The 288,358-nt window shown below is 40.7% G+C and overlaps 4 protein-coding genes across 4 annotated transcripts; all 4 read left to right on the top strand.

The window, feature by feature from the left end:
* The first annotated feature begins 7,050 nt into the window (after positions 1 to 7,050).
* Positions 7,051 to 123,344, top strand: ATP13A3 (ATPase 13A3). The gene is made up of 33 exons (XM_063442765.1): positions 7,051 to 7,318; positions 53,297 to 53,389; positions 57,676 to 57,849; positions 65,071 to 65,256; positions 67,676 to 67,746; positions 70,024 to 70,104; positions 71,444 to 71,513; positions 73,423 to 73,557; positions 74,902 to 74,974; positions 76,157 to 76,288; positions 77,204 to 77,383; positions 78,850 to 79,007; positions 84,775 to 84,963; positions 86,939 to 87,000; positions 89,537 to 89,687; positions 92,476 to 92,592; positions 94,995 to 95,012; positions 98,725 to 98,878; positions 99,925 to 100,045; positions 101,453 to 101,577; positions 101,662 to 101,834; positions 102,651 to 102,773; positions 102,856 to 102,935; positions 103,379 to 103,421; positions 104,947 to 105,056; positions 106,832 to 106,928; positions 107,401 to 107,473; positions 109,273 to 109,450; positions 114,006 to 114,172; positions 114,509 to 114,597; positions 116,495 to 116,575; positions 118,720 to 118,809; positions 120,460 to 123,344. The coding sequence occupies exons 2-33, from the start codon at positions 53,345 to 53,347 to the stop codon at positions 120,655 to 120,657; spliced, it is 3,744 nt and encodes a 1,247-aa protein (XP_063298835.1). The 5' UTR covers positions 7,051 to 7,318; positions 53,297 to 53,344; the 3' UTR covers positions 120,658 to 123,344.
* A 6,300-nt stretch (positions 123,345 to 129,644) lies between these two features.
* On the top strand, positions 129,645 to 155,074 carry LOC134585622 (platelet glycoprotein V-like). The gene is made up of 2 exons (XM_063441070.1): positions 129,645 to 129,668; positions 153,102 to 155,074. Exon 2 carries the CDS (start codon positions 153,110 to 153,112, stop codon positions 155,030 to 155,032), a length of 1,923 nt encoding a protein of 640 aa, XP_063297140.1. The 5' UTR covers positions 129,645 to 129,668; positions 153,102 to 153,109; the 3' UTR covers positions 155,033 to 155,074.
* Positions 155,075 to 246,759: 91,685 nt separating this feature from the next.
* On the top strand, positions 246,760 to 264,305 carry LOC134586870 (leucine-rich repeat-containing protein 15-like). Its single transcript, XM_063442768.1, has 2 exons — positions 246,760 to 246,841; positions 261,662 to 264,305. The coding sequence occupies exon 2, from the start codon at positions 261,667 to 261,669 to the stop codon at positions 263,425 to 263,427; it is 1,761 nt and encodes a 586-aa protein (XP_063298838.1). The 5' UTR covers positions 246,760 to 246,841; positions 261,662 to 261,666; the 3' UTR covers positions 263,428 to 264,305.
* Positions 264,306 to 277,124: 12,819 nt separating this feature from the next.
* On the top strand, positions 277,125 to 280,861 carry LOC134585623 (carboxypeptidase N subunit 2-like). Its single transcript, XM_063441071.1, has 2 exons — positions 277,125 to 277,616; positions 278,965 to 280,861. The coding sequence occupies exons 1-2, from the start codon at positions 277,614 to 277,616 to the stop codon at positions 280,576 to 280,578; spliced, it is 1,617 nt and encodes a 538-aa protein (XP_063297141.1). The 5' UTR covers positions 277,125 to 277,613; the 3' UTR covers positions 280,579 to 280,861.
* The last annotated feature ends 7,497 nt before the right edge of the window (positions 280,862 to 288,358 follow it).

Here is a 288,358-nt window from a genome sequence, read left to right on the forward strand (position 1 = left end):
ATCGTGATGTGCTCTGTGGGTGAGGGAAATCCAAGTGGAAACAACCCTAGTTGTTTCCACTTGGATTTCCCTCACCCACAGAGCACATCACGATGCACGAGGGAATCCATTATTGATACTCACTTATTTAGTATAATTTTCTCTTTTTTACTTTTCGTTAACAGAATGGTTATGATTTCTCTTTAGAAGCTGGACTAACTTAGTAACAGTAGTTGAAAGGGACAGAGCATAGCTTTCTACTGAGAATAGAACACCCACGAAGGTGTTGGGGGGAGCTTACAGGAATTTAGAATAGTGGATTACCAGGGAATTTTGAACCCCCTGTTTTCATTTACCATTTTATCCCACTACTCCTTAGCATTTAACCCACTCCTCTGGGCAATTCAAAAGCTATTGCTCAAACGGACATCTCGTGTCCCCCCTTATATTGTACTACACAGCTGTAGCTGCTACATCTGTGCAACCTCCAATTAAGATTTAAAATTTCAAGGGATGTAACAGCGGTAGAAGGGGACAGAGCATAGCTTTCTACTAAGAATAGAACACCCATGAAGGCGTTGGGGGGAGCTTACAGGAGTTGAGGATAGTGGACTACCAATCCTATTACTCCTTAGCATTTAACCTACCCTTCGGGGCAACTTTAAAGCTATAACTCAAACGGACATTTGGTGTCCCCCCTCATATTGTACTATACTGCTGTAACTGTTACATCAGTCCAACTTCTATATAAGATTTAAAGGTATCATATTTTCTTTTCCTTCGAATTGTGGACTACTCTACCACCATCCATTTTTATTTCGGCATAATTTGCCTTTATTGGTATTGGGGTATTGAGATATATCCACTTAGGATCTGTTCTGATATCAAGCATTTATTGGACACGGACACATTGTATCCTCTCCACAGTTTATTAAATAAAGTTACAGTGTTTCACTGCTCATGCCAGGATACATGTTTGTCTAGTGTTTCCAATATCCATATGCTTGTTCTTAGCGATACCTCCTTAGGACATATTCAAGGTACAAGTCTATTAAATTGAGTTCTTTTCCAATACCAGGCTGATTGGGAGCGTCCCCCCCCTCTTTCTTTTCAAAGGGGGAGCTACCCAATCTACACAATCTCTCTTCAGTTTTCATATAAATTTTGGGGTCCAAGACCTTATTTAGGTGGAACTGGTACCACCACCCTGACCCACCTTTCCAAGTCCCTAATCCAACAGTTTGTGGATCAGGGACGACGGGATCAAAACTTAGCTTTTCTATTTAATTGCTATTAGCAGACCAATCATCTACCCTATGTGCCACATCTTATAAAAAAAATGTGCTATTACAGAAAAAACAAAAAACATGAAATTTCACTATTGTGTCAATTATTCTGTATTCAAAAGTTGCCTTTGTAACAGTTCTCCACAGTTGGTTATCAGTATCTAGGCTTTTTCCAAAAATACTTAGAGAAATATATGAAAAAAGTAGACATTGTTTCAAGCAATAATTATTATAAAACATGTCAAAAATACATAAAACTTTAGAGCAGCATTTGTAGCACTTGCCAGTAGATAATCTCTATGTACACAAAAAACAAACAAAAACAGTTAGTATACATATAAACAAACTCCTTAGGGGCAGATTACATAAATGTCTCTCTATACAAATCCATTCAAAAATCCAATTGTGCACATTCATGCGGGTTATGCAGACTAAGATTCCAAATATTTGCCATAGATCATGTTCTTTACTTCGAACACCATGACCACCTCAGTGATATAAAGTGGTCCTGGTGCCTGGAGTCTGTATGTGCAGATTTGCTTCGAATTGCTGCAGATGCAGAGTTTTAACCTTCTGCCTGGGGAGGTGTAACTCCAAAGTATTCTCTACTACAGATAGGTTTTCAGTATTTTTAGTTTGTCCTAAATTTTGCAATTCACTTTAAATATGGGATAAGCTGCACTTTAGTGAATACATCTGTCAATGTTCACAGATCTATAATATTTTTTTTTCACATGAAGTTTAGAGGCAAGATTCCCTGCCAACTCTAGCCAATTTCTGAAATAAAAAAAAATATTTTCCTAAAACAAATAGGTAATTCGAGAATATAACAATACAAAAGGTGTCATGTTAATCCACCATCTGAATGTCTTTGGAGTAGAAAGGAATTATTTTTTCCATAGAATGACCATGAACCACTTTAATTAAGGTCACATAAAATATTTATGTTGCAGGGCCACAGTCATTTTAATACGGCTTATACATTATCCATAAGAGGCCCTAACAAAGTTGAGATATGATCTTCCCACTATGAACAAAACTGAAAATTGCATTAAATGTTGTATTTTTCACCTTCTGGCTTAACAATCAGAGCTATATTAAAAATCAATGGCCTTAATTTCAAACCATGTAACCACGTGACTGCAGAAAAATTGCAGTAATATTGTTTGTAAAGTTATGCACAAAGAAGGAAGCTGTTGACATTACGTACACCCTTGAACCTCAACAGTTTACAAATATATCAGTTTAAAGGGACACTATACTCACCAGAACAACTACAGCTTAATGTAGTTGTTCTGGTGAGTATAATAGCTCCCTTCAGGCATTTTCATGTAAACACTGCCTTTTCAGAGAAAAGGCAGTGTTTACATTGCCCCTAGGGACACCTCCAAGTGGCCACTGGAGGGACTTCCTGGCTCAGTGCTGCACAGTAAGGAGCCCTGCCGTTCAGCAGCCCCAAGCTCTGCATGGAGACACTGAATTTTCCTCATAGAGATGCACTGATTCAATGCATCTCTATGAGGAGGTCCTGATTGGCCAAAACGGCATTTGTCCCCGCCCTCGTGCCCGATTCTAGCCAATCCAATGCTTCCCCTATGGCCATTTTGGTGATGTCACAAGGGGAGGGGAGGGTTGGGCCAATGCTGGCAGACCCGTGCCGCGCTGGAAAGAAGGTGAGTTTTATCCTTTTATAGGGGGGCAAGCTAGCTAAATGGTGGGTTTTGCCCCCATAGAGTCAGGAATACATGTTTGTGTTCCTAACCCTATAGTGATCCTTTAAAACAGTAAATGTGTCTAACTGGCACATGCAAGTTTTTGCGTCAATTACACTATATGTTTTCACTTTTACATGGCAAGATTTTCATTAGTGTTATTGCTACCCTACACTGGCTGAGAACCTGTACACATTAAAGGGAACTACTTCACCAAGAACATACAAAGGAATATGGAATCACTGCCACATTAATAGGGAACATGTACCTTTAATCAGAGACAGATAAAAGAACTCTGTAAACTGTTAGTGCAAATTAATTGTTTGCATACACTCTTCTTGTTGGAGTGAACGCCATCGTAGAACCAAGAAAATAATTAAGAGCAAAAACAAGTCCTGATATTACTATTTGGTATTGACAACTGCCCCTCCTAAAAAACAATACTGAGACTAATGAAGTGGAATAAACAGCAGTGGAGGCATAGTTCCCTGTCAGTATTTGTTGGAGTGCTAAGGAATAATGAGAAGTGTGTAGTAGAAAAAACATCTTTAGCCGGTCATGATTAGTTCTACAGTTCCCCCCACACCCTTTTTGATGTCTGGAGAAACTGCTGAGAAACTCATTTTCACACAACTTGGGGTATTTTGTTTAAAGCCCAACTTTCTGGATATAGAACCCTCCAACATACTTTGTGTCTCTCTGACAGGATTTAGGATGACACCCATTGGCTCTGTATTTGACTGTACGAATGTACAGCTTTGAATGAATTCTTTATGTACTGTCCTGTTTTATAGGGCTGTCATCAGGTAACAGTATCACGGGATGGAATTGGACTTCTGCAAAGTTGTTGTTTTTCAAATACATGTATCTATACCAAATGTTGAATACAGTGGATTAAGTGGGAAGAGTCGAATAGAATAGAGACTTGTGCCCCCGTCATCTTTAAACTCCCCCCAGTCTGCACTGGTTAATAAACATGTCCTCTAAAGAATTAAAGCAGACCTGTCACTTTTCAATAATTCATAAAGATATATATATATGGACTACTTTGTGTTATGGTAAAGTATGAGGTTGAAAAAAATTGACAAAAGGCAGAACTCCGCTGTCAACTTTGGTCAAATGACAGCTGTGGGATTCAGGCTCTGTCTAAGTAGGATCCCAAGGTCTCCTCCACTGAGCTCAGTGTTGTACTCTCACACGTGTGTGTGTGTGTGTGTGTGTATATATGAGCCACTGACATAGCTCTTGGAAACTGAAGCGTCAGGAGCCAGAGAAGACAGCATGATGAAGATGGAACAACCATGAGGGTTTCTAAGGTAAGTAAAACCTCCCCTTCACCCTGTGGCCCCTAAACCCACATACGATTTCTCCACTTCGAAGGGTCTTTGCAAAATATGCAAAGTACACCAAAAGTAACGTTGGAAAAAAATCATTCACAATAATTTTTGAGTATCTAATTTATAATAGTATTACATATAAGGGATATTTTATGTATTCCCCTAGTTGCATCACCTACCCAGTCACATGAAAAACATGTGTTCTGTACAATATTAATGGTATACAAGGAAATTGTCTAACAGGATCAGATGACTTACTGGTCACAACTGCTGAGCACGAAAGGCACACGACTGCATTATCATCAATAATTGAACAAGGAAGAGGAACTAATGATGTGTAGAAAGCAGACAATCCCAATAAACATCTCCAGACAAAGAAACATTAAGTGTATACGACCTGTACAGTAAATGTCACTGCCTGAAAATGTTTAATGTAGACTGCACAAGAAGGCCAAAGGCTTCCATTCACCAATATCACGCCTTCCTTCACCTGTCTATTGTCCAACAGCATATCTCTTCATACCTTATTTTCAATGTAAGCCAAACCAACATCCACAGATTTATGTTTTAAAATATGTCAGTGAAAAAAATATTAAAGGAACACTCCAGTCCCCTAAAGTACTTCAGCTTGCTGAAGTGTTGAAGGGGTTAACTGGCTTTGCTCTTTGTCTTATTTTATAAAAGTGACAATTGTTTTTTAAATAATGAGATAATGGTTAAGTAATGAAATTCCCTAATCGCAAACTAAACACGGAATACATATTAATGTTCACTCACATTTTAAAATTCAAAGTTAATTTGTAGCAAATGCCATCAAATGCATGAATAAATACATAATGAGAGCAGGCTCTGTGCAAGAAAAATCAGGACTTGCACTTGGCTTTGAATTGGGTAACTTATTAGTGGTTCATACATACACTTACTATAAACAGTATCAAAGGAATACACAGCAAACAAGTGTTAACAGATATACTACAAACAAAAAATACAAATAATAATAACACAGAAACAGCTTCCCACAGATCACCTCCCAGATAGTGGTCTTAACAAGCCATAGACATATATACAATACACCTGGGATTCAGCTGATCTTCCTAAAAGGTAATAAATAAACAGACCATAGCGTAATACAGTTTATGGAAAATAATATTCCCTGCTATAGATTGCACCTACAAGACGTTGAAGTAAAATAAAGGTGCATCCCGCGAAGTAGATAGAGGGCTAATATCTCCTTCTTAGGATCGAAGTATCACCAAGCATCAGGGCCCAATCAGGACTCCGATAGGTATAAAATGAATTTATTGAAGGTAAAAGAAATAACAATAAAATAATCGGTCTTACGCATTTCGTCCCACCATTGGGACTTCTTCAGAGACCAATATCAATAAAATTCAATGACAATAATAATGTTCCCAAAAAAGCAGCCAAAAAGAGGAACCCAAGTGTGATTTTAGTCAATAGCTGGACATCAGAACTTCTCAAATCAGCTATGTTTTTACTTACTCTATTTTGGTGTCAATTGTGAACGTCTCTTTAAATTCACTTTGAGTTCCCAACAATTTACACCTACCAATAACCTGAAAACTGTGAACTGTGATGAGCTGAAATCTGTACTGCAAAATGTAATCTAGCAAAACAAAACAGTGACTCTAAGGTGTTTTTTCTTCTTACTAAACTCCAACTGTTTTAAGATGCTCCTCTCCCCAGGCCCAAAAATAATAAAAATCAATGTGTAGCCTAGATATTCTAAAGTTTGTGATTCTGTTATCAATTCACTGTTGAGTGAGCATCCTTAAAGATTTCCCCAGAAGATCATGTTCACAAGTAAGCAGGAAACATATTATTCAGAAGAAGGCAGAGGCACTTAAAGTGACCAAGTTTAAAAAAACAAAACAAAAACCCTTAATAATAAAGTCTTCATTTTGGGCAAGCTGTTACAGTGCTTTTTACACCCAGTATAATGCAATAACTGAAGAGAAGAGAGAGTATAGGCACACAACAAATACTCCATTGTTTACTAGACAAGCTACTCATGACATATGTTCAACCAATGAGAAATGTCACATTTAGCAGGTGGATTTCTCCATTCATTGAGGTTTACTATGATAAATCGGAACTTATGAAACGCAGTGACCATGATTACTTTTAGTGCTGTGGTTTTAAAGCACCAACATATTCCGCAGCGTCGTTTAACAAGCACGTCCTGAAAAAAAAAAAGAAAGAAAACACACAGTTCACATCCCTGGTTATTATTGTTTCCAAGTGTGTTTCAGTGAGCATTAAGAAGGGGGTACATACTAAAAAGGTCAAATTTGCTGTGAGTTGTAGGCTTCCAGTACAAGACACAACACGAGTTATTCTGTGCCATGCCTTATTGTTTATGGCGCCGACCTATACCGTGTCGCTGAAGCCTGCTGCCCTGTGTGCTTGTTGTACTGACCCCATGGCTGGCACCGTGTTAACCCTGGCTGTCCCCGCACCTGCCCCCGCACCTGCCCCTTCATGGCGTCCAGCTCCCACCTAGACCCCCACCCGGCGTCCAGCTCCCACCTAGACCCCCACCCGGCGTCCAGCTCCCACCTAGACCCCCACCCGGCGTCCAGCTCCCACCTAGACCCCCACCCGGTGTCCAGCTCCCACATATATCCCCCCCGGTGTCTGTGTCTGTGGTGTCTGTGTCTGTGTTGGCGGTGGTGTCGGGCTGTGTGTGTGTGAGTGGCCGCTCAGTGCGCTCCCCGCACCCTCCTTCCTTCCCTCCATGTCTTTCCCCTCCCCTCGGTCCGTCATTCTCCCCGCGCTGTCTCCTCCTATTGCCTCGGCCGCCGCTCGCTCTCTCTCGCTCCCCTGTTTGCCAGTCGTTCCCCGCCGACCCCCGGGCCTCGCACCCACCATGGGCCTCAGGTGATAAACCGAACGGGCCGCCGGATCCAGCGGGCGGGGAGCAGAGCTACCGGAGACCGGGGATCCCGGGCCTGACCGCCCGCACCGGGGGCCTCCACAGCGGGTGAGTGACAGAGCCAGACATGGCTCCCGGCCAGTGTAACGTGTCTGTCAGCCACCCTCACACCGCTCTGGTCATACATGTGCTCCTAAACACCATGGTCATACATGTGCTCACAGCCACCATGGTCATACATGTGCTCACAGCCACCATGGTCATACATGTGCTCACAGCCACCATGGTCATACATGTGCTCACAGCCACTGTCATATTAAGCACGTTAGTGATACATGTGCTCATAGCCATGGTGATGTCATACATGTGCTGTGCCTAATACTGCTCGTACATGTGGTTGTGTCTGTGATGGCTGTCAGTAGTAATGCTGTCAGTACATGTGGTTCTCTCTCTCTCTCTATACCATTGAAATGCTTTTTGTTGTTTCCTGTATTACCCCAGACACTCACAGTGACTGTATCAGTGCCATGGTGCCTCTTCTTCCTCTCTCTAGAATCAAAAGGTCCCTCAGTGTTCTGCTTTTACAATTCCAGACCCTTTGTATTTCTAGCTTGGGCACAGAGCTGGTAATCTCTCTCTACCTTGGAAATTATGTCTCATTTCTCATGCCAGGCTCCATTTTACTACACAGTGGGTCTATGCTGGTGAGCTGTCTTTGAATCTGTCTCACATTCTGACAGACTGTTGTGGAAGGTGTCTGTGCTCTTCTTCAGATCTGTGTTCAGGCAACTGTTATTCCATTCCTAGACAATCAATTGCTTCCTTGCATTCCTCCTCTTCACCTTGCATGCTTCATGGATTCCTTTTTTTTTTTAAATATCAGATTCACCAGTTCATGCTTCAGGGGACAAGATAGGGTTTATTGGCTCCTTCATCATCCAAGTCAAGTACTGAGACAGTTTATAAAATCGGGTTTATGAGACAGTGATTTATAATTATCATGGAGTAAACAAATGCAGTTTCTTTCATAGGGTAGTATTTTAAGTTCCTTTATTATTGTTGGGAACTTTGTGCAATCCCTTAGTTTCGTATGAAATTACAACATTGTCTGTGGCAACCGTGCCTTTGTATAAATTGATTAATGTAGATGTCATCTTGTTCTATTGGAGACAAGGAATACATTACAAGAAACAGTCCAGGTGGAAAATCACATTTGAAAGAGTTCATAATCAGCAGAACATATAGGTATTTTACTGTGGTAATGGGTTTGTTAATCAATGTGACTATTCAGCTAAAGTCAACAAGGCCAAGTGCCATACATGTGAGATGTATTATAGTACATTAAGAGTAGATGAAAGTGTTACATATATATCATGATAAGTGAACATATTTTTGTGTCTTACTGAATTGGGCTGGGGAATTCTCATTAACTGAAACTTTAAATTATTGAGTAGGCAGAAATTTCCCATATCCGTACAAGTCCTCAACTTGTGTATTTCCCTCATAGCACTCTATGAATAAGCCTGTAGTGCTGATGGAGTGGACATGTGCAGTTGTGAATCGCTGTATTCATGTCTTTTTATGAATAATACTACTTGGGAGTGCAAAACCATGTATCCCATAAATATCACAATGTGTATCACAATGTGCAGATAATACCAAACCTGTAGAAACAAAATAGAGGAATAGGATTGCTTGAGAAAAATCACCCCCTTACTGGTAACCGCAAAAACTACAGATTTGCTGCAAGATTATCTATTTTTTTTTAAACCGATTTTTTTTTTTTTTTTTTTTTTTTTTTTTAGTAAATTACCACTATCCAACATTGTCCTTTTAAAGAAATACTCCAAGCACCCTAACCAGTATTGCACTCTCTAGTGTTATGGTGCCATGTATGGCCTGGTGCGCTCACAGGGTAACATATTGTGGTGCATTAAGAGTAAACAAAATAATTGCATGTATATCGTAAGACGTGTATACATTTTTGTATCTTACTGGATTGGTAAGGTAAGTTTGATAACTTACATGGGGTCTTCTGGGCAGTGGTCACCTCCTCCAGTAGAACTGGAAATATTCTCTAATATACTAGCCCTGGACTTGGCTTATCGGCTGAGAGCTCTCGGTTAAAGGACCAAGAGCCGCGCGCACATTCAGCCAGTCTCATAGGAAAGCATTTATAATGCTTTCCTATGGACGCTGGCGTCTTCTCACTGTGATTTTCACAGTGAGAAGCACGCAAGCGCCTCTAGAGGCTGTATTAACCCTAATATAAACTGCTATGTTTGTAGAAAAAAGGGTTAATCCTAGAGGGACCAGGCACCCAGACCACTTCATTAAGCTGAAGTGGTCTGGGTACCTATAGTGGTCCTTTAACAATCTCGGCAAACAATTCCAGTGGAACGAATACTTGTCAAACTGGTTACAAATGGTTTGTCCACTTACCTGGGAAGGCGTCAATATACTCCTGGCACCATAAGCACTACGAGGCACTCTAAAGGAGTGTTCATATATGGCAGGTAAACCTGCTGGAATGTTCAAATTTTTCGGTATGCACTCTGTGTGCAAAATGTCACTTTTATTGAATGAAATTAATTAGGGCTGTCATTAGCTCTGTGAGACTACCCATTTCAGTTTATTTGATAATGTAGAATTTACACTTCCGTATTATCAATATCCAATGCCAATTTTCATTAAAACAGTGTTCCAAAATGTTAACTTGCACAAGCTATACAAAAACGAATAATTTCCTTTGAAATTTCTCTGAAGTAGTTGAAGAAGGGCCTCTGCGAGAGTGACTTCTTTGTCATGTTGAATGTAATTGCCAGCCTGCTTTCACAGTATGGGTTCACTATCCAGGATATTTCAGAACTTAAACACTTACGTAGAAGCTGAGATTGACATACGGTATTTTACACCTGTTTAGTGCCATATAATCTCCAAGAATGCAGGTCTTTGGTACAGCTTAGGCATTACCTTTTCACATGTTAATAGTGGAAACATTTTTAAAGGCACACATTGGGTATGGATGTTTTTAGTTTTCTATTAGACTGCTATTATTTATTTATTTATTCATAAAATATTTTACCAGGAAAGATACATTGGGATTTCTCTCGTTCTCAAGTACGTCTTGGGTCCACAAAACATTGCATTGATACAATAGGGTACAATAAACTACAAAAACAATATTAATACACAATATATACAAAATTTAGCATAGAACAGGTAGGAAATATATAATCAACCATGACAGGTGCATTCTGCTTTGAGGTATGTAGAGAGGGATCTCTTAAAGGACTTTATGCTTGGGGAAGATTTGAAAGTGTTCCATAATTGTGGTGCTCTGTAGGAAAAGGAGGATAGAGACGCTTTTTTTTTTTTGTACTGAGGTAGACTAAATAAAGTGCTGGTACTGGATCGGAGGTTATAGCAGGTGGGAACAGCCGGGAAGAGCATTCTGCTCAGGTAGGGCGGGAGCTTTCCAGAAAAGCTCTTAAACACAAGGCTGGAAAGATGAAGGGTGCGTCTGGATTCCAGCGACAACCGGTTTAGTTTTTTTAGCATTTCACAATGGTGGGTCCTGTAATTACATTGTAGCACAAATCGGCAGAACGAGTTATACAATGTATTGAGTTTATTAAGGTGGGTTTGCGATGCAGGTGCATATACTACATCCCCGTAATCAATGATTGGCCTCGGCCTTTGCTTTACAATCTTTTCCTTTACTGTATGGCTTAGGCAGGATTTGTTTATGTACAGGGCACCTAGTTTTGGATAAAGTTTAGATGCAAGTTTTTCTATGTGGAGGCCAAAAGATAGATTGTGGTCTAACAACATACCTAAATATTTAAAAGAGTGGACTGCGGTCAGTGTGCTATTTGAATTTGTTTTGATGGACAGGTGAGAATTGTGTAATTTAGGTACTGTTCACAAAAGGACTCAAGTGGTCTGAGTAAAATCTAATTAAAAGCAACGCTGTGTGGTGGACAAAATACATAGAAAGCTTCCCAAGTCAACTCAACTGTTCTCTGTTAGCATCTAAATTTTCATTTGTACTTAGTAAGTACTCCTTGTTGGACAGAGCATGAAGGTTTATAGATGCTAGGTTAATTGGCATTTTTCTGAGCACTAAATCTATAGAGGCGTGAATCTTGTCTCATGCGGCCTGAGGTGTAGCGTTTATAAAACTATGGTTGGTGTAATAATCTTCGTAATGTGACAAATGTGCATACTTTTAGATCTCTTTTTAGATTAGAGCATCCATTAATATAACATGAACATTAAACATGTAGTTCTAATGTTAGAGTGCAATTAACAGCCTTTAAATTTACCTGTATTCCAGGGCAAGGAATTCTCATCTGCAGCCTTAGCATGATGAGATTATCAATAGTAATGTTCTCCGGCTCAATAAAATGCTTTTTATACAGACGCATTTAACACCCACTATGCATGCACGACAATCATTGTAATCCACCAACCCAGTGCTTCATAGAGGCATTGAATCAAATGCTTCTCAGTGAGAATCATTAACTGTGTTTGGTGGCACCATGCTTTGAGTGATGCTGCTGAATGTTAAGGTCTTAAAGAAACACTTATGCACCATATCAACTTCATCTGAATGATGTTATGATGCTTTGAGGTCTTGGGTACCATTTTACCTTAAGTGGTTAACAAGTTTACGAATGGTTTAACTCAATAGTGGTCCAGCTTGTGCATGGCTTCCAGCTTCTCAAAGGTAACAGATACAGACTTTCTGTCTGACAGCCACTAGAGGTGTATTTTCAGCCAAATGCAAACATCCCTGTTTTTCAGATGTGGCAAAGGAGCAGCATCTGTGCACCAAAACAACTGTTAAGATGTAATGTTTTTTGTGCATAAAGTGTTCTGATATTCAGTTTTAACATTTTGAGTGTTCCTTTAATCAATACCAGGTGTCCCCACAAACATAAAATACAACGTTAACTTACATTTTTTTCTGCAGCAGCACCAGTACTGTGCTCCACCTCCTGTAGACCATCATGGATAATAGTCTCCCCTCTTATCTGGATGAAATTGGTGCATGCACAGAAATTGCTGCAAATGTAACAGCTAAATGCGATCGCACTTCAGAATACTTCTCATAGCCAGTTTGACTGACAGGTGGGTGTTTTTAAATCAATTTATAAAAGTGCAGATTTCTTTATAAATTAGCACTTTTATGAATTGGGATAACGAGAGCATGCAGGCCTGGACTATCCCTTAAAAGTTGACAGAGTATCATGGAAGTTGTAATTCTTGAATTACTGAAGACTTACCTTTTGACCTTTCATTGATGTAAGTAAAGTGAATAAAAATACTTTTGACCTTGGTATTTGTTGGGAAGCTGTAACTATGGCGGTTCCCCTTTCATACATTAATTAGCTTTCCGTGTGTTGTGTAATGACCTTCTAGATTCATCTCTTCATGAAATCTGATTTCTTCACTTGAGAACATTTCCTTCAGTATGCTTTACAGGTTGCTAGTCTATTAAGTAATGTTATATTTTGTCAGTTCAATTGGTAAATCAAAGTTGTAGTCAACATTTTGAGCCATAACACTTGAGATATCCTCCCAATTGAATTATTTATTTTTCTTTTGGTGTATCTTATTCCTTGGGAAAGTAAAAAATTAGCAGTTGATTCTCTTTATTTTTTGCTAAATATTGTTACAAATTCTACATCACAAAATGTTTTTTGTAGAGTCAGAGGGATATGTTGCAGTCATTGATTACTACAATTTTAACCTCTTCTCTAACAAAAAAGTGAATACACGTTTTTACTTGAATTTACTTTGCAAAACAAAATTTAGTTCATAAACCATCACCTACCTTCTTTTATATGTCAGGAATGATTGTCCGGTTGTTGAGGTACACATTTCTTTTTTTTTTTTGTAAATCTTTCTTTTATTATGGCATTTGTGATATGGGGTACAGAATAGAAAGAGGAGGCATTGTGGGGTAACACGTGTTGATGGTAACAAGATAGCGAACAATACACCTCTAAGAAGGACTGCCATATTTTTGTTTTTTTTGTAGAAACGTCATGTAAACAGATTAATACAAGCTTGGGTAATAAAATAAAAGTAAACTAATAATAAAAGTAATTGTTGCTTAACAGTGCTAGATCAGCTACGCATGTAGTGCCATGACAGATGAAACAGTTGCACTTTTTTCCATTTAAAGATTTAAAGAGACAGGCTGAACCATAGATTGATTAGTAGGACTTAGAACGAGAAAGGTAGCTTCAGGACTATACGGTGATACCGTCAGCGAGAAAGTGAAAGAAACAAGAGTATAACTGATGATTAACATACGGTATATAATCTATGCTTAATTTGGTATGGTAATAACAGAGAGATAAACGGGCTATGGGGCCCACGACCTGGCTAAGCAGGTATTCTGAGCCGGTGCTAGGCTGGTCAGGCATGGAACACTGCTACACAAGTTTCTGTACATCAACAAAGTAGAAGGAGAGGCCTATACATTCAACAAATAGATGAACAAATAGATAAGGTTACCTACAGCTATTTTGGTCTCATGCATCAATTAACCGATTGAACAGGCTATATGCTAGAAGTGTTGTTGGCATACATATTTAGTTAGTCTTAGCTGGAGGTCTAATCTAATTATCGTATACTAGTAAACGGGAGCCTAATACTCATTAGAATTGTGAATAGTGAGAACCTGTTAGCTAGATTCGAAGGAAGGTAAATACTGTATGTTTAAGCACTATGCTGCTAACGAGTTTTTAAATGATATGTTGTCCGACAGAGTCCAGTCTTGCCTCCACTGTGAGGTCAGCAGGGGTATCGTACAGACAGTTCGGCTTGCTCAGCCTATGCCGGCTCTGAGTGCTAGCTGGACGGGCCAGGTATCGTGGTCGGGATGATGCCTTGATGAGTCGTCCTCTCCGGCAGATCCTGACGAGAACCTCCATCCGTGTCTGCTGTCTGTGAGGGGCTGTGTGCGTTGAGTGCGGGGGGGGGGTGTGGGGGCGGTCGGGTCTCCCCTTGGCCCCAGGCGCCGTGTGGGGTCTGCATCCTGGATCCACGAACTCGGGTGCCACGAGAGGCCGAGTTCTTCCCTGAGTGGGTGCTTCGGATAGCCCCGGTGGTTCGTCGCCGCCAGCGGCGGTTAGGCTTCCGGCAGTGTGGCTGATGCTGTGGAGGTAGCCTCCTGGTGACCCCCGGCCCGGGAGGGCGGTCGGTGCTGGATTTTAGCGCTGAAGGGTGTGTGGTGCCCGTAGTAGGCCCTTTCCGTCCCTTTTTCCCCGACCCACATTCTGTACCTACGGTGCGTACTTGGGGTGCTGCAAAGATTCTGTCCAGCTTTTCCATGAATTGTTGGAAGATTAAATCCAGGCTTGTGACTTGTGCGGTTTCAGGAACTGTAAGGCTAGGTACCTCTGCAGAGTTGCTAGGCCCGAAGCGTCCGGAGCCCAAGCCCGGGCGGGCAGTTGCCTTCCGCATAGCCATGTGAGTCGCTTCGGTGGGGACCGGGATAACCCCCACCGGTCCATAGGGGGGGGAACGGGGTTTCCAGCTTTGCCTTGCCGCGTGTGTCTGCAGTGGGGGAGCGGCCGTCTCTCCCACCGCTACCATGCTTGTAGGCCGTAAATTTGCGTGGGTCGGGTCCGGAACATAGATCCACTTGCGTGGTGTCATCATGTTGGTCTCGATGTCCCCTATCGCTTGGGAGCACCAGGACTCCAGTTTACTGCCTCTGGTGATCGATAATCGGCTTTAGGCGAGTTGATTAGCGGGAGCAGCAGCGACATGCGTCTGCTCCCCTCTGCAGTCAGGCCACGCCCCCCGAGGTACACATTTCTCTACCTTGAACCCATTCCACCAATTTAATGTGTGCAACTAGGCTAGAACAGATAGCCACCCTCCTCCTTCTACACATTTAAGGGAGTTTTACCATTGCTACTGTCAGGTAGAGGAAGGAATGAATGAAACCACTTATATCCCTATTAGCTATGTAGAGATTAAGATAAATTGATTGAACATGTTTTATATACTTTTCATTCTTCCATTATTTATATAAATAATGAAAAAATAAATGAAAGATAAAAATTGTGCAATCTTCTTTTTCTTTATTTATCAAGTCATGCATAACTGTTGGTTGTGACATCAGACAAGGTAATCAGTTAGTGATATGCAGTATAAAATACAGGGAGTGAGTGCACATAAAAGTAAAAGCTTGTCGTTAGACAGGTTATTCAATAGCGGTGAACATCATTGTAGTGAAGCGACACGGATAAGTTTCACATTTTGCGTTAACAAGGATCAATGTGGTCTATGCAGTACACGTTGCTTTTTTTGTTTGTGTAAACCTGTACAGTTCGCACACACACTTTTTGAACCGGCTGTTTGGTCGGACCTATGTCCTTCGGACTCAATGTAGCAGGAGTTGTGCCGATGCAAGAGTGGATCGTTTTGTACCTGCCCGTGATTATTTATGAGCGAGATTCCTCTGCGTCCTGTTGTGGTTCTTTTTTGTGGCAAACTCAGCACGAGTGAATCAGCATGCTTAGGTGATTTTTTAAAAAAGTTTTTTTTAACCTTTTGGGCTTTCTCATTCAGATTTAGTTGATACCTCTCTAAGCGCAGTGATTCATTTCTAGGGGTTTTCTTAAGTCAAAAAGGTACAGCCCATGCTTACTATTCCTAGAGCGGAGTCTGCTATTCCTCATGGACAAAGCCCAAAAGGCTGGAACTTGCATCTGGGGTTGATTTATCTCTTCAGCAGAGATGAAGTAACCGTTTTAATAGTACATGTTAAAGCAGACTAGCACACTAGGCACTGTAACAACTTCATCTCATTAAAGTGGTTATAGTGATTGGAATCCCCTGGTGCCATCCTTCTGTTTATTGTTAAACTGTTTTTGAATGGTTTCACACTAACAAGAGTTCAAGGTAGCCTATCCCTTTTTGCTGACTTGAGTGGATGCAATTTGTGGTGGCTGTCCTTTTATCTAGTCCTAATTTCCTATGATTTACATATAAATTAACTGAAAAACTGACCGTTAGAGGGACATGCTAAGCACCATAACCACTATAGCATGCTAGGCGGCTATCTGTCAAACCGATTTACAGACTGTTTGACACTTCTTGCTTGGTATAGCACTTCCGGTCTGAATTATGGGATAAAATAAAAGTTCATACTTCTACATTATCATGATAACTCATACTAAATTTAGACAGTGTTTGTTGGTGTCTGCCAATGAGAATGTGAAGCATAAAATCCTATTTTATTAGATTAGTTTAGACCAGATGGACTGTGGGCTAATTATACATCAAGGTAAGTCAAACTGACAATAAATGGTTTTGCAGATTACCATCAGACGGCACCCAGGACCTCCCAGCACTGTGTCCTTTAAGTAGGGCTGATCATGTGAAAGTGGGTAGATGAACGAAGCAATGTTTTTGTCTTTTTCTGGAACACTCAACCAAAAACTGGTTGTGTGCGCTTACTAATTATTGTGTTTACATAACTTCACTAGGCATTCCTACATTTAGGTTGCTGCTGTGGAATGACACTTGTATTTTTTTTTTTTTTTCCATAGTACAACAAATGTGGTTTGAGGAGGAACAAGTGACCTTGGTTAATAGTTGCCTTCATTTAAAAATATCTCTAGGTTAAACGGTCTCCTCTCTAATCTATTTAAACAAAAATATGTTAAACGTTTCAGTAGAAATAACTTTATTTTAACATTTGATGTTAAATACTAAAAAGGGCTAAGTAGGACAAGATAAGAATAACAAACAAACAATGAAAAATAGTTTTCTTATAAGGAAGTCTTTGTGCGTTATGATAGTTGGCTTCTTATTGCACACAAGGTGCCTTTGCATGACTGCAAAACCCAAACAGGCTGGCTGTGGATATCAGAGAAGGCCCGACTTGGGACCGATTGGGGCCATTAGCCTGGGTGGCACTTGGATGGGGGCTATATTTTGGCACGTTGCTCCTCCGCAGCTTCCCTGATTTTTGCCTCTTCAGATATCCTGTGAGAAATGGCCTTCCATTCACTTATGCATGCCAATGCTGGGAGGAAGTGTATCAGATTACTTCCTCCCAGCACTTCTGAAAAGAAATCCATCCAGAGGAGAGCAAGCTACTGCAGCACTAGTTGTGTATCCGACCAGCCTCGTCTCCACTGGACCCCAGGGAAGCCACCCTACTTCTGCTGAACGCTAAGCAAAACTAAGGATGGCTAAAAGTAACCTCAATGCCATTGTGGGTTTACAGTTGTATGTATGAGTGTTTTTTTTATTTTTTTTTATTTAAATGTAAATTAAAAAACGAAAAATATACATATACTCAAAGGGTTGGAATGATCCAACCTGAAGAGTATATAGCTGGAAAATAGAAAAGAATATAAGATATTAAATGCTCAAATCCGTGTAATTGGATGAATAATTATGATAGAACAAAAAGTAAGAGAAAGTGCTAACTAGCCTAAATGGCTCACCTCCAGGGAACCCAGTAAAACCCTATTTACCAAATTGGCTCAGAAGAAGCCACTGACTAGAGACTTTATTCAAAATTGCATATGGTCAAGTCAGGTAGCTCTCAGCGTGTAAATGTCATTTAGATGACATGAGTAACTGTGAAATGGTCACTGGACGAAGCCTGAATGGTTATGAGTATGCCGTTTGGCTACTTATGACACTATTGTGATTAGTATCCTGTAGTTACACATACTCAGACACAGTGGTCAACCATATCTTAGAACCATGCAGGTATAGTGGGACTGCATGCTAGTAGTGACTTGTAAAATAGGTATCTAGCACCTTTAGTGGATTGGTAGTGTCCCTATTATAGACGTGCTAGATGAATGTAACACTAGGCATATATAGGTTACATACAGTAGTTACAAGGAGACATGCATTCTATGTACTTAGAGTCCCAGATTAGCGTCTACGGGACTCACCCTTAGTACAGATAATTGTGACCAGTTGGAGGTGAAAAGACAGAAATTAGAGTGACTCTATGTGCAGAACCATACTTAGGATGTTGGTTACCTGCACATAGTGATAGATAGCCCTAGTGTTGAAAGAAGAGGGAATATGAGCCCGACGCGCGTTTCGGTGCTTACTGGGATGCACCTTCGTCAGGGGCTGGCCATAGAGTCACTCTAATTTCTGTCTTTTCACCTCCAACTGGTCACAATTATCTGTACTAAGGGTGAGTCCCGTAGACGCTAATCTGGGACTCTAAGTACATAGAATGCATGTCTCCTTGTAACTACTGTATGTAACCTATATATGCCTAGTGTTACATTCATCTAGCACGTCTATAATAGGGACACTACCAATCCACTAAAGGTGCTAGATACCTATTTTACAAGTCACTACTAGCATGCAGTCCCACTATACCTGCATGGTTCTAAGATATGGTTGACCACTGTGTCTGAGTATGTGTAACTACAGGATACTAATCACAATAGTGTCATAAGTAGCCAAACGGCATACTCATAACCATTCAGGCTTCGTCCAGTGACCATTTCACAGTTACTCATGTCATCTAAATGACATTTACCTACCTTACACGCTGAGAGCTACCTGACTTGACCATATGCAATTTTGAATAAAGTCTCTAGTCAGTGGCTTCTTCTGAGCCAATTTGGTAAATAGGGTTTTACTGGGTTCCCTGGAGGTGAGCCATTTAGGCTAGTTAGCACTTTCTCTTACTTTTTGTTCTATCATAATTATTCATCCAATTACACGGATTTGAGCATTTAATATCTTATATTCTTTTCTATTTTCCAGCTATATACTCTTCAGGTTGGATCATTCCAACCCTTTGAGTATATGTATATTTTTCGTTTTCTATTGACTAGGGGTTAAGCCCCAGGACACCCCTGGAGTGTCCATAAGGTGTATCTCCATCAGTGAGACGGTTCCAAGCTTTGGACCCATCCTCACAGGTGGAATTTCTTTCGTTAAATGTAAATTAATTTTTATTTATTTTTTTAGCAAAAAGGTTTTAGCAGAGTGTGTGTGTGTGTGTGTGTGTGTGTCAATGTGTATTGGCATCTTTGTGTATATTACATGACTTTGTCTGGAATGCATATATATATATATGTGTGTGTGTGTGTGTGTGTGTGTCTGTCTAGAAGACATACATACAACTGTACACAACAAAAGAAAAATATTTCAACATTTACACGTGTTGGTTAATTAAAAAAAAAAATAAAAGCAATAGTGGCATTCCAATGGGCTCAGACTTTTTGGCACAGTGCTGCTAAATGTTTGCATATCACTGTACTTACAATTTAGCTAATATTAATTGTTGAAACTTTGTTTTTTGTGACACTATTCTTCCCTGACAAGATGGCCTCCTAAACCCATAGCTGTCAATGTTGTGTGTTGCTTGGTACAAGAGCAACATTTCCTAAGACTCTTTTCTAATAATTGGAAACCTTGCCTGCAATAGCAAGTGCTAAAGGTTATCCATCAGTGGTCTGATTTGCTCTGTTTCACCTAGCTGTAAATGGAGTCCAATGTTCACTGCCAGCTCACAATTCTTCAAGTCACACATGGAAATTCAAACATTTCTTAAATTCCTCATTAATTTTAGGTAGCTATAATTGATTTGCCTAGAGAATTGTTGACTGTGTCTTTTTGTAACATTTGAATGCATTTGAAGAAAAAAAGTTTAGCACTTCATTGTCAGTACAGGATTGCTGGACTGTATTTGTAAAATACAGATATTTACTTGAGGGGGGAAAAAAATGATCTAAGACACTTGCTTTGCATTACGTCTAATTTCTAATTGATATTTTTTTCTCAAGTAATCTTGGATCCGTATATTGTTCAGACAAACTGTAGAGGTGCAGTGAAAGGGAGGCATTGTAATAAACAACGTGACTGAATGCGAGGGATTTTAGAAGTATCTCCAGAGCTCAGAGACAGTATTATCTTACGCTTAATTTTATGTTACATGACTTTGAAATTTAGGGTTAAGGCTACTTTAAAATAAACCTGCTATGAGATGTGATAACATACCCTTATATATTGAATGTATAACACATCCTAGTCATCCAATCCTAGGTTTAGTAGTTGTTGGATATTTTAATTAAATATTTAATACAGCATATGCTGTAGTTGTGGGGACAGAGAGCATAAGGACTGTATGCAACAGATTTAATTACATATCATTTTTATTTTGCGAAGGCCCCCCCCCCCCCCCCCCATGTTAATATGCTCGCTGTGGTGGCACAGGGAATATGAGTACAGAATGGATGGAGACTGCAGGATCCTCCATAGAATTTTTTTTTTTTCTCCTGATAGCTGTTGCTAGTGGAGGCTGCTGGAAATGAAGTTGAAAGGCAAAACTCATTTACAACTATACTTTTTGTCAATGTTTTCCAAACCCTACAGTTGGCTATAAGATAAAATATTCCCTACTTTGTCTAGTATCTTTTTTTTTTTTTTTTTTTTATTATTATTTATTTTTGTAGTGCATAAGCTTGTAACAATCGTTTATGAGGTACCCCAAATGCATTCCTCCAATGCAGTTTAAACAGTTTAACATTTAGGTACATGAGAAAACTAGCACAATTTTATGGTTAAGGTTAACGTGAGTAGGAAACAATAGAGGGTCCTATTGCTGGATCTTTTTCGTTACAGTGAATAACATCGCTATGCTTTCTAGACATGAAAGCAATATGCTGTGCCAAAGCTAACTAGATGTCTAGTATCTTTTGATTGCATCAATGTGTGAGTTTTTATAAAGCTTATTTGCATCTATATGAAATACTGAAAAGTGACAGTGTTTCTTTAAGCTCTTTTTCAAAGTGCTATATTCTTATCTTCTTGCATTGTCTCCCTAATGGTTGATGATAGTTGTTGAATGTGTGAGGGATGAATTCTATCTCTCCAAAAGAATGTTGCAGGGAAATCATTTTTACTTTATTGATTGTGTCAATCACCTCCTGGAACTAGAAAAATTACTTCCTTACGTGTATACATGTAAATTAGGTATCATTACTTCTATTCAGTTTCATTTTTAAAGAATTGTAATTTCTCTGGAATTTACAACACTGAATGAAATATTAAAATCCACCTATAACTTCCATATACAATTTTTTATGATATTCTCCATTTTCTTTTCAATAAGACAATCTGATTGAGATGGCCACATTTTACTCAGCTGTTTTGTTGGAAGGACATGTAGTCGCTGTCAGAGTAGTACCAACTAGAGGCATTTTAACACTGCAACTTCCTGTAGAACGGCATTGTTTTCACTTGTAGAGTTAAAACTAGGCAGGCATAGGCAACCTTCGGCACTACACCTCCCATGATGCACTACACCTCCCATGATGCTTTGCCAGTAATTTGGGTGTAAAAGCATTATGGGGGATGTAGTCCACAACATCTGGAGTGCCAAAGGTTGCCTACCCCTTAACCAGAGGAATATGGCACCCAGACATTCACTAAGATGTAGGGTTTAAGATGTCTGACTGACAGACATCCATACATAATGGCATGCTGACACACATACATACATACATACATACATACACAGACATACATTCATACAGGCATACATACATTCATACGTACTGACATACATTCATACACACACACACACACAGACATACATACATAATGGCATACTGACATACATGCACACACACACACAGACATGCATACGTACATACATGCATACAGACATATATACAGACAGACAGACATGTATTCAGACATATACACACACACACAGCATATTTTTCAGCCACCCTCCTGTTTCTTACCTTTTCGTTGAAGGAGGGTGGCTGAGGCTGATGGCAGCTCTCCCTCTTCACTGCTTGGCTCTCCTCCCACGCGGAGTGAGCTAAAGAGGAAGTGACCACTTCCTCCCAGCAGCACTTGCGTTGCAGCTGCAATTTTTACATTTTTTGTATTTTTTTTTTTTTAAAGGGGCCCGGTCGCGCTATTACACGGCCACAGCGCTGACCGGGCCCCTGAAGATATAGGCCCCATCAGCGTGCTACATGTGGGGTCCGGGCCCGTGACAACCGTCATGGTTGTCACCCCCTGATGGTGGCCCTAACAGCCTAGGGATAACACCACTGGCAACTCCTCAGGTGGCTGCTAGAGGTTCTTCCTGGGACAGTGCTGCACAGTGTCTCCACCCTCTGCATTGAGACACCAAGCTTTCCTTCATTGATTCAATGTATCTCTGTGAGGAGATGCTTATTGACCATGGCTGTGTTTGGCTTGTGCTAGCTCGGACCCTGATCTGCCTCCTTGACAGTCTCCGCCAATCCAATGTGAAAGCATTGTGATTGTCTCAGAACACTTCTGATGATGTCAACCATGCAGGCAGAACAGGGGCAGAGCCAGCAGTAGCAGATTGCAGAATTGTAAGAATTTGCTATATTAAGGGGCAGGGGGGCTAGATGGTGTTTTTAGCACTATACGGTCAGGAATACATGTTTGTGTTTCTGACCCTATAGTGTTCCTTTAATGGTATAGAGTTAGGGATAACATTATGTGAAAAGGACTTGGGGGCAATTATAAATCACAAACTAGGCAACAGTATGCAATGTTGGTCTATCGTTGCAAAACCTAGTAAGGTGCTTTCATGTATAAAAAAGGGTTTTGATTCACATAATCCAAATATAATTTTGCCTCCTTACATATCAATGGTTAGGCCCCACTTTGAATATGTGGTGCAATTTTGGGCACAAGTGTTTAAGCAGGATATTGGAGAACTAGAAAAGTGCAGAGGCGAGCTACAAATCTAGTAAGGGGGATGGAAAACATTAGCTATGAGGAAAGGTTAGAAAAACTGGATTTGTTTTCTTTAGAAAAAAGGCGCATTGGAGGGGCTATGATAGCACTTTACGAATATATACAGGGTCCATGCAAACCGCTATATGCTAACCTGTTCATTAGCAGGAATATGCAACAGACAAGAGGTCACTATAGTAAGAGCAATAAAGATGTGGAATTCTCTGCCTACAGACGTTATTAGATTATATAGATAAATAAAAAAAAGGTTTGATACTTTTTTGCATAAACCGAATATTCAAGGATAGACTTGATATGTATGCAAATAGGTTGTTGAGAAATCTGATTGCCATTATGGAGTCAAGAACAAATGTTTTGTGGCATAAATGGAAATGGCTGCAATTTTCTTTATTTTTTTGCCTTCTTTTGGATCAACAGCATAAAAGAATGGGCTTCACGGTTGATCTCGATGGACTTTAGTCTTTTTTCAACCTAGACAAATATGGAACTATGTAACCCTAGTAGCGCTGGCCCGGTCACTTAAGGATACTATAGCGTTAGGACTACATATTTGTATTCCTAACACAAGTGTTCCTTTAAATACAAGGATAAGTAAAAGTTACAGTCCCCTTTAGTGACATTTACCTTTTTTTTTTTTTTGCATTTTCTTTCCTTTAACATTCTTTACATTTTAAATAGTTTAAATAGTTGATGTATAATTTTGAATATACCTTAAAGGGACTCTCCAGCCAAGCCTTTTTACTCACCTGGTTCCAGCGCCGGGAGCCTCGTGAAGCCGCGCCCCCTATTTCGTCAAAATGACGAAATAGGCGGGCGCGAGCAGGGAGCAATCAGACGCTTCCATTTGAAAGCGTCATTGCTCCCTTGTGCACATGCGCGGCTTTGCCGCACATGCGCACATACTTCATAGGGCGGCATGAATGCGCGTGGTGTGCGCGGCCGCGAGCTGAGCTGACTGACAGCTCAGCTCGCGGTCTTTGCTCGCCCCCTCTCCTCTCTGACAGGCTGGAGAGAGAAGGTGCTCACACAGTGCCTTCTCTCTCCTGCACACGTCAGACGTATTTTAATACGTCTGACATGTACAGGGCCTTTTTAGGGCCCTGCATGACAGGAAGTCCCTCTGGTGGCCGTCTGAGTGACGGCCACTGGAGGTATTCCTATCAATCAATGTACACACTGTATTTTCTCCGAAAATACAGTGTTTACATTTGATTGCCTGCAGGAAGCTATAGATCTCACCTGAACAACTACATTAAGCTGTAGTTGTTCAGGTTAATATAGTGTCCCTTTAATATGTAAAATGACTAAAGACTGGGCAATTTTATTAAAGGGACCATGGCCAGAGTAATTACAGAAAACTGTAGGTGGCTTCATGTAGTTTTCTTTTATTCTCTTTTTATTAAGTGATTCAAGCAAGGGACAAGTACATAATACATCAAGCGGGAAAAGAATCACAGTTATTATTTTACAACTGACTTAGTTACTCATACAGGCATAACATTAGCATATGTCTTAAAAATAATATGAAAATCAAAGGAACCAAGATGGTACCTCAAGCAGCACCGAAAATTACATGCTGCTAGGCCGTGGCCTTCAACAGGTATAAATCAAAGGAGGGTGCTAACTATAATATAATACTGGTGTTAGGAGCATGTAAATGGGGTATGAGAATTGGAAATATTTAAGCAAAATCTCCTTAACTGTCTATTACTGAATAAAAACAAGGTGAGAATTTGCAAGGCATCTCAGTAAACAAGTGAAAACAAATCTTTTAGAAAAGAGTGACAGAAGTAGAAGAGATGTATTTGCAATCTGAGCTTTTATTGAAACACTCGTCTACTGTAAGATCACCATCAACGGTGCAGATTATTTCAGCAATTTATGCTACTTTTGTAGGCTTTCTAGATATTCTTGATAGTTTCAGCAAGACAATACTTACCAACTTTGCGTAAAACTGATGTAGACATAAACCACTACTATTTTTTTATTTTTTTTTTTGCAATCTTATCCAGAGTTTATTTTGATCTTTGCATTGGTTTACCTTTATGAAACAGGTGGCATGGTTTACCACCAAATGTTAGAATGTGTTCATAATATTCTCTGATAAATTGAACAGCAGCAGCAAAAGAGATTTCATTTTTTCTTTTGTGGGGAAATCATTTTGCTTTTCAAGCGGACAGCAGTAAAACAAAACTGGCATTATCTGTGTATTCAAAGTTCACATGTCCCTCAGGTTAAATAAGCAAAATTAAAGTACATTTACAAAGGAGATAGCCCACATTTTTTTATTTGGCCACTAGACATTGGTAAGTAAGAAATTAGCTGTAAGAAGTAGAAATTCACCGCTGGTGAGTGTGCCATGGCCCCTCCATGCTTGTAGCGGTTAGTAATTTTCAGCCTCTACAGAAGCATAGGACTTGACATTTTGAACTCTGTTATAGTACTTAGTGGGGTAACTATTCAAGTTAATAGGAAAGCTTTCTGGGAAGCTCAGTTCTGATACTTTGGCAACAATGAGATTCTTTAAACTTAGCAGCAGTCATGGGCTAGCAGGTAGTTGGATAAAAATAAATAAATATGACTGTAGTTGTTTTTGACATCTAAATCCAGTTTGCTGGCTACCGGAGCAGCGAGAGGGTAGGTAAAACTCACCTTTGCTACCCTCACATGCCAGGGAAGACACTAGTATGGATTAAATCGATAGCATGCTATACTGATTCTTTATGGCCTGACTAGTAGTATAGGAAGTTCGATTGCAAGCCCTGTCAGTATGTGTGTGTGTGTGTGTGTGTCATAAATTCTGCAGGTGTAATTGATATGTTGTATGTTTTATAGCTATTATATGCTACATTGTATCTATCCTACTTCAGTGAGTATTGGCAAAAATAAAAATAGTTTCTGAAACTTGGCCAGGTGTTTATGTCATGTCATAGGCTGAGTGAACTTTGTGCTGTAACAACCTTAGTAACGTAACACTGGCGTCATATTCATATATATATATATATATATATATATATATATATATTTTTTTTTTACTTGCTGTTGCATAACTACATTTTAGGGGCCATTGAGGGTGCATTATATACAAATATAATTTAATCTTTGTTGCATTGCATTATCTGGGACTCAAAAAGCAATATAAACAATTACATAAAGTTGTAATAAATCTGTGTTTATGTTCTCCCCCAATGATTTTTTTTCTCTCCAATGTTCTTTTTTAAAGAACCACTTAATGTTGTTAAACATGTTGCTGTGTGCTGTGGATTTTCGTATATTAGCACTTCTTGGGGTCTTGCAATATTCTATAGTTTCAAAAACCTTGGAATTTGTTGTTCACTGAAATGCTTCTTCTTGCAGAATTCCTGAGAAGAGATGATCATTTCTAGCAGTTTTGAAATTGGATTTCCAATGACTTATGCTTAATCTGTGTAATACAATTTGGTTAACCACTAGGGGGGGTGGGAGTGTTTTGTGCAATGTGCCTGGAACCCACTATGTAAAAAAGGGCATTCCTTGACCATGAAGTAACTCTTTACATACTTGGCACAATGCTTGGCTGCTAATAGAAACAAAAGTTATTTAACTAAATGGCAGATAATTGAGCAGTGAAATTTCAGAGACTTAATCTATACACCAAAACTCCTTCATTAAGCCCAAGTTGTTTTGGTGACAATAGTGTCCCTTTAACTGGTTTGGTTTAGCTTGCTGAAGTTCTTTAGGGATCTCAAGTGTCACTTTAAGAGCCACTGATCTAATTGATTTCACATTTATTTAAAGCGATTGTATAGCTGTAGACAATAAGCAGATATATAGAATTGTGAAAAATTGATAATTGCGAAAATGTTTATTAAAGGAACACTATAGTCACCTATATTACTTTAGCTAAATAAAGCAGTTTTAGTGTATAGATCATTCCCCTGCAATTTCACTGCTCAATTCACTGTCATTTAGGAGTTAAATCACTTTGTTTCGGTTTATGCAGCCCTAGCCACACCTCCCCTGGCAATGATTGACAGAGCCTGCATGAAAAAAACAAACTGGTTTCACTTTCAAACAGATGTAATTTACCTTAAATAATTATATCTCAATCTCTAAATTGAACTTTAATCACATACAGGAGGCTCTTGCAGGGTCTAGCAAGCTATTAACATAGCAGGGGATACGAAAATCTTAATTAAACAGAACTTGCAATAAGGAAAGCCTAAATAGGGCTCTCTTTACAGGAAGTGTTTATGGAAGGCTGTGCAAGTCACATGCAGGAAGGTGTGACTAGGGTTCATAAACAAAGGGATTTAACTCCTAAATGGCAGAGGATTGAGCAGTGAGGCTGCAGGGGCATGTTCTATACACCAAAACTGCTTCATTAAGCTAAAGTTGTTCAGGTGACTATAGTGTCCCTTTAACAAATCAATGAAAAGTTATTTAAAAACAAGGACTGTAAAATAGATCACCCAATGTTGAGCCTGTGGATTATATCTATCTATTAAGATGTCTTATGTAATTTTATATTATGTTCCTGGCAGTGGTGGAACTAATGCAAAGAGGGCCCTGGTGCAATAAAGTTTTTTTTTGCCCCCTCCCCTAGTGCAAGAGTAGCCAAAAGTAGATCCCCATCTGTCGTACAACTCCAACAATGCAAGACCAGATGGGGATCTACCATTTGCCCATCCTTGCAGGATTGTATTTGTGAGCAGTGTTTTTATGTGTTTGACTGTAAGCATGTTTTTGTATACAGTATGTGCGTGCATGTAGGGGTGTATTTGTATGTACTGTTGCAATTGGAATGCAGTTGCGTACTTGTGTGTAGTGTTTGCGTTTGAATGCAGGGGTGTGTTTGTATGTTGTGTTGGCTTTTAAATGCAGGTGTCCTTTTGTGTGTAGTGTTTTTGTTTGATTAAAGGGGTTGCTTGTATATAATTTTAGTGTTTTAAAACAGGGGTGGATTTGCATGTAATTATTGCGTCTGATTGCAGAGGTGTGTTTGGATGCAATGTTTGTTAACGAAAGTGTGAACTAATGGAAATTTAATTTCAAATTTAGATTTTTGGGGGGGTGGGGGTCACTTTATTTTGCTTTATTTTAGGGTTAAAACATTTACAAACATTTTAACCCCATAGTTGTGTAGACGGTGCTTTTCAGCTCTGCCCCTCTTTATACGCACCAGTACTTGGCTTCAATGCAAAATCCACAGACCGGGTCTCCAGTGATAGACTGAAAGCACCAATCTGACACTCTAGGCCTTTCACTAGTTTCCTAATGAGGAAACTGCAGGAGCAGGGTTTACCTGGAGTCTTCTTTTAACACTTTTTAGGCATTATAGGGAAAAGCTTAACCCACTGGCTAATTCTCCTTCATGTCTAAAATTATAAATGCGGCTCACAGGCGTAGACTTATTATTGCTCCATCTGAGATGACCAAGTGCCAGATAACATTATGTTGTTCTGTAACACCCAATATCATCATATTTACCCACAATCCATCGATTAAAATAAGTCATGGGTAGAGGAGAACAAAATGGCTGAACCCAGATGTTTAAATCTGGCAAAAGGAAGAAAAGATAATAGGTATAATTAAAGACAAGTGACCAGGTGAAGAGTATAATCATTATGATACAGAGGGCATACGTAAAGGAAAACCAAAGAAAACATGACAGGGTCACTTTAAATGGACAGTACCAGGTGGAAGTGTAATTTTAATGCATTATGTCATCAAATGTATTAGACCTTTAAAAAAGGTATTAGACCTGTATTAGACCTTTAAAGCCAAACACACACTTCAGTGAGACAAAAATTTCCAACGCACTTCTTTCTTTTGTCTATAAGCAGATTATAAACGCTACATTAAGTTAAATGAACAATATAGTGTCAGGAACGCAAACATGTATACCTAACTTTAAAGTGTAAAACACTCTTTAGTCTCCCTGCCACTCTGCTCCTGATGACGGCGTCTTAGCACGCTGAAACGTGCATCGAGCTCTTTTATTTTCAATTTGCACTTGGGTAGCACTATGCACGTTTGAATTTTTGTTTTGAGTGTTCAGGGTTACTGGTTCAGGTAGGCATTAGCTCTGTGCGGTGCTGAGGTATATAAGGTCAGCAAGAGATTTTTTACTAATGTGTAATTTGTAGTACCTTTATCTTTCGCAACCTCCTGGTTTCCTCTCTGGCGTTTTGGGACACAGTGTACAGGGGAGGTTTGGATGAGTCTAGTTTAAGGATGCAAACCTTCTACCTCTCTTTGTTAATACCTTCAGAGGTGGACACCACCTACCTCTTATACACCTGTTTAAATACTGTTTATATTTTCTTTTTAAGTGAACCATTATTTTTTGTATCATTGAGGATAAAGTTTAAGGTTTTGTTTTTTTTGGCCACTTATAATACTTTTGTGCTTTCTCCCAGTGTATCCCACTATTTTGGGTGAAACTGGGATTTTTGTTCTCATTGTCAGTAGTTTAGCTCCAGGGTTACCCTAATTGGAAGCACTATTGATCTGGGAGGTGCATAGGGAGTGGCCTAAACATCTTGTTTCACCCTACCTAGGATATCCCTTTGGGGTGGGACAACACTCCCTTTTCCACCTGCATCAAACTTTATAATTTACAAAAGTGATTCACATTCGTAATAAGCAGCAAACCTATTGTAAATGAAACAAGAACCCAGTGAAATTTAGCTTTTGTAATGCATTTGGCTTCCGTATTTGTCATATAAATATGTGTGCAGGTCATTATTATACTCAAAGGATGCCTCTAGTTACTAACTGAGGTGTCTTCATTTATATTAGCTGTTTACAAAGTATCATATTCAAAACTGTTATTTATTCAGTTTTATCATATATCAGATTATATAATATCTATATTTAATTCTCTTTTTAAAATGTTCAGTTCTTCAAACTGATGATTTAGGCCCATTACAATAAGTATTATAATTTGTTTTAACCATCGCATGGTAGCGGTTGTATTGCATTGTAGGGGTTATGGTTCTTGACGTGTTTCTTTAAGTCACACTTGGTGTTCTCACTGCACTATCACACACAAATTGCTCTAGGCACTGTGGCTAAATTTATTTTAGTTTTTCCCCTGCAGCATCTCACACTCCCCATGCTCCCTGCACTGTTACATAAAAGCTACTCTATGCACCCTGAACTATTCTTGGCACCAAAATGACTACAGTTGGTTAAAGTGGTTTTGATGCTTGGAAACTGTCCTGGAGAACTTACTTAGATATTCTCGTGATATAGATATATATATATCTCAATAAATCTATATATATCTCACCTGGTGACAGCCTTCATCCAAGTTGTACCATGTAGGTAAGTCTAGCTTGGTACAGATATGCAAGTTGGTATGCTTTACTTGCTGGAGTGCTAACCCTTTTCTGCCGACCTGTGATTTCTGCACGTGCACTCAGAGTTCAGCTACTACTAGTGAAGGAAACTGACATATAGCTTGCAGCACCAGGCTTAAAGAAATACTCCAAGTAATATACCACTATAGCACTCCGTAATGGACATAGAGCCAGGTTTCCATGACTCCCCTCCATTGTAAATAGTCGAACTCTTTTTGAATGGTTTGCCTTCTTGTTTAGGGTCTGCGGGGCGCCATTTCCCGCCTCCACTTTAGACAGAAAGCTGGAAGCTTTCAGTCTAATGTAGGGCATAGCTAACTAGCTGAGAGCAATCAGCTGATATCTTCAGCAAAAGAGATCTCTGTTTTATAGGAGATTCCGACTCGTCGTAGGAATTAGTGGAGGCTAGGAGTGGTGCCCGGCCGGTCTCAGATTAGAAGTCAAGCCATTCTAAAATGTAATGACTGCTTACAGTGGGAGGCACCAATGCACTTCTGGCACCATCACCACTACAGTGCGCTATAGTGGTTATGGTGTGGTCCCTTAATTGTCTTACTTAAAGTATACCTTTTAAACCAGGAATTTAAACGTCAAGTCTCAATGGATGCTATATTAGGAATTGTACATATGAGTCTGTGTATATCCTTGGTACTTCTAATTGGAAATTATCTACACATCCAGTAGATAACAATGTGTATATGTATATTCACTGGCTATGCTTTTTTTTGTAAACTATATCTAGCACTAAACAAATGTCAATATATTTAAGTAGGTCTCCTAACACACAATAGCCTTCCTAAAGTCTAAACACTAAACAAAAGCCGGCCTCAAAACAGAAGTCCCTAGATAGGAAGTGATAAAGTGAGTATTGAGTATAGCTTTGTATGAATTTTCCATGTATTCATTCTGCTATTATGTCATTCTTATTGTTGGCAACATTCTTACCATAACTATCCAATTCATTTGTGGTGGTCTGGATTTAGAAATGTTACATACCTTTAGAGGAGCTGTCATTTTGAGATTTGAAACAAAAAAAGGTTATGAGTACTCCATTTTTTTTTTTTTTTACCTTTTATTTTAAAGGATCACTATAGTGTCAGGAAAACCCATTTTCCTGACACTATGTCATCCTTGGGGGACCTTTACCCCTGCCGTGATGCTGAAGGGGTTAAAACCCCTTCAGCAGCTAACCTTAATCCAGCGCTGGTGACTTCTCCTCCCCCTGCCGACGTCACCTCCCGAGTGGAGCGGAATGCACATGCATGCACATTCTCAATGCTTTCCTATGGACGTTCTGCACGCTGGATGCAAATTTTGCATCCAGCGTCGCAGAAGCGCCTCTACCGGCTGTCAGAAAGACAGCCACTAGAGGCTGGATTTAACCCTGCTATGTAAACATAGCAGTTTCTCTGAAACTGCTATGTTTACATGTGAAGGGTTAAAACCTGAGCGACCTGGCACCCAGACCACTTCATTGAGCTGAAGTGGTCTGGGTGACTATAGTGTCCCTTTAAACTCCTTTGCTTCCAACTTTGTGTAATAAGTTTTATGTAAGGCAGTTTCTCTTTCAGAATGTCAGTGCCCCTATGCCAACACAGAAATGGTTTAACCACACTAGTGTGCAAGACCCTCACACCTGTACAGGGCTGAGAATAAGAACTTGGATTAAAAGGCCAGGAGTGCACTGGTGTCCCCTGTAAGTAGTTAAACAGATTTAGAACCGCTTCCTGCCTCCACTACTTTCAATGGAGAGCCTGAAGCTCCTAAGCAGGAGCTTTGGTTAGCTCTCCTAAGAACTAGTTTATTGGTTGAGAGCTTCTGCTGATCACTGGACGTAACTCGGACATGGTGCTTCTGTCTCTCCATAGGAAGTAATGGAGGCAGGGTGAGGCACCGTTGTACACCTACTATGTTAATTTTAGTTTCATCTGATGGTACCCCATCTCAATTAGCTTGACTTCAAACTACTGAGTTTGCATTTGCCCTGAAATTGTTAAAGGACCAGTATAGTGCCAGGAAAATAAACTTGTTTTCCTGGCACTATAGGGTTTTCCCACCCTCAGGGCCTCCCTTCGCTGGCCTGAAGGGGTTAAAACCTCTTCAGCCACTTATCTTTCCCCAGCGCTGGGCTCCCTTGGTGCTGGGAAACTCTCTCTTCCCTCTGCCAACGTCTGCTCAGAATGCCCATGTGCGGCAAGAGCCATGCACGCATTCAAACAGCACATAGGAAAGCATTTCTCAATGCTTTCCTATGGACGTCCAGCGTCTTCTCACTTTGATTTTCACAGTGAGAATCGCGGAAGCGCCTCTAGCGGCTGTCAGTGAGACAGCCACTAGAGGCTGGATTAACCCTCAGTGAAACATTCTCTAAAACTGCTATGTTTTCAGCCGGAGGGTTAAAACTAGAGGGACCTGGCCACCCAGACCACTTCGTTGAGCTGAAGTGGTCTTGGTGCCTATAGTGGTCCTTTAATAGAGCTCATAATTATCTCCTCTACTAATACTTACAAACTGGGCTTACACTCTAACTTATACATTCACTCATACCCAGACATTCGTATAGCTTGAATATCCATTACCACTGTCTTGTGCACTAATTCTGCTCACATCATCCATTCCATTGAAATACAATGCACTTTTGTTCAAATGCCTCCAATACTGAAATAATGTCAGTTTTATATTGCATGCCCATACAACAAAATAATGCCTTGTGCATATACACAGACAAATAACATGGTAAATAGGAGCAGGATCTTGGACTTACTCTCTCAAGCACAATGGAACAATAATTTATTGTTCCAAGGATACATTTTAAAATTAGTATGATGTTGACGATGAACGTCTTCATTTCTACACTTTCTCTCGCTACAAAATCTATGATCCTATTGGAAATGTGACCACTTTATTTTTATCTGCACTTGGCTGATTTTACAGTTATTTTCTTTTACTTATGGATTTGTTTAAAAATGTACTTTCCAAAGCCGTTTTCACAAGCAGAACACATTCATGGAATTGTGCAATTCCCATGATGATGTATTTGTGCATTACAGTGTGAAATCTGTAATGTACGGTGTTACATGATGCTGTGTAGACCCACCCATTCACATAAGGGTTGGTCACATTTGAAATCATTGCTTTGAGAGAATGTGCATTCAGGGTTTGCGCTACACGCAGGGTAGTGGTTATGTTGCTTTAATTCACAGCGTGCTTTATTTTTCTTCTTTCTAAAAACATGTCTGGCATACGTTGACACTATATCAATGCTAATAATAAAATGTAAAAAGAAAAAAAATAACAATCTGGATGATGGTGTGATTGATGATCAGTTCAACACAGTGGCTGCTTTCTGGTACTTGGAGGGTACCGTTAACACTTAATTTGAATAGGGTGCAAAAGTAGATTGTGTTTTGTTTTTGTTTTTTTTTAACCTCCCTCTCTTCTGCTTTCCATGTTTTTGATAGAATGTTGTAGTTATTCCGTCTGGGGCTCGTTTTTAAATGATCTTGCAAAAAAAGCACATATGTCTTAAAATACACCTACCGGTATTTATGTTGAAGTACCTGGCATTCTGTTTTGTCCTCAAAAACTGTATGTCAGCACAGGACATCCTGTCTATTTACCAACAGTGGCTCAGCACAACCATGATTAAACTAAATAAACAGAACATTCCCAGGAAAAAAAAAGGACTTCAAGGCCTAGATAATGGCACAGGCTCTCAGTGGTCATTAAGTGGTTAACAGACCACACATTTCCAATATTGGTGACATTCCTGGCCCACCCTGGATGCAGTTTTTTTTTTTTTGTCTAGTTTTTGTTCTTTCTTATCCATGGGTTAGAAGTGCCCAGCATAGATCTGGTCATTGTAAATGGAAGGAAGGGTTTGGTCAGCAGCATAATATCCTATAGTGTTTTGGCCTCGTAGATAACATCAGGACTCATGTATGCACATGGAACTATGTCCTAGGACTCCATGCACTGTCTCTTAGAGTTGAATAGAATAAGCCACAGCACTTGTCTGGGCGCTGGAAGCATATCCTCTAAGAGGGTCCGATTAGAGTTTGCAATTGTTCCTAATAAACAAACAGTGCCAAATTTCTTTGATATTGTAATCTTTTGATAAAGAAGTCTGAAAGGCCCTTGGAGACCTTTCTTTTTTTTTTTTTTTTTTTTTTTTTTAGATTTTTAGACAAAATAGTTGAGTGGCAGAACTTCCCTTGCTGATATGCCTCTGGTTATTAAGAACAGCCTCACTTGTTCATTGATAACGAGAGGGATTGCACGGGGCTGTTGATAGACTGCAGCTGGGAAGAGGTAATCTATTTTGGTAGCGTTACAAATTTCATTGTTAGGTGTAAACAATGGGATATTTTTTTATTTTTCATATTAGGTCATTGCAGTATTATTTTTGGTTGAATTTTCTCATAAGTACTGGTTATTGAAATCTTTTAAACTGAGCATTTGGTTGTTCATCTTAGTAATGCACCTCTAAAACATTTTTGAAAAATTGATCCCTGTTTGTCCAGCTTCGACTACTGTTCTATTGTGTGGTTGTGTGCTGTGCTTTTCTTCTTCGAAGGTAGTTTGCTTCATTCTGGTTTAAGCCATGCAGGGGGTTTGACAGATAAAACTAAATCTTGCAATGACTGGTTGAGCTGTTCTGTGGTTGTATTCAATTGATTAAAAACAGACCTGCATCTTTGGCAACAAAACATTACGTTGCTTAGGCCAAATCAATTTTCTTTTTTACAAGGGCAAGGTAACCCTGTTATTAAGAATGTGTAAGGCAGGATGTATGAAGAGAATATCTCGTCTGGAGGAGTGTGTATACTGTTCTCAAACTAAGGATTCAGCTTTCGTTAAGATCAAACAAAATACAATGTCAGTATGTAGAAATAGTATTATGTCAATATTATATAGCATTTATGTAATGTTGTAAGAACAGTGGTTTGATATTCTTTTTTTGTCAATCTGATTTTTATTGAGGCATGTAGTATGGGGTACAGAAGAGAAGACGGAGGAAACGTTAAAGCGAGTTACATTATAGGGTTGGTACAACAATACACGAAGTTAACGTACATTTCCAGATTGTCAATGCCTAATTTTTTTTTTTTTCGATCTAGCGTAAAACATGAAATTGAGAGCTTTGACTAAACATAAGTATGGATAGTTTGGCAGGTGAAGCATAACAGTTGCTATAGGGCAGATATAGAGTGCTAATATAGGTGATTGATGCAAAACTATGCAAAACTTAGGTACACTGCAAATAAGTTAAATGCTAAGTCACAGCAGAAAAAAAAACAACGAGTGGTATTCGCCGGGTACCTGCAAGCATTCCTTTAAGACATTTAAGATAGGTACATGTTTATAGTTGAGCCTAAGTTAGTCTAGGTAGCAATCTGTGGCGTTTAGTGCACTATATCTACCATTAAGTAGGGCTACATAACAGATAACAGGCTTCTTGATATAGTCCCGTCATTATCAAAGATATATGGCATAACAGTAGTGTGAATTGGAGAGAGTCCTAGCATTGCAGGGCAAAAATACAGGCAGTCCTCTACACCAAGGATTTCAAGCTAAAAGGTAAAAAGCAAAAATAAAAGGGGGGGGTGGAGATAAAGAGTATCATGTGTCCGCAAACCAGACCTCCTCAGCCCGTGCCGATTCTTGGCTTGCAGATTGTCGGTGCCAATCTGTAGGTGTGTATGCGGTGCGCATCTGTTGCTGGGCGTTTGTGCCCCATTGCGGTGCGGGTGGCGAGGGTGGCTCCCCAGCTCCAGGCTTGTGTGCAGGCCTGCATCTTCTTGCCACAAACTCGGTTGCCGCTGGGGTCCGGGTTTACTCCACTTATGGGAGGGACGGAAGAGTAGGTCGTTGTCTGACGCTTGCGTTGCTTCTTCCTCCGCCAATGTGGACGATGCTTGCGGGCTCTTCGCCCTATGGCCTGCTGCCCGGGTGGGTTAGATTGTGCGTGGGTGGGTTGGTGAGGCGTATGTGTGCCCAAGGGAGTCCCCCTTGCCCCCCGCTCCGCAAGATTCCGCTCACCTTTCATCTGAGGTGGAGGCGACACGGGTTTAGCTTCTTTATGCTGCCATTTGGATGCCAAGTTGGTGTGAACTGTCGCTGTTTTAGTTTCTTGTCTGTGCTTGTGTGGGCGAACGCCCGCTTGGAGTGCTTGTAGTGGGGCACCGTAATAGCGTCGGCGGGTCAGCGGTCGAATCCACATGGCCACTGCCCGCGCTGCTTGAAGACTGGGCATGCCCCTGTTACAGTGTAGCTTGTAGAAGGCCGAGTAGAGCCTGTCGAGGGCCTCGAGGGAGGAGGGCTGCATACCTTTGCTCGTGGCTCCCCTCTGTGAATCATGGCGGGCGGCCATCTTGGACACGCTCCGCCTGACTCCTGCTTGCTTCTCCCGATAGTGTGTGCTCGAGTCTGGGCAGCCTGTCTGGTCCGTCCAGCTAGTAGGACCGGGATATCCCCCACCGGTCCAGGGGGGGGGCTGGAGCTCTGCTTTGACGTTGAAGGGATCCGGTGTCGGAGAGAGCGGCCGCCTCTCCCCAGCTCCGGTCTCTGTAGGCCGCGTTTGCCGTTCCGGTTTCCCGGCTCCCACAGGCGCAGAAAGGGTCTCGGTGTGCTCAGAGGTGCACCCCCGACTTGGCTGTCGCACCCTGGTGGGTCCTTGGGCTATTCAGCCCTCGATTATGCCGGTTTTCCTGCCCGGGAAGCAGGAGCTCGAGTCCCCTGCGTCTGCTTAGGTCGCCGGCCAGGCTCCGCCCCTGGTTTGATATTCTTATCTATGGTTAGACGCCTTTCCTTTTTTTTTTTCATTGGGATACAGGAGCACTAATAGATACATAACATTCATTACCTGTTTGGATAAATTGAACACTAATGCTGTTAATTTCACTTGCTTTGTTACTAAAAATCTAATGTTTTTCAGTTTCTTCTCCATAATACAGTTTTTTTCAGCTCTGTATTCATGGTGGCTAAGATTCATGCATTAGATGACAGATGATTAGAGTTGCAGTGACATTACAGAGACCTAGAAACTCTTCAGTAAAATAATTATCTGTAAATGCTGAATGAACTGATATTTAATCTGAAAAAATAGCCCCTTCACACAAAAGTGAATAATACTCTGCAGCATTGGAAGCAAAAACACTGCAAGTACACAGACTCCTACCTGCATGACCACTTCTAAAAACAGAAGTGGTCACGGTTGTAGGTTAGTGTATGAGTTAAAGCAGCACTTTCAAAGCAGACTCTTTATGCAATACTGATCCCGACAGTTTTGGGAGTTTCACCAAAATTCCAAACCAGTCAAAAGATATACGGAGAGAAAGTTTACCGTATACTTAGTAGCCGTCAGGAAGTGTCAATCCTCCAGCCATCACCAGTGACAGCTGCAGGTAATTGTCTCTATCTGTGGAGGATAGCGCTAAGATCCTCCATAGACCTCAGTGCTGTACTCTTGCGCTTGTGTGAGAGTATAGCAACAATGTCAGCTATTGGCGCTAAAGTGGCTGAAGCAGAAGAGAGCAGCCTGGAAGAAGATGACAGCGCCCACGAGGGACAGGTAAAGGTAAGTTAAACTCACATTTGCCTGCCCCGGGCCACCAGACCCCAAAGGGATTTGTCACAGTCAGGGGTTTTTGCTAATTATGGAGAGCAAAAAAACAGGGCGCAAGAGAATACTGAGAACGAGCAGCAGCCGAAATAGCCTGCCCTTCGATGGGTCCCCGCTCAGATCTCAAGCTGGTTTTAGCTCACCTTGTGCCATTACAGAGAGAACATCTCTGAAACATATCAGACTGGTCCCACCAATACGGGCAGTCCAGATCCAAAATGCCAGCAAGTTCCCTCTGCACGAGAGATACAGCAACCCCAGACGATCGTTTCAGCCTTGTTAGGCATCATCAGTGAGGCATAGCTGATATCTCTCTAGGCACCGTGAGCAAGGGGTCCACGTCTGGATTACCCTTTAAACTTGTGGAGAGCAAGAGAATACTGAGAACGAGTAGCAGCTGAAATAGCCTGCCCTTCGATGGGTCCCCATTCAGATCTCAAGCTGGTTTTAGCTCACCTTGTGCCATTACAGAGAGAACATCTCTGAAACATATCAGACTGGTCCCACCAATACGGGCAGTCCAGATCCAAAATGCCAGCAAGTTCCCTCTGTACGAGAGATACAGCAACCCCAGACGATCGTTTCAGCCTTGTTAGGCATCATCAGTGAGGCATAGCTGATATCTCTCTAGGCACCGTGAGCAAGGGGTCCACGTCTGGATTACCCTTTAAACTTGTGGAGAGCAAGGGAATACTGAGAACGAGCAGCAGCTGAAATAGCCTGCCCTTCGATGGGTCCCCGCTCAGATCTCAAGCTGGTTTTAGCTCATCTTGTTGCTCATCTCTGTAATGGCACAAGATGAGCTAAAACCAGCTTGAATGCTGAGCGGGGACCCACCGAAGGGCAGGCTATTTCAGCTGCTGTCCGTCCTCAGTGCACTTTTGCGACTTGTTTTTTGCTCTCCACAATTTTAAAGGGTAATCCAGACGTGGACCCCTTGTTCACGGTGCCTAGAGAGATATCAGCTATGCCTCAGTTGCCGGGTTAAGGGTAGTGGGAGTTGGCACCCAGACCACTCCAATGGGCAGAAGTGGTCTGGGCGCCTGGAATGTCCCTTTAATTAAAACAGGGCTCGACAAATCCCAGATGCCAGGTTGCCATGGTGACTACAAATTTTGCCCTGGCTCCTGGGATTGGAACCCTCCTATCTCAATCATCGTGTAGCGCTCCTACTATCTCAATCACCGTGTAGCGCTCTGTGCACCAATGTACTGGGAGGAAGTGAACTGTAATTACTTTCTCCCGGTGCTGAGGCCGCACTGCAGGACACCTAGCAAAATCGTCTCTGTTCACCGCCCGCCCCCATTGCACAGACCAGCCCGCACACATTTCACAGACCCGACCGCACGCACAATCGTTCCCCTGCACGGCTTCAGCGCCGAGAGGAAGTAATTGCAGATCCCTTCAGATTCCTCCCGGCGCACAGTGAGCTGCACATGATATCGAGACAAACGGAGGAGAGAAGCCTTGACCACCGGCAGCCCACTCCCATTAGGCGCAGCCAGCCCCACCAATCTGCCTCCTGCTGTTCCCAGTCCGGCTGGACCCCATGGAAGCCACTCTCCTGCACCCAAAAGGTAGACAACAGGAGAGTGGCTAAAAATATGTATTCACTTTTTTTTTGTGTGTATATCTGTCATGCATGTACGTCTGTGTGTGTGTATTTGTCTGTGTGCATCTATGATTCTTTGTGTGTGTAGCAAATAATAAATATCTTGTGTGTGAGAGGATGTGTGTGCTTGTCGGTCTGTCTGTGTGCGTGTCGTGTGCGTGTGTATGTCTGTTAGTCTGTCAGTAAATGTGTATGTTTAGGTCACCAGCCCCCCTCCGATCGCATGGGAATGGTGTTTTTACTCACCTGTTTTGCCGCAGCTGGCCCGCCTTCATAACTGAGATTATCACTTACCAATCAACATCTCCTCATAGTGAAGCATTAAAGTAATGCATTTCTATAGGGAATTTCAGCGTCGCCTCCGCTGAATGTAGGTGCTGCATATTGTGCAGCACTGAGATAGGAGGCACTTTAGTGGCCATTGGAGCGAAAAAAACAAACAAAAAAAAAAACTGGCTCCTTGATTAAAAGCAAATTTGTCAAGCCCTGAATAAAAAAAAAATAAAAGGTCTGAGAAGACACTAAGGTTTTATTTTTTTTAATCTTATCTTTGTGGAAATTTTATAGCTTATTTAATGGAGACTTTTCTTTTTGCTGTAATCGTCAAGATTCCTTTTTGCTCTTGTCTTGTCCCTATGCTGCCATGCTGTTATATTGGCAGAAACAAATGCTTGCAAGTGGAATATAAGCTTTTGAAGGTAGAGAATTGAGGAAACTAAGAAATTACTACAAATGTCATTATGTACCCAATATATTTGGCATTGATAGATACCTTATACCTTTTGTATGCGGATATAAAGAGTCACCCTAGGCTGGAATTTATACACACTTTCTGCATTATAATTTATTTTTAAAGGACCACTCTAGGCACCCAGACCACTTCAGCTTAATGAGGTGGTCTGGGTGCCAGGTCCTTCTAGGGTTAACCCATTTTTTCATAAACATAGCAGTTTCAGAGAAACTGCTATGTTTATGAATGGGTTAAGCCTTCCCCCTATGTCCTCTAGTGGCTGTCTCATTGACAGCCGCTAGAGGCGCTTGCATGCTTCTCACTGTGATTTTCACAGTGAGAGCACGCCAGCGTCCATAGGAAAGCATTATGAATGCTTTCCTATGTGACCGGCTGAATACGCGCGCAGCCAGCCGACTGGGAGGAGAAGAGGAGGAGAGCAGGAGGAGATCTCTCCGCCCAGCGCTGGAAAAAGGTAAGATTTAACCCCTTTCCCCTTTCCAGAGCCGGGCGGGAGGGGGTCCCTGAGGGTGGGGGCACCCTCAGGGCACTCTAGTGCCAGGAAAACGAGTATGCTTTCCTGGCACTAGAGTGGTCCTTTAAAGATGTCTTTAAAGAAGCACTGTCATGCAAATATTACCTTTCTCCTATTGTTTCCTCTCTCAGAATCTGTTCTTATTTTATGATCCAGTTTTCTTTAAAACATAAGACCGAGTAAGGGACTACTTTGTCTCTATGTATTTTTCCTACACTCGATTTTCTTTTACCAAAGGAGGAGTTTAAGTTGGCTCCATTTTCTCTGTCAAGCAGAAGGGCGAGTACTGTCTTTGGTCAGAGAAAGTCAGGTGTAGGGAAAATGCATAATATAAAGTAGTCCATATTTTGTTTTATGTTTTAAAGAAAACTAGATCAGAAGTAAAAAAAAACCAGATTCTGAGAGAGGAATAGGAGAAAGGTAAGTTTGCCCTGGCGGTGCCGCTGTAATGAATGAAAAAAACGTAACTATTATAAATAATAATTATAAAACATGAAGATATTCCATTTTGAAGCTGCTGTACTTGTATTCAATTCCCTGCGGTGAGCACTGCCCTGACCATCAAGTGATCAGTCCATCCACAAGAGCTTTATTGTGTTGTGAATCTGATAAGTGTCATTGCTTATATGTGCGTGAGCTGTGACATCACATACTGTAGTATAGTAACCAGATGGAAGTATTTTAGAATAGGGAAAGTGGGACAGGATTAAAATACAAAATGTTAAAAACATGCAAAAGGTATGCAAACATTGGGCTTGCAAAAATACAGTTTGCTATTTAGGTTAAACACTATAAAATAGAATCAGGTTTGGTGCTCTGTGTGTCATTTTAAAGGAACACTAGAGGGTCAGGAATAGGGATCGACCGATAGTGATTTTTTTTAGAGCCAATACCGATAATCTTTGAACTTTGAGGCCAAAAGCTTACCGATATTCTGTACATTTACCATATATACATATTTTTTGCAAATCCTTTTTATTTTTTTATTTTTTATTAAGTGGTAAATGCACAAAATATACATGCCAGTCAGATTTTTTTTTTTTTATGTTTTCAAGAATATTTACATGTGTGTGTAGCTCAGGGCTTGACAAATTAGTTTGGAATCTAGGAGCCAATATTTTTTTAAAATGACACTATAGTCACCAGAACCACTACAGATTAATGTGGTTGTTCTGGTGCCTATAGTCTGTCCCTGTACCCTTTTCAATGTAAACGCTGCCTTTTCAGTGCCTCTAGTGACAGTCACTCAGAGGCCACTAGAGTCCTGTGTCAGTGCTCTACATGGAGGCGCTGAATGTTACCCATAGAGAACATGCGTAATATCCTCCCAATGCTTTCCTGTGGGAAAGCATTGGCTTAGCTGAGATCATTAAGATCTCCGCTATGGAGGCGGGACAAGCAACAGCAAAACCAGCATGGCTTGGGGGAAAAAAAGGTAAGTAAAAACATCATGTGATCGGAGGGGGGCAGGTACCTAAACAGACACACACACACACACACAGACTGACAGATATACACACACTCATTGACATACACAGCACACACACACAGACAGACATACACAGACTCGCACCCTGCTCCAGCCTGCTACCTCCAAACCTGCCGTGGTGCGGGCAGGCGGCCGGCTACAAAGCTCCCTGAGCTGGCCGCCTCTATGCTCCAGTGGGTGGCCGGCTACAAAGCTCCCTGAGCTGGCCGCCTCTATTCTCCAGCGGGTGGCCAGCTACACAGCTTCCTGAGCCGGTCACCTCCATACCTCCCAAAGCGGCTGGCTACAACGCTCCCTCGCGCACTGCCCCAGCCTGCCGCCTCCATACCACTTGTGCGTGGCCGGCTATACAGCTGCCAGAGCGTGCGGGCAGCCCGCGGCTCCATTGTTTGCCCCGTCGGCCACTTTAGGTAAAAGGCTGACAAATCCCAGACTCCAGGACAAAATTTCTAGTCGCCATGGCGACCTGGCGCCTGGAATTTGTGAAGCCCTGGTGTAGTGGATGCCGTGAGAGTATTTGATTAGTAAATGCAGTGTGTGTTTGTGTAGTGGATGCAATGTGGGTAGTGGATACAGTATGTGTGTGTGTGTGTAAATATGTGCGGTAGGAACTCGCCCAGCGAGGGGACCATGCAGACTCAGCTCCGCAGGGCGGGAAAAGGTTTATTCCCTTCCCACACACTGCAATTTGGCTCAGAGCGCTCTGATTGATTGGTTTAAGCCAACCAATGAGAGTGCTCTGACAGGTAAATGAAGAGACTGACAGGTAAGTCTCTACATTTACCTGTCAGAGCACTCTCATTGGTTGGATTGGAATCCAACCAATCAGAATGCTCGGAGTCATTTTACACAGCGTGGGGAAGTTCTTTGGAATTTTTCCATTATAAGTATTTTTTTTTTTTTACAGGTATTTCGTTTTATTGTCTCCTCCTCACTATTTTTAGGGTGAGGGGGGTAGGAAGGACTTTCTTTAATTTTATTTGGGTGAGGGGTGACTAGGGTCTTGGGGGGGTATTTTTACACATGGCCTCCACCTGTCGCCCATGGGTGGGGGCCGGGGGGAGGACAGTAGGGCCCCCCCCATTGTCATTTAGGCCCCCCCATTGTCATTTAGCGCCCCCCCCCCATTGTCATTTAGCCCCCCCCATTGTCATTTAGGGCCCCCACCGGCCACTCATGGGAGGCGGCCAGGGGGCAGGACAATAGGCCTTCCCCCATCATTGTGATTTAGGCCCCCCACACACCGCTCATGCGTGCCGGTAGCACCCTCCTTGTAATAAACTGAACGAACACCGATATTCAGTGTTTGTTTGTTAGTCAGACATTTCAATTAATTCATTCATCTTTCTGACTATGAATGTTTAACTGGCCATGCACGGGAATTTCACAGCGCTATCTAGTGTGGGCAAATGACGTGTCCCATAGGGCCTTCATCTACCCACACAAAGATAGGTGCACCCAGGACATAGGTCCGGGCACAAAATAAAGATTTAAAAAAATGGAATATGGGGGCCTAGGGTCATATGGGGGTGACTAGGGGGGAAATGAGATGGGGGGGGGGGGGGGGGGGTTAAAACAAAAATAACAAAACTGATGCGGCCACGACAGTGCAAGGTAAATAGATTTTTCCATTACTGGTTCACTTTAACATATGTGAAAGTATTCCATAGCATTACTAATCAAAACTTGAGCAACTGTAATGGAAAGTCTTATAGATGTGGGAATGTACGACAACATGAGAGAACCTTGTGAAGAAGCTTTTGAATAGCCTGAAGGTGTTCCTAGCAAGACATTATGGCACCAGTTCTCCCTGACGTACCAGATGCCACTCCTCTGCTTTGCAACTGTATCAAAATTAAATCATGTTAAGGAAAAACACAGCTTCTGCAGTCTACATAGTATGAATCGGCCTTTGTCTATGATATTCAGCAGCACTACATCTACCGATTTATTGATGAATATCAAATTTTAGGTGAACATAGCAGGAAAATTCCCCTATGTAGCAGTGTTTTCAGTTAAGCTATTTTGACAATCTTGTTTTTATTGACAGATTTGTTCAGAAGTTTTATTAGAAATAGGGTGAATACAGTGAGTACAGTGCAAAGCCAAGGAATGCATTCAACAATTTAAAGAAGCCATTGTGTAAATAAACGGTTATAACAAAATATGCAAGGGACACCTCAATAGTAAACCAGTCCAGCTATTTTGGCCTGAAATTTAAAATTCACTCTTAATTCATTTTTTTTATTTCGAAACATTGGGCAGAGTAGATGCGCCAAATGGTTCTTATCTGCCGTCACATTTTATGTTTCTATGTTGAATTCTTGACATAATGAATATTCCTGCTAGAAGGTATTGCTGAGATTTTCTTGGGAAATCTCAACATTGATTAGATTTTAACATTATAACCCAAAATAATATTCAGCAAGACTGTATGTTTACCCTTCTTTTTTTCACAGAAACATACAACAAAATGCATTATATCACAAAAGCTGTTATGTCCTAAGTGCTTTATGAGTATTTAAAAATTTTTTTAATTATCCAATGCATTTGAATGCGATCCGTAAAGGGATCCTATAGTGCCAGGAAAACAAACCCGTTTTCCTGTGGCTATAGGGTTATTAGGTCCCCCCCCTCCCACCGGGCTGAAGAGGTTAAAACCCCTTCATCCACTTACTTTAATCCAGCGCCGGGTGACCTCTCCTGCCCCTGCCGACGTCAAGAATTGCTCAATGCTTTCCTATGGGGATTTGAACTCGCGCTGCGTGAGAATCGCGGACGTGGCCTCTAGTGGCTGTCTTGGAGACCGCCTCTAGAGGCTTTATTAACCCTGCAATGTAAACTGCTATGTTTTCAGCTGCAGGGTTAAAAAATAGGGGGACCTGGCACCCAGACCACTACACATGGCAAGCTATAATCTTATAACTTAAATCATTTTATAATAGTGCATGCTCCCTATTTAACTTTATTGGTCTACTGCAATTTGTCATGCAAGCTTTAGTGCCTACTTATGTTCTCTTATTGGATAATGTGCCAAAACAAGATAAACATGTAGTTCTCAAAAATTGCTCTCTATCTGTATATTTGTAACTTGACATTCCTTTTACAATTCGTTATTCTCCCAACAATTAGCCTTACTTTATTGAGGTTCTATTGTATATGCAACTTTATGGTTTGTATAAGCCTGTCAGCATATAGCCATAATTTATTTTAAATCCATGTGACTTTTTAAATATTTTAATGCATTAAAATACTCAAAACATATTTGGTTGGTTTAGTGATTAAACTTTGTTGGTGCCATCTGCTTGATGAGTAGTGTTTTAGCAGAATTAATGGTAGGGTGAGATTTCCTGGTGCTGTGTCTATGTGCAGTGTTTGCCATAAACAATGAGTCATCTTCGTTCAGCTGTTTCACAAGCCAAACTGGAAACTCAAAACTTCACTTAATGTCAGGGTTTACATGTGTTTTAAGGCTTCTTTTCGTGTAGGCCAATAATAGCTAACATATTTTAAACAACACTTGAAATAATTTTGGCTTCCTGAATGTCCTGGTAAATATAGTTCCTGAAATGTCCAGGTTGCCAAAGATAACTGTCACTGATAAAAGCTGATCTTCACCAATTTTTGACTGTATAATGGGACAGTCGGGCTAATCTTTTCTGGAATATCCTAGTTTGGGCAGAAACAGCCAAGATAATGAACACGTTTATTTTTAACAGTGATGTCAACTTGAATTCTTTTGGGATGATTCCTGTGTTACAACCACATCCAAACATTGAATCATCAGTTGTTAGTCTACTATTTCCACAATTAATAATACAGAGCACATTTTTATAGCTCGACGCTAGAGGAAACTTGTCCTGTCTGCATCTTTACTTAAAACAGGGTTGGTTGGTACGTTCGATGTTGTTTGATGGTTATTGCTGGAATTGAGTATTGTTGAGAAAAGGCTGTTACTTCTGTAAATAAGAAACATACTGTATTGTTAAAATAAGTGCTGACAAATATCAGATCCTGCCACAAGTACAAAACAAGAGTAAAAAACAATATACAATACAATGACAAACGATAACAACAGTTGCTGATCTGAACGGTGTCAAGTGAAACATTTTAATTGAACAGCTTCAAATGGAGTAACTGAATGTGTGGTGCGCAATCAATCGTAACGTAGCTATTCTTGTATTTGATGAATGTACAAGTTCATAATCTGCTATGACCCAAATCAATCCTAAAGAAGGGATTTTTAAACCTTACAGAAAATGTTATATGGGACTTTCAACTTCCGTCACAAAGCTGTTCTATAGAATCACATTCCAACCTCTTGTCACTATCACAGTAAATTCTTGCCAGCTTCATTCTCTGACGTGCTCGACCTAAAGGAGCTGCATTTTTGGTACTTGGTTAATGACAGCTCTTGGGGACGCTCCCTAATGATATTCCTTTTGTTGTAAGCAGATTTTCATATTTGTCAAATGAATCTATTAACACTTTCACGATGTCCCCATTACCACTCCAGAGCACCTATAAAACGATGGCACATCTCATTCTTTATAATTTATTATGCACATTATAATTGGTATTTACACTTCTAAGATGTGTAACTGTTATTTTTGTACACACTGTTTTTCCTCTTCAATACAGATAATTGAATGCTGCATTAATCACCATTTCCGAATGTAGATTGAGAATCCTCAATTTGATCAGGGGCATAACCCAGAGCCTAACAAGACTATAATGTGACCACTTCAAATAGAGAAATATAGTTTTGCTTATTAGGATTTAAAGGATCACTATAGTGTCAGGAAAACAAAGCGGTTTTCCTGATACTATAGTGCCCTGAGATAAAACCCCCTTCAACTTAATCCAGCGCCGGGCTCCCTTGGCGCTGGTGACCTCTCCTCCCCCGCTGACGCCAGCTCCCTCTGCCGACGTCAGAGGAGCCGAATGCGCATGCCCGGCAAGTGCCGCGCGCGCATTCAAAGTGTCCATAGGAAAGCATTTCTCAATGCTTTCCTATGGATGCTCTGCGCGATGGAGGCATAATATGCCTCCAGCGTCGCAGATGCAACTCTAGTGGCAGTCCGGAAGACAGCCACTAGAGGCTCGCTTAACCCCAAATGTAAACATAGCAGTTTCTATGAAACTGCTATGTTTGCATCTGAAGGGCTAAAACCTGAGGGACCTGGCACCCAGACCACTTCATTGGGCAGAAGTGGTATGGGTGACTATAGTGTCCCTTTAAGTAAATCAGGTTTGCAAAAAATTCATAATGACATATAAATGTAAAACATGCTTTCCACAACGTGGTAGTGTACCGGTATTGGCCAGTATAAAAAAACAGGTTATCAGGTATTTTCCTTCGTTCCTTAAAAAACAGGTCTCCAAAACCTGTATGTCTAGGTATAAACCAATTTTAATGCCTTAAGGAGCATTGTCAAAGTAAGTCCTTCTTACTTTGACAAACGAGTCTTCAAAAAAAAATAGAAAAAATGCAAAGTGGAGTATTCTTACAAATAACCATTTTGTTACTGAAACAAGCATAAAATTGAAACATAAAATGCAATGTGTACAGAAGTATTATGCTTGAAATAACAGTACAGCTTATTTATTAAAAAAAATTTAAGAACACGTGAAGTATAAGGAACATCTTTTGCCAGTACGTTCGAACAGGTAGCCCCACAAAATATTGAAAAACACAGTGAAACCATCAACATAGCAAAACTAAGGAAAAACAATTTGTCACTTCTAATCGGACTTCTGATTTACATTACCTAACAGCGAGTGCTTGATTCCATTATAGAGACACTCCACACACCTAAAGCACTTAAAGTTTACCTGCTATGGATATCATAAATACATGTCGTATATTCAACGTTACTGTTCGTGTAACACCTGCCTCCGGGCCGTCCTCCTAGACTCCTCCCCACCTTTCCTTTGATTTGCCCTGCTTGGGATGCATTCCCAAGCAGGGCAAATCTGGTCAGCAACGTCCGCATTCTGACTTCATTGCCAATGCGCCGGCATCTGAACAGATTGGCTAGAAGCGCTGTCTAGGGAGTTTCCATAGCAACCATAAGGCATGTGCTGTGGTTGGTATGGGAGAAGAGCAGAGGGATCTCCTGTGGGGAGATCTTTTCTGCTCTACCTTGTTGCTCAATACCTTGGCACGCTGAGGCATTGTTTGAAGAGAAAAAACTATTTTAAGTGATTTTTCGACTAATCTATACATATGCTATCAAAACTTCTAGCATAATGTATAGATAAAATCTTATTCTCTATTTAATGAGCATAAGTTGTTTGGGGAATGACAGGAGCCCTGTAACTTTGCTGAAGAGCTTTAGGGGTGTTTAGGAGGTCTCCTTTAGTCCTGTTTTGTTAAAAGATCATATTTCATGAGAATGTGAACACCCCGTTGCTGTCAAACTGACACCCACAGGGGCCTCCTCTCTCTCTTCTATAGTACTCTGGTAGTGATGTTTTTCATAGGGAGGCATTGCGAAATGTTTCCGTGTTACAAGAACCTGATTTTATTCCTTATTTGATTCCATGAAGTATTTTTAATGTCTTTAGTACACCACTTAATACAAAGGATGTGTTTGGTCATCCTGATAGCATTTGGAAAAGCATATTTCTTTTGATAGTATTTGCAAATTGGAGATTTTCTTTTCTCAGACAAAATTGCACCCTGGAAATGTTTACGCTCGATGTTGATCTCACCCTTTTACTGAGAACAGGGGGGAAAAAAAACATTGTAGTTGTCAGATTACAGGTAAACAACTAGGCTTGCCGACAGTAATGCTTTTGGTGAAACAGACCCATTGAATAAAAAATAACTGCATTAAAAAAAAAAAAAAAACCTCCTCTGTGTCTTTCTGAATTGTACATGGGTCTTTCATTCCTTCTGGTGTCTTTCATTCCTTCTGGTCCCATAACAAAACAGATCATGTTTTTAAATGTCACCACTGAGGATGGCCACTACACATTCCTTACTTTTTATACTGTCCAATCACCTATGTTTCCTATTATACTTGGAATGGCTTGGCTCACTTTTCACAATCCAACTATAAATTGGTTTCTATTACAGGTAAAGTTTGATTTCTCTTACTGTAAGACAAACATTTTATGGAGTTTGCTGGTGTTTTTGGTAAAAAATAAGCAGAGATTCTCCTTCCACATAGGATATATTCCTGTCATATTAACCACACCAGGCTCTACTATTCCTTTCGGCCGTATATATATATATATATATATATATATATATCTACTGTCCAAGGAAGAACTGCAAACGCTTAAACAAAAATAGAAGAAAATCTTCGTAAAAGTTTTATACAACATCCTCTTTCCCTGCGGGAGCAGATATATTTTTGTAAGGAACAAGGGCAAGACCTTTTCTCCTATTATTGAATACAGAGAATTAAATAAAATGAATGTTAAGAAGTAGTATCCTTTACCCTTGATTCCTGAATTAATTGAAAGACTACATTCTGCCACTGTGTTTACTAAACTTGACTTGCGGGATGCCTATAACTCAGTTTGTATAAAAATACAATGTTATGCCTTGGGCAATGCACTGCCCCATCTACATTCCAATATATCATCAATTACATCTTCTGAGATCTGTTGGATATGTGTGTGACCATTTATCTGGATAATATTTTAATATGCTCCCCTAATCTCCATGAACGTAGGAAGCATGCTCGTTGGATTTAGTTGAGACTGAGAACTCTCCATTTATACGCCAAACCTCAAAAGTGCCAATTTGAAACACAACAAATGCATTTCCTCGATTATTTAAATACACCACACCAAATAAAAATAGATGACTCCAAGATTCAATGCATCTTGAACTAGGAAGTACCAAGGGCCTTAGGTCTTACAAAGGTTTCTAGGCTTCAACAACTTATATAGGAAGTGTATAAGGAATTATTGCTAATCCCTTAACTCTATTAACTAAGAAGAAAATTCCATTTCAATGGAATCATCAATCCCAAAAAGTCTGATTTTATATAACAACTTCCTGATACTACTCAAATATTCATATTGAAGTGGATGCCTCCGATTATGCCAACAAAGAAGTGTACAAGACTCAATTCACCCTATTGCCTGTTGTTCCAGAACTCTGTCTGACGCTGAGAAGAATTTTCCAATCGGCAAAAAGGAATTATTGGCAATTAAATTTGTTCTTGATAATTGGAGACTCCTCTTTCAAGGCATTGAAAGATTACTTATAAGTAATTATTTTGATCATCTTGATACTTAAGGAAAAGTAATATCTTTTCTGCCAGAGAAATCAGATGGAGCTTAGTTTTTGACCGTTTTAATTCCCACATTTTTTTCAGACCTGGATTAAAAAACAGAAAGGCAGACTCCTTTTCTTGAATGCTTAAACCAGAAACTAAGACTGTACAGCTTTCTAATGGCATTCTACATCACACGTTAATACAAATCACTTCTTAATTAATTTAGAAGATTGTTGACAGACCAGATCAAGAAAATTATTTTTTATCAGAAGGTAATTCCAACATTCCTTAATGGACTAATGTATGAAGATCATGCCATATATGTACTCCCTCCACTACGTCTTGAAGCCATAAGAATGGTACGTGATGGATGACCCATTGGCAGGACACCCTGGGATTAGAAAAACAATCAAACCTCTTCAGAGGCATTTCTGGTGGCCTAACTACAGAAAGACCATTCAAGATGTATGTAAAGATCTGTCTCGTCTGTAATAGGTCCAAACCTGAATAACCTAAAACTATATGGTTTTCTAATGTCTTCCTCCATCCCTTCCAGTCCGTAGAAAATATTCACCATGGTTTTGTCAATCTCCATCCATCCAAGGAAAAGACCATTATTTTTGTAACTGTTGATCGTCTCACAAAGATGGCTCATTTTATTCCTACTGCATCTGAAACTCTGTTTTCTTAATATTTTTTTAAAAGATAAAGATAATATCATGAAACTATATAGTCATTGCAATGAAATTATTTCGATTGTGGTTTTCAGTTCAAAGTCTGGAAAACCATCTGTTCCGCTATACCTATCATACACAAATTATCCACCTCTTTTCACCCTTAAAAAACCCCCCCCAAAAAAACAAACCTGTTAAACAGAGAGCAATAACCATTGGGTTTCTTGGTTGCCTATAGCTGAATTCTCTTATAATAACTCAATCCACTCAAGCACTAAGATGACTCTATTTTATGCTAATTATGGTTTCCATCCAACCTCTATACTGTACAGGGGTAGAACTACAACTCCCATGATGCTTTGCATGCCTTTAAAGTAACAAAGGATCATGGAGGTTACAGTTTTAAAACATCTGGGGATCTACCTTTTGGGCACCCCTGCTCTATACCATTTGATTTACATAAACAAGCCATTCCTAAGGTTTACATTCAATTTGACCAATTTGAAGAAATATAAAAAAAAACTTAGGGACACTCACTTTGCAGATGTCCCAGAACTTCCATTAAAAATTAAAGGTAAAAAAACGAAAAACACCTCCCTCATTCTAAGTAGCAGATCGCATCTGGATCTCCACAAAGAATATGAAAACTACCCAACCTTCGAATAAATTAAGTCCTTTGTTCATAGGTCCATACAAAAAAAGATTAATGATGTTACATTCCATATCTCTCATTCATCTACGCTTGCACCCTTTTTTCAATGTATCTAAGCCAAAATAATTTTTCTCAGATACATTTTGTTCCACCCCCACTGATTATTATTGATGGGGAAGTGTGAGGTCCATAAACTTCTATATTCATGTATGCACCATAAGAACTTCCGAGGTACAGGCCCCACATCGGTTTCATCCTTCCAAAAAGTTACTAGACCAAACCATCCAATTGAACACTCTGAGAGGTCTCCTCTTGGGAGGGGTGGGAAGGAGCAGTCAGGACTCACATGCCCTTCATACCATGACTGATCCTTTATGTCTTCCTTAACTCTAACTTCCTCATTTTGTGTGTCCGCACCTCCACTTAACATGCGCTAGCAACTTCCTTCTTAAAAGACGGCTTGGTGCAACAGGGTGTTGCTCAGTTATTCTGTTGCTGCTGAATGCTGCAGTACTTTTCCCTGTATCTCAAAGTGGATTTATACTATTAACTAATCTGCCGTTTAAACTACTCCTGCACGATTCCTTTCTAAAATAACAGCTTCACTACATATAAGTTATTTAATCCACATCTTAACACAGCCGCCTGGTGTTTCCTTTAAGCTCTGTGTAGTCTTATTCTATAATTTATGACAACCTATGTTCTATAATTTGGAATTATGTAACCTTAATGTTCTGTACTGTACTGCATCACAACTCCATTATCCCTTGTTGCTAACCTTTGTAAAGTGATATGGATAAGGGTGATAGATAAGAAATGTTAAATAAGCAGGACATTCCATGCTAGCAAAAGGTCCAGATTTTGATGATGATTAATGTATTATTATCCAGCAGGGTAAAGTATAAGTACAGTTAGTGCTATGTTATATAATCAATTCTGCAGTGTTCTAAATTGCCTTTAGGGTCATTCTTCACAGTATTTATGAGTAAGTTGGTCATTAATATCGAAACAGGCAGAACCAGTTAGGGGTCACTTTACAGACTACACCACTTACATTACCATTACCTTTAACATAACAATGATTTTGCTACTACTACTCCTAGCATTTGTGGAAAACTTGTCTGAAGTATACACACATGGCTTTCTGAGGTTTGTTTCAGTATGTCTGTATTACTTTTCATTTATTAGGTGCATTTATTTAAAATACAGAGTATAGGGATTTTCATAAATTTTTGAGAGCATCGCTGGAACAGTTAACATTTTCGTTTTTTTTTTTTTAATAATGCTTTTGCTGTATGAGCTTAATTTATTTTGGATGTATTGATATTTTGATGATCCCCCCCACCCCCATTCTAATTTATTATCCTTTCATGTGAGTTTATTTTTCTTTTGCATTTTTTGTAGGATACGTCCTGTATCTTTGTTTGGTGGGACAGTTGCACAACCCTGAACATGGAGAATGGAGAGAAGATCAACAAGGGGGAGGAAGATGAAATGGTGAGCAACAAGCTATTTTAAAGTAGCAGACAAGACAAATAAAATGTTCTTAATGTTTTAAGTCTTCCTTTACCATTGAGTGTGTAATATATGGTGTTCCTTAGGCATCTTCATTCTAATTCCTTGCTCCACCTCTATTATTTAAAAGCCTATGTTATGAATTCATATAACCCATGGGTGTGCTGAGCCTATATGTGGCAGGTAACAGACCTGCATATTTGCCCCAACATCACTTCAAAATCTGCTAAAATCATTTTGGGGAGTGACATAAATAATTTGTCTATATTTTTCTGACAAAAATGTCCTTTGTAGTCAAAGGTGTGTTTGACTGTGATCTTTAACCCCTTAAGAACACATGACACGTGTGACATGTCATGATTCCCTTTTATTCCAGAAGTTTGGTCCTTAAGGGGTTAAATAACCCCTGTATAGGGCCGTACTTCCCAAACCAGTCCTCATGGCTCACCAACAGTTCAGGTTTTGTCAGTATCTTCATTTGAGTAAACAGGGAAATGCATAAATCCTGGATTGTTGGTGGGCCATGAGGACTGGTTTGGGAACCACTGTCTTCTAGGGTAAGCTGCAACTCAGGACAAACTTCAACTCTGGGTGTAAGCTTTGTGTTTTCTTTAATACATCAGAAAGTGAAAATATGTTTTTCTCACTTTCCAACAAACACAAAAATGCATGAAATAAAGGTAGTATAACATCAGACAATCCTCAGGTTGCAGCAGTCCCTTGGCTGGAATATCAGGCTGGTTTTAAATACACTGTTAATTAGGGCAAGTGATTGGCAACTGGCCTTACCTACAGAGCCTCCACTAGTCAGTGCAATACCTTAGGACAGGTGGAATTTGCCAATGCAATGCTTATATATCTTCCATCAACAATTAGACCACATATATATATTTCCATAATGTTTTACTGTCTTCTTAAACTGTTGATGATACTAAGATATGTAACAGGGTTGATGTTCCAGGAGGGATAAGCCAAATGGCTAATGATTTGGGTAAACTAGAAAAATGGTCAGAGTTGTGGCAACTGACATTTAATGTGGATAAGTGCAAGATAATGCATCTTGGACGTAAAAATCCAAGGGCAGAGTACAGAATATTTGATAGAGTCCTAACCTCAACATCTGAGGAAAGGGATTTAGGGGTGATTATTTCTGATGACTTAAAGGTCGGCAGACAATGTAACAGAGCAGCAGGAAATGCTAGCAGAATGCTTGGTTGTATAGGGAGAGGTATTAGCAGTAGAAAGAGGGAAGTGCTCATGCCATTGTACAGAACACTGGTGAGACCTCACTTGGAGTACTGTACGCAGTACTGGAGACCATATCTTCAGAAGGATATTGATACTTTAGAGAGAGTTCAGAGAAGGGCTACTAAACTGGTTCATGGATTGCAGGATAAAACTTACCAGGAAAGGTTAGAGGATCTTAACATGTATAGCTTGGAGGAAAGACGAGACGGGGGATATGATAGAAACATTTAAATGCATAAAGGGAATCAACACAGCAGAGGAGGAGACTATATTTAAAAAGAAGAAAAACTACCACAACAAGAGGACATAGTCTTAAATTAGAGGGACAAAGGTTTAAAAATAATATCAGGAAGTATTACTTTACTGAGAGGGTAGTGGATGCATGGAATAGCCTTCCAGCTGAAGTGGTAGAGGTTAACACAGTAAAGGAGTTTAAGCATGCGTGGGATAGGCATAAGGCTATCCTAACTATAAGATAAGGCCAGGGACTAATGAAAGTATTTAGAAAATTGGGCAGACTAGATGGGCCGAATGGTTCTTATCTGCCGTCACATTCTATGTTTCTATGTGATAATCTTGTTAGCATGGCAAATAAAGAGGTTGACGATAAGTTGAAATGTTAGCCAGGCTGCACATGCAAGTCAACTAGCCCTCCAAATCCATAACTTAATTGCACTTTCATACATTCTTAACCCCTTAAGGGCACATGATATGTCTGACATGTCATGATTTCCTTTTATTCCAGAAGTTTGGTCCTTAAGGGGTTAAAAAAGTTTTGAAAACTTGCAAATTCTTTATAGTGGCTTCCTTCTTTTGGGCCATGTTCTGGACAGATCTGGGGAGCTTAGGATGCTTACTGTAAGTATTTTAACCATGGAAATTAAAAATCATTATTGGATTGCCCAGCATTCAAACGATAAATATGCTGAAAATTGGAAGACGTGATCTCATTATTTTTATTTCTTATGGTATGTTTTACGGGAACTCATCGTCACATTGATTGAGCAAGAATTACAGTAGCTTTGGTTACATATTTAACATCAGAATGGATTGCTTACAGTGTTTTTTTTATTTATTCATTTATTATTATTATTATTATTATTATTATTATTATTATTATTATTTTTACATTATAAAGCCAGAAAATAGCAAACAAAAACAGCTATAGCTTTAGCAATACAATCATGCCTTCTTCAGTCTAGAGTGTTAAAGTAACCATTTAGATTCAGGCGCTCTTCACCCCTCCACCCCCACACCAAGCCGTAAATAAAAATAGATTTACGTACCTTTACTTTGCACAAGCATCCCTGTTAAGATCATTAATCCTAATGATCTCAGCCAATCCAATGCTTCCCCATAGGTAAGCATTGGAAGGCTAGTGCTCATGCTTGGCAATGTGCCTTGCAGTGTTTAGACACTGGACGTCAGTCCTGCTCTAAAGGAAGTATCTCTAGTGGTTGTAGAACAGCCACAAAAACTTAGCCTTTACACTGCTCAGCCTGCAGGAACTGTTCTGTATGCTTGTGAAGCTGTAGTGGTTCTGGTGCCTACAGTGTCCCTTTAAGTGTAACTATTAAACCAACAACAAATTATTATTTTTACATTTTTATTTTTATTTTTTTTAGTACCTTGTAGGCAGTTTTGATATAGAAAGTATCTTTATTAAAACTTGGTGAGTGACAAGTCTGTTCTAAGTGATTGATCCAAAGTTCAATTGGACTGCCTATACTGAGTAATGGAGGCATTTTCTGTTGTTTGTCAGAATTAGTGTTGGGATGGAATGTTTAGGTATATCTGCATTACTATAGGGAGAATTACCTAGGGACAGTTCAGCTGGACTGGTCATAAGATTCTTATCAATATAACGAATGTTTATGACAGTGCCATGAATTGCTCTACTACCCTTAATTGGGGGTGTGACCGTAAATGTGCGACTGGGCAATTTATATATTACTGCTGCTTTTATATATTGATTTAAAGGCTTTAAACAGTTTGTTGTAGGTAACCATACGCTGTTGCAGGGAATCTTCTTCCTGGCTGTCCCTGGTATAGAGGCATAATATGTCATGTTAGCCCTGTGCTAGCGCAGCTTAATTCACAACTTTATAATGTAATTTTAACACATTCCTCTAGCAAGTCTAATCAGATTTTATGTAAAACACCTTTGCTTTGTATATAGATCTTTCGTAGACTATATAGAAACATAAAGCCAAAAAGATAAATTCAGTTTTAGTATGTGCCTGTCATCCACTTGCTAGGTTAAAAACCCCTCCAATAAACGTGGCATTAGGTGGAGTAGAAATGTAGTGTTCTTTTAAGATGTGTGCACGTGTAGGTAAAAATAACTAGCAGGATATTCCCACTTTAGAAATAAATTACTCTGTGTGAATTTTCAGTGTATAAATCCAAAATTAGCCAAGTTCAAAGGGGCTCGGTCTTGTGTTTTGTTTTCTTTTCACTTCAATAAATCCATCGCAGACTAATGAAAAGGAAATCCTGTACTTTAGAAGTAATTAGAAATTAGGCTGAATCTACTTTCCTTTAAATGGTCTGCATCTCCAATAAAAGGAATTGCAGAATGGGAAAAGAGAAACATTAAGCAGATCCCTTGGTTAATTACAAATAAAAACACACCGTTGTCCTATCAAAAATTACATTTAAAGACTTAAAGAAAGTCTCTGTAATTGGAAATTGATCCTTTATTAATTCCTGCATCATGTGACCCAGTGTCAGGGTTACTAAATCCACCATGTTTTCCTGAACACATCATGTCTTCATGTTGAAGCCCTACTCTGCAGTATATAGAATTAATATGCTGTAAGCAAAAATCAATGAAAAAGTTATCGTAAAGTATATAACGCAATTATATGATATCCCTCCAGTTTATGAACAAATGTTTTTTTATTTTATGAAAACGGCCTGTACAGCTGCAAAAATTATTTCTGTGTAATTACGTTGTATGCGGAGATGATAAAAGATTCTGAGGATTAAATACTGTTTGTTTTTTTTTTGCTGTGCAGGAAATTCACGGTTACAATCTGTGCCGTTGGAAGCTAGCTTTAGTAGCGGTAGGCGTGTTTTGTACGTGTGGCTTCCTCCTTCTCCTCCTGTACTGGATGCCGAAGTGGCGCGTGAAGGCAACATGCTCTCGAGCGCCATTGAAGAACTGTGACGTTGTGCTGCTGAGAACAACTGTAAGTACACCAGGTAGCTGTGTAACTACATGTAGTATATGTAGGGAGGTGTATGTCTATCCCACCGAACATCCCCTTACAAAATGAATTGAGTTTTAACTGCATTCTTTTTCCATTGTTAAGGCATATCCCTCTATGGGAATAAGTGTACGCTATTATCCAGAGGCCTGCAGTGAGAGACATGCTGGTTTTTGTCTACTCTCTGAAATAGCATACCAACGGAAGAGTTGGAAGTAAAATCTAAAATTACATTCCACGGTTACAATTTCCCTGGTTATATTGGTGAAGGTAGGCATACAGCGACTTTTATATGGGCCTCTGGGATGCCACTAATTTCAATCTGTTAGTCTGACTCTAAACAATGGAATGCTGAGCATCAAAATCAACCTTGTGTGTGTATATATATATATATATATATATATATATATATATATATATATATATACCATGTGAGAATTTAGGAAATATAACACATAAGAAAGCTTTAAGTTTCACATTCTCTCTAGATGTACATGAATAGTACTGGCCAGCATTGTAGTATTGATTGCTACTAGAGTAAATTAGTTTATTAATCCTGGGGTTGGTATCGCCATGGTATTCCTACAGTGATTGATTGATGTATTGATTTCTTCTGGCATCAAGGGATTTCTCCATATTGGCAGGCAGCCCCATTCATTCACTCCTGTATGACTTAACCATGTTTCTGATAACGGTCCTGAAAAACAATCAACTCCCAGGGGGCAATTCTTACGTTGATCTAAATATTGCGTGACTAATATAAGATATTCCGTCACAGTTTTAAAACAAGTTATTATTATTTAGATTAATAATTTACCCAATGTGAAACATTAGTTATAATAATACATTATCCTAATCATATTTTTTTTTATTTTTTTTGTAAAGTCATGTGTATATTGAGCATGGGATTAACTTGTGCCAAATTTTATATGGATATTATGAATGTGGTAATATTTCTTAATGTAGGAGAGTTTACAATTCTAATCTACTCAACCTTCATAAATGCTTATTTATACAGAGACACTGCAATGCTTTGATAAACCCGAGTCTGTGTTATGACCATTATAACTGTTCAGAACTGTTTTTTAAAACAATCAGTTTGAATCTATTGGAGAAATCAATAAATGTATTTTACAGAGAGACGAGTTCTTGCAAGTAAGGGACACAGAGTTCTATTTTAATAAAACACATATCTCATTGGATGTTTTTACGTCTTTACTTTTGTATATAAAGCATAAAACGCATGTTTAAACATACATTCTACCGTCCACCTAATGTTGCCACATTAGGCTTTTAGTCTGTATTAAAATTGATTGCATACGTCAAGGTAATACGTTTTAACAGATATCATTTTTGCAGCATCAGTAATACAGATGTAAGTCTGCCAATGCTATATTCTCCAGAGGACACTGTTTCAGCGGCTTAGTCACTGCTGTGGAGCTTGTGTGTGTGTAAAATCCCACTCCTTTTTCTGGCCGCTGGGTTCATGAATCAAAAGTTTCAGATGGATTTAAGAGCACGATTACTAATGAAAATTTTAAGATTAGACATTTTATAAATTGTCAAACAAAAAATGTCATATTTTTTACAGTGCAAATGTGGGATACCGTATGTTGGCCGCACCATTAGGAGATTACACATCATATTTTTAGAACATTTTAGTGGTATCAAACGAAAGAATTTAAAACACAGTGTACCAAGACATTGTGGATACAGAAAAAGCATTGGCGATGAGAGAGACAGAATGGATCCACAGATTGAAAACCACAGTGCCCATGGGTCTAAATAAAGATCTGGATACACTAGTTTTTAATGATTAAGCCCATTTGTGATTTCACAGCATTTTAAACAGTACATATCTATTGTGTGATTCACACATATTTCTAAACAGTATACATTAATTGTGTGTTGGTCTAACTTTTTATTCTTTTTGGATAATACAATATTATATATTTCTCTTTTTATTCATTTTTTCCTATTTTCATTCATATTCTCCTTTTTTTTCATTATCAATTCTTAAATATAGTTGTTGTTTTTTTTTTTAAGATGGGTTGTGTGCAGCTATCCTTACTGAATGCTTGCTTCTAGATAAATTATAAGTTTGCCCATAATTCTATAGCTATAAGATACTTTTATTATCTGTTTTTTTCATTTTGGAATATTTGCCCTTCTTTTATGTAACATATTGACCCTTGTGTCTGTGTTTGAGTCTGTATAGGGTCACTGTTTTTATTTTTAATCTTCCCTCCAATATTTTTCGATATATGAATTTTCATAGGTGTATGTGTGTGTGTATATGTATGTTTGTATGTATATGCATATATATGTTATTAAACAGATTTAATACCCATAAATGATCCCTTGCATTCAATTGGATTCATTCTATTTATAATTTTATTAGCACTCCTCATTAGATTTTTTTATATTGAGTATTGATTATTTACATCTATTTACATACAATCAATGTTTGTGGGTCCAATCATACCTTCTATGTTTTTATGTGTTTAACACCATAACCCCTTAAGGACACGTGACATGTCATGATTCCCCTTTATTCCAGAAGTTTGGTCCTTAAGGGGTTAAGGACTGAGGCAGTTGTACAAGTTCAGAACAAAACGTAAACAAAACTTTGAATTTGCACTATGTCTGTTCAACCATAATTTACCTCTTTCATGTTAAATGCACCCACACTTACTATACATCATTTTGTTCAGGAGAAAATGGGCTTTAATTGCATATAAACTATTAGTATATAAAACCTAATTTAATATGAATAAAATATTTAAAAATTAAGAAATTTCATTTTTTTTTAGTTCTGTATGGCATTTAAACTGTGAATGATGTCATAATACTGTTTGCTGTTACTGCAATAAAGTACACATATTTGTATTCCGTGATATCTCATGAGTAAAACAGTACCCACCTCCATGTATAGCTTTATGTTGTTTTGGAAAGTTACAGGGTCAAATATAGCATGTTACATTTTTCAGTTTATACACATTGAAATTTGCCAGACTGGTTATGGTGCCTTTGAGACCAAATGGTAGCCCAGAAATGAGAATTACCCCCATGATAGCATACCATTTGCAAAAGTAGACAACCCAAGGTATTATAAATGGGGTATGTGCAGTCTTTTCTAGTAGCCACTGTAACAAACCACCTCTTTTACAGGTAGGGTTGTCACAGATCTTGCAGTAACCACCGCCTTCTAGGGTATATAAAGTCCAGGACACAGTCAGCTCGGTTTTCCTTTTTTTTTATTCAATAAGAAAACAGGTGCTTTAAATAATAACAAAAACAAACAAAATCCCTTGCTCTTGCTTGAGCTCTTACTAGACAGGAAATTGCTATCTGCAATTGGGTGGCTTTCCCACTTACCAATTTTCCAAACAAAAGAAATGTCTTTGCAATGAACACAGTTTCATTCACTCTCCTAGCTGTCTTTTCCTCCCTCACTCTGCAGCAGGCTGCCCTCTTCATTTATAGGCCTGTCTACTAATTGACTAGCTACAGGTGAGTGTCAATTTAGGTAACTCTTAAGTCAGATCTAAATTGTGGTTTGTTACACAGCAACTAGTGCTGTTGGAGCATTGGCCCACCCTACTCTCCAAATACTCCGCCCCAGGGACCCATACCATGTTTTGCAGAACCTCAGCAATGTAGATTGCAAACACTAACATCTTCCCTGGGGCATTTAACTGAAAATTCTCAGGTTGCAGTTTAGCAAATCAGGCCTGATGTATCTTCCATCAACCACAATGCCACTTTTACGCTCACACCACTTATTCGCAAACAAACACTGGCCAAACTTACCGTTCGTATTTGTTTGTGTGTAAAAATTGCAAAAAAACTAATTTAAACGCTAATTTTGCCCAGTGTTTGTGACTAAGTGGCTTCTAAAAAAGACTGGACATACCCCATTTGTAATACCTTGGGTTGTCTACTTTTGTAAATGGTATGCCATCATGGGGGTAATTCTCATTCCTAGGCTACCATACAGTCTCAAAGGTAACATAACCAATCTGGCTAATTTCAATGTAAAAAACCCAGAAATGCAAGCCTTGTATTTGACTCTGTGACCTTTTGAAAACACCATAAAACCTGTACATGGGGGTTGCTGTTATACTCGTGAGACTTCGCTGAACAGAAATATTATTGTTTCAAAACAATAAAACGTATCACAACAATGATATCGTCCGTGAAAGTGCTGTTTGTGTGTGAAAATTGTAAAAATGGCCCTTTCACTGATTATATCATTGTTGTGATACGTTTTACTGTTTTGAAACACTAGTATTTGTGTTCAGCAAAGTCTCCTGAAGAAAACAGTACCCCCAATATACAGGTTTTCTGGTATCTTGGAAAGTTACAGGGTTAAATATAGGGTTGCTAACCAAATTCTGTGGACTTTATGCCTGGGTTGTCAGTCAGGTCCCTCAAGTCGTAATTAATAAAATTACTTAATTAAGTAAATGTATAACAGAAATATATACGTAAAATTTAAATATATATATATATATATATATATATATATTATATATATATATATATATATTACATATATATATATTATATATATATATATATATATATATATATATATATGTGTGTGTGTGTGTGTGTGTGTATAACTTTTTTGTAACTTATTTTCATATGTATATACCCATCTGGAATAAACAACAATTTATTAGTTGAAGACCTCCAGAGTGCATCTCGTATTGTACTGTGTGTGTGTGTATATATATATATATATATATATATATATATATATATAAATATATATGTGTGTATATATATATATATATATATATATATATATATATATATATATAAAATAAATACAAAAATAAGTAAAAAGAATTAAAAATAATTATAAAAAATATATATACATGCATAATTTCATTCTAACTGTATTTTGATAATATATATATGTATAAAAATACGCTTAGAACACACACACACACACACATATATATGTGTGTGTTCTAAGCGTATTTTGATACATATATATATATTATCAAAATACAGTTAGAATGAAATTACCGTATGCATGTATATATATTTTTTATAATTAGTTTTAATTTTTTTTTTTTACTTATTTTTTTATTTATTTTATATTATATATATGTATAAAAATATAACTACCGTATATACTCGAGTATAAGTCGACCTGAATATAAGTCGAGACCCCTAATTTTACCCCAAAACACTGGGAAAACTTATTGACTCGAGTATAAGACTAGGGTGGGAAATGCAGCAACTACTGGTAAATTTCTAAATAAAATTAGATCCCCCAAAAATTATATTAATTGAATATTTATTTACAGTGTGTGTATATAATGAATGCAGTGTGTGTGTATATAATGCAGTGTGTTTGTATGAATACTGTGTGTGTGTATGCGTGTGTGTATGAGTGCAGTGTGTGTATGTGATGCAAAGCCTTGGTGGGGGGGTGGGCATTTTTATAATTTTTTTTAATTATTTTTTTTTTTATATATATTATTAATATTTTTTTATTTTAATATGATTTAATTTTTCTTATTTTATTGTTATTTAATTTTTTTTCGTCCCCCCTCCCTGCTTGTTAGCTGGCCAGGGAGGGTTTCTCTCATTCCCTGGTGGTCCAGTGGATGGGCTGTGTAGGAGGGGGACTGGCAGGAAGCGTTTACTTACCTTTCCTGCTGCTCCTGTCAGCTCCCTTCTCTCACCTCCGGTCTGGTCATCTCCCTTCTCCTCCACTGCAAGTCTTGCGGCCGCGCGGAGCGTTGCCACGGTAACCCGTGGCAACACTCTGACCCCACGGCTCTCGCGAGAATTACAGTGGAGGAGAAGGGAGCTGACCGGACCAGAGGTGAGAGAAGGGAGCGGACAGGAGCTGCAGGAAAGGTAAGTAAAACGCTTCCTGCCAGCCCCCAACAGGACTGCCGGGCGCATTATAGTCCTGGTCTGTATTATGGCAATGTAAGTTATATTTGATATTAATATCATTCTAAGTGTATTTTTATTTTAATATATAATTATATATATATATATATATATATATATATATATAATATTAAAATAAACTTAGAAACATAGTGTGTGTGTGTGTGTGTGTGTATATATATATCTATGTCCAGGCTCTAGCACTCAACCCCAAAAAGTGTAAAATACAGAAACTTTACCTGGGTGCTTCCAATCAGGGTATATAAACAAAGTAACAACAGGAGCACTCTCTTGGCTTTCCAATTGTATTTTAAAAACATCACCACCATGAAGGGTCGAAATGTTGAAGGATAGGTGGTGATTTTTTTATTGCAGGCTCTGCTGTGGCTGGCTGTTCCGTCCATGTGATCGCGATGTCATCGCGATCACATGGCCTGGGACTTCCGGATCAGCTGTAGTGGGACTCCCTGGGATGCCTGGTAAGTCCCCCAATCACAATCTCCAGCGGAGAACGGCAGCGATCAGATAAGTGGGAAGGACGGCGTGGACGTACTATGCTGCCCACCTGTGTTTAGGACCGGGCCTCCAGGGACGGCATAGTACGCCCGTCGTCCTTAAGGGGTTAATAAACCACTATTGCATATTGTTCTGCAAGATTTAATAGTATCTGTTCGGAACCTGTGTCTACTTGTGTATATTATCAATGAAGTTTTTTTGCGTTTTCAAGCACGTGCGCAGAGGGATAATTAGACGTGATAACGCTGGGCATCGCATTCTGTCCTGTTGTGCGAATACGTCCGTGCGCCAGAGAGACACGCAAAGTGCTGTATTTAATTGCCGGATTACAAGAAGGAACCTAGCCTTTGAAAAAGTCAGGACGAAATGCGTCGGGCCTAACAAATGCCCCTGATAAGATTGCCTATAGGATTATAACCGGACTGTATCCAGGATTTACTACTTTCTTTATAGACTGGTCGGTACTGCTGATATCCTGAGGTACAATTGGCAGCTGCACACTGGATGGGGACTAAGCCCTCTTGTGGCTGAAACGCCCGTTTGCACATCAAGGAATATTTGTTATTGTGCTACTTATTTTTGGTGATTTATATTTACACATTTGTGAATTTGGCACCCTATACTGTATATATTTTTTTTTAACTATACAGAACTTGCTCTGTAATGAGCAATACCTAGGTTTGGTATATTAACTTGTTAATCGGTTTACAGAATTTCTTTGTAATTAACTTTGATGTTTCTTTTACTGTTTTTTTTGTTTCCCAGGATGAATTCAGACAATGGTTTTGTGCAAAAGTCCGCCTCCGTATGTGTCCTGGAATAGACCCATTCCAGACACCTGAATCTATGACAAGTAAGCTCATGAATGGTCACGCGGGGCACCTTCCAGAGACTCCCTCGGAGCACACTGAAGACTATCCTATAAACAATACTGAAGCCCCACTACTTGAGGTACAGTAGATATCATTAATATTGTAATCATTCACTTTGTTTCTCTATACAGTCTTAAGTAAGATAAAATATGCATCCTACTAAAAGCTCACATCTCCATAACACTCTTACTGACATGGACAGTTGCTTCATCCTGTGCACAGGTTATTAATCAGGAATGCTTTCTATATTAGCTAACATGAAAGGTTTTCTTAGAAATAAACAACAGATGACTTCAATGAGATGAAGTGGTCTGGGTGCCTATAGTGTCCCTTTAAGTGCTATTCGCTAAAGTGGGACATTTGGAATTAAATTGAAAGTGAATTTAACATTTTAGGTCACCTAAAACCACACAGTTCATTTGTTTTTCTTTTCTATGCTGGCAATGTTTACACTCTGAGTGCGTGTTTTTGTAGAAGGTTCGATGCTTATATTAGTAAAGTCAGTGCCATTAAAAGTATTTATGTGTGTATCGGGTTGAGGTTGTATGTCTGGAGAGTTATTAAAGGGAATTGTTCATGCTGAATTTGACTCTGTGTCATGTTATTTGGAGTACAATTTATTCTGTACGTTATTTGATAACAAAGTTGCTTACTTTTATTTGATATTCGTTCTTTCAGTAATACATCTTGTAAAGCAAGGTTTTTTTTTTAGGTGTGTGAGATGCGTGCAGATTTTGTGTTTTGGAAAGCTGAAATGAATTTGAAAAATTAGGTGTGTCTCACTATGAGCTGTGACCTCTAATAGGTAATAATAGATAAATGAAGGTGTGTGGGAGCGAGTGGATGCATGCAACAGGGAATTGTTCTGTTACCGCAAACAGATGTTTTCTGACAATTGGAATTCATATTGTGTGTGGAAACGTTGATCGTGACTTTATACTTGAATTAATACTATTGAATAAATATCACTTGGGTTAAGACCTACGAGTGCACCTCCTTGCTTATTGAATATATCTAGTACGCTGGTTGCATTGAGGCTTATAAAAATGGAAGGGGTGAGTGCCGAGGACTTTTAGAATATAAATATATAAATATATATATATATATATATATATATATATATACATCTACTTTGTAACTAGGAAGAGTGATCAACAGGAAAAACATTTGTAGTAGATTTTACAGTAGAGGTTATGGTGCCAGGGGTGTCCTGGTACCCTCCCTGAGTATGCATTCAAATTGAGAATGGTTTGACAAATTACCTATGCCTGCCAGGTGACTTGTCTCTTTTCCTGATGTTGGAAGCTCCTGTGAGGAGCTTCCAGTTTGCGCCATTTTGGTATACCCGACTTTGCAGGGATATACTCATCGGCTGAGAATGTCAGTTTAGCTGTCTCAGAGAATAAGCACAGGCAGGATTAGCTCAGTGATTGTATCTTCCTGTAGCAGGAGATGGCGGTGGCGGTCATCCAGTGATACCAAGGTAGATTGTTAATCCATTCTTAAACTATTTCACTATTTACTCTGGGAGAGTGCCAAGGCACTATAAACGCTACAGCGGCCTTGAAGTGTTTCTTTTAACTTATCTTTAGAGTGATATTTCTACTCTTAAATTGGCGTTTTTTCTTTATTTTTTTTTATTTTTTTTTTTACTACTGTCTCTTTCTGGGCCATCTTTTCTTACATTTATTTCTCAAGTCAGGCTTGAGAAAGACCCTGCTGAGCCAAAATGTTTTCCTGTGGTGGAATGGAATAAAAGTACATTCAATCACTTTCTAAGTGTCTTGACTTTCTGTATATTACTATATTTTTTTCAACTATCTGTCAGGCAGCTTGCCCAACCAATATGATAATTAGCATCTAGATTTCTATATTTTATCGGGCACTGTGCTTGTGAATTCAACCTATGTCCTTCAGACAGACCGCAAAATTTCACTCATTTAAAAATAAAGAACCACTGTGCCAAATATAAAAAAAAAAATGAAATATTATTTTCAGTAAACATAAAATTAGGAGCCAAGACAGGCTACTCTCTGTTTATTACTTCCACTACCCAGTTATTGCACAGTTCCATTTTTAGCTTTGTGAGAAAGTAATGGCTATGATGAACTGTGTCATGTGCTGCAGTAAGAGCGTACAATATTATGCCCTCATTGATCGCAGAACACACTATGCGCACACAATGCTGCTTTTGGCACATCTCTGTTAATCTGAAAGGGCGACTTGCAGGAAAATCCCTTTGCATATGCTTCTGAGTGGAACCACTGACTGGCTTCACTGGAGAGCTGCCAGGTGTCACAGATAATAAACAATTAAATGGGAGGAAGACTTTCTGCTTCGTGTTATGTGGTGCCATCTGCACAGAGAAAGGCGAAGAAATGTGACTCTGCTTATTATTCCCATTGCAAATTAGATAGCCTGCCCTTATTGATCCTTCTTCCTTCCAAGTGATTATACGGTTTGTAAGTCCAACTACATCTGACCTTTTTTCTTTGCAGGTCCGTTATTTTGTGCATCATAGTGTGACTTACTTCTGGAATGATTTTCGCCAAGCATTTATTTTCTGGAAGTAAGTGTCTGATTACAGATTCTCCTTATTTATTTTTGTTTAAATGCTGTGGATTTTAAGGCAGAAAATATATATATATCAATTCCCTGATTCTGTCAGTGTGCCATTTACATGATTGATTTTGAGCCTAATTAATGCATGGTTACATTATCTCCACTTGATTTTGATTTATTTATTGTTTTGATTAGCCTTAGTCTCTTCTTTTTTGCTTAGTTTATTCCATCTATTTTAACATAGTATATATACATTTTCTCAGTTCTGTTTTGAAATTCGTTTTTCTAGTGGTGTTGGAAGGATGCCTTATTTATTTATGAGTTACTTATTTTTGTTGAAAGGACTGTTTGCGCTCACTGATCACCGCTCTAGATATGTAACCCAGTAAGAATTTTCTGACCTTCTCTGTACTCTCATAAACCATTAATGCTATTTTATTGGGGTCTATATATGTATTACCTATTAAACATACCGTATATGTGCAGTTTTTTATGTTTTAGATTGTTTACAGTGATTTTAGTAGAAGTGTATTATTGAAATTAATATAAATCCACTGGTCTGAAGCAAGTACGTTTAAAGTTGCCCTGTTGGTAGTAGGAGTGTAAACACTAGTAAGCTCCGAATTAAAAAAAAACCAAAGTTTTACTAGTCTGCAACTTGTTTCATATGATCATCTCTCAACTGTTCTTTTGGCATCAAGCCATGACGTTGTTGAAATAGTGGTGACTGATTTAATTGCCCAAGAAATAGCCCAGATTGTAGGGCTCTGTCATAGTCACAGGTTGTTATTAAGGTCAGCTAAACCTTTCATACTTTTGATGTTGATAAAGAGTGCCATTAAATTTGATAATAATATCTAGATCCATGGATGCACTTGAGCTCTGTCAAAAGTGTAATCGGGCATCCAGTGATCTCTACAGGGCAGCTGTGCTGGTCTTGTATGGATCATGTAGGTTAAAAAATAAATGTTTTATTTATTAACCTTTTATCATATGTGCTCTCTTGTTTTTCCTCTGTCTATACGTTGTTATTTCTTTCCAAAATGCATTTTTTATTGAGAGTGTCCCACATATGCATATACTTAGTGGAGTAGCTCCTTCCTTTTTGAAGGCAGGGTTGTTCTTAAATAGTAAATCATCCTGGACTTCAGTTGTTAATGCAGCTTCCTACTGATGTTGGCCTCCTGCTAGATGACCTGAAATGCTGAACATATTGTTAATATACTTTCAGCTCACCTGGTAGAGGAAGGAAACTGGGAGAACCATCAGTCAGGTTTATCAATTGAACTGTAAAACTATAGACATTTGTACATAATAAATGAAGACTGGGCAACACAGTTTTTCAGTGAGTGAAGTTTATTTCATCATCCAACAAAGTGGACCTGGCAGTGTTTCTACACATATAATCAATTTATGTCAAACATTGCGAAGCTTAAAGAAGACCCTGTACATACCAAAACGTCCATACGTTTACAGATACGCAGAATAAATAACGTTTCAGGTACTCTGAGATAATAGAAATAGCAGCAATAGTTTGACCGTACCGGGTCTTTATCAAGCTCATCAAGACCTGGTAGGGTCGAAACGTTGCTGCTTTTGCCCCAATAAAGCTGCTATTTCTGTTGTCCCGGAGTGACTGAAACGTTATTTATTCTGCATATCTTGGAAGGGGGGCCTGGCCAGCCCTGGCTTCAGAGCACCTGGGTTATTTAGTGCGATATCCAGTGTGTCTCTACAGAAGTTTAGAGACAGTGTGGCACAGTTTTTATTTATTGTTTCATTGGGGACACAAGCCCTTTCTTGAGCACTTGTGCAGATTGAGTGTCTTTTCATGCTATTTCCACCACTGTATAAATTTTAACAAACTCAATTTGCATGTTAAAACATGCTTTATCATAATGATTTACTTTATATCATCATTTTATTGCTCCTTTTGTTCATATATTTAAATGTGTTTTCTATAAAACATATAGATCTCTGTTTAATAAGCACACTAGCATTCCTAAAGGAATTGGCAGCGTTATTACAGCTGACATTCACCTCTCAGCTGTTGGACTATAACACTCAAAATTCTCGGTTTAACCCCAGGCTGTTAGAGAGGCATGAAGTTAAAGTAGAAAAATAGCTATTATACCCATTACATCTTTTATTCAAAACTGTGTCTGCAGTTTAAACCATTGTTGTGCTTTGGCTATAAAGGCATTGTGCAGGGGCTGATGGATGGTTAGTGCCAATCATTGCCAATTTCTCACCCATGTATGCATTCATTCTCTACCCTTTCTAGCGGTCTGGATGAGGGTGTTCCGTGCTCTGACATACACAGTGTACACAGCAAAGGATTAAGTCACGAAGTACATGATTACAGGTAAATCTAATGGCATGTTAACACTTTGGATTGCATTCTTTATATCTGTGCTTTCTCTCAGGCTGAATGGAGTTAATCCTTTAATCTTATCTTGCTGACCATGGAGTTCTGCAGTTATCAGAAGGTTTATTGCTGCTCAAGTTACAAGGCCATGCTATTTTTCTATACAAGCTTAAAGGGACACTTTTAGTTATCTAAAACTGCATTGTTAAGGTGACATGGACGCTGCACCCAGACCACTTCAATGAGATGAAGTGGTCTGGTGCCTATAGTGTCCTTTTAATTCTGCATTGCACAAAAGGACATCTGTATAACCATATGCTTTTCTTCATAATGACTAATATACCTTTCAGAAAACCCAGGATTGATTATGTGATACTCAAGCATTCCCAGTCTGTGATTGATCTTATATATATATATATATATATATATATATATATATATATATATATATATATATATATATATATATATATATATTTGTTTGCCTGGTTTGTAGGTTGTTGTTGTTATGGAGTGTGTGTGTGTGTGTGTCTGTTTAAAAAAAATAAAAAATAATTAAAAATATTTTTGATTGATCATTCAAAGCAGTTGGCAGACAAATATTTGAAAGACTTTCTCAAAATGAAGCACCCTCAGAAGTCAGAACCCAACTCCAGATTGTCCCTGAGCTATATTAAAAATAAAACAAATGCTGACTCCCTTACCGAATCCATTATTAAGAGGAGGGCAGCAAGAAATGGAGGCTGTCTCCCTCCTCTTAGCATCCTGGCTCTTTACTATCGCTTCACCAGCATGAGTGTGGGGACTGTAGCACTTCCCCCTTTCCCATCTAATGTGCAATGGAGGTGGGAAACAAAAATATAGAAAATAAAACTAGCAGGTTAATGAAATCAGCTGAATGGCTGCTAAATGTGGCCTGTAGTGTAAAAGTTAATTTACGATATGAGTGCAATAGCGATATGAGTGCATTATTAATAATGCCAGTAAATTACCCAAATTATTCAAGATTTTGTGAAACACTTTAAGTTAGCATAGCTTAAAATGCATGAACCATGTATGTTTCATCATAAGAACACATCTATAGGATTGGACTTTTTATACTTATTATAGTTCAACACAATAATAATTTTTGTGTTTAAAAATCTTTTAGAAATAACCATAAACCAACCATTACTTTGTCATGTTTTAAATGTTTGTTCACTCTGTACTAAGTATTAGTGGAACACCATACTTTTAGTTAATAAATATATTTTTTTCATAAAAAATATCATTATAATGTAACATTTAATGATTTGTATTTAGAACTAGATTCGAGTGATTTTCTTTTTTTATTTAGAAAGCTATTTTATGGAATAAATGACATCGCTGTTAAAGTGCCTTCCGTTTTCAAGCTTCTGATTAAGGAGGTAAGTGGAATAATGGTAATTGACAGAGAGTTGAAATAAAAAATAAGACCTAGCCATAAATTGGATGAATGTGTAGAATTAAATGCCTGTATTTATTAGGTTTGCAAATACAAAAAATTCAAACCGCTTATACAATGAGACTGCTTTGGGTGGCTCCCAGAACAGTGTGGAGTCAGTGGCCATATTGGTTCTGTTTAAATGGAATTCATTGGCTGAAAGTGTCATCTGATGCTCTTCAGCCAATGAATTCTGTCCAAAGTTGGGCAAAATAGTTTTTTCTAACGTGAAGAGGAACTTTCACTTCAGCAACCTCTGTGAAGAAGGGCCAGAAAGCAGATGCGTGGGGGGCCCTGGTCACTTAATAATGGATTAACTCTACATAGTGGGCTGGCACCAGGGAACTTGTGGTATTACAACCTATATAGATTAACTAATATTATATATATTAAATAATATAACACCAATAATGCTCTGCTCAGCCTTGATCAGAATATGAATGACTACATTATTGAGGAATATCCGCTTGTAGCCCAAGAAGATTAAAGGGACACTATTGTCACCAAAACAACTTTAGCTTAATGAAGCAGTTTTGGTGTATAGATTATGCCCCTGAAGTTTCACTGCTCAATTCTCTGCCATTTATGAGTTAAAACACTTTTTTTTCTTTTTATGCAGCCCTAGCCATACCTCCCCTGATAATTACTCACACAGCCTGCTCTGTTCACAGAGCAAGAATTAAGAAATTCTAAATTAAACAGCATTTGCAATAAAGGGAGTGTAAACATTAGATGATTCTCTATATAGGAAATGTTTAGAAAGGGTGTGCAAGTCACATGCAGGGAGGTGTGACTAGCGCTGCATAAACAAAGGGATTTGACTCCTAAATGCCAGAGAATTGAGTAATGAGACTGTAGCGGCATGATCTATAGACCATTACTGCTTCATTAAGCTAACGTTGTTTTGGTGACTATAGTGTCCATTTAAGGTACAGGCAAAACACAAGGTATAAAGATAGCAGTAAAGAAATACATTACTATAGAATAAAATTAGATTTATGAAACAATTAGTCTAGATGTAAGGTTTCCAACCTTGACTTCCTACTCTTTTTGGGACTCAACAACCAGCATTGGTTGGCAAAGAATTATTAGAAATATAATCAAACAGCAACTAGAGATCAGTGGTGGACACCTCAATTGAGTCAATGAATGATTAACCCGTTAAGTATGGCGGGCGTTTTATGCTGCCCTTTTTTGGGCGGTTCTAAATGCCAGAGGGCGGCATAGAACATCCTCGTCGTCCAGGGGACTTACCGGTCCCCGCCGATCCCACGTCGGCAGTCGCTATCGGGGGGAGCCCAGGCAGCCCCCTTTCGCACGATCCGGCCCTCCAGGGCCATGTGATCGCGGGGTCCTTACGATCACATGGCCGGAATAGCCGGCTCATGCAGTGCCAGCAGCGGGACTGTCTGAGCTCTCAGGCTGTCCCCCTGCTGCCTGTAAAAAAGTTTTATAAGTTAGTAAACGTTCAAAAAAAGTTTTATAAAGTAAATTAAAGTACTTGAATAATAAATATATATATATGTGTGTATATGTATATGATCCAAGTACTTTTATATGCACATACACACACACATAAACTATTATTCTAAGTGTATTTTAATATTAAAGGACCACTATAGTCACCCAGACCACTTAAGCTCAATGAAGTGGTCTGGGTGCCAGGCCCCCCAGGTTTTAACCCTGCAGCTGTAAACATAGCAGTTTTAGAGAAGTGGTAAACGTTTTTTTATTATTTTAGATTTTGCTGCAGCATTTTAGTATGCACACTCCTACATATTCCCATTTGGGATTCATGAAAAATACAATATGAGTACATGATCAGCCTTTAATATTTGCTGTTTTGTTTCCAGGTTCTCAATCCTTTTTACATTTTTCAACTGTTCAGTGTTATTTTATGGTGCACAGATGAATATTACTACTATGCATCAGCGATCGTGTTAATGTCAGTTATATCCATTATCAGTTCTCTGTACACAATTAAAAAGGTAAGAGTCTGGGGAAAACACTGTTGTTGTTATTAGTTATCTTTATCTGTCCGTATATCACAATTATATGTATTAATTTTACTGTAAAAATGAAGATATTCTAGAAAATGTCAGTAGCGCGTTTTCCTGAAGTTTCACTCATCTGTTAAAAATAATGATGTGTACATAAGACTATTTTAAGTGAACTAAATAGACGACTTTAATGAGCACTCGAGTCATCTGGACAATTATGCACCTTAAATTGGGACTATTTAGTGTAAGTTTGGGCTTCTGTAGTGAGCTTTTTAGTAGCCAATCAGATTATGCTTTGCCTTTTTGAATTATTTCCCTTCCAGCACGTCAACAATGTGATTGGAACATTACATATTGGGGGGGAAAAAAATGATTGTTTATTTTTATGGCAGATTAGCCTGATGACCCAAGTTAAGTTAAAAATTAGTTAAAAATCCAAATCCACTGTCATAGTTCTCCTTTATACATTCTGTATTGTTCTTGTTCTTTATATAGAACAAATAACTTGTGTATAGTAGGAAATCAGGTGCTCCCAGATAAAACACTTCTCATTTAAGTATATTAAGAAGCAGTATTTATTTCACAGCAGTGGGGACATATAAAAGTTTTGTTTACAAAAAAGATTTCAAGAGTTCTTGTTCAACAAAAATGCGTAGATGTTGTTGTGAAAGTGCTGCGGCCAATGCCACAAGAGGCAAGATAAATGCTGCTGCTTTTAAAACACGAGTAAAAGAAGTATTTTATCTGGGAGTTTCTGGTTATCTGCTATATTGAATTCAGTTGTGGGATGGACTGTCCTGAATGGAATCCCAGTGAGTGTATGCAGGTATATTAACTGACTAACTTAATACATGAAAAAGGATGCTGCATGAATAGACTACTGTATACCAATGAGGTGAATCCTGCTTTTGTACTGCTATAAAATTAGTTATGTGCTGTAGGAGTAACACATACATTGAATGATGAAGTACATCTTAAAGCAAAATCTCAGAGTCTAAAGCAGGAGCACCTTAAAAATCTTTAGATGCTTGTGAACTGCAATTTTCATGATGCTCTGTCATTTTAAAGACTGGCAAAGCATCATGGGATTTAGGGGAATGTGAAGAGATGTATTGGGAAATAAGGCTTATGGGGTATTTACATTTACTAGTTTATTGACTGCCAAAGTTAGAAGTACATTCAAGAACCAGTTAAAGCATTGTTTGATGTTTACATTTGCTGGTTTGATTTTCCATGTAGTGTCTCCATAGCGATTGTAAGATGTGTGTAAATCAAGAAAACGGTCATGTTGTTGGACAAACTTTACTGACACATTTTTCTTTGTTACTCCAGCAATATATAATGTTACATGACATGGTTGCAGCTCACAGTATTGTTCGGGTTTCTGTGTGCAGAGGGAACAAAGGTAAATAACGTTATGTTTTAATGACTTTCAGCATCTGATGACATTAATAACCATGTCTGGATTGTTGCCTGACTTAGGTGGATCAAGAGCTACTGTTTAAATTATATTAAATGTTTATGACCTTTATGTACATATGGTACACGACTTTGTATAGAAATGTATCAGGCAAATATAAAAACTGTGTTAACATGTTCACATATTTCCAGTTCCATTTGTGTGGGTTTTATTTTTACATATATTTTTTTGCTGCTGGCAGTTTGGCTATACAGAAGAAGTTTGTATTGTTGGAGTTTCCACTTGCTCACATGATATTGCTGTAAACAATGTCCATTGTTCAGTAATGGGGTTTTCAACATTACATATCAGCCATTAGAAACCATGTGATAAAATTGAACTATGCAGATTGTGCAGCTCTGTTTACAGATTACTGATCATCTTCATTTGTGTGGATGAAGTGGTCAGGTCTACTTAATTCATACGAATTAAAGGGATAGGCCATTGTACTGTTATGGTATCCTGAATCTGTTGCCACTGTCTGTGATGTGACAGAAACTAGAACACTTCCCAGTACCCATGTCCTGCCCTAGCTACAGCTGCATTCATTATGCAGATATTACACTTCTACCTTATCAGGTGTATATCAAACCAACATGGTACTTCATTCCCTCTGTCATCTTTCACATTAAAGGGATACGCCAAGCACCAAACATTTTTCAACTTAAAGGGTTACTATGAGCACTTCTGCTTTTAGACATGGTCATGGTGTTGGGAATCCATATGTGCAGCGTGTAAGCTTGAAACCCAGCACATACAGATATATTTGCACCTGTGTGCTGGGACAATATACACACCTCCTACCTACCCCCACACATATGTCTTAAGCAGCTCTCGGCTGCAGAGAATCAATTCTGTGCATACAGCAAGGCTTGACACATTTTCTTTGAATCTAGGAGCCAGCTAAAAAAATTAGGAGACCGATTTTTTTTTAAACTAACAAAGCTTTATTAAAAAAACAACAACAAAAAAAAAAACTTCCACACAATTATTCTTAAAGGGACACTATAGTCACCATGACCACTACAGTTAATGGGATTTGTCGAGTCCTTACATACAGAGCTTCTCCCTTGCATGCCTCCCTTGCACACCTAGAATAATAGCCTTTCTTGACTGTGTCTTACTCAGAGGCCGAAGAGATACTGTCTACTGATCTAGTACCTGGAGACCTTATGGTGATACCACCCAATGGGACCATTATGCCGTGTGATGCTGTCCTGATCAGTGGAACCTGCATTGTAAATGAGAGCATGTTAACAGGTAAGGTAAACACTTCATTATATTTAAAGGCGAAGTTCCAGTGTGGCTGTAAAAATGCAAGCTAGCAGTTAAAAATATCTTATAGGCCAGTAATAGGAGTTTAACCCCTTAAGGACCAAACGTCTGGAATAAAAGGGAATCATGACATGTCATGTGTCCTTAAGGGGTTAAATAGTTTGACCTGGTTATTAGTTATTAGTTTTCCTAGAACTGCAATTGCTGTTTGTATGCCAAATAATGTTCTGCAGTGCAGATTTAACCATTACTGTGCCAGAATAAAAAATAAATAAATATATATATATATATATATATATATATATATATATATATATATATAAATTAAATAAAGGTGAACTCCTGGGCTTAATATCGTGCTATTAATTATTTAAAAAAAAAAATGAATAAAAAAAAAATAAAATAAAGGAACAATCGACGTTTTGACCTATTCAGGTCTTTCTCAAGATCATTCCTTTTTTTTTTTTTTTTTGTAAAATAAATTAATAGTCCAGGAGTGCACCTTTATTTGATTGCTATATATATCGCGGGTCTGCACCCTGGCAGAATCCTTTTATTTTTATTTTTTAATATATAATAGGTAGAGTGCCAAACTTACTATGTGTGTGTATATATGTATGTGTATATATGTATATATATATATATATATATATATATATATGTATATGTGTGTGTGTGTGTGTGTATATATATATATATATATATATATATATATATATATATATATATATATATATATATATATACACACGTGTGTGTTTTGTATAACATGTCTCCATGACACACATGTGTGACATCAGCACTATTAAAATGTGATGTTACACTAGTTGTATTTTAATTTGTCCTATTAGCAAAGATATAATTCTTGGGATGTTGATGCCATTTTTACTATTATTGTAGGTGAAAGTGTCCCGGTAACAAAGACTAATTTGCCAATTCCCACAATGGATTCTCGAGGGGTAGACGATGAGATTTACAGCACTGAAGTTCACAAACGACACACTTTATTTTGTGGGACACATGTCATCCAGACACGATTTTATGCTGGTGAACCTGTCAAAGCCATAATTGTTCGGACAGGTAAGGAACATTTTTTTTTTTAAATTTTTTTATTTTATTTTAATATATTTGTTTTTAAATAGCAAAAGCAAAACAGTATCACTGAACTTTGCTGCATCACCCAAACAATTTCAAACTGTAGTTAAAAATACTTGAATTCAATTGTTAGTGTCTTTTTGTTAATGGATCTGAAAAATGCATGTCAACATAAACGTTTTACACAGTCTGCAAAAAGCTGAACAGAGTGGGCATAGAACAAGAATATAGTTCATACATTGCTAAACACAAATACACACACCAGTCTTGCTTTTCCCACAGAATTCTCACTTTAACAGTCCCCACTCAAACAATATTTTTGTTCAACTCATCCGGACCTCACATCAGGCATGTATCTACCGCGAGGCAAACAAGGCATTTGCCGGGGGCAGCAAAAAACGCCGTCCCCAAATGCCCAGGCAAATACCTTGTTAATTAATGCCTTAATTCAGGGGCTCAAATGTAATTGGACAAATTAAATTAAAGGGATACTATAATGTCAGAAATACAATGTCACCGGGAATAAAGCGTTAAAAGCCCTTTATTTATTTACCTGATTCCAGGCTCTGCCTCCTCCGATGTTACGGACGAGGGGGTGCTAATGCGCATGAATGAATCAATGCTTTCCTGTGGGGAAATAGCTAACACTAGATGTCCTCATGCAGAGCACGAGGATGTCCAGCCTCATTTACTGGACCAAAACCCTGTTCATATCAAGGAAGCGTCTCCAATGACTGTCTGGTAGACAGCCACTGGAGGCAGACTTAGTGCTGCAATGTAAAGATTGCAGTTTCTCTAAAACTGCAATATTTCAACTTCCAGCACTAAGTTCAATAGGGGCACTGCACCCAGACCACTTCAATGAAAGGAAGAGGTCGCCTTTTTGAACCCACAATCCATCTATACCAGAGCTAGGTTACATAGTTCTGGAAAGTGTGAGTGTACCATTTTTATCATTATACTGTTCATATATTAAAAAAAAAACATTTTTATACTATTGCATATATCATATTTTAAAAGGTGTATACACCAAAACATTTTTGTGAACACAACAGTAAATAAGAATAACAAAAGTAATCTTTTAAGCACATAAGAAGTGGCATCACTGAAATATGCTTAATTGATGAAGAGGTAACAAGGGAATAGCCCACACCTGTCCATAAAACAGCTTTGCATCAATTATTGAATTCCTTTTGGACCCTTGAAAAAGAGGGGGCTACATATTAAAGAGCTGTAATTCCTAAACCCTTCCTCTAATTTGGATGTGGATATCCTCAAATTAAAGCTAGGCGACTGAATTTTAAGCCCTTATTCATTATTTAACTGTAACTTGAATTTATTTTGCTAAACAGCTGAAGTAGCAAAACTTATGCAAGTGTCCAAATATTTCCAGTAATAACTGTATATAGATATTCATTTTTTAAACAATGTATTTATTTATTACATTTTAGGATTCAGCACATCTAAGGGACAGCTTATTCGTTCGATACTTTATCCAAAGCCAACTGACTTCAAGCTTTACAGAGATGCCTACCTGTTCCTGCTGTGTCTCGTAGGGGTGGCTGGAGTTGGGTTCCTTTACACTGTTGTAAATAGTATTTTAAACCAGGTATGTATTCATTTGATATTTATCAGTAAAGTTAATGTTAAATTGAAAAGAACTGTTAAGTGGCTCTGAGAAAAATCCCACCACAAAAGATACTGGCTGACACACTATAATTTCCCAACGTCCTTTAACACCATTAACATTTTTTATCAAGTACACAAATTGTATACATAGTTTTAGTTTGGCAACCCCATTCCTCAACTATACTATTAGCTTAGCAATCCATTTTTTTTTTAAAAATGTACTATTCTTTCTATTAAAAAATAGAAAAATAAAAATTGCACAACACCTCAATTTGAATAGCACCATTGTTAACATTTGTAATGATTTATCTAAAGTGCTTTGCAATATGGTGATTATGAATGGTAAAAATAGTAATAATAATAATTAGACTCTTCCATTGATCACAAGGGTCTCCATTATTTTGAAAGAAACTAATGTTACTACAGTAAACCACATATTATTGTCTCGGGCCTGATGAATATAATCTGCCTCTTTCTTCCAGTGGGACTGTACTAAAAAATCAAAGGGACAATTTGTGGGTCCTAACTCTGAGGTTAAGAACCACAACATTAATAGGATCTCCAACCCAGTAGTGCTTGCAAATAAGTCCAGTAGAGGGCACTGTGTTGCAATCTTTGCCAAGTGGATAATAGAACATGCTTTGCACTGGGAAATTTAGCAAAGTCTAAATCACACGCACAAATGGTTTAAAATTTAATTTACTGGGGGCGGAGCTTAGCGGGCAAAGCGGACGGTCGCATGGTAGCGGAGCTCCCGACAATTGAGCCACCGAACCCCTTATACAACGAGCAAACAGCTCACAACACCGCTCCAGATACCCATCGAGACCCACACAACAACCTCAATGGGTCGAAAAACTAAAAAGGTGAAAGCCGAAAAACCCCGACAGAGCATGGATATCGGTGCTCTGTGGAGGCAAGCACAGGCCGCAACCGAAGCGCACGTGGCAGCCATGCATGGCGGATGCTCCGATTTTTCCGATGATACCTCTGAAGGAGAGGAGGGGGACCCCCCACGGCCTAAGACCACACAGTTACAAACGCTGATACAGACACAGCCACCCATGAAAGCCCCCACCCCAGTGACAATGGAGGCTATAGGGGAACTCATGGCAGACCACCACAGAAAGATAGCAGCGGATGTGGCCCTGCTTAGAGGGGATCTTAAACTCATGACAACCAGGCTGGGAGCTGTGGAGGGCACCGTTAATACTCACACTACACAGATTGCTGAACTACAAGCGGCAATACATAGCCTACAGCAGCAAACCCTGCTCCACGAGCAACAACTGGCCTCCCAGGAGAATAAACTTCGCCGCAACAACCTAAAACTTAGGGGAGTCCTGGACTCCATCCCAGAGGCGGAACTACCACACCTGGCAAGGAGGCTTTTCACCACGCTAGTGACCCCGAAGTCAGCCAAAGCGATCACCCTTGATGGCATATTCCGCCTGCCAAAGTCTGCGAGAGCTCCAACTACCGCCACAAGAGACCTCATAATACGGTTCCAGTCCATCAGTGACAAGCAGGCAATCTTGGCAGCTGTTAAAGGCCAACCAACACTTACCTTTGAGGGTATGACACTTTCCTTCTTTGCTGATCTCTCGGGGGGGACATTGGCGTGGAGGAGATCCCTGGGCCCATTTACGTCCCTCCTGAGACTACACCAAGTCCGGTACCGCTGGGGACCAGGACGCACCCTTCAGTTTGACCGAGAAGGCAACTCTCACACAGTCCATACCATGCAGGAGGCCACGGAGGCACTAGAACTACTGAACCTACCCACGACTGCACCCGCCACAGTGACAAGCAAGACCGGACCCACGCGCCCATTGGGGAGGAACGCAGCCGCTGCACCGGAGTTTGTCCCCCGACGACCCACTGCAAACTCTTATGCGACAGCCACTACATGAACTTGGGCTCAGCAAGATTGGACCCACTTTCGGGCATACCATACTTCCCCTGTCGACCGTCCGCATAGGACTCTACACAGGTAGCAGAGGAGAACTTCTCCAGTGATGATGTTGCATCACGGAAATAGTCTATTCTTATTTTCCTTATTTTTATTTTTTATTACTGTTACGTGACTCTCTACCCACACGGGCGGACTCAGTCTCTTCAGCTATCCGCACCCGATAGTTTTTCAGACTTACTTACAAACTCGAGGGATGCCCGGTATCCAATGACTCTACCTAATACCTTAGCTAACACATCTTTTCATATTTTTAATGTAAATAAGTTTGTTATGATTTTTCTTTTGAAGTCCAGGCAATCGCAGCAAACCAGTACACGGTGCTGAGTGCGCCATGGGGTGGATAACAGCCTGTTGAATTACTCTATAATTGCATTTTGGTCACATACTTGTTTTTACATGTTAAGGTTCACAATGAAAAATATACAAAAATGTGCACAATTCTAAAACCTACGCAATATATCCACAAAGTTGCTTCGTATTAAATTGCTATTTAGCCTCAGGTCCAATAGCAGGTGACCAGAGAATACAGGGGTGCAACCTCATATTGCACTCAGCCTAACATTGATACGGCGAACACACACTCTCATGCTGCCTACAAGAGAACCACTACCTAAGGCTTACTCAGTATGCTGTACACTCTTTATGCTCACACACAGTTGAGACATACCAATGTAGTATACCCCTAAACACGCAACTCTTAAATAATCCAATTGCATTAACTTACCGCGACAAATAACATGATTATATCTACATCACTCATTAGGCTCCAAGAGCAGCATCATTTTTATGTTAACTACCTAACAATACAGTTATACGCAGGCCTTAATACACATTATTCATATAAAATGAGGCTGACAATGCTCGGAGATGATGTATCGTGAATTATGATAACTGCATGTCGTTTTATTGTCTCCCCATCCTTATTCTGTACCCATGCAATATTATGCCTCAATAAAAAGAAAGATTGACAAAAAAAAAAAAAAATTAATTTACTGGCAAGTCCTCTCGCTTTTGACAGTGGCTAAATGGACTATGCGTTACACACACCTCTCAATTGATGATAAGATTTGAATCCCCAGTTTTGGTCTGGAAAAGTATTCGCATAGTGACCATCATATTAACCCATTACTTTCTAAAACATAGTGCTGATAGGCATGCATCAACTTAGAAATATTATCATTTATCTAGTGTGATCATATATTTCTGCTTTTTGCATGACTGTTGTCAGTGTTCAGGGTTAAAATGATGCTGGGATAATCAATGAGACCAGCTGGTGAGCTCCAAACTAGGGAGAACCAGCCATAGTGCTGCACAGTAACTTGTCATGGTCTGGAGAACACTGTGCTGCAGTTATGTATCTAAATAAATATAAAGCACTTACCAAGATTGAGGTCATGTCAATGCAAAAATTGTCTGGTATTGTACATCAGACTATCTTTAGGTCCTTAAGATATGGGATCCATGATTTTAAATGTTTTTTTTTTTTCTGTTTTCACAGAGACATACATTCACTCTTCACTAGATTATATTTTTCATCTATTATTGAAAAAGTTGATAGATAAACTTTTGACCGTTTGTCACTGACTTTTTACATAAACTGGAACAATAATCTGTAACTCAGATGTTTGTAATTCCCTGTTCTTGTTCATTACAAGATCCTCAAAAAGGGTTTACAATAGTCTGTGCTTGAGGCAGTGAGGAAATAACTGCAGTCCATGGAATTAACCTCACTTTCTTTCCATTTTCAGAGAGCAAACACCACTTTTTTTTTTTTCAGAAGCTTAGATTGTGTTGCCAGGATCCTATTATATAGTCCCAGGCATCATCTTCTTTTTAGTCACCAAATGATGATTGGGTGCTTCTCTTGACCCAGGGAGAAACAGTGGGTTTCTCATTCCATTAGTTCCTGCTGTACATGGAACATGGATAAATGGAACTGGGGGACATTTATTTTTAATGTTACGTAAATTAAAGATGTGGACAGAAAAGAGAGTGCTTGCTGATTGTGGTTTCTAGCTGTAAAATAAATAATGACTGCTCCAAACCACAAGCGGTAAAGAAAACGTTGTCCTTTTATTTAAAATTATAAGATATTAGTCACATAGGCCTTGATTTACTAAACCTTCCAAATGATCTAATATTGTCAGAAGAGGTTTCCAAATTACTTATTGATTACAGAAATCACCCTTAAAGTCTATGGCAATTTTTGTAGATGAATCACCTAGAAAGTTTTTCTAATGGTATTGAATCATTTCGAAAGCTTATTAAATTGGGGTTATAATCCTTTCATCTTACAATTAAGAAACTGGCTATCTTTCAGTGTGTCTGTGCTGAACTTAGAATCATACATTGCTTTTATTTACTGTTTATAGTTTTATACCTTTTCTGCAAAATGTTTATCCTCAGTGTATTCCAATGAAGTGGTGATTAATTTAACGACTGGTCACACTGCCAGCATAATTGTAAATTAGCGCAGTCTAATTGTTGCAAACCCTTTCATTAGCTGCCATGTTTCCATGGGCTGGAAAATGTTAAGTATTTTTGGAATTGGAAGTTCTTTGGATATGAGAACCTGCCCACAAAAAATCTAACTTGAGTTTAAGTTTGCATTAAAAGCCAGGCACATCTGTTACAGATTTACGATGTATTTTTCTCTCCTCCACTACACATTATTGAGGTTAAGATTAACACTGGGGTCACAAAAAAAGTCAAATAGTGGTTTATGGGAGTGCAGGAGGACACTAAAGGAATTTGGAGAATCATCTGCGGAATAGTAAAATGTAGGTAAGGAAGAGGAAATGTTAGTGATGGTTTATGTATTCTTAAATACCGGTACTTACCAAAGAAGAACGATGCTGAAGACTATTTTCAAAGCCTGTGGTGAGGAATTGCAGCTGTTTTTGGGTGTGGATTACAACCACACTTACTGATACCATACGGCTGTCCTTAAAGGGACACTCTAGGCACCCAGACCACTTCTGCTCATTGGAGTGGTCTGGGTGCCAACTCCCACTACTCTTAACCCTGCAAGTGTAATTATTGCAGTTTTTTATAAACTGCAATAATTACATTGCAGGGTTAACTCCACCTCTAGTGGCTGTCTGTTAGACAGCCACTAGAGGGAACTTCCTGGTTTCTAGCACAGGAAACCTGTGCTAGAGCGTCGCTGGACGTCCTCACGCTGTGTGAGGACCTCCAGCGTCGCTCAAAACCCCATAGGAAAGCATTGAAATGATTTTTCAATGCTTTCCTATGGGGAGACGTAATGCGCATGCGCATTAGGTCTCCTCGGCCGGTGGGCGGGATCAGTCTCTCCCACCGGCCGACGCAATGGATAGGAGGAGCGTCGCGGAGACAGCGGCGAGGGATATCGCCGCTGCCTCAGGTAAGTCACTGAAGGGGTTTTTACCCCTTCAGTAACCGGGTATTGGGCAGTGGGAGGGACCCTCCAGTGCCAGGAAAACGGATTGTTTTCCTGGCACTGGAGATTCCCTTTAACGTATAACCTCCAGGAAGCACTGACATCTTAATATGGATTTTGTACTTACCGTGTTAGCAGCTACCTTAGCAGAGTTAACCACTCCATACAAATAGAAAATTTGATTGCAAATTTTAGTGATGAATCAACCTATTGTTTCTTATTTCCATGCACATAAATAATTTGTAATTATACGTAATTCGAATTAGACTTTGAATACTGTGGGTGCATAGTAACGTTGCTGCTGTTCACTGAGCAGTCAATATATATTTTTCTTCTTGTTCTTTTCTGCAGGTTCCGGTTGGCACCATTGTTATTGAATCACTTGACATCATAACTATTACAGTACCTCCTGCCCTTCCTGCTGCCATGACAGCTGGAATTGTGTACGCACAAAGACGTCTAAGAAAACTCGGCATCTTCTGTATCAGTCCTCAGAGGATAAACATCTGTGGACAGCTAAATCTCATCTGTTTTGACAAGGTACCTGTAATATTTGCCTATAAGGACTTAAAGGACCACTCTAGGCACCCAGACCACTTCAGCTTAATGAAGTGGTCTGGGTGCCAGGTCCAGCTAGCTTTTACCCTTTTTTTTTATAAACATAGCAGTTTCAGAGAAACGGCTATGTTTATACTGAGGGTTAATCCAGCCTCCAAATCCTCTAGTGGCTGTCTCATTGACAGCCGCTAGAGGCGCTTGCGTGCTTCTCACTGTGAAAATCAAAGTGAGAGCATGCAAGCGTCCATAGGAAAGCATTATGAATGCTTTCCTATGCGACCGGCTGAATGCGAGCGCGGCTCCTGCCGCGCATGCGCATTCAGCTGATGACGTTGCGAGGAAGAAGAGGAGGAGGAGGAAAGCTCCCCGCCCGGCGCTGGAGAAAGAGGTAAGTTTAACCCCTTCCTCCCCCCAGAGCCCGGCGGGAGTGAGTCTTTGAGGGTGGGGGCGCCCTCAGGGCACTCTAGTGCCAGGAAAACGAGTATGTTTTCCTGGCACTAGAGTGGTCCTTTAACTCTGCTCTTTAAATCTATCTGAATGTATCCTCCTTCTGGGAGAAGCAGAATAACTCTTTTTATCATGAATCTCTTATTAACTAGTAATGGTCAAAAATGATTAGCCAATTTCTCTTCCTGCACGTGTTAATAATAACTAGTATTTATATATATTTATACCTTTCTCCCAGTGGGACTCAAAGTGCTTTTCAGCGCACACTCTCGGAATTAACCAAATTCAGCAGCTGAATAGTAATAGATGTTGTTATTACCCAATTGATGGTACTCATGTTATCGACCTCAGAATGATGAACGGCAGAATGATGAACCTGTGACCTTGTATTTTTGAACCAGGCTTTGTAGTCAGGGAATTTACCAACTGAGCTACCTCACCAGTAGCCACAACCTTTTCTATTACAGACTTTATGAGAGTGGAAGAGTTTCACAAGCAATTAATTGGCGTTTTAAGACTTGTTGCATAGATTGCTGCTGTGTGTGCGCACGCCTCTAGATTTGGAGAGCAGACATGGATAAAAGAAAGGGAGTAATGGATTATTAAGTGTCGGACTGTTTAATGCATTTAAGTCTGTGTCCAGCAAGGCTCCATATGATAATGCAGTTTATCCCCAACTATATGCAGTTCCACTCATTGCAGAGTATTAATGAAGTTGCTGACAGCAGCAAGGAAGAAGAAAAATGTTTATTTGATGTCATTAATCCAGGTATTAGCTTTATAGCTGCAGTGGTTTGCTGCATTTATAGCTGCATTTAGGAGCCACACTGGGCACTGTAAATGATGCAAAGTTATTATGGTGCTTAGCATGACCTTTTAAAGGAGCACTATAGGAGCAGGATCACAAACATATATTTCTAACCCTACAGTGTTAAAACGACCACATAGTCCCCCGCCCCCTCTTGCCTCCCTACATATAGTAAAATCTTCATATTATTCAAGCCTGAAGTTGCTGGTTTTGACCCTTTTTGCCTCAGAACAGCAAGCTGCCTGCTGACATCATCAGAAGTGTTGTTCTGAGCCAATCGCAATGCTTCCCCATAGGATTGGCTAAGACTGTGAAGGAGGCAGATCAGGGGCAGAGCAAGCACAAGTCAAACACAGCCCTGGCCAATCAGCATCTTCTCGTAGAGACGAATTGAATCAATGAATCTCTATGAGGAAAGTTCAGTGTCTGCATGCAGAGAGAGGAGATACTGAATGTTTGGATGCATTTTAGGCAGCCATGACCCAGGAAGGATCTCTAACAGCTATCTGAGGAGTGGCCAGTGAAGTTATCACCAGACTGTAATGTAAACACTGCATTTTCTCTGAAAAGACAGTGTTTACTGCTAAAAGCCTGAAGTTAATTATTCTACCCACCAGAACAAATGCAATAAGCTGTAGTTGTTCTGGTGACTGTAGTGTCCCTTTAATCATTCATTGTTTTCTTGACCATTTTATTTTTCAGACTGGTACTCTTACTGAAGATGGACTTGACCTCTGGGGAATCCAAAGAGTAGAGAATTCTCGGTGAGGAATCTTTTATATACTATTCTGTTCTGTGGTGTTTTTTGGTCTACAAGCATGATTTATTGTAAAACCTAAAAAAAAGTTTTAAAGTATGGAAACCGTCCATAATGCACAATAAAATGACAGGGCACACCTGATTATGGTAAATTGTTGTGTATCAGTTTTTATAACTCTACATCTTTAGCAATAGCATGCTGTGAGGCAGGGCAAAACTGACCGCGCTGGTGGTTTTAAAACTACAAAACAGTTTTTGGAAAGGTCATTGATATTGTATTATTTGTAGAACCACAGTGTAATGTAATATGAGAATGAGATACTGAGGCATGCTGACAAAGTGCAGCCTATGCACCAGTTTATTTAAAGTCTATGTATTTAAATTAGTACAAAACAGTGGTGGTTATGGTACAAGGGGTGCCCTGGCTCCAACCCCCTTACCTGGGGTTTTCCCAGAGCCATTCCCTGCCTCCTCTCTGCCAGAAACTTTGGCTGCATGGCTTAGCTTATTGGCTGACAGGCATCACTTAAAGGACCACTATAGTGCCAGGAAAACATACTCGTTTTCCTGGCACTATAGTGCCCTGAGGGTGCCCCCACCCTCAGGGTCCCCCTCCCGCCGGGCTCTAGGGGGAGCAAGGGGTTAAACTTACCTCTTTCTCCAGCGCCGGGCGGGGAGTTCTCCTCCTCCTCTCCTCCTCCTCGGCTGAATGCGCATGCGCCAATTCAGCCAGTCTCATAGGAAAGCATTTACAATGCTATCCTATGGACGCTGGCGTCTTCTCACTGTGATTTTCACAGTGAGAAGCACGCAAGCGCCTCTAGCGGCTATCAATGAGATAGCTACTAGAGGCTGGATTAACCCTAATATAAACATTGCAGTTTCTCTGAAACTGCTATGTTTATAGAAAAAAGGGTTAAACCTAGCTGGACCAGTAAGCTGAAGTGGTCTGGGTGCCTATAGTGGTCCTTTAAAGCTTTCTGCCAATGAGCTGGCCCAACACGGACGTGCTTAGCTCTGGTAAGCTAAAGGAGCTTTCGGGTCTCCTGGAGGTTGAGAGTTGGTGAGGAGCAGCACCTGGCAGACCCCAGTTAAGAAGTCAAACCAGTACTAAACGGTTTGATTTTTTTTATATTCCAGGGCTCCAGTGGCACCATAACCATTATAGTACACTGCAGTAGTTTTGGATAAGTGTATAAATATTTGTGTTTATCAAATATGGATAGAGTTAATCGTAACAATCGAAATATATATTCCCAAGTAGCTTAGCACTCATCCCATCAAAATCTATCTAGTTGACCCCTCGGTGCAAACCCGGGTTGAAAATATAGTCGTAAATTAAGGATGGGGTGCACTCACAGGTCTTTGCCAAAGTAAATTGGTATTTATTCAAATCACTCGATTACATAGATCATAGACCTCATCTGATATATGTAATTGTGTATATATAGTATGTTCCTATTTTGTCTTTTTCCCAACAGAATTGTCTTGTGATGTTACTATAGGATGTCTTACACATCAAGTGTTGGGTGTGGAAATGGTTAAAAGGACACTATAGTCACCAGAACAACTACAGCTTAATGTAGTTGTTCAGGTGAGTATAAAGCTCCCTTCAGGCATTTTCATGTAAACACTGCCTTTTCTGGGAAAAGGCAGTGTTTACATTGCCCCTAGGGCCACACCTCCAAGTGGCCACTCCTTAGATTGCAAGGGGCTTCTTGGCTCAGGGCTGCACAGTAAGCAGTCCTGCCGTTCAGCGTCCCCAAGCTCTGCATGTAGATGCTGCATTTTCCTCATAGAGATGCATTGATTTAATGCATCTCTACGAGGAGGTCCTGATTGGCCAAAACAGCATTTGGCCCGCCCCGTGCCGATCTTATGGGAAAGCATTGGATTGGTTAAAAATCGGCCATTTTGATTGTCACAATGGGGGCGGAGCCAGAGCCAGCGGGCCCGTGCGGCGCTGGGAATAAGGTGAGTTTGAAACATTTATAGGAGGGCTAAGGGGGTGCAAGCTACGTAAATGGTGGGTTTAGCACTATAGGGTCAGGAATCCATGTTTGTGTTCCTGACCCTATAGTGATCATTTAGTTCTGGCCACTGACTGATGTTATACTGATTAATTATTTGTTTATACAGTAACTAATAATCTGATTACTGGTGAAAATATTATGCATTTTTTTATCCACCAGTGAATTAAAATTCCAGCGAGTGTGGAATCCAATGCCTAGTAATAAATGTATTGCTATACAAATACTTTTCCACTGTAGACTAATGGTTTATACCCTAGTTGGCAAACGCTATGACACAAGCTAATTAACTAAACTGAAAATTGTCAGGTTTTGACCTGGAAACAAAATCAAATTTTAAGACAAAATAAAAAGAGTTGGAAAATGAGTTGGAGAACTTTTTCAGTTTGGCTATTTTACATTACTTGATCAGATGCAGACAATGCCTAGTTTAGTGAATAGTGTATCTGTTTTGCATTTGCCATCTGCTAATGCATAATTTTTCTTTCCAAATATCATTTATCCCACTTAGGTTTCTTCTGCCTGAAGATAAAGCTTGCAGTGAAGCCTTGGTAAAGTCTCAGTTTGTTGCCTGTATGGCAACATGCCATTCACTAACAAAAATTGATGGGGTGCTTTCAGGTGACCCCCTAGACCTGAAAATGTTTGAAGCCATAGGATGGGTGAGTCTTACTTTTTTGTGTTACATTGTTTTGGGACATAACTAAATTAAGACTAGTTTCTCCTTCACATGGAGGATCCATAAATCCATACCATTGCAAGATATGTTCTGCAGGGCTATAACTTACGTTTTTAAAGTTCTTCCACAATATTTTGAATCTGTGAGTCAAGAATGCAAAGTGGAGAAGGTGACGAACGCAGACAGAAAAAAACAGCCCTGTGCTTGAACATCTTGTCTTAATTTAAATATTCAGACTTACTTTTTGATAAAAGCTTAATAAATTAACCACTACATTTTCTTCTTTGAAAATAATTTATTGAGAAATTGATTTGGCTCATTTCTTTAGGGCTTTCATGTAATTTACTCCAGGTCTTCATCAATGTAATGCTGGATAAGTGCAAGTTTGTGAAATACATTTCCTACATTTTATTTTGGATGATTAAAAAGCTTCTATTACTAAATGGGCTTAAACTAAATCTGTCAACTGTAATTATCATTTGCATGTATGTAGTTCGTAATGCATACATATAAGTTATTACCCCTTTCAATGCAGTTCCTGGTTTTAAAATTCTTCTTTTTGTTTTTTACTTTTTATGTTTGAAGCATTACCTATCAACAATCCAGGCACAATAGTGGTTATGGTGCCAGGAGTGCTGCGGCACCCTCCCAGAATAAGTGTAGTCAAACCGTTTAAGAATAGTTTGACAACTTGCCTGGGGTCTGTTGGGGTAAGGGGTAGGGCCTGTAGTAGGGGACAGGGGCAGTAGTGTGTGTAGTGCAATGTGTGAAGGGTGAGGGGTACAGTGTGTGTGTGTGTGTGTGTGTGTGTGTGTGTGTGTGAGAGAGAGAGGGAGAGAGATGCAGTGTGTGTGTGTGTGTGTGTGTGTGTGTATGATGGGTGTAGTGTGTGTATATGAGGTGTGTAGTGTGTGAGAGGGATACATTGTGTGTGTGTGTGTGTGTGTGTGTGTGGGATACAGTGTGCGTGTGTGCGTGTGCGTGTGTGTGTGTGTGTGTGTGTCTATGAGTGGTATGGTGTTTCCTCCCCGGATTCGCCTCTGGACCCAGGAAGCACCTCTAGTGGTCATCTGAGGAGTGGCTACTACAGGTGTTTCTAGCCAGTAATGTAAACCGTGCCTTTTCTCTGTAAGCAAGCAGATCAGGGGCAGAGGCAGCAACTGCAGACTTGAAGATGTTACTATGTTACTATATTTAGGGAGGCAAGGGGGCTTGGGGGGCTAGATGCTGATTCCTTTATGAGCAAAGTTCAGTGTCTGGATGCAGAGGGTGGAGACATTGAATGGCAGTCCTGCACAGTGTGCAGCACTGCCCCAAAACCCCTTCAGCAGCTTACCTTAATCCAGCACCGAGCTCCCTCTGCGCTGGTGACCTCTCCTTTCCCCCGCCAACATCAGCTCTCGAGTGGAGTAGAATGCTCATGCGCGGCAAGTGCCGCGCGGGCATTCAAACTGTCTATAGGAAAGTATTTCTCAATGCTTTCCTATGGACGTTCTGCACGCTGGATGCAAATTTTGCATCCAGCGTCGCAGATGCGCCTCTGGCGGCCACTAGAGTTTGGATTAACCCTGCTATGTAAACATAGCAGTTTCTCTGAAACTTCTATGTTTACATGTGAAGGGTTAAAACCCGAGGGACCTGGCACCCAGACCACTTCATTGAGCTGAAGTGGTCTGGGTGACAATAGTGTCCCCTTAAAGATAACCATAACAATGGTGCAAGGCAAGATAAGCCTGGATTTTTACTGAAAAGAGGTATTTACTATTTTACTTTCAAAATACTGTGTGCTGCTATAAATGTATCTGTCACAGTTATTCTTTTGATGCATTATGTAGTGTATTCATTCTGTAATCTCTGTTGCTGTATATAGTTTTTTTTCCCCATGTTGCAAGCAGAAGTGTTTATATCATCAGCTTACCTTTGCCAAGTGAACTGCGTTATTTGTCCAGACATTTTAAATAATATATGTCCACATTTTTCCTGCACTTCTTGCAAATCCAGTTACTGTTACTATTGTTCTCAAAAGTCTTGGCAACTTAGAGGTAGATGAGCCCATATTTGGCTTTAATCGGGACTTGTTTTAGAAATGTATTTGAGAGATGAGTTCCTATTCCTTTTTGATAATAACTCATTTTATAACTTGTAATAGAATGTTGTCCTTAAATAACAACTGAATCATGGCTGACGTAAGGCCTGGCTCTTTCTTTTTATGAGCAATTATTATGTAATTGTAAAAATTGAGAAAATAAAAATGTATGTGTGTGTTTATCAAGAGGGGGAAAACACATGTGTTTATTTTTTGAATTAAAATAATTTGACAGACTCTCTTTAATTCAAACAACATTACAAAAAAGTTCTAGATGAAGTGCAAAGAGGCTTTTGTGAGCAATTTTAATCTGGCAACAAAATTGTCAAAATAAGGCATCTATTTTATCTGAACAATCCTGCACTTCCGGCTCAACTGAGGAAGAGACTGAAAGAGTAAGGATTCCCATAAAAAGTTGCAGATTAACTGGTTACGACCAAGAGCAGCCAGAAATGGCGTCTGTGTGGCAGGGTTGTTAGGCTTCACCTCCGCAATATTTTCTTTTTGATTTTTTCCATTGTTTACAATTTTAGCCAGAAATTACACAAATGGAAAACAAAAGTAAATAGCTGTAGTGTCCCTTTAAGATTATATCTTTAGAGCAGCACTGTGCAACATCTGCGAACTATGCAATAGTAATAATATTTGGTACCACTGTTCATTCATCTTACATTCTTCTCTCTAGATTCTTGATGAAGCCACTGAGGAAGAGACTGCCCTTCACAACAGGATAATGCCAACTGTTGTTCAACCCCCAAAACAGCCTCTCACTGAGCAGAAACCTGCAGCAAGTCACGAAATGGTATTTGTCTCATGTAACATATTCTGTGCAGTGCTCAGTCCATTTATTTTACATAGCAGTAGGAAGTTCTATACTTATGGGTACAACATCGTCAATGTAAAAAAATAAAGGTTTTCTAACTTTATGAAGCAAGGTATTGCTGAGTGTTTTCTACAAATCCCATATTTAACAAGAAAATACATCTCACTGCAATGTTGTATCTATTTTGCTTAAACAGATTCTGAGGGGAGCTTTTTGTTGTGAACTAGTTTTTGTAGTAATGACAATGCAAGATTTTCCTAATCTTTTACATCCTCTGATGTTATTTACATTATGATTTTTTTTTCCAGTCATTTTAAGTACAATAGAAGTGTTTTCCCCTATTTGCAGCACTCCTAATAAGACGTTTTTCTCATCTATGCCCCAAAATAACATCAGCAAACACCACTCAGGAGGCGCAGGGAACACAAATGGAACAGGATTTAAAAAATAAATGCTCGTAACATAAATTGGTAAAGACGGAAAATGCTTTATTCCACAACCTAAGCTTATGGAATTAAGCCAATTCTGTCTTTACAAATTTACGCTATGAGCATGTTTCTCCTTTAGTGGAGCCCTTTTAGGACATAAACTGTACAGAAAGAAAGCGATTCCCCTGAGTCCTTTTTTCCCAGTGCCGTGTGGGTCTTGTCACAGCTGAGGTTACCCCGCTCTGCCTCCATGGCTAAAATAAAAGCAATGGGGGGGCTATTGTACATGCGCAAGCAAAATGCTGCGCCAACCAGCATCTCCTCATAGAGATGCATTGAATCAATGTATCTCTATGGGGAGCGTTACGCTACTCCATGCAGAAAGTGGAGACCAGCACTGACCCAGGAAGCTCTTCTAAATGCCATCTATGTGACTGCCACTAGAGGTGTTTCTAGGCAGCAATGTAAACACTGAATACTTCTCTGAATACTTCTAATGGTTCTGGTCAGGGCACAAATTGGATTGGAAAAACATTTTTTTTTTTACCCTGATCATGCTCTTGGGGTTATGCATAACAGCCTGTGAGGTGTGTGCGGTCGGTATGGGATTTGGACTGGATTATTATTGCTAATTAAGCTGCTTTTCCTTTCTCTGTGATAGCTTTAACCCCTTAAGGACACATGACATGTGTGACATGTCATGATTCCCTTTTATTCCAAAAGTTTGGTCCTTAAGGGGTTAAAAGGTTCAGAAGCAGAGATGTGGACTCAGAACAGGACAATAATTAATTCAGCAGGTTTTGCCTGCCCTGTCCTGACTCTGCTGAGCCTAAGTTAGTCCCTGACAACTTCAATTCAAGTGTCCTGAAAGGAAAACAAAAGACTTGTGCTAAGAAGTTAATTGTAACACATTCATATTGCAATTCTAAAATCTGTGTAGGTGTTCAGTCCAGTTAAATTATAATAGTATTATTTTGTTGCAGGGACAGCATCATAAAATCAATAATAAAAAGGAATGATTTTAACATTTCTGTACTGTGGGTTTTAGACTAATATCAGTACATAGTAGGAAAGTCTTATATTACAAATGAAGCTTCATCCAATCCATGACATGTTTGTTTGTACAGACAGTTGGGCTAAGCCCAAGATCTCTTGGCTTATCTAAACCAACTGTTATCCTGCAGTGTCAGGTCAGGACAGCTTATTTGGAACTGTGCTATATCAAGAGTAGCCAACAAGTAGCTCTCCAGCTGCTTTAAACCTACAACTTTTACAATGCTTTGCCAGTCCTTGGCAAACAAATTTAAATGAAGTAATGGCCCATACTTTTGCAGAGTTTACGAGAACTGAAATTAGACCATGTTTTTTTTCTAACTAGAAGCAAGAAAATACATTTTCCTTTTGTCATCTTTCAGTTTAGTATGCACTGAACTCAAGAGGCAGCAACTGCTCAGAACACCTGCCTTGCAAAATAATTATCATTGAGTTGTATTGGAAAGTCTGTGATTGGACAGCCACAGACAGTCTGGGCAAGGTTAGAAGGGGATGGCTTACAAAGGCAGCAGACAAGAGAGGTGCAGTTTTTGCAAGCTGTTTTTAGCTTTAACTCTAATGAAAAAATGCATAATTCAATGCATGCAAGTTTTCATTTAGAGTATATCTACTAAACAGTGTTTTTTATTTAGTTTGTATTTGGACAGTGGAATGTCCTTTTAATATTCTGACCAAGGGGTAAGCTGAAGAGTAGATCCTCAGCTGTCCTAAAGCTTTCAAGGCATCATGGGATCTGTAGTTTTGCAACAATTGGGGATCTATCTGCCCTATTATGGTCTTGATTACATTTTGACTTGTGTCTATTACTAACTTGACAAAAAATAATGGTAAATAAACATGCTTGACAAAAAATAATGGTAAATAAACACTATTTCATTATATTTTTTCTTCTTTTCCTAGGAGCTGTTTGAACTTCCGGTGAGTGTAGTTTTAAATACATTTCTATTGCTTGCCAGTCATGTTCATCATTTTGTCTGATGTCCATTCTTTTATTTCATTTGCTGCAGGCGTTTGACTACCCATGTGTACAATGTTGACCCTGAATTAACCTCTTCTCAATGCTAAAATCTAATGATCTGGATCATAGGGGTTTCAAATCAAGATGCATGTTTTTTCCTTTACCTCTTTGAAATCCAGAATAATTTCACAACGTTTTGGAGTTGTTTTTTCTTCTCCTGTTTGGCAGTAACAATTAAAGTCTGCTTCCTAACTTTTCCTGCATTAGGATAAGAGGAGGTCATTATTTATGTAGCTCATTATTTATGTAGCTCATTATTTCTTGCCAGTGATGTGTTTCATATATAAACTTGTCAGGACTTAAAATATATTTTAGGTATTTGTATCTGTTTACAGTCTACATGTGTCAGACATGTCTTTGCTTTGGAGGACATTGCTCTTGGTTACAAAGGGTTGACATTTTAAAATGTAAAATGTTGTATATGATGTATTTCAATTGGTGGGGTGGTCAGGACAGTCTCTCATTTTATGTAGAAATGACACCTAAAATGTATTCAAGAAATCATTTATCAACATACAGACACTTAGAGGCATTGAAAGCTTTAATAACCATACCAAAGTATGTCCCCTTGATATAGTGCCAGCAGTGGCTGTAGAGCATCCTGTGTGAAATAGTTGACAGCAGCTGCAGTGTCGAAGGTTAGGAATGTCTAGTTTAGACCTAGGCCTGTCTCAATGTGATAGGCTTTATTTAAGGAAATGTTAATTGGCATGTGGATTAACCTTCTTGCAAGCATAGTAGGATCGAAAGCTATTTATAGAATTAAAGCATTGCTTGTACAAGGTCTTTACTAAGGCTAGATGGACTAAATGGTTCCTAACTTCTTTCACAGTTAGTTATATAACCATTAGTGGCATGCATATTAAAGGGACACTATAGTCACCAGAACAACTACAGCTTATTGAATTTGTTCTGGTGAGTAGAATCAGAGAAAATGCAGTATTTATATTACAGCCTAGTGATAACTTCACTGGCCACTCCTCAGATGGCTGTTAGAGATCCTTCCTGGGTCATGGCGGCCTAAAATGCATCCAAACATTCAGTGTCTCCTCCCTCTGCATGCAGACACTAAACTTTCCTCATAGAGAGTCATTGATTCAATTCATCTCTATGAGGAGATGCTGATTGGCCAGGGTTGTGTTTGAATCATGCTGGCTCTGCCCCTGATCTGCCTCTTTGTTAGTCTCAGCCAATCCTATGGGGAAGCACTGTGATTGGATCAGGCCACCACTTCTGATGATGTCAGCAGACAGCTTTTTTTTTTTTCCTGAAGCAAACAGCATGCAGAGTTACAACTTCAGGCTTGAATACAGTAAGATTTTGCCATATTTATGGAGGCTAGATGGTGGTTTTAACACTATAGGGTCAGAATCGGTCTTAGTAGATATTTTATTAACGTCTGTAAAGAATCTTTCACACCAATTGCAGGCCTAGCTATACCAGGAAATAAATTGGAAGCAAAGGACAAGCTGGTATATTACAGATCCTGGGAATGGCCGGCTTAACAGAACATGCAAGGCAGAAAAAAGGGAAATCCCCTAAAGGAGGAGGGTGGTCAGAAACTAGTGAAAAATCATGGCTCTAGAAATACATAGAATCTAAAAAAATACTAGCTAGGGCTCGAAAATGGGGTGTAATATCATCACAAACCTAAATCGGCCAACTAATGTACCTCGCCAAAAGGCTTACAAAACCACAAAAATACACTGTGAAAAGGCAGGAGGCAGTGTAAAAACAGAATATTCGGTTGGGCCAAAATATTATACCTGTTGTACACAAGCATGCTGCGACTTTCAGGACACCTATTATCCATCAATGTGAACCAGCTATTTCAGGAAATGCTTTGGAAGAAAGCAACATGAAGGCTCCCACTGGAGATAAATTGCGAAGGAACACTTAGAGTATAAATATAGAAAGATGTATTTCACATAGAATGAAATTTGTTTATGTGGATTGTATATTGTTTTACACATGATACTTTGAAAATATATAAAGCTAATGAGAAAATACAGTTTTATGGTTTGTTTGTTTTCTAGTGTGAATACTGCCATAAAACAAGTAGTTTTCATTAAAAATACACATGATCTACGCTCCTAGTGAATAGGCAGTACTTGCAGATAATGTGTGTATTTATCCCTTTTTTGATACTTTGTCTTCAGTTAAAGGAGCACTATAGGGTCAGGAACACAAACATGTATTCCTGACCCTATAGTGTTAAAACCACTATTTAGCCCCCATTGCCTCCCTAAAGATAGTAAAATCGTACTTGTATTCAAGTCTGAAGCTGCTGCCTTTGCCTGTGATCTTCCTCTGACATCATCAGAAGTGGTGACCTGATCCAATCACAATGCTTCCCCATAGAATTGGCTGAGACTGACAAGGTGGCAGATCAGGGGCAGAGCCAGCACAAGTCAAACACAGCCCTGGCCAATCAGCATCTCCTCATAGAGATGAATTGAATCAACAAATCTCTATGAGGAAAGTTCAGTGTTTGCATGCAGAGGGAGGAGATACTGAATGTTTGGATGCCTTTTAGGCACCCATGACCCAAGAAGGATCTCTAACAGCCATCTGAGGAATGGCCAGTGAAGTTATCACTAGGCTGTAATGTAAACACTGCATTTTCTCTGAAAAGACAGTGTTTACAGCAAAAAGCCTGAAGGTAATGATTCTACTCACCAGAACAAATTCAATAAGCTGTAGTTGTTCTGGTGACTATAGTGTTTCTTTAAATATAAATTTTAACACTGGCCACTTGGTGTCACTGTCATTAAAGGCAGGCTTCAATTTATTAAAAGTGTGTTTATATAAACCTGTGTGTGCTGTGATTCCCTTCATGCCCGGCTAAGGTCACAATAATAATTTGACTGTCAGTGAGTGTAAAGAGCTCCAGCTGTGCTGTCAAAGAAGCTGCCCAGGCAGTTTATCACATATCTGACGCCTTTGCGTAAGGAAACCCAGAGGATTGCACTGCCATAACCATAACAGCTGCTGTCAAGCATTTTCACGCCGTGTAGAACCTTTGTGCTGGCACACTACATTAAAATTCACATGTACACCGATTAAACACGTTAAATAACTGTTTCATGCTCTGACACCTGGCTCTTACGGGTTCTGTGTTTCTTGTTTCACTGTTATTGCAGAGACACATTCTGTTTAGCGTGGCAACTACCATATCAGTTTATGTAGAAATGACAGTGATTCGGGGAAAAGGGTTGTGATCTAATGGTGTCTTTGTAAGAGGAGAAATATGTGCCTTTTTCCATTCCCCTAGTAGCGCACAATGCATTTTTTTGTTCCCAAACCACATGATTTAATTTATAGAGTAGTGGCATATTGTGCATTTTAAGGGAATGAGCTAATAAATAGCTTTTTTTAAGGATCCCATCATGTTTGCTCTACATTACAAGTGATAATTGAAAAAAACAGAGCATCTAGATGGTTTAATCTTCATTTAATTAAACACCAACTCAAAGGAGTCCTAAGCAGCAAACGCATTGTATGTTTTTAATCCTAATCCGTGGCTGTAAATTTATAGTGTCTTGTTGTCCAGTTTATTGCTTTGCTTTAAGTTACCATGACTCTTCCATTCATTTCTGACTTGTTCCGCAGACTACTTATGAAATTGGCATTGTGCGCCAGTTTCCGTTCTCTTCAGCATTGCAGCGTATGGCAGTGGTCGCTAGAGTTCTAGGGGATAAACGGATGGATGCTTATGTGAAAGGGGCACCAGAAGTTATTGCCAGCCTCTGCAAAAAGGATACAGGTGAGGCCATGGGTTTATGATATGGTAGGAAAAGGTGCATGATGCATAGCACACTTACAAAAACGTTTCTGAAACGTTTGTGAAAGGATGTTATCAATTATATTTTGGCATCATTTATGCTGTATATTTTTACTCCACTGAAATTTACTCTCTGAACCTTTTATCAAACTGGTTTATTCCTATGCCTTGTATGTTATGATTCAGTGCTTGTTTTAAGATAGATACATTCTGAAACACTGAGAAAAAAAAGACAATTTAGTCAACTTCAGAATCTTTATTTGTATTTTTCAGATTTGTCAACTTCCTTCTAAGGAAGTGTTGTTTTAAATTAATTTAATGTCAGCACTCAATGCATATCTAACTTATAGCATACCATTTTAGGATCATGACACTCCTGTATCATAGAAAGCCCTTGTCCTTTACATAGTGCCCAGGTTTGCCTGGTATAGGCACAAGAAAACCTTAATGGTAGGATGATCTACCAACCAGGACCAAACTTCTGGAATAAAAGGGAATTATGACATGTCACACATGTCATGTGTCCTTAAGGGGTTAAAGTTCTCTTAAAAAACCATTTCAGTATGTACAGTCCAGTCGTCCCATCATCCAATAATACAAATATAGCCAGGTTATGTCTGTTTATTCTAAGTGAGTCCTTCTTTCTAAATGTTAAAATGATTTTCTGTCAGTTAGAACCATTATTTGTGTATTCCATTAATGTTGTGTTTGGTGTAATGCCTTGATTGCTTATCATAGCGTACAATATATGTGCACAAAGTATAATGCAGGCACACAGAAGACCGGGATTTCTAATCAGTGTCCCCAAAAAAGACATGCTGGAAAACAATAGATATCTCATTATATTCTTATTAGTCATCCACTGTATAAGTAAAATTAAATTGCTTTGTGGTTTGCTGACCATTCTCATAAATGCTTAGTTCTGCAGATTTCATATTCAGATATTGTTGATATAATAACTATTCCTGAAGGATGATATCACAGTAACTTCCTTAGTAAAAACACCTGTGTGATTCTCTTTGTTGTAGTTCCAGCGGATTTCGCCATTGTTTTAGAAGAGTACACAAAGCAGGGATATCGCGTCATTGCACTTGCACACAGGAGGTTGGAGTCCAAAATTTCATGGCACAAAGTCCAAAATATTAGTAGGTATGAAGAGATCACTGCTTATATTTATTTTACTGATGTTGGTAAATAACATATTTACATCGACAATACAGATTGCAGGCAGCAGCAGTTATCAAATTAATTGTATGGCAGCATTACTAATTTGTGAAAAGTATACATTGGTCTTTGCTCCCAAATGAACCATTTGTCATCAGAATCTTGACAGAGGTCTTGCTTTTCAGAGGTCTTGCACAACCTTATATAACTAGGGTTTGGTACGTACGGTACCGTATATACTCGAGTATAAGCCAACCCGAATATAAGCCGAGGCCCCTAATTTTACCCCAAAAAACTGGGAAAACTTATTGACTTGAGTATAAGACTAGGGTGAGAAATGCAGCAGCTACTGGTAAATCTCTAAATAAAATTAGATACTAAAAAAATTATATTCATTGAATATTTATTTACAGTGTGTGTGTGTATGAGAATACAGTGTGTGTATGAGTGCAGTGTGTGTGTGTGTGTATATGAGTGCAGTGTGTGTGTGTATGAGAGTGCTGTGTGTATGAATGCAGTGTTTGAGTGTGTGATGCAGAGCCTTGGTGGGGGTGGGCATTTATTTTATTTTAATAGTTTTTTTTTTATATTAATAATTGATTTAGGCTCACATTATGCTGCATCGTTTTGGGTGCAGGAGGGTGGATTCCCTGGACTCCAGTGGGAGCAGGCAGGAGGGTGGCTTCCCTGGACTCCAGTGGGAGCAGGCATGGACTGATGCAGGTTATCAGCTGCCTATTATCTTATATATGGCTAAGTGTGTGTGTATTTTGCAGTAGGAAATTATATTAAATCAATGTGTGTGGAGGAGAACTCGAACTGTTCTTGTCTGCGACCTGGTTCAATGTGGCTGGAAAATAGAGCCCAGTTTAGGGAGATATGCCTATCTGCCTAACCAGACCACGGAAAATTAAGGGTCCTAAGTGGAGACCCATTGCTCAACCCGGTCCCTAACAAAAGTACAGGCTTAATGGATTAATGCCCAGATAATGGCCCTCTGAGCATAACAGCGTGTGAGCGTCTGTTTTGTTTTATATTTCCAGTTTTGATTCTTGACGTGTTAACTAAATATTACCGAATCACCTATTCACTGGTTGTCCTAAACAAACATGGCAGAGTGCCGTCAACATACTTGTCAGCTGAGTTTCCTACTGTAGCGTTAAGATAAGTTTAATTAAATTAACATATTCACCTTACTCCGGTTTAGCTGCTGAGTTCAATAATTAAATGGGTTTAAACTCTTTTAGTTAATAAACTCTTGACTTAAACTGCAATGTGGTATTTATCCATTTTACTACCAGAGATGCTCATCTGTCTCTGGCCAAAAGGCATTTTCAGGGAATATTTTTTCTATAATAAATCTTGTTGCATTTTTTTATTTTTTTATTTCAGAGATGCCATTGAAAATAACATGACATTCCTGGGGCTAATTATTATGCAAAATAAACTGAAACAAGAAACACCGGCAGTACTAGAAGACCTTCGTAAAGCCAACATCCGTATGGTCATGGTGACAGGTAAGAGACAAAATTATTGAAACAAGCATAGGCGTTCATGTGTCTCACATGTTTAATTGTTTTTTTTCCCCCTTCCGTTTAAAGGAGACAACATGCTTACTGCAATTTCTGTTGCCCGAGACTGCGGAATGATTCTACCTCACGATAAAGTAATTGTAGCTGAAGCACTACCTCCTAAGGATGGTCAGGCTGCCAAGATTAACTGGCATTATGCAGATACCATGCCAAGAAGCAATTTGAATGTCATCAATTCACAGGTAAGGAGCCAAGTGTTATTAAAGCAAGCTGCAATTCTTTCTATAACGTTTTAATAAGCTGTCAGGCCACTTATTAAATATGTATTGGGTGAACATATCTGTGGGAAACCCACACCTGAGATGCGTCCAAAAGCCTAATAATATGTACACAAAAAGGCTAGATATAAGGTCACCAGTCTCTTTGGGAAATTGCAGCTGGACTGCCGTGCCTTGTAATTGCTAAACTTAAACGCACAAGACAATCATCATCAATCAACTAAACTACTTACTAACGTTCAGAAAATGCTGCAAGTTGTCCAGGTTTTACAAAATAAAAAAACAAAGTTTAACTTGCAAAGTTTGGAATATCCTTAGGCAACTGCAGATTCCTTAGCTGTTTGCATGTGCAGTAAAATGCAGTAAAGTTAGTGCTTTAGACACAACTGTAGTTGCATAAAAGCATTCTATTGAAAATAATTTAGACCTAATCTGCATGCCCGTGTGACATCAAGGACACTGCATGCATGTGATATAATTGACATAGAGATTTGCAAGACTTCACATGCAGGCATGCCCAGTGCTGCTTTTGTATATACAGTACATTATTTAACAATTGTAAAGCCACTTCCTTCCTGCTGCCCAAAACAGCAGGAAATGAGGCATAGCACGGGGATCTTTACAAGTGATATTTTTTTTCCCCTTCTATATTTTCAATGCTTTATTTTTATAATGCTTTAGAAAAATGGTAAACTTCAACTAGATGTTTTGTAATTATATTGTTACTGCAGTATTGAAAAGTGAACGTCACAGGTGTTTCTCAATTTTCTTTGCTTCCAGGATATTCCTGATAAGATGGTTAATGACAGTTTAAATGATAGTCCGATAATTGATTACCACTTTGCAATGAATGGCAAATCATTTGCAGTTATTCTAGAGCACTTTCAGGATCTGGTTCCAAAGGTAAGATGCATTTTAAACGTTGTGATTTCTTAATTTTCACGGTGTGCTTAGTTTTTTCCTAACAATTATCATTTTCTTTTAGCTGGTATTACACGGCACAGTGTTTGCAAGGATGGCACCAGATCAAAAAACACAACTAGTAGAAGAACTGCAGAATGTGGAGTAAGTGAGTTCAATCACTTTTATTTACAATTGTAATACATCTTTAAAAACATGTCAGTATGTTCTATCATATGGATGCCCCAAAACTAGTGTTGCTGTCTTAATTTTTTGGCATGTGATCTAAATCTAAAAAAAAAACACGTTTACTTATTTTTCTGTTAATACATTGATCTGTTTAAAATATATATAAATATACTTTTAAAAAGTCTCCACTTTTAAAATGCCAATAAAATATTTCAGTAGGAATTTTATATGTAGGCCTTGTGAAATGTTACCACTCATCTTTCAATCAATGAAGAATCATTTAATATGATAGAATGAAGTAGAAACTCAAGTATTTATGTCAATTTAAATGTGAACAATCTGTCTTGAGTGGTCTGCTTCTGTTTGTTCTCAGATTTATTGTCTCACAGTTCTACAATTACCTCTTGTTCAATTTGCAGCTACTATGTTGGCATGTGTGGAGATGGAGCAAACGATTGTGGAGTAAGTTTATTTAAGTTTCTTTCTGAAATTTTTGCTCGTAGGGGGAATGCATGGCATGTGCTCTGATGTGTTATTTTTTTTTTATCTTTCACACTGGTATAGGGATTAAGAAAAAACTAATTTCACTTTTCACTTTTTAAAGTTTCTAAAACCCCAGCACCAGGGTGTTTGTGTAGTTTAACCCCCAATCACATAGGATGTGTGGATCTGCGGAATAAGCTAATAGCAGCCATACCGCAATATGCTGTCAGCCTATTCACAGCCCTGTGCACAGTTTGAAGAGGGTTGAGATGTTCAGCATGCACCTACCTAATGCACAAGTGGTATATCCGCAGCAGTTTTTACAGAGAAGCATTACACCTACTAACCTGTGCAATGCTACAACGTGTTAAGGTTAAAAGGTGAACTGTCAATTCTCTGTAATGAAAACAACATTGAAAAATCACCTATGGTTTGTGTTAACCTTTTTATTTCTTCATCTATTTTCTATGGAAATAGGGAGATAAATAAAATATTGTTTAATTTCTATTCTTCTCTTGCTGACTCTTTGCTGATTACCAGATGCAAAAGACCGATGTTACAATAATTGACAGGGAGCACCCAATTGAGTAGTGTGGCTTTCAACATTAAACTTAAATTTTTTATTCTCAAAAAGTACATATTTATTAAATATAGACATAAGTAAACATAATATAAATAATTTAGGAAAATGACAAATACCCTATAAAAGAGACCCTGTAAGGAAAAACTGTATTTTTGAAAATGTATTTATTGTAGTTTTAAAAAAAAAAGATTGCTTGTATTATAATCTCTTTGTACTTTACTTATAATTTAATAACTCTTTTCAGCACATTTTTACATTATTCTCTGGGGGCAGCTCTCTTTGCCACAAGCCTAGATTATTAAAATAAAATAAAAACATAACCAAGAGTCAATGTTTGTTCACATATCCTAACATCATGAATAAGCGCAGAAAATGTTAAAATAAACTGAGACCGTTTCAGATCACATTATTCGTGGTTGTAGCAGATAAGTGGTGGTTTCTGGAAATGACCATTTTCATATGGAATAGTAAGACAGGAGACCAAAACGGTTAAACGCACACTCGCTACCGAAGCATTTTATTCTAGTGTCATGTGATTTCTTTACTCGTGTAGTATTTGTTTTACTGTAATTTTAAACTGAGCAATAAGCTAAATATTATACAGGAGTTTTCAATGGAGGAATTGCTCTGTGGGATTCTTACCAAACAGGAAATTCTTTTTAGTGTGTGAAAATAAGGCTTGTAAACCAGACATTGTAAGAATTCAAGTGCACATTGACGCCCCATGTGCGGAAATGTACATTCCAAAAAGCCCAATAGTCCTTTTTGTATGACTTGCTGTATCTCACAATGTGATCTAGTCATTTGAATAGACTGTCCCTACATACATTGTCTGTATCCATGGTGGCTGTGTAGACACCTTAGTAAAGCACTACTGTCTGCTTTATAACATGCTATCATTTACATTGTATCTCTTGATAGGCATTGAAGAGAGCCCATGGTGGAATATCACTGTCTGAACTAGAAGCATCTGTGGCGTCGCCTTTCACCTCTAGGACACCAAGCATTTCATGTGTCCCCAACCTTATTCGGTACTGTTTATTTAAGTTATTATGGTATTAGGCAGCCTATCAAGTTTTTAGTTTGTGTGCATCCAGCGTTACGAACTAGAATAGGGAGTATCTTTAAAGAAAGTATGCTAAGTATGTACTGTACAGCCACCTGTGTATCCCTGTTAGCTGTTTACATGATTCTAAGAATCGTCAGGGTATTTCAGCATTGACCTAGTCCTCCCTTCATCTGTTCATGTTCAGTCTTACAGTGCTTTCATGAAGACTGTGATCATAGTAACTCATTTTTATGGCAATGCTAGAAAGCCTGTACTTTTAATTAGACTGTAGGTTTATTTCAAATATAGTGAAATTAACTAAGCAAAGACTTTATTTTGACATACTGTGGGGCATCTTCGAACATCAAGGTTGTCATTCAGAGCCTTAAAAATGCGGGCAGCTGCAATAGATATAATTCCTTTTCTAATATCTAATCACTAAAAGACAAAATCAATCTTAAATGTCCAAACAACTTATACTTCCTCCAATTTGTTTTCATTCAGTCTCCAATTTGTTTAAATTTCATTCATGTCCACTCCAAGAATAGAGAACAGTGGGAGAATGTCCACGTTCTGGGTAAAGCAAAAATATCATATTAGGCGGCTGGAGGTTTTCGGCAGGAGAGACACATTCAGCATTAAATATTTCTACTTAATTGTTATGGTTTTTATGTCTTTATTTCCAATAGTTGTAAAAATCCCCTCGGAGTTTCCTTTTCAAGATACCTTGTTCACTGTTCCTTTAAACAGCTACCAACTCATCATCTGTTAGATTTGTGGCTTTATCCCATGCGGATAGAATTCTTTGCTAGTGCAGAACTGGGCCCCCTTAATAATATACAGTTAATTTGACACAGATTTAAAAGCCAGACAAAAGGGGTCTCAACGGAAAGTATCCCAAGCTTCAAAGTCCACAAGATAAAGTCAGAGCTATAGCTCAAGGGTTATATTTACACAAATGAAGAAAAACAGCTTTAACAGAAGATAGTGTATTCCCTGTAGCACTGGTAGAGCAACAGAGTTGGGTGCCTCACAAGCAAAAGTGTGTGTACTTTTTTCCTCTCTGTGTAATAAAGAGGTTCTTTTTTTTTTGGCAAATGCAAAAGATAGCATGTATTTCATAGAGTAAAGTTTTTCATTACAGCCTATGGATGAGATTCGTTTCAGACATCATAGGAGATGAAGGGTTAGAATGATCATTGAGACTGATCTCTCAAATCTGTAACAATAGAATTATTCAATCCAGTGAATAACGTTACCATTTAAAAATACCATTTTACTTATTATGCCATGACTCCATTGAGCACAGGGCACATGGAGTATAACTGTTCATAATGTGTCTCCAGATGTCGTGAATTACAATGTCCATAATGCTCTTAGAGCCATAATGCTGGAAAAGCATCAGGGGAGATGTATTCCACAACATCTGGAGTGCCGATAGTTGCCTTCCCCTGGACTAGACTGCTTAGATCCTTACATGGTTATGACCTTAGAGTAATTTATGTCTACAGAGTTACATTGCTAGGCTTGCCAGTCACTGCATAATATAGAACCTCCTGCAGACTGGCAGTAATTGTTTGGCACCATTTTAAAAAACGCTCTTCTACCTCCCACCTGCTTAGCCTATTTAGTGGTGATCAGTACAACCAGTTATTATATAGATAATCCAAATTTGCTCTACACTGTGATCTAAAAGAAACTGAAGTTTTCTTCTGCTCATAGTGATTTATGACATTTTTTTCCTCTTTGTTATTACAGGGAAGGCCGTGCGGCCTTAATCACCTCTTTCTGTGTGTTCAAGTTCATGGCTCTGTACAGTATTATACAGTACTTTACAGTTACTCTGCTTTATTCGGTGAGTGTCCATCACATGTATACTTTGTACATAGCAGTGGTCCTCAAACCTTTTTGAAAGGACACCAGTTATATATGTGGCATTAGCCTTGGTGGCACATTCTTGTGTTTCAAATTTGTCTCGGTAATTCATTGTTCAATTGTAGTATGTAATAAAGTAAATTCTGCAAAACTATTACATTTGACTTGCCTCTCTATCAAAGGATCTGTACTGCCTAAGCTGTGCATTCTATAGAACAATAACATATTTGCTGTTAGCAGTTCGATTTAATAATTTTTTCACTTTTGGAAACCCCCCTATAAATAGTGCGGGGGCCTAATTTTGTGACTGGACCCAGTGATTAAGTACCACCACTGTATACTGGATAACATATTGTGTCTATTCATTGAAATGATTTGCAATGACCGTAATAATGTATACAACAATGTTTAGTTTTACTATTTGACAGCATATTCCTTTTTTCCCCCTATAGATTCTCAGCAATTTAGGAGACTTCCAGTTTCTCTTCATTGATCTGGCCATCATTTTGGTTGTTGTCTTTACAAGTGAGCATTTCTTATATTTACTGTTTGATTGTCTTCTGTTTCTTGCCAAATACTATATTGTGTGTGTGGGTTGTCATTTAGAGAACCCTTGCAGCGTCTGTTGGAATGTTGTTAGACAGTCTGCAATTCTTTTATAGCAACCGCAGAGTTAGTAGTTGCTGGAATATTTTATCCAATAATTAGTTTCAACTGGCACTAATATCCTGTAAAGTCGAACATGGTGGCCCTTTCCGTATTGAATTTTCCATTTTTAGGAAACTTTTGAAAATGGAGATACATGTTTTTTTTTGTCTTTTTTTGTTTTTCACTGCCCTTAGATTTCTTCTAGAATTCCTTTCTTGCCGTTTACATTTTTATATTTTTGGGTGATGGTTACACAAGGAATGTTCCCTTTCCCACTGCTTCCGATGCATTGTGTACAGTTTTGCTTGTGCTCTGTTCAAAATGTCCTTTCCATTTGTTTTCAGATCTAAACTTCTCTCTACACTCTCTCTTTTTTGCAACCACTAACCAACCCTCCCAATCTTGCTACAGTTTACTATCCTTATAGCATGATCCTACATCTGTTACTAATAATTACTAATTACCTCATTTGCAATTACCTCAAATTCTTGGTATTTGCATATGCATCCGAGCCATCTGGCTAAACAACACTTCATAAAAGTGTACTAAATGCAAATTTTAAGCATTTTGGGAGTCCCATATTGCCTACACATACAAGAAAAAATAAACACAATGACAGAAGCAAGGGCAATGACAATAAAGTAATGGTAAATTACCGAAAAGATTCTTACAAGCCACAAGACAGAACCACAAGTCACCAAACCCCCCAACTTTTCGGCACCAACTGGCTGCCTTTATCAAGGGTACCCTAGCAGCAGAGAACATTGATGAAGGCAGCCAGTTGGTGCCAAAATGTTGGAGGGTTTGGTGACTCGTGTTTCTGTCTTGTGGCTTGTAAGAATCTTTTTGGTAATTTACCATTACTTTATTGTATTTGCCCTTGCTTCTGTCATTGTGGTTATTTTTTCTTGTATGTTTTCACTTTGGTACTTTTTGTACATAATAACGTTTTTTGAGATTGTTATAGTGTGCATTCTATATTCTATAGATATTTGGATATTTGAAACATTTGAGGCAGTGTTTATATGATTGGCACCTGGCTATTTTTATACTACTTTGTCTCTCCGTGTGCTGTTGTTTTGAGAACAGTATACTAGTGAGCCACAGAATAAAATGTCCAATCATATTGTGTAAGATCCTAGAAATAAGCTTCCTGTATATTGTACATTATATATACATACAACTGAAAAGATCTATTGTTTAAAAGTAAATTTGCTTGTTTTGCCTACTGGTATCAAGGTTGCATGGCATTTTTTTGTTTGAATGTCTATTTCAAAATAATAATATTGATAATCTGGCAAATTCGCTATATTTTAGTGTGAGCTATTAATTGTTTACTCTGGGGTTAATTCATCTATTTAAGATGTTTTATAAGTCGATCATTCACTACCTTGAAGTTGTTGCCCCCAGAGATTTCCTGGCAAAAGCGATATTATAGAAGTGTGTAGCAAACATTTTAGGGATTTTTTTTCCCAAGTGCTAATCTTTAAATAATTCTTTATCTCAGTTTTTAATGTGATATACTTTCCAGACATACATGTTTTTTTTAAGTGTGTTAAAGTTAAGTTCTCAAATGTATTTGACTGTGATGCTTGTGAACAATGTTTCAAAGAAAGATGCAGACCAAGTTCAAATTGTATGTTTTTTTTCCACCCCTCCCCCCACCCCCACCACAGTGAGCTTGAACCCAGCTTGGAAAGTTTTGGTGGCACAGAGACCTCCTTCTGGTCTCATCTCAGGACCCCTTCTTTTTTCCGTCCTTTCCCAAATCATCATCTGCATTGGGTTCCAGACTCTTGCTTTCCTGTTGGTGAAGAAGCAGCCATGGTACGAAGTCTGGACACCCAACTCAGAGTAAGTTACACCTTGATTCCAATCCACATGTAAGTTACACCTTGATTCCAATCCACATGGTTAAGCTATCAAAATGCAACTTTGCCTGCGATACAAAGTCCGCTACACAAATTTACAAGTTTCCAATAAACATGTCATCTAGAGAGGACTGCCTCTTGTTAAATGTAATAGTCTCAGTATAATGAGAAAATAATTCATATAGGGAACACACAGCTTACAGTAAGGTTAATATCTCACTAAAATTAAAAGACCAGGTAGCCCAGTTAAAGGGACACCCCAAGCACCATAACAAATTCAGTGTATTGGTTATGTGGCAAGAGTTTTAATAATGCAGTCAAACCATATTCAAGCACCAAAAAGCATCACTCCTGCTTCAGACATTATAATGTAAAAGGCCCATTTCTTGTGATCTGTCTCTAATATTTCTTGATAAACTCTGAGCACTGTCATACAGCAGGATTTGACCTGGCTAAATCTCTTCTGGTGCAGCTGAATCACCCATGACCCTTCTTGATCCAAGTATTTTGCTCTGTGTCCTTGTGTAAATTCTGTTTTCTTTCTGCAGGTGTATAAAGATTTGCATTTGGGCTTTGGATGTTGGGGAATCATCTGATATTATATGTCAAATCTCTTAAAAGGACACTATAGACACCAGAACAACTTCAGCTTAATTTAGTTGTTCTGGTGTCTTCTGTCTGTCCCTGAAGGCTTTTTAAAGTAAGCACTGTCTTTTTAGAGAAAATACAGTGTTTACATTACTGCCTAGGAATACCTCTAGCTGCAGCCACTCAGACGGCCACTAGGGGTGCTTCCTGGGTCAGTGCTGCACAATGCAGCAGTGACATTCAGCAGAGACGCTGAGTGTTCCTAATAGCACTGGTTCAACGCATCTCTATGAGGAGATGCTGATTGGTGCAGCACAGTTTTTTGCCGTACATGCGTGATAGCCTCCCAATGCTTTCCTGCAGGAAAGTATTGGATTGGCTGAGATGATAAAGTTTAATGATCTCAGCCAAAGAGGCAGAGCCAGCCGCGAGGAGACTGGGGCGGCACTGGGATAACGGTATATAAAATCACCTTTTACTTTGCGGACACAGTTTCCGAAACTTAAACAGCACTATTAAAACTATAGTGTCAGGAATACACGTTTGTCACTGACACTATTTTAAAACATTCTGACAAAGACCATAAGAACAGCACCCATAGCTTACTTAAACAGTAATCTGAACAATAAACTGTATTGGTTAAGGGGAATGGAATTGCCCTTTAAAGTTCTTGAAAAGCCTCTCAAGGTTCATCCATTTGTCAATCAATGTTTGATTGCTGCGCAAGTCTGACTAAATCATGCTATATGCCAGAGGCAGATTTGTAGTGTACTCCAGATTTCAAGTGATCAATGTCCTTTCTCTTCTACCCATCCCCAGTTATGTTCTGTATTAAAAATGTTTACGGATTACTGTGGTTTTCCTCCATATTCTTGTTTTTTTTGGAAGCAGCATCTGTGGAGCTGTTTTTTTTTTTTTTTTTCCTTTGAATAAATAATTACCGTATCTACATAACTCTTCAGACTGGATTTAGTAGCAACTAGCAGCAGAGACATTTTTTATTAATAGTATTATTGCAGAGTTTATTGACCATAAAAGTTACCATACAACATGTATCATCAGTGCCATCACTAGGGCACCCCCCACATCATGCAGTGCCCCCCCAATTGAAATTGAAATAAGTGGTGAGCAATGACTCTCCCTTCACAAGCTGCAGAAGCACCCCGTGCGGCCAGAGGGGGCACTGTGCTGGGAGAACTTCCTCCTGGGTCACAGAGAGTAGGAGGGAGAGGAAGCTCAGCTCTGCACAGAGGCATCCAGGCAGCTGCTGGTAGGGGGTCCAGTCTGTGTGTGGGGGGGTGGGGGGGGAGGAGAAGAATCAGTCTGTGGGGGGGGGGGTCAGTCTGTGTCTGTGGGGGGGGGGGGGGGGGGGGCTCTGTGCGTGTGGGGGCAGGGCTCAGTCTGTGCGTGTGTGTATGGGCCAGTCAGTATTTGTATGTATGGATCAGTCTGTGTCTGTGTGTGTGCGCGCGCGTGGGGGTGGGCTCTATCTGTGCGTGTGGGGGTGGGCTCTGTCTGTGGGTGTGTGTATGGGCCAGTCAGTATTTGTATGTATGGATCAGTGTGTGTGTTTGTGCGTGCTCCAAGAGAGATACCTCTCATCTCGTGACCTTCTCTGTACCCGATAGATAGGCAGCCTTCTCAACCACACGGATCTTATTGTCTTTTTTTTTTTTAAACAAGTATTAAAGTAAAAATTGTAAAGCTCTCCCCTATCCCACTCTCTACACCTCCACGAGCACAGTACACCCTCACAGACCATGAACCCCCCACCTACAGTACACTCCTACCAACATAGAGTAAACCTTTGCATACACACACAGTGCACCCCTCAAACACATCATCTCTCCACCCACATACACACTTATTCCCCACATACCTTCACACATACATAAATGCTTTACCCCATTACACACGGAATCTCATATATAAATATATATATACACATACATATATATACACATACACTCACACTGCAACCCCTAGATGCACACACACTTTACAGACCTTTTCAGCACACACACAAGCTCACAAGCTCCTATACATGAGCACATGGTCACACTACCGCTCCTAGTTACACATAGTACACCATAAACAAACTCTTCTATACACACACTTCACCACCTCCCCTTCTAAACACCATAGAAAATTATCTTGCATCTCCTGAAAAGGTTTTACAGTTTCTGTGAAAAGGTGTCTTGCCTGTAATAAGGAAGACACAGCGGTGGAACTACAGGGTGTGCTGGTGTTGCGGTAACACCGGGGCCCATGTGTCAGTTCCGCCACTGTGCAGCAACTTCCCCAGCACACAACCTCTGCCCCTGCATGGAAGATCACCGTACACAAGCTCCTCCTCCAATCTCTGACTGAGACATACACACATTCTGACAGACATACAGTGACTGACAGACACACACACACACACACACTCTATTTCTCTCACAGTCACAAATTGCTATTTTAATTTAAATACACCCAGACTCCCTACCTTTGGAAGAACTGAGTTGATCTTTCCCTGGCGTCTAGTGTTTCTCCTCTCAATCTTCCTGCAGTTTCTCTCTGCTTCCCTGCGCGCTCTTTATAGTGATGCCGGGGCTGGAGTGACGTCATGTCACTGAACAGCGCGCAGAATTGCAGGAAGGTTACTGCTCCCTGCAGTAGCCTGCTTTAATGTTTTCTGCGCGGCTTAGCAAAGGGCTGACAAATGCCAGGCGCCAGGGCAAAATGCCTAGTCGCCACGGAGACCTGGTGCCTGGGTTTTGTAAAGCCCTGTGTGTGTGTGTGTGTTTGTGTGTATATATATATATATATATATATAAAAAAACCAAATAATCTTGCACTCCACCTGATCCGTAGTCCAATGCCCGGTGCTTGTCAGCCAAAATTCAACGAACGATTCAAAGATAGCACTCCAGGGACTTGATAAAATGTAACTTTTATTTTTCTCACTAAAACATCAAAAGTGTCAACGTTTCAGCTTGATCCCCTCAAGCTTTCGCCCTGACGAAAGCTTGAGGGGATCAAGCTGAAACGTTGACACTTTTGATGTTTTAGTGAGAAAAATAAAAGTTACATTTTATCAAGTCCCTGGAGTGCTATCTTTGAATCGTTCGTTATATATATATATATATATATATATATATATATACACACACATACATACACAGAGCTCGACAAATCCCAGGCACCAGGTCTCCGTGGCGACTAGGCATTTCGCCCTGGCATTTGTCAGCCCTTTGCTAAGCAGCGCAGGAAACACTAATGCAGGCCGCCGCGGGAAGCATAGAGGCGGCGCGAGAGGGAGCAGTAACCTTCCTGCAGTTTTATAACGGACCCTCCTACTTTTGTCCCTGGCCCTTTATGTGCCCCCATTAAGTATGAATCCTGGAGACGCCACTGCAATAGATTTGCGTTGTGTAAGTTGATAAATGAGGAATTTGGTGAGACCAAGTAAAACTAATTTATCATGTATATGTATGCCTGCCCACCCAATACTGCCATTTGTCCGAAAAATTATTGAGCATGCTCATCAGCTGCTATTATTTACGTGCACAAGTGGATGCCCCCTACTTCCCCCCAAGTAAATGGGAAGCAGTTTGTGACTTTGTGTGATTTGGGGGAAGATTGCATGTTGCTCAGCGGTCATTACATTTATGCTAAAAGAAAATAGATAAAACTAGCACTATATAAAGTGGCTCAATCTCCTTACTAATACCATGCACTTGTCTTGTCAGGCTTGTAGAGCTGGTTTGTATTTCTACAATGTGCTACGGCCATATCTTGCGAAATATTATAAACCTTTATTATTAGTTTGATATAATACGTTTTTGAAAAAAAAAATTGAATTAAAGCATATTGAAAAAAATATATGTATGTCGTTGACAAATACTAATATTATTACTATTATTATTACATTTGACATGTCTCTCTCTGTCTCTTTTCACCCCTAGTGCCTGTAATATGTCCTCTGAAGGTCATCATGACAATACCACTGATCAGCACAACATCCAGAATTTTGAAAATACCACATTATTCTTTGTGTCCTGCTTCCAATACCTCATAGTAGCTATTGCATTCTCTAAAGGAAAGCCATTCCGACAACCATGCTACAAGAATTGTAAGTTCCTAATTTACTTTTCTCACTTCAACATTACGAGTTCAGAGAACTGGCAGGCTGGCAGTGTTTGGCTATAATTCATGTCTAACTTTTTAGGGAGTCTCCCCGTTGAGCATACCAGTTAGCTATAGATGTCTGCTTTTGATGGCATTAACATTGGTTTACCTTGCTCAGTCTCCATGAGCAATTTACAGTCCTAAGCCTAGAAAATTACAAAATGTTTATAAAAGGAGTGTATGACATATCCTTCAGGCTAATATAACAACTTTGTTGGTCATTTCTTTATAGACTGAATGAATTAACATTTTTACTGTAACCACTCTATTTCTCTTTTAGATCTGTTTGTTATCTCTGTGTTGGCTCTGTATGCCTTAATGTTGTTCTTTATGCTGTACCCAATTGAGTCCATTGAGAACTTCTTTGAGGTGAGTTCATGGTCTCCTTGGTTTTAGAGCTTTCTACCATGTGAAACTTTGTGTCCTTTTCACGGGACAATTCTGATCCATTAAGTGTTAAAATCATAACTCTTTCCTGTTGCTTACTTTCTCATAGTGTGTTTTCATTACATTTTGCAAATTGTGTAATCTAAAGCTCTTGACCTGTACCATATTTTCTCAACTCCACACTCTGTATGATAACCATTTTAGTGCTGACACGGGCATGTACCCTCTCAATTTAAGTACCTGCTAATATTATGGAAACAAACCAGAGTTACAATTTCACAAAACTGAGAAATGTATTTTTGACTATTATATTAAAACTGTCAGCAGCTGTAACATTGCAAATCTACACATTATGTGCTTAAGAATTACAAAAACAAAGCGCAAGAGTGTACTTGGAATGGACAGCAGCTGAAATAGCCTGCCCTTCGGTGGGTCCCCGCTCAGATCTCAAGCTGGTTTTAGCTCATCTTGTGCCATTACAGAGAGAACATATCTGAAGCATATCAAACTGGTCCCACCCGTACGGACAGTCCAGATCCAAAATGCCAGCAAGTTCCCTCTGCACGAGAGACATGGCAATCCCAGACGATTGTTTCAACTTTGTTAGGCCTTATCAATGAGGCATACTGATATCTCTCTATATACCGTGAGCAAGGGGTCCACGTCTGGATTACCCTTTAAACTTATGGAGAGCACAAAACAAAGCGCAAGAGTCTGATATGCTTCAGATAGGTTCTCTCTGTAATGGCACAAGTGAGCAAAAAACTATTTTGAGACCTAAGCGGGGATGTACCGAGGGAAGCTATTGAGTTTACTCTAAGCTTTTGTCTGCTCTCAGATTTCTCATTCATTCTTTTTTGCTTTAAGAATTACAAAACCTAACTGCAGATTTTTGTCAGCTTAGTCTGTCATTACTAATGAGTTATTAGTAACTCGGATGTCTTCATTAATCTGCCTTTTATACATATGAAATTATTATATTTTTTATTTTGCCCAATTGTAATACATTAAGTAGGAAGTAATGTGCTGGCCTAGAATATGAGTCTCCTCTCATCTACAACTTGTGAATGAAAATCTTAACTTTGGCTTTGGAGAGATCCAAACGATGTATTGTGCAGCCTCACACAACTACTAGTTTGGACCCAGGTATTGTGTGGGTCCATACTAGTAGTTGTAGGATGCTTATCATTTAGAGTGAGTGCAGCTTTGTACACAGCGTCCCAATAGCATTTGTAGTCAATATACTAGGTTAAGAAAATTAAAATTGGAACATTTTGACTATACATTTGTTTGCATTTTGTTGGCACAGTTGATAGATTTGTAATCCCTATGAAGTCACTCCTGTTTGGTATGATATTTTTCAATTATACAATTTTGCAATATTCACTGATCATAAGGGAATTTATATAATGTTTTGGAAAGCCTGCCCCATACACAGAAGCTTTTAAATTTATTGTGTAAAAGAGAATGAAATGGCTACAAAGTCACATTTGGAACCTACAAGGCAGTGTGAGTTAGGTGCGAGTCAGTGCACTTGAAAAAATAAATAAATGCCAACTTGCTTTATGAAATGTAGTAATGCATGTTTTCAAAGACCAAATTTCTGTGAAAACATGGCAGTCTATTAGTCACAGTTACCTAAACACAGGTTCCCAATATCCCAACACGAGTACATTGACAAACTGATACACAGATTAGACAAAATGATACCAACAGATATTAATGCGTTCAATCTAACATCATCTTTTTACCTTTTGTTAAAAAGGAACCTGTACACTGATTAGGTTCAGGTGACATATGACTCTCTTGATTCTTCAGGACAAAATTATTTGTGTTCTCTAAACAACCGGATGTGATGCTCTTTATTACTTTATTTTAGTTGGTCTGTGTTCCCTATTCATGGCGTATTGCAGTGCTCATCATCATTGCTATCAATGCTGGCGTCTCTATTTTGGTTGAGGTAAGTGTGTGAACATAATTTTTTGTGTAATTACCATCAAAGGCTGACTGAGTAACCTAGTAAAATTCTCTATGTTTGGTTTTGAAGCCACTATAGGTTTTACAGTTCTAAGAGACACTGGTTGAGCCTTATATCTTAGTTGGATATTTTTCTGAAAAATGTTTCTTCATATGTCTAATTCTACTTTCACACTCATTATAAGGTAAACTAGCACAATTATGCTAAGCTGCACAATTCTTGACTTAAAATATAAGGATTTCAGATTCTGCTCGATTAAAATTTATGAAAAAGTAAACAAACCCTGTAGATGTGATACTTCAGGAGCGTGATCAAAAAATGGCATTGGGTTCACTGCTGAAAATGCATGCTGTTGATTGCAAAGCAAGGCTTTTTGACACAAGGCTTTTGAAACGTGCATCTAGTTGTTTACGTATACCATTGCCTTTATACACTTAAGCACAATTATTTTTAAATTCACGTTCCCCTTGCAATCATGCACTGCTGCTTTTTGTTTTATGTTTTTGTTTTTGAAAGCATGTGGGCATTTGGCATGGTTATTTGTTCTCTACAAAGAGACCCATTAATAGGATATCATATGATATCTCCCAGTGACGTTTAAGATAACCCTTTGTCTGCTGTGGCTGCAAACTGCTCGTCATAGCTTTTTTCGTTAAGTGAAAACCTCTTCCTCCTATGTAAATGAACTGTGATTCCCTATAATACCTAAACCAGTGATGCTGACCTCACACCCCTCATGTAAGGGAAATATATGCTGAGCAATCATTGGAAATGTTGTTCATAAACATCTGCTTGTCATTGTTGGCCCTAAGATAAAAAGCATCTTCTGTTTAGTATTGTGGTAAATTGAGTGATGCTATAAATCAGTCACTAGATTTCCTGCATCTTCAAATTTAAATACCAGAAAATGAGGTATGATTTTAGTTTTTTTTTTTTTCTTTCTTTATTTTTGTGCATTTTGCCTCATTCTGGCAGTGAGAATGTGATGAAACCTTTCTCACTCCACGTCCTGTCTGAATTACAGAATCAGGCACCCCAAAATAAGTTCTGTTTTCTCAATCTGTTCCCCAATGTTCATAAAAAGAGCACAATAATTTTACTCCTGAAATTCAAACAAATCTTGTTCTTTTGGGATGTTGCATAACTGGCTAAGGCATCATTTCTTTAAAGATACCTTCAGCTAAACCGCAGCCTACCCAACATATTAATTTAACATCAATGTACACATTTATTTACATGAAAGATCAAGTTTGATGGAAGTCAATAAATAAATGTCCATATTTTACTGTTATTCAAGCAAATTACTTTCTAATGCTAAATGGAGATTTTAAAGATGTGCATTTTCTAAACTGGTATCCAGATTATTTCAATTCCTTTTTACCAAAGGGTCAGTGACAGTGATTACGTAGTAGTAAGCAAAATCAGGAATATCGTCTATTTAAAATGTTATCTAGACTAAACTTGTATTCTAATACTTTAAGGAGATTTTTGTGAACATTATTAATGTATTAAGAGTTTTAGGCCAATCTAGGTAAAACTGGTCTAGTGTCCACAGACACCAGTTGAATGTTTCTGTTAATTACTCCACCATGTTTACTTAATAAACTGTGGGTTTTTGAGAACTGAAAATATAATTGCAAAATTTACACTACAAGTAGGCCTTAAAATTTGCAATTCCCTTTTCAATTTTCCACAATTTAGAACCCTCAGTATTGGGATTTTCCTCCGAAATAATACTATTGGTACATTAATAGACGTGAGTCTTGTACTGTAGTGTCTATTGCACTCTATTGTGCATAAATACTCCATCCTCTTCAAATATAAGGTTATTGCTTTTGTAAATTAAATGTAAAACTTTCTATTATTGGATTGATGTGACAGAAATCAAGTTGCAGCGAGGAACATTTAAAATCTCCATTTAGGCATGTTTTATCGAGAAAAGAAAAAGGAATATTTAAAATGCACTATTGATTTTTAACAAGAGCACCCTGATTGTGTTCTATGAGTTTTTTTCTTTTAGTTTTTTTTTGTTTGTTTTTTTACCTGTCTTGAAAATTCAAAGTAATCTGCATGTTTCTAATGATCAACTGGTCCTTTCAATTTTACCCACCCACAATCTCTCGCAGACGGTCGTCCTTGATATGATACTTTGGAAGCTTGTGTTCAACCGAGACAAGCAAGGAGAGTCCCACCTCATGGTCACCCACAACCCACAGGTTGGAAACTCACTGTTCATATGCATTGGGCAGCTTGTGTCCCCGGGCCCCCTTATCTTTTGCATTTTCTGCTATGCAGTGTCATGTGCCTTATCTTTGTTTGTGCATCATCCTGGTAACATCTGTGCAAATGCTAATGCTGACCAATGCTGGTTATAAGGGTTTTTTGCAAATATTCTATTTCTGAATGTGCTTATACGTATTTGTCCTAAATAAACACAATTATGCATACAAGTTGTTTTAGATCAGTGCTAACACCATGAATGGTATAGTTCAACATCAGTCGGGATTGTGCTTCATGTATTCAGATACGGCTGTAAAGGGACATTTGTATGAGAGGTGCATGAGTCATCTTTGAGTTTCACAAGTGCCAGGTAGCATCGGCTCCTAAAAATCTGTCTGCTAGAAATGACTCTTAAATGTGCCTTTTACATCAATCTCTCTTACTTGAATAGTAAATAAAATTGGTTGTGTTGTAAATACAGTTCTGGCTCCTGCATTCTACATACATATGCCAACCCTTTCCAAAAGGGTTACACCAAGCATCATAAATACTACAGCCCATAGTGGTAGTTATGACGCTGTGGTAAGGGAGCAAACTGTTTTATAACCGTTTGCCCCTTATGTGGGTTTCGCTGTGTGCTGAGCTTCCTCTAACCGGCTGACTGGCATTCAGTTTTTGCAGTGCTGCATAAGCTGAGTTCTGATCCAACCATTTCATTATTGGTCCCTCTGTGCAAGAAGAATGAGAGATGCAGGCTGACTAATGTCAATTAGGTGCATATTACTAATATTTTAAACACTGCTGCCTAAAGGGGAGTTATACTCCTAGCATCTAGTCTAAATATCTGTTTGTGCAGCATTTCACACTGAAATTTATTTTATTCTATGTTGCCTATTTTTTAAACTGGGACGTGACCATCCACGGATGTTTGTATTCTAGAACTCTTAATCGCTTGGCAAATTTATGCTTCTTGAACTTGTGCAATTTACTGTCTTATTTACCTGAGACCTTATTTTACATGTCTTCTTTATGTAAGATAGACCAATACTCAGAAAGGTTGCTGAAGGAACACTAGCGGAGCAATAAACCAAAGAGTGAATTTCAAATTTAATGTCAAAACAGCTGATCTGGAATAAATCTCTGCCAGCTATGTTTTCAATTTGGCCTTAATTTTTTAAATTCCCTATGAATAACTCTGTATGATGATGCTGCTGCTCAGATTTTATCTCACCAAACAACAAATCCAAGAACTGGATAACGTTGGTGACTTGTATAATTGTATTGTCATGTGAAACACACAGAACTATCTATTTCATCATATTTTCCCTGTGTGTGCTAGTATCTTATGATTAAACATCTGATAATAACTATTAAGTACTATGTAAGAAATGTTGTGACTAACACATTGGGGTTTGGGGGGGGGGGGGGGGGGGACTTGGTCTGTCTCTAGTTCTGAAAGCAGTTTTATACATCTCCCTTATTTTACAGAAAACGTCATCATAAAAGCTGATGAATTCGGAAAATGTAGTGTCCATACAACATGCACTTTAATTCCTTTGATGTATTATCTTGTGTAATATGTTGGTTAAACTGTTGTACGGTAATCATCATCGCATTGTCACTGACATTTTCTTTCCTCTCCTCAGGAGGCGAATAATTGCTGGGCAGGAAGGTTTTGCTCCTTTCTATTCTTCTGCAAAAAGAAAACCCCTAAAGCCAAATACATGCATTTAGCACAGGAGCTGTTGGTGGACCCTGAATGGCCACCAAAGCCAAGGACAACTACAGAAGCTAAATCTCCTACACAAGAGAATGGCAGCTACCAAATCGTCACTATTACGTAGCAGTTAATATCATCACCTTTTTTGTATTTGTTAATCAATAGCTGCCAAAGAGCTCTGTATATTGCAGGCCCCTCTTGCAACTATTGAGCTAAATGACTTCGGCATTCGTAATGTTCCTGTCTGAAGTTAGGCACGGTCTCTGACATTGCATTTCATATTTCTGTGCATTGTCTGAATGGACCACCAAAGGATACTCACGTGAAATGTAGCCTAGATCAGGGATAGGCAACCTTTGGCACTCAAGATGTTGTGGATGGCATCTCCGATAATGTTCTTACAGCCAAAATTCTGGCAAAGCATCAATGGTTATGTAGCCCGCAATATCTGGAGTGCAGAAAGTTGACTACCCCGGGTCCAGAATATGTGCAGCACTTGGTGTTTTTTTGGGAATACAAAATACTCTGTCCAGTCCTACTGTTATTCCATGGTGTACATTGCATGTCACACTTTGCTACTATGTTTTTGGGACCATAATTTCAGATCTGTCAAAACATAGTACTTGATTCATTCGCAGTATATATTGTTTTGGGAGGGGGGTTGTTTTTCTAGAAACTAATCTGATGTTAAAGGGACTCTCCAGTGCCAGGAAAACAATCCGTTTTCCTGGCACTGCAGGTCCCCTCTCCCTCCCACCTCCCAACCCTGTTGCTGAAGCGGAGAAAACCTCTTCAGTGACTTACCAGAGGCAGCGACGAAGTCCCTCGGCGCTGCTTCTTGGTCCGCCCACACTCCTCCCCGTCGCCACGTCAGCCGGCCTGTGAGACTGATGACGCCCGCCGGCAGGGGAGACCTAACACTTGCCGCGCACGCACATTAGACCTCCCCATAGGAAAGCATTGAAAATGCTTTCAATGCTTTCCTATGGGGATTTTAGCGACGCTAGAGGTCCTCACACAGCGTGAGGACGTCCAGCGACGCTCTAGCACAGAAAACCTGTGCTATGGACCAGGAAGTGCCCTCTAGTAGACAGCCACTAGAGGAGGAGTTAAACATGCAAGGTAATTATTGCAGTTTATAAAAACTGCAATAATTACAGCTGCAGGGTTAAAGGTAGTGGGAGTTGGCACCCAGACCACTCCAATGGGCAGAAGTGGTCTGGGTGCCTGGAGTGTCCCTTTAAGTGGGTAAACCTATCATCCTCTAGAAATCATGATTTGGTTCACTTTTTCTTATCTCAACGTTCACGTTGTGTTTCTTTGAAATCTAACAGCAGCATAAGTTATATAAACAACTTATAGTCGTTGCAGTATGTGAAGGGACAGTAGCCAGTGCTTTTCCTGAATCTTCCAATTTAGTTGATGTAGTTAATGAGTTTTTTTTTTGTTTTGTTTTTTAAAGCTCTTTAAAACTGATTTTCATATATGAAAAATGGAAATTGTGGAAAATGAAGAAAAATGCTTTTCCTGATTTCTTTGGAATTTAAGAGCATTAAAATCAAGCAATGTGTATGTATAAACGCACAACTTGAACTTTTTTTATTTGCCACACTGATTTTTAAACTACTTTGTCCCAATTAGCTAGGCCTCTTCATATTATGTCTCTTCAGCCCTCAGATTGGGAAGCAACAGGAAGTATATGGTTTTTTTTTTTAGTGATCAATCATCTTGCACTATACTTAACTTGTATAAAACATCCTAATAATAGTGAGCACGTTGTGCACTGAAAGACTCAACACATTTTACTGGCCTCAACATTACCATGCTTGTTCAAGTCAATGAGTACTGCGGGCAGCTTTCATTCGTTTGCTCAAGCAATTTATCTTTCATTATTTTTAATGTTTGAGGTATGTGACTGACCTTAATGTTTTTTTGTCCTTCTTTTTCTTTAATATTTTTTGGGGTAAATATATATTCAATATGTAATTTTGTTTTTTGGCTACAGAACATGCAGATTCAATATATATCTATCTGAGTCAGTCTTGTCCACATTATTAGAGAAAGATGAAAACCTACAACTGGCCATTTTGTATATTTCTTACAGGCTTTTTATTTAGAATATATGTATAACTAATGGTACTTCTAGAGGCCATTGTGATTTCAAGCATCTGTCTGTGCTGCTTGTGAGCATTGTTTATCAATGCACATGTTTGGATGTTTTCCCGTTCTATCTACTTTTCCGATCTTCTTTTAGATTACACATGGATCTAAAGGTTTCCATCCTATATAGCTTTAAGACATTTCTGTACATGATATCCCCCATCTGTGTTTATGAGTCAGAGCTGATAAGGCTAAGCAGGAGTACAGAATGGGGGAGTGTTAGCAGCTTAGCTACAGATTAAAGGAGATATGGAGCAAAACAGAAAGCATCATTGGAAAACCCTGACAGTTTTATGCTAGTTCTATAAATACTGCAATGTTCAAAATGCCTATATATTTTTTGAAACAATGTAGTGGCACAATCTGCTTTTTTTATGTCTGATAATATTTCAGCACTTTGCAACCCTACACTTGTCTCAAATCCGTATAATTTATGCCTGCTTACTATGCCGAATGACATCATAATGAAATATTACAACATGTGGTAATACCTTTACATTGGTTTAACTGCATTTGGAATGGCAAGCCTTTAAAAGTTACTCTTTTAAAGCGACAGAATTTGCAAAGATCTTGCATGGTGACATTGCTGCTGGGGAGTTGGCATCACTGATGTAATCTAATCTCGCAAATGTGCGAGAGTACATCATTGAGATCTATGAAGGATCTCTCAAGATCGTGGGCCTCTACAGAAAACACAATTACCTATAGCCGTCATGGGGACGGCAGGGGTTTGACACTTCTATACATTGGGCATAGTCTACCAATGTCTAGAAGTGTTGGGTATAGGAAATATACATACACAAAGTAGTCCCTACTTTGTCTCAGTATATCTCTTTACTAAGGTGGAATGTCATTGAAATTCCAAAACAGTCAGTATGAGTATTTCATAATGATTATATCTTGTTAGCTCTTACAACCGTAAGAAGATGCCTGATCTAGGGAGAGTATTTGGTTTTCCCAAAATTCACCACACCATATAGTCAAATATATTAAAGTAATATGAATTCTTTAAGGTTTTCCTAAATACTAAAGAAAATGACTGATGCCCTTTGTAAGTTTTTAAATATTTTTTTTGTTATTTTTGTTTTTCTTGTCTTTTATGCTTTATCTATGCATTTCAGACCTAGAGCTGTGAATTTCCAACAACCTGCTATTTATGTTGTCTCTCACCAAGAGATTTCTTTACTAACTCCAGGCACAATTGGGTTAAAGGCCACAAATAACATTTAGGCTGCCATAATGTTTTTTCCTCTGGCAGTCTGGGAGTTATGTGGAAATTAATTGTACAGTGTACAGCAAAATGGTGGCCCTTGTGACAGTAGACTAGCTGTGGTATAACAAGTGCAAACTATCCTGTGATAAAACTTAATTTGCCTTGCAAAACCAGCATGAGTTCATTAAGGTGCTCTCCTAATAACTGTTGTAGTATTAGTCTTTAATATCTGGAGAATGAATGGTGGCCGGGGCAGCACAACCTATTAATTCAATTTCATTCTAGTCTTGTTCAGTATTTAGTTTTTCCCGATTCGTCCAAATCACATGCCTCTTATTCCATACCCAAGCTAATTGATTCAGCTTCATCCATTAATTATTTAAAGGATCACTATAGTGTCAGGAAAACAAAGTGGATTTCCTGACACTATAGTGCCCTGAGGGTGCCCCTACCCTCAGGGTCCCAATCCCGTGGCGCTGAAGGGGTTAAAACCCCTTCAGCCACTCTCCTTAATCCAGCGCTGGGCTCCCTCAGCACTGGTGACCTCTCCTCCCCATCCGACGTCAGTGGAGCCAAATGCGCATGCGCGGCAGGTGCCGCGCGCGCATTCAAAGTGTCCATAGGAAAGCATTTCTCATTTCTCTGTCCAGAAGACGGCAACTAGAGGCTGGATTAACCCCAAATGTAAACATAGCAGTTACATGTGAAGGGTTAAAACCTGACGGACATTGCACCCAGACCACTTAATTGAGCTGAAGTGGTCTGGGGGACTATAGTGTCCCTTTAATAATACCACACAGGTAAATTCTAGACGAATCATATGGATTAGGAAGAATTTGATTTGGATGAAATGGAATTTTTTGAAATTTTTGCACAAGTCTATTTCACACCATCAATAAAAGTTTTATTATGAAATGGAGAAATGGTTTAACAAACACCATACTGTCTTCCAAGATCAACCTTCAGGTGTAATCGGAAATGTTTGTTCCTCTTTTGTGTTTGGATTACTGGTTTGGTCATTAATTGAAGCCCTATGTGACATCAGAAACGCCCCAATAAAATAATTGCTGCTTGTCATGAAAGAGTTAAAGGAAGCAGTGTGGCATACGCTACATTACTTTATATTTAGCGGCAGTAGAAGAGTTAGCTCCAGTCTTTGACTACAAATGTAAATCTCTAGAAAGACTAGGAATATACATTTTGGAAGACTCTGGCACCAGTGACTTTAAGGATCACGTTTGACATGCCTTCCCATACGAGATCTACATTAAATTCTCCTATATCTGGAACATTTGTAGTAATGTTTCACTAGTTAAATCCTGGTATTTTGGATGCTTCCAGCCCATGAGTAAGGATAAGGATAGTTATAGATAAAAGAACATCTCTGTATAGCAGTTCATATGGAAGTCAAGTTCCCAGAGATTATTTAGGTTTGTATTTAGGTAGAATCCAATATTTTTATTTTCACCCTCACTGTCCATAACTAAACCATTACTTTGTGTCTACAAACTTGTGCTAGATGACCACGGATATATAAAAATATGTTCTCCGTTTCTTAGCATTGAACCATGCTGCTTGATATTTGCGAGATACATTTCTGATACTATATCATTTATTGATCTGTCTAACAAAGGCTTGCATTTTTAATGCCACAGTAACATAGCTCATGCATCTTTGAACAATACTTTATTTTTTTTTTTAAATAATAAAAATATTTATATATATATATGTACGTATGGAATCGTGTATGTATATACCTATTATGTATATGTAGAGGAAAAATATTATTCTCTATTTTTTGATAGATATATAATATAAGCTTATGTATTTATACATATGTGGCAATATGTATGCCTGATATATTTATTTATTTATTTAAATAAACATACATGCATCCATATGCACACACTTGCATAGTCTTGGATAATTTTATCACTGGCACTCACTAGTCCAAAAATGGTTTACATGTATAATTTTCTATATTTATATGAATCAATTACTAGTGCTACTGTTATAAAGAGCCTTAGTATAGTATTATTATACTATTGCTTATTCTAAATTAACTCCTTCTGTGCCTGGAGTTTGTTATAATTATTGTCAGTTGAACCATATTATTATGTTTTTTTTTCCACTCACATGGGTTTTAGCATGTGAAAGGTTGGTTTTGGAAGATGTTTTTCCTATTGTGTTTTTCTCCTTTCTTATAAGGGCTTTACATGGTGGCCTTTAACCCTTTTCACCGGCTTATTTAACTGCAAACAAGCTTTATGTTTTGATCTTGGTGATAATTTCTCTAGAATTCTGTTCATCGTCCATTTTATTTAATCCAAATTGTACAGTGCTTTACCAGTTTTTCCTTTCATGATGTGTAGTTACATTCAGTTTATATATATAATGCAAGTTTAAAAATTAGCGCACAAATCTAAATGAAATGAAACTAGTTTTGCAAGAAACCAATTAATTGAATACGTGATTAAATTTCTTGTTTTCCGATAATATTACAAAATTAGACTTGCGTATCTCTCAGGGTTTTTTGTTTTGTTTGTTTTTGATGGTTTCCTGTTATAGAGATACAGTAAGAAACCCAATCGCAAATGTTATGAATTTTGTTAGGATGGTTTAAATTGCAGTAATATAGTTTGTTGGAACTCAAGCAGCACTATTTAACCCTTTCCAGAAGAAACCCAGATGCCCGGACAGACTATCTGACAAACAATGTGCACCCTATCTATTATATCTATTATGGTTGATATGTCCACTAATAGTGAATTCTGAACTGGCCAGTAACTGACAACATTTTGGACAAAATATTGGAACTGGAAAGATTCTTCAATTTGGCTATTTTAACCTAATATTCACAGTTCCTTTCAACTGTTTACAATTCTAGGCGAGTTAATAAACCCTTAAGTGGATCAGATGTACTAAAATCTAATCTCGCTGACCTTCAGTTGTTACCAAGGGCAAATGTGACTTATGCACAGTCTGTAGCAACATACCAGCTAATACACAGCACTGTGAGCCCGTGCAGGTGTCCTGTATTTTTCACCTCTAAAATGCCAGAGGGGAAATAAATATTGTGGTAGATGGCATTCAATCTGCTATTTCATGAATGAGAAAGTATGTTTTATATCGTTTTTTTCTCTTTAGACAGTTAAATGGAAGCAGCTGAGAAATGAAAGGTATAAATAATAAGAGCCTGTGAAATGTCACAAACTAACAAAGTTATGTAAACATTATCCTAAATAATTGAAGAATTTGTAATAGGAATACTCTGTTGTATGTAACAAGAAACAGATATTTCACAATTAAATGAATTGCACTCAGAGTATATTTTTAGGGGTGTTTATTTTATTTTATCAATATAGTAACCAGCCTAAACATGGTTTGTGTTCAAGAAATAATTACATGGCAACCATTTTAGTGTTATTTTTAAATTTATGTTAAGGTGTAACTTTCCTTAACTCGGCCAGTTAAAGGGCGATGCTGCATGATCAGCACTTTTATCATTCTCCATTCAAAACAACGACTGCTGCTTGTAAATCTAGCTATATCTTCATAATCTTACCTATAAACAATTATTGCACATGCTGCTTGACTAAAATGATATGGCACTTATAGGAAAGTTTCACCCTGACTGCCCCATAATGAATATATATATATATATGTATATATATATATATATATACACACACAAATATATTAACCTCTTTTATTTTAATGATCCGTCCAAAGCAAAGGTATTACATTTGTGTTTGCCCCGTTCTACTGCCAAATTACATATGTATTTTAAAAAAAAATTGATTTAGTAATTTATTTTATTTATTTTTCTTCTTCACATTGTCCAGATCTGTTAACATTAAAGGTATGAGTTGTGTATGTACAGTATATTAATAAATGAATGCGGTGTGTTTCTATAAGGAGCACCTCTCTATATTTTTGTTATAGTAGTTTGACCTCTTTGCTACAACTGGTTGTGCTGCAGGGCACATTGAAATAAAGCACAGATCCCATTTAAAAATTCTCTTGCACATAGTGTATAACATGCAATCTTTTAAGACGGGACATGGAAGAAGCACAGTATGAAGTGGTAAATGAACCCAATTCTAAAACTACCGAACAGAAATATAATATATAATGAATGATCCATTTGTTTCTTTCCATATTGTAGAGTTTTGATGTTTAATGTTATGTTGAATGGCATTTTTATTGAATTATATTTGCTCTGATATCAAATTTTAGTCCAAAAATAATATGCATATATTGTAAAAATGATAAATATTAGCAAACAAGTGAATTTCCTTAAAGGGACATTTAATAAATGGGTGCTAATTCATTAAATTACTATTCTGCCCCTATATATGTATTTTTTCTTTCTTTCTAATACGGCCAGTGGTACATCTCAAGTTTTTAGTAAGGCAGTCCTAATTCAACATTCCATTTAACAAAGAGCTGTACAACTTCAGTCATTGCAGAGATCCCCCTACATTGTCACATTGTGTGCCCTGCATCTCCGCCTTTTAAGGTTTTCTTCAGTAATGGCAATCCTCTGGCATTCATACGGTTGTCGACCACATTTCCTATGGAGTGCAAAAGGTTAGTCATCACTGCTCTATGCCATTGGCCCTGCCTAAAAAAAGTTATGGATGCTGCATATCAAGAAAATGAACAAGCTGCTGCTCTTTAAGGTACTCTACTGTACAAGAAAATAGACATACGTTCAAATAGTGTAAATATAACATTTGTACATAATTATGTAAATTCATTTTGTCATTAAAGCTCTTTTAAATTAAAAAAAAATGAACTGATGAAGTTTTATTGTTAGTTTTTCTTTGTGGGTACAATTTCAACAGAACGTTGAGTTTATTTTAAGACTGCGGACCTTCAACATTATTATGGTCATGCCAGCATTTTAGGGCACCTTAAGCAGCATAACCACTGCAGCTTATGGTTATAAGTTTCTAAACTAAGTAAAAACTCCTGGTACCCAAAACATGGCACCTTCCTTACAGCTCGGACAAACCCGTCCATGTCTGGATGGCAGTAATGAGGTACATACGTCGATACTTATCTTTATTTTAGTTTAACTGTTGTGCTATTATCCAGAGTGCTTTACAAATTCAGCAGTACTGTTACAGACACTATATAATTGAACATACTGGTATAAAAGGAGTAGAGAACATCGTTTACTTTTTTCATTGAGTTTGCAATCTATATAGAAATAGTTGTACAGTTGTTTTGGGTCTCCTCAGTGTGGTACTGGGTCTGGTCTGCTAGTTGAAGTCCATTACCAAGGGATCCTGCAGAAATTTATTAAAGAGTCTGAATTACAATATATTTCTGCTCGTGCTTGTCAAGCTGGGATAGTTTTGGGAACACGAATCAGACTGACAGACTTCCCAAAGACCAGTTTGAGATATGTAGTGATGAACAGTAAATGTTCTATCTGCATTACATTGTGGAGAGTCCTATCATCCGCCCTACAAAATATTTGGCACGTAACTATTTTTTATTTTTATTTATATGGTAACTAGTTATATAAACATAACTTTTGTGACTTACAATATCTTTAAAGTATAGATTTAGTAAATGTCACTGTGCAAGTGCTAGTGGATTAGGATACATTTTACTTCTTTTTCCAGAAGTATAGATGTTTTTTTTTTTTTTTTATCATCAGGATGCACCACATAGTAACACTTCCTGTATTAATTCAGTCTCATATCTATTTTGCAAGAGGCATAGAACTGAAGACCAGCTTGAGAGGGGTAAGCATTTGTTGACATACATTAATATTTTAAAATTTATTTCTATAACTTGGGTTCTAGAATAATCAGTTGTCGGTAAACATTTTCCTACCTAATTCAGTGTGTTGAAGATTCTGCTTAGAAAGCTGTGTTCATAATGCTTTGGGGATTATTCACATTGAACATTGAATTCAAGACTGTATTGAAAAGTTTATGCCAATATAGACAAAATGTGACCAGCTAAGATGGAGAATTTTGCTAATGGGCTTAGCAGTTTCGGTTTCAATTTACTAGATAAACCCATTTGACTTTTTTAGAACACACCAGAGTTGGCTCTTACACTTGCTAAATAAACTTTGATATTTATACATTTAAAATAATGTATTGGCTATTAACGACCATATAGGCAGCCTTTCGATAAAAGTTATTACATGCTTATGGGAAAAGTGTTTATATCATTATCGTATAATCATTACTTTTAAACTTTAGCTTGTAATGTAGGTTAAAACACAGTACAGGCTTTGAATACACTAAATGTTCAATGCAATTCTAAAATTCCACTTCTACAGGTAAATGTTTTTACTTCAGAACTCAAAATTCCTCCCTCCACTAAACTCCCATTTACCCCCGAATCCCCACTATTTGGTATGCTGTAAACTCAAACACGTCAAAATCAAATGGACAGCTTTGGCTACAGCCTTGAAAACCATCTACTAATTAGTAAATCAATTGGAAGCACCAAACATAGACCATAGAGAATTAATATGGAAACATTTAAATATTTTGCCTCTTATTTACATATAGCATTACTGAAATTTTTTCTTGTCCCAGTTACATTGAACTTGCTTATTTTGTCTAAAAGTTCCAGTCACCTTGAAATTTTTTTTTTTTTTTTTTTTTTTTTTTTACACATATTCACAATAAAGGGAAGTGATGGGTATATATAGAAAATACTTTGTGATGGGATGAGAAAGAGACTAGAGGCAGTGTACATTTTGTTTATTGATGCTATTTTAAATAATTTTGTTTAAATTAATTTGCATGAGAATAATCTGCTCTAGTGTTTCAATTGTACACAGAAACACATTTTGTATTCATCTTTTTTTCTCCTCAATAAAATTTACAAAAACTCCTTGCCCACTAGCCATTGTGAAGAGACATTTTCAGTCCTGGCAATAGTCCTCACACTCTGTGCTGTTGGGAAGCAGACATTTATATAGCAATGGCCACATGGCTGGTATCTAATGTGATTTATAGGAGAGAGAGATCACAAATATGTTCCTTTCACCTCTATTTGTACATACAGATGTAAATGGAACCTCAAAATTAATTTTTTTAAAGGACACTATAGTCACCAAAACAACTTTAGATTTATCAGAGCTGTTTTGGTAGCATGTGGGGGACCTACATGAGATTAGGCAGGTGGTTTTAATGTTGTGGCATATCAATGTATAAAAGTGCCAATTTCTATAGAAATCTGCACTTTATGTAAAATGAAAAAAGAGGACACACTCTTCACACAAAGCACTCCAGCAAGTTTAAGTGCTTTAGAGGGTCTAGGACAGGGGTGCCCAAAAGGTAGATCCCCATTTGTTTTAAAACTACATCTTACATGATGCTTTGTCATTCTAAAAGCATGCAAAGCATCATGGGAGTTGTAGTTTTACAACAGCTGGGGATCTACCTTTTGGGCACCCCTGGTCTCTTTGGATCCCTTTAACTTCACTGTAATTAAATGGATACTTTAGTCACCAAAACTACAACAGATTATTGAAGCAGTTTTTCTGTATAGCTCATAGCCCTGCAGACTCACTGCACAGTTCTCTGCAATTTAGGAGTTAACCCCTTAAGACCGCAGGACGTTCTATGCTGTCTTTATTTTGGTGGCACTAAACGCCGCAGGACGGCATAGAACGTCCTGCGATCTTTTGTACTTACCCACGCCGGCGATCGCGGTATGGGGGACTTACCTGGGAGCCCAGGGAGTTCCCCTCTGTCCTCTTCGGCCCCCCAGGGCCATGTGATCGCGAGGTCCTTGCGAGGACCCCGCGATCACATGGACGGCATAGCCGTCCATGTCAATGCCAGCAGGGGGAGTGCCTGTAATGATACACACTGCACTCATACACACACACACACTGCATTCATACACACTGCATTCATACACACACACACACACACTGCATTCATACACACTGCATTCATACACACTGCATTCATACACACACTGCATTCATACACACACACACTGCATTCATACACACACACACTGCACTCATACACACACACACACTGCACTCATACACACACACTGCACTCATACACACACACTGCACTCATACACACACACTGCACTCATACACACACACTGCATTCATACACACACACTGCATTCATACACACACACACACTGCATTCATACACACACTGCACTCATACACACACGCTGCACTCATACACACGCTGCACTCATACACACGCTGCACTCATACACACGCTGCACTCATACACACGCTGCACTCATACACACGCTGCACTCATACACACGCTGCACTCATATACACACGCTGCACTCATATACACACGCTGCACTCATATACACACACTGCACTCATATACACACACTGCATTCATACACACACACTGCATTCATACACACACACGCTGCACTCATACACACACGCTGCACTCATACACACACGCTGCACTCATACACACACGCTGCACTCATACACACACGCTGCACTCATACACACACACTGCATTCATTATATTCACACACTGGAAATAAATATTCAATTAATATAATTTTTTTAGGATCTAATTTTATTTAGAAATTTACCAGTAGCTGCTGCATTTCCCACCCTAGTCTTATACTCGAGTCAATAAGTTTTCCCAGTTTTGGGGGGTAAAATTAGGGGCCTCGGCTTATATTCGGGTCGGCTTATACTCGAGTATATACGGTACTTAGATCATATATATAATATATATATATATATATATATATATATATACACATAAATATACATACACTGTCTACGTGTATTTTAATATTAATATATATATATTAATATCAAAATACACTTACAATGATATTGATTAAATATATATATTTTTTTCATTATATATATATATTTATATATAATAATAAATAAATATAAATACGTTAAAAAATAAAATTAAAAAAATAATAAAAATAAATAAATAAAAAATATATAAACATGCGTAATTTCGTTCTAACTGTATTTTAAAATTAATATATATATATATATAGATATCAAAATACATGTAGAACAAATTAATATATATATCTATATACATAAGTATATACGTATATATCACTATATATATACCTATATATAAATAAAAATAATTACAAAAATTATAAACGTGTATATATATACACACATGATCCTGATGAAAGTCCACATGTTGGACTGAAACGTCGATCTGTTTTATGGAACCGAATAAAAGTTAAGTTTTAAAGGAATATCCGTGAGTGCAGCCATATCTTTTTGTATGTAAAAAAAGTGATAAGTGCTCTCTATCCAATAAAGCAGCTATTCACCAACAAGGAGTTACCTTGTGAACAATAGAACAAAACAAGCAAGTAAATTAGGTGGACAGCGCTAAGAATTATTATAATAAAATCATACATACACAGGTAGCAGCAGATTTCGCAATTGTGTGTCTTACTCTTAAAAAAGGGAAATAAAAGTACAATGATAGTGCAGTATGTTATGAATAATATGGTTATAAAGATATATTCCAAAGGGGCACTCACGTTTTCCAGAGCTTATAAAGCTCTATTTTAGGAGCCTGGACGAAACAATCCCCGTCTAAGGATTTCTTTTTGCTGGTATCAGATTACCAAGGTAGTGCGATTCATCATATGAAAAAAATAAGGATGTATACCAATGGTACAGTACGTATGTAAAAGTAGGATAAGTAAATAATATTTGACCTACTTACATTTGCTAGAGCAATGACCTGCTCTAGTGTATGGAGCTTTAGGTGGAACAATCCCCACCTAGGGATATGTGTAGATCAGGAACAGCAGAGTGATGGTAAGAGTATAAGGAGCTCAAGAATTACTGGGTATTAAAACAGAATCTTTATTAATAAACAGAATAAATACAACTATTTAAAAGTGAACTATATAGTAAAAAGAAGTATAAATAAAACCAGTCCTTGTAGGCAATCCTTCATCTTTAATCTTTAAGGATCTTTAAGGATTAAGGATTGCCTACAAGGACTGGTTTTATTTATACTTCTTTTTACTATATAGTTCACTTTTAAATAGTTTTATGTAGTATTGCAAATGGGGTATGTCCAGTCTTTTTTAGTAGCCACTTTTGCAAATGGTATGCCATCATTGGGGGTAATTCTCATTCCTGGGCTACCATACGGTCTCAAAGACAACGTAACCAATCTGGCGAATTTCAATGTGAAAAAACTGAAAAATGTAACATGCTATATTTGACCCTGTAACTTCCCAAAACCCCATGAAACCTGTACATAGGGGGTACTGTTTTACACGTGAGACACTGCTGAATACAAATATGTCTATTTTATTGCAGTAAAAGCAAACAGTATTATGACGTTCACAGTTAGAATGTCACAAAGAACTAAACATTTTTTTTTCTCCCACTTTTTAATATTTTATTCATATTAAATTATGTTTCATGCCTATATATTTGATGTTAACTGAAAGCCCTGTTTCCCCTAAATAAAATGATATATAATAAGTGTGGGTGGACATATTATGAAAGAGGCGAATTACGCCTGAACAGACATATAGCGCAAATTCAAGTTTTTGTTTACGTTTTGTTTTGATCACAACATGTACATTTGGCTCAGTCCTTAAGGGGTTAAAGTAAATTATATGACATGATACAAATAATGGTATGTAAAGAAAGCCCTTCTTGTCCTGAAAAAAAACAACATTTAACTTGTATGGGAAGACCAAATGCGCGAGAGGAAAATTACAGCTAAACACTACAAAAGTGTTAACCCCTTAAGTCCGGCGGACGTATATTTACGTCCTTTTAAAAGCGGCTCTAAACGCCGCAGGACGTAAATATACGCCCGCCGTTTTTTTTTTTACTTACCCGGTCGCCGGTGGTCCCACGCCGGCGATCGCGGTTGGGGGGACTCCCAGGGAGCCCCCCCGCGGCAGATCTGCCTCCTCCGGTCCCTCCCGGTCATGTGAGAGTGAGGTCCTTGCGAGGACCTCACAATCACATGGCCGGTATAGCTGGCTCAGGCATTGCCAGCAGGGGGACCAACTGTAATGACAGTTGGTCCCCCTGCTGGCTGAAAATAAAATAAAGTTAAAAGTGTAAAAAAAAAAAAATATATATATATATATATATATACTTAGATCATATATATATACTATATATATATATATATATGATCTAAGTATATATATACACATATATACACATACACGGTCTAGGTGTATTTTAATATTAATATATATATAATTATATATATATATTATCAAATTACACGTAGACTGATACTGATTATATATATATATATAATTATTGTTATATATATTTATAAATAATATAAAAAAAAATATGTAAATACGTAAAAAAATTAAATAAAAAAAATAATTAAAAATAAAATATTAAAAAATATATAGATGTGTTTTATTTCGTTCTAACTGTATTGTGATATTAATGTATATATATTTATATCAAAATACACGTAGAACGAAATAATATATATCTATATACATAAATATATACGTATATATCACTATATATATATACCTATATATAAATAAAAATATTTTAAAAAAAATATATATATATACACATATGTATATATATACATATATTAATTCTACACATATATTTATGTAATAATTTTACATAATTAGGTATCCTAATTAATTACAATTAGCGGGACCTGCCTGACAACCCATGCCGAAAGTATAAGGAATTTAATTTGCTAGCACTATATTTAACCCTATAACTTTCCAAGACACCATAAAACCTGTACATGGGGGGTACTGTTTTACTCGGGAGACTTCGCTGAACACAAATATTAGTGTTTCAAAACAGTAAAATGTATTACAACGATGATATCGCCAGTAAAAGTGAAGTTTTTTGCATTTTTCACGCACAAACAGCACTTACACGGACGATATTACTGCTGCAATACTTTTTACTGTTTTGAAACACAAATATTTGTGTTCAGCGAAGTCTCCCGAGTACAACAGTACCCCTCATGTACAGGTTTTATGGTGTTTTCAAAAATTACAGCGTCAAATATAAGGCTTGTGTTTCATTTTTTTCACATTAAAATTCGCCAGATTGCTTACGTTGCCTTTATGACCCTATGGTAGCCCAAGAATGAAGATTACCCCTATGATGACATACTATTTGCAATAGTAGACAACCCAAGGTATTGCAAATGGGGTATGTCCAGTCTTTTTTAGTAGCCACTTAGTCACAAACACTGGCCAAAATTGGCGTTTTTTGCATTTTTCACACACAAACAAATACTAACGCTAACTTTGGCCAGTGTTTGTGACCAAATGGCTACTAAAAAAGACTGGACATACCCCATTTGCAATACCTTGGGTCGTCTACTATTGCAAATGGTATGCCATTATGGATGTAAATTTATTTCCTGGGCTACTATACAGTCTCAAAGGCAACGTAACCAATCTGGCGAATTTCAATTTCAAATGTAACACGCTATATTTGACCCTGTAACTTCCCAAAACACCATAAAACCTGTACATAGGGGGTACTGTTTTACACGTGAGACTTTGCTGAATACAAATATGTGTATTTTATTGCAGTTAAAGCAAACAGTATTATGACATTGACAGTTAAAATGTCATGTAGAACTAAAAAAATGTAAAAAAATCTTATTTTCTCCCATGTTTTTCATATTAAATTATGTTTCATAGCTAAATATTTGATATTAAATGAAAGCCCTGTTTCCCCTGAATAAAATGATATATAATAAGGGGGGGTGCATTTAATATGAAAGAGGTGAATTACGGTTTGACAGACATATAGCGCAAATGCCAGGTTTTGTTTACATTTTGTTTCGTTCACAACTTGTACATTTGGCTGCGGTGTTAAGGGGTTAAAACAGCCCTGGTCCTTAACGTACAACATGGCCAAAACAGTCCAGTCCTTAAGGGGTTAAAAAAGAGCCAAACAATCTATGTGATAATAAATGGCTTTATATGATCACTATGCTTTAATAAAATACTTTTTTTGCATGATCAGTCATATTTTCAAAATCAATGGCAAAATTTCACAATTTCTGCCAGGTCATGCAAACTCACTCTTCAATTCTTTGCCACAACTTCTAAATGGGAAATAATTGAGCAGTGAGTTTGCAGGAACACGATTTATACACCAAAACTATTTCATTAGGCTTAATTTCTTCTAAACATTATCAGCCACAACATTAAAACCACGTGTCTCATAATGTGTACATCCCCCTCATGCTGCCAAAGCTTCTCTGATGCTTTAAACCATGGACTCCACAAGACCTCTGAACATGTCTTGTGGTATGTGGCACCAAGACATTAGAAGCATATTCTTTAAGTATTGCAGGTTGCAAGGTGGGTCTCCATAGATTTGTTGTTTCAGCACATCCCACAGATGCTCAATCTGATTGAGATCTGCAGAATTTGGAGGCCAAGACAACACCTTGAACTCTTTGTCATATTCCACAAACCATTCCTAAACAGATTTTGCAGTGTGGCAGGGTGCATTATCCTGCTGAAAGAGGACGTTGTCACCAGGGAACACCATTGACATGATGGGGTGTACGTGGTCTGCAACAAATTCTAGTGCCAAAGTAAAGTCCATAGTAACATACATGTGTCAAAGTAACATCCATATGAATGCCTGAACTCAAGGTTTCCCCGTTGAATATTTGGAATCTGACTAAATGAACAAAAATCTAAATTTTCAGCCATTTCCAGATACTAGGAATATGAATGCACATATCTACTGCCTGGTCACTTTAGATCCTTGGTCTTCATAAAGAGAAGAAGTGTATGCTGTTATTAATAGTCATAATAATAACTGTTTTCCCAGAAAGTACAAGTTAGTTTTTATTGCTTTTCAAATATATCCCAGAATTAGGTTTTTATTACAATTACAATTTAATGGTAAGGATGTATGTAATTGACCTCAGAACCAAACCTGCAATATTTAGCCTACAACCTTAGCTACTGAGTTAACATTTGTGTGTGTGAATAAGGAAAATTGTTTCATACTTACCGTAATTTTCTTTTCCTGATCATTATTCATGGCAGCATTTACTCATGGGTTAGCTCCTCCCCTCACAGCAGAAAGGACAGGAAACAGAACTCTGAAACTGGTATAAATAGATCCTCCCCCTTCCCATCAGGCAGTCTTAGTAACTAGCTTCACATCTCTTATAGTATATGGGTGGGACCGTAATGCTGCCGTGAATAATTATCAGGAAAATAAAATTATGGTAAGTATGAAACAATTCTCCTTATTCCTGATCAATCATGGCAGCATTTACTCATGGGGAATACCCAAGCAGTATATATATCGAGGGAGGGACAGAGTTCAAAAACAGCTAATAGCTATAAAAACCATTATTGAGCTGCATAAACCTTACAAAAGCCAAACAAGCAATCAATAGGATATTGTCATAAAATCTGCTCAGACAAGTTAATTTACCCTAGAGGTTGCAAGGTCAGCAACCTCCTGGCATTCAAATGTCTGAAATATCCTGAATAAATCTAGAGCCAAATAGGCATTAAGGCCCTGATAGCCTAGTCTAGAGAAGGAACAAGGTTAGAGAACCTTATTGAAACCCAGACACGGTCTAGAAATTATAGATCTATTGATACCGGAGAAACTGACGGAAGCGAAGCACAGAGAGATGGACACAGGTTTCTTCAGGAAGGAAGAGATTCTTTATTGGATCACCGATCGGGACTCAGAGGGACTAGCGTCACCAAAATACCACAAGTTCTGAGTCCCGGACAATAGTGCAGGCTCCCTATATAGGCACATAACTCCTCCCATATTAAGCTCCACCCGCACATTCTCTTGACCAATCAATACAAATAAGAATTAACTTCCTGCTTGACCGCATGGCTTGTCCAGCACAATGGAGGAGGGGGAGTACTACATCCTGTATTCTTGCACATGCTCCGTACACTACTGATCGTATCTTGCCTCGTGCAACCAACTGATCGATACGTCAGCATATGCACGTACACATGCCACGTGGTAATCTCGGCCTACTAAATTTATTTTTACCGAGATTCCACCACATTCCCCCCTTTGATGCCTCTTGATATTTTACAATTACTTGAGGCATCACTTAACCTGGGTTTGCATACACCGCAAGTTACCATGAACCAGACCAGACTTTATCTATGATGTGAATCTTCAACACTCATCTTCCTGCATTGGTTCTCCCTGATCTAGAGCCTTATACTTATAAATCGCCATTATCTGTGCAGCAGCCTTCCTCTCTGCTATATTTTCTATCAGGCTTTGCACAGACCTAACTACTAAGGGTATAAGACACGGCAGGAGTAGACACAACATTAAAATCAGTAGGACTCCACCTACCACTGCCTTAAGCCCTCCAAACCACTCATACCAGCTACCAAACCAACTACTTGGATTATACCCTTTCCATACCTGAGTAGGCACATGCGCTAGTTTAACCATATGGCTAGTAAGCTCCGCTATTGCTTGCCCTTCGTCATCTATTTGAAGACAGCAATTGCTCAGGTTAAACTTCCCACATACACCTCCCTCTACTGCCAAAAGGTAATCCAAGGCTAATCTATTTTGGTAGACTGCTGTCCTCATCCTGGTATTATGCTTCGCTAGAAGATTGAGCGCTTGTGATGTTTCGTTAGTAATAATCTCAACCACCGCCCGTAATCTTATAATACGGTTGAGCATATAAATAGGGGTTCTATAACCAAAGGTACCATCCTCTGCCCACGTGGCTGGCCCATAATAATCTATAATACGCTGGGGAGGCCATTCATCATCTTCCCAGGCGCCTATCTCTATGGGTCCCCTTTTCTTCTTATGAGTCACATCATACACTTTAACACCTAAAGTCTCACCTGTTTCAATCGGTAACAAGAAGAAGGATGGTTTGAGCATACCCAACACACATGCCCCTTCCCAGTCCTGTGGCAACTCCGAATAGGCTTTCTTACCACAGATCCAGTACAAATTTGCTGGGGCTCTCCAGGTAGATGTGATAGATAAATCAAACCACACATCCTTTAAATTGGCGTATCTAGCAAACGGGTTAGATGGTTCTGAGACATTTGAAGCCGACCACCAAGTTGTATTCTTTGTATCATCATCATAAGCTTTTTGCCCTAGACAAGTTAATTCTCCTACAGAAGTATTATACATTATTCCTTTCCTTGCTATGCAAACATAACCTATGATGGAGGTCTTTAATCTCCACTCAGATTTACCTCTAACACTCATATGATAATCGGCTTGTGTAGATATTAATTGGTCAACTGCCTCAGAACCGGACATTACCTCCTTTGCTTCCCAAGGCCATTGGTCTCCCATGTTAGTACCTCCACACACATAGCAGTTGGTAACATTAAGACTACCGGCAATACTTTCGGCTAAATCAATAAACAGGTTTTTAGCATTATGGGGGATCTTATTATCTATACTCATCTCTTCATAAAAGGAATGGTATACTTGATGAGTTTGGGAGGATACCGTATCAGTCTCTATCCCTATAAACAATACTGTCCCAGGATCTAAACCCGTCCCGTATATCTGAAACCCAAATAAATTGCCATATTTGTCTAAGAACTTATCGGGGTTATTTATAAGTATATGGATGGGATTACATTCCATAGACTTACAATATGGGCTGGTAGGCAACTTAGTCACTATCATGTCTTTGTCTACTGTCTGTCCCCAAGTCGCCCACCCCACACAAGACCAATATGGGCAAAAGTTATAGTCTTTATTTGGGCATCTAGGACTCACATATTTATTTTTACTACTGGGACAAATATATTTATCATTAGACCCATACGTCCTCTCCCATCTAAGATCCCCACATACATTCCACGGCTTTCTACCACTTGATATCGCCTTACACGCATCAAATAGCAGAACACCCGAAGAATGTACGGATTCTAACACCGTCTTATTAATTAGGGTCCCCTGAGGATCTCCATTCCTGAGAGTCAACCAAATTGTACGGGGTTGATACTCCGGACTGAAGCACCTAGGTTCTCCTACTCCTAAATGGCACACACTATAATCTATATTTAAGTATCTACATCTCGATACATCTCCTTTACACTCGTATTGTGAATGCCAAATTAGGGTTTGGGAAATATGGTTACCTGTTCTCGTAGTCTTAATGCACACCTCACAGCTAGGAGTGTCGGTACCTCTACCTTCCTGAATATAAAAACACACATAAATAAACACTATCATCAACACATCTTTCGCCGTCATCCTCAGTCTTCGTCCGTGCGAAGGCACCTCAGCTTCCAGGATGTAAGGGCTGCAGGGAATGGAGTTCTGCTCGTCTTCACAGGAGTCCCTTCGAGACTTTCCCTGGCTTATAAACTATATGTCGGTAAGCGGACAGGCTTTATTATGGCCGTCTAAAAACACTCACTTCACCAAATCCCTGTAACAATAAAATTTGTAATCCACAATAGTTCCTCGTTACTCCGACTGAGTAGTGCGTTTTAACCGGATCTTGCAGGGATTCTCTGGATCTGCTGTAACTTGCCAAGAATCGACTGCTGCTGGTTTAACCCTGGAGTGATGTATCCACGGAGTCACTTCGGCTACTTTTATCGCTGTAGGGGTAGACAAAAGAACAACATAAGGACCTCTCCACTTGGGCCCTAACGGTACATTATTCCACTCTTTAATCCACACTTGATCTCCTGGATGATAACTATGAACAGGGGGATAAATATTCACAGGTAATCTATCTTGTACCCATTTCTGTACCTCCTCCATAGTCTTACCCAACTCTACAACCTGCTGCCGGGTAATTCCTTCTCCCAACTGACTCAAGTCCCCCCTTAAGTTACCAAGTACGGGAGGTGGTCGTCCATACATGATTTCAAAAGGAGAGAGGCCCATCCTTCTGGTAGGGGTACTGCGGATTCGCAATAGAGCTATGGGTAAGAGAACGTTCCACTTAAGTTGGGTTTCCTGACACATTTTAGCCAACTGATTCTTAATAGTTCTATTCATTCTCTCTACCTTACCAGAACTCTGGGGTCTATATGCTGTATGAAGCCTCCACTTTATACCAAGCATATGAGTCAGTTGTTGTAGGCACTTATGAACAAAAGCTGGACCATTGTCCGATCCTATAGAACAGGGTAGTCCATATCGGGGTATTATTTCTCGTAGCAGGAATCTCACAACTTCTCCTGCTTTCTCTGTACGAGTAGGACATGCTTCTACCCAGCCTGAATAGGTGCACACAATTACCAGCAGGTAACGATGTCCACCCGATTTAGGCATCACTGTAAAGTCTATTTGTAGATCGGACATCCCGATTGTTGTGATAATTTTGGACAATTTCTACCGCTAGTGATGCTGGTATGACTATTCTTCCATCTTCTAGCTGATACCACTTGTTCTCCAAATACTTTCCTGGTTCAGTCTTTAACCACTCCTCTTCTTGAGCTGTATAAGCTGGAGTCCATTGGGACAGTGGAGTTGGTATAAGAGCAGCTATATGCCCCACATACTCCTGTCTTCCTGATTCAGCAGCACGCTTAGCTGCACTATCTGCCATCCGATTTCCCTTGGTTACATCACCATCTCCTCTCAGATGCGCTCGACAATGTATGATACCGACTTCTTTCGGCTCCCACACTGCTTCCAATAGTTGTAGGATTTCAGCTGCGTATTTGATTTCTTTGCCTTCTGAATTCAGTAGTCCTCTTTCTTTATACAAAGCTCCGTGGGCATGAGTGGTTAAAAACGCATATTTGGAGTCCGTGTAGATGTTCACTCTTAAACCTTCAGCCAATTGTAACGCTCGTGTCAGTGCTATCAATTCTGCCTTTTGTGCTGATGTTCCTTTCGCCAGTGGCCGAGCTTCTATCACCTTGTCTATTGTTGTCACTGCATATCCTGCATAGCGGATCCCTTCTTTCACATAACTACTGCCGTCGGTGTAATATTGAACATCAGGGTTCTGGATGGGAAAATCACGAAGATCTGGTCTACTTGAGAATACTTCATCCATTACTTCCAAACAATCATGTTGACTTTCAGTAGGTTGTGGCAAAAGGGTAGCTGGATTTAAGGTGTTTACAGTCTCTAAATGCACTCTGGGGTTTTCACACAACATTGCTTGATACTTGGTCATACGGCTGTTACTAAACCAATGATTTCCTTTGTAATCCAACAACGTCTGTACTGCATGTGGGACTCGTACATAAAGTTCTTGACCCAGAGTGAGTTTATCGGCTTCAGCTACTAGCAGGGCGGCTGCAGCTACGGCTCTTAGACAAGGTGGAAGTCCGCTGGCCACTGCATCCAATTGCTTAGACATGTAGGCAACAGGTCTTTGCCATGATCCCAAGTACTGTGTCAATACTCCCACAGCCATTCTTCTTTGCTCGTGTACATATAAGTAGAATGGTCGTGTGTGATCAGGTAGACCTAATGCTGGGGCACTCATCAAAGCCTTCTTCACATCTTCAAATGCCGTTTGCTGTTCTTGGGTCCATAAGAAGGGGTCGTGCTCTGTACCTTTGATAGCTGCGTACAGAGGTTTTGCCAGTATCGCATAGCTGGGAATCCATATCCTACAGAAGCCTGCTGCCCCCAAGAATTCTCGCACTTGTCTTCTATTCTTGGGTATCGGTATTTGGCACACAGCTTCTTTTCTCTCTGGCCCCATAATTCTTTGACCTTCAGAGATATGGAATCCCAGATATTTGACAGTTGGCAAACACAACTGAGCCTTCTTTCTAGACACCTTGTATCCTGCCTTCCAGAGAATGTGTAGTAGATCGTGCGTTGCTTGCTGACAGATTTCTTTTGTAACTGCTGCTATCAACAAGTCATCTACATATTGTAACAATACACACTCTCCTGGGATGGACTCGAAATCCAGTAGATCTTGACTTAGGGCTGAACCAAATAGGGTAGGTGAATTTTTAAACCCTTGGGGCAGTCTTGTCCAAGTCATTTGGCGTTTTGAGCCCGTTACAGCGTTCTCCCATTGGAAAGCGAAAATACATTGACTTTCTGCGGCAATTCGGAGGCAAAAGAAGGCATCTTTGAGGTCTAAGACTGTAAAGTAAGTAGCCCCGCCCGGAATTAAAGCAAGCAGGTTATATGGATTGGGTACAACTGGATGTATACTAACAACCGCATCATTGACTGCTCTCAAGTCCTGCACAGGTCGATACTCATCTGTACCGGGCTTTTGAACAGGCAGCAATGGGGTGTTCCAGGGGGAAGTACAGAATTTTAGGATACCATACCGTATGAACTTATCCAGATAGGATTGGATGTTCTTCTTAGCCTTCTGCGGGATGTGGTATTGTCTTAGGCTCACTGGATAAACCCCAAGTTTTAGTTCAATTTTTATAGGTGGAATATTGCGGGCCAGTCCTGGTGGGTTGTTCTCTGCCCAAACTCCTGGTATGTTGAATAATGTCTCATCACTCCTAGGGTTATGGCTAGTCAACGCTGTATAAAGTCGCCACTCTTCTTCCTTTGGTACGGATAATGTCATAATACCTGAAGGTCCATTAAACTTTAAGGATGTTGTTCCATTTGGTAGGAACGTAATCTGCGCTTGTAATTTTGATAGCATATCACGTCCCAGCAATTGGACTGGACATTCAGGCATATAAAGGAATTGATGTTTTACTACGTGGCCTCCCAATGTACAGAGTCGACTTTTAAGAACCGGTTTTTCAGCACTTCTTCCAGTTGCTCCTATTACAGTAATAGTCCTTCCAGATGGAGGAGCAACTAGATTAGTCACCACTGAATGTTCAGCACCAGTGTCGATCATGAACGCACTCCTTTTTCCCCCTATTGATACATCGACCATAGGCTCCGCTCGACCAAGGGGGATGGAGCCCGGTCGGTATCAATAGTCTTCCATGACCGTGTCAGCCAATCCTACAAAGTCCCTACCTTCTCTATCGCGGGACCTTTGCGCTGCTGGAAAATACCTGTCTTCCCTAACACTTCCTCTGTTCCCATTACTCCCTCTATTACCATTACTCCCTCCGGGGCCTCCTCTACCTCTCGCTCTGCCTCTAAAGTTTCCATAACCTATCCTAGGTCTGTCTTTCTCACACTGTTCTCTTCGAGGACACTCATTTCTCCAATGCCCTTCTTCCCTACAGTATGCGCACTGATTTCTACTTAGAGGTTCCTCATTCCATCTACTATCGCCTCTATCTGGGCCCCGTCTATCTACGCCTGCGATCGCTAACGCTAGCATGTCTGCCTTTCTACGCATCTTGCGCTCTTCCTCTTTCTTACTTTCTGTTTCCCTATTCATGTATACCTTATTCGCTACCTCCATTAGTTGGGTGATGGACATACCTGCAAACCCTTCTAACTTTTGTAGCTTGCGCTTAATATCTCCATAAGCTTGGCTGACAAAGGCGGAGTTCACCATTCGGGAATTGTCTGCGTCTTCCGGATTAAAGGGGGTATACAAGCGGTATGCCTCCAATAATCGGTCATAAAAGACACTGGGCGCTTCATCACTTTTCTGAATCACCTCAACTGTCTTCGACATGTTAATGGCTTTCTTTCCTCCAGCTTTCATGCCAGCAATTATAGCGTCTCTATAGGCTCTGAGTTGAACCATATCAGCACCATTTACATTCCAATCGGGATCGGTGTTGGGATAATGTGTTGCGGCCCATGCTGATGGATTGGCTTGGTTTAAAGTACGGGCTTTATCCTCTAGTGCTTTAATGGCCGCTTGATTAATTCTTGTCCTTTCCTCATTGTTGAATAAAGTCATTAATAACTGCTGGCAATCAGCCCATGTCGGGTTATGTGTCTGTACTATTGAGGTGAACAGATCAGTCATAGCTTGTGGTTTCTCAGTATACGAGGAATTGTGGGTCTTCCAATTTAAAAGATCGGTTGTCGTGAATGGGACATATACAAAGACTGGGTCAGCATGTGCCATTTGGCCTGCAGCATCGATATAGGCTGACCCAGGATTCAGACGAAGAGGCATCTGATAGTGTTTTAATTGTTGGGCACCGGTCAGCTGTCGGGTCTGTATGGGGCTACGTGGAGGGGCGTCAGTCATAGGTTCCAGTCGGGGAGAAATAGGGTATGGGGAGGTGGGAGCTTGGTTTTGGGAAAAGGTTGTAAATAAAACACTTCGAGCCGAGCTAGATGAAGCTTGACCGGAAGTCTGAAGTGGCGCCAAATCAGGATATTCGTTTTTAATGGGGGTTGGTTCTGATTCCGGAAGGGGAGATTTAGTACGAGGGGGGGTGGATCCTGTACTGGAGGAGGAAGCGGAAGTGGATGGGGGTAATGAGGGGAGGGTTGCAGGACTTCCTGCATTTGCGTCACTTCCTCTTAACGGAAAGTAAGGGGGCGGCAAAGGGATCTCGGACTCAGGGGGCGTGTCCAAAATGGGCCTAACACCAGTCCTAGTGGACAAACAAGTCCTAGCTACCATGAGGCGACATTGCTCCTCGTGGCATGTCTGGAGCCATTTTGGCGAGTCATTTACGGCCTGTCTCCAACAATCAATATAAGGAAACTGGCCGTAAAGTTCAGGCCTACCTGATACAGCCACGTGTAAGCGCTGTACCAGAGTTGGATCCAAACTGCCACGTGGCGGCCATGCCGCAACCAAAGTAGGCCACTCCCTAGTACACAAAGTGACCAAACGTACAGGAGACATTTTAACCCCAAAATCACAAGTTTTGAATCCCTTTTTAAAATTCTTCACCTTACAACCTAAGGGATCCGGAATCGTTGACTGCGACGCACCCATACTTAACAATGGAACGTCGTTGACAACAAATACTATGCACGCGTACTATTCAACAGTCACACCCGTTTCCTCTGGCAACAGCACCACGTGGTACGGTTACCAAGTGAAACGTACACAATAACAATAAACACTCAGGGAATTCCCGTACACACACAGCTGTTACACCAGTCACTAAATAATCAATATTATGCCCTTTGGCGTAACTATACAGTCACCCACGCTATAATTCTTTATATACGAATTACCCGTCTATAACACACCCCAGTAACATCGTCTTTTACAAATAGCGGTTACAGTACGGTTAGCATAGGTCAAAGCACAAGTTAAGGTCACAATACAATTATTAGTGGTTATGGTGTTAAACATGCAATGGACGACAATGATTAGTACTTATATACAGTGTCAGTAAATATACAGGGTTATGGTACCGTGCACTATGATACAGCAACACACTATTAACACTCTCGCTAGACGGCTGAGCTCGCGCTATCTAACAAGATATACACTTTACTAAACAATCGTTAACACATTTACAATTCCCAACTAAACTATTGGCCAGTACCTTGAATGGACTACCTAAAAACAATCTACATACGTTTTGGTTAGCCACACTGCCCAATCACCATATATAGCGAGCTAGAGGACCGAATTTACACAGACGCCTCTTAGTCGCACTATCAAAAGTCTAGTGGGTTCCAAATTTACACGCCTTCCCACTTAGCCCAGATAGGTTGAGAGCTAGCGAACCGAATTTACACAGACGCCGCTTAGTCTCCCGGTCCCTCCGACCTAGCGAACAAAATATACACCCTAGAACGCTAGTCTAGACAAGACACCGGTGTCCGGCTAGGGCTATTTACACCAGAGCCCCGCCTGACTAACAAAATCAAACGGTCTGACTAAAGAGCGTTCGATCGAGCGGTGCGCCTTCGCTCCTTCCCTCCGACAGAGGGGGCAGATACACAGATTCAAACCCCTTTGGGCCTACCGCACAATCGGTATACCCCTAGTGGGTTCTGCCGTCTAAAACAGCAGTTGTCTTACCTCCTCGTTCCTGAACCTGAGTTCACACTCATCGACGGGGACACCCCAGCACTTCTCACGTAGAGGCCGATGATCTCCTGGACAACAGACCAGTGGCGCCGAGACGAAGGGAGGTCCACGCAGAAGTTCAGGGGTGCAGCCGTAGAGAACGTGGGCAAAGATAGACCGTCTCACGCCTCTGCCTCTCAGCTACCGTTGAACGATGAGCTTCCCGGCCAATGCACCAAATGATACCGGAGAAACTGACGGAAGCGAAGCACAGAGAGATGGACACAGGTTTCTTCAGGAAGGAAGAGATTCTTTATTGGATCACCGATCGGGACTCAGAGGGACTAGCGTCACCAAAATACCACAAGTTCTGAGTCCCGGACAATAGTGCAGGCTCCCTATATAGGCACATAACTCCTCCCATATTAAGCTCCACCCGCACATTCTCTTGACCAATCAATACAAATAAGAATTAACTTCCTGCTTGACCGCATGGCTTGTCCAGCACAATGGAGGAGGGGGAGTACTACATCCTGTATTCTTGCACATGCTCCGTACACTACTGATCGTATCTTGCCTCGTGCAACCAACTGATCGATACGTCAGCATATGCACGTACACATGCCACGTGGTAATCTCGGCCTACTAAATTTATTTTTACCGAGATTCCACCACACTATTATGTCAACAAGAAAGGATAATGTCCTTTTCTGATATAAATTTTAAACCAAATGGATGGCATCATCAAATCAGAACCTTGACAAACGCTTAACTTCCAGAAATCATACTGGAACAATCAGACACTGTTGGATGAGAACAGTCACACCATGCTATTTAACGGGGGAGAATTACACTGAGAATCCCACTACTTTTTGGATGTATTTATTAAAGACAATTCACATTGCGTCCTCTTGCCTAGTGAACTACTTACCTGTAGATACAGGAAACAAATCAATATCTGCCTGTCAGAAAGAGGCAGAGCCTAGTAGAGAAATAAGAGCCGGTTTTAAGAAACACTGCAACAAAGAATATAAATTGCAAAATCAGACTCACAACAATACCACACACCGTGGATGAATTGATACAGTAATGATCAGTTACAGGAGAGGTATAAACCAATAATATTACTAGGCAAATGCAAAAATAATCATATACAGATTAGTTGAGGAAAAAATATAAATATTGGTATGAACCGTAGAATTTGTGGTAACTACTAAATTATAAGTAGGCAATGTAGGCCAACCACGTCAGTACCTACATTCAAAGATAAACATATTGTAAATAGTAGAGATTATGCCAAACAGCATAATCAAATTTATTAGAGACTGTTGTGCAAACTGAGTAGGAGATATGCAATAGGCACATGATACATTGTGGCAACAGACATAATAAGCAGGATAGTAGAGGATATTCAGTTATCCTTATGAGAACAAACAACCGGCATACTTACTCTTACCTTATCTTCAGATAGTGATGAAGTACTTATGGCAGAACCTATGGTGATAATAAGCAGTTGGTTTTATGTGCAAGATATCAACACCAAACCACGCATATAATCCACAATTATTAAATCAATGCAATGTTAGGAGTGACCATAAATTATACCGATCTAGGTACAGGGACCATGTAAAAATCAGTCAAATGTTTGTCATCAACAAGCTGCATTACCTTATATTATGCAGGATGAATCAACCACTTAAAGTCACACATTGGTTGCAAATTCCAGAAATAAGGAACCCTAGAAGAATCCCCATGGATATCAGAAGAGAGGTCCATAATGGAACTACGTGTTCAGGGATTTCCTCTATTGTTCTGGTAGCAGGTGAATTTTACCTGAAATAGTAAACCTGGTAGAATGGTCTAGGAACTGGAAAGACCTTCCAATGTCAATTAAAATACTTACAATACACAGTGTCAAAGTTACCTGGAGCATATGAGCCTAAAAGAATACCTTTTATTGCAGAAAGGAAATTATAATGTTCCCCTTCACAACAGGGGAACCTGTGAGAAAATTCTGAACATTAACTCCTTAAGAACCAAAGGCATGCCACCCCTGACATATACTTAAGGGATTGCCAAACTTTCAGGTCCCCAAGGAATAAAAGAGAATACTGAATAAAAAGTATAAACCAGATCAGGAGTAGTGAATTTTTCAGAGTAGAAGCTTGCAGAAAAATAAAATGATACTAAAGTTATGACCAGGTGAAAGAAAAAGCCAATATTAACAGATTTTAAATCAGTTAAAATAGATTTTAGAAAGAAAATAAATATATCAGAGAAAAGTCAGGTAATTGTTTCAGAGTTAACTACTTAGGAGATTAATAAATAGCCCAATTTGTGCTCCTGTAACCAGCAAGATCTACTTAACTGTGCATCAGTAATCAGCATATATCTGAAGGTTAACACTGCCACCAAACTTAACAAAAAAACATTCCTATCTTGAATCAGAGAGGAGATGATACCTGGCAATAAAAACACTTTTGTAGTATGGTCTCATGTATAAATACACAGCAGTATGTTTCTCTTATTTACTTCATTTAAAAAACGGAAATAGAAAATCCACTGTAGGCAATAGGTACTTACCCAGTGTAACAGTGCATTTGTTTTTGCTAGAATTGGGCTGTATTACATTTAAGCGCAAAACAGACCTTATATAATTTGTATATATTAAATCTACCAAGGCCGTGTATAAATTGGGGTTATATATTAATACAAACCTGCATACAGAATATAGGAATCACATGCATTGTGGGTTTCTAACAGCACCTTATGCACAGAGATATTGTCACATATACTGAGTCTGTTCAAACAGTAATGATACATAGCCTACATCTGCTATATACAGTGACACTATGCCTGCACACATATTAAGATTATATGAGTGAGCTAAATTGAGGCTGTGTTTTAACAGAGCTTCATGCACATATTATTCCACTCACATATACTGATGTTGTGACTAACAACCACACATAGAACTTGTGTTAGATTGGATTCATATAGATGATGTGTCTTATATCATTCACCTATATTGTGTTTCCACTAATACATCAAGCATATAGTGAACAGATCCACTGAAACAATGTCTCCAACTTACACATAAAGCATGTAGAGTACATATACTGAGCCTGTGTATTCACAGCAACACAGAGCATATAAAGAACACAAACTGAGGCAGAGTCTTCAGATCAACTCCTACATACACAATATAGTGGATACATATACTGAGGCTGTGTCCTCATAGAATTCATACATAGAGCATATAGTGCATACATATACTGAGGCAGCGACCTCATTGTAACTCATACATAGAGCCTATAGTGGATACTTATACTGAGGCAGTGTTCACACAGTAACTCTTACATAGAGCATATACTGGACACACACTGAGACAGAGTCTTCAGACCAATTCATACATAGAGCATATAGTGGATACAAATACTGAGGCCGTGTCCTCATAGTAACTCATACATAGAGCATATACTGGGCACACACTGAGATGGAGTCTTCAGACCAATTCATACATAGAGCATATAGTGGATACATATACTGAGGCTGTGTCCTCATAGTAACTCATACATAGAGCATATACAGGGCACACACTGAGACGGAGTCTTCAGACCAATTCATACATAGAGCATATAGTGGATACATATACTGAGGCCGTGTCCTCATAGTAACTCATACATAGAGCATATACTGGGCACACACTGAGACGGAGTCTTCAGACCAATTCATACATAGAGCATATAGTGGATACATATACTGAGGCCGTGTCCTCATAGTAACTCATACATAGAGCATATACTGGGCACACACTGAGTCAGTCTTCAGACCAATTCATACATAGAGCACATATTGGAAACATACTGATGCTGTAACAGAAACCCGTTCGTGTGCAGATACTGAGACCCAGTGGTCTCCTGTGCAGTATATTGTTCCACTATCTGCAAAAGCCTGCTTATTTGCGATAATGCACAGATAACAGCAATCAATGCCACATGCCTTGATAGAAACAAGTGTGTGTGTGGACTTAGAGTTAGAATTTTAAAACTGGCCATATATATGTGTGTACTTCAAATAAGTTATCCAGGAAAGTTCCCTTACCTTGGATATTTCTCTGTCTTCAGGACTGTGGAATTCCAACAGACTTTATACAGCCAGGATATCCATTATCAGCACTCTTTTTTCACAATGCCTCATTGCATTATCAGCACTCTTTTGCACAATGCCTCCTTGCATTATCAGCACTCTTTTGCACCAAGTATTCTTTCATGTATAAACTTACCTAAATGCTCACCACACCAACCTCCTAAATGTGACCTATTTGTTAGAAGGAAGCCTAATGTAAGCAGCTGGGAGGGACCGAAAGAACAGAGACCCAGGTGCCTATACTAGTTTTAATCTAAATTCCTAATACACTTACCTGAACCGTTGCAGGCCTGTGTTTCAGCGGCAAAATGGGGATTTAAACAACTGACAGCCTAAACTGTTTAAACTATAGGCTTCCATCTGTACCCCATATGCCATTCATCATCACCAGTGGAAGAAGGTTTAACCAAACCCCAGACAAGGTGGAATACATAGAATAGGTATACCCAGGTAGTCACCTTATGGAAGTGCTGTATATTGGGTCTTCAGGGATAAAGGCTTGGACTCGGCTGGGCCTCATAGAATGTGACGGCAGATAAGAACCATTCGGCCCATCTAGTCTGCCCAGTTTTCTAATAGAAACATAGAATGTGACGGCAGATCATGTATGCAGTGGACTACTGTCATCACTTCCGGGAGAGAGATAGGTCAGACCCCTGGTTGCTGAAGTAGGTACCCCGGCTGGCAACCTTTACAGATGTGCTGTTTGCTGGGTCTTCAGGGATAAGAGGCTGAACCCTGGCCTGGCTTCATGTAGGCAGTATATAACATACATCCCCTGAGGGGGTACCCAAGCTGGCCTGTTGCTGGATCTTCAGGGATGAGGCTGAACCCTGGCATGCAGTGGACCATTTTCATCCCCTGAGGGAGAGGTTGGGTCCGACCCCCGGTCACTAAAGGGGGTACCCAGGCTAGCCACTTTTACAATAGTGCATTGCTGGGTCTTCAGGGCTTAGAGGCTGAACCCCGGCAGGGCTTCAAAAATATTGCCTGCTGGGCATAAAAGAAAAAATCTAGGCCTGCATAAGCAGACTCCTTCCAAACTGCTATGACGGACAGGAAAAACAACTGCCTGGTGGGAAGGGGGAGGATCTATTTATACCAGTTTCAGAGTTCTGTTTCCTGTCCTTTCTGCTGTAAGGGGAGGAGCTAACCCATGAGTAAATGCTGCCATGATTGATCAGGAAAATGGTGTTTGTGATATTCGTGTGGGATATTTGTTAATTCTGCTTTATTTTTTAGGTGTTTCTATGAAGATGATCTTCTTCTTCTTCTTAAGTGTACCCAATGTTTTACTGGTTGGTGCTTCGTGTCCAGCTATGTGTAGTTGTTTGGTAAAAGACAAAGTGTTCTGTACTGGAAGAGATATAGCAGACTTTGCCAAACTCGCAATACCGTATAACTATACTTCTATTATTATAAAAAATACTCTTGCCTCCGAACTTTCAGAAGACAGCTTCCAGCCAACAGACGTGACCTCACGTCTTGCCCTGGACTCTAACCAGATATCCATAGTAACAGTTGGAGCATTTAAAGGTTTTACAATTCTACACTCCATTAAGCTTACAGACAATAAAATTAAGAGTCTGCCTCCAGGGGTATTTGATTCCTTAAAAAGTCTTATACAGTTGTTCCTTGATAAAAATGAATTGACACAAATAGATGAATATTTGTTTTCACATTTAGAGAAACTAGAGGAGCTTTCTCTAAACAGAAATTACCTAGCACAATTGCCAGATGGTTTGCTAAGCAGACTCAAAAGTCTCAGAGTTCTGAATCTTTCCCGAAATAAGCTCTCCACCTTGCCTAGAAGCCTTTTTAGCTCACTGATCAATCTAGAATACTTGTACCTCTACAATAATATGCTAACTGAGATCAATAACTGGAATTTTATTAATCTTGGAGACCTGATAGAGCTTGCTTTATATGGAAATAAAATCCAAACCATTTCTAAAGATGCATTTAGTTACTCTCCTAATTTGAAAACGCTAACTCTTTCCAGAAACCAACTGAAAACATTACCTGATGGATTATTTTTACATTTGCCAGAGATAACTATGTTAACGCTTTATGACAATCCATTAACTGAATTCCCCACTGTGCTCTTTGGAAGAATGGACAACTTGCAATCTTTATGGATCTACCATACAGATCTGGAAACTGTGCCAAGTCTTGTTTTCAGTAATCTCACCAACTTACAGTTACTGGTCTTGACCAGAAACCCAAAGCTTCACAGTCTTCCAAAGGATGCATTTCATGGTCTGAGTAATGTCTTGGAACTGTCACTACATTCCAATAATCTAACTTTTCTTGAGGAGGGAATCTTTGAAGATTTGCAAAGCCTGAAAAATCTATCTCTTTTCAATAACTACTTTGAAGTGCTCCAAGGCAATCTCTTTGGCTCTCTTCAAAATATTCAGTATGTTTATCTGAACAACTGTCGATTGCAGACCCTTCCTGGTGATTTGTTTAAGGGGTTGCCCAGTTTGCAAATAGTGCGTTTAGATGGCAACCCTTGGGCCTGTGATTGCAATCTTTTAGATTTTATTGCATGGCTTCGCCAAAACATGAATCAGGTACATGATGCTATGTCACTTGTTTGCAGAACTCCTTTCAAATTGATGAATATTCCTGTTTTGAATGCAAGTGAGTCAATATGCCGGCACACAACAACTAGAGAGATACATTCTAGCTCCCAACTAGTATCATCATCTCCCTACACTTGGTGGACCACAAGCGGTGACACAAAGGTCACTAAATCCATTCATGAGGTGAAATCGTCTACTGCTGGTGTAGAGCCTAGTACGTCAACTGTGAGCACGATGACACATGTTCATACTACCACTAAGGTGCTAAACCATGAAGAGACAAGTTCAGATGTACACCAGATGGGAACTACAATGGATTCAAACGTGACTGATTCCTCCAAACATTTAATTGTTACTTATGACAAAGAACCTTTCAGCTATATTATGCCATACAGCAAAATGATTTTATTTTTTTTGTTTCTTACTCCACTGTTGCAATTATTACTCATATTTCTAACATGTTTTGGATTGTTCACAATTAAGAGGCTTTATAGCTATTTTGACACTTTAGCACAGCCTGCTGTTGTTTTACTACGAGTTTTGATTCCACTTGGCAGCAATCCTCACAGTTTGAGTTTTTACTGATTACTCACAATATATAAGATAAAATGCGCACTTGTGGAATGTAGCTTATTAAGGGCATTATAGTCCGCTCTTCTAGTTTATTCAATAGTATCTTGTGGCAATTTTCTATGCTTTCTGCTATTTTCATAATATAAGACAACAAATTGTGTGTGTGTGTGTCCACATATCTCCAACCCTGCTATGTCTATTCACCTAGCCCCTGTATGTCATTTCATCCCTCAACCCTGCTATGTCTGTCCATCCCTGTCATTCTGTTCATCACCTTCTCTTACACTCACCTAGCCCCTCTGTGCTTTGAAAATAGTGCCGCCTTCCCTAGTAGTTACATTGCAGAGCATGGCCACAGCAGAGTCTATGCAATCTCTCAGTGCAAGCAGTCAGCCACATTGCAATATAAGGCAGTGCAGTGCCAGGAGAGGCTTGCTGAATGCCCTCCCACCCTCACCAGTGAGCACGTATCAAATTATGGGTTAATGTACCAAAATGAAATCTATATGTTCATTGATGGTTTTTCATGAAAGTTATGTCATGCTAGAATAGTTCAAAAATGCCTATTGTACTGGACCAAAAAATAATAAAAATGTTTTGTTTTTTTAATTATTATTCTAATTGATTTGTGTAAAATGTTATTTTGGATGTGTGTGAAGTTTGGTTTATAAACAGATTTCTTTACTCTATAGCAAATCATGGAACGATGTAAAATATTTTGCAAAACTAAAAGCCTGAATTGAGAAGTTGGCAGAATCCTCAAATTCTGCTACATTTCCTACTGTTATTTTCCCCACAAATTCGGCGGTTCAGTTAATTTTTAATCCACTTGTAGGATTAACTAACATTAGGATTTTTATTGTTATCTGTGCAAGTGAAGCACAATTCTGCTTTCCTGCCATCTGTTAACACCCTTGAGGGTGAACTCCTTTTCCATTCTCAATATCTTGTGTACACAGAATTGAGTTCAGTAGGGCAAAATGTTAATATTTTTAAAGCTCATGTGGCCACAACAGGTGGCTGAAGAAGTGGCTCATTTTGTATACTGTATACAATAAGGGACAATGTTAGAATATAAGATACTTGTTACAGATATTACATTCTGATGCAGAGATACAATGGTGCTTGAGGATAATTAAACTGGTATGTGTACTTTAATTGGGTGGCGGGTTACTTACAGTTCTAATATTTTAGAGAGATTCTGTAAGCAGTATGAGTGCATAAAATTCCTAAAAAAATAATAATGCAAAATCACCTGACATTGACATGTAGCAATCTCCTGTCATCGTGTGGGGACTTTGGAGAATTTGCAAAGACCAAAGACAGTGACATTGCCGCTGGGGGTCCCTTGGCGGGGGAGGGGCAGGCAATGGGGAGTTCTACGTACCTGAACCAGTCACTCATGGGTGCCGCCATCTTCTCTTGGCAGATTCTTGTAGCGCCAGGAGTCAATGTCACTGCTGAACTGTCGCATATGCTCAAGAGTACAGCCTTGAGCTTTATGGAGGATCCTACGAGCCTGCGGGATGCTCCATAGATATAGCCAATTCCCTGCAGGCGTCACTTGTGATGGCTGGGGAACTGACACTTCTAGATGGCGATAGCTCCTCCCAGTGTTTAGAAGTGTCAGGCGTAAGAAATATACAGAGATAGAGTAGTCCCTACTTTGTCCAACATAGTCAATCTGAGTATTTTATGAAGATTCTATTTTTATTAAATACTACTTTTTCTTGGGTAGTGACAGTGCTGCTTTAAACTTCCATCAATATTGTCCTGTTGTATGATGGCTGATCAATTAGACCCTTACAAAAGCCATGGTAGAGTAACCGCCTCTCAAGCTGCAAGATGTTACCTGTAACACAAGACTTAGAACACTTGGAGCTCTGATCCGTGCTTCAAAATGTAAATTGTGTGCATGGAATACCCTGTTGGCACTCCCTCCCGCCTCCCTCCATGCCTATTGGTCTTTAAAAGACCAACAACCCACCCCTCGCAGGCCAGAAGCATGCAAACATGCTCTGACCTGGTGATTGGACCACCTGTGCCTCCAGTGACGTCAGAGGGAGGCCCAAAAGATTGGCACCAGAAGCCTTGTCCACCGCTGGATTCTAAGTAAATCCTTTTTTTTTCAGGTTTTACTACTATTGAGAGGGAGGACCTTCCCCATAGTGCTCAGTGGGGCATATTATGCCTGAAAGAAACCCCCCTCTCAAAAGATTAAAGAGTTAAATTTACAAGTGAAATATGGTGGTTCTCAGGTAAAGATAATCTTGGCTGGTTCCAGAGGGTCTTCCACAGGATATCTATTCAACTCTTTTACTTTGTTTACCTGTCACTTATTCCTTGCTCATGGAAACCTTTCTTATCAAGTGTGTGATACAAAACTAGAGTGTTCTTAGAGGAATGAGCTTTAAATTAAACATTCAGTGCATTAATTCAAGTTTTTTTTCCAGTATGACAGTCGCTGGTCTCACCAGAATTTCATGTACTGAACCGTCTCTCCATGCTCAGGTTGCAAATTGCCCATTATCGAATTTTATTTTCTGCATGATTGTCATTTTATGTCTCAGTCATGAGCTTGTTGTGCTGGGTGTGCTCAGGAACATTCAAAAGCACCCAACAAGCAGGACCAGCCCTGTGCCCCATTTCTTTATTTTTGATCGGCATCGTGTATTATGTGACGCTGCTTATAGTGTAGCATTATAAGCAGGCTCTGTCTGCCTGCTCTCCACTGTATTCATTTACTTAGTGGAGCTGGTAAGTGGGCCGAGTGATGTAACTTCATGTCCCCTCAATTTCCCATCAGGCCCAGCTTAGTAAACAAACACTGTGGAGAGCAGATAGGAAGGAGAACTTGGTCTGACTTATCCCAGCAGCACCCTCACTGTTAGCTCTGCAATTACAGAGTGAGCATGTGGCACCTCAGCAAGAAACATGCTGGTAGAAAGGTGCTTGCTCTGGTGGCATGGCGATGCTCTGTGCAGTTACCTGGGGTAGAAACCGCCCCTGCCCCCTCCTTAGTACGCCTTTGCACTAATCAATTCATGACACTGTAGGTATGAGCATTTGGAATTACTTACTCAACCCTGCTAACAGAGCATAACAGAGTATTGACCTCCAGAGCCTAACTAAACCAAGTACAAACATCAAATACCATAACTTATAGAGAGCAGTTATGTAGTCTGTATGGGAATCTCCAGCTTTAGAGACCTTTAAATATTACCAGGATTATGGATGGCCATCCAAGTATTTTATCCTAGGGCTTCCTCCTTCCTCCAAACTGACAGTCTCTAGCTGGCACTATTTATCTTCTGTTTTAACGGATTCCTATATTAATTTACAACCATATAACCAGACTCTTAAAAAATAACATTCTGTTTTCTTATCCCATTTGTTTACCATATATCACCTTTATTATCTATGGGATTTCTAAAGAGTAAATTGTAATTGGTGAAATGATTTATTAACCAAAAGGAAAAAAAAACGTGTTAAGTGTTCTTGCATAGCACAGTTTTAATGTAACTGTGAAGCACTTTGGGCAACAACGTTGCAATTAAATGTGCTATATAAATAAATAAAAGTCGAAATGCATTTCTCACTTTATCAAGCTTGCCATGTGCACTTTTTAAATTTGATCAATCAACTGTTTACTGTCCACACAGTTACTCCGCCCAGTCCACACAGTTACTCCGCCCAGTCCACACAGTTACTCTGCCCAGTCCACACAGTTACTCCGCCCAGTCCACACAGTTACTCCGCCCAGTCCACACAGTTACTCTGCCCAGTCCACACAGTTACTCTGCCCAGTCCACACAGTTACTCTGCCCAGTCCACACAGTTACTCTGCCCAGTCCACACAGTTACTCTGCCCAGTCCACACAGTTACTCTGCCCAGTCCACACAGTTACTCAAGCCACTCCACCCAGTTAACCGCCCACTTCAGTTGTAGACTACTGGTGGAGGCAAGAACACTTCACACAATTTCCCCAGAAATTGTAGCTTTTCTAGTTATTATGATTATTGCCATTTATATAGCGCCAACAGATTCCGTAGCGCTTTACAATATTATGAGAGGGGGATTTAACTATAAATAGGACAATTACAAAAAACTTACAGGAACAATAGGTTGGAGAGGACCCTGCTCATACGAGCTTACATTGTATAGGAGGTGGGGTGTAAAACACAAAATGACAGGAATTTGCAGTCAAATAAGGTGGGCTGCCCTTTAGGAGAGAGCAAGAGACAGGTATGTGAGGTAAAGGTTAGTCTTGGAGGCCATAAGCTTTCCTAAAGAGATGGGTTTTAAGACACTTCTTAAAAGATGCAAGACTAGGGGAGAGTCTGATGGCGGTAGGCAGGCTATTCCATAGGAAGGGAGCCGCCCGCGAGAAGTCCTGCAAGCGTGAGTTGGCTGTACGGGTGCGGACAATGGACAGGAGGTGGTCATGGCAGAGCGGAGAGACCGAGAAGGGACATACCTATGGATCTGTGATGAGATATAAGAGGGGCTAGAGTTGTTCAGTGCTTTATAGGTGTGAATTAGTATCAGGAAGCCAATGGAAGGACTGGCAGAGGGGTGAGGTGTGAGAGAACCGACTAAAGAGGAAAATCAGTCTGGCAGCAGCGTTCATTCTTACGAGGTTTTGTGAAATTTACGAACCATTTTTTTTTACACAATAGTCCTGATGATTCTCTAGGTAAAATGCTATGGAGTATTGACTTCTTTTTTCTATACAGAGAAAAAAAAAAGCTGACTTTAAGAAAAGGAATTCTATTGACATTACATTTATTGTGGAAGACTAGAGAATTCTATATTAGGAAAATAAAGTTTTAAACAGTAACCAGTGTCAGCAATTGCAGATTCCAATGCTATTTGGTCACACAGATCAATCTTATGCTTGTATCTACAAGTTTTATTACTAAATTGGGTTGTTGGATATTTTAAAGAGCTATTAATACTTATTATTACTGATATTTATATACCGCCAGCATATTCCGTAGCGCTTTACAATATTATCAATGGGGGAGATTTAACAATAAATGAGAACATTTCAAAAACTTACAGGAACAATAGGTTGAAGAGGACCCTGCTCAAACAAGCTTACAGTCTATAGGAGGTGGGCGTAAAACACAGCAGGACAGGAGGTAGCAATTAAAAAAGGTGGAGTGAAGCAGAGCTGGAGGAGAGAATAGAGTGTTGCCCTTTAGGAGAGAGCAAGGGATAGGTATGTGAGGTAGAGGTTACTCTGGGAGGCCATAAGCTTTCCTAAAGAGATGGGTTTTGAGGCACTTTTTAAATGATTGAAGAGTAGAGGAGAGTCTGATGGTGGTAGCCAGGCTATTCCATAGGAAAGGATCCACCCGCGAGAAGTCCTGCAAGCGTGAGCTTTGTGAATGGAGAAAGCTCAGTAACCAATATGAATTTTATGAGGGCAAGACCTCTGAAAGACAGGAAGCTCAGCAAACATAATGAGTTTAAGGAGTACATGTCCCCACTGATAATGGAAGCTCAGTAACAAATACCAATTTGATAAGTCTGATATTGTGTGCGGACACGGGCTGTATTTCAATAGAGTGTCAGTATATGGACATGGGGAATATGTTTTTGTTGATAACAGAGGACAAACGAGGAACAGGGTTGGCAGGGGCGGCAGGGGCTGTTGTACATGTGTGGGGACTGATTGTTGTGTTGTTCATGTGGTGGTTGTGTGAATGGAGACTACTTGAAGTGTTATGTATAAGGGGTAGGCTGCGTGAGTGCTGCGTGTTTGTTGAGACTGCTTGTGGTGTTGCATGTATGTAGGGATGAGGAGGGGGAGCTTGTTTGTGGTATTTGAGTGTTTTTGAGGATGCTGTTTCTGTTGTATATTTGTAAGGGTTGGGGTTGCTCATGGGGTTGAGCACAGATAAGGATGTCTGTTGTGTGTGGAGAAGGATCTTTATGACTGAATGGGTACATGTGTGTGGATAAGGACTTTAGTGTGTTTGGGAGAAAGTAGGAGTTGTAATGTGTATGGCGGAAAAGAGGCTGTACTGTGTGTACGGGGATTGAATAGGGGCTGTACTTTGTATGTGGGACGTATAGAGTCTGTAGTGTGTTAGGGGATGAATAGAGGCTATAGTGTAAGTGGGTGGAATGGGGCAGCAATTGATATTGGGGATGAATAGAGACTGTAGCGAGGAGCAGGGATTGTATTGTGCGTGGGGGATAGGGGCTGTAATGTCTGTGTGGATCAATAGAGGTTGTAATGTCTATGGGGGAATTAGGGGCTGTAGAGTGTATGAGTAAGAATAGGGGTGTGTGTATAGGGAACGACTATGGGCTATAGTGTGTGTGCGACTGGGGATAGGGGTTGATAAGGGAGCGAATACATGCAGTAGTGTGTGTGTGTGGGGAGGGCAGTGGGATCGAACTTTGTTATGGGTCTGGGAGGGGGGAAAGATGATCACTGTAGGTCAATATTGCCTGGGTGATGTCCACCTCTACTAAATATATCTAATACAACCTCAAATGAACAACAACACATGACATATCAAGCCGTGCCATTATTTCTTTTTTTTAACAAAAATGAATCCAAAATAGAGAAGCCATGTGTGAAAAACTAAGTAGACTGCTTCCATAGGAATTATCCATAGAGGCAAAGTAGCAGACCGCTGCTGCTAATTAAATGGCCTTGATAAATTGATCATAAGCAAGAGTGACAACCTCTATAAAAGCAAAACTTTTAGCAGTTTGCTGGTCTGGAGCATTCAGGTGTGTGTTAACACAATGCCAAGGAGGAAATACATCAGCAATGATCTTAGAGGAGCAACTGTTGCTACCCATCAAACTGGCCAAACAGGACATTTCCAAACAAATTAAGGTCCATCATTCTACAGTGAGAAAGATTATTCAAAATTGGAAAACATTCAAGACAGTTGCCAATCTTTCCTGGAGTGTATGTCCCAGCTAAGTCACCTGTTCCGTGCTCAAAGAAATCGCCAAAAAAACAAGAGTTACAACTCAGACTCTACATGCATTGGTTAGAATGTTAAATGTTAAAGTTCATGACAGTAAAAAAAAAAGACTGAATAAGTATGGTTTATTTGGAAGGATTGCCAGGAGAAAGCCTCTTCTTTCTAAGAAAGATGACAGCATGACTTAGGTTTGCAAAGTTGCATCTGAACAAATCACACGACTTCTGGAATAGTGTCCTTTGGACAGACGAGACCAAAGTAGAAATGTTTGGCCATAATGCCACAGCTTCACGTATCAGCACAAACATCTCATACCAACTATTCTACACTCAAATGTCTCTTGCAACAGTATAATGATCCCAAGCACACCAGCAAATTAACAGAATGCCTTAAAAAGAAAATAATAAATGGCCAAGTCAAAGTCCAGACCTCAGCCCGATTGAAATGCTGTAGCAGGACCTTAATAGAGCTGTGCATAAACAAATGCCAGCAAACCTCAATCATTGGCGGATCCAGGGTGGGGAGGGGGGCAACGGGGCAATTGCCCCCCCGAGATTCCCCCCTGCCGGCTAGTGCAGGGCTGGCATTGCCCAAGTGCCAGCCCTGCAATGTGCCTGCGGACCGGGGAGATCAGAGCTCTCCCTCCCCGGTCCGCAGACACTGTGCTGACAGCCGGCAGTAGAGGGAGAGGGAGGAGAGAGGACCCGGGAGCTCAGCCCGCAGCTCCACCGGGTCCTCCTCTCGCGAGATTTGGAGCGTTGCCGCGGTTACCACGGCAACGCTCCAAATCTCGCGAGAGTGAACTCTAGCCCTGGAGTGCGGGCTAGAGTTCACTGTAACCACTGGAGCACCAGGGAATCCCCACTGGGACCACCAATGATCCAGAAATGTCCCCCCTCCTCCTCAATAAAGGTAACAAGGGAGGGGGGACATAAATATATTTATTTTATTAAATACATTTTTTTATTTATTAAAAAGCCTCCCTTCCCCCCCCCCATACACACACTGCCCCACATACAAACACTGTCCCCATACACACACTGCCCCACAAACACTGTCTTCATACACACACTGCCCTACAAACACTGTCCCCATACACACACTACACACACTGACCCCATACACACACTGTCCCACAAACACTGTCCCCATACAAACACTGCCCCACAAACACTGTCCCCATACACACACTGCCCCACAAACACTGCCCCATACACACACTGCCCCCATACAAACACTACATACCCCCCTTACACACACTACACACACTGACCCCATACACACACTGCACACCCATACACACACTGCAAACCCGCACACACAGAGACACATACAGTGCCCTACACACACTGCTGCCCCCATACACACATTGCCCCACACACACACAACCTCCCCCCCATACACACAGTGCCCCACACAGGCATACAGTGCACCCCATACACACACTGCCACCCTCACACACACTGCCCCCTAACACACACTGCCGCCCTTACGCACTCACACACACACACACACACTGCACCTTTCACACACACTTCACCCCTAACACACACCACTTCTCCTATGCCCTATATCCCAGCAGACCCCAGGTAAGTTGTCAAACTGTTCTTAAACGGTATGACTACTTACTCTGGGGTGGGATCCTGGCACTACTGGCACCATAACTACTACACTGAGCTGTAGTGGTTATTGTGCCAGGATTATTCATCAAAATAATCTACAAGTGCCCCTCCCGAGATCAGGCTCTGGATCCGCCACTGACCTCAATGAGCTGAAGCAAAGTTGTGGGCCAAAAGAGTGTCCCAAAATACCTCTGTGAGAGACTGATAAAGTCATACAGAAAACAATTACTTCACGTTGCTAAAGACAGTTCTACAACCTATTGAATCATAAGGTGTACTTTTGTGTGTTTCGTACCTGGCTTCACCATTTTGACTTTATTTTTGCTAAATAAATCATGACACGGTGTAATATGTCATGTGTTGTTGTTCATCTGAGGTTGTATTTTTCTCATTTTTAGACCTGATAATGTACAGAGGATTGTTATTATGTCCTGATATGTAAAACCACAGAATTCAAAGAGGATGTACTTTATTTTTCCCATACCTGTATTTTTATTTTATCTTGTTAGACAAAAGCTATATTTTAGAGTTTATTTAGAGATACTTATTTTCTAGTCCAGTTGCGTGTTTTGTAAAGATTAGTTTTTGTCAGTTTGGGCTCATATCTGGAAAATGTTTTTCGCAAGAAAGGAAGTGCATGGGAGTGTGAAACAGGTCCTTTTTTTTGCAAGAGCAGCATTGGTCCTAATCTAGCCATCTCTGCTCTCTCTGTCCCACTGTGGGTAATGCACTGCTCGAGAAGAGGAAGCATCCAAGAAAACCACTAACCCAACTGCAAAGTACCGCGCTTCTAGATAAACATTACTCTCTACTAAAGACAAATAATTATGGCTTATACTGTTATGTACAGCACTGTCATTAGCAATAGGCTATATCTAATAGTTATACAACATTATATAGGGTATGATTTATACACATATGTTTTAAATTCATTATACAATGTCTGCAATACTATTTATAATCCTCTCTACAGGGTTTGGGAGAACCAACACTACTACTCCTGTCCGCTTTCTTTGTGCGGCTTAGTGGGGGGTTACATTCCTGAATGGCACATGATGGCATTGAAATGGTGGCAGTTGGAATAGCCGCTGTCCATCAAGGTTACTCCCACTAATCTTGGGCAGCACTGGGACACATACGATACACTTCACTAACAGTAACCATTAACCCTCACACTACTTTAGCACTTACACTACCCATACCTATGTTACCCTAGCCCTAATTTACTAACGCTAACCTAAAAATATAAATTCATTATTAATAATAGACAATAATGGCAACTCATCAATTAGGGATAAATAATGCCCTTTCGTGATTTATTGTGAGAACAGAACTTTTTTTATGCCATTATTTTTTCACAAATAAACTGTTCACGATTATGTTTTCTGCATGTAGGGTATTAACCAACTGATCTATATTGCATGGTGTTGAAAGAGATGCAAGAATAGATGTTATGCAATCTGTTTGCGAAAGTCTTTTATATTAATCATAATTTCTATTTTTGCTGACCATGCTACCAATGGACATTTCACCACAGAAGTATCTTTCTTTGCACCTATCTATCCCTGTACCCACCACAGCCCCTATGCCCATCCACCTTGCACCCACCATGGCCCCTGTGCCTTTCTGCATCTACTACAACCCCTATTCTTCCACACTACAACACCAGTCCTCCCCATGTACTGCAGCCACTATCCTACTTGCACACACATACTACAGTCTCTATATACCCCCCACACAATAGAGCCACCATTACCCATACACACACACACACACACACACACACTACAGCCCCAGTATCTCCCAGATGCCTGCCATCCAGGGGTCAAGTCCTGGGGAATGAAGTGTGGGAACTCACTCGAGTTCCACCCCCACCCCACCACCAAAAAAAACCAAAACTTGTATGCATATATAAACACGTACACACACACTCAGGTGCACACATACACTTACAGACACATACACACACTAACAGACACTCCCAGACACATACACACACACTCACAGACACCAACACACAAATACACATACATACACTCACTCCCAGACACACACTCCCAGACACACACACACACACACACACTCACAGACACTCCCAGACACATACACTCACAGACACACACACTCCCAGACACACACACACACACTCCCAGACACATACACATACATTCACTCACAGACACACACACTCCCAGACACACTCACTCACAGACACATACACTCACAGACACACACATACACACACACACACTCACAGACACACACATACACACACACACACACACACTCCCAGACACATACACACACACACATACACTCAGACACACACACTCCCAGACACATACATACACACACTCCCAGACACACACACTCCCAGACACATACACATACATACACTCACAGACACACACACACACTCCCAGACACATACACACACACTCCCAGACACATACACATACATACACTCACAGACACACACACTCCCAGACACACTCACTCACAGACGCATACACACACACATACACTCACAGACACACACACTCACTCCCAGACACACACTCCCAGACACATACACACACACACATACACTCACACACATACACTCACAGACATACACACACACTCCCAGACACATACACACACACACAGTCCCAGACACACACAGTCTCAGACACATACACACACACACATACATACACTCCCAGACACACACATATACACAAGAATTATTGCATATATTTTTTTAAATTAAAAATGTCCACCCAGCCTCCCTACCTGGAGAGCTGGCGTGGACCTGTCCATGGGGTCCAGTGGGGCTTCAGTGCGGCCGGCTCTTGTCTTGCTGTCAGACGCGGCGAGGGAGCTGTGTTCTCTCTGCTCCCTCTCGCCGCGCGGGCTGTCTACTGATGCCGGGAGCCGGAAATGACATCATATTCCGGCTCCCAGCATCAGCAAACGGCGCGCAGAGAGAACACAGCTCCCTCGCCGCGTCTGACAGCAAGACAAGAGCCGGCCGGGGGGGGTCCTTCAGGTGGCCATTAGTCCACCTCTTGGCCCCCCCATGACAGGGGAAGCACAGGGGCATTTGGGGGCGGCATTTTTTTGCCGCCCCCTGAGTGCCTGCAGGACCACAAACGGGAACGGCGTTCCTGCTCTAAAAAAAGTGCAGGAACGCCGTTCCCACGCTTTCCTGCAGGACTCGAGCCCTGCTGCCATCTATTCCACACACATACAACAGCCCCTATCGACAGGGCAATCTTAACAGCATTATAGGCCCAGAGGCAAAGAAATGCACTGGGGCCCTGCCTACGCAACTACTCACAGGAATGAATATATATATATATATATATATATATATATTATCGATAGAATTAAGCTAATATTTATTGGTACCGCCAAAAAAATACAATGCATACACACAGACAGACTGCTACATACATACATACACACAGACAGACTGCTGAGTACACACACAAACAGACTGCTGAATACACACAAACATATACACACAGACAGACTGCTGAATACACACAAGGACTGCTGAACACAAACGGACTGCTGAACACACACAGAATGCTAAATACACAGAGAGACTGCTGAACACACACAGACTGCTGAATACACACATACAGACTGCTGAATACACACACACACACACACACATATATACTGATACTGCATACACACACACTGACTGCTGAACACATACGTACTACTGCAGGGCCGGTGCAAGGATTTTTGCCGCCCTAGGCAAAAGAAAAATTTGCCGCCCCCCCCCCCATGTGACATCACAATGCCCCACCCATATGATCTGCCATATGAACTGACACCAGTGCTGCACACTGTGTTTACATTAAAAAGCCTGCAGGGACACGCTATAGACACCGGAACCACTTAATTAAGCTGCAGTGGTTCTGGGGACTATAGTGTCCCTTTAATTTGAGGTTAATTAGAGATTAGTGTCAATAATAATGTTAATGTCAATGTCAATTAATAATGTTAATGTCTAATAATATACTAGATTGTCTACTTACAACCAGATGAAGATGGTGATGGGCACTGGCTGCAGTTTCGCTCCACTGGTCTGGTGTAGAACCGGATCTCTGGAGGCTGTTTGTAACTGCGGTCACAAAATTCGATGTTCTGGGAGAACAGGAAGCAGCTCAAGGTCTGGGCCCCAGGGCCTGACGGTGAGTTTTCCCATAAGGCCCACCCATAAGTCCACCTATATGTTCCACCCATTACATTCGCTCACAGGGAGTGTAGTGTGTAGGGGCAGGGCCGGACTGGCCCACCGGGATACCGGGAAATTTCCCGGTGGGCCGCGGCACCTGGGGGCTGCAGAGCTCTTACTCCCTATAGAGAGGGAGCCCTGCAGCCGTTTTTAAGAATATCGCGGCCGCTGGCCGCATGTGGGTGCCGCCGGGTGGCCGGTCCGGCGGCACACTCTGAGGGTGTATACTCACCTTGCGGCCGGCGGCCCCATTTCCTCTGCTGACAGCTATGCTGCTGTCAGTATCAGTGAGTGTGCCGGGCGGCCGCCTAAGCGATGCAGCAGCACACTCACTGATACTGACAGCAGCATAGCTGTCAGCACAGGAGGACTGAGGGAGGGGGCGGAGCTAACTACCAAGCTCCCTCGCGGTTCCCATAATTCCTAGCACAGCCATATCATAGAGTAGGGATTACTCTATGATGTGGCTGTGCTAGGAATTATGGGAACCGCGAGGGAGCTTGGTAGTTAGCTCCGCCCCCTCCCTCAGTCCTCCTGTGACAATGGGCAGACAGCAGGGACACAAACAGAGAAGTAAAAACTCAGGGAAAGGGGGGGACAAAGAGAGGGGTAATGGAGAGACAGGGGAAGGGGGACAAAGAGAGGGGTAATGGAGAGACAGGGGAAGGGGGACAAAGAGAGGGGTAATGGAGAGACATGGTAAGGGGGACAAAGAGAGGGGTAATGGAGAGACATGGTAAGGGGGACAAAGAGAGGGGTAATGGAGAGACATGGTAAGGGGGACAAAGAGAGGGGTAATGGAGAGACATGGTAAGGGGGACAAAGAGAGGGGTAATGGAGAGACATGGGAAGGGGGACAAAGAGAGGGGTAATGGAGAGACATGGGAAGGGGGACAAAGAGAGGGGTAATGGAGAGACATGGGAAGGGGGACAAAGAGAGGGATAATGGAGAGACATGGGAAGGGGGACAAAGAGAGGGGTAATGGAGAGACAGGGGAAGGGGGACAAAGAGAGGGATAATGGAGAGACATGGGAAGGGGGACAAAGAGAGGGATAATGGAGAGACATGGGAAGGGGGACAAAGAGAGGGGTAATGGAGAGACACAGGGGAATGGGGGACAAAGAGAGGGGTAATAGAGAGACACAGGATATGGGGGGGGGGTCAAAGAGAGGGGTAATAGAGAGACACCAGGGAAGGGGGTAAAAAGAGACAGAGGGGTAATAGAGAGACACAGGGGATGGAGGGACAAAGAGACAGAGGGGTAATAGAGACAGTGGAAGGGGGCAAAGAGACAGAGGGGTAAGAGAGAGAGACACGGGTGGAGACTGGGAAGAGAGACACAGGGAGGAGAGTGGGAAGACAGACACATGGAGGAGAGGGGAGACAGAGACACAGAAGGTTTGTTGGGGGAACAAAGACATACAGAAGGGAAGGGGAACAAAGTAACACAAGATTTGTGGGAGGAAACACTGGGCTGGGGGAAAAGAGACACAGAGTGGCTGGGAGAAGAGAAAGAGGCACACAGAGTCTGGAGTTAGAAAGAGACACACAGATGAGATTTGGAAAGGGAGAAAGAGACAAAGGGGCTGGGGGAAAGAGACATACAGAGGCTGGAGAAGGGTAAAAAGAAACACACAGGGACTGGGATGAAGTAAAAGAAACACAAGGGTCACTGTAAGAGACAAAAAGGAGACGATACACTAAACAAGGTAAAAGTAATAGACGTAATTGATGTGATCCTGACAGTAATACACACACACACATATATATATATATGCATGTATATTGATGTGTGTAATATACATGTATGTATATTAATATACATTTATATATGCATAATACACATATAAATGTCATTAATATATACATATTTGTAATGAGCACGTATTGGCCCAGTCTTGTTGCTAGTTGCATACTCATGCACAATAACATATTCAAAGTGAAGAGCGTACCCATAGGACTTCAAAATGAGCAAGATAACTTAATTTTTCTTTTCAGTTGTGCAACCGCATACATTCACCATTTCAATCTCAGTACTAAAATGTCCTTAATAGGCTAAATTAGTTGTACAGAAACATTGATTACATGCAAATGAATGTCTGCTTAAAATAAAAGCGCTCCTTTGTTTATTTTGAAGCCCTATATGCGTTATTTCGCTGGAGTAATAGTTTTCAATTTTAAGTTATTTTTTCACCCTCTATATCAGCACACTATGCTGGCGCGACGCATTATTGGGCTGGTATAGAATTTTTTTCCAGGGCTGCTTTTAGTTCCCAGTCCGGCCCTGTGTAGGGGATGTGTTATGTGTTATTGTAGAGGATCTAATGTGTGTGCTTATGGAATGTAGTGTATAGGCATACCAGTTTGTGTAGGTGATGCAGTGTGTTTGTGTGTAGTTGAAGCAGTGTGTGTTTGTGGTTGTGTGTAAGGGATCCATTGTGTGAATCTGTGTTTGTATGCATAAGGGATGCAAGGTGTGTGTCTGTAAGTGTGTGTAAGAAATGCATTGTTTCTGTGTGTATGTAAGAGAAGCAGTGTGTGTGTGTGTGTTTGCATGTGTGTGTAAGGGATGCATTGTGTGTTTCTGTGTATGTATAGGGATGCATTGTGTGTGTGTTCGTGTAGTGTGAAAGAGCTCTCCCTTCTGTCCCTTAGAGCTCTCCCCTGCCCCTTAGTGGTCTCTCCTCTCCCCCCACCCTCCCCTGGGGGTCTCTTCTCACCCCCCCCCCACACCCTCCCTGTGTTTTCCTCACCTCCCCTTCTCCTCATCTCCACTTCTCCTCACCCCCTCTCCTGTGTTCTTCTCACCTCCCCCCGTGTCTTCTCACCTCCCCCCGTGTTCTCCTCACCTCCCCTTCTCCTCACCCCCTCTCCCTGTGTTCTTCTCACTCCCCCCTCCCTGTGTTCTTCTCACCTCACCCCCCCTCCCCGTGTTCTTCTCACTTCCCCCTCCCTGTGTTCTTCTCGCCTCCCCCTCTCCTCACCCCCCTCCCTGTGTTCTTCTTACTCCCCCTCCCTGTGTTCTTTTTACTCTCCCCCTCCCCTTTTCTTCTTACACCCCTCCCCCCTTTCTTCTTACTCCCCCTCCCCCTTTCTTCTCACTCCCCCTCCCCTCTTCTTCTTACTCCCCCCTCCCTTCTTCTTCTTACTCCCCCCTCCCCTCTTCTTCTTACTCCTCCCCTCCACTTGTCTTCTTCTTACTCCCCTTCCCCCCTTTCTTCTTACTCCCCCTCCCCCTTTCTTCTTACTCCCCTCTTCTTCTTACTTCCCCCCCTCTTCTTCTTACTCCCCCCCTTTCTTCTTACTCCCCCCACCCCTCTTCTTCTTTCTCCCCCACCCCTTTTCATACTCCCCCTCCCCCCTTCTTAGCCCCTCCACTTGTCTTCTTCTTACTCCCCCTCCCTTGTATTCTTCTTACTCCCCCTCCCTTGTTTTCTTTTTACTCCCCCCTCCCTTGTTTCCTTCTTACTCCCCCACCTTCCCTCTTCTTCTTACCCCCTCCCCTCGTTCTTCTTACCCCCCCAGTTCTTCTTATCTCCATCCCCTCCCTCAGTTCTTCTAACCCCCCCCCTCCCCCAGTTCTCCTCCTAACCTCACCTCCCCTTCCTGTAGCGTGGCCGAGCTCCTCTCCGGTCCACGGTACAGGAGTTTCTGTTTCCTGTACACGGCCGGACTGACAGGAAGTGCACACTAAGTGTGCACTTCCTGTCAGTCCGGCCGGGTCGCGGACCGGAGAGGAGCTCGGCCACGCTACAGGGGAGGTGAGGCAGTGCGGCAGCCTCCTGAGCGCTCTATAGAGCGCGCAGGCGGCTGCAACATTTAAACGGCCAGCGATGGGGGCGCAGGGCACCCCCTCCTATAGTTCGCCTTATAGGAAGCGCCGGCCCTGTACTGCTGAACACACACATACATAGATGGCCGGATACACACACAGACTGCTAACTATACACAGACAGACTGCAGTGAAAGGTCCAGTGTGTGTGAGGGGTGCAGTGTGTGTGTGTGGGGGTGAACTGGAGTGTCAGGGATGTGCAGTGTGTGTGTGATGCACTGGTGTGTCGGGGAGGTGCAGTGTGTGTGTGTGGGGTGCAGAGTGTGTGAGCAGCCCTGGGTGTTGTGAGTTATCAGGCTGTCAGTCCGCCTCTGACTAACAGTGAACTTGAACATAGGAACAGCTAGGTTTTACATTGGGAGTGAGCAACTAGTCTCACAAATTGTATATATTTCGAATTTATTTATTTTTCCTTTTGTTACACTTATATGAGGAGGCTTTTCATTGATACTTACCAGATTTTGCCCATCCACAGTTTTGTGGATTTGGTCTTGTTTCCTTTTTAACAACTGAAAAAAGGGAAAAAATTAAATCTGGAAATATGTAAAATTGTGCACATCGAAGTTGTAGGAAAAGAACAACAGATATTACCCAGTTTAATACTATTAATGGAAATTAAAACAAAACAGTTTTGCAAGAGCTTCAATTACAAACAGACTATTCAAGTAACAGTATATGACAATCACATAATATACAATATAGCAGCCTAAGCATGGATGAGCGACTTGAATGGAAATTCATTAGTGTGAGGAATTGGAGGATGGATATGAGTCAAGTATCTACATCCACATCATAGAATCATGTGGCTGGCTTCTAAACACTAGGCAGCAAATATGGCCACACACGTGGATACACACTATGGATTCCAACCAGGTGGAAAGCTTACCGATAATTGAAAACTAATAACAATGAAAAAAAAAACGTACAGAGTTATTACAAAGATGGGTTTCCAAATTTCCATTCTTCTGGTTATTCAGCTGGTTTTCCACGTTTTGATGCTGAGAAAGACTTGTGCTTGGAATGAGTGGTTTCAGTGATAATTTCAACTTTTATTCTAACACAGTCGTGTTGAAAACTGATCTTGGACATTTCTTCCTATTCGGCTATTTAAGGAAGAACTTTCACATCGAAACTATTTATTATTATAATTATCCTTTCATCAAGTTTTGAAACATAATACATTTATTTTTAAATGATTTATATGTTAAAAAAAAAGGAAAAGATAAAAACCTCATCCTTACCTGTAGTATATGATGGGATCCATATACATGCAACTTGAGTCAGACAGTGTTTGAAGGACTCATAGTCTTTCCTGCTTGACTCCCTGCCCAGAAACAGGGAAGTCTGCATAGACCATGGGTAGTCAACCTGGTCCCTTCTGCCCACTAGTGGGCGGTTTGGGATTTCAGGTGGGCGGTGGTGGGTTCTGCAGAAGAAGCCCAGTGGGCCTTGATGGCCATGGACCAAGGCCGACAGAGGAGATTATTTCATTTCCCTGCCAGCCCATGCAGAGCTAGCCTTGCTGTAAGCCATCTCGGGCTGGTGAGGAGATCAAAGATCTCCCTCAACGGCCCGCTGGCACTTAGTTCCAGCAGAGGGAGAGAGGGGCCTGGGAGGCTCTATGTTCCTCCTGTGAGCAAGCTGGTCGGAGCATTGCCACGTGTTACCATGGCAACACTCCAATGCAATGCTGTGCTCACGGGAGGACAGGAGAGTCATCCTGCACCCGGAGGAGCTGCAGGCTAAAGTGAATATGCCACCACTGGATAACCAAGGATTGCAGCATTATGCCCCCCCAGCCCCACATCTTACCCACCTACACACAGCATAGACCCTATTCACCCTTCACACACACACACACACATACACACTGCCCCCTCACACAAGCACACACTGCCACACACACACATAACACATAACATAAAATTAAGGCATATACACACTATTCCCTTCACACAAACACACTGCACTCCTCACACACTTCCCCTTCACACACACACACTGCCCCTCTTACACACACTGCACCTCACACACACACACACACATAAACACATAAAACATAACATAAAATAAAGGCATAGGTTTTTCTCTTTTTTTTTAAAGTAGAGATTGTAGCCGTATTAGTCCAGTGATATAGATAAAATTTGTATCTTGTAATACATTTTTTATTGGACTAACATCATTTTTTAAGAAAATTCTGTTAGTCCAATAAAAAAAAGTATTACAAGATACAATTTGTATCTGTTTTTTTGTTTGTTTGTTTAACATATACTTAAATAAAAGACAAAAAATCTATTTACATTCAATACTTGATGAGAGGATAACAATATTAAAAATATTTTTAAGGTGACTTTTGTCCTTTAAGCCTAAATTTTAAGCTTCACATTGAATTATTAACAATTAATGTTGAATATCCCTGGTGTGACCTCTGACTATCTGTAGCACTTGCCTTGCTGATAGCATTGTACACATTTTTCTGACACATCTTCAAGTTTATTCACTGACATATACCAACAGTAAGTAGAGTGTACAGGAGGATGTAGACATGATGCAAGTATCACCTTTGGCTGATAAGAAACAGGAAACCATGCAGCAGACAAAAAAAAAACAGCCAAACCGATAAACTAACACTATGATATATCAAAAAAGGAAGCAAAAATAATGGTCTGTATGGAAAGTTTCAGCCATGAAAATGTCTAGCAAACTTGAATTTGTTTACTTTCAAAATAAAAAAAAAAGGCATGAAAGTGGATATTCTACAGTGGAGGTGATATGATGCAGGAAGCCAATACAAACAGTTACCTGATAGCTAGTTCATCATCTGAATGCTTCTTTTCTTTGTGGAAAAACTAAACATTGAAGGACTTGATGAAATCTAAATGCCAATTTTTTTAGTCAAGAATTATTTTTTTGTGTGAAAAAAAAAATGTACATTGTCTTATACTGGGGTTTAGCCTACTTTTGGATCAACAAACATAAAGGAAATGTATGAAATAATAACGATGATGGACCCAAGTCTTTTTTTCAGCCTGTATATCAATGTGATGATATTTCTTTTCTTTAGCTGTCTCTCATCTTCACAAATAAACTGATTATTTTTAGTACATTAAACATAGCTTCATGAACTTTCGCCTTCTGGAATATCATCAAATAAAAACAAAACTGTGTCATAGCCTTTTGGAATATGTTGGATAAATCTGTTACAATGTTTCCACAAAATAGAGCAGTTACATTTAATGGGACTATAATGTCTGCTGTACCGTATGTTAACATTTCACCTAAAAGCATTTACAGAGAGCTGGGTTCTATGGATGGTATCTGGCACCAGTAACAGATGTCTGCTGAGAAGGGCTGGCTGGATATGAAAACCAACTACTGCACGGAACAGATGTTATGTTTTCATATGGAAACCCACTTCCTGTGTTTAGATCCAGTGGCTTAAAACACTGTTAAAGACAAATGTTTTAATAGGAGATCCATTGGGGTGTGTGTGGGGATTAAGCAGTTTGTGTGTAATTTGTGAATGTTGGCAGTGTGTGTGTGTGTGTGTGTTTGTGTGTTTGGGGGGCGGGGGGGTTAAACAATTTGTGTGTGGGGGGGATTAAGCAGTTTGTTTGTGTGTGTGTGTGTGTGTGTGTTGTGAATGTTGCCAGTGCTTGTGTGTGTGTGTGTGTGTCTGTATGTTGCTAATGTGCTTGCTTATGCATTAGGCAGTGTGCATGTATGCATGTATGTATTAGGCAGTGTATATATATTTAGAAGTGTTCACGTATAGATATATTAGGCAGCTTGTTTGTGTGTGTGTATGTGTGTGTGTGAAGTAAGCACTGCATGAATGTATTGTATTGAATGTATTAGGCAGTTTTTGTTAATGTGTGTGTAGATATTATATTTTGAAATCTGGGGCTGTTGCTATTCAGAGAGCAGCAAGGTGATATCATGGTAACACAGGCACTGCCCTAAGGTCGCTCTCTCAGAGCTCAAGCCAGGCCTGGCAGCCTGGATGGTCCCGGAGCAGCCTGAGTCTCAGGTAAAAAAAAAGTTACTGAGCACAGTCAGGGCCAGTCTGTCTGTGTGTGTGTCAGTATGTCTGTGTGTATCTGTGTGTGTGTGTGCCAGTATCTTTTACAGTGTATGTATCTGTGTATTTGTCAGTATGTCTGTCAGTGTATGTGCCTGTTTGTGTGTGTCAATATTTCTGTCAGTGTCAGCGTTCCTTTAAGCAAATTAAAGGAACGTTCTGGTCACCATAACAATTCCATCTAAATGAAAATGCTATGATGTCAGGAAGCCCCTGGGTGCTCTCTTTCCTTTAAGGGGTTAAACCGCTCTCAAATGGTTTAACCCTAAAGGCTTCCTCCAGCTCCAGATCTCCAGGTCGCTCAGTGGTATTCGGCTTCTGAAACGGAGTGTCAGGAAATGCAGATTGACGTCAGGCATGGGTGCTACAGATTGGCTAGAGTGGTCAGTTGACGCTCTAAGCCTATCGCTAGTTCCCGATTTCATAAAAATGTTTTACTTTTTTATGAATAGGGAGCTACTGGTTGGCTTAAAGTGCCAGCTGACTGCTCTAGCCAATCAGCGGCACCCTTACCCAGCGGCACTCTGTGCTTCCTGAAACTCAGTAAATAAAAGTGAGCACATTAACACTATTTTTTTTTTACCTGGGGTGATGAGAAGGTCCAAAGTTTCCCTGTCAGGACCAGGTACCAAAGCCTTATGATGTGGTGTCCAGAATAAAATGGAGGGTTCACTTCACTTGTCCTTCCTTCTTCAATCTCCTTTTCTTCTCCTTAATTTCACACAGTCTTCTCTTTCTTCTGACACTGTCTTCTCTCCTCCTCTGCTCCTTTACCTTTCTGCTACTTTCTGCTTATTTTGCTCCCCCTTCTGCTCCTTGCAGACCCTTTATGCTCCTTCTCCTACTTTGTGTTCCTTCTGATTATTTCTGCTCCTTTACCTTTGTGCTCCTTCTGTCCCTTTCTGCTCTTTGCAGACCCTTCCTTCTCCTTGCTGCCCCTTACAGCTCATTCTGCCACTTCCAGCTCATTGCTGATCCTTTCTGCTCCTTGATGTCCTTTCCTGCTCATTTATGTTCCTTCTCCTACTTCACCTTCCTGTCCCTTCCTTTTCAGCTCCTTGCTGACCCTTTCTGCTCCTTCTACTTTACCTTTGTGCTGCTTTACCTTCCAGCTCATTGCTGACCCTTCGTGCTCCTTGCTGCCCCTTCCTGCTCATTTCTGTTCCTTTGTGCTCCTTCTCCTACTTTACCTGTTGTGCTACTTGCTGCCCCTTCCAGCTCCATACTGCCCATTTCTGCTCCTTAAATTGCCTTCCTGCTCATTTCTATTCTTCTCCTTTCTGCTCCTTCTCTTACTTTACCCTACTGCTCCTTGTTGACCCATCCTGATCTATAGGATGTCTCCCCTCCCATCCTTCACTTACCTGATATGTAGGCTGTCTCCCCCCCATCTCAAACTTACATGATCTGTAGGTGTATCCCCCCCCCATGCCTCGCTTCCCTGATCTATAGGCTATGGCTGCCCCCCCATGCCTCACTTCCCTAATCTATAGGCTATGGCTGCTCCCCCCCCCCCCCAATGCCTCACTTCCCTGATCTATAGGCTATGGCTGCCCCCCCCCATGCCTCACTTCCCTAATCTATAGGCTATGGCTGCTCCCCCCCCAATGCCTCACTTCCCTGATCTATAGGCTATGGCTGCCCCCCATGCCTCACTTCCCTGATCTATTGGCTATGGCTGCCCCCCCATGCCTCACTTCCCTGATCTATAGGCTATGGCTGCCCCCCCATGCCTCACTTCCCTGATCTATAGGCTATGGCTGCCCCCCCCATGCCTCACTTCCCTGATCTATAGGCTATGCTGCCCCCCCATGCCTTGCTTCCCTGATCTATTGGCTATGGCTGCCCCCCCATGCCTCGCTTCCCTGATCTATAGGCTATGGCTGGCCCCCCATGCCTTACTTCCCTAATCTATAGGCTATGGCTGCCCACCCCATCTCTCACTTACCTGATCTGTAGGCTGTCTCTGGCTGCATTGTGTTGCTCCCCTGCGGATTCAGTCAGAGAGAAGCAGGGATAAGATGCAGCTTCCTATCCCTGTCTCTCTCCATACACAGCGCCACCTACTGGCCGGTATTGCACTGTATTTTCAATCTCACAAGAAAAATAGCAGAACAAGCTGAAAAACCCTGTGGACGCCCATGAATATATGTGTGTGTCAGTATGTCTGTCAGTGTGTGTTAGTACGTCTATCAGTGTATGTGTCTGTGTGTGTCTCAGTTTGTCAGTGTATGTGTGTGTCAGTATGTCTGTCAGTTTATGTGTATCTGTAAGTTTTCACTGTGTATCTATGTAATCATTGTGTGTACCTGTGTATCTGCATGTGTGTCAGTGTGTACCTCTATGTGTCTGAGCACCAACATTAAATACAAATACACCCCTCCATTCAAACTTCAACATGCAAACACACTTCTGCATTAAAACGTGAACACTACATACAAAAAAACATCATTATTAAAAATCCAGCCCCCTGGTGACCGTCAGGAGGAGAACGCACAGTGCTCCACCTCCTGGTCATGTAATTTAGAGAGGCTGTATGGACTGTGCCGTAGTAGAAGATCTATTCTCTTAGTCTGGCAGGAAGTGCTCGATGAGAGAACTGAACAGCTTTCGGATAGTCAGTCGGGGTAGAGGAAACAGAAACTCCTCTCCCGCAGTCTGCTTGACCATGTTACATAAAGGGACGTAAGGGCACAAGGGGAAAAGCACAATAACATAGAGGGGCTGGGGAAGGGGACAATGATATAGACAGGGGCTAGAAAATGCGGCAATTACACAGACAGGGGCTGGTGAAGGGGAGAATGACACAGAGAGGAGTTGGGGAAAGGGACAATGACACACAGAGGGGCTGGGGAAGGGGACAATGACAAAAAGAGGGAAAGGCACAATAACATAGAGGGGCTGGGGAAGGGGACAATGACACAGAGAGGAGTTGGGGAAAGGGACCATGACACACAGAAGGGCTGGGGAAGGGGACAATGACATAAGGGGTGGTGGGGAAGGGGGCAATGACAGACAAAGGGGCTGGAAAAGGAGACAATGACACAGAGAGGAGTTGGGGAAGGAGACAATGACACATAGAGGGGCTGAGCTGGAGAACACGGACAAATGCAGAGGGGCTAGAGAATGGTGCAATGACACACACAGAGGGACTGGAGAAAGGGACAATGACACACACAGTGGAGCAGGAGAAGGGGGCAATGACACAGAGAGGGGTTGGGGGAGGGGGCAATGACACACACTGAGGGGCTAGGAAGGGGACAATGACACACAGATGAGTTGGGGAAGAGAACAATGGCAAACAGAGAGGAGGTGAAGAAGGGGACAATAACATACACAGAGGGACTGGGACATGGGACAATGACACAGAGAGGGGTTTGATGGGAAGGGGACAATGACAACCACTGAGGGGCTGGGGAAAGGGACAGTGACACACAGAGAGGGGCTTGGAAAGGGACAATGACACATAGAGAGGGGCTGGAGAAGGGGAAAATGGCACACACAGAGGAGCTGGAGAAAGGTACAATGGCAAAAAGGATATTAGAAGGGAAAATGACACAGAGAGAGGGGCTGGAGGAGGGGACACTGACGCACAAAAAGGGACTGGGGAAGGGGACAATGACACAGAGATGGGTTGGGGAAAAGGAAAATGACACAGATAGGGGTTGGGGAATGGAACAATGATACAGAGAGGGGCAGGAGAGGGGAAGAAAGACACACAGAGTGACTGGGGAAGGGGACTATTTGGAAGCATTATGACAGCACTTGCCAGCCACATAGAGTGTGTCAGCTTATTTTTAAAGAGACACTATAATAAACAGAAGAACTACAGCTTAATGTAGTTGCTCTGGTGTCTACATTCATTCCTTGTAGGCTTTTTGCTGTAAACACTGCCTGTTCAGATAAAAGGCAGTGTTCACATTGCTCCCTATGGATACCTTTAGTGGCAGTCACTCATACGGCCACTCAAAATGCTTCCACGCTCTGCATGGAGACACTGAGTTTCACCATAGAGATGCAATGATTCAATGCATATCTATGAGGAGATTCTGATTGGCCAGGGAGGCATTTGGCTCTGACCCCGACCCACCTCCTATAGGGAAGCATTGTGCAATCAGTTCCCATCTACAAAGGTCTCCACAACTGCTCCCCAATGGAAATATCTGAAGTCTTAAATGACTACTATAGGCACCCAGACCAGTTCAATGAAGTGGTCTGGGTGCCAGGTCCATCTAGGGTTAACCCTGCAGCTGTAAACATAGCAGTTTCAGAGAAACTGCTATGTTTACATTAGGCTTAATCCAGCCTCTAGAGGCTATCTCATTGACAGGTGCTAGTGGCGCTTCCGTGCTTCTCACTGTGATTTTTACAGTGAGAAGACGCCAACGTCCATAGGAAAGCATTGAGAAATGCTTACCTATGGATTGATTGAATGCGCGCTCGGCTCTTGCCGTTCATTCGGCGGATGACGTCGGAAGAGGGAGGAGAGTCCACAGTTCCAAGGGAGCCCGGCGCTGGAGAAAGGTAAGAATTCAACCCGGTGGGTGGGGGGACCCAAAGTTTGTTTTCCTGGCACTGTAGTGGTCCTTTAACCCCTTAAGGACCAAACTACTGGAATAAAAGGGAATCATGACATGTCACACATGTCATGTGTTCTTAAGGGGTTAAGCAATTATGTTCCTTTCCTAGTGATCCACTCTGTTAATGATGTGCATACATTCCCCGGCTGCACTTGCACATCCCACTCTCCACTGCTTTAGGATGAAATAAAAATTAGACATAGCTCTGCTTCCTTGTCTCATCTCCAATTAATGTACTCTGTGTTTACTGTATATTACACTCCAAATCCTTTGCATTTTAGGATTGGGAAGGTCCCTTAACATTTCAGCTGTTTCTTGCAGCAATTAGCTGTATGTTTCTTTCCCTATTGCCCAGAGCCGGTCTATTATAAATAGTTATATCACATTAATATAGATTTATTTTTACATGTATAGTAGTTTTCTAGCCTTCTCCTTTCATCATATTCTGAATCGTATTCTATGGTGAATCAGAAAATATTACATTAATAACCAACTAATTTTGCCAAAAAGATGATCAGCTGCGCAGGATGGAATATTTTAAATGTTACCATGTAACCAATTCTAAACAATGTTAAAGGAGGCCCACTAATAGAGGAGAATGTGTGAACCTATGGATTAGTAAAATCTCACAAATCAGTGAAGTAATTTAACTGTGAAAAAGTACAAATTAGTATAATCTACCCAGCCGAAAGAAAATGTGAGTTATCATACAGTTTCCTGTTAGCAAGCATGATGCGACTGTACAAAAATAGCGCATTTATCACTAATCATAGGATTTATTCTGTCTGCCAAGCCAACCTCTCGTCGAGTTCCCCCTACGCTGTTTGGCCAAGCTCTGTCATTCCTTAGAATGTGAACAACTGAGTAGAGAACAGCCAGATTTCCAAACATGCCTTGTTTCCTATGTGCAACTAAAGCCTTCCTCTGTGTAAGGGTTTCAGTCTCCCAGCAATGTTGTGATAGAATCTCGTCACTAAACTGCTCCACCACCTTCTCAGAAAGTTTCCAGAAATGCGGAAAATATTACTGGGGCTATTTCAACACTGCTGACTTTTCCGTGACATTGGGAATGTCACAAAATGTTGAGTCAATAGAAAATATGAGTGTTATGTACTAATAACCTTTCATTTCCCTTTTCATACTGGTTATACAGATCACAGTAATCCTGTCAAGTTCTATATTTAAGTAAATATGGGTAAAAAGTTATTATGTAAGGAAACCTGAGGTTAGCTAAAGTTTACACAAGGCAGAGCTCCAATGGCAAATCTGTCAAATCACAACAGTCAAATCAGACATTGTCTTGCTCTTCTCATGATGTAAAATGTGGAGACTTGTAGGGTCCTCCATAGAACTTCCATGTGCGAAATTACTGCACTGATTTGGATATGGCAAATGAAACACCAATAGCCAAAGAAAGTAACCAGATAGAAGAATGCAGCTGACACAGGGGTAAGTAAGTACACCTAAATTCTATTGCACAGTGTGGCAACACCACGGCCAAAATATGCCAAGACTGGCGAAAATGACTGATCCACTTTAACTACTATGTCAGGATCCAAGTTTTCAATGGGCCTCCAAAGGAAGGAAAAGGCACATCATATTCTCCTTCATCCCATGCAACCGCATTCAGTAATTGGTTACTGTATTCTTATTATTATTGCCATTTATATAGCGCCAACAAATTCCGTAGCGTTTTACAATATTATGAGAGGGGGGATTTAACTATAAATAGGACAATTACAAGAAATCTTACAGGAACGATAGGTTGAAGAGCATCCTGCTCAAATGAGCTTACAGTCTATAGGAGGTGGGGTAAAAAAAGCATTAGGCCAGGAAATAGCAATCAAATAAGGTGGGAGTGAAGCAGAGCTGGAGGAGAGAGTAAAGTGCTGCCCTCTAGGAGAGAGCAAGAGACAGGTGTGTAAGGTAGAGCTTACTCTGGGAGGCCATAAACATTCCTAAAGAGATGGATTTTAAGGAACTTCTTAAATGATTGAAGACTAGGGGAGAGTCTGATGGCGGTAGGCAGGCTATTCCATAGGAAGGAAGCCACCCGCAAGAAGTTCTGCAAGCGTGAGATGGCTGTACGGGTGCAAGCAGCAGGCAGGAGAAGGTCACGAGCAGAGCGGGAAGACAGAGAAGGGGCATACCTAGGGATCTGTGAAGAGATATAAGAGGGGCTAGAATTGTTCAGTGCTTTATAGGTATGGGTTAGAACTTTTAATTGACTGCTAAAGGATACAGGAAGCCAATGTAAGCACTGACGGCTGACAGAGGGGTGAGGTGTGAGAGGACCGACTAGAGAGGAAAATCAGTCTGGTGGCAGCATTCATTGCAGTCTGTAGCGGGGGGAATATGGCTTTTGGGAAGACCAATTAGGAGATACTAATCCATGCAGGAAATTACTAGAGCATGGACAAGCTCTTTGTTAGCATCTTGTGTAAGAAAGGGGCGGATGCGGGCTATGTTTTAAAGATGGAATCTACAGGATTTGGCAACATACTGGATGTGAGGTTCAAAGGTAAGGCCAGAATCAAATATGGCGCCAAGACAGTGCGCTTGCAAGGATGGACTTATGTGGATACCACTAACTTGAAGGGAGAGCAAAAGAGGAGGATCAGTATTAGGAGGAGGAAAGCTCAGTTTTAGAGAGATTGAGTTTCAGAAAGCAGGAGGACATCCAGTCAGAGATGGAAGAAAGGCAAGCAGTGACACGTTGCAGGACGGCAGGGGAGAGGTCCGGGGAGGAGAGATATATCTGGGTGTCATTAGCGTACTCCAGCATTCAAGGCAGAGATGAGGGTAATGTTATATTGATGGGGGTGGTAGTGGAATCCAAATGAGGTAATACGTTTGCCAAGAGAGGCAGTATAAAGAGAAAATAGAAGGGGACCAAGGACAGAGCCTTTGAGGTCTCCAACCGAGACAGAACGAGGGGAGGAGGTATCATTAGAAAAGGAGACACTGAAGGAGCGTTGGGAAAGAAAACCACGAGAGGACAGAGTCACAGAGACCGAGTGATTGAAGAGTTTAAAGAAGGAGAGCATGATCAACGGTGTCAAAGGCAGCAGAGAGGTCAAGAAAAATTAGTATGGAGTAGTGGCCTTTGGATTTAGCTGTGATTAGGTCATTAGTAACTTTGATAAGAGCAGTCTCAGTAGAGTGGAGAGTGTGGAAGCCAGATTGAAGAGGGTCAAGGAGAGAGTTGGAATTGAGGAAGTGAGACTTATGGGTAAAGACAAGTCTTTCCAGAAGCTTTGAGGAAAAAAGGAGCAGGGATATGGGACGATAGTTAGAGGGGGAGGACGGGTCAAGAGATATTTTTTCAGGATAGGTACTACAGTGGCATGGTTAAGATCAGCAGGGACAATACCATAAGAGAGAGAGCACTTGAAGATGTGTGTCAAGGAAGGCACAAGACAGGGAGAGAGAGATCTGATAAGGTGAGATGGGACAGGATAGAGAAAGAAAGTGGTGGGGCGAGAGAAAAGGAGAAGCGCAGCCACCTCTTGTTCAGTAGCCAGGGAGAGAGTCTGAAGGGTAGGAAAGGTATGAGCTACGCGTGGTTGAGAAAGAGAACGGCAAGGTGGAGAGAATTATTTTCTTAGCTTTTCAATCTTGTCGGTAAAGTAGCATGCAAAGCTATCGGCTGTATAGTTAGTTTGGGGTTGTGGCCACAGCAGGGCAAAGAAGAGAGTTAAAGGTGTCAAAGAGATGCCTGGGATTGCAGTAGCATGAACTAATGAGAGAGGAAAAGTATGACTGTTTGGCGAGGGCAAGGGCTGTGCTGTATGAACACAATATGAATCTATAATGGAGATAGTCTGCCTGGGTGCAAGACTTCCACCAGGAGCATTCAGCACAACGGTCGCATCTTTGCAGGTAGCGTGTTGGTTTAGTATGCCTCCTCCTCAAGGTGCATGTTTGGAGCGGGGCTTCAGCATTCAAGGCAGAGATGAGGGTAATGTTATATTGATGGGGGTTAGGCTGAGGTTGTTGGGTGAGGGGGTACTTGATAGCAAACGATAAGAGGTGGTGATCAGAGAGAGGAAATGGAATGTTGCAGATATTAGATACTGTACATGCATAAGAGAAAATGAGGTCAATGCTATTGCCCGCTACATGGGTGAGAGAATTAGCCCACCATGATAGCCCGAGGGAGGAAGTAATTGAAAGTAGTTTAGAGGCTGCTGAGGTCAAAGGTGGGTTGATGGCAATATTGAAGTCCCCAAGAATTAGGGATGGAATATTCGAAGATATAATAGAAGATAGGAAGTAGGGTAGCCAGGCAGCAAAATGGTCAAGGATTTTTATAAACTGCAATAATTACCTTGCAGGGTTAAAGGGAATCTCCAGTGCCAGGAAAACAATCCGTTTTCCTGGCACTGGAGGTTCCCTCTCCCTCCCACCCCCCAATCCCCAGTTACTGAAGGGGTAAAAACCCCTTCAGTCACTTACCTGAGGCAGCGACGATGTCCCTCGTCACTGTCTCCTCCTCCGCGCCGCTCCTCCTTCTGATTCCGTCGGCCGGTTGGCGAGACTGATCCCGCCCACCGGCCGAGGAGACCTAATGCGCATGCGCATGCCACGCATGCGCATGCGCATTAGGTCTCCCCATAGGAAAGCATTGAAAACGAATTTCAATGCTTTCCTATGGGGATTTGAGCGACGCTGGAGGTCCTCACACAGCGTGAGGACGTCCAGCGACGCTCTAGCACAGATAATCTGTGCTATAGAGCAGGAAGTTCCCTCTAGTGACTGTAGTAGACAGCCACTAGAGGTGGAGTTAACCCTGCAAGGTAATTATTGCAGTTTATAAAAAACTGCAATAATTACACTTGCAGGGTTAAGAGTAGTGGGAGTTGGCACCCAGACCACTCCAATGGGCAGAAGTGGTCTGGGTGCCTGGAGTGTCCCTTTAAGTCCTCCTTTAGTGGCTGTCTATTAGACAGCCACTAGAGGGACTTCCGTGTTCTTAGAACACAAAAGTTTTTTAAGCGACGCTGGACGTCCTCACACTATGTGAGGGCCTCCAGCGTCGCCGAAATTCCCATAGGAAATCATTGAATAATGCTTTCCTATGGGGAGGTCTCATGCGCGTGCGCGGCCATTGCTGCGCCTGCGTATTAGGTTTCCCCGCCGTCTGACGTTGGCGGGGGAGGAGAGTAGGCGTAGTCTGACCCAGCGCCAAGGGACATCGGCGCTGGACTCAGGTATGTCACTGAAGGGGTTTTATCCCCTTCAGCAACATGGGATGGGGGGGGGGGGGGGGGGTGGGAGGGAGAGGGGAACTGCAGGGTCCTGCAGTGCCAGGAAAACGAATATGTTATATGTTCTCTCTATGTTGACTGCCAAGTGCAAAAGACAGAATTTATAACAATGATTGACAGGGAGCTAAGACCTCAGTTGCAGGGTGGAAAAGAGTGGAATTTTACATTTAGTTTTAATTTTAATTTTACACCTCACAAACATATAGTTGTGAAATATAGAAATAAGAATAAAATGTATCAGTCAGTTAAAGGAACACTCCAAAACCACTACATCTGAATAGTTATGGGGAGAGGGATCTCTAAGTCTTCTTTGCACACTTTGTTCTAAAATAATCTCTCTCCCCTTCAGGAAGTTATCACTAATAACTACTATGATCTTTTCTACATTTTTATAACAATACATTTCATGCTTAAAGTATCCCTTGTCAAACAACATCTTTGTTGGTTTTAAGGCTAAACTTATTTGGCCACAAAATTATTAATATTGTTAAAGTGACACTGTAGGCATCAAATCCATTTTAGCTCAATGTTTTGGTGCATAGATCATGACCCTGCTGTCTCACTGCTCAATTATCTCCCATTTAGAAGTTAAGTCACTTTATTTATAGAGTCCTAACTATGTTAAAGGACCACTCTAGGCACCCAGACCACTTCAGCTTAATGAGGTGGTCTGGGTGCCAGGTCCAGCTAGGGTTAACCCATTTTTTCATAAACATAGCAGTTTCAGAGAAACTGCTATGTTTATGAATGGGTTAAGCCTTCCCCCTATGTCCTCTAGTGGCTGTCTCATTGACAGCCGCTAGAGGCACTTGCGTGCTTCTCACTGTGATTTTCACATTGAGAGCACGCCAGCGTCCATAGGAAAGCATAATGAAAGCTTTCCTATGTGACCGGCTGAATGTGCGCGCAGCTCTTGCCGCGCGTGCGCATTCAGCCGACGGGGAGGAGAAGAGGCGGATCGGAGGAGGAGAGCAGGAGGAGAGCTCTCCGCCCATGGCTGGAAAAAGGTAAGATTTAACCCCTTTCCCCTTTCCAGAGCCGGGCGGGAGGGGGTCCCTGAGGGTGGGGGCACCCTCAGGGCACTCTAGTGCCAGGAAAACGAGGATGTTTTCCTGGCACTAGAGTGGTCCTTTAATAGCCCTCTAGACCATGTGTGTGATTAAAGTTTAAATTACAGAGCAGATGATAAAAACGTTTAAAGCAAGTTAACATCTGATTGACAATGAAACCATTTTATTTCATGTAGGCTGTGTGAGTCACAGCCAGTGGATGTGTGTATTCAAAGTGATTTAACTCCTAAATGGCAGAGAATTGAGCAGTTTGACTTCAGGGGTATGATTTATGAACCAACCTACTTAATTAAGCTAAAGTTGATTTGGTGCTTATAGCGTCCCTTTAAACTCATTCTACTGTGAACACACTCGGGTGTTCTAAATATATACATATATGTATAATACATTTGTGGTGTCCTCTGGCCCCTCTTTCTTATAAAGTGCTTGTAAAATAATATTATAATATACCTTTAATATCTGATATTCTCCCAGTCACTCAAATACTCATGCCCCATTGTGCTCCCCAGCAATGAGTAAATTGGATCTTTCATAAAGTGGGGCATTCTGTTAAAGCAAAGCACTTTAGAAAAGTATTTCTCTTTAAATATGCTTTGGGATGGGGAATAGTGCAGAGTCCAGAGCCCTATCTTTGCTCTCAGCATCTGTCCTGGATTCTCAGACTGCTCTGGCTCACACAGACTGCACACATTTTCGCTGCCATTTCTGGTCCTGTTTTACTCCAGATGGTTGTCATTAATTGGGAACCGAGAGCTGCACACCAAGCGTTTAATATTAGTTTCAAAGACTGGTGTTTAATGTGAGAAAGGAATCTGGTCTGCACGGAGATGGGCATGCCATTAATTTACATACCCCTTTAAATAAATTACATGTAGACCATTTTCAATATATGTATATTATTAAATACTAAACATTAATAAAATAAAATGTGAGCCTGTGCTTGACCCGGAGTTACTTGCCTTATTATTTGTTTCTAAATGTTTACGTGTACTAAAAACATTCTAATAAATGTCAGTTAACAAATTAGCCATGAGTAGGAACATGCTGAGTAAGTAATATGTATCGATGCCTTTAAATAGGTTCCAGATGTATATAAGAATTGTCACGTACGCGATTGATCAGATACTGCATACAGCTATGATCAGATCAGATGATTAGATGAAGACCTGCAGAGCCCTAAAAGCCATGTACAAGGTTATCTTCAACGTAAACTTGCTTCCTGTTGCTCTGACAATGTTCCCCAACTCTGAGGATTGTTTTTTTTTACAACTTGACAATGCTCCATGCCACACAGCCAGGTCAATCAAGGTGTGGATGGAGGGCGACCCTGTCATGGCCAACCCTATCTCCAAATTTGAACCATTTTTGAAAACCTATGGAATGTGATCAAGAGGAAGATGGATAGTCACAAGCCATAAACCAAAGCTGAGCTGCTTCAATTTTTGCCCCAGGTATGACATAACGTTACCCAACTGAAATGTGAAAGACTGGTGTAAAGTATGCCAAGGGCAATAAAAGTTCTGATTGAAAATAAGAGTCATTCCAATAAACATTGATTTCTGAACTATTACTAGGTTAAAACATTAGTATTGTGCTGTTTAAAATGAATATGACCAGTTGTCAGTTTCTGCAAAGAAGTGCTCAATATAACAATATTTTTATTTGGACATTTGGAAAATGTTGTCAGCAGTTTACAGAATTAAACAGAAATGTTCATTTTTCACAGAAATATACATGTAAATAGTAAAACCAGAGAAAGTGATAATTTTGCAGTGGTTTTTCCAAAGCTTTACAACATTTTCAAGTTCCATTTCTCTTATTCCAGTCCAGGCATTAGTCATATTGGGCTTTTTGCAAATATCCAAGCTCTCTCAGCACACACAGTAAATAGCAGTCCTAGCTACATGCTTCCAAATAATAAATAAGTCAAGAAGTTTTTTTTTTTTTTTTTAAATCTGACCTCTGCATTCCTGACACGGTTGAGAACCCCCTTGCTGACATCACAGGAGATATATTAAATATGACACAAAAGCCAATAACATTCCTTATGTGTAACGGAGTGATAAAGGCACCCCAAACTATTTGCTGAAAGACAAAGCATAAAAAATACAGCTGCCAAAATAAACTCACAGCTCGAGTCGCACTGGCCACCCGGAGAACCATAGCCAGACACTGGGGAAACAACATCGCTCCTTCCACACCGGAAGTACTACGAAAAATAGAAGAAACTATTGAAATGGACAAATTGCCAGCCTTAATCCATGACACCACAAACTCTTACCACAAAATATGGGACCCATGGCTAACAAGAACTGCGCTGGCACCATAGACTCCAATGAAGCCAATCATGGCCACCAGAAAAAGCCCCCCCTGCACCTCACCCAACCCCGCCTTCCCAACCCCATCCCCAAAACAACCCCCCCTCCCCCTCAAGGTTATATCTTAAAGGGACACCTTAGGCACCTAGAGCTCTTCAGCTCATTGAAGTGGTCTGGGTGCAGTATCCCTGTTCCCTTATCCTTGTTATGTAAAACACTGTAGTTTTAGAAAAACTGACCTGCAATGTTTACCATGTAGGGTTGAGCCTGCCTCTAGTGTCTCTCTTTCAGACAGCCACTAGAGGCGCTCCCTGCTGTTTCATGGATTTTAACTCCGTGAAATGACACTAGATGTGCTCATGCTTTGCATTAAGACATCCAGCGACTTGCAAAACCCCATAGGCATAATACACGTGCGGCACTCGCCACACATGTGCACTAGGTTCCTCCTAGGCACTGACATTGGAGGAGACAGAGCCAGTGCCGAAGTCCTTGAATAAGATGAGTGAATTCAAGGGTTATTTAACCTTTTGAGTGCTGGGGTGGAAAGATGCAAGGAAGAGGGAGCAGTGGAACATTTTAGTGTTAGGAATATAGCTCTGAATTCCTAACACTAAAATGTTCCTTTAAAAAGCTGCGCAAACTCATAACACTTGCTGCGAACATTTTATTTTTGTGTTTTAATGTGGGAAAGTCTGACTTTGAATTTGCAATGTAGATGTGAGCTTTTGCTTGTTGTCTATTGAATTGTTTAGGATTTAAGTCTAGCGAGGGAACCACATTTGCATGGGAAGAACAGCCATCATATCTTCTGGAAGGTCCCTTTAGGGAATCAGCAGTTGGCTGTTGAACAAATATCTTGGATGGACTAACAAAGGAGTAATGCTATCAGTTAATTTGGGAACCGGACTGTCTAGAAGAGTTGGCGAAATAGCAAGCTGTAACAGATGTTTGTGTGCTAATCTCAGGAAATCCACTTGAATTGGCCTAATAAATATCCAAAGACTGTTCAGATGGTAGTTCCTAAACAAACACATTTGAGATTAGAATTTAAAAAAACATTTTCTCAAGAAATTGAAAAATGTAAGTGCTTTTCATTACTTATAATGTCCTTTTAATCTGAATAGTATTCTTATGAGGTGAAAAATAGCAATTTCTCCAAAGTGATCTTTTGTTCACTCTTTGAGTTGGTAACATGAACTGTTGATACACTACACATCACAACTGAAATGATGTGATGGAATTTTACCAAGAAAAATGCAGCAATATTAATTTTTTGTATTATTTGCATATTAACAACAAGGTAATGTAATATAACTATTAGAATAAATGTAAGGAGTAATTCATAATCATTCCGTTGCTACATCCTGCAATTTTCTTCTTTTCGTTGTTGTCACATTTCCTCAAATGAAATGAGATTTCTTTGCTGTCCAGATGAAACAGAAATGTTATTTTTTAATGTAGCCAGTAAAACAAATAAACTTGATGGTGATCCACTTCTTCTTAGCTAGGCAGCTGTTTGGTTCTGTAGAGAGAACACACGTCAATAATGATGTGTAGAGTGTTAGTACACTTGGCCCTATAGGAGCCCATTATTTACATAAATAAATACTGTGTTTTGCCCTTTTAAAATAAGAACCAAAAGGTGGCAACTGATGTCGCTAGACTGAACCTAAAGGAATGGTTTTGGAGGACTTAAGTGGCTAGACAATCAGGGGTTGGACTTTGATGATCACTAGCTGCTGAACAACCCAGAAGCTACAGATTGTTCTGATAAAACTAGAACTCGGGAAGTAAAAGATTATTAGATTGTGTTCAAACAATTATACACCGTTTATTGGTAAGCTTTCTGTAGACATGGTAGAAGACATGCTGAACTAATTACTGGAGTCACCCATTTAAATGTTAATCACAGAAAGTTCTTAAAATTCTAAAAATAGGAATTATCTGTGATTCGTGTAAAAAGTCTACAGGGAAGAGTCTCCACACTCTAACCTCGGAGCTGTAAACATGTGGGCAAATGCCATGGCAATGCCCACACTATTCAGGGGAATGAAGAACACCAAAGCTGTTTAACCCCTTAAGGACCAAACTTCTGAAATAAAAGGGAATCCTGACATGTCACACATGTCATGTGTCCTTAAGGGGTTAATAATTGATATACCTTTAAGTTACCAAAAAGCAACAGTTCAAGGTGGTGGAGCCATGAAGCTCCACTTTGCATTCATTCTTCTGAAATATGTTCAGTGATATTTACACAACACCTACCTTTGTTTTTATATAAATCTGCCTAAACAGGTAAAAAAAAAAAAGCCTTCCAGCTGTCATAAGGTGATTTTGCAGGAAACCATAGAATACACAATTATATATTTACTTGATGGAATTATGAAAAAGATGCATGTTTTATGTAACCTACTTTGCTCTACAATAGATGCTTTTATCAATCTTATATTATTTGTTTTAGTAAAAGGGAACACAGTGAATGTTAAAAAAATCAGGGTGGGTGGCTACCGGCGGAGCAAGATGGCAGCTTAAAATTTTGCTCAAACCCTGCAATCTACAGTCCTAACAATGGAAAACAAGCTGATGGATATCGAAGATCGGGCGCGCTATAATAATCTGTGGCTACGCGATATTTCTGAAACGGTAACACCGGCTGACCTACAAGCTTACAAAGTGCCTAAGCCCAGACACCCCCTGGACTCTGTACCCTGAGATGTGGTATTATGTGTCCACTACCATCACATTAAGGAGACCTTGTTGAAACAAAGCAGAACCAAAGAGACCTACCAGACAAGTTTGCTAACATCAAAGAAACATAGAAACATAGAATGTGACTGATTGCTAGCCTCCGGCCCTGCGACTATGGCCCTGGGATGTATTGCCCTTTAAGAACTGTATTTGGGCATAATGGACTTATATTCTACGGTTTCTGGCCCTTTAACTGTCTTGTACAAAAAAAGGGTTTGTACTTTTAAGCTGGCACTTCGTATGCAGTCGAAGTGGCAAAGTCATCAAAGTGCCGAAGTCATCGAAGTGGCCGCCATTCGACAAACGAACATGTGGCGGTGCCCATTTTAACTTATTCGAACGCGGTCAGCGGTGTGTGCAGCCAAAACTATGGAACTGTTTTCGGCTACCCAATTGCACGAACACCGCTGGCCCGTACCGTCTACGTTCCTCCCCAGCGGCAGTGTGAAGTCCAGGGGGCCGAAGGTGTCGTCCTTCCCCCCCAGCAGCAGTGTGTCCTACAGGGAGCAGAGACAGTTGGTCTCTCTCTTCAGCAGCAGGACAATATTATGGGCAGGAGACAGGCGGTCTCCCTCTCCAGCGGCAGCCTGTGTTTCAGGGAGAGGAGCACAGCACCCTCTCTCCCCAGCGGCAGCTTACCCTAACAAGGGGAGACACCAATCTCCCAGACGGCGCAGATGGGACCGTGGTCTCTGTGCCTGACCTACAGGGATGCTGGACAGCCTGTCCAGATCCCCAACTACCCTCACAGGGACAACAGGAGGAGGGGGTAAGTACGAATTCCCCTCCCCAGCTAACTCCTAACTTGGCCCCAGGGTTAACAGAGGAGATGTTAACCCCCACTGACTCCCATGTTCCCCTGGCTACTGAGCCAGGACTATGTTCCCAGCACCCCAGCAGAAGAGCTGGCAGCTGGGCAGAGTGCATTCAGCCTCTGCCCTACCTTTGTCCCTTGTCCAGAGCCTGATGTCCTGCAGGCTATACCAGCAGAAGAGCTGGCATCAGGGCAGAGCCCCAGAGGGATACCCAGGTGCAGTAACTGTTTGTTGTGGGTGGGCTGCTCTGGCACTTGTTTATTGTGTGTTGGTGGATCGACTAACGTAGGCACTGACCGACAGAAGGTCAGGTGCCTGGTTAGTCTTCCCCCCAAAGGGGAGCTATGTGACAAACTGACATTTGTCACTGGGCATTGGAGAGGACTGATTGCTAGCCTCCTGCCCTGCGACTAAGGCCCTGGGATGTATTGCCCTTTAAGAACTGTATTTGGTCATAATGGACTTATATTCTATGGTTTCTGGCCCTTTAACTGTGTTGTACAAAGAAAGGGTTTGTACTTTTAAACTGGCACTTCGGATGCAGTCTAAGTGCCGAAGTCGTCGAAGTGCCGAAGTCGTCGAAGTGGCCTCCTTTCGACACACAAACACGTGGCGGCGGCCATTTTAACTTATTCGAACGCGGTCAGCGGTGTGTGCAGCCAAATCTATGGAACTGTTTTCGGCTACCCAATTGCACGAACACCGCTGGCCCGTACCGTCTACGTTACTTCAACACCGCGGCTGGAGACTAAGTCCCGTTCAAAGATTCGAACGCTCATTCGAATGGGACTTAGTCATTTTCTCGGTGTAAAATAGACCGACCGCACAGCCCAAATCCATGGAACTGTTTTGGGCATGAAAATGTGCTTGCGGTCGGTCAAAAGTGACTTATACCTATCTCCCGAACGGCTGAACGGATTCAAATGATTTTTGGGTATGTTTGTATTTGAAATGTGCTGATTAATAATATGTAACTTATTTATTAATATTGGATGTATGGTTTTAGAGTTATGAAAGTTGGGTAAAACGTATGTTTAAACTGTACGGATAATTGGGTTACTTCTCAGGCTAAGGGGAGGGAATCTGTGGGATGTAACCATTGTGTGATTGGGTAATGTATAATTGTATGTGGGCTTCTCCCTTGCAGGGGAGAATTGCAAAAAAGCAGAGTGTGTGCCATTAAACCAGAGTTCTTCTTGACCCTCAACGCGTAGTCTTGTCTCGTGCTTGGAGGGTACAGCTATATTCACACTGGGGATTGCTATGCGCTACATACTCCCTTAAGCTTTTGAGAGCTTGATCTTGTTACGCTCTCCTTGGAGGAGAGGTCTTTCCCACACGGCCCTGAATGCTGGAGGTTCATACAGGGTGGAAGGAAGACGGCGAGACTCCAGTCAAGCTATGGCGGTTGTGGAGTCTGCGATGGTTGTGGTGTCGTCTGCAGGGGTGGAGTCCTCAGGAAGCTATGGAGCATCCATCAACGGAAGGTGTCCATTACAGTGACGGCAGATAAGAACCATTCAGCCCATCTAGTCTGACCAATATATCAAAATACTTTTAACCCCTTAAGGACGGTGGGCGTGCTATGCCATCCTTGGGGACCTGGCTCTAAATGCCGGGGGGCGGCAGAGCACGTCCCCGCTGTCCTTTCTACTTACCTGGTGGCCGGCGATCCCATGCCTGCAATCTCGGTGTGGGGACTCACCTGGCAGCCCAGGGAGTCCCCCTACATCCATTTTGGCCCCCCTGGGCCATGTGATCGCGAGGTCCACGGTATAGCCGTCCAAGGCAGTGCCAGCAGGGGGAGTGTCTGTAATGACAGGTACTCCCCCTGCTGTCTGAAAAACAAATTAACACAGTTTAAATTTAAATTATATATACTTAAGATCATATATATATATATATACATATACATAAATACACATATATACACATACACAGATGTGGAGATGGACAATGGTGGTCTTGTGAGGTGTCTTCCCGGAGCTACTGCTCACAGAGACAGGAGACGTATCTGTAATATTGTTAAGCGAGCAAAGCAGGAAGGGGAATTGGATGTACTTGTCCATCTAGGGACAAATGACTTGGCTTGCAATGAGGTTTCAGAGGTTAAGGAAGTTTTTAGTGTTTTTGCCAATGATATACGGCAGGTTGCTTCCACACTGTGATTCTATGAAGTTCTGCCTGTGCATAACACTCAGAATGACAGGCGGATGCGTATTAGGGACTTTAACTTGTGGCTTGGTGAATGGTGTCGGGAGCAAGGATTTGGCTTTATTTCTCATGGTAGCTCTGTTTGAAATGGAAATAAACTGTACAAAAAAGATGGCTTGCATCTTTCTCAAAAGGGAACAAATGTTCTCAGTGAGCAGTTCAGAGGTTTTGCTAGAATGTATTAAATTCTATTTTATTAGAATGTATTAAACTAGGAGGGGGGGGGGCAAAAGGGTGATAAAACATCAATCCAATTGTCCCCCAAAACAGGGACAGAAGGTGCCTGTAGCAAGTGTGTTAAAAAATGATAAGCTTAGAGTCATGTCTACAAATGCTCGCAGTTTAGGGAATAAGATCCATGAACTTGTGGCAATAATGGCAACTGATAGTGTAGATTTAGTCGCTGTTACTGAGACATGGTATAATGAGAAAAATGACTGGGACATAGCAATACCAGGGTACTCTTTATATAGAAAAGACAGGGAAGGCAGGAAAGGGGGAGGGGTGGCCCTGTATGTGAAGGATAGCATAAAATCTAGCCTAATAAAGGTTAGTGAGGCGAACATAGAGTCAGTTTGGGTTACGTTAGAATTTGGTAATCACACAGTAATTCGTGTAGGTGTGATTTATAGGCCCCCAGGACAAATTGAAGAGTTAGATAATCTACTAGTTGAGGAAATAGCTAAAATGACAATGAAGGGGGAAGTTATCATCATGGGTGATTTTAATCTTCCTGATGTGAATTGGAAAACAAAAATAGCTGCTTGTGCCAGGAGCACACATATTCTAAACTCCCTACTGGGATTGTCTCTAAAACAAGTCGTTGAGGAGCAAACTCGTAAAGAGGCCATACTAGATTTAGTGTTAACAAATGGAGATTTAGTATCCGATATTACTGTAGGTGAAAGTTTAGGATCCAGTGATCATCAATCAGTGTGGTTTAATATAAGAACAGTGACTGAGTCACACCACACAAAAACAAAAGTTTTAAACTTTAGAAAACCAGACTTTTCTAAAATTAGAATATGTGTAAAGGAGTCATTATCAGACTGGAGCAATTTAAATGGCGTCCAAGAGAAATGGGATTATTTAAAAGTTGCACTACTGAAGGCAACAGAAAATTGCATTAGGCTTGTCAGTAAAAGCAAAAAATTCAAGAAACCACCTTGGTACTCCGCAGATGTGGCCAAAATAGTAAAAAACAAAAAGTTAGCATTTAGTAATTATAAAAAAACCCAGATAAGGCTATCCTAACTATAAGATAAGGCCAGAGACTAATGAAGTATTTAGAAAATTGGGCAGACTAGATGGGCCGAATGGTTATTATCTCCTGTCACATTCTATGTTTCTATGTTTCAAACACATATATACACATACATAGTCTAAGTGTATTTTAATATTAATATATATATAATTATATATATATATATTAATATCAAAATACACATAGAATGATATTGATTAAATATATATATATAATTATCATTATATATATATATATATATATGTATATATAATATAAAATAAATAAACATGTAAATACGTAAAAAAAAAATAAAAAAAATAAAAAAGAATTAAACAAAATAATATATATATGTGTAAATTCATTCAACCTGTATTTTAAAAGTAATATATTAGTTAGAAAACCAGGAGTTGCTTGGAGTGGTTTGTATACTGTGGAGAGTGGTTTGTATTTTATTTTTGTTTAATTGGTTCAGTCTGTAAAGTTTAAAAAAAAAAAAAAAAAAAGTTTCTGGTTTTCTGGTTTTTCCCCCTCTTCTGTGCTGCTGCTGCTTGATTGATTGGGGGGAGTGTTCATTAATTGCACCTGTGTGGGATTTGTATCCCTATAAAGGCACACCCCTAACTCACTGAGCTTGCTCACATTATTTGGAAGCAGACTCTATTAACCCCTTAAGGACCGGACTTTTTTTGCGATGTTGTACATTTGCGACCAGGCATCTTTTTGACACTTTTGTGGTGTTTGTGTTTAGCTGTAATTTTCCGCTCTCTCATTTACTGTTCCCATACAAATTATATAATGTTTTTTTCAGGACAAAAGGGGCTTTCTTTACATACCATTATTTATATAATCTCATGTAATTTAATTTTAAAAAAATGAAAAAATATGATGAAATTTTATGTGAAAAATCTTTTACTCATCTACAAAAGCGAATGAAAAAAACTGCTAAATAGATTCAAAATGTTGTCCTGAGTTCAAAAATACCCAGTGTTTACATGCTTTTTGCTATTTTTTTGCATGTTATAGGGCTATAAGTACAAGTAGGATATTGCGGTTTCAAAACATACATTTTTAAAATGTATCAATAGTGACATTGTAACACTATTATCTGTCATAAATTGCTAAATAACACCCCACATGTACATATTTTTTTAAAAGTAGACAACCCAGGGTATTCAATATGGGGTATGTCCAGACTTTTTTAGTAGCCACTTAGTCGCAAACACTGGCCAAAGTTAGCGTTCATATTTGTTTGTGTGTGAAAAAAGTAAAAAACAAAATTGAACGCTAATTTTGGCCAGTGTTTGTGACCAAGTGGTTACTAAAAAAGACTGGACATACCCCATTTGCAATACCTTGGGTTGTCTTCTTTTGCAAATGGTATGCCATCATGGGGGTAATTCTCATTCCTGGGCTACCATACGCTCTCAAAGGCAACGTAACCAACCTGGCCATTTTCAATGTAAAAATATTTGACCCATATATTTGACCCTGTAACTTTCAAAAACGCTATAAAACCTGTACATGGGGGGTCCTGTTCTACTCAGGAGACTTTGCTGAACACAAATATTAGTGTTTAAAAACTGGAAAATGTATCACAACAATTATATCATCAGTAAAAGTGCTGTTTGTGTGTGAAAAATGCAAAAAAAGTCACTTTCACTGACAATATCATCGCTGTGATATGTTTTACTGTTTTGAATCACTAATATTTGTGTTCAGCGAAGTCTCCCGAGTAAAACAGTACCCCCCATGTACAGGTTTTAGGGTGTCGTAGAACGTTACAGGGTAAAATACAGTGATAGCAAATTAAATTCTCTGTACTTTCAGCCTGGGTTGGCAGGCAGGTCCCTTAAATTGCAATCAATAAAATAACTTAATTATGTAAAAATATTACATAAATACGCACGTAGAATTTAAATATATATGCATATTTATATATTTGAAGTCTACGTGTATATTTATATAATTATTTATGTCATTTTGTATATGGACATATGAATAGTTCGCATTCTTTTTATTTATATACACATATATAATATATTTTTTTTATTAACTATAACTTTAATTTTTTTTTTTGATTTTACACTGATTTTACAGTTGCAGGGAGAGTGCCTGTCAGCACAGACAGTCCCCCTGCAGGCAGAGACTAGGACACCTATTGTGACCATGTGGTCGCCCTGTTGGGCGATCACATGGCCACAGGGGTCCTAAACCGCCATGGGGAGACTGTCTGGGCTGCAGGCAGTCTCCCCACACCGGGAGCACCGCCGATCGCCGCCGGGGGAATGATGGCGATCGGGTAAGTACATTGGACGGTTAGGACGGTTCAGGACCGTCACCGGTCGGCAACGCAAAAATGCCGATGACGGTCCTGAACCGTCCTCCGTCCTTAAGGGGTTAAGTAGACTCTTTCAGGTAGGAGTTAGAAAACCAGGAGTTGCTTGGAGTGGTTTGTATACTGTGGAGAGTGGTTTGTATTTTATTTTTTTTTAATTGGTTCAGTCTGTAAAGTTTAAAAAAAAAAAAAAAAAAAAGTTTCTGGTTTTCTGGTTTTTCCCCCTCTTCTGTGCTGCTGCTGCTTGATTGATTGGGGGGAGTGTTCATTAATTGCACCTGTGTGGGATTTGTATCCCTATAAAGGCACACCCCTAACTCACTGAGCTTGCTCACATTATTTGGAAGCAGACTCTATTAAGCAGACTCTTTCAAGTAGGAGTTAGAAAACCAGGAGTTCTAACTAGGTGTTTAAACTATCAAGGTAATTTTTAATTTTTTATTTTATTTATATATATATATATTTTTTTATTTTTTTTTACCCAGACATAAATTGGGACATAGGGACTAGTAGCTCAGCAAAGGGAATTAGGTTTTTAAACTTGTTAAATGACAACTTCATGTCACAACTTGTACAAGCACCAACTAGAATGGACGCTTGTCTGGACCTGGTTTTAACAAACAACGTTGATCTTTTGACCAACATTCAAGTAGGTGAGCACTTGGGAAATAGTGATCACAATATAGTGTCCTTTGAAATAAACTCAAAAAAACAAAAGCACATGGGGTATACTAAAACATATAATTTTAAAAAGGCCAATTTCAATAAGATAAGGGAAGCTTTACAATATATTGACTGGCATAAACTCTTTAGTGAAAAGAACACTGAGGATAAATTGATCATCTTCCAACAAATATTAGAAAGGTACATTTCTCAGTATGTACCATTGGGAAATAAGTATAAAAGAAACAAATTAAAACCAATGTGGCTTAGTAGAGAAGTAAAACAAGAGATTAAAAATAAGAAAAGGGCATTTAAAGCATTTAAATCAGACAAATCAGATGCATCTTATAAAAGATATAAGAAAGCAAATAATGCGTGCAAAAAGGCAATTAAACTTGCTAAACTTCAAAATGAAAAAATGATAGCTAAAGAGAGCAAAACCAACCCCAAAGCATTTTTTAAGTACATAAATTCCAAAAAACCCAAAAATGAAAGTATAGGTACACTTAAAACTGAAACGGGGGTGTTAGTTAATGAAGACCAAGAAAAGGCAGGAATTCTAAATAACTATTTCTCCTCCGTATATATTAAAGAAGAACCCATGGCAATAGATGTGCAAATGATTGCTACTAAAAACTTGCAGAATAATTGTAATTGGTTAACTCAAGACAATGTGCTGCAGCAACTAAAGAAAGTTAATATAAACAAAGCTCCAGGGCCTGACGGTATCCATCCACGTGTACTTAAGGAACTAAGTGTAGAAATAAGTGAACCTCTGTTTTTAATCTTTCAAGATTCTTTTCTTTCAGGAAGTGTTCCGGAGGATTGGAGGAAGGCAGATGTGGATCCTATATTCAAAAAGGGTTCAAAATCCTTGCCTGGAAATTATAGACCTGTGAGCTTAACTTCTGTTGCTGGTAAAATATTTGAAAGGTTATTAAGGGATAATATTCAAGAATTCCTTGAGAAGAATATGGTTATCAGCAAAAATCAGCACGGTTTTATGAAGCACAGGTCATGTCAAACTAACTTGATTGCGTTCTACGAAGAAGTAAGTAGAAGTATAGATCAGGGTGTTGCAGTGGATGTGATCTATTTTGATTTTGCCAAGGCATTTGATACAGTTCCACACAAAAGATTAGTGTTCAAACTCAAGGAAATCGGTCTCGAGGAAAATGCTTGTTCTTGAGTAGAGCATTGGCTTAAAAACAGAATACAAAGAGTTGTCGTTAATGGTAAATTTTCAAGCTGGACAGAGGTGGCAAGTGGTGTCCCTCAGGGGTCTGTTCTGGGACCCCTTCTATTTAACATTTTTATAAATGATCTTGAAGACAGCATTGAAAGTCATGTTTCAGTGTTTGCAGATGACACAAAACTTTGTAAAATAATACAATGGGAGCAAGATATTACTTTGCTGCAGAAGGATTTAGATAGACTGGAGGACTGGGCACTCAAATGGCAGATGAAATTTAATGTTGAAAAATGCAAAGTTATGCACTTCGGCGTAAAGAATACACAAGCAACGTATACCCTTAATGGAAGTGAATTAGGGATAACAACACATGAAAAGGACTTGGGAATTGTTATAGACAACAAACTATGCAACAATGTGCAATGTCAATCAGCAGTGGCCAAGGCCAGTAAGGTATTGTCATGCATGAAAAAGGGCATTCATTCTCGGGACGAGAATATAATTTTGCCTCTCTATAAATCACTGGTAAGACCACATATTGAATATGCTGTGCAATTTTGGGCACCTGTTCTAAAGAAGGATATCATGGCACTAGAAAAAGTGCAGAGGCGGGCTACAAAATTAATAAAAGGAATGGAACATATCAGCTATGAAGAAAGGTTAACAAATTTAAACCTATTTAGTTTATAAAAACGTCGCCTGAGAGGGGATATGATAACATTATACAAATATATTCGGGGCCAATACAAACCATTGTGTGGAAATCTATTCACAAACCGGACTTTACATAGGACACGAGGCCATGCGTTTAGACTGGAAGAAAGAAGATTTCGTCTAAGGCAAAGGAAAGGTTTTTTTACTGTAAGAACAATCAGGATGTGGAATTCTCTGCCTGAAGAAGTGGTTTTATCAGAGTCCATACAGATGTTCAAACAGCTACTAGATGCATACTTGCAAAGACAGAATATTCAAGGATATAATCTATCAATGTAGGGTAATAACTGCTTGATTCAAGGATAAATCTGACTGCCATTCTGGGGTCAAGAAGGAATTTTTTGTCCTAGCTTGTTGCAAAATTGTGCTTCAAACTGGGGTTTTGTTTTTTTTTTTGCCTTTTGGATCAACAGCAAAAAACAGGTGTGAGGAAGGCTGAACTTGATGGACGCAAGTCTCTTTTCAGCTATCTAACTATGTAACTATGTAACTATGTAATATATATATATATATATATATATATATATATATATATATATATATTGCTATCAAAATACACGTAGAACTAAATAATATATATCTATATACATAAGTATATACTGTGACCGAAAGCAAGGAATTGTGCTGGAGGGAATCTATATACCTCCCCAGATTTTGCAAGGATCCTACTTTGTGTAATTAGCCCCAGGGAAATGTGTTATGTTATAATGAATGTTGCACTTTAAATATGTGTATATTTGGGCCCTGGGGTGGAGTACTTGGAGAGTAGGGTGGGCCAGTGCTCCACTCCACATTTTGGAAGTTGCTTGTAACCTACAGGTGAGAAGTCCAGTTCCAGAGTTTGAATCATAATTTAACTCACCTGAAAAGGATTGTCAATTTCCATTGCTATTAAGTACTCCCCTGCCAAGGAAGGAGGGAGATTGTGTTTGATTTCTGTGAGTGGAAACAGAGAGCTGAAAACCCTGAAACCGTAAGGTTGTTTATGTTTATGTTGGGAAATGGACAAGCCATCCAACCCAGTTAGCTGATTATTTTGTTTAGTTAGTGCTCAGAAGAGCAAGGCTTTTGTTTTATATATTTTTGTTACCTTTATACCTTACTGTGCATTTATTTTGGAACCTCAATAAAAGAGCAAGTCAATTTACCTCATCCAGCGTGTGAAGTGTCTCTAAAGCCTGAAAAGACTGTGTGTAACACCCCAATCCCAGGACAAGGTACCAAGGGAAAGGAGTACTTTTGTCACAATACGTATATATCACTATATATATACCTACATATAAATAAAAATAATTGAATAAATGATAATTCTACTTATATATTTATGTAATAATTTTACATAATTAGGTCATTTTATTAATTACAAGTCGTGGGACCTGCCTGACAACCCAGGCCAAAAGTCCAGGGAATTTAATTTGCTAGCACTATATTTAACGCTGTAACTTTCCAAGACACCATAACACCTATACATGGGGGGTACTGTTTTAATCGGAAGACTTCACTGAACACAAATATTAGTGTTTCAAAACAGGAAAATGTATTACACGAACAATATAATTGTTGTGATACGTTTTACTGTATTGAAACCAGGGCTCGAGTCCTGCAGGAAAGCGTGGGAACGGCGTTCCTGCACTTTTTTTAGAGCAGGAACGCCGTTCCCGTTTGTGGTCCTGCAGGCACTCAGGGGGCGGCAAAAAATGCCGCCTCTGTGTTCAGCCTGTCATGGGGGGCCCAAGAGGTGGCCTAATGGCCACCTGAAGGACCCCCCCGGCCGGCTCTTGTCTCGTTGTCAGACGCAGCGAGGGAGCTGTGTTCTCTCTGCTCCCTCTCACCGCGTGCCGTTTGCTAATGCTGGGAGCCGGAATATGACATCATTTCCGGCTCCCGGCATCAGTAGACAGCCCGCGCGGCGAGAGGGAGCAGAGAGAACACAGTTCCCTCGCCGCGTCTGACAGCGAGACAAGAGCCGGACGCACTGAAGCCCCACTGGACCTCAGGGACAGGTCCACGCCAGCTCTCCTGGTAGGGAGGCTGGATGGACATTTTTAAATTTAAAAAAATATATACAAATAATTATTGTGTATATGTGTGTGTTGTGTGTCTGGGAGTGTATGTGTCTGTGAGTGTATGTATATGTGTGTATGTGTCTGGGAGTGAGTGTGTGTGTCTGTGAGTGTATGTATGTATGTGTGTGTGTGTGTATGTGTCTGGGAGGACTAAATACCTTGGAGTACAAATAACGAATACAACCAAGACATTATACACAGCCAACTTCCCAGGCCTGCTTGCCTCGATAGGTAAAGACTTAGAAACATGGATTAAACCTTATTTTAGATGGATGGGCTGAATTTAACATCATCACAATGAATATACTACCGCGCTTTCTCTACCTACTAAACGCACTCCCTATCCATATCCCAGTGATCTTTTTCCCAAAAGTACAGTCCATGCTCACATCCTTCATCTGGGTCAAGAAAAGACCCCGAATAGAGTACCACATATTGACAAGACCCAAGGAGAGGGGAGGCCTGGGATGCCCAAACATACTACATTATCATAGGGCGACACACCTGGGGAGAATCATGGAATGGTCTCGGACTGAGAACAAAAAGGTTTGGGTAGAATTAGAACAAGCACAACTTAATATCCTCCTGACAGCCATACCTTGGACGATACCCACACCTGGAGGTAAGATCCCTCCTGACCTACCCACCATAACGGCGACACTCTGGTCTGGAAATCCATAAACCACAGATCAGAGTTCACACCCACCACCTCACCGAAATATCCAATCTCCCACAATCCGACATGTCCGATAGACAAAAGTAGCATATTACAATATACCAAAACCACCCTGACAAGAGACACATACATATCATTAGGAGACATAATAACAACTAGGGGACTGAAAACTCTTGAGGAACTAACAGATACCAAACACCAAACGATAACACAAACTTTCCAATACCACCAACTTAAACACTTCCTGAGAGGGGAGAACCTATTACACTGGACACCTAGAGTAGAAACACAATTCGAAAAACTGTGTACAAAACCCCTGACAAACAAAGCGATATCCAAATGCTACCAATTGTTACAAACATCAGTAAATAAACATCTACCCTGGTATACCAAAGCTAGTCAGACTTGGCTTACACCACAATTAGACGACAAGGCTTGGACCGAGATATTCATGAAAATGATGAAAACTCACCCCAATATTTCATTGCAGGAAATTAATTACAAATTCATAACACAATGGTACATCACCCCGGTGGACGCATACAAATTCTCTCCACAAAACTCCCCGATTTGTTGGAGATGTGGGAGGGATCGGGGAACCTATCAACTCACGCCAGAAACTCTCCTATTTTTCCACATCCCGATTTCACAGAAAAAATTCAAATACTCGCTACTCTATTACCTTCTGACAGCTGCTAAAGCAGTAATTGCAGAGAACTGGAACTCCCAAACCAGACCCTCTAGAAGAGAATGGTATCAAAAAATAGATAACATCCACAAGATGGAAGAATTACGAATGTCAGCCCTGGGTAAATTCCATCAGTTCCAATCCATTTGGCAACCATGGGACAAATTCACCCAGGGGACTAAAAACCAACCATATTGAGATTTACATAATGAGGTATAGGAAAAGGATAGGAATAAACAGAATACAACATTCCCACTACACCACAATAAATAGGGCCATATAATGCTAAGAAAATACACACGGTGTATGCAGTATTCAGTAACCAATAATCACCATCATAAACGCTAAAAATAAACACTCCCTACCAGAAACTCACAAAGGTACTTAGAGATGAAACTTGAAGTGTATCTGACATACTAATGAGACGCTAAGATTGTATTGAGTCGACAACATTATGCGATTTCCTTGTAACCCAAATGCTCTTAATTGCACATGTTAGTTATGTTAATATTATATATGTATATGTATATATATAGATATATATATGTGTTCTTTCTTTTTTTATGTTAACTTACTCTGTTTTACTCTGTCTTAAGCTATTATATACGATTTGTAACTTGTTGAAGACATTACTTGAAAAAAACGAATACAAATAAAAATAATAATTATAACAAAATAAAGATTTTTTTGAAAAAAAGCATTAAGATTGATAGGCCTGAATAAAATTGATATACAACTGTTGAACTATTTCACTCAGTTTGACATGTCTTTTTGACCTGTCTTAAGTTGTAACTTATAGTTTAACCACAGCCTTATGTTTCCTGCTTTAAACTGCCAACTTATCTATTTCACTATTTCCACAGAGATAGTGAAGTTATTTCTGTTTTAACCCCTTAAGGACACAACTTCTGAAATAAAAGGGAATCATGATGGAATATTTCCGTCATGTGTCCTTAACCCCTTAAGGACCAAACTTCTGGAATAAAAGGGAATCATGACATGTCACACATGTCATGTGTCCTTAAGGGGTTAAAGGGACACTCCAGGCACCCAGACCACTTCTGCTCATTGGAGTGGTCTGGGTGCCAACTCCCACTACTCCTAACCCTGCAAGTGTAATTATTGTAGTTTTTTATAAACTGCAATAATTACCTTGCAGGGTTAACTCCACCTCTAGTGGCTGTCTATTAGACAGCCACTAGAGGGAACTTCCTGCTCTATAGCACAGGAAACCTGTGCTAGAGCGTCGCTGGACGTCCTCACGCTGTGTGAGGACCTCCAGCGTCGCTCAAATCCCCATAGGAAAGCATTGAAATTCGTTTTCAATGCTTTCCTATGGGGAGACGTAATGCGCATGCGCATTATCCATGTGATGGATAAATCAAACCACACATCCTTTAAATTGGCGTATCTAGCAAACGGGTTAGATGGTTCTGAGACATTTGAAGCCGACCACCAAGTTGTATTCTTTGTATCATCATCATAAGCTTTTTGCCCTAGACAAGTTAATTCTCCTACAGAAGTATTATACATTATTCCTTTCCTTGCTATGCAAACATAACCTATGATGGAGGTCTTTAATCTCCACTCAGATTTACCTCTAACACTCATATGATAATCGGCTTGTGTAGATATTAGTTGGTCAACTGCCTCAGAACCGGACATTACCTCCTTTGCTTCCCAAGGCCATTGGTCTCCCATGTTAGTACCTCCACACACATAGCAGTTGGTAACATTAAGACTACCGGCAATACTTTCAGCTAAGTCAATGAACAGGTTTTTAGCATTATGGGGGATCTTATTATCTATACTCATCTCTTCATAAAAGGAATGGTATACCTGATGAGTTTGGGAGGATACCGTATCAGTCTCTATCCCTATAAACAATACTGTCCCAGGATCTAAACCCGTCCCGTATATTTGAAACCCAAATAAATTGCCATACTTGTCTAAGAACTTATCGGGGTTATTTATAAGTATATGGACTGGGTTGCATTCCATAGACTTACAATATGGGCTGGTAGGCAACTTAGTCACTATCATGTCTTTGTCTACTGTCTGTCCCCAAGTCGCCCACCCCACACAAGACCAATATGGGCAAAAGTTATAGTCTTTATTTGGGCATCTAGGACTCACATATTTATTTTTACTACTGGGACAAATATATTTATCATTAGACCCATATGTCCTCTCCCATCTAAGATCCCCACATACATTCCACGGCTTTCTACCACTTGATATCGCTTTACACGCATCAAATAGCAGAACTCCCGAAGAATGTACGGATTCTAACACTGTCTTATTAATTAGGGTCCCCTGAGGATCTCCATTCCTGAGAGTCAACCAAATTGTACGAGGTTGATACTCTGGACTGAAGCACTTAGGTTCTCCTACTCCTAAATGGCACACACTATAGTCTATATTGAGGTATCTACATCTCGATACATCTCCTTTACACTCGTATTGTGAATGCCAAATTAGGGTTTGGGAAATATGATTACCTGTTCTTGTAGTCTTAATGCATACCTCACAGCTAGGAGTGTCGGTACCTCTACCTTCCTGAATATAAAAATACACATAAATAAACACTATCATCAACACATCTTTCGCCGTCATCCTCAGTCTTCGTCCGTGCGAAGGCACCTCAGCTTCCAGGATGTAAGGGCTGCAGGGAATGGAGTTCTGCTCGTCTTCACAGGAGTCCCTTCGAGACTTTCCCTGGCTTATACACTATACGTCGGTGGGCGGACAGGCTTTATTATGGCCTTCTCACTCACGCACCAAATCCCAAAAATAATAAAATTTGTAATCCACAATAGTTCCTCATTACTCCGACTGAGTAGTGCGTTTTAACCGGATCTTGCAGGGATTCTCTGGATCTGATGTAACTTGCCAAGAATCGACTGCTGCTGGTTTAACCCTGGAGTGATGTATCCACGGAGTCACTTCGGCTACTTTTATCGCTGTAGGGGTAGACAAAAGAACAACATAAGGACCTCTCCACTTGGGCCCTAACGGTACATTATTCCACTCTTTAATCCACACTTGATCTCCTGGATGATAACTATGAACAGGGGGATAAATATTCACAGGTAATCTATCTTGTACCCATTTCTGTACCTCCTCCATAGTCTTACCCAACTCTACAACCTGCTGCCGGGTAATTCCTTCTCCCAACTGACTCAAGTCCCCTCTTAAGTTACCAAGTACGGGAGGTGGTCGCCCATACATGATTTCAAAAGGAGAGAGGCCCATCCTTCTGGTAGGGGTACTGCGGATTCGCAATAAAGCTATGGGTAAGAGAACGTTCCACTTAAGTTGGGTTTCCTGACACATTTTAGCCAACTGATTCTTAATAGTTCTATTCATTCTCTCTACCTTACCAGAACTCTGGGGTCTATATGCTGTATGAAGCCTCCACTTTATACCAAGCATATGAGTCAGTTGTTGTAGGCACTGATGAACAAAAGCTGGACCATTGTCCGATCCTATAGAACAGGGTAGTCCATATCGGGGTATTATTTCTCGTAGCAGGAATCTCACAACTTCTCCTGCTTTCTCTGTACGAGTAGGACATGCTTCTACCCAGCCTGAATAGGTGCACACAATTACCAGCAGGTAACGATGTCCACCCGATTTAGGCATCACTGTAAAGTCAATTTGTAAATCGGACATGGGGAGTCCCCCCATAAACTGGACTCCTGGTGGCTTTACTGGTCCTTGTCTTGCATTATTTTTAGCACACGTTACACATCTTCGTACAATGGCCTGAGTCAAGTTGGACAATCTTGGTATGTAGAAATGTTTTCTGAGAGATTCTTCAGTGCTGTCTCTCCCAGAATGTGTCCCGTTGTGATAATTTTGGACAATTTCTACCGCTAGTGATGCTGGTATGACTATTCTTCCATCTTCTAGCTGATACCACTTGTTCTCCAAATACTTTCCTGGTTCAGTCTTTAACCACTCCTCTTCTTGAGCTGTATAAACTGGAGTCCATTGGGACAGTGGAGTTGGTATAAGAGCAGCTATATGCCCCACATATTCCTGTCTTCCTGATTCAGCAGCACGCTTAGCTGCATTATCTGCCATCCGATTTCCCTTGGTTACATCACCATCTCCTCTCACCATCTCCTCTCTTTCTTTATACAAAGCTCCGTGGGCATGAGTGGTTAAAAACGCATACTTGGAGTCCGTGTAGATGTTCACTCTTAAACCTTCAGCCAATTGTAACGCTCGTGTCAGTGCTATCAATTCTGCCTTTTGCGCTGATGTTCCTTTCGCCAGTGGCCGAGCTTCTATCACCTTGTCTATTGTTGTTACTGCATATCCTGCATAGCGGATCCCTTCTTTCACATAACTACTGCCGTCGGTGTAATATTGAACATCGGGGTTCTGGATGGGAAAATCACGAAGATCTGGTCTACTTGAAAATACTTCATCCATTACTTCCAAACAATCATGTTGACTTTCAGTAGGTTGTGGCAAAAGGGTAGCTGGATTTAAGGTGTTTACAGTCTCTAAATGCACTCTTGGGTTTTCACACAACATTGCTTGATACTTGGTCATACGGCTGTTACTAAACCAATGATTTCCTTTGTAATCCAACAACGTCTGTACTGCATGTGGGACTCGTACATAAAGTTCTTGACCCAGAGTGAGTTTATCAGCTTCAGCTACTAGCAGGGCGGCTGCAGCTACGGCTCTTAGACAAGGTGGAAGTCCGCTGGCCACTGCATCCAATTGCTTAGACATGTAGGCAACAGGTCTTTGCCATGATCCCAAGTACTGTGTCAATACTCCCACAGCCATTCTTCTTTGCTCGTGTACATACAGGTAGAATGGTCGTGTGTGATCAGGTAGACCTAATGCTGGGGCACTCATCAAAGCCTTCTTCACATCTTCAAATGCCGTTTGCTGTTCTTGAGTCCATAAGAAGGGGTCATGCTCTGTACCTTTGATAGCTGCGTACAGAGGTTTTGCCAGTATCGCGTAGCTGGGAATCCATATCCTACAGAAGCCTGCTGCCCCCAAGAATTCTCGCACTTGTCTTCTATTCTTGGGTATCGGTATTTGGCACACAGCTTCTTTTCTCTCTGGCCCCATAATTCTTTGACCTTCAGAGATATGGAATCCCAGATATTTGACAGTTGGCAAACACAACTGAGCCTTCTTTCTAGACACCTTGTATCCTGCCTTCCAGAGAATGTGTAGTAGATCGTGCGTTGCTTGCTGACATATTTCTTTTGTAACTGCTGCTATCAACAAGTCATCTACATACTGTAACAATACACACTCTCCTGGGATGGACTCGAAATCCAGTAGATCTTGACTTAGAGCTGAACCAAATAGGGTAGGTGAATTTTTAAACCCTTGGGGCAGTCTTGTCCAAGTCATTTGGCGTTTTGAGCCCGTTACAGCGTTCTCCCATTGGAAAGCGAAGATACATTGACTTTCTGCGGCAATTCGGAGGCAAAAGAAGGCATCTTTGAGGTCTAAGACTGTAAAGTAAGTAGCCCCGCCCGCAATTAAAGCAAGCAGGTTATATGGATTGGGTACAACTGGATGTATACTAACAACCGCATCATTGACTGCTCTCAAGTCCTGCACAGGTCGATACTCATCTGTACCGGGCTTTTGAACAGGCAGCAATGGGGTGTTCCAGGGGGAAGTACAGAATTTTAGGATACCATACCGTATGAACTTATCCAGATAAGATTGGATGTTCTTCTTAGCCTTCTGCGGGATGTGGTATTGTCTTAGGCTTACTGGATAAACCCCAAGTTTTAGTTCAATTTTAATAGGTGGAATATTGCGGGCCAGTCCTGGTGGGTTGTTCTCTGCCCAAACTCCTGGTATGTTGAATAAGGACTCATCACTCCTAGGGTTTTGGCTAGTCAACGCTGTATAAAGTCGCCACTCTTCTTCCTTTGGTACAGATAATGTCATAATACCTGAAGGTCCATTAAACTTTAAGGATGTTGTTCCATTTGGTAGGAACGTAATCTGCGCTTGTAATTTTGATAGCATATCACGTCCCAGCAATTGGACTGGACATTCAGGCATATAAAGGAATTGATGTTTTACTACGTGGCCTCCCAATGTACAGAGTCGACTTTTAAGAACCGGTTTTTCAGCACTTCTTCCAGTTGCTCCTATTACAGTAATAGTCCTTCCAGATGGAGGAGCAACTAGATTAGTCACCACTGAATGTTCAGCACCAGTGTCGATCATGAACGCACTCCTTTTTCCCCCTATTGATACATCGACCATAGGCTCCGCTCGACCAAGGGGGATGGAGCCCGGTCGGTATCAATAGTCCTCCATGACCGTGTCAGCCAATCCTACAAAGTCCCTACCTTCTCTATCTCGGGACCTTTGCGCTGCTTCGATATACCTATCTTCCCTAACACTTCCTCTGTTCCCATTGCTCCCTCTATTACCATTACTCCCTCCGGGGCCTCCTCTACCTCTCGCTCTGCCTCTAAAGTTTCCATAACCTGCCCTGGGTTGGTCTCTCTCGTACTGCTCTCTTTGTGGACATTCGTTCCTCCAATGCCCTTCTTCCTTGCAATACGCGCACTGATTCCTACTCAAAGGCTCCCTATTCCATCTACTATCGCCTCTATCTGGGCCCCGTCTATCTACGCCTGCGATCGCTACCGCTAGCATATCTGCCTTTTTACGCATCTTGCGCTCTTCCTCTTTCTTACTTTCTGTTTCCCTATTCATGTATACCTTATTCGCTACCTCCATTAGTTGGGAGATGGACATACCTGCAAACCCTTCTAACTTCTGTAGCTTGCGCTTAATATCTCCGTAAGCTTGGCTGACAAAGGCGGAGTTCACCATTCGGGAATTATCTGCGTCTTCCGGATTAAAGGGGGTATACAAGCGGTATGCCTCCAATAATCGGTCATAAAAGACACTGGGCGCTTCATCGCTTTTCTGAATCACCTCAACTGTCTTTGACATATTAATGGCTTTCTTTCCTCCGGCTTTCATGCCAGCAATTATAGCGTCTCTATAGGCTCTGAGTTGAACCATATCAGCACAATTTACATTCCAATCGGGATCGGTGTTGGGATAATGTGTTGCGGCCCATGCTGATGGATTGGCTTGGTTTAAAGTACGGGCTTTATCCTCTAGTGCTTTAATGGCCGCTTGATTAATTCTTGTCCTTTCCTCATTGTTGAATAAAGTCATTAATAATTGCTGGCAATCAGCCCATGTCGGGTTATGTGTCTGTACTATTGAGGTGAACAGATCAGTCATAGCTTGTGGTTTCTCAGTATACGAGGAATTGTGGGTCTTCCAATTTAAGAGATCGGTTGTCGTGAACGGGACATATACAAAGACTGGGTCAGCATGTGCCATTTGGCCTGCGGCATCGATATAGGCTGACCCAGGATTCAGACGAAGAGGCATCTGATAGTGTTTTAATTGTTGGGCACCGGTCAGTTGTCGGGTCTGTATGGGGCTACGTGGAGGAGCGTCAGTCATGGGTTCCAGTCGGGGAGAAATAGGGTATGGGGATGTGGGAGCTTGGTTTTGGGAAAAGGTTGTAAATAAAACACTTCGAGTCGAGCTAGATGAAGCTTGACCGGAAGTCTGAAGTGGCGCCAAATCAGGATATTCGGATCTAATGGGGGTTGGCTCTGATTCCGGAAGGGGAGATTTAGTACGAGAGGGGGTGGATTCTGTACTGGAGGAGGAAGCGGAAGTGGATGAGGGTAATGAGGGAAGGGTTGCAGGACTTCCTGCATTTGCGTCACTTCCTCTTAACGGAAAGTAAGGGGGCGGCAAAGGGATCTCGGACTCAGGGGGCGTGTCCAAAATGGGCCTAACACCAGTCCAAGTGGACAAACAAGTCCTAGCTACCATGAGGCGACATTGCTCCTCGTGGCATGTCTGGAGCCATTTTGGCGAGTCATTTACGGCCTGTCTCCAACAATCAATATAAGGAAACTGGCCGTAAAGTTCAGGCCTACCCGATACAGCCACGTGTACACGCTGTACCAGAGTTGGATCCAAACTACCACGTGGCGGCCAGGCCGCAACCAAAGTAGGCCACTCCCTAGTGCACAAAGTGACCAAACGTACAGGAGACATTTTAACCCCAAAATCACAAGTTTTGAATCCCTTTTTAAAATTCTTCACCATACAACCTAAGGGATCCGGAATCGTTGACTGCGACGCGCCCATACTTATCAATGGAACGTCGTTGACAACGAATACTATACACGCGTACTATTCAACAGTCACACCCGTTTCCTCTGGCAACAGCACCACGTGGTACAGTTACCAAGTGAAACGTATACAATAACACAATAAACACTCAGGGAATTCCCGTACACACACAGCTGTTACACCAGTCACTAAATAATCAATATTATGCCCTTTGGCGTAACTATACAGTCACCCACGCTATAATTCTCTATATACGAATTACCCGTCTATAACACACCCCAGTAACATCGTCTTTTACAAATAGCGGTTACAGTACGGTTAGCATAGGTCAAAGCACAAGTTAAGGTCACAATACAATTATTAGTGGTTATGGTGTTAAACATGCAATGGACGACAATGATTAGTACTTATATACAGTGTCAGTAAATATACAGGGTTATGGTACCGTGCACTATAATACAGCAACACACTATTAACACTCTCGCTAGACGGCTGAGCTCGCGCTATCTAACAAGATATACACTTTACTAAACAATCTTTATCACATTTACAATTCCCAACTAAACTATTGGCCAGTACCTTGATGGACTACCTAAAACTATATACACCCGTTTTGGTTAGCCACACTGCCCAAGCACCACATATAGCGAGCTAGAGGACCGAATTTACACAGGCGCCTCTTAGTCGATTACTATCAAAAATCTAGTGGGTTCCAAATTTACACGCCTTCCCACTTAGCCAAGATAGGTTGAGAGCTAGCGAACCGAATTTACACAGGCGCCGCTTAGTCTCCCGGTCCCTCCGACCTAGCGACCTAGCGAACGTAATATACACCCTAGAACGCTAGTCTAGACAAGACACCGGTGTCCGGCTAGGGCTATTTACACAGGACCCCGCCTGACTAACCAAATCAAACGGTCTGACTAAAGAGCGTTCGATTGAGCGGTGCGCCTTCGCTCCTTCCCTCCGACAGAGGGGGCAGATTCCATACACAAATAACCCCTTATGGGCCTACCGCACAATCGGTATACCCCTAGTGGGTCTGCCGTCTAAAACAGCAGTTGTCTTACCTCCTCGTTCCTGAACCTGAGTTCACACTCATCGACGGGGACATCCCAGCACTTCTTACGTAGAGGCCGATGATCTCCTGGACAACAGACCAGTGGCGCCGAGACGAAGGGAGGTCCACGCAGAAGTTCAGGGGTGCAGCCGTAGAGAACGTGGGCAAAGATAGACCGTCTCAAGCCTCTGCCTCTCAGCTACCGTTGAACGATGAGCTTCCCGGCCAATGCACCAAATGATACCGGAGAAACTGACGGAAGCGAAGCACAGAGAGATGGACACAGGTTTCTTCAGGAAGGAAGAGATTCTTTATTGGATCACCGATCGGGACTCAGAGGGACTAGCGTCACCAAAATACCACAAGTTCTGAGCCCCGGACAATAGTGCAGGCTCCTTATATAGGCACATAACTCCTCCCATATTAAGCTCCACCCGCACATTCTCTTGACCAATCAATACAAATAAGAACTAACTTCCTGCTTGACCGCATGGCTTGTCCAGCACAATGGAGGAGGGGAATACTACATCCTGTATTCTTGCACATGCTCCGTACACTACTGATCGTATCTTGCCTCGTGCAACCAACTGATCGATACGTCAGCATATGCACGTACACATGCCACGTGGTAATCTCGGCCTACTAAATTTATTTTTACCGAGATTCCACCACACTATAGGTGAGATTATGTTCCCCTACTTACTTAACCATCTCTCCTAGCCCTTACTTCTTAATATGTCTTTTCCACAAGGTTTTTCTTCATGCTTACCACGTGCACACTGCATATGTTAACCACAACTACAATTAACCTAGTACAGGGCTCAAAATGTCATGTCTTACATTAACAGGCAGGCAGAAAAAGTTTGCCACTGCAAGCCTGGAGAGTTTTTCAGTTTGTTAGGGATCACTTGCAAATGGCTAGTAGATAAGTAGAGTATGTTTTGTCCTTGGTTTGATGGTTATACAGGGAGTGCAGAATTATTAGGCAAATTAGTATTTTGACCACATCATCCTCTTTATGCATGTTGTCTTACTCCAAGCTGTATAGGCTCGAAAGCCTACTACCAATTAAGCATATTAGGTGATGTGCATCTCTGTAATGAGAAGGGGTGTGGTCTAATGACATCAACACCCTATATCAGGTGTGCATAATTATTAGGCAACTTCCTTTCCTTTGGCAAAATGGGTCAAAAGAAGGACTTGACAGGCTCAGAAAAGTCAAAAATAGTGAGATATCTTGCAGAGGGATGCAGCACTCTTAAAATTGCAAAGCTTCTGAAGCGTGATCATCGAACAATCAAGCGTTTCATTCAAAATAGTCAACAGGGTCGCAAGAAGCGTGTGGGAAAAACCAAGGCGCAAAATAACTGCCCATGAACTGAGAAAAGTCAAGCGTGCAGCTGCCAAGATGCCACTTGCCACCAGTTTGGCCATATTTCAGAGCTGCAACATCACTGGAGTGCCCAAAAGCACAAGGTGTGCAATACTCAGAGACATGGCCAAGGTAAGAAAGGCTGAAAGACGACCACCACTGAACAAGACACACAAGCTGAAACGTCAAGACTGGGCCAAGAAATATCTCAAGACTGATTTTTCTAAGGTTTTATGGACTGATGAAATGAGAGTGAGTCTTGATGGGCCAGATGGATGGGCCCGTGGCTGGGTTGGTAAAGGGCAGAGAGCTCCAGTCCGACTCAGACGCCAGCAAAGTGGAGGTGGAGTACTGGTTTGGGCTGGTATCATCAAAGATGAGCTTGTGGGGCCTTTTCGGGTTGAGGATGGAGTCAAGCTCAACTCCCAGTCCTACTGCCAGTTTCTGGAAGACACCTTCTTCAAGCAGTGGTACAGGAAGAAGTCTGCATCCTTCAAGAAAAACATGATTTTCATGCAGGACAATGCTCCATCACATGCGTCCAAGTACTCCACAGCGTGGCTGGCAAGAAAGGGTATTAAAGAAGAAAATCTAATGACATGGCCTCCTTGTTCACCTGATCTGAACCCCATTGAGAACATTTGATGATGGACCTGTGGTCCATCATCAAATGTGAGATTTACAAGGAGGGAAAACAGTACACCTCTCTGAACAGTGTCTGGGAGGCTGTGGTTGCTGCTGCACGCAATGTTGATGGTGAACAGATCAAAACACTGACAGAATCCATGGATGGCAGGCTTTTGAGTGTCCTTGCAAAGAAAGGTGGCTATATTGGTCACTGATTTGTTTTTGTTTTGTTTTTGAATGTCAGAAATGTATATTTGTGAATGTTGAGATGTTATATTGGTTTCACTGGTAAAAATAAATAATTGAAATGGGTATATATTTGTTTTTTGTTAAATTGCCTAATAATTATGCACAGTAATAGTCACCTGCACACACAGATATCCCCCTAAAATAGCTATAACTAAAAACAAACTAAAAACTACTTCCAAAAATATTCAGCTTTGATATTAATGAGTTTTTTGGGTTCATTGAGAACATGGTTGTTGTTCAATAATAAAATTAATCCTCAAAAATACAACTTGCCTAATAATTCTGCACTCCCTGTATTGTGGAGCACAAATTTTATCTCCCTTCTGTTTAGACAAATGTGGTTATTTGCCTTATCTTTCTTAGATTTTTGTTTCTTCATATTTTCATATAAAACATGATTTTTCATACGTTTGATTGTGATTTAGTTAATTAAATGCAATGTAGAGGCTTATTGTATCACAGCACTTTTTACATTTTTTTTTTTTTTTTTTAAATTGTATTCTGTACCTCTCGACTATATGTATGCTGTTCACAATCCTAATAAAATGTAATTTACAACATAGACAGAAAGTCACAGGTACACATAGAGGAAAAACACACACAAACAGGCACTTCCAACTTTAAAGAAATGGAAAGTTAGACATTATGAATTTGAAGTATCTTTCCTATCCTTCCTGTTCTGCTAAATAGTCAAAACGATGCAGAATGTATCACACAGCAAGGGGCCATCCAGTTTGTCAGGGGGGTGGGGCCTGAGCAGCATGGCGACTGGCAGCATTTTCTTGGTGCTCCTGCTTCAAGCCCTATCCTGAGCCTGCAAAGCGAGTTCCAGTTCGCCACAAGGCCCTTAATACGAGACTTACCTGTGTCTGAAGCCTACCAGAGCAAGTCGGAGCATCTCTGGAAACAGCTCCCTCTGCAAACACCGGTAGAGCGAGTGGGGCCTAGTAAGCCTGTCGGACAGGCGAAATGGACGCTTGTCTGTACCGTGCGGCACTGAGCGTCCGCAGGACAAGCCACAGCTCCCTCCCCCCCTTTGGACCAGTGGGGGGATATCCCGGTCTACACTGGCTGACCTGCTGTACTAACTAATATCTGTGACACAGACCCTGAGACTGAAAATTCAGCGACTAACTCACTCAAGATAGCGGCGGACTCGGGAGTCGGCAAGGCACTATGCACGTGGCAAGGGAGGCCACAATCCGACTTCGTCAACAGTTCCCTACAGCGACTGGACAAAATTTTCGCTCACTTATGGGCCACCCATAAGAGCCTGGGCCGCCTCTGCTACATAGATATGCAGCAAGGCGGCTTTCTATCTGTCTTAGGGCAGATTGACCTGGAGGGGGCCTGGCAGCTTGCCTTGTATGCCGCCGGGTCTGGAGCCTGTCCGTTCAGTCTGCCCGAGAAGAGCCTCCTGTCTGCTTCTCCGCCAGGTGTGAGCTGCAGACTATGGAATGGAGTTCTCGCGAGCTCATGTCAATGTTCCCACACCATGCCCCCACAAACCATCCCCACACCATACCCCCACAAGCCACCCTCCACACCATGCCCCCACAAGCCACCCCCACACTATGCCCCCACAAACCACCCCCACACCATGCCCCCACAAACCACCTTCCACACTATACCCCCACAAACCATCCCCACACTATGCCCCCACAAACCACCCACGACACCATGCCCCCATAAGCCACCCCCACACTATGCCACCACAAACCACCCCCATACCATGCCCCTCAAACCACCCCCACACCATGCCCCCACAAACCACCTTCCACACTATACCCCCACAAACCATCCCCACACTATGCCCCCACAAACCACCCACGACACCATGCCCCCATAAGCCACCCCCACACTATGCCACCACAAACCACCCATCACACCATGCTCACACAAACCACCCACCACACCATGCCCCCATAAACCACCCACACACCATGCCCCCACACAGCCTGCACCCCCACACCCTGACCCATACAGCCTGCTATCCCAAGCCTTTACCCCCACAGCCTGCTATCCCAAGCCTGCCCCTCCCCCACACACTACTACCCCACACCATGCTATCCCACACCCCATGTGCCCACCATTGCTGGTGGTGCAGCTGCACTGGGGCCCGCACTCTAAGGAGGCTTATCAGGTGGCCTATGAACTTAGGGTCATCCAGTGGGCTTTGGCAGTAGGAACCCGGTAGGATGCTGTGGCCCTTTATCAACGCGACTGGGCGACCTTCTTATTGGCATCATGAGAAGAAGTGAAAGATGGTCACTTCCTCCTAGAGAGACTGGAGCCGCATGGGAGGTAGGAGGAGGCAGTGAGGAAGGGGGCTGTCTACCAACAACCCCAGCCTGCAGACTGGACCCCAGGGAGGCCACCCTCATGTAATTGGAGGGTGGCTATAAAACTGTAAATGTTGCATGTGTGTGTGTGTGTGTGTGTGTGTGCAAGTATGTCTGTCAGTGTGTCTGTGTGTGTGTCAGTTTGTCTGTCAGTGTGTGTGTGTCAGTATGTCTGTCAGTGTGTGTGACCTTCCTCACAGCTCTGACATCATCACAGCCCGGTCGCGCTCTTAAAGCGCCACAGCGCTGGCCCCTAAAAATACATTGCATCTGGTGGCCCTAAGTGCATGGGCCACCCAATGGGTCCCTCAATTTGTGGGCCCAGCAGTATTACCGCGCGGCCCAGGGCCGTACCACATGGCCTCCACTGTCTATATGTTTGTCAGTGTGTGCTTGTATTTTGTCATTGTCATGTGTTACTGTGTATCTGTATATTGGGTGTGTATTTGTATGTGTGTGTCAGTATGTCTGTCAGTATATATATGTGTATGTGTCAGTATGTCAGTGTATGTGTCTGTTTGTTTGTCAGTATGTCTGTCAGTGTATGTTTGTGTGTGTGTCTGTCTGTATCTGTATGTGTGTCAGTGTGTTTATATGTATCTGTATATCTGCATGTGTGTCAATGTTTATATCTGTCTTTGCATGTGTTTCTGTGTGTGTGTTTGTGTATGTGTCAGTGTGTGTGGCAGTGTATGTGTATACAGCAAAGAATGTACCGCGAGGCTAACAAGGCATTTGCCTTTGGCGGTACTTTCCAGGGGGCGGCAAAAATAGTCACCCCAAACATTCCGGTGAATGCCTTGTTAGCCTTGTGTCCTGGGGAGCTCAAGGTCTGGCTGGTTGTCCAGGAAGCACTGATCTGTGAGCTCTTCCTGCTCTGCTCCTCGCACGCCGCTTAATGATGCCGTGAGATGGAATATGACATCAGTCTGGCTCTCCGCATCACTAAGCGGTGCATGAGGGAGCGGAGCAGGAAGATCAGAGCTCCCTCCCTGTCCACTCTGCCCGCACACCTGCCCAGAAGCACTAGCAGCCCCCCTGGACTCCAGGTATGCAGTCCACTCCTTTTCTGCCAGGGAGGCTGGGTGGATTTAAATTAAAATTTAAATAAATAAATAATAATTTGTGAGTGTTGGGGGAAATGTGTTAGTTAGTGTGCGTGTGTGAGTGAGTGTGTATGTCATTGTATGACAGAGTGTCTGAGAGTATGTGCCTGTCAGTCAAAATGTGTGTCTGTCAGTGAAAGTGTGTGTTGCCTAAACAGTGTGTGCCAATGACTGTATCTTTAAGTGAGTGTATGTCAGTGCATGCATCAGTGAGGGAGTGTCTGTCAGTCAAAGTGCGTGCGGTCTTGACAGAAAGGGATGGGGCAAATTTAAATTGGGGGAGTGCTTCAGTTTCATAATGCCAAGGGCAGCAAAAATTCAAAATACACCACTGTGTGTATATGTGCATACATCTCAGCATTCAAACGCCAACACTACACACAATCTACCTTTTGGTCACCCTTGCGATAGGGGGCCACAAAAATGATCTTGTAGCAGTACCCTCTCTACTTTAGTTCTGCCACTGCCTTGGGGTGGAGGATGTAATTGCATGTCAGGGAGTGAAGGTAGGGGGGAAGGGATAGAAGGGTCCCGGGGGCCAAGCAAATGCTTGCTTAGGGTTCAATCAATATTAAAGACGGCCCTGTTCAAATGAGTTTGAATCTATGAAAAAGAGGTATAGACACACAAGAGGAATAACAGAATGTCAGATGGGAGGAGGGACTGATGAATAAGATGGCAATGTCAAAATAAGCTAGTTGGAGAGGGATGTGGAAGAACCGAATAGTGGAAGGAGAGGGAGTGTGCTGGGCTATGGGGGTGAAGGACCAGAGGAAGGCAGTTGTAATGAAAGAAGTCTCATATTGAGGTGGTATATTTTGCTAAAGATATGTGTTTTCAGTGACTTGTTAAAGGACTGGAGGCTAGGGGAGAATCTGATGGCATGAGGTAGGGAATTCCTTGAAAAATCCTGCAGATAAACGTTGGCAGTGCGTGAAAAAGTAGATGTTAAAAGAAGGTAGCTCACAGAGCGAAGAGAATTAAAGGTGGTGTATTTATTGAATAAAGAGGAAATATAATGAGAAGTGGAAGCATTGAGGGCTTTGTAGGTAAATGTTAGCAGTTTAAATTGGTTCCTCACTGGAACATTAAGCCAAAATAACAGTGCAGTGGATGGGTATTGGGTGTGGCATGAGATTTACTGGAAATACTGCTCTAAGGGGGGCAATGACAATGGGAGGGCTAGGTCTTCTGATCTTATTAATGCAATCACACAGGATTTGGCAGACTGTCTTGCCATGTTTTCTGGGGTGTCCTTGGTGTGGTGCAAAATTGTTCCTTGTCCTGCATGGTGTCAGTTTGCGGCCTTGGAGTGGGCATGTAGGAAAATCAATTTAGTGGTTTCCTATTTTGTTGAGAGCTTGGGTGGACAGGCGGTTATTGCACAAGGGACAATTCTGATCTGACGAGACGGAATGGTGTTCCCCTGATGCATATCGGGTTAGACATATTTAATGCTGGCATTCAGGAGGTGTGGAAGGTGCGCTGGTGGTGGTGGTGAGGGAGTGGGGTCACAGGACCACAATGACATGAGTAGCATTGTCGGGAGTTCCTGGCCGGAACTAAAAGGAAAACTTGATTAAGTATCCTGTGCTGGGCTTTGGGAATACAGGCCCTGTAGTTGTTTTATGGTTAGCAGGGCTAGAGTTCAGGGAAGTAAGTTACTTGTCTACCATGGGTAGAACAGCCTTAATTGTTTAATGAAACACCTATGTTTTTTTATATAGAAGTGAGGCATGGTCTTGTGTTTTAGGGGTCCCTGGTTCATCAGTCATGAATACAGAACATTAAATCTGACTGGTACAGATGAACAGTGGCAGAGCGTGGACAGGACCACAGAGGCAGTTGCAATAAGCGCAATTCTTAGGGGCTCAAAAACTTTCTAAATAAAAATAAGAAAGTAGTAATAATTAAAAAAAAATAGTGTGCCCTCTCCCTCACACAGAAAGTCTATCAATGTTCGAATATTCTACACAGTTCTTCAACATGATGGGGCAAATAATTATTGCTTTGTACATTCTACAGTATTTTTTTTTGCTAATTACAGCCATACTGTTCTCATGTAATCATTTTCAGTAAATTACATAATGCCTATTAATAGCGTGATTTCCCATTTGAAGATACTGTCAGTATAGACTATATAATGTGTATACACTATACACATTACTTTAGGCATGAGGTAGCTGTTATAGATTATACAACGCAATTATCAGTGTTACACACATCACAGAGACGAGGTGGGTAGGGAGTGAGACTACCTAGGCGTCTGTTAAGGGACTCAGGAGTGATAACATCCACGGGTTAGTGGGCGCAATACTTGCCTTACCCCGTTTGCTGACAACCCCCGCTACGCCACTGCAGACAAGTATTAAAAAAATATGATAGTGCCAATCTATATGGTGCAAATCAGAAAGGAATTTCCTAATCCAATCCAATTTATTTCTATTTTTAAAAATACCCAAGGTGTGTAGAAGTGAAATTGTGATGAATACTTATGCAATACACTGGAAATATATAGAGATCAGATATTAGTGCTGAAGCATCAAACCCACAGCTATGTGCACATAGTACATCCTCTGAGTACATTACGATCTGCTGACTCCTTGCTAATTCAGACATGGTAAGAATATGTCAGGGTACGGAACATTTGTGACACACCCGCTGAATGTTTTGCAAGCTTTGTCTCCTGTAATATGGTTAAAACATGCTTTGTATACATTGGGCATTAATACACAAATCCCAGCACATTGATAGGTAACATCTGGCACGCTAGCTCGCGTGGATTGCAAATCTAATCAGGTTTTTTGGCTGCAGCACCCGAATACAAGAAGTTTGATATTTCCAACATAACACATTCAGAGTATTCTGAAAAATGTTCATCATAAAAAATCATATGACAATGTCTGTCAATAATACACATTTTCCTATTCAACCCAAGAAATCTCTTTATATTTATCTCAATCAGTCAGAAAAGCAAGTGCCTAGAGGAGTTTTAGCTATTTATATTTTGCCATTTACTTGTGAGGCCTACAATCCACTGAACTGAGATTGGCAGAGAATTGTCAAGGGAACTCTAAAATGTACAAATATTTCCAATTCAATTTTGGTCTGAATTTGCAGGTTTTTTTTCAATTCTTTATTTTTGTTGTGGTTAAGTGAACAGATCGTCCTGCACCGTCACAACAACGAATGCAAGAGCCTGCATAAATCACAATGAAACAGAATACATACGATATTTATCCTCCTGAGTTATCACTTGCTTCATTATGCTGCTTCAGCAGATTTTTATATTTCAAATATTAGAAAACAAGAGTGAAAGGCACAGCAGGGTCATATGAGTGTACGTCATAAAAATAAGTTTGGTCTATATATGCCTATGGGTCTGGCCTGCCAACAACAAAAGAAACAAGTGATGATCCTTTACCAGCTAAAACATTGCAGCACATCAGAGATTAAAGTGTTAAAGACTAGTGTCGCCATAGGTTTAACATAGCTGTTATTCCTGGTTGTTTAAACAATTGGTGGCTGTATGATTATTCAGTTATAAAACATGCTAAGTATACTAGGTTAGCAATTATATGTAACAGGTGCAGTCGTGGTATTTATCTAGCATTAAATGAGAGTAGTGCATTATTATGTTTAAGCATTTTCCAGTTTATATATACGTCTATGTTGTAGGTGACAGGTAATAAAAAAAAAAAGACTAAGCATATTATTCCTAGTCCTGAGGTGGTTCGTGATGGTTAAGGACCGCTGGTTCTCTATCTAGACATCATTATAATGTTTTATACAGGAAATTTTTGCATTAATTATAATTTTTAAAAATATAACTGTAGCGAAAGCCACTTTGCCACTGTGTTTTGGAGGGGGCTGCTTGCCCGCCTCTTACCCTGTGACTACGGTCCCTGGGCGATTTGGCCCTTTATGCACTGTATTTGGGCATACTGTGGGTTATTGGGCTGCCCCAGGATTATGGGCCCTCTCATCAGCCCATACGAAACTTAAACCCCATGGCGTTTGAACTGTGTTTGTGGCATCTGAGCGCTGTTTGGATATGTTGAGCGCTCAGATCCAAGCCATCTGGGGATGGGTTGAATGTGGGGGTTCTGTTTAGTATAACAGGAGTTATGTATTTATATGTCTTTTGATGGTTGCTGGTAACATGTGCTTAATGGAGGCTGTGTTTGTCCCATGATATAATTAAATCAGCTTCTCCATTGTCTCCAGGATAGAGGATTCTGGGGAACTAATTTGAGCTGGAAAAAACATGCTTCCAGAAGGTCAAATGCACATTTGTACTAACTTTTGAACCCCTGGTCCAATTCGTATGATTTTTGAGTATGTTGTTCCCCCGAATGGATTGATTGTGAATATGTATTTTTATGCGAATGTGATGTATATTTTGGGAGTTATGAATGTTGTGTAAAAACTGTATTTTCCCTACCTATGATAATTGTATTTTCCTGTGTGTACAGATAATTAGTTTACAGGTAGAGGGGAGGGCTATGTGTGGGATGTAACTATTGTGTGATTGGTTAATGTACGTTACTGTGGGTGTCCCTCCCCTTCATGGGAGCACCTAATAAAAGGGGCTGCAAGCTAGCAGCCAGGGAGTTCTATTTTTACCCTCAACTTGAGTCATGTCTCTTATTGGGGGAATCTGCTACAAGGGATTGCTATGCTAGGCATATTCCCTTGCTATAATCACTTGTAAGAGCTTGTTCCTGCTTCGTTCTGAAGGGAGATAGCTGCAGCCTGCGGTGCTTATGGTGTCTGGTGGAGTGCTTGGAGTCCTCTGGAAGCGCTAGGAGCATCTTTCAACGGAGGTACCCAGTCGGGGTGCCAGTGGATCCGTTACAATAACCAAATCTAAATTGTTTGAAAAAAAAAAAGACTAAGCATGTTATTCCTAGTCCTGAGGTGGTTCGTGATGGTTAAGGACCACTGGTTCTCTATCTAGACATCATTATAATGTGCTGGGTAGTGATCCGATTAACATAGAGGCCTAAAGCATAGGGTTAACACAAAACAAGTGAAACATAAAGCGTGTCATGAGTGTCTACCAGGTAACTTGCATGGAGACATAGAAAAAAAAGGAAACAAAAGGGGTCTCTACGGTATTAGCAGGGCCGTGGGCTATGAGCTTCTCCGTGAGTCAGTCCGTGTTGTGTCAGCCGATGCCCGATCTGGAGGCGTTGTTTGCCTGCTTAGGACGGAGGTCGCCAGTGTCAGTGAGCAGCCAGAAGCATGCCGGTATTGCCCTCCTGCTCCGGACTTGTTGTGGGGCCAGCATCATTTCACCACAGACTCGGGGACTTTTATAGGCCGGGTCCTTCCCTGAAGAGGTAGGTCTGGAGGCTGTGGTGGTGTTAAGCCGCCTGTGGCGTGCAGGCCTCCACCTATGTGGGAGATGCATCGGGGCTTTGCCCCTCGGGGCCCTCAGCCCGGATGGGCTCGTGTGGGGAGATGTGATCTGTGTCGTTTGTTTTATGCCCGAGGGCTTCCCAGGTACTCTGTGGCTGTCCCTTTCCATGTTCTGTGTTATGCTCTCACTCGCCTGCACCTGTGCTTGTGCGGCAGCGTGTCGAGCCTCCACTTTAGCCCAAAAGTTTGCGAACAGCTATCCCTGGCGGGCGTCCAGGGATTCGCAGATGCTGTGTTTGGGCTCTGGTGCTGCGAGGCCTTTGTTAAGTTGCGCGTCACCCATCTTAGGACAGCGGGTGGTTTGCTGGTTCATTGCTTGTTTTAGGCTTTTCCTGTCCTTTGCAGACCCCATAGGCAGTTGGGTTTTGACAATTGGGACCGGGATAACCCCCTCCGGTCCAAGGGGGGGGGGGGGAACGCCAGATGCTTCGGGTGCCACATGCTTTGGTGCGCTGGGAGAGCGGCCGCCTCTCCCCTGCTTTGCGTGGTGTAGGCCCCAAGCCTCCGACCCGGCAATCTAGCGGGCAAACCGCGTGTGTGGGGTATCCTCAGGATCTCCAGCTTTGGCATTACTTGATGAGGTAAGTTGTGGGTCAGGATTGTGAGGCTTTCCCACGATTTTCGTTGAGTATCGGGTCCAGGCTCAGGAGCTCACAGATAGTACGTATGTTCAGCTCCCCGGTCAGGCCCCGCCCCCCGAATTTGCAGTTTATTTAGCTTTTCATCTCTCCACATTCCCCTTTTACACAAATAAAGCATTGCTGAGGTGCCAACTTGCAATTTGTCTCATGGTTATAAGGAATCCATTGTGAAAAAAAAAAAAAAATGGAATTTAAACAGGAAATTTTTGCATTAATTATAATTTTAAAAAATATAACCAAATCTAAATTGTTTTCTTAAAGTAACACTAATGCGTTATTAATCCAAACCTGTACCTAATGATGTAGTGTCCTTGTCCGTAGTTCTATAAGTCCCCCACCCCCCTCCCCCCACAGAGTGTGCCATAAAATGAATACAATAAAGATTTTTACCTACCTTATTTTAGCACTCAGACTCCCTCCAGTGATGTCATAGAGGAGCAATGGGCTCCTCCCAAAATTGGGCCAATCCAGTGCTCCTGGCGTTGGCCAAGCACATGCACATCCAAGCTTCCTCATAGGAAACCATTGCTCTCGCTCCAGTGTGACAGTCACTGGGAGCATGTTTAACCCTTCAAGGTAAACATAGAAACATAGAATGTGTCCATTAGGTCCATTTAGTCTGCCCAAAGTCTGCACAGCAGCCACTTTTTATCTTGAGTGGCTATACTGAATTGACGGGGCCACTGTACCCATGCAATTCCAATTAGTTGATGTGCCTGGGTGACTTTAATGGACTTTTAACAATTAATTTTGTATGCAATAAATGTGTATTTCCTGTTATAGATTGTCATCCTGTAGAAAGTCACCTGGCAGTTCCTGTTTATTTCATAGCAATAAACAGCTGTTTGCTCTATACTTTGTTTATAAAACTGACTCCCACGCTCATTTGGTCATTTGATCTTAACATGTATAGCTTGGAGGAAAGACGAGACAGGGGAGATATGATAGAAACATTTAAATACTTAAAGGGAACCAACACAGTAAAGGAGGATACTATATTTAAAAGAAGAAAAAATACCACAACAAGAGGACATAGTCTTAAATTAGAGTGACAAAGGTTTAAAAATAATTCAGGAAGTATTACTTTACTGAGAGGGTAGTGGATGCATGGAATAGCCTTCCAGCTGAAGTGGTAGAGGTTAACACAGTAAAGGAGTTTAAGCATGCGTGGGATAGGCATAAGGCTATCCTAACTATAAGATAAGGCCAGGGACTAATGAAAGTATTTAGAAAATTGGGCAGACTAGATGGACTGAACGGTCCTTATCTGCTGTCACATTCTATGTTTCTATGGTTCATTCAAAGTCTAGCCAACAATAGATTATTCCGGTAAATTCTGGTGAAAAAGCAACTTCCAATTATTAGATCTATTTTTCAGAATTATCTTAATTTGATTCTCAAATATTATTCAGAAAGCCTTTCTTCTATAATGATTTCAAGGACACTGACTCCAAAACCAGTCCCCATATACCTCAAATGTTCTGGTTGTATTGAGGCTTAAATGCTGTGCAGACTTTGGGCAGACTAGATGGACCTAATGGACACATTCTATGTTTCTATGTTTACCTTTAGGGGTTAAACATGCTCCCAGTGACTGTCACACTGGAGCAATAGCAATGGTTTCCTATGAGGAAGCTTGGATGGGCATGCGCTTGGCCAACGCCACTGGATTGGCCCAATTTTGGGAGGAGCCCATTGCTTCTCTATGACATCACTGGAGGGAGTCTGAGTGCTAAAATAAGGTAGGTAAAAATCTTTATTGTATTCATTTTATGGCACACTCTGTGGGGGGGGGGAGGGAGGACTTATAGAACTACGGACAAGGACACTACATCATTAGGTACAGGTTTGGATTAATAATGCATTAGTGTTACTTTAAGAAAACAATTTAGATTTGGTTATTTTCCCACACTGTGTAATTTGACTCATAGCACTCTGATTGGTGGATTACGTAACCAATCAGAGTGTTATGAGTCAAATTACACAGCGTGGGAAAATTCCAAAGAACTTTCCCACGCTGTGTAAAATGACACAGAGCACTCTGATTGGTGGATTTCAAACCAACCAATCAGAGTGCTGTGACAGGTAAATGTAGAGACTTACCTGTCAGTCTCTTCATTTACCTGTCAGAGCACTCTGATTGGATTGCTTAAACCCACCAATCAGAGTGCTCTGAGCCTAATTGCAGGGCGGGGCAAGGTTTTATAAGCCTTCCCCCGCCCTGCAGAGCTCAGTCTGCGCGGAGCCCTCCATGGGTGAAGATGGATTATTTATTTTTGCACTCTTTTTTTATTTTTTTTAGGGGCCCCATCCGCCGCTCAGGGGTGGGGGCCGGGGGGGAGGACATTAGGTCCCCTCCATTGGTATTTAGGGCCCCCACCCGCCGCTCTGGGGTGGGGGCCAGGGGGGAGGACATTAGGTCCCCCCCCTTATTAGTATTTAGGGCCCCCACCCGCCGCTCAGGGGTAGGGCCAGTGGGGAGGACATTAGGTCCCCCCCTTATTAGTATTTAGGGCCCCCACCCACCGCTCAGCGGTGGGGGCCAGGGGGGAGGACCTTAGGTTCCCCCCCCCTTTTTAGTATTTAGGGCCCCCACCTGCCGCTCAGGGGTGGGGGCCAGTGGGGAGGACATTAGGTCCCCCCCTTATTAGTATTTAGGGCCCCCACCCACCGCTCAGGGGTGGGGGCCAGGGGGGAGAACCTTAGGTCCCCCCCTTATAATATAGAGATACTGTGTGTAATACAGAGATACTGAGTGTAATACAGGGATACTGTGTGTAATATAGAGATACTGAGTGTAATACAGGGATACAGTGTGTAATACAGGGATATTGAGTGTAATATAGATATACTGAGTGTAATACAGAGATACTGAGTGTAATACAGGGATACTGTGTGTAATATAGAGATACTGTGTGTAATACAGAGATACTGAGTGTCATACAGGGATACTGTGTGTAATATAGAGATACTGAGTGTAATACAGGGATACAGTGTGTAATACAGGGATACAGTGTGTAATACAGAGACACTGAGTGTAATACAGGGATACAGTGTGTAATATAGAGATACTGAGTGTAATACAGGGATACTGTGTGTAATATAGAGATACTGAGTGTAATACAGGGATACAGTGTGTAATATAGAGATTCTGTGTGTAATACAGAGATACTGAGTGTAATACAGGGATACTGTGTGTAATATAGAGATACTGAGTGTAATACAGGGATACTGTGTGTAATACAGAAATACTGAGTGTAATACAGGGATACTGTGTGTAATATAGAGATACTGAGTGTAATACAGGGATACAGTGTGTAATACAGGGATACTGTGTGTAATATAGAGATACTGAGTGCAATACAGGGATACTGTGTGTAATATAGAGATACTGAGTGTAATACAGGGATACAGTGTGTAATACAGGGATACTGTGTGTAATATAGAGATACTGTGTGTAATATAGAGATACTGTGTGTAATATAGAGATACTGTGTGTAATACAGGGATACTGTGTGTAATATAGAGATACTGTGTGTAATACAGAGATACTGAGTGTAATACAGGGATACTGTGTGTAATATAGAGATACTGAGTGTAATACAGGGATACTGTGTGTAATATAGAGATATTGTGTGTAATACAGAGATACTGAGTGTAATACAGGGATACTGTGTGTAATATAGAGATACTGAGTGTAATACAGGGATACAGTGTGTAATACAGGGATGCAGTGTGTAATACAGAGATACTGAGTGTAATACAGGGATACTGTGTGTAATATAGAGATACTGAGTGTAATACAGGGATACAGTGTGTAATATAGAGATACTGTGTGTGATACTGAGTGTAATACAGGGATACTGTGTGTAATATAGAGATACTGAGTGTAATACAGGGATACAGTGTGTAATACAGGGATACAGTGTGTAAAACAGAGATACTGAGTGTAATACAGGGATACTGTGTGTATACAGAGATACTAAGTGTAATACAGGGATACTGTGTGTAATACAGAGATACTGAGTATAATACAGGGATACGGTGTGTAATACAGGGATACTGTGTGTAATATAGAGATACTGAGTGTAATAAAGGGATACATTGTGTAATATAGAGATACTGAGTGTAATACAGGGATACTGTGTGTAATACAGAGATACTGAGTGTAATACAGGGATACAGTGTGTAATACAGAGATACTGAGTGTAATACAGGGATACTGTGTGTAATACAGGGATACTGTGTGTAATATAGAGATACTGAGTGTAATACAGGGATTCAGTGTGTAATACAGGGATACAGTGTGTAATACAGAGATACTGAGTGTAATACAGGGATACTGTGTGTAATATAGAGATACTGAGTGTAATACAGGGATACTGTGTGTAATACAGAGATACTGAGTGTAATATAGAGATACTGTGTGTAATACAGAGATACATGCCACAGTCCAGGTGTTAGTCCCCTTGAAACAACTTTTCCATCACTATTGTGGCCAGAAAGAGTCCCTGTGGGTTTTAAAATTCGCCTGCCTATTGAAGTCTATGGCGGTTCGTCGGGTATGCCCGTTCGCGAACATTTGCGGAAATTTTATATTCGCGACATCACTAGTAGCCATGCAAGCCCTTCTAAAATGTGACCTCTGAGGCATATGCAGCCTTCCTGACCTAATATTGTTCTCACAGCATACAAAAATTTCTACTATGGGGTAACAAATTGCACACAAAAAAACCCTGTATATATTGGTGCTAAAATATTTCAAATAATGAAATCATAAACCTCTTCATATGTGTGAACCTCACCATTAGTGTTACACCAAAACAGAATAGTAAAATTTGGTAAATGGAGCACTTTTCGTGTAAAAAAAAACAAAATAACAACCCTTCATATTACATAGTGCCACTCAATGGTTTCTGTCACCACTCAGGTGTCCTCTGAGTTTTCACATAAAAAGGAGAAAAACCAAACACAATATAGTGCAATATTGTTGTGGCGAAAGCGACCTTGCCACTGTTTTTTGGAGGGGCCTGTTTGCCAGCCTCCTGCCCTGCGACTATGGCCCTGGGATGTATTGCCCTACTAGGAACTGATTTGGGCATATTGTATTTTATTATGCTGCTGCTGGCCTTTTAAGAACCATCTGGGGACATACTGTGGAGTTACTGGGTGGCCACCATGTCATGTATCAGACGCACATGGTGAGAACAATGGATGAAGCACATGGTGAGAACAATGGATGAAGCACATGGTGAGAACAATGGATGGCGGCCATTTTAACTCACAGACATTGTTTTGACTTTTCTACACGGTGCCATCTCGCCGGTATTTGGTGCACAAAAACATCGTTCAGTAGTTTTAAACTACAGAACAGGGGACACATTTAACAGTAATTATTTTTCATATAGCCTGTATATTTTCTGCGGAATCTGCATTAAACCGTATCTTCCAAACTACTGAACGGATCTGGGTGAATTTTGGATGTGTGGTTCACCCAGATCCCCCGGTTCCGAGGATATATTTTTGGGGTTATTGCATGTTTTGGGGTCCCTGTGATATGTTTTATAATACTGTATTTCTCTGCCTGTGATAATTATATTAACCATTGTGTTCAGTAATCATATCACAGCCAGAGGGGAGGATTTTGTGTGGGAGTGTCTGTGTGTATTGTACGGATTGATTGGTTGTATTTCAAAACCCTGTGGGCAGTATTATGTTTGTAGAATGTGAATAAAAGAGGCTGTATGTGCCAGTACAGTCAGTTCTACTTCACCCTCAATCTGAGTCCTGTCTCTTATTGGGGGAATCTGCTACAAGGGATTGCTATGCTCTGCACATTCCCTTGCTATAATCACTGAGCTCTTGTAAGAGCTTGTTCCTGTCTTGCTCTCTGAAGGAGTCTACGGTGGTTATGGTGTCGGCTGGAGTGCTTGGAGCCCTAAGGAAGCGCTAGGAGCATCCTTCAACGTCGGTACCCAGTCGGGGTGCAAGGTGATCCGTTACAATTGTAAATATATAAGAATCCCTATTGGACTCCTACTCACATACTAGTAAAAGCAAGAAAATCATGGAGTAATGCGCAGCTGGTATTTTAAGTGCACCCCCAGGTGCTATCCATGGGCGTCCACAGGAATTTTTCCAGGGGGGGGGGGGGATGCATAATTGTAAGGACATCCATGTTTGGCCCCTTTTTGACAGTGTCATGAAGAGGAGGGGTATAGTCATTATCACATAAAGCCAGGGTAAATAGCGTTTTCACAACTATGGTGTCAGAAATACATGTATGTATTCCTGACACTATAGTGTTCCTTTAATCAAATTAAAGGAACATTCTGGTCACCAGAACAACGTTATCTAAGGAGGCCCCTGGGTGCTTTCTTTCCTTTAAGGGGTTAAACCTCTCTCAAATGGCTTTACCCCAAAGACTGCCTTCAGCTCCAGATCTCCAGGTCGCTCAGTGGTATTCGGCTTCTGAAACGGAGTGTCAGGAAGTGCAGATTGACGTCAGGCATGGGTGCCACTGATTGGCTAGTCAGCTGACGCTCTAAGTCAATCGCTAGTTCACGGTTCATATAAATGTTTTACTTTTTGTGAATGGGGAGCTACTGATTGGCCTAGATCAGCGACACCGCTCTAGCCAATCAGCGACACCTCTACCCAACGGCACTCTGTGCTTCCTGACACTCAGTAATTAAAAGACACATTAAGATTTTTTTTTACCTGGGAAGATGAGAAGGTCAAAAGTTTCCCTGCCAGGTCCAGATTCCAAATCCTTATGATGTGGTGTCCAGAATAAAGTGGATGGATCACTTCACTTGTCCTTCTTGCACCTTTTCTTCTTCTTCATTTGACACAGTCTTCTTATTCTTCTGACACTGTCTTCTCTCCACCTTGGCTTCTTTTGCACCTTTAGCTTTCTGCTTCTTTTGCGCCCTTCAGTTCCTTTCTATTTCTGATCCTTTTCTTCTCCTTGCAGACCCATCCCTCCTTTACCTTTGTGCTCCTCCTGCCCATTCCAGCTCCTTGCTGACCCTTTCTGCTCCTTGCTGTCCTTCCTGCTCATTTCTGTCCCTTCTCCTTCCTGATCCTTCTCCTAGTTTACCTTCCTGCTCCTTGTTGTCCTTTCTGCTCCTTCTCCTACTTTACCTTTGTGCTCCTTCTGATTCTTTATGCTCTTTTACCTTTGTGTTATTCTGTCCCTTTCTGTTAATTTCTATTCCTTTCTGCTCCTTTTCCTACTTTACCTTTGCGCTCCTTCTGCCACTTCGAACTCCTTTCTACTCCTTGCTGCCCTTTCCAGCTCCTTGCTAGCCCTTTCTGCTCCTTCTTCGATTTTACCTTTGTGCTCCTTCTGATTCTTTCTGCTCCTTTACCTTTGTGCTCCTTCGGTCAATTCCTGCCCCTTCCTTCTCCTTGCAGACCTTTCCTTCTGCTTGCTGACCCTTTCTGTTCCTTGCTGCCCCTTCCTGCTTCTTGCAGACCCTTCTGGCTCCTTGCTGCCCCTTCCTGATCCTTGCTGCCCCTTCCTGATCATTACTGTCCCTTCCTGATCATTTCTATTCCTTTCTGCTCCTTCTCCTACGTTACCTTTGCACTCCTTCTGCCCCTTCCAGCTCCTTCCTGCCCCTTTCTACTCCATGCTGCCCTTTCAAGCTCCTTGCTGGCCCTTTCTGCTCCTTCTTCTACTTTACCTTTCTGCTCCTTCTGATTCTTTCTACTCCTTTACCGTTGTGCTCCTTTTGTCCCTTCCTGCCACTTGCAGACCCACATATCAAAAAGGATTAAAAACAGCTGTAGTACTATTTCCAGCGAACATCCACATTACTGAGTGATCCATCCACTTCCTGGTTCGTCAGACGTGCGTGATGACGTCAGACGTCGTGTCCTGCTAAGAGACAGGTAAACAAAAGAATGTTCTAATGAAAACAGTCAGTTTAACCGCGTGCACATTAGACCTCCCCATAGGAAAGCATTATTTAATGCTTTCCTATCGGGATTCCGGCGGCGCTGGAGGTCCTCATTCATAGCGTGAGGACGTCCAGCGTTGTTTAGATGATCAAAAGTCATCTAAGAATCCGGAAGTCCCTCTAGTGGCTGTCTGGTAGACAGCCACTAAAGGAGGACTTAACCCTGCAAGGTAATTATTGCAGATTATAACAACTGCAATAATTACACTTACAGGGTTAAGTGTGATGGGAGTTGGCACTCAGACCCCTTCAATGGGCTGAAGTGGTCTGGGTGCCTACAGTGTCCCTTTAAGGCATAGATATGTAGGAAAAGCCAAGCATCTTTTGTCTGAGGTAATTTATTTTGCCGCTATTCACAGTAAATGTGCCATAGCTTATAAAATATAGTAGCATGTTCTCACTTCCCTATACTATGCAGCATTGCTCTTGACTGCTATATACCAAGCAAGCTGCCATTAGTGCAGTCCCTTCAGGGAGAGTCCTTTAGCAGCCTCATTACTCAAAGCATAGCAACAGTGTTACATTACGGTGAGCAAAATTCATGTAGAAACATTGTAAAGCATGCAAACAAGCAATGTGAAAATGCTCAAGAAATGAATCCCATATAACGTCTACGAGAACTTCACTAATAGCTCCGAATCACTTGTCAAGTCACATCCGTCCAATTTATGAAAAGCTCAAAACAAAAGAAATTCTGTGCCGTTTATAGCAGTCCATAAACAGCACTTGTACTTTATGATATCGTAAGTTGCAAAACTCAGCTGCTTCTTTCCTTGAACAAATCTTCTACTTTTTTCCATAGAAATAAATAATGATAATTACAAATAAATTAGAATTTCTTTCTGCTTACTATAGCCATAGTTATAGTCGTTACATCCATCAACATAGTAATATTCCACAATGGTGTGATTTATGATTATCAGAAGCTCTAGGTACCAGTTGTATTTGTGATAAATACAAATTTAATAAAAAATTTGTAATTAAATTCATGATATACTGTATCTGTCCAGTGGCAATGTTATCATGAATCACATGTCTCTGAGAACCTGGGACCCAGTGCACAGAAGAATCAATTACCCAACCTAACAAAGAGTTTTTTCTCATATGTACACATTTTGAAGACATAAAATATCCAGTTTTCCTTTAAAAATTGTCCATTCCCCAATCTAAATTTGAGGGATCTTTGTGGTTTTATGAAAAGCTTTTCTCTCTCTTTGTTGTTTTGTTTGGGTTTTCTATTCAAAACATGCTCTACTTTGATTATCTTCCCACTACAAATATACCCTTAAAGTGATACACACTGTCTTTTGCCATCATGCAGCCACTACTTGGCTATTTATGACATTTGTTACATTGTTGCTACTGCGTGATGCCTACTTTTATTTGCATCTAATTGTATTGAATTAAAATACTATACAAAAAATAATAATATGTTGCTTAAGAAGTTTGCCAAATAGTCATTTCATCCAGTTCTGCTCTGCGTGAAGCCCTGGAACTAGTTAATGTTTTTTTTTTCTCTATTTTTGCAGTGTAGGCAATTTTATTTCTGCTATTTATAAAACTCTTTAATATTCCAGATGTGCTCTTATTTGTTCCAGACTGTATCCCAGAGAGACGCTGCCTGTTCTGGATTTAAAATTGAAAGTAGAATTCATGCTCATGGCCATCATTTACAACTTAGCATGTGTACACACAGCGTATCTTACAGTATCTTCATGTTCTTGTTGTAAATGAACAAGAATCCGATACCAGCAATCATCAAAACTGACACGCATCATGTCCTCTTGTAACTTTTGCCTTCATTTAGAGATGTGAATCTCATGTGGAAGATTATCTGTGTGTTATATTGAGTTCATCCTCTATACTGTATGATAAGTATCATGGGTGCCCATTAACATTCTACAAAAAGTAATAAAGCTAGTCTGTTGAAAAACAATCTGAATTAATGCCTAATCGATAATAAAACAGTTCACCATTAACACCGGTACCTCTGGTAGTATATGGGCGATAAACAATGTTACTTTAATAAGATCTGTCACTTCTGATGATGCACAACTCAAAAGCTAAGAAATAGTTACATGTGGCTTGTATATTATTGCTGACCTTTTTTTTATTGCGTTAATATTTGTGTATTATATCATTACATCAGCTCTGAATGCTACTATTGTAAAAAAAAAAAAAGAATAGGAAATTGACCCCCGTTCCCCCCCAAAAAACAAAAACTGAAAAAGCAAACAATTAATCAAACAAACAAACAAACCATGAAACTGAAAAGTTCTGAAGCTTAATTCAAGTTGAAGAGGTTTCCCATACATCACTGGCAGCGTGGAAATCATTAAACAGAGGTTGGGGTGAAGTTGTGTGTGTATCAGGTACAGCCCATAAGGGGTCCAGCCCAAGTAGGTCCAAAGAACCCACTTTTAGAGGAGCAACAATTCAGACATTAAGGGGACAGTAGATTCAGCCAAGAAATAAGAGTGTCTCTGTGTATGTGTACTCCTGGATGAATAAAGTAGTGTCTGTGTGTACACATATAAGTGTTGCTAAGTAGGCATTATTATTATTATCGCCATTTATATAGCGCCCACAGATTCCATAGCGCTTGTATGTGAGTAGTTAGTTATATGTGTTGATAATTATGTGAATTTCTGTGTGATTGGTAAATGAATTATGTATGAGAAATAGAGTATGTATGGTGGTGTTTGGCACGTATGTAGAGTAGGTGTGGGATTTTGTGTTTAAACTAAGGCAGCATGGTGTGTGCATGTGTGTGTACATAACAAATATACTGTGCGACACGTTTAAACCATTTATTATGTGCTACATCACATAAATGGAAGCAGACCTGTATGTATTTCACAAAGTTTAATAAATAATCATGTATTCTGTTTTGGTCATAGATGTACACTGTACTGTGAATCATTTCCTGAGCAAGTGTGATGCTTTGTGCAGTCTGGCTGGTGATTCCCCCTTTCCAGGGCCGGATTAACATAGGGGCTGATGGAGCTGCAGCTCCAGGCCCAGGCCCATGGAATAGGCCCATTGATTTAAAAAAAAAAAAATCTTTTTTTTTTTATTTTTTTTTTATTTTTCACACACACTACTCTTAGGGATTCCACCTTTCTTTTATTTTATTGGCACAGCCAGTATTTGAGGCTGCCTGGCTGGTGCCAATATTGCAGTGATACTGGCAATACAAATGCTGGTATTTTTCTCAGTATAGACAAGAGATTACTCTGCAATACCAGCACTGGCCAGTAGGGGTCGCTGTATGTGGAGACAGGGAGGGATAGGATTTTTCCAGCATTTCCCTCCCTGCCTATCTCTACTCACTGATCTGCAGGGGTGCAGCTACAGAGAGTCCAGACAGCAACACCCACCCTGCAGAGACAGCCTACAGCTCAGCGAAGTAAGGAATGGGGGGAAAGACTGCAAGGAGACATACACAGGCACTAAGGGACACTGGGAGACATTATGGCAGACACTGAGACACTAAGGGACATTGGGAGACATTATGATACAGACACATGGGGACACAGTGCCCCTAGTCTCCCAGTGACCCCTAGTCTCCCAGTGCCCCCAGTCTGCCAGTGTCTCACTGTTCTCATGTCTCCTAGTGCATCCATGTCTCCCACTGCCTCAAGTGTCTCAATGTCTCCAAGCTAGTGTCCCTGGTGTCTCAGTGCCCCCTAGTCTCCCAGTGCCCCCAGTCTGCCAGTGTTTCACTGTTCCCATGTCTCCTAGTGCCTCCATGTCTCTCAGTGCCTCAAGTGTCACAATGTCCCCATGTATCCAAGCTAGTGTCCCTAGTGTCTGTGGCCCTGGTGTCTCAGTGTCCCCATGGCTCCCAGTGCCCCATTTCTCAATGTCCCCATGTCCCCCAGCCAGTGTCTCTAGTGTCTGTGTCCCTGGTGTCTGTGTCCCCATGTCTTCAAGTGTCCCCTATTTTCCCAGTGTCCCCATGTGTCCCAGCCAAAGTCCCCTAGTCTCCCAGTGTCACTGGTGTTTCCGTGTCCCTAGGTCTCCCCGTGCCCCAAGGTCTCCCCATCTTCCTAGTGTCCTAGTGACATGGGGACCCTGGGATACATGGGGACAAAGGGAGACATGGGGCATTGAGACACTGTGATACATAGGATCACTGGGAGACCTGGGGACACAACACTAGGGGACACTGGGAGACATGGGGCACTGAGACACTGATACATAGGAACACTGAGACCTGGAGTAATCGACACATGGGGGCGCTGAGTCATGCAGGCAATGGGAGACATGGGGGGAATCCATCTATACAGCAGAATCAAACAAAGTAGTTTTTTGGTGATTTTACAGCATTTTCTCTTATGTCACTCCTTTTGATTTACATCATGTGATGTCACCCATACATATTTCATTATGAAAATTAGTAAGGCCGGTATGTTTTTCCAAGAAAGGTGGCAACCCTAACTACTTTTTACATACTCTTACTTAAGTATGGAAACTTAAGAGGGATGTATGGGAACAAAACTTGTGTGGACTGGCTGACAATGAACATAGTTAAAGGGACACTATAGTCACCAGAACAACTGCAGCTTATTGAATTTGTTCTGGTGAGTAGAATCATTACCGTCAGGCTTTTTGCTGTAAACACTGTCTTTTCAGAGAAAATGCAGTCTTTACATTACAGCCTGGCCACTCCTCAGATGGCTGTTAGAGATCCTTCCTGGGTCATGGCTGCCTAAAATGCATCCAAACATTCAGTGTCTCCTCCCTCTGCATGCAGACACTGAACTTTCCTCATAGAGATTCATTGATTCAATTCATCTCTCTAAGGAGATGCTGATTGGCCAGGGCTGTGTTTGAATCATGCTGGATCAGGCCACCACTTCTAATGATGTCAGCAGACTGCTTTTTTCTGAGGCAAACAGCATGCAGAGTTACAGCTTCAGGCTTGAATATAGTAAGATCTTGCTATATTTATGGAGGCATGAGGGGCCCAGGGGGGCTAGATGGTGGTGTTAACACTATAGGGTCATGAATTCATGTTTGTGTTCGTGACCCTATAGTGATCCTTTAAGGTAATGCTGACTTTGGTCTCTCTAACACTATGGCATGTTCCCTTTCTTCTGCACTCACTACATACAACTTTTCTCTGTCCCAGACTGTATACCAGGAGCTTCTGCCTGGGGACAGTCCTTAGAAAGCTTTGTGCGAGCGCATCATTAGATGCATTTATGCCAAGCTCAGGGTGCTGTCTGCATAGTATGCCCTTAGTTGGCCAGCTGCATGATTGGCAGGCAGCCTGACATGCATTCAGGCTAGGCTGGCCTTCTAATTCTTTGGGCAGACATGTCCTCTTTTTGGGCATGTTCGCCCCTTTTGGCAGGTTACGTGATTTGTGTCAGTGGCACACCCTTTTACCATGCCCATTGACTTCCTGCTTCACTGGACACTGCTGTTAGGGGTTATGGATTTACTTGAAAGATGAAAACATAAATTAGAGAGAGATTAGCCTAGGGCAGTGATGGCGAACCTTTTTGAGCCCGAGTGCCCAAACCGCAATACATGCCAACTTTTTTCTTTAAAGTGCCAACACGACAATTAAACCCAAATACTGAGGTTTAAGTTTAGAAAAAACAACTCGTACTGTTGTCTGAACTAATAACTTTTGTTTTAAAAGTACACAGAGAGTTCAATGATACAAATTTTAAATAATGATATATATATAGATAAAATTAAGCTTATATTTATTAGTATATCCAACAAATGCAATACATACACACACACACACAAGACTGCTGAATACAGAGACTGATGAATACACACACACAGTCCGCTGAATACACGCACACAGTCCGCTGAATACACGCACACACACAGACTGCTGAATACACACACATACTGCATTGAGGTGTGAGGTGCTGTGTGTGTGTGGGGGGGTGCTGTATGTGTGTGTGTGTGTATGAAGGGTAATGTGTGGGGGGTAGGGGTGCTGGGCAGGGGTAAGGTTGCTGTGGGGGGGTAGGGGTACTGCTTGTGGGGGTAGTGGTACTGCTGTGGGGGTAGGGGTACTGCTGGGGGGGTACGGGTACTGTGTGTCAGTATCCCCCCCCTCCCTTCTTCTTACCTTTAATAGTAGGGGGGGGGGAACACAGCCATCCCTGGTGGTCTCGTGGTGGTAAGCACTGCAGGGGGAGGGATCTGTAAGGCAGCTCCCCTGTCCTCCAGCGCGATGCTGTGTGGAGCGCTGCCATGATAACGCTCGGCAACGCTCCACACAGCATCGTGCGGGAGGACAGGGGAGCTGCTTCACAGATCCCTCCCCCTGCCTCCTGACACGGAAGCAGAGTAGGCGCCTGCCCAAAACAGGCAGGCAGGTGCCTACTCTGCATTGATGGTGAACCTATGGCCGCGTGCCCACAGAGAGGGCCCGGCGTGCCACCTGTGGCACGCGTGCCATAGGTTCACCATCACTGGCCTAGGGTATGTGTTTTCTTATAGCTGCTTTTTTCTTTCTCTCCAGCACCATCTCCATCAGATACATGACGCTTAGGAGTGTTTTACTGTTTTTGGTCGATATGATTCTGTAATTAGGCCCGTCATAATTGTCAGCACCAGGCCCACTGGGCTCTTAATCTGGCCCTGCCCCTTTCCCTGCATAGGGCATGCTAAAACTGGCTAGCTGGGTGTTTTCCTGGAATCTGATAAGATCATGACTACATTTTACATTGTTGCTGTGTGTCATGGTCTCTGCTAGTACTTTTTTTTTTTACAGAAAGACATGTTTCCATACAGAAGGATACTTTCCCATATGTTATGTACAGTGATAGTAAGACAGATATCAGTACTCAAATACAACCTACAATATTCTTGGCTCATCAGCCTTTTCAGCAGTAAACCTTTTCAGTTTAAAACAAAACAAATAGGCACTGTGGTGAAATCGGCTCTCTTAAAATAGAAACAATATTGGGCCAACCCTATCTGAAACGGAATGATTGTTTATTATAACAGAGTCTCTAAAAAGAGGAAATATTATAATTTCCAGGCCAGTCACACAATACCACCATCATATACCTCCCAACACTGGTAGGTATGCAATCAGGACGTGAGGGGGCCTAAGGAAGGCATCAGAAATGCTGCTGAAATGCTCTCTGCATGGTCCTATTACCCACCTGACAGCATGAGCGTGTCTAATGATGTTCTTGTGCAGCCTGGAGACAGTTCCCTGGTGTTAACACTAGGGAACTAAGGCAGGACGGCAGGACCTTATAGTCAGGACTGTCCTGCCAAAAGCGGGAGTGTTGGGAAGTATGACACCATGTTATATTCACACCTAGAAATCACAGATGTAAGTTGCTGTGACTGGCATATTCTATTTGTAGCTATCGATATTTGAACTACAACAATTAATATATGTTATCTTTCTTAAAATAGCATGTTAATATTCATTAGATTGCATAGGTTGGATAATATGCAATTTCAATTTGGAAAATGTATGTTTATGAAAATATAATTTGTACATGCATGTTACAATTACACTTATTTATATAGTGCTGACATATTCCACCGCACTGTACAATAGATAAATGAAAATAATGTATAAATTGATCCCTATAGATAGAGGATCAATAGATCGTGTTGGGGAGCTTGCAAGGGCATAACCCAGAGCATTGGAGAATAATAACTAATAACTAATTCCAAAGAACCCCTACTAAAAGAGGAAAAGGTCCCTAAAAAAATGAATAGGAAAGTTTATTAAATATTGGACAAAAAAATTATTGAAATAAGAAGTATTCAAGGACTCAAATAGTCAGTAAAAAGTAATAATAAACACACCACCTAACAGAACAAAATATATACACATGGAGTCTCCTAATTAGATCTCATGCTATGGAGTGAATATAGGGAGGACATATGTTTAAAATACCACAAAGATTATGGCCTGGCAATATAGACCCCAATTCATCCTTAGAAAAATAATGTCCTCCCTATATTGTACAACTTTAATGCATTTGAAAGATTTTGGCCTAATTAATATGCAAATCACCAGCACTGTGTGTCACTGTCGACGCCAAAAAGCCATTCAATAAGGAGATAGGTTAGTCTAAAAAAGGGGCCAGGCTGACTGACAACCATGGATAACCTCACTCAGAACCACATGCCCAGGATGCTTGTAAAGGTGTCTGAGCACAGGTTGACAGACCTATATGCACTTAGTAGAGTGTGAGTGTGCCTGCGATGCGTTCGTGATGAGTTCTGATTCAGGGCATTTCCTTGTGTCACCAGAATAATACATATTGACTGGCGGGATACAATACCAAATTCAAGACAGTTTGGAGCTTGCCAGGTTTTATGTGATCCTGGACGCCCTTAAATTTAGACCTACATATTGTCCTGACTTCTAGAGCTAACACTGTGTAAAAGCTTTTAGTTGTTTAGTCAGAAGTTTTAAAAATAATTTCTGTTTTACAAATACATGTATCTATAGGTTCATGGTGTCATACAGGGCATGATCTGATTGGGTATGGGGTTGAGTACATTAGGCAAAGTGGTGAGAGCCCAGCAAGCCAGTAGATAAAAGTCCAGTGTCCCACCCAGTGCTGTATTGAACCCAAGGCAAACAAGGCATTTGCCAACAACAGATCCACGCCAGCTCTCCCAAAGGTAGGGAGGCTGGGTGTAAAAATTCTAATAATAATAATATTAACAATTTGTGAGTGTGTGTGACAGAATGTGAATGTGTGTTTGTGAATGTGTCTGTGTGTGTTTGTGAGTATATGTGTGTCTTTGAGTGTGTATGTTTTTGAGTGTCTGTCAAATCAGCAAGAGTCTGTTTGTCATTGAGTGTGTGTGTGACTATCAGTGTGGATCTGTCAATGAGTGTCTGACAGTGTTGGAGCTTCCCCTACCTCTTGTGTCACTTTACTCCACTACTTCTAGAATGTAAGCTTGTTTGAGCAGGGCCCTTAACACCTCTGTTTCTGTGCGTCCAACTCGACAAATACTTGTCTGTTAGTACTTGTTGGTGCTTTATAAATCTTAGTAATAATTTGCGTGTTAAGAACTCTGGTATGTCAGATACCCGTTCACTTCCGGTTCCGCCCGAACTGCTACAAGCTGAGTGATTAAAACTCGCAGTTCGGATGTTGATTCAAACATTCTCCTCTGTTCCTCTGTTTTGCGCTTACCTGTCCCAAGACTTACGCCACAATTTCCGGCGAAGGGTTTGGCCCCAATAGACCGAGTCTCCACATTACTTTGCGCTGATACTCTGCTTCCTCCTGGCTTACATTTGTCGCACTGTTGGCTTGATCACCCCATGCATATTCCAGGGGCATTCCCCACTGGACCTGAGAGGGGACTATGATATAATACACATTGTAACTACACTGCCTCCATGATACTCCCACACAAAACAATATAATCCCTCCCCTGTGCCTGTGAGGTAATTGAGTCAGGAACTATACTAAACCCAATTATCTCCGGGCACAAAAAAACATACATTTTAATAACACCCCCAAAATTCCCTCAAAACACATGGAAGCTCCACAACCGTCACATCCCCCTGATAGCCCCCTGACTAAAAGTTTGCAATGTCATCCAAATTGGCATGGAACAAGGAGACTTAACTGGAGCTATTTTCCTTGATTTTGCCAAGGCCTTTGACACAGTAGACCATGGCATTCTTTTGCAAAAACTTAAAAACTCAGGCATTGGTGTTCATCCGCTTACCTGGTTTTGATCATATGTTTCAGACCGATTGCAATATGTGGCCGTTTCTGATAGCGCTTCCCTCCCTCTTCCAGCCACTTGTGGTGTTCCCCAAGGCTCCATACTCTGCCCACTGCTATGCATATTATTTATAAATGATCTGCCTAACGTCTGCAAATCCTTTTGTCTTTTGTATTTAAATATTTAAATGTTTTTTCATTGTCATTTTGTACATTTTAGTTGGAGTTTTTTGTTCAATAAAATAATCCATCAATACAAGCAATTTGTTATACATATAGTATAATTTTACAAAGAAGTAGTTTTGTCTGAGCAGTTACTTTGAAATCAGTGCCCTTTCATTTCTCATGGGATTCTCAGAGCAAAGTTTAGAAGCATGTCTGATGTATTCAGCTGCTAAGAGAAGAGTCAGGTTTTACAGCTATTTTACTAGAGTGACTAGACCATATTAAAGTTTCTACCAGGTGCAAACACTTAAAAGGGCACTCCAAACCAAAGCACTTCAGGCTTTATGCAGAGTGTGTCCTCTGGTTTAATGTTACACTCCTATAAATTGACCTTAACACACCCCTCTAGCTGTCATTAGACAACTGTCCCTGTTACTTCCTGGTTGTTTTGCTCAGTGGAGCTAAGCTCAAGAGGCAGCAGTTGCCCAGAGTACCTGCCTTGCAAAGACCTCATTGAGCTGCATTGGGAAGTTTGTGATTGGACAACAAAGAAGACAGTATGGCTATGAAATTGTATTTTTGATGTCTTCAGGGATTGGCCCTCCTCCCTTTCTGGAGCATCTTGCAGGAAGTATTCCCCCTTTTTTAGAGTGTGCATTTTACTCTTGTTTTTTTCCAAACAACTTTCACAACTGAAGACTGAGTCTAAGGCTATGAAAGCCACAGAAACACTGTTGTAATAAACTATCAAATGAAAAAATTAAATTTTTCCATTCACCCATTTCCCATGCATAGGTGAACTCAATGTGACTCAATACATAACAAGAAGTCACATTTTATTTTTGCATGTTTTATGTTTTATAACACTAATCTTACTGGGTTTTAAATGTATATTATTTATTATTTTTGTTTATTTCTTTCTCAGCATAGCAGTAATGCTATTTAAACCGTGAATTTTTCCTTAAAGGAGCACTATAGGGTCAGGAGCACAAACATGTATTCCTGACCCTATAGGGTTAAAACCACCATCTAGCCACACTGATCCCCTCATGCCTCACTAAATATTGTAAAATCTTACTTGTATTCAAGTCTGGAGCTGCTTGCTTTGTCACTGTTTCCTTTAGATCAGCCCACTGCCTGCTGACATCAGCAGAAGTGGTAGTCTGACCCAATCACAATGCTTCCCCATAGGATTGGCTGAGACTGACAAAGAGGCAGATCAGAGGCAGAGCCAGCACAATTTAAACACAGCCCTGGCCAATCAGCATCTCCTCATAGAGATGAATTGAATCAATGCATCTCTATGAGGAAAGTTCAGTGTCTGCATGCAGAGGGAGGAGATACTGAATGTTTGGATGCATTTTAGGCAGCCATGACCCATGAAGGATTTCTAACAGCCATCTGAGGAGTGGCCAGTGAAGTTATCACTAGGCTGTAATGTAAACCGAAAATACAGTGTTTACAGCAAAAAGCCTGAAGAGAATGATTCTACTCAAATACAAATTCAATAAGCTGTAGTTGTTCTGGTGACTATAGTGTCCCTTTAATTTTTGTTCTTGTTAGAATTTAATGTGTATAAAATGGAAAGGTATCAAATAACTATAATAACCCATAATAAGGTAACGTGTGAATAACATGGAATCATATTTAACAACCTGCAGTGAATAAATCCAATCAGTAAATGTAAAAGGTGAGGGGAGGAACCATATGTAACTATTGTTAGCATACGGCTACAGATGGAAGACATTAGTCACTAGACAAGGAAGTCAAAAGAGAATTTGTAGCGGTGAGAGGGGTAAGCTTAGAGTCAGCAGAGGACAATTTCACTGACACCAGAATAAAAGAAGGATTAAAAGTTAAAAGGACACTCCAGGCACCCAGACCACTTCTGCCCACTGGAGTGTTCTGGGTGGCAACTCCCACTACTCTTAACCCTGCAAGTGTAATTATTGCAGTTTTTTATAAACTGCAATAATTACCTTGCAGGGTTAACTCCACCTCTAGTGGCTGTCTACTAGACAGCCACTAGAGGGCACTTCCGTGTCCATAGCACAGGCAACCTGTGCTAGAGTGTCGCTGGACGTCCTCACACTGTGTGAGGACCTCCAGCGTCACTCAATTCCCCATAGGAAAGCATTGAAAAGCATTTTCAATGCTTTCCTATGGAGCGCTCTAATGCGCATGCGTGACATTGCCGCGCATGCACATAAGGTTTCCTAAGCTGGCGGGATCAGTCTCGCCCACCGGCTGACGTAATCACTGGGAGGAGCGGCGGCGAGCAGAAACCACCGCTGAGGGACATCGGCGGGGCCTCAGGTAAGTGACCCTCCCCCTACGCCCCCCTCCAGGTGAATTTAAAAAAATCTGATTTACTTAACTTTCTTTCTATGCTGCATTAGTCTTGCCGTGGTCATTCCTTCTCCCTGGCCGAGATCATCAGTCTTGATGATTTCAGCCAATCCAATGCTTCCTTACAGCGAAGCATTGGGAGGCTATTGCATATGTACAGCAAATCATAAAATCATCTCTTCATAAAAATGTATTGAATTAATGCATTTCTATGGGTAGTGTTTAATCTTTTGCAGGAACAGCCTCAGAACCACTACATTAAGCTGTAGTGGTTCTGGTGCCTATAGAGTTCCTTTAACACTATCTGGAGGGGCAGTGCCGGCGGACTCCAAACATGATAACCAATTCAATTACATAAAATGCTTAAAGTGCCCCTTTAATGACACAATTACCCTATCATCCCACCATGTGACAGAAAATCCCTGTATGTATTGTTCTGTTAAGTAGTATCATCATTCTGCCATGCGTACTATCAACATTACTCTTATAATAAATCAGCTTAACCAACTGTATTATGCCAGAGTAAATTGCAATGTTCAATAATACAGTCATTTTAATGTATTAAGAAAGAATGGGAAGAATGTATGGTTTTACTTTGCACAAACACCATCCATTGCAAGATGACTGTGTGGTATATATTCATGTGTAAGTAGTGATATTGTAAGATTAAGTAATACTTTGCAGCAAAATTCTAATTGTAATCCATGAAAATCATCAGAATAATTCCCAAAAATCTCTCCAAATAAATTCTACTACACTGAACACGTGATGGGTGGGTCAATTTATGAAGTGATTTTATTTAACATTAAAACGAGTTCCCACACAGGATTTCAACTTCCCAGCCCCCTTCCCCTACTAAAATCTGCAAATACTCAGTCATATTTAAAGTCAGGGATGCTTTTGTATGAAGTTTTCGTGGTGAATTTTTATGGAGGATTGATTACAGAAAATAAGGGCACTGTTTATTTGTCCTCCTTTTAGTGAAAGCAAATTATTGTCCTCTCACCCCATAGTTAGGTCACACAAACATCTTTGCTTATTATTGAATACATCTCTGGTTCCTAGGACAGCAGACTAATCAGGTGGGCTGAGTCCTCCAGCAGCAGAAATTAAACAAACCCCTGAATCTTCAGGGGGAACTGGAGTATGAAATCCACCACAGCTATCGACACATCCCCTTTGCTGATTCATTGATCTGAACTGTTTAAATAAAGGGAGGGGAAAGAACCCTCCTCAGTTTAGCAGCAACTGGACACATAAGCACTTCAGCATCTCTCTGGGACTGTATCAGACAATAGGGGTAGGTGACTTCTGGATTTATTTTCAATAACTCTATTCATTTTCAAATTAATTTTACTGGAAAATAGTCCTCCATAGCAGTGTTACAAAAATAATTATACAGTTAACTTTTTTAAACATTCCTTTTTTTTACCTTAGAAAGTTTGAAAAGTGGGATAACTTGCTTACATCGTTCAATAGAGAGAGAAAGCATTTATTTTTATTATTGTATTTGCTCTTTACTTTTTAATTTTTTTCTCTCTCAATCTTGGCCACTTGTTTGTTTTTGTCTCCTTTATGTACTGTCTTGTTATCTGTCGTTTATCATTCCCACTTTTTACATTGTATTATTTCCCTTTCTCTCCCATCCTCCTTAATCCCATTTTTATATATATATTGTTTTGTCTTGTATAAAGCAGGCAGTGCACATTACACAGGTAACCAGATAGGAGGCTGTCATTTGAAATGTATGTTTAATATTTCTGCTCTCTCTACCTCTTCTTACTTTAAATCAAAATTGTTGCTTGAATATACTAGTATGTCTTGTTAACCCCTTGTACAGCACTGCAGAATATGTTTAAAATAATAACTATGACCCACCTATTCTGCAGAGTTGTGTAGTGAGTTCTGCCTTTTATTCTTTCTGTCTCATTCCTTCTCTTTCAAAAGCAGCGGGTTACCAGTCAGGGAACATTACCCCATAACATTCTATGAGGGCTGCCAGTCAGGGAACATTTCCACATAACATTCTATGAGGGCTGCCAGTCAGGGAAAATTACCCCATAATATTCTATGAGGGATACCAGTCAGGGTACATTACCCCATAACATTCTATGAGGGCTGCCAGTCAGGGAACATTACCCCATAACATTCTATGAGGGCTGCCAGTCAGGGAACATTACCCCATAACATTCTATGAGGGCTGCCAGTCAGGGAACATTACCCCATAACATTCTATGAGGGCTGCCAGTCAGGGAACATTACCCCATAACATTCTATGAGGGCTACCAGTCAGAGAACATTACCCCATAACATTCTATGAGGGCTACCAGTCAGGGAAAATTACCCCATAACATTCTATGAGGGCTGCCAGTCAGGGAACATTGCCACCATAACATTCTTTAAGGGATACCAGTCAGGGAACATTACCCCATAACATTCTATGAGGGCTGCCATTCAGGGAACATTACCCCATAACATTCTGTGAGGGCTACCAGTCAGAGAACATTACCCCATAACATTCTGTGAGGGCTACCAGTCAGAGAAGATTACCCTTTAACATTCTATGAGGGCTGCCAGTCAGGGAACATTACCCCATAACATTCTTTGAGGGCTACCAGTCAGGCAACATTACCCCATTACCCCACAACCTTGTATGAGGTATATCAGTCAGGGAACATTACCCCATAACATTCTATGAGGGCTGCCAGTCAGGGAACGTTACCCTAAAACATTCTATGAGGGCTGCCAGTCAGGGAACATTACCCAACAACATTGTATGGGGTATATCAGTCAGTGAACATTACCCCATAACATTCTATGAGGGTTATCAATCAGGGAACATTACCTCATTGCCCCATAACAGTCAGAGAACAGAGGGTTATCAGTCAGTGAACATTACCCCATAACATCTCCAGTGTCCTGACTTCCACAATAATCTAAACATCATCGTGTAATGAAGCACAAGGTTATCTCTGTATTTAATTATTTATCTTTATCCTTGTTATTTCTTTTCATTTACCTGTGTCATACACCATATATACTTCTCTTTTCTTCTTCTTTCTCATTCTACTTTCTTCTTGTTATATATAGCACACATGTATCAGCATACCGGTAACCAGATTACGCCATATTCAAGCTTCAAGGAACACCTGAACATAAGTGTATATAATATTATTGTTCTCTTCATCTCATCAGCCAGTGTCGTTGTTAATGTTGGCAATATGTTCTACGTATTATTAGATCAGTAAAGTTTAACATTTGTTCAGACACAAATAACAGAGAAATGTAACAATGCTACTTAAGGCCAAAAAAATCCTCTGGAATCCTGTTACTGAACTATTCAAAAGAGGACAATAATGAACTCTACAGCTGTCCTGTCACACACTCACTTCAATGTCTCATACAAATAGGTTACAAGCCAAGCAAAGTCCTTCGTCCAAAACATTTGGTTTAAGAGCGGAGATTACAAATGAATTAAAAATATCTTTGTTGGCTTATTTCACTTAAAATGATTTTGTATTTGGAAAGCATTGAAATCCCTTTGAAAACACAATATTAAGCACACATGAAAATGTTTAAGACCGGAAACCCTTCTACAAGTAACTGTCTTCAGTAACTCTAATATAGAACAGTGTACAACATCAGTGTACATCAATTGTACGTACAATGAGATACAGTACACTGTGTAATGAGAGGGGCTGTGACCATTGTATTAAACAATCACTTTACAAAAAGGCTGGGACATGCACAATACAATAATGCCATTTTGATAAGAGGGATGTGTGACATTTTACTAATTGTAGTGATATGCTAGCTCTTTCATTAACGTTTTTATTTTGATGTGAATTTACACACAGTTCTAAATTCACTCAATATTTATTACATTATATGCCACTATGGGGTAAGAAATATCCTCTATCAGTAATGCACCAACTAGAAAGGATGCTTGTCTGGACCTGGTTATAACAATAACATGTTGATCTTTTGGCAAAACATACAAGTAGAGGAGCAGTTGGGAAATAGTGATCACAAAATTGTGTTTTTTTAACCCCTTAAGGACACATGACATGTGTGACATGTCATAATTCCCTTTTATTCCAGAAGTTTGGTCCTTAAGGGGTTAAATAAACTCAAAAATGCAAATGCACATGGGGTGTACTAAAACATATAATTTTTAAAAGGTCAATTTCAATACGATAAGGGCAGCTTTACAATATATTTGCAGGAATAACCTCTTTAGTGGTAAAAACACAGAGGATAAATGGAATATCGTCAAACAAATATTAGAAAGGTACATTTCTCAGTATGTATCATTGGGTAATACCTAAAAGAGAAACAAATTAAAACCAATGTGGCTTAGTGGGTAGGTAAACCAAGAAACTAAGCATAAGAAAATGGCAAATCAGATGCATGCAAAAAAGCGATTAAATGGGTTAAACTAGAAAATGAGAAAGTGATAGCCAAAAGAGAGCAAAACCACCCACCCAAACATTTTGTTAAATACATAATGTCTAAAAAAAAATAAAAAATAAATGAAAGTGTACATACACTGAAAACTGAGATTGGTGTGTTAGTTAATAAGGACCAAGAAAATGCAGACATTTTAAATAACCCAGTATATGCTAAGGAGGAAGCTACGGCAAGAGATATGCAAATGATTGCTGCAAAAAAGTTGCAGAAAAATATTGACCGGATGACTCATGACAAGGTGCTGCAGCAACTAAAGAAAGTTAATGTGAAGAAAGCTTTGGGGCCTGACAGTATTCACCCCTGAGTACTTTAGGAGCTAAGTGTGGAAATAAGTGAAGCTCTGTTTTTAATCTTCCAGGATTCTTTTCTTTCAAGAATTGTACCTGAGGATTAGAGGAAGGCAGATTTTTTTTTGCTACATTAAAAAGGTTTCAAACCTTTGCCTGGAAGTTATAGACCTGTGAGCTTAACTTCTGTGGTTGGGGAAGTACTTGAAGGATTATTAAGGGATAATACTCAGGAATTAATTGTGAAGAACATTGTTATTAGCAATAAACAGTATGGTTTTATGAAAGGTAGTTCATTCATACTAGCTTAATTGCATTCTACGAAGAAGTAAGTAGAAGTATAGATCAGGGTGTCGCAATGGATTTGACCTACTTGGATTTTGCAAAGGCATTTGATGTGGTTCCAGACAATAGGCTATTGTTCAAACTAAATGAAACTGGTCTAAATGAAAATTCTTGTTCTTGTGTAGAATATTGGCCTAAATATAGAGTACAGAGAGTAGTCATTAATAGTACATTTTCATACTGGACAAAAGTGGTAAGTGGTGTCCCTCAGGGTTCTGGTGTTTGCAGATGACACAAAACTCTGTAAAGTAATAAAATGTGAGCAGGATATTACTTTTCTGCAGAGGGATTCAGATAGATTGGGGAACTGGGCACTCAAATGGTAGATAAAATTCAATGTAGGTAAAGATGTTTTTTTTCTTTCTTTTGGATCAACAGCAAAAACAATTTAAAAAAAAATACAAATAAAAAAAGAGAAGTGCCCCAGAATTACTCTTGATAGGTAACTCTATATTGGAGTTCCATTGATTGCCAGGGTTATTGCTCTTTGTAGGTAACTCCATAGTAGCATTTCATTGGTTTCCACAGTGATTGCTGCAGGTTTGGACATTTTATAGATAAGTCCATATTGAGCAATGTAATTCTTCTCACAAGTGGCAATGGAAAAGTTAACATGTTCTTCCATATAAGCACTATAACCACTGCATGGTATTGTAGTTGTTATGGCGAGTTTAGGCCAAGAATGCTGCCTCACTTTTACTGGGTCCTATGGCTCTAAACATATGATCAATGTGCAAAATCCTTTTGGAACCTCATCCCCGACTAAGTAGATTGCTAATTTGGAATTTCCACAATAGCAACATCAGTTTCAGCTATTTTTGGATTGTTTTCATTGGCTGAGAGCATCAGCTGGCACTCTCAGACTATCACTCACAGCAGCCTACTAGCACCATAACCACTACAACTACATGAAGTACTTATGGTGCTTAGACTGCTCCTTCAATAACCTGATGTCAGGGTGGTCTTAGATCATGTAACATGCCAGACAGGAAGCTCGTCTGTTGTTAACTTCACCATACTCTTTGTTTAATTCAGTAGTTTTCTATCTTCAGAGTTCCAGATTATAGCTATTGACATTTTTTGATTTGCAAAACTAGCTCAGAGACCATGTAATCACTGCTATATAACATATAACACAATACATCGCAGAAAGCATGTTTACTAGACTCTTCCCAGTGTTATGGGGTTTTCCTCCGCTGTGGGGAAGGCAATGCCGCTACATAAAACATAAACAGTTTGCTACTCCGTTGCTTGGCGCATGAAAAATGTAATAGGGCCATTCCAACCAATGAAGTCTTTCCAGGAGTTAAGAACCAAGGAATAGACTCATCAGTAAATATAACGTGCATACAAATGAAAAACTTTATGTTAAATCTATGTAGAACACCTTAAAATAAACTGGTCATTGGCTCTGTAACTGTGGTGCATCTTACAGATGCGAAAGAGCCTTGTTTTAGCACTCATGAAAATTAGACAACTCTCTTTCTGTAACTGTTTACTTAAAGATACCGAAAATCTGTTCCATTTGGGCAGCAAAGTAGGTTTGGCAATCCAATGACGCCATGCTTGTCACATGACCTGCAAAGCATGTCTGATGTTCCCAATAAATGGCCATTGCATTGTTAAAGGCTATTAAAACAACAAAAAAATATAGATATACCAAAGATAACTAGCCCATCCCTAAACTCGACAGGAAAAGGACCATGGATTAATTTTATATGAATTCATGATACTTGTTGGCAATGTAAGTGTTTTTTTTTTTTAATCCTGTGTGTCTTAAGACAGCTTCCCATACTTTGTGTAATCGTTCTATTTTGGACATGAGACATTCTTTATATACAGTTGCGTGCACACACCCCATATGTATGTGTAATATGTATAAATGTTGTCTTTTATAGTTTTATAGTTGTTTTGATGATTAACAGAGGAGCCTGTCTCTTGTGGTTATTCCCTCAAGTGAGAATTCAAAGTGATTTTCAAATTTAAGTCCAAAATAGTCAAACGGCAGAAAATCTCTGTCAGTTATCTTTCCAGTTCCGCTACTTTTGTCTTAAATGTAAAAATCATTTTGAATTCTCACTTTAGGAAATAACCCTAAAAAAATAACCCTGTCTGTCTGTGAATTTAGGGGCTTATAAGCTCTATCCACATAATTCATTTAAAATGAGCTATCTCCACATCAACTGCTTCTATTATATTGTCTCCATTTATTAGGGCTAGGCGATTTTAATGTCACAACGTGTTAATGCTTTCAGTGTGCTATAGTAAGACAGGAAACCCAAACACACACACTGGCATGGGAATAATGTTGCAGACATCGTAATAGCATGTCACTGATATATCTGAATGCAGGCATTTATACAATGAAGGACCCAAGTATACATGCAAGTACAAATACTGCCATACAATCTGTGTGGGATATAGGTTTGTCTCTACATATAAATCTACTTTTTAAGGATTAGGTACCCAAAAGATGTGTGCATGGCTTATGCTGGCAATGTAATGGGGGTTATTTACTAAACAGTGAATTGCAGTGTAAGGTAAACCAAATCACAAAATAGTTTATTCCAGTTTAAATTAAACAGTTTGCTTTTCGATTCACTACAGTTAGCTGTTCAGTCAATACACCCCTATACATGCTACCAGTTTTCTTGCAGCGATGTGGATAGACTGGCCAGGATGGAGCGTCTGTGTTATGTGCCTTTATGGTCATTTACTATGTAACCTTTATCGGTTTCCATTGAGAAGAAAAGATTATTGCAGTAGTCAGTCGCTGGCTGAAACTCTTTCTCAGACTGCATCAGGAAGTTAGCATAGCTGCTGGACCCTTAGGATGGGAGGGCATATGAGGATAAGAGGCTGCTGCCTGGATTACTGCATTTTGATTCTTTCTTACTGTGATCCTACAGCAAGAAGAAAAAAACACACTGGTTTAATTGTGCGTTTCAAAGCTATGAATCTAAAATAAACTTGTTGTGCTGGTAGCACTAAGTAGTATTGTACAAAATCGAATTTACTGTGTCGTGTTTGCAGTGCTCGAAGATTCCAGAAACATAGTTTAGTAGTAAACTCTCATATGGGAAAAAAATACGTGATGCATTTATATGTATGCATGTATGTGTGCATGTACGTCTAAATGGTACATTACCCAGACAGATACTGGACAATTCCTCTGCTGCGTTTCAAAAAGCATGGGAACTCAAGTAATAGGTGGTCAGGCAGGTCTTTTTATATATACGCATAAACTGAATTTCAAGAGTACGTAAAAATGAAAATATACATTTGCCGATATTGCATTTATCTATTCTTTTATCTTAGGAATGATTGTGTCCCTCTACATACTATCTTGAAACCTTATGTAATAAGCAATGGACGACAACTACACATTTTAGAATGCTAAGGGTGTCAGTACAAACTGCTAGGCTGCTTCCAAAGCTATCAGGGGCTCCATTACTGATCAACTAAAATTACCCCCTCTACACAGGATAACAAACCAACATTATCGACACACAGTCGCAGATATACATTGCCATACAAATACACACAAACACACCCAGGCAGACAGCGACACTATACCAGGCACACAGATACCAATCACAGACGCACCAATAAACAGTGCTGAATACACACTGTCAGACCTTCAACATACACACATGTTGCCAGATACACACACAGCGTGATAACCCCCATCCACCCACCCTATAAACATACTCACATTGCTAGACACACAATCACATGAAAATATTGGCTATATAAAATTACATTAATGTATATATGTTAGAATCTTTACCCCACTGTTTTGCGGCTTCGCTGCGATCCAGTGGGTGCATTCTGTACTTGTACAGCTTCCTAATTACTCCTGCCTGGCCTATGAGAGCTATGAGGAAGTGATCTGAATGTCACATCTTTCCAGTACCGTTTTTACACATGGACATGCTGGGCAGTTTCCCGGAGGCCCCACCGCAATTGCCATGGGCCAAGGCCAACAGGGGATATCCTTTCATTTCCCCTGCCGGCCCATGCAGAGCTGGTCTCGCTATCTGCCTTCTCAACCAAAGAGCTTCTCTGTCGGCCTTGGCCCATGACCATCGTGCTGGGGCCCCTATGCTCGTGAACCCCCCAGGCAACTACCCAGCATCCCCATGAGTAAAGACGTATTCATTTTATCAATAGCTTACATTTTTAATCTCATGAGTGGTTGTGTAGGCAGGGCCCCAGTGCACTGCTTTGCCCTGGGGGTTATAATGATGTTAAAACCACCCTACCCAGTGCTGCTACTCAAGAGCAAAGTGTATTCAGGTAAGGTGCTCTGTCTGTGGAATATCTGTAGTGTGATCTGGTTAGGAGAGCACCCAATTGGACCATTTGCCATTGCAGGACCCCATGCAGGCTCCAATGCACTGCATGGCCCCTTAAACAAGTACTGGTTGTATCTACTGACTTTTTCATAAAAAGAAAAAAAAGAAAAAGAAACTATGAACAATTTATATTTTAACTATAATTTCAGTGAGCATAATAAAAAACTGTATCTGGATGCACAGACTCCAGCATTGTCGATGCAAATACACACATAACACAGACACACATTTGCCGTAGTCCAAATTGCCAACAGTAGTAGATGTCTAGAAAACAACATCTATTTCTTCCAGACTTTATTAAAAACAGGAGCAGTTTATCTGCCTGGCTGTTTACCACAGGAGAACAGAATTAAATTAAGACGCTGGCGTTGTGCTTGGCAGTCACATCTGTCTTCGTTATAACAACTAATCCAAGATCATTCAGAGACACTGGAATAGATCCGGGCAGACAGAGCAGTAGACAATGCTTACTCCCTCACTCTGGGCCCACTGCTGACATGAGCACATATTTTGAATGATGAAATGGGCATTACAAACCTCTAAGGGATTAACTACTGTTTTATCACATATGATTAGCGTTTGGTCAAGTCTACCACCTAGAAAGTAAAACACCCATAAACTAATAATTTCTCATACCAAAAAGAGACAATAAAAGGACACTCTAGGCACCAACAAAAGTTAAAGGACCACTATAGGTACCCAGACCACGTCAGCTCAATGAAATGGTCTGGGTGCCAGGTCCACCTAGGGTTAACCCTGCCTGCTGTAAACATAGCAGTTTCAGAGAAACTGCTATGTTTACTTTAGGGTTAATCCAGCCTCTAGTGGCTGTCTCATTGACAGCCGCTAGAGGCACTTCCGCGCTTAACACTGTAATTTTCACAGTGAGAAATGATTTCCTATGGACTGACTGAATGCGTGTGCGGCTCTTGCCGTGCATGCGCATTCAGCGGATGACGTCAGAAGAGGTAGGAGAGTCCCCAGCGCCGAGGGAGCCCGGTGGGTAAGAATTTAACCCCTTCCTCCCCCTTCAGCCCGGTGGGAGGGGGTACCAAAGACCCAATAGAGACAGGAAAACAAGTTTGTTTCCGGGCACTATAGTGGTCCTTTAAGTGCATGCAATAGATTTTGACCTCATGTGTATTTTGTGTTTCTGTTTTTTTGTGTTTTCACATGTCTTTAAGATGGAATTTTACAAGAATTGGAGGTTTATCCAGCTCTGTTGTTTTTGTCCTGTCCCTCTATCCATCTCAATCCCCCTGCACCCACCACAACCCCTATGGCTCACTTGCACCCACCACAGTTCCAATGCCCCTGCACCAACAACAGCCTCTATGCCACCTGTACACACTACATCCCCCATCCCTCCCTACACTCACCACAGCCTCTATTTCATATTTCAAGTGGACAACTTTGATGGGTTGTGTTCATGACTGGGTTTTTCCGTGAGAAATTTTAGAAATTGTTGAATTCCTAACACAACTGATGCAAATGAATTTAGACAATCTTTTTTACACAAACTGATTTCTAAACACATTTATAGTATTTTAAGGGCACACTACTGTAGTATGTTTGCTGTGGAACTCTGATATTTGTGGTGCCTTCACATTTCTACATTAAACTAAATTCAGGGTTTAAAAGAATAATCACCTTTAGAAAGCACAGTAAAATCTTACCAAAAAAAACAACTAAAATATGTAAAAAGGAAAATAAGAAATAATAGCAGCTAAAGTACAAGAATTTTTCCCCGGTATGTCTGATGAGGTCAATAAATAAATGGAATTCGTCATGTTTTATAAATTCAGACACAAGAATACTGAGCTCCTACCAAAGAGGGAAATTAGGACATTTGGGAAGTATGTGGAAAGGGTAAGGGAGGCATGCTGGAAAGTCTCTATTTGTTTAGCTTCTCTGTCCAACATTTTGGTGCCTGGATCCCTCTCTCCACTGTTCCAGTGTGGTAAGCAGATTTCTTGTTTTTTTTCCCCCTGGCAGTGATCAGCTTAGGTCCATCTGCACCAGGCCGAACTGAGAATACAAAGTAGTACTGGAGAAAGTTGAAGACCAGCCTATATTGTAGTTTTTACACAACCCAGTTCACAGGTTTAGCTCTGGCAACAGGGAGGAGAGATGCTACGTATGCAGTGAGCACACTGGAAGAAACTGTTTTGACTCCCTATTTAACAGCTCTGAGGGTCAGGCTTATATATGTGTGGATGTTACATATCACTGTAGCTCTAAGTCACTCTCAGAGCTAAAACTGGTGTATGTTACACTCTATACCATTAACTTTGCAGTAATGATAATTTGTTGCAATGCACATCATTCACTGACATGTATCTTCTTTAGGAACCCATCTCTGACTTTTTCTCCCAGCATGTCTCACTACCTGCAAGGTCCTCTGTACCGGGGGTAGGCGACCTTTGGCACTCCAGATGTTTTGGACTACATCTCCCTGGATGCTATATCAGCATTATGTTTGTAAGAACATTATGGGAGATTCAGTCCACATCTGGAGTGCCGAAGGTTGCCTACTGCACCTTTATAGGCTGTCCTAAGATGTCATGGCTAGTGTAAGGCAGATCCATATTCTCACTGCGGTCTGGCTCTGACCCGGGTGTCACTGCCCGGACTCAGCGGCAATACCGGAAGATAATCTGATCCCCTGAACAGTGTTACATACATTAAAAGCGACCTAACCTGGAATTATACATAAAATATGCAAAAGACAAACAAGGGAAAGATTGCAGAGTGCACCAATGTTATTCTGTGTGTTGTTCTCGTGGCTTGACAAGGAGGTTCCATTGGTGTTTCCTTTCCTCCTTTTCATCTCTTATTAGACTTCTTCTTGACTACATATACAAGAGAACTTGGGTTAAAAAAAAAAGTATCTGGAGCTGTGTACCTGGTACAGCTAATCCTCATCATGAGCTGCTGGATGGCTGAGCTCACATCTATTTTTATCTTAAAAGAATATGAATAATTTTATTTAAAAAACTAATTGGCAGCTTGAGCTAAAGCACCGCATGGTTTTAATCAGCCTAGCCTGAACCTATCTGACTCCCTTTGGCTTGTTTTACACGGGTTTACACAATAGAAACATTATAACTACAATTTCCTAATGTTCACCAAATGTGCTGAGAGATGAATAATCAGTGTGAGGTTCCATGGCCAACGATGCAGAATTAGGATATCTCCAGCAAATAAAACAATATGACAGGGCATCCCCAGTAAACATGGCACTTGTTAAGAGACCAGAAACAAACAACTGTAACCAAAACCAGGCAGGAAAAATATCCAGTGTCCAGTAAATAACATTCATTGATCTTTGTTACGTTGCACTGTTTGGATCAAGACTCACCATCCTAAATTATATCAGATGATTCACAAACCTCACAACACTTCAAATGGACAAAGAGGGACACTTCACTTTTAGAGGTGTGAGTGGGGGTGTGACCAGGTGACCAGACATTTTAGGTGATTTAGTAAAAACAATTTATGCCACTGCAATGTAATTTAGAACAATAACAATGTATCATATTGACACAGACTGCTTTTAGTGTTTAGTGTAGTGGAATACTATTTAGCAGATGTATCCCCAATAAAAAAACATGCATGCATTTTTTGCTGCATATTTTCATTGGGGGCATGTCTAAACAAATTTTGCGAAAGCTGCACTTCTCCACTTTTTTATTTATAAATGGGGAGCTACTGATGTCTTAGCGGTCGGCTGACCACTCTAAGCCAATCAGCAGGGCCCCTGTCTGCTGCTGCCCAAGTCTTACAATATATAAGATTTCCGTTAAGGGAAGGACAAGGGAGGAGCAGAGCAATTTCCTTTGGAACACAGACGTAGGGTTTAAACCGTTCGTGAGTGGGTTAACCCTTAATGGTGAGCCAGCAACAAGGACCTCCTTAAATCCAACTTAATGTTGATGAAGGTGTAATGGTGCCCAAACTGGTCCTTTAATTCTTTGTTTATAGAGTAATATCTGAAAACCAAGGCTTCAAATGGGAATAAATAATAGAGAAAGGTACATGCCAACTGAACTTTGCAAAACAAGACACCAGTTTTGGGTTGCCAGATGGATAATTTAAAATAGACCTTTTTTCATTCTAAATATAGCATATGTACATCATTATTTAACACGTTTAGAAGCAACTTCAAAAAAGCTAGGGAGAAATTGCACAGTTGCTTTTCAATATTTTAGAGGGCACTATTTGTCTTTGAAAGTCTTGCATGGCAGGAGCCACTAGAATTTCCAAGCCTAGCAAGGGCAAATACATATGATAATGATAAATGAAAAATGATAGTTTCTCTAAACTATTTAAAGTGCAACTGTCTCTTTTTGAAAATTACACAGTTTAAAAAACATTGCAAATCACTTAGAACTTGTGTTAACCTTCTTTTTCATGTGATTCTGTATTTTCTTTTAAGTATGTTAAGTTATTTATCAAATAACATCACAAACAATACATGCACAACCAGGGCCCTCATTGTAAATGAGGAGAAGAGAAATATTCAGCGGTATTTACCAAATTAAGAATTGTCAGTAATTCAAAGCAAATTTCAAATTTAAGGTCAAAGTAGGCGATGTTGAAAAATTCTCCTAATCAACTACGCTTTTGGCCTTAAATTTTGAATTCACTTTCAATTCCTGACAATTCTCACACTTTAGTAAATAAACCCTGATTGCCTAATTTCTCCTCTTCTCTGAATGTGTTCTCTACTCATGCAAAGGAATGAGTTTAGAACAATAATTGGCAGAAAGCCAAGATGGAGGTGTTCAATTCTAAGTTTAATGTTACTTTGACACCTCTCAAGTACATATTTATTAAATATAGGGGAACAGTAACCATAATATTAAAAATCCTTGGAAGGGACAGTCTGCCTTTAAAACAACAAAATCGTTTAAAATATTGACTTTTTATAAAGGTATAACATGCAGCTATTATAGTTACATAATTAAGTGATGCAATAAACCTATTATTTATTTTTAATATATAGTTATTTGATATGTCTTTCCTGATGAGCACAAGAAGTAGTTACGTAACGAAAAGCCACAAATGTTGAATAAATCCATTTTTATTTTCAGAGAGGGGCCCCTTACATTATCTATTGGCATTTAAGCCTATTTTGTGTTTTTCTTTATTATTATGGAATGGTTGGATGTCAGTATTAACCCATGTGGTTACAGATGTATGAGCAAAGCGTGTAGCATGTGTCTTGAATCCAATGTCTTTTTGAGAGAGCTATATATGTCATATAAGGATACTTTAAAAGCACATCTGAAGTCAATTTACATGATTTTTTTTTTTTTTACGAGAAACTATTTATGGGTTAAAGGAAAAAAATAACTGCACCTTTTCTGAGCAATGTAATTGTGGTATATACATGAATTAGAATGCAAACCTTGTATTTTGTTTCCCCACATTAAAGGAGGCATCGGTCTTATTGATTTGAATTGAGTCACTTCCAATGATTTAATCTGAGAGTAGTCAGAGTCCACAGAAAGGTACATAGTGTCTCTCAAAATATAGAGTGTGGGTTAATGAAAAAATGCATGCGCTCATTTTTATTACTATGAAACCTTCTTTCGCCTGCATTGTATAATATTGTTGGCAACTCAGGATCAAATAGCAACTCTTTTCCAAATCCCCTTAAAGGAACACTCCAAACCCAATAAAGCACTTCCGATTGATGAAGTGCTTTAGGGGTTAACAGAGTGTCTCTTTTTTTAAATTAATAGAAGTGCTGATTCAAAGTGAAATTGGCGCTCTTATAAGGATTCTAAGTTGCACCCTTCCCGCTGTCAATTGTAAACGGCAATTACTGATTGCTTTATGCTGTAGCACAAAGTGTGAAGGAATGCCTCTCTAAGACGAGCACTGGAATCAATGTTTCTCTTTGAGAAGCATTGCCAGCACAGCTGCCTATCTCTCATTGCTTTTCCGTGAAGGTGGATATGAGCTGTGGCGCTTTTGCTGACGGATTGAAGTAATCTCTTTACTTTTACAGAAAAAGTAAGGTGGGGAGGGGGGGAATTAAACATCACAGCACTTCAACATTTTTACATGTTTATTTTTATATTAAAGTATATATTTAGGGCATTGGAATGTTTAAGGAAAAACACATCACTTTTTTTTAGGGGTATATGGAACACATTTGCAGAACCATGATCACGTCACTAATTGAAATGGTCACGGTACAAGAAGTCTGTACAGGCAACGTTTCAGGATGAAACACTGCACATGCAAAGATATGCTGGTGGCAGCTGAAAGTGTACGTCTCCCTCTGGCAGCCTCGTTAGCAGCCGAAACAAGAGTTAGGTTCATGTGATAATTTGTTACCTGCTTTATACAACATACTCCAATATTGTCTAACTGACCAAGTTGTTTATTACATTTATATAAACTGTACCCAAATCAGCGGTGCCCATTTTATCAAACAGATTTATGCTATTAATTGCACTTTTAAAACAAACTTTTTGTGCTTTTCAAGTTGGTAATGACATTCTTACAATGCAAACAGCAAGTAGCATTATGGTGTTAATCACTTTTTTTACAATGTTAATAACATGTCTTAAAATATTATTTAAAATTTAAGAAGAAGTAGCTAAGTCAAAGTTCTAACATCGCTCTCTTTTTTTTGTTATATAGGTATCATGGCGTGGAAATATTGCATCATCGGAATTTTCTGTTTTCTTGCTATACCCTCAATTTCTGGTCAGTGTCCAGATGAGTGTAAATGTGTAAGACCAGGACAAGTAGAATGTTCTGGATCAGATGTCTTGGAAATTCCTACATCTATTCCTCCAAATATCAGAAGCCTCCTGATAATCAACACAGAGGTTACAGAACTTCAAGATGGTATTTTAGAAAACATGACCGCATTGCTGATTCTCAGGATTGAAAAAAGTGAATTGTCCACATTAGGATCCAAAGCACTCTCCAACTTGATTTCCCTTCGTTATCTGAGTTTGCTCAACAATAGACTGCAAGAGATACCTGAATCTCTATTTGAAGACCTAACAAAATTAGAAACCCTAATTTTGGCAAACAACCAAATTAGCCAGCTTCCTCGTTTGCTGTTTGCTCCTCTAATTAGTTTGAAAGAACTTCAGTTGCAGGGGAATAACTTGAGATCGTTACCCAGTGGAGTTTTTGATCAGATGTTTGGACTTGCTAAACTAAATGTTGCTAAAAACTATCTTGAACATCTACCTTCAAATATTTTTGATAAAGCCACTAACCTTCAGACTCTAAGACTGTATGAAAACTACCTCAAGGACATTCCAGATGGATTATTGAATAACCTAAGCAATCTTCAAGAGGTGGCATTACACAGCAACTACATCAGTCAACTACCAGCCGATACATTCTCCAACAACCCAAATTTACAAAAAATATTCATATCAAATAACAAGCTTGTCTCATTGCCCCAGAGCCTTTTAATGAACTTACCAGAGCTCTCCAAGCTTACACTGCATGGAAATGCTATAAAAGAAATCACAACTGGAGTATTTGGGCCACTGCCCAAATTAAAGGAACTTTGGTTATATGACAACAAACTTGAAAGACTTGGAGATTATGTGTTTATGAACCTAACTAACACCCAGATACTCATTCTAAGCAGGAATAAAATCCAGTTCATCTCCAGTGATGCTTTCTATGGATTAGATGATCTCCTAGAATTGTCTTTGCATACAAATGCCTTAACAACTTTGGAACAAGATGTATTACGGAGTCTACCTAAGCTACAGACAATTTCCCTTCATACCAATAAAATCGAGCATCTGCCTGCAGGTCTGTTTGCAGATTTGTACAATTTAGCGACAATCCAACTGCAAAACAACTCACTGGAAAATCTCCCAGAGGGTATTTTTGATTCTCTGGAAAACTTGAATGAAGTCAAGCTCTTCTACAACCCATGGAGGTGTGACAACAAGCTCCGTCCCTTCCAGAAGTGGGTATCCCAATACAAGCACAAAGTTGGAAACAACAGTCAGCTAGTTTGTACCAACCCACCTTTCAAGGATATGCTGCTTTCTGATTTAGATGAACATCAACTAGAGATGTCAACTACAGGTGCAGATATGATTCATTCCACTGTTATTACGGACATAAGCACCACCATCAATGAATTTCCATTTACTTCCCAAACACCTAAAAAGGTTGATACCACTTTAAAGTTTATAGATGTAACACCAACTGCAGATGATAACTTCATAGAACCAACCAGCATGCTGTATGATGATGAATTTGAAGAAGAGCGTGGTGGAAACAGCCTAATAGTTGTTGTGATTATAGTCATAGTTTTGGTTTGCCTAGCTCTCATATGCACTGTTATCACCTGCGTAGTGTACAACAGGAGGAAGAAGAGCCAAGTAGAGCTTATGAGAATGAAACAGCAGAATGAAGCCTGAGGGCCTGGACTACTTGACAAATTACATAACAATCTTTTACTCCAACTTAGACAAGCAGTCACGCTTGTTAGACATGTGTCAAGACAGAGTCACATACTTGTGCCCTTATGTAAAACTTTAAGAGTTTTCAAATATTGTTATCTAAGTGTGGCTCAGTTTAAATGTGCCCTTTAGTTTGCCTTATTTTTGCAATTTACTGTTGGAGAAAAAAAGCAATATATGAAGACAAAATCCAGAGCCAGATTACCCATAAGGTGGCATAAGTGGCTGCCTAGGGCCCAGGCCAAGACAGGGGGCCCTAGTGGGCCCCTGTCTTGGCCTGGGACTCCGTCTCTGTATGTGTGGGGACTATCTCTGAGCCGGCAGGGAGATCAACAGATCTCTTTGTGTGTCTCTGTCCCCGTCAGCAAAGAGTGACCCATTTCCTTTCTGTGTGGCACTATTAGGAGGAAGTGATGTCAGCTCACTTCCCGCTGGCACGAGAAGTCATCTGCAGGAGAGGGAAGAGAAAGCCCTGCTGCACTACCTTCAGTCTAAAGCAGCTCACTGGACCACAGGGAAGCCACTCTCCTCCAGCACAAATGTAGGAAAAGATTAGAGAAACTAAAACAAAATTCAATGTGTGTGTGTGTGTGTGTATGTGTGTGCCAGTCCTTATATCTATGTGACAGTGTGTATGGCAGCATGAATGTGTGTTGTCTATGTATGTGTATCATAATGATCTGTGTGTGTGTGTGTGTGTTGCAGTGTGTATCTTTGAGAGGTATTTAATATATGTTTTTTATATATGTGTGGCAGTGTGTCTGTGTGTGTGGCACAGTGTATCTGTTTTAATATGTGTTTGTAATGGTGGATCTGTAAGTGTTTCTGTATGAGTGGGTGTGTCTGCGAATGTATGCTTCTGTGTGAGTGCTCTAGGAAGGGGCCCCAATCTGGCAATCTGATTAATGTGCCTCCTTTGGTATTGAAAGAAAAAAAATGGATTTACATTGCATTTTCTACTTCTGCCAGGCAAAGAGCCCTGTGACTTAAAATAAAGGAAAAGAAACAGTACCTTAAAATTAAAGGTGAACACATTAAGGCCTTAGAAACAGAGGCAAACACTCACTGCCTTTGCTTCATGCAAAGATAAATATTTTCTTCCCATTTAAAGTCAATTGGAATAATATTTATCAGCAAAAGATATGTTGAATGTTTTTTTTTCTATGCATCTTACTGAAACGGGCTGCTTACATCTCCAAAGGAAGTGTTAGAACCTGAGCAACAACTCAATTGATGAAAAGCAATGATAAAAGTCTAAGCAGAGTTTTGAAAACGCAATGTTAGATGTGTAAGACTTGCACGTTGTGGCCTTGATGATAAGAAAACCCTGCTTTAAACATTTAATGCTGAATCCAGGGAAACCTGCTAATCTTATTTTGGGGAAATTTGACCATGCAGATGCCAAGAATTCTACTCAGGCATAAAGATCAAATGCTTTTTGTTAATTTTGCTGTACGTTTTAGAGCACTCATAAATTTGAAATGGAAACTATCAGACAATATAAAGTTTTATGGGTCCAGCGTGCTTTTGGGATGAACATACAGATTTGATGTATTTGTAAGATAAGTGACTTTGTTTTAGATAATTAGTAAGAAATCATACAGGCATTTGCGTTTTAAGTAAAGCAGTATTATGTATTATGCAAGCATTATAATGAACTTATTTATAACATGCTTTATTTTTTAATATGTTCCATTATCAGATATTTGACTTGGAATTAACCATGGAATATTTTTTGTACAAGTGAATTATTACAAGTTTGCCGATAATATAAGATACGTGTCAGCTTTTTTATGGTGGCTTGTAAAACAATAAAACAAAATGCATGACTTCATCTGGAAACATATAGTGCCTCAAACATCTGTTAGGAGCCGCTCATGTTACAAAATAGCTGTAGATGAAAAGGTGAGGTATTATCAGTGCATTTGCGTATGCCAAAGACAATGGACCATGGCAACAAAGTTAAATAGCTTGTTCTGTTAATAAATCAGAGCTGGACTCACACTTCCAGCAATCATGGCATGAATAAACATAACCCTGGAAGTGAAAATAGAAATTGAAATGAGAGTAAATAAAATGTTCTGATCTCTCTCCTTCTGATCCAGATTCTCTATATTCTAGAAAGGGTTTGGAGATTTTTGGGTCCCTGGAAAACACATTACAGACCAAAGGGAATTGCGGTCTTCATTTCATACCCTCCTCTCATGTCAGCATAGAAGAGGGCAATGAAACGAATGACTTGGCCTCTGGAATTCATGCACGCTCCTTCACCCGATTTGAGCATTTGACAAATAATAGGAATGTTATCAAGAAAGTACAAGGCAGAGTGGAACAGAGAGTGGGTCACACTGACCCTGGATAGGCAGTCCCCCAGCTCCTGTCCCCCACGTGCTGTCCATGTTCATAACATTGATAACTAGCTCTCATATGGCTTAAACGCTCTGATTTAATTTAGTGGTGCATGAACGTGTTTAATGGTGCACTTACACTATGCTTACTGGTGAACTGTACTGAGCGTCCACAAAAATGAGGCACGGGAGTACCAACTTGGGATGGCAGGATAAGGGCCCAAAATCAGGATTGCCCTTCTCTACTTGTTAGAGTGGAGACATGTGTCAATCTTCAAGTGCTAGCATTGTACCTTTATATAGTGCACCAGTTTCTGTTACTTCTTTACCTATTACTCCCCTAACGATTTAGAAAACTCTCTACTGTTTTACAGCCAGTTACTCGGGAGAAGACATAAAATAAAGGATGTTGAATGTTTTCTCTAAAATGCTGAGCACCATGCTGTCCTAAAATGCTTAACGGTCAAATCTTGCAACTTTTAAATATTTTATTAATCTTAATGGAAATTTAGTTTTTATTCAGGTATGTCTGCCATTAGAAATATGACCCTTAGTTGCCATAAGGAATGATTTTACCTGGAAAATGTGTGCTTTGCTCGATTTACCATGCTTGCCAGTGTATTTTGGGCATGTTACCTCCATAGCTAGGATTTTATTAACTTTCTGGGATCAGGTAACTATAATTCCTTATCGCAATATGTGGTCAAGTGTGCATAGATTACAAAATATATCAAGATATACATATGTTTAAATATTTCACATTATTTGTATTTTTACAGTTGTATTTTTACAGTTTATGATTCACTGTGTTCTCTTTTCTTGTCTCTATGCTGCCTATTGCTGGGGCGATTGCAAAATTAATGAAATCACTAAGCTGGGAAATGTGGAAAACTGACAAGGGAAGGTACAAATGTGAACTCTTTGAATCTTTAATTTATTTGTAGAGTATAAAGACCTCTCCTGTTTTGTCCAAAAATGTTGAGTTGTCAGTTCTCCACAGTTTGATAACACCTGACCAACCCAGTGCTTGCAGTCTGTCATTGCGGCTATGGATGGATTAAGTGAGTGACACCTCTGTATTATGGAAGTAGCCGGGAAGGGGCAGCGAGAATTCAGTTTTTGTCAAATAGATTGAACATGTCTTGGCAGAAAATCCGGCAAATTGAACTCAAAGGCTTATTCTACCATAACCACTACATATAGCGGTAGGGAGGTAGCGTGGCTCTTCGTGAAGTGCCTCCTGCTTTTTTCATTCAGCTAATAGTTATATATTTAATGTGCTGCTATTGACATTATAACTTTTCCTTTGCATATTGCAGTACCGGTGAGCAGATGTGCCAGTGTGTTTAAAGGGACATTCTTCAAAGCACCACATATACTATAGCTTATTGCAGTGGTGATGATGCACAGTGGTAAAGATGCTAGGGAAACATACATTTTAGTTCCTGTGCATTTTCTTCAGTACTTAAGCTCCACCCCATCCCCACTGACATCATATGGAGAGCCCAAGCTTTTTAAAATAGTGGTACAAGTACTTGTCCTGATACTATTCAAGTTTGCCTCCTTTACTTGAAAGGTTTACTTGAAAGGTTTGTGCTGTGAGTGTGCACACACAGAGAGAGCAGTGTTCCATGCACAGCACTAAAGGGGTAATTATGTCAGATGACTTAAAGGTATGACAATGTAATAGAGCAGCAGGAAATGCTAGCAGAATGATTGGTTGTATAGGGTGAGGTATTAGTAGTACAAACTACCACAACAAGAGGACATAATCTTAAATTAGATGGGCAAAGGTTTAAAAATAAACTTTACTGAGAGGGTAGTGGATGCATGGAATAGCCTTCCAGCTGAAGTGGTAGAGGTTAACACCATAAAGGAGTTTAAGCATGCGTGGGATAGGCATAAGGCTATCCTAACTATAAGATAAGGCCAGGGACTAATGAAAGTATTTAGAAAATTGGGCAGACTATATCGGCCAAATGGTTCTTATCTCCTGTCACATTCTATGTTTCTATGTTTCACTAATGTCACGCAGTGAACTGCACATTGTGCACAGCACAACTCTTGCAAGTGAAGAGGCTACTTTGCTTTTATATTATATTAGCAGATGGATCTTCTGACATGATGCAATTTTGTGTCATGGTGTAGGTATTGTATCTGACCTGTTTATTTTTTAATAAAATGATGAACTAATGTTTGGTTCTTTTTATATACTAAGAGCCCCTTTCCAGATTTAGTTTTTCTTATTTTTTGTTTGTTCAACTTACAGCCTAGCTATGTACGACAATATAATAAGCATACAGAAATGTATGTCTTATAAGTTATAAGAGTTTAGACAGCCTATGGATCAAAATGTTATAATGTTCTAGTATGGATTCACTGTTAGTAATGCGATACACCACTTAAGCAATGCTTGAAAGAATATAACATAGAGAAAGTGATGTGTTATAGTTACCGTATTTTTCGCTCCATAAGACGCACTTTTTTTCCCCTCAAAAGTGAGGGGAAATGTCTGTGCGTCTTATGGAGCGAATATGAAGCTTTACTTACCTGTCTTGCAGCGTTGGCCGGCAGCACAGGGCGCACCGCGGTAGTGGAACTTGAATTTCATGTTCCGGTTTCCGGCGGGACTGAAAGGAAGTGCGCACAAGCTGAGTGCGCACTTCCTTTCAGTCCCGCCGGAAACCGGAACATGAAATTCAAGTTCCACTACCGCGGTGCGCCCTGTGCTGCCGGCCAACGCTGCAAGACAGGTAAGTAATTATAGGACAAGGGGAGGGGGACAGTATGGGAGGGGGATAAAGTCTATGGGGAGGGAGGGGGATAAAGTCTATGGGGAGGGAGGGGGATAAAGTCTATGGGGAGGGAGGGGGATAAAGTCTATGGGGAGGGAGGGGGATAAAGTCTATGGGGAGGGAGGGGGATAAAGTCTATGGGGAGGGAGGGGGATAAAGTCTATGGGGAGGGAGGGGGATAAAGTCTATGGGGAGGGAGGGGGATAAAGTCTATGGGGAGGGAGGGGATAAAGTCTATGGGGAGGGAGGGGGATAAAGTCTATGGGGAGGGAGGGGGATGAAGTCTATGGGGAGGGGGGGATGAAGTCTATGGGGAGGGGGGGGTGGAAGTCTGTGGGGAGGGGGGGGTGGAAGTCTGTGGGGAGGGGGGGTGGAAGTCTGTGGGGAGGGGGGGGTGGAAGTCTGTGGGGAGGGGGGGGTGGAAGTCTGTGGGGAGGGGGGGGTGGAAGTCTGTGGGGAGGGGGGGTGGAAGTCTGTGGGGAGGGGGGGTGGAAGTCTGTGGGGGGGGGGGTGGAAGTCTGTGGGGGGGGGGGTGGAAGTCTGTGGGGGGGGGGTGGAAGTCTGTGGGGAGGGGGGGTGGAAGTCTGTGGGGAGGGGGGGTGGAAGTCTGTGGGGAGGGGGGGGTGGAAGTCTGTGGGGAGGGGGGGTGGAAGTCTGTGGGGGGGGGTGGAAGTCTGTGGGGAGGGGGAGATGAAGTCTGTGGGGAGGGGGGGAGATGAAGTCTGTGGGGAGGGGGGGAGATGAAGTCTGTGGGGAGGGGGGAGATGAAGTCTGTGGGGAGGGGGGGAGATGAAGTCTGTGGGGAGGGGGGAGATGAAGTCTGTGGGGAGGGGGGGAGATGAAGTCTGTGGGGAGGGGGGAGATGAAGTCTGTGGGGAGGGGGGAGATGAAGTCTATGGGGAGGGGGGGAGATGAAGTCTATGGGGAGGGGGGGAGATGAAGTCTATGGGAGAGAGGAGAAGACTATGGAAGGGGGCGGGACACTATGGGACAGGGGAGAAAAAAAATATTCTGTACAAACTGTCCCATAGTAAGAAACACTATGGGACAGTTTGTTCAGAATATTTTTTTTCTGGGTTTCTTCCTCTAAAAACTAGGTGCGTCTTATGGTGAGGTGCGTCTTATGGAGCGAAAAATACGGTATACTATGTATATACTATAAAATCTGTTAAATTTATGTAATATATGTAAAGTGTAACTGGTTAGAGTTACGCCTCATTACCAAAATAAGCAGTAAAACGAGTTATTAAGAAATATTTGAGACTCAGGGTGGAGTGTTGGTCTTGATGAAGAATACATTTAGGCTTACATAACAAGCCTTTAAAAAAATGTAGTGTAGTAACTGCAGCATACGTGTCTGAAATGGACTTTCGTGGGGTGAATGTGATGGTATTCGCTGGGTCTTATCTGTGGATGTGTTGGTTGTACTAGGACCAGTCTGGCTCAAAAGGTCGTATGGAAATCCCAATGTTGCCAGTCGGGCTGTCACCCCTGGAAGATTCTGAATTGGATATGAGGAGTCACCTGTAGTACATGAAGAGTAGGAGACATTTGTCATCGATAGCGAATAGAATGTTTTCAGAGGAGCTTTGTGAATCGCCGTAGTGACCTCTGCCAAGCCTATGTACCAACAGAGAGGTTTGCATACAAGGTAAGAGACATTGTTTCAAAGTTGTAGGGAAAATTCCTATTGATGGCTACTAAGATTGCAGCTTTATTCCTGCTTTTTTGAAAGCGCATTACTAAGTCCTGTGCACTGTGGCTGGGGCCCTGTCTGGCCTGGGGATATAGAAGAAAACGTCCAACACTACAGCTTTGGCTTGTCTAGGAGACAAGAAGGCGACCAGCAAATGATGTAAGAAATCTGGTAATTCTGCATTCGGAATGTCCTCCGAAATTACCCTTTAATTATTTCCTCACCATATCCTCTAGGGCTGCAAAGTGTCTCGCAAATGTTGCATGATGTTGATGCATACCCTATATCACCTGCTGGAGTGAGGTGAGTTGTTGGGTGCAGAGAAGTGTTCTCCAAAGCACCAAGATGGCCTGTCAGGCCTTGTGGATCCTTGTGGAGTGAAGTCACAATGGTTAAAAAAAAATTTTGGAGACCCACTAAGAGTTCCTTCAGGACTGCCCTCATCCATGGAGATGAGTCACGTTTTGATGATACCAGTGTTGGAGCTGTTGCATCGGGTAAGTCGAGATCCTTGGACCAAAGTGTAGTTGTGTATTTTGGTTTTGTGTTGACTTAGGCATTACTAAACTTGGACACCCCCCTAATCTAAATTTGCCCCACTCATTCCTGTCAAGGCCCCATCTCTTCTTCTTAGGACTCCACGTATTTGCACCTCATCCTTTTAAGCACACACACTTTCATCGACCATACACAGACTCATTGGCACACACATTGTTTAATCAACACACACTTTAACTGACTGACAACATGCCCTTACTCATACACATACACTGATATACACTCACTGACATACACTACACACACTCATTGCCTCAGACACTGTTTAGCCAACACACACTTTCACTGACAGACACACACTGACACAACCACATACTGACGGAAACACACTCTCAGATGCATATACATTTACTGACAGACACAAACCCTCACTGATTTGACACATTTTGACCGACAGACATACATTCACTGACAAATTCACTGACAGATGGTGATGTACCGAATTGTTCGCTGGCGAATAGTTCCTGGCGAACATAGCGTGTTCGCGTTCGCCACGGCGGGCGAACACATGCGCGGTTCGATCCGCCCCCTGTTTATCATCATTGACTATACTTTGACCCTGTGCCTCACAGTCAGCAGACACATTCCAGCCAATCAGCAGCAGACCCTCCCTTCCAGACCCTCCCACCTCCTGTACAGCATCCATTTTAGATTCATTCTGAAGCTGCATTCTTAGATAGAGGAGGGAAAGTGTAGCTGCTGCTCATTTGATAGGGAAATGTATAGCTAGGCTAGTGTATTCAGTGTCCACTACAGTCCTGAAGGACTCATCTGATCTCTGCTGTAAGGACAGCACCCCAAAAAGCCCTTTTTAGGGCTAGAACATCAGTCTGCTTTTTTTTGTGTGTAATCTAATTGCAGTTGCCTGCCTGCCAGCTTCTGTGTCAGGCTCACAGTGGATACTGTGCCCACTTGACCAGTGCCACCACTCATATCTGGTGTCACAATAACATGCATTTAAAAACAATTTTTTGTTTTCACTGTTATAGATTGAATAGCAGTTAGTTGTCTGCAAGCGTCTGTGTGTCAGGCCAACAGCGTGTACTCTGCCAGTGCACAGTGCCACTCATATCTGGTGGCACAATAGCGTGCATTTAAAAATCCAAAAACTTTTTTTTCACTGTAATAGATTGAATAGCAGTTAGTTGTCTGCAAGCGTCTGGGTGTCAGGCCAACAGCATGTACTCTGCCAACCTCTGCCAGTGCACAGTGCCACTCATATCTGGTGTCACAATAGCGTGCATTTAAAACCAAAAAACTTTTTTCACTGTTATAGATTGAATAGCAGTTAGTTGTCTTCAAGCGGGTGTGTCAGGCCTACAGCGTGTACACTGCCAACCTCTGCAAGTGCACATTGCCACTCATATCTGGTGTCACAATAGCGTGCATTTAAAACCAAAAAACTTTTTACACTGTTATAGATTGAATAGCAGTTAGTTGTCTTCAAGCGGGTGTGTCAGGCCTACAGCGTGTACTCTGCCAACCTCTGCAAGTGCACATTGCCACTCATATCTGGTGTCACAATAGCATGCATTTAAAACCCAAAAACTTTTTTCACTGTTATAGATTGAATAGCAGTTAGTTGTCTGCAAGCAGGTGTCAGGCCTACAGCGTGTACTCTGCCAACCTCTGCAAGTGCACATTGCCACTCATATCTGGTGTCACAATAGCGGGCATTTAAAACCCAAAAACTTTTTTCACTGTTATAGATTGAATAGCAGTTTGTTGTCTTCAAGCGGGTGTGTCAGGCCTACAGCGTGTACTCTGCCAACCTCTGCAAGTGCACATTGCCACTCATATCTGGTGTCACAATAGCGTGCATTTAAAACCAAAAACCTTTTTTCACTGTTATAGATTGAATAGCAGTTAGTTGTCTTCAAGCGGGTGTGTCAGGCCTACAGCGTGTACTCTGCCAACCTCTGCCAGTGCACATTGCCACTCATATCTGGTGTCACAATAGCGTGCATTTAAAACCAAAAAACTTTTTCCACTGTTATAGATTGAATAGCAGTTAGTTGTCTTCAAGCGGTGTCAGGCCTACAGCGTGTACTCTGCCAACCTCTGCAAGTTCACATTGCCACTCATATCTGGTGTCACAATAGCATGCATTTAAAACCAAAAAACTTTTTTCACTGTTATAGATTGAATAGCAGTTACTTGTCTGCAAGCGGGTGTCAGGCCTACAGCGTGTACTCTGCCAACCTCTGCAAGTGCACATTGCCACTCATATCTGGTGTCACAATAGCGTGCATTTAAAACCCAAAAACTTTTTTCACTGTTATAGATTGAATAGCAGTTAGTTGTCTTCAAGCGGGTGTGTCAGGCCTACAGCGTGTACTCTGCCAACCTCTGCCAGTGCACATTGCCACTCATATCTGGTGTCACAATAGCGTGCATTTAAAACCAAAAAACTTTTTCCACTGTTATAGATTGAATAGCAGTTAGTTGTCTTCAAGCGGGTGTCAGGCCTACAGCGTGTACTCTGCCAACCTCTGCAAGTGCACATTGCCACTCATATCTGGTGTCACAATAGCATGCATTTAAAACCAAAAAACTTTTTTCACTGTTATAGATTGAATAGCAGTTAGTTGTCTGCAAGCGTCTGGGTGTCAGGCCAACAGCATGTACTCTGCCAACCTCTGCCAGTGCACAGTGCCACTCATATCTGGTGTCACAATAGCGTGCATTTAAAACCAAAAAACTTTTTTCACTGTTATAGATTGAATAGCAGTTAGTTGTCTTCAAGCGGGTGTGTCAGGCCTACAGCGTGTACACTGCCAACCTCTGCAAGTGCACATTGCCACTCATATCTGGTGTCACAATAGCGTGCATTTAAAACCAAAAAACTTTTTACACTGTTATAGATTGAATAGCAGTTAGTTGTCTTCAAGCGGGTGTGTCAGGCCTACAGCGTGTACTCTGCCAACCTCTGCAAGTGCACATTGCCACTCATATCTGGTGTCACAATAGCATGCATTTAAAACCCAAAAACTTTTTTCACTGTTATAGATTGAATAGCAGTTAGTTGTCTGCAAGCAGGTGTCAGGCCTACAGCGTGTACTCTGCCAACCTCTGCAAGTGCACATTGCCACTCATATCTGGTGTCACAATAGCGGGCATTTAAAACCCAAAAACTTTTTTCACTGTTATAGATTGAATAGCAGTTTGTTGTCTTCAAGCGGGTGTGTCAGGCCTACAGCGTGTACTCTGCCAACCTCTGCAAGTGCACATTGCCACTCATATCTGGTGTCACAATAGCGTGCATTTAAAACCAAAAACCTTTTTTCACTGTTATAGATTGAATAGCAGTTAGTTGTCTTCAAGCGGGTGTGTCAGGCCTACAGCGTGTACTCTGCCAACCTCTGCCAGTGCACATTGCCACTCATATCTGGTGTCACAATAGCGTGCATTTAAAACCAAAAAACTTTTTCCACTGTTATAGATTGAATAGCAGTTAGTTGTCTTCAAGCGGTGTCAGGCCTACAGCGTGTACTCTGCCAACCTCTGCAAGTTCACATTGCCACTCATATCTGGTGTCACAATAGCATGCATTTAAAACCAAAAAACTTTTTTCACTGTTATAGATTGAATAGCAGTTACTTGTCTGCAAGCGGGTGTCAGGCCTACAGCGTGTACTCTGCCAACCTCTGCAAGTGCACATTGCCACTCATATCTGGTGTCACAATAGCGTGCATTTAAAACCCAAAAACTTTTTTCACTGTTATAGATTGAATAGCAGTTAGTTGTCTTCAAGCGGGTGTGTCAGGCCTACAGCGTGTACTCTGCCAACCTCTGCCAGTGCACATTGCCACTCATATCTGGTGTCACAATAGCGTGCATTTAAAACCAAAAAACTTTTTCCACTGTTATAGATTGAATAGCAGTTAGTTGTCTTCAAGCGGGTGTCAGGCCTACAGCGTGTACTCTGCCAACCTCTGCAAGTGCACATTGCCACTCATATCTGGTGTCACAATAGCATGCATTTAAAACCAAAAAACTTTTTTCACTGTTATAGATTGAATAGCAGTTACTTGTCTGCAAGCGGGTGTCAGGCCTACAGCGTGTACTCTGCCAACCTCTGCAAGTGCCCACCTCATCTAATACAGCTTTTATGCATCCCCTACACACACCTCAGCCACTATGCCTTCCTGCACCCACTAGCTTACTTGCACCTACCACAGTCCTTATGCCCCCTCCAACATCCTCAGCCCCTATGCCTTCCTGCAGCCACCTCAACCTCTATCCCTCCACCCACACTACTGATCCTATGCCTTTTTGCAGCCACTAAAGCTTCTATCTCTCCCTGAACCCACACCAGTCCCTATCCTTCCTTGCACCCACTACAGCCCCTACTTCTCACTGCACCCAATACAGGCCCTATAGTACAGTATTGGGCTCATGCCCCCCATGTGCCCAATACAGCCACTAAGTACCGCCAAGGCGGTACCCACCACATCCTCTATCCCTCCTTGTATCCACCACAGCCCCTATGCCTCCCTACACCCACCACTGTCTTTCTGCACCCACCCCAACCTCTATCCCTCTCTGTACCCTCTCACCCACCACAACGCATATCCCTCACTGTACCCACATCAGCCCATATGCACCCACCTCAGCCTCAATATCTTACTCTACCCCCCTCACCCACTACAGCCCCTATGCCTTTCTTCACCCACTATACATTTCTGCACCCACTACAGCTTCTATCCCTCCCTGTAACCACTACAGTCCTTATCCACCCCTGCACCCACAATAGCCACAATCCTTTCCTGCACCCACAATTTCCTCTACCCCTCCATGTGCCCACTATAGCCCTCTATAACCCCTGGGTCCACCTCAGCCCCTATGCCCTACTGTGCTCACTACAGCCCTTATGCCCCCTACACTCACTACAGCCCCTATGCTCCCCTCTACCCACCACATCCTCTGTCCCTCCTTGTATCCACCACAGTCCCTATGGCCCTGTACATCCACCACTATGCCTTCCTGCACCCACCCCAACCTCTATCCCTATACTGTACCCACTCACCCACCACAGCCTCTATCCCTCACTGCACCCACCTCAGTCACTCTGCCCTCACTGTACCTAACTCAGCCCATATGCCCCCTGCACCTACCACAAACCCTATGCATTCCTGCACCCAACTTAACCTCTATATCTCCCTATCCACCTCACCCACTAAAGCCCCTATGCCTTTCTGCACTCACTATGCCTTTCTGCACCCACTACAGTTTCTATCCCTCTCTGCCACCACTACAGTCCCTATCCAACCATGCCCCCTCAACTGCCCCAGTCCTTTCCTGCACCCACAATTTCCTCTATCCCTTCATGTGCCCACAACAGCCCCTATGACTCTCTACACCCACTACAACCCCTATGCCACCTGCCCCTACTACAGCCTGTATGCCTTCCCTGCTCCCACTACAGGCCCCTATGCCCCCTCCCCCCCTGCACTCACTGCATCACCTATGCCTACTACATCCTTTATCTCTTCCTAATGAATGAAGCTGGTATCTATTTAATGAAGTATAACTTGGTTCGACTACAGATCAAGACATTTATCAAGGGCCAAGGGATAAGCAATTCCCTTGCCTATAAGGGGTTGACTACAGTTTGAATTAATAGGGTTATATTCCCCTAAGAACCCACCCAAATGTCGATAAGAAGATGGGATTTTTTTTGCAATGCTTTAATTAAAATGTATTTTCTATCTGCTTTTTTGAGACTTGGGGACATCTATGTTTTTCCCCCCTTAATCTCGCAATACTTGCCGTTGCTTCTTTGCATATATGTTTTCCATTTCCGTCTCCAAATACTTGTTTTCCCTCTCCTTTTCTGTCTTTCTATGATCCCCTACCTCCGCACATTTAGTCTATGCCCTTCTCTTCTGAATGTTTTCCCTCCTCCTCCATTTTACACTTCCTGTTTTATCATTTATCTGCTAATTTCTGTCGTAACAATACTATGCTCTTTAATTATCTGTCATTTTTTTCATACCTGTATCAACTGACTCTGTGTTATCAGTCAGTGCATGATGTCAGATTTGGCAATATATTTAGGCCAATCCCCTAAGTCTACATGAGTCTGTTTTCCACTTTAATATTCAAAAGGAAACCAGAAATAATATTCTCATAGTCAACTATAATGTACCTTTTTTAGGTATCCTCCCAATTAAGAGATAGTAACAGGTAAAAACATTAAGATATTGTTGGCTTTAGGACTTAAAATTCAGGGATAAATGAGCAGGGATAGAGAGAATAAGCATCCACATCAGCTCACATCACTCAATATTACTTCGTTTTAACTTACACCAGTTGTGACTTTTTATCACTCATTTTTATGTACCATTTTATGTAACTTAGTTTATATACTGAAAGTGTCCACTCCATGACTCCTGTTTACTATACTACTGCTTAAAAAAATATATAGATTCATTTTTGCTTTGTTTTTCTGTCAATGACATTTTTGTCCAGTTAACAATGAGTTGAAAAAACTGCCATTCCAGCTCCTTACTAGCTAAGAATATTTCTCAACTCTGCTTGGAAATCTAAAAGTAGAAATATTGTTTTGATGTCCAATCTTTTAAATACGTGTTATCTTTGCTGCTGACCGTCCCCTCCGCCCAGTAGAAAAGTGCTTCATCAGATCCTGTGTATTCCAGTAATATTTCGCAAGTGCTTATCCTACCAGGAATTCAGAGTCTACACTGAGTGATAAGGTGCTTGCTGTATTTTCATCCCAGTACCATGGTATGTATTTATCCCATTTTACTATGTATTTTCCATTAAATACATTCTCTGCATACCAAAATCTCAAGTATTCCAGAGAGATGATTTGCACACATAATAGCAGATCTTTTATTTCAGTTGTTATCAGGCAAATGCACCTTGTAAAATATGGAGACTTAATGTATTATTATAAATCATACCTTGATGCAGTGGGAGTAAACTCTAGGTTACATTGAGCTCTCATTGGTAACTTCTAAAAAAAATATATTTTTAACCTGATTAAAAATATGGAATCTCGAAGCCCTGCTCCCAGTTTGTTTTACATACAGGGTTATTTACTAAAGTGAAGATTCAAAGTGAATTCACTGAGAAATTTACATTTAAGGCAAAAATAGCAGAATTTGAAAACATTTTCTCAGCTATGCTTCCAGTTTTACTACTTTGGTCTAAAACGTGACATTTACTTTGAAATGCACTTTAAATTCCCTCTTTAGTAAATAAACCTGGTCGTTTTAATACCAATTTAAATAAGAGCTTAGTGCAGCGATAATTAAAATGAACCTACAGAGAAAAGATTTAAATGTTTAGACTTGGGAATAAAATTTAATATGTTAATGTATATGTGCAAAAATTTAGACTGAATTGCAGACTTTGAACACATTTTTAAAACACCTTTAATCCATTAGTTATTATAAATCAACAGATACAAAAATATAAATGTGTTATATCTATAAATGTGATTGCTCGTTTGTTATGCTTTTTGAGTTTGCATCTTTATCTTTACTCTGTGAAACAGCCCCATATTTTACATGTGCTTGTGTGAGCCATAAAAACAATAGAAAAGTTACCCTAAGCCGGGCAGAAGATATAGTTTTTCATACAAAGCACAGATAAATGACTTTTATACTGTTATCTATTAACAAAATTATTATCGTGGTCCTCTCATGGTTGAGATCATTTTATTGCATTTTATATTTTTATAGAAGAGAGGGGAATAAGCATTTACTGCTTGAGATGATGTATTTTTCACAGTTGAGGAATCTTCTAGGAACACTCCAAGCACCATAACCAGTGTGATGTAGTGGTTATGGTACTATGAGTGCCCTGGTGCCCCCTTCCCCTTATAAGTAATCCAAATTGGAAACAGTATGGGAAAAGTTTGAGACTGGTGGCGAGAGTTGGGAAAAGTTGAGTTTGGGTTGAACAACATTGCAAAATGTGTTCACAAATCCTTGAGGGAAGAACAAAGAATAAAGTGGATGAGGAGAGGGAAATCACAAGAACTGGGATGAGAACTTGGTTAAATAGTCTGGGTTGGACATATTTAAAATGCTATAACTCCTTATAATGACTGTTAATATAATTTCAGCTAAGGAACATGTGGATGAGACTCAGCATCATCTGTGGCTGCATAGTTCTTCATTCTTGGTATGCACTGAGTTGCTCAACATCATGTATTTGTTTTAAAAAAGCCAATGTTTTCTGTTTTGGTGAATCAGTTACTGAAATTCCCAAAGATATTCCAATCAATGCCACGGAACTCATGTTTTTGGAAACTTCTATAGATATGATTGGCAACGCAACCATCATATCATATGAAATGTTAAACAAACTGGTTTTCATGAAAAATAACATACAATATATACATGAAAACGCGTTTCACTTGCTTAACCTTAGAGACCTGGAAATTTCAGCCAACCCACTATCAGAATTGAGGTCTGGATTATTTGATGAGCTACCTGAACTTAAGAAACTCACCATTACCTATAATGTCATATCAATTCTTCCATGTGGACTATTTCTTAATAACAAGAAGTTGGAAGTGCTCTCGTTACAAGGAAATAACATCTCGTTTATTTGCAAGGATGCATTCAAAAACTTATTAAATCTGATAGAACTCAACCTCAGTTCTAATGAAATCAAAACATTACGTTTTAATCTTTTTCAACCACTTAAACAACTCAGAATTCTCAAACTTAATAATAACCAAATACACAATCTATATCCAGATACATTTGCACATCTTGGAGAACTCAGAGAGCTAACACTCAATGGGAACTATATTACATCTATCTTTAAGTACACTTTTCAAATGTTGGTTTCTTTGGAGAAATTAAATCTCATGAGCAATTCAATTAAAACTCTTACTTCTGAAGTTTTTGCATCTCTCTCCAGCCTCTCCTTGCTAACCCTTGAAAGAAACCAAATTAACGTCCTTCCCATTAGAATTTTTGATGCCATGAAAAATTTAACCATACTATCATTGTCTGAAAACAAGTTGAAGACCATTCCAGAAAACATTTTTTCCAACTTAGTTAAAGTTGAAAAGATTTTCTTGTCATACAACCAGATTGAAAAGCTAGAAGGGGATATTTTTCACGGCTTGGATTCAGTCACCCATTTATACCTTGACAACAACAACATTAGTCTCATTGATAGCAATGTATTTAGCCACATAAAGTCTTTAAATGTCATTGTTCTCCATCATAACAAACTAACCATGCTCCCAGAAGGACTGCTTGATGAACTATACAACATGTACTCTTTGGTTCTTCATGATAATCCATGGTTGTGCGACTGTTCACTGTCCTATCTTCTAAAGTGGATAAAGGAGAACCAGGATTTAACACAGGTTTCGGAAATTGAATGTGCAGGACCAGATAATAAAATAGGGAAATCAATCCAGCTATTGCACATAAAAGATCTTGAATGTCCAATTGTTGAAAACGATCCTGACATCTTGTCACACAGTCTATTACAAGGTGGTCAGCGGCTTCAGAAAAGTCACAATGTTTGCAATTACAACCTTATCAATGGAACATTGTACTTTGATTGTGATTTGACTGTGTGTAACAGCATGAATGTCCAGGTTAGCGTAAGGCAGGATTCAAACCCAAGCACATTCACCCATACTCCTAGTGACATCCTACCTCATTGCACTGACACTAAAATCAATGTTGTCATCACTACTGGAACCACATAAATAACTTTCAATTAAATGACTTAATTTTAACAAATTCATACATGCCAACATTTATCAAAAATACAGTTTGTGTAAATTCGTAGGAATTATTTTCTTATAATATTAACTCTATCATTGTATATTTAAAAAGATACTAATACCGATAACATAAAATATGGGTCACCATCAGGAGATGGTAGAGTTATGTGTATGTGTCTGGAAAATTGTAAATGTCATGGTCATGAAGCAAATTACATTACACAATGGCATTGCCTTTAAATGTAATGTGTTTATTAAAGGAACACTATAGGGTCATGAACACAAACATGTATTCCTGATCCTACAGTGTTAAAACCACCATCTAGTCGCCCTGCTCCTATCCCAACCCCCCCCCCCCCCATCTTCCTAAATATATTATTATTATTGTATTATTTATATAGCGTTATCAGATTCTGTAGCGTTGTACAATGGGTGGACTAACAGACATGTAATTGTAACCAGACAACTGGACATGCAGGAACAGAGCGGGTGGAGGGCCCTGCCCAATGAGCTTACATGCTAGAGGGAGTAGGGTATAGTGATACAAAGGGTAAAAGTAGGGGTACAAAGTAGGTTGTTAGAAAAGTATTCACTGAGGGCTTAGCAGGTAATTTTTGACAGTTGCAGGAGAGGAGTCATGGGGAAGGGGGGGGGGGGTAAAAACCTGCTAACAGTTTAATTGATATGCTTTCTTAAAGAAGTGAGTTTTCAATTATTTTTTGAATGAGTGGACACTGGGTGAAAGCCTTACGGAGAAGGGAAGGGAGTTACACAGCAGAGGTGCAGCCCTTGAAAAATCTTGGCGGCGAGGACCAGAGGTGGGAGTATGGACAGAGGATAGATGTAGGTCTTCGGCAGAGTGCAGGGGCCTCGACGGGACATACTTGTGCATTAGGGAGGATAGGTAGGTTGGAGCTGCATTATATAGGGACTTGTAAGCAAGCACCAGAATTTTAAATTTAGCCCTATATCTAACTGAAAGCCAATACAGGGACTAACAGAGCGGGGAGGCGTGAGAGGTGCGAGCGGACTGGAAAATGAGCCTCGCCGCTGCATTCATTATAGATTGCAGCGGTGCAATCTAGGAACATGTAAGACCACTAAGACGGGGATTGCTGTAGTCAAGGCGAGAGAGAAAAACAGCATGGACCAGCACCTTAGCCGCCTCCGGCGTTAAATAGGGGCGGATGCGCGGTATGTTTTTGAGATGGAAGTGACAGGATTTGGCGATTGATTGGACATGAGGGGTGAAGTAGAGGTTGGAGTAAAAAAGAACACCCAGCCAGCGAACCTGCGAGGTAGAGGTGATGGTAGCGCCGTTGACTTGGAGGGAGACAGACATGGGAGTAGCAACACTTGAGGGAGGAAAGACCAAAAGTTCTGTTTTGGACAGGTTGAGTTTAAAGAAGTGAGCAGCCATCCAGTTGGAAATTGCAGAGAGGCAGTCAGAGACACGAGTCAAAATGGGCGGAGAGAGATCAGGAGAGGAAAGGTAGATTTGCGTGTCATCTGCATAGAAATGATAACGGAAGCCAAAGGAGCTGATGAGTTTACCAAGGGAGGCAGTATAGATAGATAACAGTAGGGGACCAAGGACAGAACCTTGGGGGACGCCGACAGAGAGTGGTTGGGGGAAGAGGCAGAGTCAGAGAAAGAAACAACGATAATGAGATCCAAGTGATGACCCCTTCAGTCACTTACCTAGGTCCAGCACCGATGTCCCTCGGTACTGGCTCAGCTCTGCCCACGCTCCTCCCCTGCCGACGTCCACCGACAGTGGAGACCTAATGTGCATGCGCGGCAGTGGCTGAGCTTGCATTATTCCCTCTAGCATATAAGCTCATTGAGCAGGGCCCTCAACCCCTCTGTTTCTGTGTGTCCATTTGTCTGGCTACAATTACGTGTCTGTTAGTGCCCCTATTGTACAGCGCTACAGAATTCGCTGGCGCTATATAAATAATAAAATAATAATAATAATTAGGATCTCCCCATAGGAAAGCATTATTTGGGGAAAATCTGACACTGGAGGTCCTCATGCAGAGCGTGAAGGGAACAGCCAAACTGGATAAAATCAAAAGTTCTTGGAGGTAGATTTCTTGTGATTCCAGAAGTACATGTAAGACAATAGAGAGAAGACTCCAATGGTACAGTATATAGTAAGATATATATTAAATTCTATATAGAGTCTATTCTACTCACATTTACCAGATATATGTCCAGCTGTGTGTATGGTGGGAAGTGGAATAATTTCCACTTCTGGGATGTATGTGGTAGGTAGATTCTTCAGATTTTTGCAATGATAGAGGTTTCAGACCGGAAAGATAAAAAATGGCAAATATAGTGCTCTCTGTAGAAATAAAACTTTAAGATAATTCACAATATAAGAGATGTACTCACATTTATTTGAGCAGGCTTACTGCTCGATGAGTAGGGCGTTGGTGGTATAATCCCCATCTAGGATGTGTTAGTCTTCGTTTGAGATGGTGAAATCAGGATGCCAGATTAAGAAGGTATAAAAAAGTTCCTTTATTAGTATAAATAAATAAAATGTATCTACAACGTGTTTCGCCTTGCAAAGCTTTTTCAAGTAGAAAAAAATAGACAAAATAATCATCCTGGCATCTCATGGTTTATATAGGGGACTAGTAGCAAATATTTAATTTAACATCAAATATTTATATATGGAACACAAGTTAATATGAATACAATCTAAAAAGGTTTGAGTTATTAAGACATTTTGGTATTTTCTTGAGTGATAGTGCTTTGATGTATATACTCATAATGCATATCATATATCTGCTATATAACAAATTAAAAGTATAATTAAAGTGACATTATTACCCAAAACCTCCCAAAAATGTATACTTTCCTGTGGTTACCTTTTTTAAATTTAGTTTTTATCACATTAATTTTGCAGTATATATATTCACAATGCTCTTAATCAATAGATTAATAAAATTTATTTAACACTATATATTTTGTCTACCATGTTGGAATTAGTGTAGAACCCACCTATATTATTATATATGTATATATACATTTAAAATACAAATACAGATATGCAGATCAGAGAATATATATTTATACATTCATTCTATACATATTAATAGTATATATATTAATATCAAAATACACATAGAATGAAATTGCACACATAAATATATATACTATATATTTATGTATAAATAGTGATGTCCCGAACGGTTCGCTGGCGAATAGTTCCTGGCGAACATAGCTTGTTCACGTTCGCCACGGATGGCGAACATATGCGATGTTCGGTCCGCCCCCATTCGTCATCATTTAGTAAACTTTGACCCTGTACCTCATAGTCAGCAGACACATTCAAGCCAATAAGCAGCAGACCCTCCCTCCCAGACCCTTCCACCTCCTAGACAGCATACATTTTAGATTAATTCTGAAGCTGCATTCTTTTTTTTTATTATTCTTTTTTTTTTTTTTTTTTTTTTTAGACAGAAGTGTGTTATATTTGAGCATGCTAGGCTGAACGTGCGTATATCATGGCTAGTTGCACTGAGGGTATGAGTATATAGCAGTACATTGTTGTGAAAGATGGCTGTCATGTTTAGGGTGTAGCTTGCACGTCAGAGGCGGCTCTCTAATTAGGCGGTTTAGGCGGCTGCCTAAGGCCTCGCGCTGGCTGGGGCCTCACGGCTGCCTAAACCGCCTGTGGGCAGACTGTGTCAGGTCCTCGGTCACTGACCGAGGACCTGACACAATGAGGGGGCCTGGCGGCTTGCCCGGTATGCTGCCGGGTGCGAGGCCCCTCCTGGCTGCCTGGCCAGCCACCGCAGACACCGGTCTGCAGCTACGCAATGAGCAGAGCTATAGACCATGTGTCTCGCGAAAACCGGCCAATCAGAGCGTTGCCACGGGTTACCACGGCATCGCTCTGATGGTCTTGCGAGATTACATGGTCTGCAGCTCTGTGGAGCTGCAGACCGGCAGCAGTGGCCACCGGACCACCAGGGAGCCCACTGGACCACCAGGGACTAAAGGCAGGCTCTCACCCCCCACCACACTCAGCCTCCCTACCACCCTCCCCACCACCCTCAGCCTCATCACCCTCCCTACCACCCTCAGCCAGCCTCACCACCCTCCCCACCACCCTCAGCCTCACCACCCTCAGCCTCCCTACCACCTTCAGCCTCACCACCCTCCCCACCACCTTCAGTCTCACCACCCTCCCCACCACCCTCAGCCTCCCCACCCCCTCAGCCTCCCCACCCTCCCCACCACCCTCAGCCTCACCCCCTCACCACCCTCAGCCTCACCACCCCACCAGCCTCAGCACCCCCCACCACCGTCAGCCTCAGCACCCCCACCACCCTAAGCCTCACCACACCCCACCACCCCACCACCCTCAGCATCACCCTCCCTCACCACCCTCAGCATCACCACCCTCTCCCTCTCACCATCACCCCCCTTTCCCTCTTACCATCACCCCCCTTTCCCTCTTACCATCACCCCCCTTTCCCTCTTACCATCACCCCCCTCACACCATCACCCGCCATACACACAGCACACTTCAGTCTCAGACAAAAACGCAAACATGCTCACAGAGACATACATTCTCACACACAAGGATACTCTCTGTCAGACACACTCTCAGGCACATACACAGGTAAACTGTGCATCAATGTGTATATGTGACACTTTTTTGTTAGTGGGGCCTCATGTTTGAGTTTCGCCTAAGGCCTCATAAAGTCTAGAGCCACCTCTGTTGCACATTATCAACTGTGTATTTATATCAGCAGCTCCACCACTAGTTATAAATCAAGTGTGAGTCGCCCCATGAGATGAGACTAGTGAATAACATAATACATGAACGGTTAAGGTAAAGGCATGTAAGGAACTACGACAATAAACTCTTTAGGAGGTGAAATAATGACATGTTTAAACGCTTGCTGCTTTACAATTAGTTAATGTGCAGAGAGCAGTTCATGTGATCAAAGGCATAGTGTGGAGGATCGGCTATAGTGGGACATGCTTGGCAGGCTGCTGTTTACTGCTTGTGCTCATCCGATCCCTTCTGGGCGCCAGGTGCAGACCCTGGGAGTCCCTGATACCTGGAACAACAAAGGCAAGTCTCTGGCTGAGTGCCGGGTTCACGGCTTGAGGTGGTGGAAGCTTGTTTTGTCGGGTGGTCGGATCTGTCCCGGTGGTGCTTCACGTCCGGTGCGGGATTGTGGTGGCTTAAGGTGGAGGCGAGTGCTTGACGTGGGGCAGGCTCTGCATTTCTGTTTGTGCCTCTGGTCCCGTCTTTGACGCCTTTTGCGTTGGTGGATTTTAATGGGGACTGCTTCGCTTAGCTGTGGTGGAGCTTGTTGGGGCTGTGGTGTGGAGCTTGTTGGGGTTTCCTGCTTGTTATTTGCTTCCAAAATTGATTAAAGAGTCTGTCCAGCTTTGACTCAATATCCTGCCATGCTTTGCTGGTACCAGGAGGACACGCGGCTGCCGCCATATTGGGAGAGTCGCAGATGAGTATGTCAGCCTGGGCGGCTGTGCTCTGTGCGTCCATTAGCTCCAGACAGCCTCTCAGGGGTGGAACGGGATAACCCCAGGCCGAGGGGGGTTAACGGAGCTCCTGCCGGGAAGTAGTGGCTCCTGGGCATCCCAGGATCGGGAGATCGGCCGCCTCTCCCGCCCGGTGAGCACCAGGCCACACTTGCCACGCGGAGGTAAGTAAGACTCTGTTGAGTTGCTGGCCGCTATTAACCCCTTAAGGACACATGACATGTGTGACATGTCATGATTTCATTTTATTCCAGAAGTTTGGTCCTTAAGGGGTTAAGCATGTCGGGTCGGTCAGGTAGGAGCAACATTGCTGGGTCATCCCCTTCTGGGGTGAAATTCGCTTGTTGCTAGCTGCTTAAAGTGAGATATTGAGGGAGCTCACACGAAGTGCGTCTTTCCTCCATGACCGCTAGGCCCCGCCCCCCGGAAGCTGCATTCTTAGTGAGAGGAAGGACAGTGTAGCTGCTGCTGATTTAATAGGGAAATCGATAGCTAGGCTAGTGTATTCAGTGTCCACTACAGTCCTGAAGGACTCATCTGATCTCTGCTGTAAGGACAGCACCCCAAAAAGCCCTTTTTAGGGCTAGAACATCAGGCTGCTTTTTTTTTTTTTTCCTGTGTAATGTAATTGCAGGTGCCTGCCTGCCAGCTTCTGTGTGAGGTTCACATTGGATACTGTGCCCACTTGCCCAGTGCCACCACTCATATCTGGGGTCACAATAGGTTAAGCTTTAGATTTAAAAGAAATATTTTTTTTTCACTGTAATAGAAGAGCAGTTGCCTGCCTGCCAGCTTCTGTGTCAGGTTGGATGCCTTGCCCATTTGCACAGTCAGTGCCACCACTCATATCTGTTTTTACAATAGGTTAAGCTTTTTAGGGCTAGAACCAGGGGCGTATTAGCCGCGAGGCAAACAAGGCATTTGCCTTGGGCGGCATTTTCCAGGGGGCGGCAAAAAAAAGCCTTGCGGCTAACAGACATGCCGGCGGGCTGGTGGGCGATCGGGCGGGCGGCCGGCGAGGGAGCACTTCCCCTGAGCTGTCTGCTCAGCTCCCTCGCCAGCCGCAGAGTGAGGCTGGGAGGCGGAGCCGGAATATGACGTCATATTCCGGCTCCCAGCCTCACTCTGAGGCGCGCGAGGGAGCTGAGCAGACAGCTCAGGGGAAGTGCTCCCTCGCCGGCCGGACGCCCGCCCGCCAGGCAGTGCCGCCCGATCGCCCAGCAGCCACTGGACCACCAGGGAGGAAGAGACACCCCCCCTCCCCAGCATTCCCAAAGGTAAGGAGGCTGGGGGGGGGGTGTTAAATTTAAAAAAAATGTGTTAAAAATAAATTTTAAAAAAAAATTGTTAATGTGGGTGGGTGAGTGTGTGTCTGTTAGTGTGTGTGTGTCTGTCTGTTAGTGTGTGTGTCTGTTAGTGTGTGTGTCTGTTAGTGTGTGTCTGTGTCTGTTAGTGTGTGTGTCTGTTAGTGTGTGTGTCTGTTAGTGTGTGTGTCTGTTAGTGTGTGTTTGCCTGTGAGTGTGTGTCTGTTAGTGTGTGTTTGCCTGTGAGTGTGTGTGTGTGTGTGTCTGCTAGTTTGTGTCTGCTAGTGAGTGAGTGTGTGTCTGTTAGTGAGTGTCTGTTAGTGAGTGTGTTTGTCTGTTACTGAGTGTGAGTGTGTCTGTTAGTGTGTGTGTGTATTTCTGTTAGCGAGTGTGTGTTTCTGTTAGCTAGTGTATGCGTATCTGTCAGTGAATGTGTGTGTGTGTATTTAGAATGCGGGGCGGGGGGAAAGGTTGGGTGGGGGTGGCGCGGGGGAGGGGGGCGCCTGAGTTTTGTCCTGCCTAGGGCAGCACAAAACCAGGATACACCACTGGCTAGAACATCAGTCTGCTTTTTTTTTTTCCCTGTGTAATCTAATTGCAGTTGCCTGCCTGCCAGCGTGTGTATCAGGCTCACAGCGTATACTGTGCCCACTTGCCCAGTGCCACCACTCATATCTGGGGAGTTTGCGGTTGTGCAAATGGACTGTTTGCGGTTGTTTGCGGTGCGTTAAACGGGGAGTTTGGTCTGTCACTGTGAAGCGGGCGTAACCCTTACACTACCTGATCGATACAACATCATACCTGATGTTTTAAAGCACGTTATTTCAAACAATTCAGGAATGTTAGGTGATTTATGCCCTTTATGGATTAAAACCAGACTCTGCATCAACTATGTAATTTTCCATGGGAGTTTTGCCATGGAT

The sequence above is a fragment of the Pelobates fuscus genome, chromosome 2 (assembly GCF_036172605.1).
Source record: "Pelobates fuscus isolate aPelFus1 chromosome 2, aPelFus1.pri, whole genome shotgun sequence".
NCBI lineage: Eukaryota > Metazoa > Chordata > Amphibia > Anura > Pelobatidae > Pelobates > Pelobates fuscus.

What these genes read in the sequence shown, in the direction of transcription:
- ATP13A3 (XM_063442765.1), top strand. Translation starts at nt 53,345, where the DNA reads ATGGAGAATGGAGAGAAGATCAACAAGGGGGAGGAAGATGAAATG. An exon ending in CTCTGTACACAATTAAAAAG is followed by an intron (nt 73,558 to 74,901) that starts GTAAGAGTCTGG and finishes TTGTTACTCCAG; the next exon opens with CAATATATAATGTTACATGA. An exon ending in GTCTGGACACCCAACTCAGA is followed by an intron (nt 109,451 to 114,005) that starts GTAAGTTACACC and finishes TTTCACCCCTAG; the next exon opens with TGCCTGTAATATGTCCTCTG.
- LOC134585622 (XM_063441070.1), top strand. Translation starts at nt 153,110, where the DNA reads ATGAAGATGATCTTCTTCTTCTTCTTAAGTGTACCCAATGTTTTACTG.
- LOC134586870 (XM_063442768.1), top strand. Translation starts at nt 261,667, where the DNA reads ATGGCGTGGAAATATTGCATCATCGGAATTTTCTGTTTTCTTGCTATA.